We start from the raw sequence: 288,358 nt of genomic DNA on the forward strand, positions 1-288,358 counted from the left end.
GACAAATCAAGTAAAATCTCTTGGGAGGTGGACCCTAGTCCCGCTTAACCAAAAAGATTCTTCAGTACTGCCTGACCAAACCAGGAGATCGCCCTGCAGATGGAGGTATATGGCTTTAGGCCGATAGGGAGGCCCAACTGACTGCTTTGCAGAGGACAATGAATTAATACATTTTTGAAAGGCTACAGAGGTTGCCTTGGCCTGCACCAAATGGGCAGCAAACCCTTTTGGGGAATGGAATTTTGTTTGCCAGACGAGTGCTCCCATAGGTCACAGTTTGCAGGAGGAACGAATGTATTTTGCCCTGTCCAAATACAACTTCCATGCCTAGCATGCATCAGGCAATGAAGGGTATTTTCTGCCTAGCAAATGGGGCTGTGGAGGGGGGTCAGAAAAATGAGAAGCAGCAAAATGCCCTGATGAAGGAAGGTGTGATGTGCGCACAGAACCTCCTCATCCTTGAGGAAAGGTTAAGAGGCTGACCAGGCTTGATGCTCTCTGATCCTATGAGCTAATGTGACTGAAACCAAAAATGCTGTTTTCAAAAAACTTAAATTAACTCTTTTAATGGGCTCAAACAGTTTAAGGGCAAGAACCGAAACAACTATGTTCCAGTCACAGTTACAGTGAGGAGTCTTTAAAAATAAATAAAAATAAATAAAACCTTTCCACTTATGGACTGAATTGTGGAAGGCTCTTAGCGCCACTAAAAAAAAAAGAGCACAGCCCCTCCCTTTTACCCCCCCCCCCCGAGGAGAGCGCTGAACAAGATCATCTGATCAAAGGAGCAGGTAAGAGGATGCAGCAGTGGAAGGACCCAACTCATTTTCCAGTGATAGTGTGTTCAGATAGAAAGCTTCCTGGCTGTGTATTTATATTTATTTTATATTTATGATTGGTTATTTATAAACGCGCCTAATACGCAGAGGTTTCTAAGCACGGACCCGGGAATCGCACATGTGTTGCTTCACGTCGCCTTTCTTCCAAAGCGAGCGTGTAGCCCCTGAGCTATCCTCCCAAGCGTATGATATGGTGCAGAAAGAGGTCAAGGTGATGAGTCAACTGCTCAGGAACCAAGCTTCTAAACGCTGCAATCGATAGGTGGGATTACCCGACTCCCTTGCTAACTCAGGAGATCTTCCTTTTGAGGAAGACTGGCAGAGAGGGGAGAGTGCTGCTTTAGCTCCAAGAACCAGAACCTCACTGACCACAGAGAAAAGATTTTGATCATTTTACAATCAAAGCTGGTTCGGACCTTTTACAGTACTTTGTGAAGTAGGGAAATGGGGGAAGAAGGGGTGGAGAATAAGCACTCATTTGATCGCATAGAACAGTGTGTGCACCTAGACATTGGAGACCCTGGCCTAGCGAGGATGTATAAAGGGGAAGATTATTGATTACCTGGGTGGCAACCTAATAGCAGAAAAATATCTTCCATGATATTCCGATTTAGTTGCCATTCATGGTTGGAAAAGGAGTTGGCTGGCTCATTCATAACACCTGCTAGGTGGGTTGTCTTGGGATGGATGTTCTGTGACTTGGCCCATTCCCATAGCTCTATTGCTAGTCTGCACAGAGGAGGGAACCTTTCATTCCAGTTTGTTGATGTAATCATTGCGCAGTGTTGTCTGCATGGATCAACAAAAATAAGGCCTTGGTCACAGGTAGGGAGGCTTTGAGGACTAGATGAATATCCCCAGGTTGTAGCATGCCAATATACTCCTTTTGAAGACCAGAGATCTTGGGCACCGTCTTGACAGATTGCTTCCCAGCCTTACTGAGAAGAGTGTGTGATGATCACCAAAGAAGGCGGCAGCGTTTCAAAGGGGGAAATCGTGGAGTAGTCTGGCGGGATCTCCTTTCTCCCCCTCACCTTGCCACGTTGTCATGTGAAATCTAAATTCTGGCTGACAGATTAGAATGTCTTATTCCAGTAGTTCACAACACGCAATTCCACCCACCTTGTGTCCGAGCCGCACAAAGAGGGATGCTAAGTGCCAAGACCTAAAAAGCTTTCACCCCTCAGAGATAATAGAAATATCAGGTCTTGGAGGCATTAATTGATAGAAAATTATGTACTGCAAATTGCAGGTCCCTTTAAACCGTTGGAGTTGAAAAAAACATACATTCAGACGTGTTGCAATAATAACCAAGGAAGATGAGGCTCTGGAGCTGCAATCAGTGGATTTGTTCTGGTTTGCAGACAAACCTAGACGGAAAAGAAGCTGCGGCAGAAAAGTGCAGATCCGAAGAAATTGAGGCCATTGGTCTAATGTTGGTGATCCAGGTCAACCATGGAGCAAGATGGGCCTGAAGCAGGTAGTCACTATGCAGATGTTGGGTCCTGGGTGGAGGAAGCAGAGGAAAATAATCCTTTGTGGGAGGAGAGGTGCTGCTGCTCGCACCTTTGAACACTGAGAAGTGACCTTATGGGCATGTAACTTCATGTCTAACCATGCTTAAAGCAGCATATTTGACCAAAGGCCCAAGCCTCGACGCATATGCAGATACATATTTAGTAAACGCAAGCACTGCCTAAGAAACTTTGAACTGCATTACATACGTTTTTTCAGGCAAAAGTCTGGGATGAGAACCAGGTGACCTTGTAATTAGAACACTATGATCAATGATTGTAAACAATCCCTATGACTGCTCTCCAGGCTTTCTAGGATGAACACCAAGTGTTCCGGTACATGGTAAACAAAACCGAGATAGCAATATGAAAGAACTACACAATTAAGAAAAGACTACAGGACTTCCTGTGGATGTCGGCCAGCTTTTTAAAGTGGGCGAAAAGTGCATTAGCATTGTTCTTAGCACAAACAATATTTTGGCTTCTCGCAGGAAACATGAGCACTGATAATGAGCTTGTTTAGCCAAATTTAAGCTGCTGCCCAACGTCAAGCTGCTGACAGATAGATATGCTAATAGGAGGTGTTAACAGTGAGCGCCCAGATAATATAAAAAGGGCTGCATTTGAGACCCGCAGAGGGAGATTTTGCTCTGTGCAGACTGGGAGATGGCAAGAAGACAAGAGGCAGACAGAAGGCTGAAGAGAGAGCAACACAGGAGCAGAGGGGAGGGGTCAAATCACTCCTTTTCCCTGGCAGGATTTTAACGCCACCACATGGAATCTTTGGCTTTTCTGAGACAGTTTGAGCACCCATAGGACTCTCTTTTACTGACCTTTGATTTTGATTGAGCTGTACGAGGAATATTTTTTACTTTTCCACCCAAGGCAAGACAGCTCACAACCTCAATCATAATTGGCTGCATGCTGACACCATGGTCATTCCCAATTGATATGAATTCTTTTTGGATCCTTTTTCCTCAATGTGTATGCATTTTGTTGAAAATACCATTGTGATTTTTAATGATGGCTTTTGGTATTTTGGGGCATGTTTCCTGAACTCTGTAAACTACTTCAGGCTCTTCCAGCTCTCATCTACCTGCCTATTACAGATAGTGTGCATGAAAGTTTTTGTATACCCTTCATTGATATCACATTGAGAAAGGTATAAAGGTATTGAAAGGAGAGGTGCTTTTAGGTGCTTCTATGAAGGTTGCCTAGTGAGACCTGGTGAGGCAGGTCGTTGTTTCTTGAGGTGACTATGATATCTTAGAGAAGATTTGAGTAGATGTAGAGGCAATGAAGAGGATTGCTTATTCATTAATGACTTTTGGCATTTTAAATGTGTTGTGCATAGAGACCAATATGGTACTAATGTTTCTTTATTACTTATTTCTCATCATTAAATCTCATTAAAAGATGTACTTTAAACATGAGAGTGTAAGAAGCTTTCATTAAGTGTTTCTTACTGCATCTCTTGTTAGAAGCATTTGAACATGAACTTTAAGAGTGGGGCATCTAGGTAAATGAATTGTGTATTCATGTGTTCTATATGGTACATGTCTTTTAATACACTTATGGAGGGTTACTGGAAGGTATGAGCAGTGGACTATCAGTAAACAATAATGTGACATTAGTACACCTCTCATCTCTAGATGAATGAGTAGCAGCTACCCACTGCAGGGGGTTGATTGCCCGCTCTCGTTACTTATGCGCAGTGACAGGTATATGCTCTTCCCTATCTCTATTCCTAACACAGCCTCTGCTGGGGACTGGGGGTATTGGAGGGGATCTGGAGATAGGGGTGATAAGACTCAAGCCACAAGTGGCAAGCATGTTGTTCTTTGAGCCGCAAAACCTCCAAACTACCTTGTTCGGTCCTATCCTGTCTGACGGAGTAAAATAAAACCCTTTGTAGGTTTTTTAAATAGCACTTTGGATTTGGTTGAGTGCTTGGTTTCTTTTTGTGGGCTCCTTATCAGTCAAATCAATGTCCTTCAATGGGAGATCAAGGACTTTGGACTGTACATCAAATTGAAATTTAGTGGGCCGCACTCAGGCCTGTCTGTGGATATCTGCTATGATGGAGATACCTATATTCATCTATCAATATGATGTAGTGATGCCTGATGTGTTTGAAGCCACCTGCCTGGTGTCACAAAAGGTGCAAGCAGGAGGCCATCTGTTTATCCTATGTAAGAAATTGTTTGAAAGGCGAGTGGTCTTTTTAGAGTTTCTGATTGTCCGACCTCATGAATGCATATGCATTGGCTTGTCTGAGATGTAGAGTAGAGTTCTGTTAGCTGTGTTTCCCAACAGCTGCTTCCTCTCCTATTTGCATGGCATTCGCTGTCGCCATCACTTTGACCTCAACCTGTAGCTGGGAAGCCAGTCCTATTTTTCCCGAAGGGAGAGAACCTTGCATCCATTCTCCTATTAGTGGTCAGTGGTGAACGAGGTTTCTGCCAGATTTGATCTGCATCCGCCAAAACGTTCTTTAGCAAGGCAACGTCTGAGCGATCAGATCCACTTTTGGTGAGGGTGACTGAAAGATTCCCTGGTTTCCATTAGGGAGTTCCTCCGGGGAGGAAACACCCAGGAATTCCATCACCTGAGGATCCAGTCATGGAACCGCTTTGCAGAGCATGCCATTTCTCAGCCCCCCAATCTACATTCAAGGGACCAGCTAGAGATGGGGAAGTGGTATCAGCCAGAGGAGGGACAGTAGAATCAGCGTCTAGACCAGTATGGCCAGATAAGGATAGCAGCCAAGATGGTCAAGGGGCCGGTTTAACAGGTTTAACAAAAGTATACAGCCAACAGTTGGGGATAGATGGAGCTGCTGGTAAATTAGCCTGAACCATGAGCAGAGCTGGAGTTGTCAGGGGGGTCCTTGAGGGAAGAACCTGCACATCTCTATTCGGTTTCTACAGTTAGTCTTTCAAGAACTAACACCTCATTAACTGCTGAAATTTGAAAAAGAAGCTGTATTGTCCTGAGCTCGGTCACTGCTGTGTTGGACTTCCCTGGTCTGACACGGTCCAGGCGGCAATCGTCAACCAGAAAGACGAGGCAAGCCCAAGGTTCTGAAAGTTTTTTCGGAGATAGGTTCACAAATAGAAACATCCATTCCGTTCTTTGAGTGAACTGTATCTGGAAGGGTTCCTCATGGCTAGGAGGAATAACAGCAAAAAATGGTTCATGAGGCCATACATTACCTGACGCAATGTCAAATTGGGACTGTGTAGAAGGTCCATCCAGGAAAAGACAAATCTGCAGGAGAGGTTTCTTCTAAGACGCTGAACTTGGACACCATATTGTGTACTAGTCTGAAGTGCTGACGTCTATACAGAGGAGTGGCGTTCAGTGCTGCAGTACCCTTTTTCAATATCTGGACTGGTCCTTGGGACTAAACCCGGCGAATGTTTGGCTTTGTGAATCTTGAAGCAAACATCAGTATTTAGCATGAGCCCTTACCAGAGAGTGCTTTTGGTTTTACCTCTGATAAAAGAAGAGTCCTTGGGGCAAAAGTTTGCACTTTGGAAATTAATCCGGTAAGGTCCAGCCAGGCCACATTGGTATACGTATCATAATTAGATACCATGGGGAGGGGGTTCCTCATGGTTACACGCCCCCCCCAATGTATGACAGTGGTGGGTTACTTTACAACCAAGTGGGTTCCTCCCAGTCCTGTGTTGATGGGAATGAGTCACCAGGAGGCGAATGGTAATGTTAAAAAAAAAGAAACAAAAGGTTTTGGCTTTCATTTCTTTCCCTTATCGAAGGCTTGGATGGATTCTAGCAGGTTTCTGTGGAGCAACTCTTCCCAGTGCTTGGGATTGTACGTTAGAAAAAAAGGCATACAGCTCCCAATGAGTGATTCAGGTCAAGGCATTCAGCGAGGAGCAGGGACAGGACAGACTCTGAGCAGTTACATGACTCAATTTATAGAAACCCACCTTACATGGCATAAGAAGAGGTATCCACCATGAAACGGAGCGCGAGGCAACGAGGATGAAAAAAAAAAAGGAGGCTACCAAAGTTTTTTTAATATGTAGAGGTAACATTTCTGCACCACAGAGAGAAAAGAACTGATGAGCAGGAAATGAGGCAGGGTTTGGAGCCAAATGAGCACGGCCTGAAGGGATTTTTCGTGTGACAATACTGGAGCTCCCTTTTCATTGAACAGAAATCCCTGACGTATGGGTGATAGGGGGATGGAATGTAACAATACTTAAAATTGCCACATCAAATGTTATGTTACTTGGCATTTATGTAGCGCTCTATATATCACTGGTATGACCTCAAAGCACTGGTAGGTTGAACGCCCTTGGGAACCGTAGTTCTGGTCAGTAGAGTGAGATAGTGTTGTAGGGTGCGTGGGTGCACCAGATATGTGTGCAGCTGATGTAATTGCCGGATTGGTAGCTGCATCCTAGCGTTAGGTGTGGTGCTGAAGATAGCAGTTGGATGTGTGCAGTCTGGTGGGTGGACACCCAGACTGGGTTCTGGCTGCGGTAGGCCTGAAGGACGCATATGTGAGCAACTAGGCCGGAATGTGCTCGGCTAGCTGCGTTTTATTAGGGTGATGAGGTGTTCATGGGGTCGTATTCGTATGTGAACAGCTAGGCCGAATTAATCAGGGGTAGAGCTGTGTTCTAGTTGAATGAGGGTATATAGTAGAGTAAGCATAGTGATGTGGTATGATGGTTATCTTTAAGGCGCCCAAGACCAGGCACGTGAACAGGATGGCAGGGAACAGGGTGACACACTGACACAGAGACATGGGGCTGGGCTTACAGCGACAGGAGGGGGGATACAGATATATAGCAACAGCATGGGGAACAGGAAAGCAGGGTACACAGTGATACACGTGTCGGGCATGTTAACATTTACATTCGCATTTCTATCCAGATGTGATTCATGCTAATGTTCACAGCTCCACCCAATTGTGGGACATACCGGCATTTGCATTTCTATCTAGAAGCGACTCAGACTAACGTTCACAATCCTGTCAGGGTCTGGCGCAGGCTAATGTTCACAATTCAAACTAAGTGCGGAAGTGGCATTGCTAACATTCAAAATCCTGTCTGGGTCTGGCGCAGGCCAATGTTCACAAATCTACTAAGTGCGGCATTGGTAACATTCACAATCCTGACTGTGTCTGGGATAGGCTGATGTTCACACTTCTGCATTTCAATTCAGAGACAGCCATATAACAGATCTTTATAAACACTTCTCTTTATTACAGATAATCGTATTTCCGCTATTGTCATTTCATTAGGCAGAAAGTTTGTTACACCCAAAAAGCCTGTTGGAAGTCTACTGTAAATGCATGAATACATTTGTAAAATGTAAAATCATACAGGGTCTATTGAACACAGACTTATAGGTGTGTCATAAGCAGCATGATATTCCTTTGAATGTTACGAGTAGGCTTAACATACAAATTGGCAATTAAGATTTGTATTCCCCATCATAGGATTACTAATGATTAAGCTTACAAAGTTAAAACTAATAAATATTATTTACTTTCTCCATTATCTACAGAGTTTGTGGCTAAATGTCATTAGTAAAAAAAGTTAGCCAGTGACTCAGTAATAGATTAGCTAAACAATAATCGCTCGCCCAATTGCCTTCCTATCAAACAAATTATAACACTTGAGTTGAAAATTAAATACACACCTTGTAACTTTTATACTTTTATTCACAACAACCAAAGATTGGCATATTAAGCGTTAATATGGCAAATCATTTTTCTATGGAGCTTCAAGAAAAGTGTTTGGGCGAAAAATTGAAGATACAATCTTTCCAGTAGAGTTTATAGTGCCTTCATCTGAGCTGGATTCAGAATCGCTGCTTCCCGAATATGCCCCAAGACCAGGTAAGATACCAATGCAGACCGAAGCAGAAGGGCAATGCACTATTGAACCACGCATTGAGCCGCTCCCAAGTAGATTGCTAGGGGTGCTTCCTTAAAAGGCAAGAGAAAAATAAAAAAATGTTAGTACATTTGCTTGAGTTAAGACAAAGGATTATATTTATTGGACTAGTTTGAACATTTGGAAATGCCACAACAGTTTGATTTACTCTTACACAGTAATGTTAACTACATATCAAGTGGCCCTCAGCTGAATGTTAAATTCCAACTTCAGGGTTTCACACAAGAAGATTAAAAACCTCCCTGTAGAAAATTCATTACTCCTGACCCCAAATAGCCTCCATTGTAAACTCAGAGAACATGTGTATCGAACAAAGCTGGTCTCGATACAAAAACACAATTAGTTTATGCAGGACCCATACAAAAAACATGCTCCCTACTTTCCCCTCAACCTCACGCGCCTAGCTCTATTTTACTCTACTAGAATACCATTCCAAAAATGCTCTTAAACACGACTTGGCCGAACTGATTAGAAGCCGCAGAGCCACCCATGCTTTATTGGCACCAAATGTATGAAGTGTGGGTGGGAGGGGGCGATGTTGGGGAGCAAAAACACTGAACTATACAAAAACTAATGGTTGGAAAAAAATGCAATTCTACATGCAATACAAACCCTGTACAGTGCCATAGGATTACAAACTAAGAGTTAAAACTGAGGAATAAAATCAGTTGTTGCCATTTAGAGGAATTTTGAGGATAGCCAAAGTATTGAATTCAGATTTTGAGGGTAGCCAATGCATTGAATTTAGATTCACTTTTGAGTGTAGCCAATGCGTTAACTTGGCTGAACGTGATGCAACTGTCCACAAACCCATTAACTCTCAAATATTCTGCTTATTCACCCTAAAACACAAAACAAATACGCCATACCTCTACCTCAGCAAAACACTGCAAACTACAACAAACTGTACACACCACACCCACAACACTGAACAAGAAACCAAGCCAGCCACACGCGCACAAAGCACCAGCGACCGGTTTTTCCGTACTGAAACTACAAACAGCGCATCAACGCTCTCTTGCACTTTTCCTTCTCAATCCCACTAACAAATCCCTCCCAGCCCTCCTTCCTTTTTCAGATCCGCAGGTGGCCAAGAGACCACAAAAGTAGCAGTGGTGGAACAGTATAAGCTCCAATAACATGACATAGCAATAAATAAAACAAAGTGCCTGGACAGGCTATAGAATTTCAAATCAACCCCTGAAGATAGACTGCTAAATAGACAAGGGACAGTTACTTATTTGTATGAATAGTTCTCAATCAAGGGATTTCGACCAAGATATACAAGCTGTTGAATAGTTCATTAAACTGGGCAGACTCCAAAACACCTTTTTAAATAATAGCAAACACTTAATTGCTTTAATTTCACACATTTGAAAGCAAATAAAGAGAACTGTCCCAAGAGGTTCACAGTCAGGAAGGGTTCCAATAAATTAAAACATTCAGGAAACTAGTTGAACTGCTCAGAACCAATAAAGCAAGGTTACATTTGACTTTTATTTGTTTCATGTGCAACCGTTGATTTCTAAATGGAGTTGGGGGGGGGGGGGAGAGTTGCTTATGAACTGGGAAGGGTACCCTCACTGAATAACTACTTTTACTGGCAAATAACATTTCCCTCTTTCTTTCTCCATTCAGGAATGCTCTCCACATGCACATTCTGCTCAATAGCTTTTATAATATTGGCAAAAGAGGAGACAATGGGCCTCATTACACGGTAGGCAGTGAGCCATGGCGCTATTAGCGCCATGGCTCATGCCGGTAAAATACCGGCACCGCCTTGGCGGAAAGGGGATTTACCGCCCCATTCCAAGGTTGGAGGGGCGGTAAATCCCCTTTCCGCCATTGCCCTTCCCCATTCCCATTTCTGCCCCATTGGGCTCTATGGGAATGGGGAAGGCGCTAATTACGGCACCGCAATTTTGCGGTGCCGTAATTAGCTCTGAGGTCCCTTAGCGGGTTGGATTTTAACGCCTGCAAGAAGCAGGCGTTAAATCCTCCAACCCGCAAAGGGACCTCGTAGTACGGCGGTAAGGGTTAACGGTGACCGTTAACCCTTACCGCCGTCCGTGTAATGAGGCCCAATATGAGGATGCAGAATTAAGAACAAGATTACTCACAAATGCTTGCCGCATATGAGCATCATCCTTTAAAACAAAACGTACCGAGAAACGGCTACAAAAGGAAAAGTTACTCAACACTGCGACTATTGTTCTCCTAGTCCACAGTACTCCATTGCCTCCATACTGTATGGGTGTCCCCAGTAGGGAACGGGACTGGAGCCTTTTGTACCACAAAACGTGCACTTCCACTTCAAATTATAGGCACGCAGTGCCACACCTCGGCCCCCCATTTTTTGTGCATTGGGAACAATATCCCTAACTACACTTACGTTTTAGGGGAATGGTGGGTGGGGCGTATGGCGAAAAGGGCTGCCGTGTCCTGTCCCCTTTCCTCCATATTATTTGGTGGGCGATTACAATGCATCACTCACCAAAGGGAGGCGGAAGCCTAGCTGACTCATCATGCAAAAAACTGCCTAAAGGTGGCGTCTGTCCTAGAACTGGCATGCAGACAGTAATGCGAGCAGAAGGCAAACTGAGAAGCCCATGTGGCAGTTTTGCTGATAACATCCCAAGAGATGTGCCTTTGAAAATCCACCACTGTTTTTTCCCATGCCAAGTGAGCATGAATAATCTCAAACAGGTTTTTATTTGCACGCTTTAGCAATGCATGAAACCATCCACCTGGCTATTGAAGCTATGGATGCTTGCCTTTGACCAGCAGAGGTGACAAACAGAGCATCAGATACTCTAAACTCCTTTGCATGGGTTAAATAAAATGTTAAATCCCTCCCGACATCCAGACAGTGCAATATCTTATCCATCTCGGAAAGTGGATTAGGGGAGAATGTGGGCAAGACTATTGCCATGGTTTAAAGCTGACACTATTTTCAGCACAGCGAGTGCGCAATATCACCTCACCAGTATAAGGTTCTGAAGCGGCAAGAGCCTACATTTCTGCTTTTGTAGCTGAAGTCGACACCACCAACAGGACCGTTTATCTAAGTGACCAATTTGATGTCCATTGATGCCACCGTCTCAAACGGCCTATGAGCCACGTTTCCGAAAACCACATTGAGGTTGCAATTGGGAGGCAGCCCTCGGACAGGTGGAAAAAGTCTGCCTAATCTCAAGGTATCTTTTCACTACTGGGTTCACCAAAGAAAAGACCATTGCTTTTGAGTTCCTATACACAAATATTGCTGCAAGAGTCTACAAATATCCATCTGAATTCCTGATCGAGCTAGATGAGAAGGAAACAATAGAACAACATCAAGAGAACGGAACAGAGGATCGATTCCTTACTGCCCCATCCAAATGCAAAACCTGGTCCACTAACTCTCATATTGTACGGAAGTGAAATCTTTCCTACCAAAATCAACATGCTCTGGCTGGATGCCTGAAACTTGTTCAATACCTTCTGGATTGGAGGAATATGTATCAATTCACCTGGTTCCACTCCATCTGAAAGGTGTCTCCCATTGAACCATCTCCCTGACATTCCCAAGAGGCGAATTTGGGAAATTTGGCATTGTCCTTCCTGGCAAACATTCAACTCTGGAAGACCTCAGAGGTCGAAAACACATTGAAGATTCACCAAGTGAAGTGCCCACTCGGAGGTGAATGTGTTCACTTTGAGCCTGCTGAGTCTGTCTGCTTCTGTATTGCTATCCCCAATGACAAGAGTCGTCATGAGAGTGATCCCCTGGGAAACTACCCACTCCCAGATCTCGACCGCTAGCATGCACAAAGCAGAGGACCTGGTTCCACCCAGCTGGTTGATAAAAAAAACATTGATATTGTGATGTCCATCCAGATCAACACTACAGAGCCTGTAAGAGTGGGAGGAAGGACTTTAACGATAGATAAATGGCTTTGAGTTCCAGAGAGTTTATTTGCCTTTCTTTGTGAAGACCCGTCCAAACAGCATGCAATACACAACGACCTAGGGTTGTCTCCCCCCATGAGGAATCTATGGTCTCAGCCGAGCTTTGCACATGAGATTGCGCTCTTCCCTCCACCAGACCAAATCTTCCTCCACAGAATCCAGGATCGAAACACTGTGACTGGAATCCTTTCTTTTTGTCTTCTCGCCCCCCTTAAATCTATCTACCACTCTGCCGTCCATACCCTCTGTCTCCTCTCCTCCCGTGACTCCATCTCTGCTTCCCTTTCCTCCCTTGGTTGGCTTCCCTTTCACTCCTAACTTAAATTTCATTTTCTCTGCTTAGTCTTTAAATCACTCCACGGTCTTGCTCCCCCTTATCTCTCCTCCCTCCTCTCTTTCTACACTCCCTCCCTCTTCCTTGGCTCTGCTGACCACTTCCTTCTCACTGTTCCTCCATCCCCTTGTGCCACATCCCGTTTCCGCTCCTTCCAGCTCCTAGCCCCCCCTGCACTGGAACTCCTTACCTCTCTCACTCTGCTCTATTTCTACCTTTTCCTCATTCCGCACATCCCTCAAATCTCTCCTTCTCCACTCCCCGCCATGAATCCCCTCCCCCTTCTTGTCCCCCTCCCTCCTTGCCTTATCACCTTGATCATCTCCCTCCACCTCCCCCCTATTCTCACCCTACCCCATCCGTTTCCCTCCTCCTCCCCACCCCTCCCTCTCCCTCTCAGTTCTACTGCACTACTCTCCTTCTTCCCTTCAGTTTAAGTGCTCTACTTACTGTTTTGTTGGTCTGATTCACAATTGTAAATTGCTTCTACTGTTACTGCTATAATGTAATTGTTATATGTATCCTGTTAAAATGTGCAGCGTTTTGGAGTAAAGCGCTATATAAACTAAATAAATACAAATACAAAAAGCCAATAAGTGCTGCTGCAACGATTAATCTTGAGCTTGGCTAACCGAACTGTGGGTATGCACGTGGCTGGTTACCAGACATTTCATCGAAAAAAATTGGTCGACTGGACAAATGGTCGAACCAATTTCGTCGAAAACCAAATGGTCGAATTTCTTCTTTTTTTTTTTTTATTGGGGGGGTTCCCCAACCCCTTTTTTTCTAAAAAACCCCTTTTTTCCCTAAACTACAACCTTAAAAATAAATATATACATTTTTTTTTAAAAATCGACCATTTGGTTTTCGATGAAATTACGTCGACCAAATGTCCTGTCGACCAATTGTTGTCGATGAAATGTCCGGACACCCACGTAGCTAGCAGGCCAAGCAGATATTAGTACCAGCAAACTGACATGCATTCCCTACAAAGGAAGTGACACATCCTCTGCAGTACATCTCTCTGCCTGTCCGAGTTCGGGAATACTCTCTCCTGTATTGTTTACCCCTCAACTCTTTGAAGGTTATAGTCTGCGTCAGTTTCCGATTTTTCAGGTTGACGTTGAACAGGGTTTCAAATAGCGCTTGAAGAGTTTATGATGATTCATCTAGCGATTTCCAAGAAGGCCAGCCGTCCAGATAAGGGTACACATTCTGACCACTGCTCTGTAGCAAGCCCACTATGGCATTCATAAGCCTTATGAACACACTTGGTGCAGAGTTAAGTTTGAAATGCAGGACAAAAGTGGTTGAACTGCTGATGAGGTTGCCAAATGGAGACATGAAATCAAACACCCGTCAGGTCCAGGGACATAGCCTATCCACAGCACAGAAGGATGCCGCAGTCTTGGCAGGTGTCACCATCTTCAATCTTTCTAGGGATAGGGATAGGTTGTGGAAAATCGAACACCACCGCAGGTCAGCCTGGTTCTTTTTTCAGAAATGAGTTGACTAAAATAGAATCCCTTCCCCCTGTTCAGTAGAGGCATAATTTCTACCGCTCAGGACTTTAACAAGATTGTAATGTCCTTCAATAGTGCTGGAGACAATATTTGAGGGGGTGGCGGGGAGGGAGTGCAGGGGGGCAGGTATGAAAACCCCATGAAAAACCACCAAAACCTACCAAAATAATTGAAATGGGGACACTACTGTTCCCTGTGCAAAACCAGTTTGTCGCCAACAGGCAAATGATGGCTCCGGATGCGACCATCATTGCTTTTTTGCTTTGCAAGCCGCTGAGGAGGATGGGGGTGTGGGGAGGGGTGTATCGAATCAAATCCCATTGGGGTAGTCCACTGTTGATGCTTATGGGTGCTAGGTGACCTGTCTTGCCCTTAATTCTTTGAGACCCTTATAAGGGTCAAAAGTAGGAGACTGACACGCAGGTGGCATATTGTTGGTGTTCGACTTTTATTAATAACCCAAAGGAAAAGAAAAACCCTATCGCTATTTCCAAGAGGGGTTCCCCAGCCTCAAATAAACAAAAGATTCTGTCAGGTGGTCTTTTCAAAAGGTAAATGATCCACCGTCGTGTCAGAAACCTGTTTCCTTCCCTTACATTCTAAAGCAACTAAAGAAAAAGGATGGACTTCAGTTCAGATGGATGGAGCTCGCTCCATGGGCGATTTCCCCACCAAAACGAAACGAGGGTAGAACATCAAAATAAAGTCTAAAAAGGTTCCTTGGAGTGACTTTACACCAGGGTATAAAGAAAGACCTCTTTTAACTTCACAGTGTTCAAAAACTCCTGGGGGAATATTTCCCTTTGTCAGGTTTCTTAGGATGCCAAGAGATTGGCTCCCTTCTCTTGGCTGTTTGCAAAGTGTTCACAAAACACCAGGGGGTATGACTCCCTTCCCCTGGTTTCATACTTTTTCACCACCAATCTAGCTTTCCACTTGGCCAGGCATTACCATTAGAATGTTCCCAACTTGTGCAAAGGGTAGTGCTTCTTTTCCATTGCTTTTGCTCTTAGTCTCACAGTCAACCTGGCTCCCTTCGCTGTCAGGCAGTGCGACTATCAAGATTGATGAGGATATTTCAATGGGTGTGGGTCCCAGACTTGCATGCACAATCCACCTCGTATACTCTCCTGCAGGTTTTCTTATTATTATGAAGATCAGTCAAGAGGCTATGATTTTCTTTGTGGGAGTGGGTCCCAGACTCACTTTCTTCTCTCACCGTTCAGTCCACCTTGTTTAATAGTCTGCCAGGTACTGAGACTATGAGGATTGTCTTGGATACTTTCACAACTTCTCATATTCTTAAGGTTGCAGCCCCAGACCCACGACTCTCGTTTCCCAGCTTCTACACCAATGCCTTGGGCCCCTTTTACCTCCCATCGTGCTTGCGTACCTGTCTCTATAGTCCACTCTCAGGGCTTCGGGATGCTTCTGGCCTGCCTCAGTGTTTCCTGGCCTGCCAGCTGTCCCCTTCTGCTTGCTGCAGCTCCATGAGGGAAATGTCCTTCCGGTGATCATGCTTTGCATTCCACACGTCTGCCGTCCCAACGGGGCACCAGTGCTTTCTTCTTCCTTCCTGGAGCGGTCCCTCAACACCGGATCCTCCTTGCAGCGGTGTGCTCCCTTCGTGGCGTCCTGGTCTGACTTTTCTCCAGCGCTTCCTTCTCTGGACTCCTGGTTAGGGCTCAACCTTAGTCCGAGTCCTTCCTCAGTTTTTACATGGATCAGGTCCATGCTGTCTACACTGGTCACTTTGTTTCTGCACGGTACTCCTTAGTACTCTGAGCCTCCTCCTCGTCCCATTACTAAATTAATCAGTGTCCCAAGAACTAAATCAGAGCATACCCTCGTCTATATGTGCTGTCCTGACTCTTCCTCGCCCCCGTACTTCACCATACTGGAAGTATAAGAGAAACACACGGGAACATTGGGAATGTTACTGGTATGGGTTGGTGAGGAAGGTGGGTTAGGGTAAGGTGGGTTATTGGATACCATGTTCTCCCCGGGTTTTCACTAATCCCAAAGCGGGCTTCCCACCCCATGAGATCCACCCACTGAGTACCACACCCACGGGGACTATCGGGTAGTGGCCTCACCTCCCTGGCCTTAAGGGAAGGGGCTCTCCCTAGGAGAGAAGCAACTACATCCAGGGATTCATCACACCCTGAAGACACCAAAAGACCTGCGTTTATTGTTGCCTCTCTTCTGAGCCTCACCAAAAGATTTAGAAGCTAGGACAGTACGAATGGCTAGGGACTTTGCTGTCTGTAAAGTAGCTTTCTTCTTTTTTAATTCATAGTCTGGGGAAGAGTGGAACGGTTTGGACCCCTGGAAGCGCAGATTCAAAATTCTCCCACACGTCCACTGTGTACTTAGTCACGTGCATCCATGGAGCCCTCCACCTATCAGTCCTTACACAAATGCCATGGCTGGCAGTGTCTTTATTCCTCACTGATGATTCTAGCAGGAACTGCAGCATTCACCTAACCTCTGCCAGGCACACTTTGCAAACCGCTTGCCCATTGACTGGGAGGTCACCAGAGCGCTCAGTAGCAAGGCTTGCATGCGCCTTCACAGTGCATGACAGAGTGATTGAAAACAGCGGAGAGACTGATACGAATGAATGTCACGAAAGAATCAATGATCCATTACTTGGAAAGAGAGGCGGGTACTAACCCAAACAGTGTGGGAAAAGGGTCAGGAACCCAATACTTGGAAAAGGAAATTAAGGTAATTGCACATTTTTCTAAGTGTTGGTGACCTAATATTGGAAGAATGTTATTTTGTGGAAGAGAAGGAAAGAGATTGAAGATTGGAAAAATCATGGCAGGCTAGTGAAACAGGCAAATAGTGAGCCTCTGACTCGCAGGAAGAACAAGAGTGAAACATCCTGGCAGGAGAGTAAACCAGGAGCAAAGAGAGAAAGCGAAAGTAGATTTGGAAACGAGAGTGAAATCCTGGTAGAAGGGCAAACCAGGAAGAAGAAGGATTTTGTGAAAACTGTGGTACTAATTGAAACAGGAAGAACCCTGCCCTGTTTGGAAATTGGTGAGAAAGTGACAAGCACCCTGGCACGAGAGTACACCAGGTACCAGGTTAAAAGGGACGAGTCGTTAAGAGAGGGGGCGAGTCAGACCCCTTTTAAGTTTGATGAATATATAAGGTTTAAGTTACTTACCTGTAACTATTGTTCTCCAGCATGGATTCACATGCTCATGAAAACTCCCAGTCATCAGGCTGGGAATCCTTGGTAAAAGTAAAAACAGTTTCACTTTCACTTAAAAACAGTATTTCTCCGCTAAACCAATCACTATCCTCTGGGTCATACTGCCCCCATCCAATGACCGCCCACTCCCTAAGCCCCTCCTCTGGCAGCCAGCTTCAGATTTAGAAAGAACATAGTGTGATAGTATGAAAAAGAAGAGCCGCAGAGGGGCCGGAGCAAGGGTTCACATGTGAATCCATGCCAGACCCATGTTGAGAGAAGAATAGTTACAGGTAAGTAACTTAAACCTTCTCCATCATGGGGTCCAGCATGGATTCACATGCTCATTAACAACAAATACATAGCAGTATAACATTACACAACCACAGGAGGTGGCAAGGCTCAACAGAAGCAATAATCCTTACTTCTGTAACAGACTCATCTCAAACAAACAGGTTGCGTAGCACTGCTTGAACAACTCGTGACCCCTCCCTGAAATCCCAGTCGACACAGTAGAACTTCGTGAAGGTGTGCGTGGAGCTCAACATAGCGGCCCTGCAGATGTCTAGCAGGGGTACACCAGACGGGAATGCCGTTGTTGCAGCGATCGCTCTGGTAAAGTTCACCAACAGTTGTGAAGTCTTCTGCAAACTCTTTGTGCACGTCACATAGAACTTCAGGGCACAAGCAACGTCCAGCGAGTGCAAGGCCCTTTCCGCAAGTGACAAAGGTTTCGGAAAGAAAACAGGTAACACCAAAGGCTCGTTGAGGTGGAATTCCCACGGAACCTTCGGCATTAAAGCGGGGTGTGTACGCAGCACCACCCTCAATTCATGGAAAGTCAGGTACGGTTGCTTGCAGGATAGGGCCTGGATCTCAGCTACAAGTCTGGCAGAGGTCATGGCCACCACGAAAGCCATCTTCCACGAGAGAAACTTGAGTGGGGCCCGATGCATGGGCTTGAAAGTCCCCCCCCCTTTGCCTCGTCAGAACCACGTTGAGTTCCCACACCAGGGCAGGAGCCATCACCAGTGGGAAAGGTTGAACAAGTCCTTTGAGAAACTCCTTGACGAGTCGGTTGGACTAAAGCGAAGATCTTCCTGGGGACCTGGTGTAGCAGGAGATCGCCGCCAGATGCAACTTGATGGAGGCGTGCGCCAGTCCAGCCTTTGCCAAGGCTAGCAAGTATGGAAGGATCTGTGGGGCTGTACCCATAGAGGGATCGTCTTCTGTGACTGGCACCACGTAGCAAAAACGCATCCACTTATGGCCGTAGCACTTAAAGGTTGACGACGCCCCGGCCTTGACGAGGAACTTCCTGTAGTCCGCTGGCAACTCCTAACCTCCAAACTCTAAGGCTGCAGGAGCCAAGGCCTCAGGTTCAGCGATCCTGGATCGTGAAGGATTGCGCATCCCTCTCTGGTGAGAAGGTCCGGATCCACCGGCAACTTGAAAGGGGGTGACGCTAACAGGCTGAGAAGGTCCGGATACCAGATCTGCCTCGGCCACGCCAGGGCGATGAGTATCATCTTGCATTGACACAGTGTGATGATGACTCGTAGCAGGAGAGGGAACATAGGAAACATGTACAGAAACAGCCTTTCCCACGGGAAGGAGAACACATCCCCCATTCTCCTCGGTTGGTGGAGTTTGCTGCCATCACAAACAGATCGATCTGGGGTCTGCCCCATTTGACGAACAGGCGTCCACCTGATCCTGACAAAGCTCCCACTCAGGCAGAAGTGCCGTTCCCTGCTGAGTGAGTCTACAATGGTGTTCTTGACTCCTGCCAGGTGGAGAGGGACGAGTAACATCCCCTGCCCGATGGGCCAGTGCCACAAATTAATGCACTTCCTTGGAGAGCGCCTGGCATCGAGTGCCCCCCTGCTTCCTGATGTAGAACATAGTGGTGGTGTTGACCGTGAAGATCCTCACCACCTTGCCTTTCAGAGACGGTAGGAACTACTTGAAGGCCCAGAACACTGCCCATAGCTCCAGGATGACGATATGCAGATCCTTCTCCTCCGGCAGCCACATGCCTCTGGCGTGCAGGCGTCCGGTGTGCGCTCCCCAACTTTCCAAGGAGGCGAACAGGGTGACCGTCTCCTGGTATGGGGGTTTTGAAATCCCGTGCCTGGGGCGATGTTGGAGCGGACGCCCCACCACTCTATCACCCGTCGGAACTCTTCCTTGAGAGGGATCTTGTCCGTGAAGCTTGCGGACACCTGTATCCAGCAGGCGTCCAGGAATTCCTGTAGGGGTTGCATCTGCAACCTGCAGAGATGAACAAGGTATATGCAGGACATGCCCAGTAACGACTAGATGGCCCGCACCGTGGCACTCTTCGACAACAGCCATTGCATCTTTCCTTGAATGGCTGCCAGGCTCTCTTCCGAGGGCGACGCCAGGCAAGACACTGTATTGAATCTGGCGCCAGAAACAGTGCGTTCTGCAATGTATTTAAGCAGGACTTCTGATAGTTGACGGAGAATCCCAGATCCGTCAATAGCTGGACGATCGCCTGTGTGTCCATCGGCCAGCTCCCGCGAGTGGGCGTGGATCAGCCAGTCATCCAGGTACGGGTATACGTGTATGCCCTGTAGACGCAGATGGGCCACCACTGGTGCCAGGCATTTCGGGAACAATCTGGGGGCCGACTTCAAGTCGAAAGCTAGGGCCTTGAACTGATAGTGCTGGCCCTGCACCATGAAATGCAGAAACATCGGACGTTTCTTGTGAATGGGAACATAGGAATCGGCGTCCTCCAGGTCCAATGACGTCAAAAAGTCTCCTTTTTCCAGTTCACCGACCACGTGTTGCAACGGGACCATCCTGAACATTTGGGACTTTAGGTATTTGTTCAGACGTTGTAGGTCCAGGAACGGCCTCCAGCCCCCAGTCTTCTTTCTGACTAGAAAGTATCTGGGATAGACTCCAGAGACCCAGAGCCGTTGGAGAACTTGCTCTATCTGCCCTTTTTGCAGCATGGCTTGTACCTCTTCCAGAAGCTGAGGGATGTGCTGCTCCTGACGGGGAACCAGAGGGATTCGCGGACAACTGCATTGGAACTCCAGGGCGTGTCCTGGGGCGATACCGTCCAGCACCCACCTGTCATTGGTGATCTTTCTCCACTTGCTGACTAACCTTATCTGCCGGCCTCCCACCGGGGAGGATCAGTGGGGGCCCGACGTCCCGGTCAGTTCAGGCTTGCTTCAGCACCCGCATCCTGCCCTGCGGGCGACGGCGACACTGTCCTCCGCTACCGTAGGCCTGGGAACAGCCTCTCTAGGCTTCTTGCTTTGAGGATCTAGAAGGCTGTCAGTATGAGGACCTGCTCGACTTTCCCCTGGAGCATCGAAAAGAAGAAGAGCGGTGCTGCTGCAGAGTGCCCAGTGAATGGGCCATCTCCGTAGCCGTCTTGATGGCTGGAGAGACTCGTCGACAGCCTTCCCAAACAGATGTTCCCCGTCAACGGGCATGACCAGCACCTTGTCGTGGACCTCTTGACGGAAATTAGTGGCTTTCATCCAATCCTGTTCACAAAGGCAGACACCGTTCCCCATTTGCCGGAACCCTGTGTCGGCGACATCCAATGCCACTGTGATGTCGTGATCGTCGGGGAGGAACTCCAGGATCAGTCTGAGCTTGTACAACTCCCTGTTGTATCTGGCCAGGATCGCCAGTGCGCTGGCCGACTTGATAGTGGACGGTGTGGTGTAAATCACCTTCTTTCCCATGGCGTACATCCATTTCCCCTCGCTGTCCGGAGTGACCGAAGACGACTTAGCAAACCGTTTCCTCACGCCCACCGAGTCCGGCAATGGTTGCGACCTCAGGCACTTGGGTTCAGAGTTCTGCACCCTATATTTCTTCTCCAGCCTATCCCGCTTGGCTAGAGCTATGCAAGGGTTCTTCATGAGGGCGAGGCCCTACTCCCAAACATCGTCGAGAAAAGGCAACGCTATGATAGTCTTCCTCTTGGCCTCGCGTCTTTGATACAAGAAGCCCTCCCTCTTGGCTTCCTCGGGTACCAGTTGGAATAGCTTGGAAGCCCTGGTGATTATGGAGTGGAACGGCCCAACCAAATTCAGTGGGGACACCCTATGTGGAGCATCCAATGTGGCGATTCACTGTCTGCTGCAACAATGTCTTCGTCATCATCCGTCATCGTGGCTGTATCAGTTCTCATATCTGGGTCTGCTGGAGGAGAAGGGGCCTGAGGTGGTGGAGGAGGTTGATATGGGGGCATCAGATGACGCTTCCTCTGCTTTGCTGGAGGCTGATCGGGGAACTGGAGGACCACAGGTACCGGCGCCAGAGGCATTCTCATCAGGATCTCTGACACCAAGGTGTGTAGAGTCGGCAGAATATCCAAGGAAATGTCCCTCGGCTGAGAAGGCACAACAGGAAAACTAGGCCCTGCACAGTCATCGCCCTCCTCCTTTTCAATGTCCTCATGGATGGTATGCAAGAACTCTTGATCTTCGTCACCCGTGGCCGAGCCCTCCATGGTTTGGGCAACAGCCTGTTAAGGCTGTTTTGGAGCCTCCTCCCCCCCAGACCCTCATTTATTCTCCTGAGGGTCTTGAACCGGGGCCTGGGCCGGTTTCAACCCTTCTGGCTTGCCAGCAGACTTTGCCAAACTCCCTTCAGAGGTGTCGCGCCTTGGGGGCAGGAACACTTCCTGAGCCGTGGGAAAGACCTTCGTAGGATCGGCACCCTTGGCTGCTGTGATAGTAGTAGCTGTCGACTGAGTCGCCGGCAAGGTCTTTACCGGTTGCCGGTTGAGCCTGCTTGTGCTGCGCAGCCTTCTTCTCCTCCGTCCGTGGCTTCTCAGATTTCTTCAGTAGTTTAGCCGGGGTAGAAGACTTCCTCTTTGAAGAGGAGCTTGAAGGTATGCTGGCAATGGAACCGGAAAATGATGCTGGTCACACCCTATCGACTTTGGGACCCGCTTCCGCGGTGAACCCGGTGGACTCAGACTTGCGGTTCTTGGCCATATCTTGGGCCCCCATGGATGAGGTGCCCTCAGAGGATTTAGAAGACCACTCCTCGGACCGGCCGGTCATGTACGAGGCATGACCCTGTTTGGAGCACTGGTCAGAGTCCTTGTTTGTGTTAAGCCATGCCAGCCTACTATGCCTGTCCTTCATCGTTTTCTTGGAGAAATCCAGACCTTCCTTGTGGTCCGGGTGCAGGCAGTAGAGGCATTGCAGGTGCTTATCCTCCTCCACAAACACATTCCTTAGGCCACATTTGGACCTTACCCCCCCATCTCTGTCATGGTCGGAGGGCGCGAAGTAGGCCCAAGATGGCTTTGTAGAATATTCGATGGATCTTCGCCCTTGAGGGCCGCAGAACTTCCCCGACAACGGGTTCCTGCAGTCTGCAGATGAACAAAACAAGCACACAGGCTACTTTGAAAATAAAATGTAACTTTTTCCATCGGAAAACACGAAAAAAACATACAAATAGCTCGCAGAACAAACTAGACGGCTCCCAACATTGAAGCATGCAGTAAAAATCTGAAGATGGCTGCCAGAGTAGGGACTTAGGGCGGTCATTGGATGGGAGCAGTATGACCCAGAGGACAGTGATTGGTTTAGAGGAGAAACAGTTTTTAAGCGAAACTGAAACTGTTTTTTCTTTTACCGGGGATTCCCAGCCTGACGACGGGGAATATTCATGAGCATGTGAATTCATGCCAAACCCCATGCTGGAGAAAGTGAAATACAACAAAGATGCTGAAGAAGCTGTGTATAGGAAGGAATCTTAAGGGAAGAGTGGTCCTGCTTGAACAGCAATAAAGCAACATTTAACACACCAGAAGAAATATAGGGGACGGGAAGACCCAGTTACCTGGTGGAACTTGATTTCAATTATTTTGGGCACTTTATAACTTTTTGCTTTGAACGACTTAGAGAAAACTACATCAATATAACTTGCAGTCCTTGTGCACATTATTATCAGTTTAGCGTTTAAGGGACAGTTTAGGGTTTGGACAGAGGACGTTCTTTGATTTAACATCTTTTAAATACGATTTGTGATGCAATCAAAAGTCAGTTAATTTGAGTTAAGTGATACACTGCATTGTCACAAAATTGAAAAGAAGCCGAAAGTCCTAGGGTTGAGGACTTTGAGCATGATTGTGATAGATTAGCAGAGTCCAATGTAGAGGGGGTTTGAGAAGTCCAGCCTGACGAAAGACAATGCAGACAAAATTCAGATGGCAATTGCAGGTCTTGAATTCAGAACTTAATTGATTAGTATATGTAATTAAATTGTATTGTTTAATTGTAAACCAAGAGGCCAAGCACAGATTTGATTAGAAAAGGAAAAATTCCAGTTTGTCCTCCAACTGAAAGGGAGGGTAGCAGTATCAAAACACTAGGATCCCCATTGTGTCCTTGTTGAGAGTTAATTTGTTGAGATACATCCAGATTTCACTGGCTTTAAACTAGTCTGGGGGGGGCTGGGAGGAGGACTGTGCTTTACTGGACCCCATCAAGGAGACTGCAAATATCTCAAACCAACAAACGTGAATTATCTGCATACACTGAGATGCCAGTGGCGTTTGCTTCAGAGTGATGGCAAACGATGTTCTGTTAAACCTAGGCTCTTGGTAATCCATTACTTTTAGGTGGATGTGATGGGAAGGTGGGCAGACACAGTATTTGCCCAGCATGTATCTCATCTTGAACACAGCAACAAGCAATTACTACAGAGGCTTCGTCCTTAAGTCATTGAAAAATAAATGCTTTTTATGAAGCACAATTTCATGTTAAGACAACGCTGTGTTCAGATCTCAAGGCTGTCTTCAGTTTGCAAAATCTCAAATAAAAGGAACATTATTTATTCTCATTATTATTGAAAAATAATGGAGAAGTGTTCTAGGGTGCTACATTGTCACTTGGATTAGTGAAGTGAATCGATGGGGATTCCTTCCTTACAAAACAACATTTCCTAATGTATTATTATTATTATTAAAATTGGCTATTTATAACACGCTTAATACCCAGTGGTTGCTAAGCACGGACCCGGGGATCAAACCTGTGCTGCTCTGCGTCATCTTGCTTCCAAGCCAAGTGCGTTGCTGCTGAGCTATCCTCCCGAGACAGTTAAACTATATAGTAAAATCGGGGCAGAGGTGTGGACAGCTGATGTAAACCGGTGAGTCGAGAGCTTGCGATCCTATCCCCTGAAATCCTGTAATAGCATCCTATTCTAGACAGTGAAAAGGCCTTGTAAAGTGGACTAGGGAGGCGAGACTCTCGAGACCCGAAAAGGGGAATTAAAGGAAAACAAGGTGTTCCCATCTACTGCTGTAAGTAACAAATGGATGATATTTTAAAATGGTAGGAGGGAGCAATAGAACTGTGGGGCTGCCGCACTTCCATGTGAGATTTTATCTTGTCCTGCTGTGTGTGTACTAGGCCTAATAGAAACAGTGCCCCACTGTTTCTGGATGGGAGACCGGGATTAGTATTTAAGACAAGACACCATCGCGCCAGACACTGGAGGTGTCAAGAGAATATTTCTCCATTATGCACGGCCTCCAGTCCATCTCATCCCTTCACACGATTCCTTCGCCCTGGTAAGGCCCTTGCCCTTATCCACCTTGGCCTACGCAAAGCACCTTTGCTGCACTCTCCACAGAGCGGGGGAGCGCATAAATTGCCCGCCTGACCATCTTTGCCTGACCCTGCGATGCCGGGCGCGACGCGGCACCATAACGAGGCTGGCGCCTCGTTGCTAAGCTACTGCTGTATTTAGCAGTGGCCATATCCGCCGGCAGGCGGAAACGCCGGCGGCCGCCTACGAAGGCCCGTACTAAGGCCCCTGTTTGCCCCCTGTTCGAACAATGGAGCATCAAGGAGCAGAAGAAGCCCCATGCGCCTACTATTGCCACCTCTACCCTCCTACCCATGAGCTCGGCAATGCAACATATCCCTAGTAAGACTTTGCATAAGGTTGTGCCTTATGGTCGCCTACAGACCACATTGACTAGTGTGTTGTGCCTTATGGTCGCCTACAGACCACATTGATTAGTGTGTTGTGCCTTATGGTCGCCTACAGACCACATTGATTAGTGTGTTGTGCCTTATGGTCGCCTACAGACCACATTGATTAGTGTGTTGTGCCTTATGGTCGACTACAGACCACATTGATTAGTGTGTTGTGCCTTATGGTCGCCTACAGACCACATTGATTAGTGTGTTGTGCCTTATGGTCGCCTACAGACCACATTGATTAGTGTGTTGTGCCTCTGATCACTAACTAACCACACCTGCTACCCTGTGTACTAGCAATACCCACATCATGTATTGGTGCTTATCAACCCTCCTCCACTTACTGTATACATACAGCAGATATTGGACTAGCCAACCCAACCCTCATCCAAACCAAGACTCCTACACTAGCTCATTTATGGGAACTACCACCCCTTCCTCGTGGCTCAGCACCATGACACCTGCGAATCCGTACCTGGATGATCCAGCACTTTGGATACGCCACTTCACTACTAGACCAACACCTAACCAACCTTGTACAACTGCTATGAGAAACACCAGATTGAACTCAAGAACCAGCCCACCCTCCTCTCCTGTCTCTCGCCAGCCCTTCAGGCATACCTGCCATGATATCATCAACACCTACCCCTGCACAATTCTCAGTAGAAACTTGAGGCTTGGTTCTCGCTTGCGCCTCGTATCACAGTACCCACTCGCTGCAACAATTAATACAGCCACTGGCACTAGCTACCACGATTCGCGCCCCACCACACCTCTAGCCTACAATCCCTCTAACAACAGCATACAGGCTCACCACGCTACCTCAGTTGCTACTACCCAACCTAGCCTACCTTGTGCCTTATCAATCAGGAACCACAAATTAGCATCTAGATGCACACATTGGTCTTACCACACTACCAGCCCTGCATCAGGCAACACTTGCAGTTCCAGCCCTCACAAACCACAACACCTTTTTACTCCTACCTTGAATACTCAACAAGACAACGTTACCACGGTCCCTAAGCTCAAAGGTGCTCTTATAAACGCACGTTCTATCCAAGCTCACGCCCTTGATATTGCTGATCTCATTGTCTCAGACAACCTGGACCTACTTGCAGTCACGGAAACTTGGCTGCACGCAGCCTCTGGACCCTCTCTGACACTCGCTATCCCTGACAACTACACCATAATCAGGTGCGACAGAGATACCAACCAAACTAAGGGCGGCGGCTTAGCCGTCATATTCAAGAATACGCTTAACATCAGAATTGCGGACAGCCTTCAGTTACACTCAGCTGAATCGCTTTCTCTCAAACTATCTATCTCGCCCAATCACACAGCCACTGTTCACCTAATTTACAGGCCTCCTGGACCCACATCTACCTTCGTTGAAGACATCTCCTCTATTCTAGCATCCAGTGCGAAGCCTAGTTCCCAAATCATCATCCTGGGTGACTTCAACCTGGGTTACTTGGACAAGAATGACACTAAAGCCTCAGATCTTGCAAATGTCCTGACTGATTTCGGCTTCACACAACATGTCACAGAGCCCACCCACATCAAAGGTCGTACTCTCGACTGGATTGCCGACTTGAACTGTGCCCTTAATGATATTACTGTTTCCCCCTGCGCTTGGTCTGACCACCATCTTATTTCGTTCTCTATTAACACTAGCCCTCCTGAGGACACACAAAACCTCGCACCGCCCTCGCGCACACGGAATAAAAAAGACATCACTGTTGAGAAACTCTCACCACTCATCCTCCCATTATTGCACGCAGCTTCAGAGTCCTGCACTGACCCCACAGCATTAGTAGACACTTATAATCGTGTTATGCTAAAAGCCCTTAATACTATCGCCCCTATCAAACTGCGTAAACAAAAACCACGGACCCACTTGAACTCTTGGTTCACTCCGCAACTACGTGACCTACGCAAAGAAAAAAGAAAAGCAGAGGCCTCATGGAAAAGTATCCCCTCCCTGGCCAACAAAAATAATCTTACGCTAGCCACCCTGGCCTATAAAGAAGCCATCCTTGCTGCCAAAAAGGAAGCTTATAATAAAAGAATCACCCAAGCCCGCTCTAACACTAAGGAACTGTTTAAGATACTTAAGGAACTGGAGTCCCCTATCGCTCCTCTCAATAAGTGTACCCCTGACACTGATTGGTGTACAAACATCCAAAATGCTTTACTAGACAAAATCACCACTCTCCAAACTAAAATCAAAGCAAAAAAAAACTACCTCTCAAGTTCAACGAGCACCACCCTGAATTATAAAATACAAGCACTCAATCACAACTTCAAACCATTCAGCTTCTCTCCCCTCTCCATCAAGGAAGTAGAAATCATCATATCTAAACTAAAACCTTCCAATTGCCAAGGTGATGCATGCCCCGCTGTCATCATTAAGGAAGCCGCACCCAAGCTCGCCCCATTTATTACCTCCTTCATAAATGCCTCCTTTGAATCAAGCACCGTACCTGACAACCTTAAGGATGCCTGGGTCATACCATTAATTAAAAAAGCCAATCTTGACCCCAGCAACCCTTCAAACTACAGGCCCATCACCACTGTGCCTTTCCTGCTTAAAATCCTTGACCGCGCAGCCTATCTCCAAATCCAGGAGTATCTCGAACGCAACAATCTACTAGGGCTGAGACAATCTGGTTTCCGTCCCAGGCATGGCACTGAGACAGCTTTACTGGACCTGAAAACCCAAATCGAGGACCTGAAAGACAAGGGCAAATTGGCACTCCTGCTCCTCCTTGATCTCTCAGCTGCCTTCGACCTGGTTGACCACCAAATTCTCTGTCATCATCTCAAAATCGCCGCCCACTTCTCGGAAGCAGCCACTTCTTGGATCAGTTCATTCCTTGCCAACAGAACCATGAGGGTCTTCTCTCCACTAGCAGCGGCTGACCCCTCCCACGTCCCCTGTGGAGTCCCACAAGGATCCTGTGTATCTCCCACCCTTTACAATGTGTTTACTAAACCACTCTTTGATATCCTTGATTATCTGGGTGTCTCCTACACTAATTATGCGGATGACACCCAGATACTCATCCCTATCACTGGTGATTTTGTAACCGATTCAAAATCTCTTAATACGATCTACTCCGTCATCCAGGCCTGGATGGCCAATCATGGGCTCTGCCTTAACGACGAAAAAACAGAGTTAATCATCCTGGGCTCCCAAACTAAACTCGCGAAACTTGACGCCAACTACAATTCCTTCACTATTGACGGGATTGACATCAAAGTGGCCAATGTCACCAAAACTCTAGGAATCTACCTTGATTCTACCCTGTCCCTCACACGACAAACCAATGCAGTTGTCTCTGCATCGTCCTACACCTGCAAATTGATTACAGCCTGCAGGCCATTCCTGACTCCAGACAATTGTCTGACCCTCGCGAGAACCCTCATCTTATCCAAAATAGACTATTGCAATGCCCTATACCTTGGGACGAGCCAAAGAAATCTGGACAAACTACAGGTCACACAAAACAACGCCATTAGGGCAGCATTCAACATACCTAGACGGAATCATATAGCCACTATCAGACGCAACATCCAGTGGTCACCTATCTTGCACCGCATATCACTCAAATCACTTGTGCTCACACACAAGGCACAGAACAATGCAGCTCCAGCCTACTTAATATCACGTTTCTCGCATCACACAGCCACCAGACCCTTGAGAGCTGCCCAGGCGCACACTTTGGACATCCCCAGCTTCAAATTACGCTCGGCAGGAGGGTCAAGTTTTCCGGTCCTTGCTGCCAAGCTCTGGAACTCACTCCCCAATGCACTAAGGAACATTCCGCTTTGCCACGTATTCAAAACCAAAGCTAAACTTTGGTTACGAGAACAAGACATCCTGTAAATTTGTAACTGCTCACAGCGCGTACCCTTCTACTGTAACCTTGGGTACTGCTACTTTGTTGTTATTATCTATGTCATTTTCACCCGTTATGTTATACTGTATCATTGTCATTTTCACTGTTCATGTTATACTGTATCACTACCTATGTAACTGTTAATCTCTTCTCCTGGAACCTGTAACTTCTCCTCTGCAACTTGTAACTGCCTACTAAACATGCGCCCGCAAGCCTCCGGGCAAGGTGCGCAATACAAATAAATAAATACAAATACAAATACATTAATAAATGCCACAAGAGCTAGGCATCGATTTCAAGTACAGGATTTGATTGGTAAGGTATGGATATGTAGTATTCATCATGGAGCGTGGGAGATCCACAGCGCAGGTTGGTACCTGTTGATACAGGAGTGGGCTGAGTAAGTTGTTAAGAGTTGGATTAAGTAATCCATACCTTACCAATCAAATCCTGTACTTGAAATCAATGCCTTGCTCTTCTGGAATGTATTAATAGAGAAATATTCTCTTGACACCATCAAGTGTCTGCTGCAAAGGTGTCTGGTCTTAAACTTGGATGCTACTTGACAGGCGGATGGTAGCAGATTATAGAGGCCGGTGTGCAGTGTTGGGCTATGCTCCTCTGTTCAGGTTCAGAAAATCCAGCGGTAGAGGCTGCACTCCCACTTGGCACATTCTGTAGCAATGCCGAACTTACCATTAGCTCTGTAGAGACGCCTAGTCAGCTGAGTTGTAGAGGTCACCATTTGCTTGGCCCAAACAAGGCCACTGTCTAATGAACAAGCACTGGAGGTCGCATCTGAATGGACAACAGCAGATTCCTTCGAATTCTTTTTGATAAGGGGTCCATAAACCTTGAGGAGCAGAGAACCTGCAGCAAAAAAATGTGCTAAGACTTTCAGATCTGTTGTAAGAGAGAGATGTTTAACTCCTTAAGTGCGAAGGACGAGGTATCTCGTCTTTGAAATGCCAAGGACGAGATAGCTCATCCTTTTTTGCACTCCGTTTTTTTGTGATGATTGGCGCACATTCTGTCAGGGTGCCTATATTCAGAGAGCATACAAAGCACACTTGCTGTGGAGTTCATTTCCTCTGCCAGAATAGTCACACTGCCAAAGTATCATGGCACAGTATGTGCAAGTCACCTTACCACCGTGCAGTGCAATCTGTGGGCCACAGGAGCAGAAACCTTCACGGATTACAATTGTGCCAGGTGACAGTGTGTTCTTCACCTCTTTCCCAGAAAAGTTTGTGTCAATTACGTATTTATCTACTGTTATCTCACATGTGAAGTGCATGTCAGATTGGGGGAAGTGTGTGTCTGGGATTGTTGCAAGAGACATGTGTTGAAGCAATAGTTGTGCTAATTGGTAAATTGTATGTCTGGCCATATTCATGGTGTTTTCCTGTTTCCATTTCCTAGTGTGGATGAGGGTTGTGTGGATTATCGGCCACTCTCATCCAAAGTGCTGCACGACATCTCAGACGGCCAACCATATCTGGGTCTCGAAGAGATGCCCTCTCAATCCACTGGTTTGAGATCGGGGGATGCGCCTTCAGCAGCTCAGGGGAGCCATCACCGATGCCCAGGCAAAACGAAATGCCCCCCCCTGACATTATAGTGGTGCACCTGGGAGGAAATAATTTGGTGTCTATGGGACAGAAAGGGGTACAGGAGCTATTGATGGCAGAACTGGAAGAGACTGCACAGGTGTTTCCAAACACTGTGGTGACCTGGTCCCAGATGATTCCCAGGAGGGATTGGAGAACTCCAGGGAATGCAAGGGCCATCAACTCCTCTGTGAGGAAACTGAATGGGAGCTGGCAAGACTGACAAAGGATAATGATAGAATTCAGACAATTCACCATGGCTTCATCAAAGGTGAAGTGATGTTTCACCGAGACGGGGTACACCTTTCAAAAAGAGGCATGGACATTTTCATTGAAGACATTTTCAGATTTGCACAGACGCTATGTTGCGGGGGGAGCCCAGTAACTGATGGACTTACTGGATTGTGTGGCATGGTGATAAAATTGTGAGTTAATATGTTGACAGTGAGACTCCAACTTCCTAGCAATTGATTAGTGTTCATCGCATGTCAATCTATTCAATATGTCGGTGCTGCTTATTTCTTTGCTAACCATCACCACTTTCAGCAGCCCAATTCCACTTGCTTGCCCTTGCAGTAGTTTTGTCCTTGTGACTTTCCCCCTTCCAACACAGAACCCTATGTGAATGAGCAGGGGGTTTTGTTGAAAGTGTGCCAGCAATTGTCTGGAAGGGCCTGCCATGTACTTTCCTCATCTTCCATGTCTGCGTTTTGATCGCCTCTGCCTTTTCAACTCACCCAATCACTAATACGTTACATTGTTGCTTCTCACCACATGGAGGAGGGGGAGGGTGCAACGCACGTTGGCTGTCTCTTAATTGGTACTGTGGGTGTAATCCTCGTTCCCACACTTGTATTTGTGTAATGTATAGCGGAAGAGGACATCTTCCTTAGATTTTTTTGTTGTCTTTGTTTTAGATGCAGGTGTGTTGTCGCTGTCTACCCACTTGTAAGAAAGCAGTGAACTGGTTCTTAGCATTTCACGTGAGTGTTTGCAAAAAAGTACTGTTTTTGTAGCGTGCTGAGTGTATGTCATATTGCAGAGGGCTGCTACAGTTTGTGAGCAGAGTTTGGACATTTTGGTTTACTTGTGTGGTGTAGGTCTGTGGCATTGAATACCACTTACTCTACACTAGGTTACATGCTTTGAGAAGCACACATACTTATTGATTCAGTCTTTATCTGTTCTTTGGGCAGTGAAGGGTTCCATAGCGACAGTAGTCATGGCTTCTCTTCAAACAATGTCTGGTGTAGAGGCTTTTGCTGCAGTGATGGAGTCCGGCTCGGACCAAGGCACAGAGCTGGATATGCAATCTGAAACAGATAGTGCTTCTGAGGGTCAGCAGAAAAGTGATTGGGGAAGTGATGGATGGTAATTCCTCCTCCTCATCATCTGATGACGAAGGGGATGAAAGAGTACATGCACCGTTTCTCACACTTCCCCCACGCAGGGGATCTGTAAGGGTGAGGGGAAATGCAGGACGTGCAAGGAGTCGCAGTGGGTGCCTCCAGCAATGGCTCAGCCTGTTGTGCCCACTTTCACTGGTATATTAGGGTGCAGAGTGAATACAGCTGGGTTTCAGCCTATTGACTTTTCCAACCTTTTTGTTGATGGGTTCATTGCAGATGTGGTTCAGCAAACCAATTTATACGCTGCACAGTTCTTGAGGTCAAGGAGTCCCATTCTGAAACTCCATTTCAGAGCACATGCATGGGTTCCAACGACCAATGTTGAAATGAGAACATTTTGGGGTCTCATTCTGCTCATGGGAATATAACCGAAGCCATCTATCTCAATGTACTGGTCTACTGAAGCGGCATTTTCAACCGTTTTATCCAGCAACAATGAGTAGGAATCGCTTTCAAGCACTGCAACGTATGTTGCATTTCAATGACAACTCGGCAGCATTACCCAGAGCTGACCCACATTTTGATAGGCTATTCAAACTTCAGCCATTTCTGAAGCACTTTAGCCAGAGATTTGCGGAGTTGTATGGTTCTAGCCAGAACATCTCCATTGATGAATCAGTGATGTTGTACAAAGGTCAGCTAGTGTTCAAGCAGTACCTTCCGAGCAAGAGAGTAAGATACGGGATCAAGTTGTACATGTTGTGTGAAAGTACCACTGGGTATGCCTACAGTATGAGAGTCTACACTAAAGACTCTACCCTAAACCCTCCGGGCTGCCCAGTCCATTTAGGGACAAGTGAGAAGATTGTTTGGGATCTTCTCACACCATTGCTCCACAAGGGTCACCATTTGTATGTGGACAATTTCTACACAGGAATTCCACTCTTCAAGGAATTGTACAATGTGGGCACACTGGAATGCGGTACAATCCGCAGTAACCGCAAAGGCTTCCCCAGACAACTTGTGTGTAAGAAGTTGGTCAAGGGAACATGTATGGCATTGCGGAGGGATGAACTGTTGGAAGTAAAATTCTGCAACAAAAGGGATGTGCAAATGCTAAGTACTATTAATAATGAAAGTACTTCACTAGTCACTGTGCGAGGGCAGGCTCAGCAAGTGTGGAAGCCCAACTGCATTCTGGACTACAACAAGTACGTGGGTGGAGTAGATAAAGCAGACCAAGTGCTTCAGCCATACAATGCAGAACGCAAGTCGCGCATGTGGTACAAAATGTTGGCCATACACATTATGCATGTAGCTACGCACAATGCTGATGTGGTGTACCGTGCAGCTGCTCCACAAAACAAGCTCTCGTTTCTGAACTTTGAAACAGAAGTTGTTCAATCTCGGACTATGGTCCATGTACAAATTCCCTCCTTTCCAGAGGTAGAAGATGTGGCCAGATTGCAGATCGACACTTTGCAGATTATGTTCCTGCCACAGCCATGAAGACACAGCCTTACAGAAAATGTATACAGAAAATGTAAGGTGTGTACAAAACACGGATTGAAGAGGGATACTCTGGTGTACTGTCCCCAATGCCCTTCCAAGCCAGCCCTCTGCCTACCGCCTGGTTTCCTTTTGTATCATACAAAGGAAAAGCATTGGGAGATCGGCTGATTTCCGGAAATGCCCCTCATTCCATGAAAGGGACCCTTAGCCTCTGAATTCCTGCATGTCTTACAAAGGAATGGCACTCCTGCTCCCTGCACTGGAGGTGTACCTTCAACAGCATTTCAACTCACTTCACTTGATTAAGCGTGCCTTCACGAGCATTGCTAGTCCTGCTCCCTCAACTTGAGGCCTGCGCCTTGGAAAGGCACACCACTCCCGTACCTTTCCCTTGAGGCCTACCTTCAAAATAAACGTTAGTCTACCTCCCTCAGCTCAAGGCATGATATGCAAAGGAACGCGATTCAGGCTCCTTCCATTTGAGGTGTCCCTTCAAAAGAAAATGCATTACGGATCCCTCCACTCAAGGCGTGCCATGCACAAGAAAGGAACTCCATTGTGGTTAACTGCCCTTTGGCGTGCTTTGGCAAGCAATGCAAGTCCTGCTCCCTCCACTTGAGGCCTGCCTTGGAAAGGCACACCACTCCAGTACTTTTCACTTCAGGCCTGCCTCAGATGGAAACGTCAGTCTAGCTCCCTCTGTGCGAGGTGTGACTTGCAAAGGAACGCAATTCAGGCTCCTTCCACTTCAGGCGCATCTTGGAAAGGAATGCCACTCCAGCTGGTGTGCATTGGAGAAGAAGGGAACACCACTCTGGTTCACTCCCCTTTGGGGTGTCTTGGCAAGGCATGCTAGTGCAGCTCGTGCCACTTCAGGCCTGCCTTAGAAAAAAACGTCAGTGAAGCTCCCTCTGCTTCAGGCGTACATTGGAAAGGAATGCGATTCTGGCTCCTTCCACTTGAGGCTTGCCTTACAAAAAACATCAGTCCTGCTGCCTCCACTGGAGGCGTGCCTTACACAAGAAAGGAACACCATTCTGGTTCTCTCCCCTTTGGGGTGTCTTGGCAAGGCATGCTAGTGAAGCTCCCTCCGCTTCAGGGGTACATTGGAAAGGAACGTGATTCCGGCTCCTTCCACCTAAGGCTTGCCATGCAAAGAAACACCAGTCCCGCTCCCTCTACTCGAGGGGTGCATTGGAGAACACGGGAACACCATTCAGGTTCCCTCCACACAAACGGTGTCTTTTGAAAATAGTACATGCCAATTTGGCTCCCTCCCTTGAGGTCTAAGTGTCATGAAAGTGGTACTTGGACACGATCTATATGGCGGCGGTGTCTTGCGTACCTCGTACCACCCTGCTTTCTTTATTGTTTTACCTCAACTAATGTTATGTGTGGTTTAACTGAAATGTCTTCTGTAGGAATGACGTGGATACAATTGGTGAGTGAGTGAGGTAAAGCTACGTAGAACATGCAGATGTCATTTCTGTGAATGCACTTTCCCAGTACTGCAGAAATGATTAGAATGTTAGAGGGTACGTGTTTAGTGTGGGTAAGGTTGCACATATGAATGTTTCAACATACTTGCTATGGGCATACTCGAAGTTGGTGTGAAAGACAGAGCCTGTAGGCCAGGTAGCCCAGTGAGCGAATGTGCACTTGCTATCAGTGTGCAGATTCGATTGCAGACACATGACATTTGAATGCAAACACAGTTGATATGCAATTACTGGAAAATGAAAGATATTGCCTGGAGACACAGTTGCATTGTGAGCAGATGTCCACTTGCTGTGAGTGTGCAGATACGATTGGTGGCACATGAGATTTGAATGTAGACACAGTTGATATGCAATTGCTGGAAAATGATGTCAAAGATATTGGTAGAGACACGGTGCATTGTGAGCAGATGTCCAATTGCTGCCTCTCATTGGGACACCTGTGGGAACACGGGAAGGTAGGCCATGTGGTGTTGGCGGCATGTTTCGGTGGGTGAGCCACGGTTGCATTGTGAACAGATGTCCACTTGCTATAAGTGTGCAGATATGCTTGCTCTGGCGCAAATAATTTGGTAGAGGTGCGACTGCTGAAATGGATGCCTACTGACTGCAGACACGAAAGGTGTATGAATGGCCAGTGAAACGGTGGGTGTCTTGTCATGCTCGCAACAAGGTTCCTCCTTGTGCCAAACAAGGAGGTGCCTCCTTGTGCTAAATCCCACCTTGCTTGTCCAACTGCATTGTGACATGTATGTATGAGAAGTGTGAGCAAAGGTGCATGTCAATGGGCTTACTGACAGCACTTCACTCTTTACTGCGAGCACTAAAGAGCACTTACTGTACGAATGATTTACCCATTCTCACCGAGGTATGACACCCACGCATACGAGATCTGCCTATGGACACCTGTGGGAACACGGGAAGGTAGGCCATGTGGTGTTGGCGGCATGTTTCGGTGGGTGAGCAGAGAGCAATGTGGGAAAATTTACCGGGGATTCTGGGTAATACATTCTGGGCCGATTCGTGCACGTCAGACCTCTGTGGATTCCCACGGGTGTCCTCTTTTCGGAAATGCATGGGGTTCCCTGTTTTCCTTGGTGGCCGCGACACCCTAGGCCCAAATCTGTAGGTTGTCCGCATGAGCAAAATTCCTGAAAATCTGCTCTGCCAAAAGGCTCGGGGTTACCAGTGTTTTAGGCTTTTCCCTTTGCGCCCAGGTAGGTGCACCCACACATGTGAGGTACCGTTTTCGTAAAGACACCTGTGGGAACGCGGGAAGTAGGCCATGTGTTGTTGGCAGCGTGTTTCGTGTGTGAGAAGAGGTAAACATCTCTGAAATTTGGTGGAAAAAACCACGATGTGCATGAAAGGTTAGCGCAGTGAAGTAGGTATAGCTGCCAATAGGATGGAGAACGTGATTGGCACTGGGAACCACAGACAGATGGCATTATAACGGAACTGGGAATATTATTGATTGAAAAACGAACCAAGTTCGCTCTGAAAATGTTCAGCTCCTGGCACATCCACCCCACATATAATGCAACGTTGATAGCACACCTGGATATTCTACGGGACAAGTTGGTTTAGATATCACTAGCCTCCATACAGGTTGTAGTTGCGGGTCATCGATGAATAATCATCACAATATGCTCCAGCTAACAACCCATAATGTCAGTAAGCAATACAGGCCAAAAAAAATCAAACCTCTATTCACTCCTCTTCAAATTATACAAAAATAACAATTATTAGTAGACTTCTAAACAAACCGCGAGTTACGCACTTTGTTTTTTAAATACGGCGCAGTACAAGTATAATTCAACATAATGTATTGTGTTCATTACTTTAGTTAAATCGCACATTCGCATGTCGCATGAATTATTCAATATTCATACAGCAAAAAAGCAGTTTTTAATTGCAAAAATAGTAGATTTAGTTTCACTTACATAATGTTAGGGAGTTCCATTCTCTCAGTGCAATGCAGATTGTCCGCTCCGAACAACAGATTGCAGAAATTGAAACTAAATGTTCCAATGTCCACTTTCAACATAGTAAATGTTATCATTTTTGCCGATATTCAATGCCCTGAGTCCTTCTTTAGCCTAGCGGTTGCTGACTATCGCTCAAGGCCAAATAACAATAGAAGCTTGCTTTCAGTGATTGAAGCCGGAGATGGGTAGGTTTCGATTTTGTGAAAGAATGCCACAATAATAAAACAGACCGGACAAGACGCGTCAGTGTGACTTGATTAATTTCTTCCATTCCCACAAGCATCAGCCCACGACCTGACCTTCACTCCATGGAGAGATGAGCCCAGCTGACCCAAGTGGAATTCGAAATACGCCAGAAAAATAAACAAATTGTAGGCTGGCATCCACCAATGCATCACGATCATGAATACTGTCTTACCGATCACTAGTGCGGGTTATGACCCTATATGTGATGTCATTACTGACGCTGTGGCCTCTCAAAAGGCAACAATATTCATTCTGGAGTCTCAACGTTCTCGAACTGCAAACACCTTTGCTGATATTTTTTTAATTTGGTACAGAGAACGGAGAGGGTTGTATTGATTCTGTTGTGAGGGCAACAGGGGACAGTCTTCAATTGCACTCTGCCTACTATAATTAATGCATGTCCGTTCAGACTATCACACCTGAGGCAACCCCGTCTACGTTCATGCGAGACAGCTGACATTGCGTGCCCATAACAAGTAAGTTGCATTCATGCTCCGACTAGGCCTTGTGCCATCAGCCGTGCAAGTGCATAGGGTAAGGATGAGCATTAAACAATTTTTCGGAGTCGTTCCCTAACTTTCTAGTCCAGCCCTGAGAAGTGGGTAGCCTTGTGCTCAACATTGCAGTAGTGCGTGAAAGCACACAATCGTGCCGGTGAAGCAAAAAGCAGTTCTTCTTGGGAAGGCCATAGCAAGTCAGGAAGGGGCCTGAGGCGATGAAGAATTGGTTCCCGCTATTCGAGTAGGATGTGCCCTTGGCGGCAGATCAGTTTTCAAAAGGTGAGAATAGCTGGGGAGCGCAGGCTAACCCAGCCAACATCGAATTCCTTTATGAGATATCTGTGTGTCAAAGGTATTGGTTGTGCTGGTCCGAAACCCTCAAGTGATGCAAAGTCTTCATCCATGTAGCCAAATGGAGCCATGGGATTGTATGTCTGCGAGGACATGCTTTTTACCCCTTTCAATTACCCTTTCATCACACTTCGTGTCGACGTGACGCACCCCCACCTCGTACATATATATATCAGATACCTTAATGTAACAAATTATTGCATCTGATACGGGGAGGCTGTTAGGACAGTTTTTTTGATCTCTTACTCGAGCTCTACGTTCCTCCACCCACAACTCCCTCAGGGTCAGTCCCTTCTCCAAGCAACAAGTTGGTGGTTGATGTTTCTTCGGCTGGGGCCTCTCTCTCGAACAGTCTCTCCCTGCCTCCATCATATCATTTCAGTAATACCATGGATAGTTGACCCTATCCGTTGTACTGTGACGCCTAGCAAGAAATCACAGTGTAATGAACTGGACAACACATTTTTATGTTCTTGTCATACTCATAATAGGCACGGTATAAACCTATAACTTGTAATCTGGATAACAGTCATTCTAGGGGAGTTGGACCTTGAGGTGTGATATTCAATTAAGTTGCTTTTTGGTTCACAGAGTAAGGGAAGCAATTACTTCAACTTAGTTTTGGATAACAGTTACACTCCAGGTAAGTAAAACTGATACTACAAGCTACTGAAAGAAAGGCAGGTGTAACCTAAGACTCTTTTTGTGTCCGTCTAAAACAGACCATGCAGAGCAAAACCCAGTTTTACGCTGTATGAATGACCCAAAGTTATGTCGGCAAAACCTAAGGCAGGCTTTAACTGCACAGGCTAACAGCATGTCAGGCAAAGCAAAACCCAGTTATACAATTATTCTTCCAGGAAGAATAAACTCAAACCAACCACATTACCTTTGTGGAAGAGGCACAACCGATTCACAGGCGAGCAAAATAACCTTATATATACTTTCGAGAATACCATAACATTTCAAAGATAACTAAACTTGCATATACTTAGCAGAAAGGTGGGACCATGATTTCTTGTGATACGAGTACAGTTTGAATTCTCTAGTGAAGTCTTGGTGGGCATTTCACATTATTTGAATTGTTCAACAAATTACTCGCACCTGCTTTTAATGGTAAATTTGTCTATGTAACTTAAATGTTACGTTTATGTAAAATGAGAAAGGGGATACTATCACCAAAAGGGATCAAAGGATACTTTCTGCCCTTCGCAAACTGTAGTTCTGTCAAGGTTACCGATCGAAAGTGAAAAGTGCTGCACCTAGGGCAACCTAGCAGCAACAGGCACTTATTGCCAAAATGTTGCCAAAGAAGATACATTTGAAAAGACCATATGGACGCTATGGAGAGCTATGTAGAGCTATGGAGACCCCAAAAGAAAATCACAAGAATGTGCCCACTCACCGAGGTGTAAGAAAACAATACTACACCAGTAAAGCAAAACATTCTGGAAGTTATGGGGTTGACACAGGTCAGGCGATTTATCATTGCTATGAAAATCTTACCCAACATAGGCCATCAACGCCAGTGCCATGCACTGCACGTGTGGATGCGGTTTGGGCATAGCAGAGGGTTTGACAGACACCAAGCCTCAGTGTACCTTTGACGGCTGACAAATACCCATTTGCATATCAGTATTTCTGCCACCCAAATGGGCAGTGCAGTACAATGTGCTAGGGTGTATCCTCTTCTGAAATATAGTACCAATAGCAACCACAGACATGTGTCTTATTGATCGAGGACCACTAATATAAATGAAGGGAAGGTAAAAGATATACATTAATGAATCAAACACCCAATTAAATCTGCATGATTAAATACTTTTTAGTACTTGCCACTGAAATGGAATGTTAAAGCATTCGATTGTGTACAGTGTACAAACATTGGGGAACATATCGAAAATGTTATTGTGAGCAGATTATGAAGACAGCTACAAATCATTTAAATCTGGAAGTCAACCTTTCAACAAGTTCCGCTTTAGGTGGACAGGGCTCGTTTGCAATGTTTTGTGTCCTAGGAACAAAATCGGGATCGATTCCATGAGTATGCATGGCCAACACATTCAATGTCAAATCTTTCACAAATTCGAATTCCATTTCCTGGTATATTGGCTTGGCCACCCGTTGTTTGCCTAGTTTTGTGAAGGGCATGAGGTAACGAAGCATCCCGAAGGTTCCTGCAGTTTTCGCTTGTTCCATCCCAACGTTCTCATTGTGCGCGAGTACAGCTAGTCTTGTTCCGGCCTCCATACAGTCTATGACGAAATGCAACCTTTTGAGCCTGTACTTTAGGCACATATTATGGAACACCTCCAAATCTCCTGTATGACAGAATTTTGTCAATCCCTTCAGGTCTCTTGAAAGAGGTTTATCGTACACGATCTTCTCAACTGCATTGTGTGGAGGGGAAGATGGCACCAACCACTTCTTGCATTCCTGCTCCTTCGATAAAGGTCCATGTGCACATTCGTGGAAATGTTGGTTTTCTGTCCATGAGTGTACGTTGGAACAATGGTGCATCAATAAATGCCATTTTTCAAGTAGAATTTCTACAGATCCATCACCAGTTTTAGAGCTCCACCAAAGATGGTTGCTGATAGACTGACACCACTTTAAAATATTTTCCGAACCCTTTCTTTTCTCCAACACCAGTAATTTATTTATTGACTGATTTGGCAACGTGCCATACATCAAATTGATGCCAAATGTGTGGAAACTGCTGTTGCATGGCCTTGGCTATTGAAACGTGCCTGTCAGTGGCTATCTGGTCTATTTGCATTCCCTTGGATTCAAGCTGTTCGATGGATTTGATGAAACCATGTTTCTCCATGGCCACAGAAGATTCATACATTCAGACACCTGCACGATCACCAAACTCACAATTTCTTTTACTTTCCATGTCTTGAAAGTGGTATGTGCAGTACTTTGCTGAAAACCTGGGACCGTCGCACTGTCCATCGCCAGCTTACCTAAAACGTTTGCCAGAGAATGTACTTTCCATTGACATCTGTTCGATTTTCCACACTTGACTAATAGCGGGGAATAAGAATTCCATTTGATATTTTTAGTACTGGGTTTTAGCAAGGAACTCAACTCTCACAAATTGAAAGAAACTGCTGAACATAGTAGATTTCCAGCAGGCACTTTTGCCCAGCATCTGTTGAGCGGAACATGAAAATGTATTATGGAGGTGGACACAGCTGGCATGGATTTTCAGGTTAGTGCCTCAACCACAGCATTCCCCAACGCTCTGTCCTCGGCCCCTTTCTTTTCTCGCTCTACACCTCATTCTTAGCTCCTATTATCTCCTCCTTTGGCATCTCCCACCATTTCTATGCGGACAACACCCAGCTCTTCCTATGCTTCTCCTCCTTCTCTCCTGACATTCATGATAAACTCTCTTCTTGCCTTTCGGCCATTAAATCCTGGATGTCCTCACACTTCCTTACTCTGAATGCTGACAAAACTGAACTCCTTTTCTTCCCAGCCAACACCGTTCCTCCTCCCCCCCATGCCGTAACCTTGGTCTCCATATCGACCCTCTCCTCTCTCACCACATTTCTCTCACTACTAAATCCTGTTGCTTTCACCTCTACAACATTTGTAAAATTCGACCCCTCCTTACCTTCCACGCCACTAAACTCTTAATTACCTCCCTCATCTTCTCCAGGCTCTTCTACTGTTCCTCCCTTCTCTTCTGACTCCCCTCCACCCATCTCTCCCCTCTTAAATCTATCTACCACTCTGCCATCCGCTCCCTATGCCTTCTCTCACCTCTTGATTCCATCTCTTCCTCCCTCACCTCTCTAGGCGGGCTCTCTTTTCACTCCCAGCTCAAGTTCAAGTTCCTCTGTCTTGTTTTCAAATCCCTCTATGGTCTTGCCCCCCCTACCTCTCCTCCCTTCTTTCTTTCTACACCCCTTCTCGTTCTCTCAGCTCTGCGAATCTTTTCCTACTCTCTCCTCCTCCTCCTCCACCCTGCGCCCCTTCCCGCTTCCGCTCCTTCCAACTCCTTGCTCCCTTCCACTGGACCCGCCTCCCCCTTCACATCCGCTCTTCTCCCTCCTACCCTTCCTTTCGCTCTTCCCTAAAATCTTATCTCTTCCACTCACCTCCCTAACACCCCACGTTCCTTTCCTCCTCCCTTCCCCACTACTCTCACCTCTTACTCCTGCTCTTCCTTACCCTTTCCATCTAACCTACCTCCTTCCTCCCTTCCTCCCTTCCCCCTGCTCACATCTAGCCTCTCCTTTTCCTCTCTTCTTCCTTCACATTCCTGCATTCCCTCTTTCCCACGTTCTTACCTCCTCTAATATCTACTACTCCCTTGCACACCTCTCCCATCCCTACACCCTCCTCACCCCTGCAATATTGTAAGTTGTTCTTTATACTGTTTTCAGGATGCGGTTCAATTGTCATCTCATGCTTGCTGTATTGTTTACTTGTTCTCATGTAAAGCACTTTGGAGTAAAGGGCTATATAAATTCAATAAAATACAAATACAAAATAATACATGAGACACATTCACCAATGGCTCCCCGCATATGTTCCCCCTCAATGTATGGACACATTTCAGCATCTGTACAATCTCTAGTCGGCAGCTGTCGAATACAATGTATTTTTGCTCCTTTAATAGCCAATCGTCCCGCATGAGTGTCTTTTGTGACTCGACTGTGGTGGGCAAATCGCCCAAACTAGGCAAACTGAAGTCGAGATCTTTAGCTAATTCCTCTGTCAATTGCGTTGAAGCTTCAGTATCTGTTACTTTAGGTTGTGATATGTGCACATGAATTGGACAAACAGATAACATTGAATGTTTCTTGGGTGGAACATTTTTAGAGGGTGTAGATTGTGTCAAGGGGTCTGTGAGGAATTGCAATGCATCTTCATTGCATTCAGTTTCATCTTGTCGAGAAGGCAAATGGTAGCAATGGTCCATGGACACTTTGTACGGTTCGCTGGCGAGATTCCGGCCACTGCACATTAGCATCACGAGTATGCTTATTGACTGGACCACGCTGCGCCCCAAATAGTAGCTGCCCCATTGCGAAATCTGTTTGGCAAGCGACATCTTTGGTTTCATTTGTTGTCTGAGTCTTTATACTTCTCTTCCTTCTGGGCCTCTGAAAGATGTGTAGATAACATGCTCAATGTATAGCACACATACAGCAGATACTATTTTAAAACTAGAAATCACATATGGATAAAAAATCTGCCTAAAAACTTCTCCAAAACAAACTTTTATTTACCCTTGTTTTCTTAATTTGCTTTGAAACCGTGCGCTTCTCAAAAACTGTTTTTATAAGGTTTAAATCAAGCAAATTTCATTTCCACGTAAACAAACATATGTACATATCTACAAACAGAACCAATATGAGTGACTTGAAAACATTACAACATAAAAATGTATTCCAAATGCAATGTGATGTCCAATTGTATTCGATATTCGGTTATGTTCACCTCTGGTTCATGTGCCTCCTCTTCTAATTCCACACCTTGGCTACATTCCTTGAAAAGAATATTCATTAAAAAAATAAAATGTCAATCGTACTGGAAATTAAAATCTTTCATTGCACAGAGCACTTACACACAAAGTAGTAGGAAATTATGAAGAACCGTATACTATAAGGTTTGTTGTCACAACACTAATAGAACATTCTTATGATCATATCCTTGAAAACAGTGTACGTCATTTAGTCATAATATAAATTTCAGATTTCACCTGATAACCTTCCGAGGTGACACATATGCTTGATCTGAGATCAGAATGCAAATCATACTGATAGTAATGTCGCCCTCAAAAGATTTTTAATCTATTCTGCAATAGGGAGGAAGTGCAACGTTAGAACCGAAATCAGAAAAGCTTGAAACAGTGCAAGGTTACATGCATTTCAGTCTCAAATAATATCCTTTGTAGGATTTACTTTAATTCTTGCAATGGAACTTTAAGTATGCATACTTCATACTCTGGACCTGTTGCAAAGGAGGATGTGATTGTAGTCGAAGTTCCAGCATCCCCCTATAACACAGTACTTGTTTTAGTACGGATGAAAACAGTGAAACGGAACTGAGACAATGAGATGCAGACGATGGTACATATAGAGAGACACCCATACATGCCACTTAGTGTAAATAACCGATACAATACATAAACATTTTCTTTTTTTTTTATTCCAAGCATAACACATTCTCGTAAAGGACGAGTACAATAAAATTACTCGATAGGCTAGTGAGCTTGACGTGGACTCCGGACAAGTAGTTGATGCAGAATCTTGCTCCTTCGTTTTCAGTACATTGTCATAAAGTAGTATAAGGGAAAAGTTAAAGTAGTATTAGATATGTGGGCAGATCCAAAACTCAAAAATATCACTTTGTGCATGTCGGCAGTGCTCACCATTGGGATACTGGACGTGTCAGTGGTTTCCTCACTTGTGAGGGTCTGGTGCTTCCATCGGTGTGCGCTACAAAAAAAGGGATATGTTAAGCAACAGGTTACAAAAACATTATGCGACTTTTTAAGGGCACTATGGCATTGTTTACTAATGGTCACAATTCAACGATTTATTAGAGGCTCCAGAAAGCAGGGACAGATGTAGTATAGTAAAGTAAAATTTTTTAAAATTCAATAGAATCTGGTAACTATGGAAACTTTAGGAAGACACATTTAAAGTAAATATACACTGAAAGCTCTAATCCGTTCATGAAGTTACCTTTTCAATACACTACATTAATTAAATCGAGAGATCATAGAGAATACTTATTTATGCAGACCATCATCCTACATACCAACAAACATAACTAATTCATCGCCCAGGACTCACCTGAGCCAGCGTGTGCCGAAATAGAATTGGAATTGCATTTGGAAGCAATCTACGAAGAATTCTGGGTCAACACTTTTGTGTACTTCGATTGTTTGTACATATCGTCAGTAAAGTGCAGGCTGCAGAGGCAGAATCGATTGGCCCTCACGTCGTCCAAGACTTCCAGTGCTCTACTTTCAATCTCGTCCTCTAGAAAACCGAAATGTATAATCTTCTTATTAAATCAATATCCTTCGGGAATGTATGCAGGACTGTGCCCAGACTTTTGGCATGGCTCACAGAAGGGCAACCGTAAATGATACATGAAGGCATTCTTGAAAAGAATGCAAGATCTGTATAAAAAAATATTAAAAAATAAAAAATACTGTATGCATGTGATTGGAGGAATTATAACACAGCTTTGTCTGCAATATTTGTTTTACTCAAAGAAAGATAACCTGTGTACGCCTAGTCAAATAAACATGGTGATAACTTTCTTACAGAATTGATATACCACAAATTGTAACGCGTTCCTCGTCCGTTGAATGAGCTTTCTAGCATCAAAAGAAAACATGCTTGCAAACATGGACCACTAAAGATTCCATTCTATTACAATGGACAGTGATGCAATGTGCTATTTACTGAGATCAAAATACTTGAAACATTAGGCAATGGTGAAGTCTTTGAGATAAATGAACATTACAATACTGGATACATTAGGTGGAAATAGATAGAAACTTTGAGATCAGCGATCGATGAATATAGAGAAGTAAATAAGTGACCGACCCTTACCTGGACGAACAAACAAGCAGATTCAGCAAGCAGGGGAGCAAGTAGCCGTGGAACAGGTATCCAGGGAACAGGTAGCACGATGACGAGATACCCTGTAGATCGCAAAGATGTTCTCCTGTTAAATGTCAAGGTGTTTCTAAAGGATTAGAAAAGTGGGTGTGTATGTGAATGTGTGACGTGTTTGTTGACATCAACTCACCCTCGATGGCAATGTTTCACATATGCCATTCGCACCCACCCTCCCCCTTGCAAGAGCACAGCTTTCTCGTGCAACCTATAGGGCAATAGGGTAAGGGTTGAAACACTAACGCAAAATGCTTGTGTTGGTCTTTTTTTATTAATGAAAGTGGCCTACTTTTTTGGGCCATGTGTGCCAGTTCCATGAGTTACTTCATTAACCGACTAGTAGTATTGAACGCTGTTGATGAATATATTTTAATTTAAATGCACAATTTGCATCAGGTTTTCATCAAAATACTCACCTTTTGGTTAATATTAAAAAGGTGCCCGAAAAGGAATGAATAGCAAATTTGAACTGTGTGCCACGTTTTCATCGCTGCCAGAGACAATCGTATGGCCCAGTACGACCCTGGCCACAGGTGCAAACTGCCATTGATACTGGATGGGGGATGGATGGGCATGAGACGAGCGCTAAAGGGCCGGAACACTGCTGAGGGTAGACAAATGTATGTGGATTGAAGGGGCAGGGTCTTTAAGAGGGGTGATGGATTGTTGCAGACGAGGTGAACGCAAAAGGGCACCAACCATTCTTTCATGTGCCTCAAACGAGTGAGCGTGTCCTTGATTCACTGAAAAATTGAAACAACTATTTGTATATGCTTATATGAATTTTATTTAGTTTGGTGATGTTGATGGCACAAACAAACTACAAATCGTATACTTGGGGTTGCAGCACAATGTGTGAAAATCCCCTGTACCGTCCGCTGTCACTGGGGAATTTGGGGCAAATGGCTCCAACGACACAGGTGGGTATTACTCGTCGAACGCGGAATCCAAGCCTCCTATAAAGCCACCATGTAAACGAACGGTAGGCCACCAGCCTGTACCACCTGTGGAAGAGAAGAACAAGTTACTTACCAACTGTAACGTTCTTTCGACTGGATGTTCCTCCCACGTATTCCTCATCTTATGATAATTCGTTATCCCCAGCTTCGCTGCTCCGGAAAACAAAATTCTCGCCAGAGGGCGCTGTGCTCGAGGTCGTGGCGTCGATTGTCCCTCGACAGGCTCCGTACTCTGTCGACGTCACTGATGGTATAAATAGCTCGAGCCGCGCCCGTTGCTTCAGTTCTGTTTTTTTGATGAAATATAGGAGGAACACCCAGGCATGCCTCATGACTGATGCACTCTTTGTGAGAGGACAGTGTAAGAAAACGTAATCTGTACTGCGGGGTAGGATGGGAGGGTCGATTAGGAATACGTGGGAGGAACATCCAGTCGAAAGAACGTTACAGTTGGTAAGTAGCTTGTTCTTCGAATGGATTATGTCCTCCCATGTATTCCTCATTTTATGATAGACTTCCATAGCAGTGGCAATTTTGGAGGCGGGAGTACTAAATACTGTTTTCATGGACGGAATGAAGTACCGCCTTGGCAAATAACCCCTCATTGGAGGAGGAAGCATCTAAACAATAATGCTTGATGAAAGTATGCATTGATTTCCAAGTCGCAGCTGAACAAATGTCTGCTGCAGGTACTCCCCTCTGTAGAGCCGCAGAAGTTGCCATTCCCCTAGTAGAATGGGCTCGAAGCCCATCTGGTGGGTCTTTCCCCACCAATCTGTAGCATTCAATTACAGCCAGGATGATCCAGCGAGATATGGTCTGTTTTGTCACTGACAATCCCAGTTTATGACCAGTATAACCCACAAAAGTTGGTCATCTTGACGTAATTTTGACATTCTTGAAATGTAAAAACAGAGAGCCCTCTTGGGATCTAGTCTATGCAGTCTCTTGTCTTCTTTTCCCGAATGAGGAGGAGGATAGAAAGTTGGTAATATTATTTATTGTGACAAATGGAAGTCAGAAACTACTTTTGGTAAAAAGGAAGGTTTAACTTTAAGAATTACCTTGTCCTTATAAAAAGTAGTATATGGAGGTTTACACGAGAGAGCCTGTAGTTCACTAACCCTGCGGGCTGATAAGGCCACAAGAAGAACAGTCTTTAATGTTAGAAGCCTCAATGGACAGGAGTGCAGAGGCTCAAAAGGTATACAAGTTAGAAATGTAAGTACTAGATTTAAATCCCAAATTGGGACATGAAAAGGTACTGGAGGGTATACATTAGTAAGCCCTTTTAGGAATTGAATTATTAATGGAATTGTATGAAACTTCTTCCGAGGAGCGCTTGAAAATGGACAGCGCAGCAAGATATTCTTTAATTGTTCCCATCTGGAGCCCCAGATTGGCTATATGTAATAGAAAAGAAAGCACTATTGGGGTGCCACATTGAAAAAGGTCCACATGCTTATCTTTGAAGCAGTTACTGAACTTGTTCCAGCGACATCGGTACGAAGACTTTGTTGCTGGCCTTCTGGCCGAAAGCAAAATCTCCATTACGTCATCTGGAAGATCCCAATCCTTGTATCTCAACCTCTCAGAAACCATGCGTGAAGGTGGAGTGTCTTGACCTCTGGATGGAGAACTCAACCTTCCTCTTGTGAGAGAAGATCCTCTCTTTGCGGAAGACGTATTGGAGGGCAGATGGACATGTCTAGAAGGTCCGGGTACCACGTCCTCCTGGTCCAATCCGGGGCAATTAGGATCATGGTTTTCCTGAACTTTCTCAACCTCCTGATTACTTGAGGAATCACGGGGACTGGAGGAAACACGTACAGCAGTGGAAACTTCCACTCCACTACAAATGCGTCTCCCAGAGCTCCTCTTTGAGGAAATTCCCTTGAGCAGTACTGTTCGCACTTCCGGTTGATTGCGGTGGCGAACAGATTCACTTGAGGGGTTCCAACCAGTCTTGGAGTTGTAGAGCCTGAAGGATCTGAGAAAGGGTCACCATCTTGAACTTGTCCTTCCTGTCCAAGATGGGTCTCAATCCTCTGTCCTTTTTTGGAATGAGAAAGTATGGGGAGTACCAATCCCTGTTCCTCTCCGCTACAGGTACTTGTTCTATAGCACCTTTCTCTAGCAGGGTTAAAATTTCCTGCAACAGGAGCGGATTTGGAATTTTGACAGAGTTGGTTCCCGGTGGATTATTCGGAGGCCTTTTTAGGAAGGGGAGACAGTAATCCTGAGCAACTGTTTCCAGTGTCCAAGCATCTGAGGTAATGCCCCGCCATTCCTTCAGATGCTGAGAGATCCTGCCTCCCACCGGGGTTTTGTGTAACAAGGTTTCAGAGTGATTTGGAGGCGGCTGCAGGAGCGGCTGAGAGCAAAGATGCCGATCCTGAGGCTGATTTTGCACCACTTCCTCGTGCACCACAAGGGAAATTTCTTTTGCCTCTTTGAAAAGCCTGTCCTCTTCCTCTACCAAAAGAGGAGTAGTACCGAAAAGAACGACCCCTCCAGGAAGATGAGCCGGAATAGGGTTTCTGAGGCTGACGCATGGAGGCGCTAAGAGATTTAGCTGCCGCTTTTGAGGTGTGAAGTCTTTCTAAGCTTTCATCAGCTTTACTACCAAACAGCTTTGAGCCATCAAAGGGCATGTTGAGAAGTCTGGCCTGCACATCTGGTGCAAACCCCGAATTCCTCAACCACGCAAATCTGCACAGCACCGTGCTTGCAGCCATGGATCTGCTGATACTATCAGCAGTATCCAGTCCAGACTGGAGGCATTCCCCCCATTGCTTCCTTTCCGTCTTTAACAATATTCAGGAAGCCTTCCCTTTCCTTGCCTTCCGGAATATGATCAGCCGCCGCCGAAATACAGTCCCACAGGGTATGGGTGAACCTGGCCAGGGTACAGGTGACATTGGTTGATTTAAGAGCCATGCTGCTTGAAGTGAAAACTTTACGGGCCCAAGCATCAACTTGTTTATCTTCTCTATTCGGAGGGATAGTGGGATATGCAGTTTGTTTAAAAGTAGATGCTGCCTGAATAACTAGACTTTCTGGAGTCGGATGCCTGTTTAAGTATTCAGGATCAGAACCAGCTGGTCTATATTTCTTGGGAAAATTACTGTTTGCAGCAGCAATACTTTCAGGATTTTCCCAGTTCTTTTCCACTGTCCTCTGAAGTGCCCTATGGAAGGGGAGAACTGGGTCTTTCTGAGGACCTCTAACAATTATGTCTGTCATATCATCCTGTTCAAAAATGGGTGAAGTGTTACACCAACCCATATACTATAAGACTCCTGTACCCTGAGTCTGCATGTTCTGCAGGATCAGGTCTAGCAAACTAATTCTGGTGATGTGTCAATGCCACTAGCAGAATGCAGAGTTTCACTCAGGTCTCTCATTTTAGATTCTGGATCTATAAGTTCTTCTGGAACTTGTGTAGTGCCATGTTGTACTCCAAAAGGAGAGATTTCCTCATCCTCCGAGCCAGATTCTTCATAAATTGAAGACATAGGGCCTCATTACACGGATGGCGGTAAGGGTTTACCGGTACCGGTAAGGGTACCAGTGCCGGTAAACCCTTACCACCTTACTACGAGGTCCCTTTGTGGGTCCCTACCTTAACGGCTGGTTTTACCAGCCGTTAAGGACGGGACACAAAACGGGACCTAGGAGGTAATTACGGTACCGCAATTTGCGGTACCGTAATTACCGCCTTCCCCATTCCCATTGAGCCCTATGGGGGCAAAATTGGGAATGGAGAAGTGCCATGGTGAATGGGGAATTATCGCCCCCACACACCTTGGAATATGGCGGTAATTTCGCCATTCACCATATAGTAGCGCCATGGTTACCGCCATCCATGTAATGAGGCCCATAGACTTAAAGTCTGATCTAGGTAAAGGAGTAAATCTCCTCTCTTCCTCCTGAATATTTGTCGAAGGAATGGAAAAATCCTTCGAAGTTGTCGAAGGAATCTTCAACGACTTCGATGAAGACTTCGACAGAGGCATCGAAGATGCTTTTGGCTTCAATGTCAAGCGGCCGACGCCGATGGCGTCGACGAAGTTGTGGAAGTCTTCGACGACTTGTGTTTTTTATTTGGCCCCGGAGAGGTACTCAACTCTCGAAGAGTCCTCGACTTGGCATCGACTCGAGTTTTTCGAGTATCCTCGACACTACTGGTTTTAACCATAGAAGTTCCCGACTTCCCTTTGTCGTCCAATGGAGCGACTTCAGGGGTATGGCTCTTCTGAGGTTTATTCGAGGGGGTTGGGCCGCATTCTCGAATACCTCCATCATCTTTCTTCGAAATTCCTCCCATTTTCTGGGGGAATCCGATTTTGTCGGGCCTCGAATCTCTTCGGTCGATGACTCGGAAGATGACGAAGGATATTTATGTCTCCTCTTCACTCTTTTAGAAGAGGAAGATGAAGAGCGTCTCGATCTACTACAAGACTGAGACCTCTTGGAATGCCTATGATGATCCGATTCCTTCGAATCGTTAGATTTTTTTATGTTTTTTGGACACAGCCTTTGAGGCTTTAGAAGCTTCCCTCCCCACCGTCAGTTTACCTTTCCTCTCACAAAGGGCCTTCTCCGTCATAAACTGACAGGAGCCACAGTCGTCGGTTCGATGACTTGAACCGAGGCACCAGAGACAAACTCGGTGAGGATCCGTGATCGACATCTTCGATCCGCAGTCGATACACTTTTTAAACCTAGTCTTGGGTGTCGAAGGTGGAGAAGAAGACGACATTTTCCACAGAAAATCTCAAAACGCACCTTTCTCGATAGCGAAGCAATCGGAAAAACAGAACTGAAGCAACGGGCGCGGCTCAAGCTATTTATACCATCAGTGACGTCGACAGAGTACGGAGCCTGTCGAGGGACAATCGACACCACGACCTCGAGCACAGCGCCCTCTGCCGAGAATTTTTTTTTCAGAAGCAGCAAAGCTGGAGATAACGAATTATCATAAGATGAGGAATACGTGGGAGGACACAATCCATTCGAAAGAGTAATTGAGTGAACCTGATAAGTGGACAACCCTTCCTTGAAAATGCATCCTGAATTCTATGGCATAGTTACACTTACAAAAGTTACTTCATGGATAAATGAACTTGGGCTTTGAAGTCTCGACACATTACAAAAGTGAACACCCATTCAATCCATAACGGTTTGGGCCACAGAGAAATATTGTTTCTTATTTGAAAGTGAAAGACACGTAAGCTATGAACACTATTTCCAAAAAGCAAGAGAAATATATTCAATTTGCAGACTACATTCATTTGTCGGTGATCGATCAAAGTTACGACAATGTAGGAGACAAACATGAAATGTTAGTCATCTCAGTGGTCAAAATGACATCACATCTAGAGTACACTTACTCGTTACTTGGATTGCGAGGGCGAACTGTTGCAAAGTTCGTGCATAAGCACCATCATAATCCTCAACACGGACCTTGTGAGGCAGACTGCCTTGAAGTCATGCATCTCGGTAACGCATAGCAGTGGTGCGTCGTCTTCTGATATGTAGGCCAGATATGTAGGCCAAGCATCCATAGTTTTCTTGGCAGCAGCAGTTCTCCACGTCGGTTGGCATGACCTCACAACGATTGAAGGTACACCAGGTGGAAACGTCTTCCACCTGGTGTACGGCTCAGGCCTTTGTCCGGTGATTCATCTTCCCAACTATCGTTTGATTCCCCATCGTTTCTGCATCTTTCTCTTTCAATTACTTCCTCCTCTGAATACTCAGGCTCATACTGGTAGGGCTGTATTGTTGCTATTGTATTTTAAGGTAGTCAGTCAAAATCTCGAAACCAAAATATCGAATACAAAAAGACCGAAAAAAAAAATATCGAAAAAAAAAATATCGAATTTTTTATTTATTTATTTATATATGTTTTTGGGGTCAGGTAAGTAAAAAAAAGGGGTAAAATAAAAAAAAAATGAAAAAAGGGGGGTTGGGGGGGAACCCCCCCATTTAAAAAAAAAAAACATTGAAAAAAAAATTCAATATTTTATTTTTCGGCCTTTTGTATTCGAGATTTTGGTTTTCGAGATTTTGGTTTTCGATATTATCACTATAAACCGTATTTTAAATAAAACGCAAGTAACGACTGAAATCAATAACTATGCTAGTGCAGGGGGGGCGTGGCTAGCCGGCCATGTAGGAGGCTGGGGGACTCCAGAGCTCCTGATGATCCGGCATACATCTTGATGAAACCGGCCTTCCCTGCCGCAAAATCCTGGCCCAAAACATAGGATTATGCAGGGGAAGACAAGCGGCGCGCGATGCGTGCATCAAGAACATAAACGGAATATGATTGGAGAAGATAATCTGGTATTCCATTTTCTGCGGACCCGAGGAGAGCCACTTAAAATGGCCGGTGTGCCCCTTAACAAAGGCTCTGGGAGCGGGGCGCAGCGGTGAGGTCGCGGAGGTGCCCTGCAGTCATGAACCAAGGACCCGACGAGAAGGAAGACTCCCGCACCGGGACTGCACTGCACGACAAGCAGCGCGCACGAGGGACGGTAAGCGGGCGTCCGTGACACCTTCATGCTCGGAACGTCCCTAGTGGAGGAGGATGGACCGAGGCAGACGGCGCCGTTGTGAGAGCGGCTGAGGTGCCCCCCCCCCTCCCCTGCAGCCGGACCTCCCGGGAGTGTACGGACCAAAAGACACTGTCGGGACTCTGCTGCTTGCCGCACGCGTCCCCTGACTTCGGACTCAGGGCACTCAGGAGGCTTGCTGCCGTGCCCGGTAAGGCGAGCGGGCGCAAAGGGCTGCGAAGAGAAGGAACGGCGTGGGGCAGTACCAGCGGCCTGCCCAGACAAAGGTGGGCCGTGGACTGCCTGCGCAGCACGGGACCCTGGGGCCCCAGTCGGAGGTGTTGCACAGGGCCTGGGGAGGCCCCCCACTGCTGGGGAGCGGGGGGAGATCTGAGGTGCCTCTGGTGCGGCCCCGGGTGTCCCCCTGGTGCGGGCAATCACAGAAGTAGTAGAAGAGGGGCTGTCCCTCTCGACAGCCGGTGCCCCCAGGGACATCACCGACAGTGCTACACAAGGAGTGAACACGGGCTGAGTGCAGCTACACTCCAGGCCATAAGGGAATATTCGACCCCCACGATGGGCTGCTATGACAGGCAAAGGCAAGCAGGACTAGTGACACTGTAGCACTGGCTGCGGGCGCGCAGGAGCTGGCACAAGAAGGCCCATCAGGAGTTGTAGCCGCGAAGCTATAGCAGTAGAGGACCACAATGCGGAAGGAACTGGGGCACTGAAGCACGCCCAGGGGTGCCACGATCTGGGTCTACTGGGCTGAGATCATTGGACGGACAGACCCTGCGCCTATACGGTCGGAGCCCCCCCCTGCAGACAGGGAGGGGAGAGGCCCTGATGCACACAGATCACATGGGCGCTGCACTGGGTTGCCCCACCGAGTGACACTGCTGGGGCGGACACCAACTGAAGCGTGAAGAGGTGGCACAGGTTGATGCCAAACAGCTTGACACCACCCACTCCGGATACTGCAAGGCAGCGGGATTGGCTTGGGGGGCACTAGGTTGCACGAACTCGAAGAAGACCACTGCCCTGGAAGCGGACTACCTGGCTGCCCATACTCACGAGGCTGGGCCCCCGACGGTGGCATTACACCGCAGTGTCCAGAGCAGGAGGCTTGCTTACCCAGCAGAGCGCTAGACATGGCGAACAAGCTCACCAAAACTAAGGGGAAACAGCCCACTATGGACGACTACACCAAGAGGCGCAATCAATCAATCAACGAAGGGCGCTACAAGCAAGGACAGAAGCGCCCGACAGGACGTATCACCAGCGAGGGATGATCAGCATATCCTGGAGGCTATTGCAGACCTGAAAGCGACATGTGAGACTAAATTGGAGGCCGCCATGACCACATTGAAAATGACGCTGGAAACAAAAATAGACGCAGTGCAAATAGATCTGAACCTCCTCCGACAAGATATAAGGGCGATAGCGGACCGCACAGGAGAACTGGAAAAGGGAGTAGAGGCCAACACAGCGGCTTGCACCTCACACGCCACGTGTTGCGACAGCAAGTGGACAACCTGGAGAGCAGAGCTGAAGAAGCGGAGGGAAGAGCGCGAAGGAACAATATACGCATTGTGGGGCTTCCCGAAGGAGAAGAGGGGGCGAACCCCACAGAGTACGTGGAATCCATGTTACTGCAAAAGATAGATGGGGGCACACTGACCCAGGGGTTCGCCGTGGAGAGGGCGCACAGAGCCCTGGCAAGGAGACTTCCCCCAGGAGCCCCCCTGAGACCCATCATTTCCAAAATATTAAACTACTGCGACAGAGAAAGGATACAGGAACGAAGGCACAATCCAGAGGGCATCCGCCTCAATAACAGCATACTCTGACTACATCCTCCAGGTACAACGAAGGAGGCTCAATTTTGGCGCAGTGAAGAGGAGGCTACGGGAATCGGGCCATAGGTACATGTTGATATACCCAGCAAGACTGAAGGTATTTCACAAGAACAGATCGCTGTTTTTTGACACCGGGGAAGCGGCGTCAGACCTCCGGCGAGTGAGGTGCTGTATAAAGATGTAACAATGGGACTTGATTATAGTGTACTAGATAATGGGAAGGCAGCAGACGGTGAGGCATAAAATGGAGAAGAAGAGCACCCAACCTCACACCCCCTTAGATAGGTTAGTTTGGTTACCAGTAGAGCGGTAACCCCCTGCTGGGTGCCTGGTACTGGAGTAGCTGGACAGGACCAAATGCAGGTTCGCCTGAGATCCAGGGATGGAGCGGGGCAACAGTTGGGGTTGGGATGGGTGGGTGGGTGGAGGGAGGGGAGGGAGTTGGGGTGTTTTTGAAGTGATAAGGGTTAAGGAACGAGCATATAGCTACGCACCTCTGTGTGCAATCCAAGGTGAGCATTCTCGGGCTGGAAATACTAGAGGGAGGGGAAGTAGAAGAGACCGAAAGGGAGATGGGTGACCTTAGATTGATAACCTGGGACGTCAGGGGGCTTAACACCTACCTAAAGAGAAACAAAGGGATGATGTACTTGAGGAGGCAAAGTATTGATATAGCCCTGTTGCAAGAGACCCACCTCACGAAGGAGAAACAGGAGGTTATCAAGTAAAAGTGGAAGGGCACTACCGTCGGAGCCACCTACTCAGCATATGCCAGGGGAGTGATCATATGGGTCGCACCTCAGGTGCCTCTGCAGATACTTCAGACTGTGGTGGAGCCAGATGGGAGGATGGTGGCGCACCGGGGGCTCTTGGAAAATAGGGAAATAAGCATCATAAATACATACGCCCCCAATGAAGGTACTGTGACTTACTATAAAACGTTATACAGGACGCTCAGTCCCCTCGTGAGTGAGACGATTATATGGGTGTTTTTTTTTTAACTGTACGCTAGACCCTAAATTAGATCGATCGGACACGAAACTTGATAGACCCACACCCGCAGCGAGAGCACTGCGGGCCCTCCTGATGGATTTCGGGGCTTGAAGACATATGGAGGCAGCAGCACCCGACAGCAAGACACTATTCCCACTACGCGGCCCCACATGATCTATACACAAGGTTAGATTATATGTTCTCCACCCCCGGAGTAGCTAGGGAGGTGGTGGGCTCAGAGTACAAAGCAAGGATATTATCGGACCATTCCCCTCTGGTGCTGGAATGGCAGCATCAGCCCCCAAAAGCCGGAATCCCCACATGGAGAATTAGAGCCGAGGCCCTGAGAGACGCCACATTCCGAGAGGACCTACGCGAAGAGATAACAAGTTACTTTGAACATAACACGGGGAGCGTGGAATCGGAAGGGACTCTGTGGGAGGCCTTCAAGGTGGTATTCAGGGCGGCAGCCATTTCCAAATCTAGAGGGCTTCAGAGGGACATAGAGCGGGAGTTGCAGGATATTGAAAAGAGATTGGAAATAATAATGGAGAAAGAGGGGACCTCGCAGGAACAGGCGGAAGGGGCGAGCCAGCTGCAATTGGCGGGCGGAGAGCTATGGGACAGGCTCAGCAACCTGAATTACAAGAAGTATATCGAACGGCAACATGCAGGTGGGGACAAACCAGGGAGGCTGCTAGCATTGCTATATAAAAATGAGGAACAAAGGCCTGCAATTAGAGGGATAGTGGGAGAGGTGGGACAGGTATGGAATACCCAAGAAACGGTGAATGAGAGATTCTTTGAATTTTACAAACACCTCTATGCAGATGTGGGAGAGGACTTGGAGAGAGAAACACAAGAGGTCCTGGAAGACATAGGATTGCCCCAATTAAATGCAAAAGACAGAGAGAACTTGGAAGCCCCAGTTACGCTGGAGGAACTAAAGGCAGTGGTGAGGCACCTACCCACGTGTAAGGCCCCCGATGCGGACAGGGCTCCCCTGCGAGTTTTATAAAACATACAGACAGGAGATCCTTCCTCCAATGCGGGCCATGCTGAACGAGGCATATGAGAAAGGGAGGCTGCCGGAATCCCCGAGAGAGGTGGTGATCATTCCCCTCCTTAAGGCAGGTAAGTCCAGCGGGGACTGTGGGTCGCACAGACCATTGTCCATGCTGAACCAAGACAGCAAGATCCTTACGGCAGTACTCGCGTACAGACTTAAGCCGATGATACATAAACTAATACACCCAGACCAAACAGGATATGTCCCGGGTATGAGTATATTCGATAACCATAGGAGGCTCCACCACGTCATAGAGCAGACAAAGGGGGTCTCAGACGAAATAGCAGTAGTCTCACTGGATGCAGTCAAGGCATTTGACTCAGTCCGATGGCAATGGCTGATGGCGGCTTTAAAAGGATTCGGGATGGGACCTGGATACTTGCGATGGGTGAAAATGCTATACAGTTCCCCCACAGCCAGAGTAAGAACCGGGACGATGATATCGGAGAGTTGGCAACTAAGCAGAGGCACAAGGCAGGGCTGTCCATGGTCACCGATGCTGTATATACTTGCACTCGAGCCACTAGCTATCTACCTCAGACAACAGTATAGCGAGATACATGGTGCCCAAGTGCTTCTTCACTAGGCTGCATAGCCTGTGCAGGGGATTTCTGTGGCATAACACAAGAAACAGAATGGCCCTGCGGAAACTAAAAAATGCATATGACAGAGGGGGGATAAACTTACCAAATTTCGAGATATACCACCTGGCGGCGCAATTACAATACGTAGCCAGGTAGCTGGCGGAGGACGAGACGGCAGAGTCCAGGCTGCTGAAGGAAGAGAGTACCCCATACTTCTTACGAGAACTAATATGGCTACCTAAACCAGAGATGCGGGGGAGATCGAGATTGTTGTCACTGTGCTGGGAGGTCTGGCACAAGGCGTGCCGGCTCATGGGAGGCCCGACCCCGTGCTCCCCGCAGGCGCCACTGGTGGCGCTATGCAGAGCAGATGTCCAATTAAGGAAAACGATCCAGAAATACTGGGAGCCAGTGGGCCTAGCCACCCTGGAGGACGTCTGGCAGGAGGGAGAAGCCATGGATTTCCAGACACTACTGGACGGACCTGGGGTACAGATAGGACAGCATATTACATATAATAGAATAGTCAAAAGAGTGAAAGAAACATGGTCCGAAATAGCGCTAGTGGAGCAACCGGATATGGCTATCGAAACAATGTATGACATCTCGGAAGGGGGGCATGAGATATCCAGGATATACAAATTAGTTATGTCGAGAGTGGGGAAAAAGTTGCTCGAACTAAGGCGAGACTGGGAGGAAGAGGCAGGAGAAGCCATGCAAGACGGGCAATGGGAGAGGGCCCAAAGATACCACAAGAAGGTGTACAAGGAATGCCAGATTGCAACAAATCCAACTGTATGTCACGCACAGAGCATATATGACTGCCCGAATGGTAGCGAAATTTGGAAACGCAAGTGTGGGGAGGAGAGAGCCGGGATGATCCACATGTTTTGGGCATGCCCGGAGGTTGGGAAGTTTTGGAGGGAAATTAAACTCAAGCTGTCCGAAAAGGGGATCAAACTAGACAGGGAATCCATATGGGCATGCATGCCAGGGGGATTCAACAGGCCACGTAGCTTAAAACATGTACGTAAATTTAAAGACCTGGCATACATTCTGGGCAAGAGGAGAATCGCCATGAGCTGGAAAGCCGCTCACAGACCTAGAGTGGCAAGGTGGTGGGAGGACCTCCTTCAATGGGTAGATGCAGAGATAATGGCATGGTATGAGGCAGCCAGCAAGGGGGAAGGAGAAGAAGTGGGACCATTGATAGAATGGAGACAAATGATAGCCTCGCTACACGGGTGCACCCAAAGTGACCCCAGTGACGAGGACCTGCCCGAGAACCAGGATGAGAACTGATCGCGAGGGACAGAAGCCAGAGGTATAGGGGGGAGTGCTCGAGTTTATGGGGGCAGAGGGGAAGACATTACAGAGAGAAATATGTAATGCATACTGTGATACACATGTAATGGTAAATGTCGGGAGTGTAAGTTATGTGTTTGTTGCAAAATCAATAAAACTGTATTAAAAAAAAACCTATGCTAGTGCAAGTATCTGTTCGCAGGGGCTTCGACTACGAAGATAGCTGAACAGAGCAGAAACGAGTAACAGCTGAACAGAGCAGAAACGAGTCACAGCTGAACAGAGCAGAAACGAGTCACAGGCGATCCAAAAAAAATACATTGAAACAATAGAAAAAGCAACTCCGATGTTGTCTGATGGGAAGGGGTCTGTTTATACTTATTGAGGAAGGAGGCGTCCGCGCACAGAGAACATTGACACGAGACGTGCATTGGTGTTGTGAAAAGGGTTGTACGCGTCTAGTGAGGTCAGCTTCGGGGGCGGGCGATCTGTATTCTTGCCGCGACAACACTTGAAGTTAATGCAATGGCTCAACGGATAAGATTGGCACAAAATGGCCTCGCCCAACCCGTTGTTTTCGCATGTGTAAAAGTGAGGATGCATAGGAACATTTTTTAAGATCGATTAGAGTATGCTTAAAAATACATGCCTGAACGATCGGGACAATAAAATTCTTGAGCACACTTCCCGTTTAATCTGTAACTAAATAAACAAAGTTTCCTTTTGTACTTCATGTCTACTGCCTCATCCTAACCTCCAGCGTGACTCAGTATGATGACAGGTTTCTCCTGGTCACCTAATTCCTACAGCATGTATATTCCCTAATGAGTGATTTATTCCAATTGCAACATTACTGTGTTCTCCTACTACATGTAGTCCCACTGAATCCAGCCCCTGGTAAGAGTGGGATGCACAGATCTTTATCAGAGCTAAGAACACATTTAGCCCATCGCTCTCTTTACTATCAGCCAATAGCAGTCATTGTGTGACAAAAGCCAAAGTATTTGCTGTCCAACCCTTTATATATACTTGATATTTAGTAAAGGTCTAATGGGCTGAGATATAAAGTCAGATTCTGATACACTTGTAGGCCAATTTTCTAATGTAAAGGAACTTCTCTTTCTCACTAGGAGACGTGGGGGTGCCTGAAGTCTCATCTCCTACAATACAGGCAGCAGCCCCCACTGATGGCTGCAGTTACAGAGGACAGGGCATGCAGGTATTCCGCAACAACCTGTCGAGTTTGGGGAAAACGCCCCCTCTCTCAGGTTACAGCAGACAGGCAGGGAGCTCCCACGCCCAAAAAACCAGAAGAGACCAATAATGTGGCAAAAATACTGTTTATTAACAATAACTCAAATAAAACAGGGATAGCCATGGACATCAGGTGAGCTCCAGTTTTATGATGTCACAAACAAATTATACATTGAGAAAACCTAGGGGGGATATGATTGGGTGAGTAGCATGGTAGAGTATGGATCCTATATGGGGTTAGTACTCTAATTGGTCCTTCGATATCATGTAACTCTGCCTAGGACCACCCACTAAAAGATACATGGGGAACATGTAAGGTAAGTTATGAATGGCGGCTGCAACACTGTTAAGGTGAACATGGAAGGTGGGCACCGATTGTTTAGGGAAAGCTTTCTCAGCCTTGGCGGGTGTGACTGTTACCAGCAATTGTTACCAGCAATGAGCAACAATTGAAGGTAAGGAGAATGGCCCCAAGGTGCTGCATGTACCACTAAAGTTACAAAATGCCCGGTCTTCTTTTTTCACCATTTCTTTGTGGGAAGGTCCTTCTTGAGATTTACTCTGTGCGCCAAACCAGGTTTGGTCCCTTTGTTAATTTTGCCTTTGGCCGGATTCACAAGTGAAGCCCGCCTCTGGCTCCAGGGTGTCTGGCGGGGGCAGGAAGCAAGGGAGGTGCCCAAAACTCCCTGTGCTTCGTCTCCTAGGAGACAGGAATGCATTCTTAGGTGATTGGCTGGCTGGCTGGCTGGCCGGCACAGACAGCCACCCTGCTGGGTGACTGACAGCTAGGCTGGAATGAATGGGAGAAAGCTGCATAAAAGGCGAGGATTTTTGGCTTGGAAGGCAGGGTCGACCACTGAAAGAAGGAATCCGAAGAAGAACTTGAAGAGGATGCCTGCTGCAACTCCTGGACCGTTGGTTTGCCCGGTGAAGCCCTGCTGCTGTGCTGAAACTCCAAATTCGTATCGACAGAGAAGCTCCTGCAAGGACGACTTCTCCCTTTGAGTTGGTGGGACCAATCAACTCCAAAGTAAGCCACCTGGACATCCTCTCAAATCTGGTCGAGTATCCACTGCAATCGCTGCTGGAAACTGATAGCTAGGGAGAGGAACACCAGTTTGTGTGCGTTGCTTTTAAGCTGGTAAAGAAATCCAGGAAGATCCTTCGGACTCCCAGGAAGCAGGACTGACCGAGCCTAAGCCCCCTCAACAGAGTGCGGGACCCCAGAAGCAAGGAAAGTACACCTCGACAGCCAGGAACCGCAGTGTTGCTATTTGCGGTAGACGCGAGGATCTGAAACACCGAATGTTTGAAGTTTGCCGGTTGAGAGCGGTGCCCGTCTCCAAACATACTCCCTCTTGTCCCCACGACGGAGGCCCAGGAACAGCGAGATATGCAGGGCTGCACAGGAACCGAAGTCATCTGCTACACTTATTCTTCAACCTAAGGGTACTGTAAAGCCTAAGAGAACTTATCTCTTGTTATGCAGCCACTTGTCCTCTTTGGTGACTTGCTTGGTTGCATGTGTAGAGTTGCTTACAGCTTCTTTACTTCACAAGCCTAATCAGCTTGTGACCCTACTTTGATTTTCTTCTATTCTACCAATACTTTTTAAACATTGGAAAAGACTTTCTACTTACCTGCAAGAAGTGCTTCAGTTCACCTTGACTTTTGCTAACTTAACATTGGCTGGCCTAGGCTCCCTGAATGAGTCTTCTCTCTTCTGCTTATGTGTTCTTCCTTCCTTCCAGGAAAGGGTTAACTGACTTTGCATTGGGGGTTTGTATTGTAAGTACTTACCTACTTAAGAATAACTGTATGCATACTTGTTTTATTCTGAACTCTCTTCTCTTTAACACCACTCCCAAGAATATTCTAAATGCAATAGTGATATATTAATGTCAACATCACCCTAGCTATTGAAGTCACCTGAGGGTGTAGGTGGTGCCTGTGTGACATCCAAAATGGGTTGCTGATTTAGATAAATAAGAGTGTGCATTTTTGAAGTGTATTTGTGTGGTGTTTTATATTGCTCCCTTCTGATGAAGGCTTATTATAACTGACTGGTAAATAAATTAATAATGGTTTACTCAAGAAACCTTGTGTGTAAGAGTTTATTTGAATACTTGTCACTGTGAATCTCTGTGTAACTCCCCTACAGCTCACATTGACCCCTCTTGAGATAGGCCTGGCTGCTCCACACACTACCAACCTGTGTAGTGTGGACTTCTACCAAAGGTTGGGTTTCTATTGCCAGGAGGTCAGGGTTGTTGTAGTGCACCCAAAGGGTACTGCATACAATCTTGCCCAACATTGGTTCACATGGCCACTCATTTCAGTTTCGTTAATCAAGCGTTTATACATATTCTCGTGCGACTTGCGTTTCAGCATAGGAAAGAGTATATGTTTTCTACCCTAGTGGTTGCAAGTATATTTTTCGTGTTTAAGTGCAATTTGACCCAGTGTTCGTGTATCTTCATGCTTGGATGCATATGTGCTTTGTATCTAATTAATCTACGTGTGTTGGCTTTCGCTGCGACGGCCTTTTGACTTTTTCATGATTACAGCTCATCCAGGGCTTCCAATCGCCTGCAGATTTATTGCTTCCGTGACGTCATCTGGGCAGGATCTACAAGGTTGCCTTAGGGAATAACATCTCTTGCATCGCGATAGAATGGTGGTGAGGGGGTAGATGTTATGAGCGAGGTACACCGTTCATATCTATACCGTCGACACAGAGGAAGGGCCAAAGCAATGATTGACACGTTAATTTGTCTCTCTTCAAACCTCTTATTGATAACTGCTGCTGAATTTGATTCCTCCCTTATTTTAGTGGCCATCATTAAAACCCATCCTCAACTGACTAGTGGGGGGACCTGAAAAATACAGGAGGGTGTTTCACAGGGCCAAAAATGTTTGCGTCTGCTAGACCGGAATCAAACTCCTAAATCGATCAAGGCTCAGAATATCTGAGAGATCACCTAGCCTGTGGAAATGAATAAAGGTGCATCGATGTAACAGGGTTACAATCTATTCTCGGGATGAAGGTGGGGGTAGTGTCACTGCGATAATTTGTTTTTATATAGAAAACAAAGTTTGACACAGCAAGGTTTGACACTTAAATCTTGACTACTAAAGTAAGAAAATACTAAATGTGTGCATAGTTTGCGTTGCTATGCCTTTAAGTGTGAAAACAGTTTCCTTGGTAGGTTTCATTTGTTTATGTTGTGCTTAAAGCGATTTTCCTTCTGCTGCCCTCCTGAAGCCCCGTGTGTCCTATTCTCCCTCCTACTCTCTACTTCATGTGCCTTGCTCTGTAGTCATGCATTTTATTATAACATTATAAAAAGGATATCCCTATATCTGGCCCTTTTGTCTGTGGAATAATCTGCCGTTCTTTGCCCTTTTTAAAACCTATATTAAAATGATTTGGCATCCCTCGGTTTCCAATTGCAGCTTCCTTGACCTCTAACTCATAATTGCACTTAATGGTTGCTTGAATTTCCCCAAACCTTTGGTTTCCAAACAGTTTTTTTTTTTTTTTAAATTAAATCGTTCACATTTATTTTTTAAAATTCAACACCAGATACTGTCATCACTATTGAAACTGAGTAAGAACCCAGTGGCAGAATGGGAGTGAGACTTCCCCTCTGTCACCGAGCAATCTCTTGCTCCGAAAGTGCTAGTGTGCTGCCTTTCAAGGGGTCCAAGAGTGGATCAAAAGGGCGGAGGTTCCCTGCAGACTCTTTGTGTGGATGACCTTATTTGGCCTCCTATGTCCCAATAGAATCCTGGTAGGACGATGAAGGGGGAGGCTTAAGAAGGTCTGGTAGAAAGTGTGCTGCATGAGGTTCAAGCACTCCAAAAAAAGTATGTATGGGACAGGGCAATCATAGCGATGTGTCCAAGATATACATATAGGAAACCCTGTATTGTACTTCCGTTTTGCTTCTTGTTTGATATGGTGTTATATGTGAACTGTTGTAAAATAAAGTAAAATCTATACATTCAAATAAAAAACCTGCTTTATGAGGAGTGAAGAGCGACAGCAGTTGGAAAAAGGAAAAACAAAGTGAAACCAAGCAAAAAAAGCCTTTCCATTGTGGAGAACAGAACTGGCAAGCAACGCAGGAGGTGTGTCGCTGGATAGCCCCACAAACATTTTGTTATTAAATGTTTTGTTGTACACAAAAGCACTAGCTACATCCCAGTTGGAGACGACATCCCATGAGTATGGAAGAAAAGGGACAGGGATCCTTCAATGATTCAAGGATCCTTGAATGTCACCAGTGAACCTTCTTTTCTAAACTAAGTTTAGAGAGAGCAGACGTATTCATTAAGGGAAAATAGCTTTTTGTAGAAAACAATGCAGGTTTATGAAGAATATATGCAACTGTGCTCTATTAAATTTGCAAATAAAAAGTAAATGTATAAAAGTGATATGTGTTGCAGTAATATATGTTATAGGTTCAAAATGTATGAAAGGCAGGAACATGATACCATTTTTTGAACTAATAAAAGATTATTTGAGGGTCTGTTTTTTTCTATATGCATGTATGAAACACAACATTGAATAAGGAATCCATCGGAACAGAATCATCCAAAAATGAATGCATAATAAAGTTCACATACCTTTGTGTTTTCTGTCATGATCATGCTCCATCTTAAGCTTCTTTGCATTAGTTGAGCTTTCCGAACTGCAAAATAAAAGCATTAAAAAAATGTAACTAAGTTTACTAGGGAATGATACAATCTAGTGGACACTGGTCAATTGAACGGCATTGTAAACAATAAGGAACAAGTTACTTACCTGTAACTCCTGTTCTCCAACATGGATTTAAATGCTCATGAATATTCACCATCAGGCTGCGAATCCTTGGTAATAGTAAAGCAGTTTTGCTTTAAAGCTAAAAACTGCTTGTCGCTTCTATAGCCTATTGCTGTCCACCTTTAGATCATACTGCCCAAGCCAATGACATTCTTTCTCCTAAGCTCCACCCCTTGCGGCCATCTTCAGATTTGATCATGATATACGATATGATGTTATGTTACTTGGCATTTATATAGCGCCTTATATATCATTGGTATGACCTCAAAGCGCTGGTAAGGTTGAACGCCCTCAGGAACCGCAGTTCAAGTTAGTAGAGAGAGTGAGTGTGATATGGTGCGTGGGCGCACTGGATATGTGTGCAGCTGGTGTGGTTGTTGCATGATAGCTACTTCTTAGCGGTAGGTGTAGTGCTGAGGAAATCAGTTGGATGTGTTCAGTCTGGAGGGTGGACACCCAGAGTTCTGGCTGCGTTAGGCCTGAGGAGACGCTTAAGCTAGCTGGAATGGGCTCAGCTAGCTGTGTTTTATTAGGATGATGGGGTGTTTGTGGGGTCATGTTAGTATGAGAACAGCTAGGCCGGATTTAAAATGGTATAGCTGTGTTCTAGTTGAATGATGGTGTATAGGAGAGAGTAAGCGTAGTAGTGTGATATGATGGTTGTCAGTAAAGCGCCTGCAACCAGGCACGAGAGCAGGACAGGGGGCGTACGTAGCGGCATACGTATATAAAGCGATAGGAAGGATAGGGGTAAACATGCGATACATATAACATGGGGGTACAGGTACATATAATATATAGGAGATACAGATATGAACCATCTGCTGCAGCATCCGCACCACCTGTAGCATCCATATCATCCGCAATATGAATAGAATCCGTATTGTCTGCAACGTCTGTGCCAACCGTAGCATCTGTTAGATCCGTCACATCCGCACCATCCACGACATTCGCTTGGTCCGTTCAAATCACTCCATCCATTCCGTCTACTCCACCCGTTCCATCCTCTCGATTCTCTCATCCGTTCCATCCACTCGATCTGGTCCATGTTCTGGTTATCTGGTTCGTGTGTGTTTTTTATTTTTTTTATTTTTTTTTTCTTCTCTCTCTCTCTCTCTCTCTCTAAGGCGCAACGAGGCAAGGGAGGGGGAAGAGAGAGAGGACAAAAACAACAATCTTATTAGGCCTAGTGACATTAATATCACGCAAGTGCAGGGGAGCGGAGAAGTGCCAGGAGAGGGGGGGGGGGAGTAAGTGCATGTCATGGAATCAATACAACAAGTAGTGCAGCCAACAGGTGGCAAGTGCAAGTGTTAAAAGTGCAGACAACAGGTGTCTAATAAGTGAAGGAAGGGGACTGTAGGGTTACAGATACAGACCAGAAGTGCAGGGGATGCCAGGAGGCAGTGCAGGGGGTAGCCAGGAGATCAGCAGGGGAGAGTAAGAGAGAAGACAGAAGCAAAGAGGAAGGTCTTGAGGTGCTTCCGAAACCAGATATGGTTCTGCTCAAGTTTCAGAGAGGCAGGGAGGCTGTTCCAGAGGGAGGCGCCAGCCGAAGAAAGATCTGCTCCCAACTCATTGCTTGGAGAAACGACTGACCCTCAAGGAGTTGGAGGTGGAGGAGCGAAGAGCTCTAGTAGGAAGATATTTCCGAAGAGAGATTTGGAGGTATTGTGGTCCCAGGCCCCAGAAGGCCCTGTGGACAATGCAGAGGGTCTTGAACTTGATCCTTGCCACCACTGAAAGCCAATGGGGAGATTTCAGGGCTGGAGAGATACGATTGCTGGGCTTGAGGCCAAGGACAAATCTTGCAGTCCTGTTCTGGATGAGTAGTAGAGGACAGAGAGCAGAGGCAGGTAGATTTAGAAAGCGGCTGTTGCAGTAGTCCAGCCTAGAGAAAACCAGAGCTGTGAGACAGTGAGCTTCTGGAGGAAGGAGGGGAAAGGAAGAATACCTCTGAGGAGGTGCAGCTGGTAGTGTGACTTCTTAAGGGAAGTCAGAGATGTGAGGTGAGAGAGTGTGGAGTCGACGATGACCCTGAGGTTCTTATCCTCATAGTTGGGAGCCCAGAGTGGGCGGCCAGAGAGTGACAGGAAAGGAAGATGCAGGTGAGCCGATGAGGAGGATCTCCGTCTTACTGGCATTAAGGCACACCACTCCTGGATTGCAGACAGACAATCTGGGATGAGAGAGGGTGAAGAGGCGGCTCAGGGTAGCCTGAAAACGAGCCGAGTGTCATCTGCATAGCACTGAAAGTTGGAGCAGAGTGCAGCTATGTGGTGGGCAAGAGGTGCCAGGTATTGGTTGAACAGCCAAGGAGAAAGATTACACAGGTAGAGAGTGAGATAGAGGAGAAGGACGACCCAAGCTGGACCTGGGAGGGTTGGTCAGAGAGGAAAGAGGTCAGCCAGGCCAGGACCTGCCCAGTGATACCCAGGTTATCACAGAGCTGGTTGAGCAGGATGGCATGGTTGACCTCATCAAAAGCAGAAGAGAGATCGAGTAGGATGAGGACAGAGGTGTGGTACGATTCAAGGTTAGACAGCAGGTCTTCACAGATGTTCAGGAGAGCATATTCCGTGTTTCTGGCCACTCTGAAGCCAGACTGATGCTCATGGAGACAACCAACAGATTCAGTGTGAAGATTAAGCTGGGCGATGGCCAGCTTTTCCAAGAGTTTGCCTGGGAAAGGAGTAATGGAGATCGGGCGATAGTGAGTCGGACAGGAGGGGTCGGCTCAGGGTTTCTTGAGAAGAAGGTGCACAAGATAGTACTTCAGGGGGGAAGGGAAGGTTCCAGTGGTGAAAAAGTGGTTTCAGAAGTTCGCCAACGCTGGCACGAGGGTGTCAATGTGGTGGTTTTGGATGAGACTTGTCTAGAAACCTCATCAGGGGTGAACAAAGGAAAGGAAGAGAAGGGAGGAGGAGAGGTGGCCGCAGGAAGGCCAAAGGTAGAGGAGAAAGTAGAGGAGGAAGGAGGGTGGACAGGATGTCCTAGGTTTTGTATATGAAATGTGAAGCCATGTCCGTGCAGAGGGCCTGGGAGGGGACAGCAGACGTAGAGACTGCAGCAGGATTGGCCAGCTCCTTGCAGATTTTAAGGTGTTTGGCCGAGTTGTTAGATGCCGCAGAGTCGCCGGCTTGAATGTAAGCTCTCTTCATGGTGTGGACAGAGTCGGTACTGCCTTTGGAGCAGGCGGCAGGCCAGTTTGTCAGAGGATGCACAATATGCCAGCCATTTCCTCTCAGCCAACCTGCACTTGCGTTTAAGGGTGACTAGGTCTGAGCCGTACCAAGGGTTGCACTTGGCTTTGGGCTTCAGGCGCATCCTCATGACAGGGCCAAGTACATCAAGAGTGTCAGAGATATAAGAGTGGAGGTTGGAGAGGGCTGTGTCAGGATGTGAGTCAGCCAGAGGTGCAGGAGGGAGAGAGAAAGGGGCAGCGAAAGCCTCAACTGACACACGCTTCATGGGTTGGATGACCGAGAAGGTGGGTGGCAGTGTAGGGGCTGACTCAGCCGGGGGGGTTAGAGAGATAGAGATGAGAAAAGAGGAGAAAGTGGTCACTCCAGGAGAGAGGAGTGGTGAGAGGGTTAGAAAGGGGGTGGTCTGAGGAGATCAGAACATCCAGAGTATGCTCTGCAGAGTGAGTCGGACCAGAGGGTAAAATAGAGAAAGAGTCGCAGAGGTTACGAATGAGTCCAGAGGATGGACAGGAAGCATCTAGGTGGATGCTGAGGTCTCTGAGGAGGAGGAGGAGTTGAGTGGTCAAGGCCAGAAGGGAGGAGGAGAGGTCCGCCCACTGAGACAGGAAGGAGGTTACCTGATGTCAGGGTTCCATTGGTTGTCCCTTCGTCTGATCATAAAGTGGTTCCTCATAAGAACAAACATTCCAGAATCCACAGTAGAGTGTACAGTTCTCACTCCAAAGCGGGACAGTCTTTTACTCCTCGGAATCATGGTTCGTCTTTTTACTCGCTTCCTTTCAGGAAATGCTATGGGTTGCCTTGGAGACGCTGGCACCCCTTGCTTTCACGAAGCCGCGTTATGCGTGCGGTCAGCTGACCGGTATTTAAGCCCCGCCCTCGCGCACAGCGGTGCTTCTGAATTTGCAAAACTTCCTAAGCTACGCATCTTGTTACCTTGTCTTCTGGCTCCTTGAATCCTTGGTCTTCTTTGTGACTTTCTTGCCTTGTTCTGGTCATTGCCTTCGTTTTACCTGCACCTTGCTAGACCCGGAACGGCCCTGCACTGCATTCGCCTCATCCCACAAGTCTTACCTGCTCATTGCTAGACCCGGAACGGCCAAGGACTGCATTCGCCTCATCCCACAAGTCTTACCTGCTTATTGCTAGACCTGGAACGGCCACGGACTGCATTAGCCTCATCCCACAAGTCTTACCTGCTCATTGCTAGACCCGGAACGTCCACGGACTGCATTCACCTCATTCCTCACGTCTTACTCAATTATTGCATACCTCAGAACTTTCATGGACTGCCTGGTCTTCTTCACGTCTTCCCCGTTTGCCGAGACCCAAGTCATTTGGATTGCTTCATCTTTCATCAGTGCTACTTCTTCGTTCTTCCACTGACCAAAGACTGTCGCACATCGGCGCAAGGATCAAAGGACATTTGAGCATCGGCGCAAGGATCAAATAACTCCTTAGGCGTCCTCGTGCTGGCAGCAGTAGGAAACAGGACATGGTGTTTCCAGGACTACCGCTTCATTCCCCAATCTATCTGCTGTTACTATCCTGTCCACTCAATTGGTAAGCACATACAGTTTGGTTCTTTCTTTTATCTTGTTTTACTGTCCTCCTGGTAATTGTTGCCTTTCTTGTTCCAGGATACTCACTATTCTAGCTTGGAACTTCAGTCCCATTCTGATTTTCTTGCTTGCGAGTATCAGTTCTTCATCTTGTTTTGAGAGAACAGTGTTTGAAACCTAATGTTAATACTTGGTTACTTTTTCTTGCAGCCAGCTGTCTGAGTAACCAGGGTGTACAAACATTTTCGGCAATACTCACCTCAATCTGTCCATTTGTACTCTTAAGGGGTATATTGTCAGAAAGACTAAATTGTGTCACGCCGTGTCAAGCCACCACTACTGGATTTAGGCCTTGGGCTCTAACACCTGTTAGGGGGAATTCTCAGAAATGTGCTAATTCCCTCCACCCCAGAGACCCCCAGCAACTTTGCTGGATTTTGAGGACTTGATTTTTTTCAACCTGGAGAGAGTGAGACCCTTTTTCCCACTCATGTATTTTAATGTGATTTCTGAGCTGTGTGTTTCTTTTGGTTATGCAGCCTGACAAACTCCATAGGCATCATCTCTTACATTGTGTCACACAGCACCTTCAGTGCAGTTGCACAGGGAAGTCTTTCAGATTTCCCAAATGTTTGAATACCTTCTCTGGGATAAACTGCTGTTTCCCAGAGCAGTAAAGTGAAATTGACTTTACTTACACTTGTAAGCTTTCTAGACCCAGCACACGCCATCTTACAATAGGGTTCTGGAGGGGTTACCTAGTATCCCCTTTGTCTAGCTTCTCATGTAACATTTCTTATGTTGCCCTTTGCTCACTGAATGGCTGGTGGCAGTGGTTTCGTTTCAACTACTGTGGCGTGCATTTACCACGGGCTGCGTTCGCAGCTGCAGTAAAGCACCCAATGGTGCAATTTTTGTCAAAATGGCCCCCGTCTTCTTTTTTCGCCATTTCTTTGTGGAAAGGTCCTTCTTGAGGTTGACTTTGCGCGCCAAACCAGGTTTGGTCCCATTGTTTGCTTTTCCTTTGGTGGGATTCACAAGTGAAGCCCGCCTCTGGCTCCAGGGTGTCTGGGGTAGGCAGAAGTGAGGGAGGTGCCTCAAAACTCCCTGTGCTAAGTCTCCTAGGAGACCCAAATGCACTCTGTGGTGATTGGCCGGCTGACGGTCCGGCAAGGACAGCCACCCTTCTGGCTGACTGACAGCTAGGCTGGAATGAATGGGAGAGAACTGAACAAAAGGCGAGTCCTTCGCCTTGGAAGGCAGAGTCGACCACTGGATGAAGGAACCTAAGAAGAACTTGAAGAGGACGCCTGCTGCAACTCCTGGACTGTTGGTTTGCCCGGTGAAGCCCTGCTGCTGTGCTGAAACTCCAAATTCGTTTGGAGAAGCCCCTGCAAGGACGACTTCACCCTTTGAGTTTGTGGGACCAATCAACTTCAAAGTAAGCCACCTGGACATCCATCTCGGAGCTGGTTGAATTTCCACAGAGTTGCTACTGGAAACCATATAGCCAGGGAGAGGAACACCAGATTGTGTGCATTGCTTTTAAACTGGCCAAGAGCTCCAGGAAGATCCTCCGGACTCCCAGGAAACAGGACTGACCGAGCCTGAGCCCCCTCAACAGAGTGCAGGACCCAAGAAGCAAGGAAAGTCCATCTTGACAGCCAGGAGCCGCAGTGTTGCTATTTGTGCGGTAGACGCGAGGAGCTGAACACTGAACAGCCACTGAAAGTGAAGTTTGCCGGTTGCGAGCTTTGACCGTCCCAGTGCAGTGTAGGAGCCCCCCCGACGTCCTCCCTCTTGTCCCCACGACTGAGGTCCACTAACAGTGAGATCTGCAGAGCTGCACAGGAACAGGAGTCATCTGTTGCATCTTTTTCTTCATTTTAAAGGTACTGTACAAAATCTAAGAGAACTCACCTCTTGCTGTAGAGTTGCTTGCATCTTGTACTACTCACAAATCTAATCAGCTTGTGGCCCTACATTTGATTCTTCTTTTCTTCAAAGACTTCTAAAACATTGTGCAAAGACTTTTCCATGAACCTACCAGAAGTGCTTCATCCTATATAAGACTTTTTGCCCATTGACTTTGGCATAACCTATTGTACTGTATGACTCTTCTTGAGGGGATCCAAAAGTATTTGCATGCTTAAGAATATGTGTGGTCTCTTGTTTGTTCTAAATAATATTTTCCTTTGACTTATTACTATAGGATCCTAAATGCAACAGTGATAAATTAATGTCCCCAGCACCCTAGCAATTGCAGTCACCTGAGGGTGTAGGTAGTGTCTGTGGGCCATCCCAAAAGGGTACCTACTGATTTAGAGATATTAAAAGTGTGTATTTCATGAGTGTTACTATTACATTGCTCCCTTCTGAAGAAGGCTTATTCTAACTGACTGATACATAAATTAATAATTGTTTTTTTCAAGAAACCTTGAGTGTAAGAGTTTATTTGAATACTTGTAACTGTAAATCTCTGTGTAACTTCACTACAGCTCACATTGACCCCGCATAAGATAAGCCTGGCTGCTCAACACACTACCAGAACCGTCTAGTACAAGCTTATACCAAAGGTTGGGTTTCCTATACCTGTAGTCAGAGTTGTTTGTAGTGTTCCCAGAGGGTACTGCATACAAACTTGTAACACCAAGCATTCAAAGGAGGAGTAGACCTGCACAGGAATGATGGAGGCAGGGATCCACTCCAGGAAGCTCAAGGCAACACCCACACCGGGACGGATGGATCTGGGCGCGGAGAGGATCTTGTAGTCATCAGGGAGGAGTTTCAAAACCTGTGACAGACCTGGCCGTAAGCCATGTCTTGTGAGACCGAGACCATCAAGGTTGAGTTCTTCCAGGAGACGGCAGATGTCAGAAGAGCTGACAGCTGATTGAGAGTTTAGAGTGGAAATGTGGAGAAGGTTGCCACCCTTGAAAGACTTCCGGGGAGGGGTACAGGTCAGAGGTACTCCCTGCGGAAGTGTAGAAGGAACCCGAGGGTGGACAGAGGAGGAAGAATTGGAAAGGTAGCCAAGAAGGAGGAGGAAGGCGTCAGAGAGGTGGCAGAGAAAGGAGGTAGGGAAGCCGAAGAAGGGAGAGCAGGAGAGAAAAGGAAGTTGATGAGGCGCGGGAAGCATCTATCAAAGAGGAGGAGGTTGGCCTGAGTGCCTTGGACCAAGACTGTGCCATTTAGATAAACATTAATGATGATCAAAGATGAGTGGAAGGGGGCCAAGTGGGCCTCCCACCGGGTGCCACCATTAATGGGAGAGGAGGAAAAGGAGAGAGCACAAAGACCATATGTGGTGTCCATAGGTCTGGCGAAGGAACGACAAAGAGGATGTCAGTCAGGGTCTGTCTGGTGGAAGTGCTGGTACAGGTATCAGCGATAGGGAGGCCTGGGTTGGAGACCAGGATGTCCTTTTTGAACTTCTTCCTACCACACTTAGTGAGGACAGGATAGTCAATAGAGAAGCCGTTAGAGAAGATAGGAGAGAGAGAGCACCATAGAGGATGCAGAGGGAAGTGAGAGGGGAGAAAGAGGCGGCGGGGCAAGGGGTAGGGGTGCACAGTAAGGGGGGAGATACTAGGGGTGGGCACAAAAGGAGGGGTGCAAGCAAACGAGACAGGAACAATTTGGTAAAATACACAATGGGCTCAAAGAGACAAATAAGAAGAGCAGTCAAATAGATGTGAAAACAAAACCAGTTAACGGAGTAAGAAAGAGGGAACCTGAAAGAAAAAAAGGACACAACAGGGAACAAACAGACAGAGCAAGGGCTAAGTAAATGAACAATGATCAAAGGGAACCTACGGAGAAGAGTGAAAAAACAAATGGAGGTAGGCAGTACAAATAACAGCAGTCAAAGATAGCAGATACAGGAACAGTGTAGTCAAGCAAAAAGAGGGCCTAAAAGAAAAACAAGAGCACACAGCGTGGGTCAGGGAGGGCAGGGGCCTGCAGGGGAACAGGGGACGCGCAGGTGCTAACGAACCAAGAATGGAAGGGGCGCAAAGCACACGCGATCAAGGATAGCGAGGGAACCGTGCGGCCGATGGCCGCGAAGGCACGAGCGTATCCACGGATGAAGGGGCACGGAGCACACGCGATCATACATTGCGAGGGACCACGCGGGATGAGGAAGCACAGGCGCAAGCGCAGCCAAGGATGGAAGGGCGCAGGGCACATGCGATCAGAGGAATGCGAGGGACCACGCGGGCTGAGGACACACAAGCGCAAGCGTAGCCAAGAATGGAAGGGGCGCGGGGCAGACACGATCATGGATTGCGAGAAACCACACGCGGGCTGAGGACGCGCAGGCGCGAGCGTAGCTAAGGATGGAAGGGGTGCGGGACACACGCGATCAAGGATTGCGAGGGACCATGCAGGCAGAGGGTGCACAGGCGCAAGCATAGGCAAGGATGGAAAGGGGTCGGAGCACACGCGATCAGAGGATTGTGAGGCACCACGTAATCAAGGATTGCGAGGGAGGATGCAGGCAGAGGCCGCACAGGTGCACACAGGTCAGGGATTGCGAGGGCCGTGCAGGCACGAGGGAGGCAGGGAAGGAGGGGCGGGGAGCACACAGAGTCAAAGACTGCGAGGGAGCCACGTGGGCAAAGGACGCGCAGGCACGAGCTGAGCCAATGATGGGAGGGGCCGCAGAGCACAAGTGATCAGGGATTGCGAGGGAACTACGCAGGCAGAGGACGCAGAGACGAAGACTAGGAAGGAAGGGGCGAGGAGGGTGAGCTCAGGAGGGGTGCAAAGGAACCACGCAGGTAGTAATCAGCAGGGAAGGGGTGCACCGGGCCAAGGGGCAATGGCAGAGGGGCAGGTCACAGGGGGACGCAGTCAGGGGAGAAGGCCAGTCAGTGGGGCTAAGAAGCATAGAGCAAGCTAATTCCCTGCATCTTCTTATCTGGCAGCTGCAGACAGGAGGGTGAGTCGTCCGCATTCACTGTTTGCACTGCAGACCCCTTCGCCGCCAAACACCTGCGTCGCTCAACACTGCAGTCTTGTCCTGCAAGGGCTTTGCCGCAGAGGGTCTGAACCTCAGATTTTATAGGCTCGGTAGCGTGGACGTAGCAAACGTGCTATGTTTAGTTGAGAAGCGTCTCCTGCACACTGGCGTCGCGCAACACTGCGGTCTTGTCCTGCGAGGGCTTTGGCTCATGCAGGTAAAGCGGCAGTAAGAACCCAAAAGAGCCAGATAGGAGAAGTAGAGAATCCATGTAAGACCCATGCTGGAGAACCAGAGTTACTGTTAAGTAACTTGTTCCTTCTCCAGCATGGGGTCTTACATGGAGCCACATGATCATGAATACGATTACACAGCAGTACAAATATACAGCCACGAGCAGTGGCAAGGCTCAACATTAGCACTACACGTATCCCTGGAACAGACTCACTTCATGCAAACAGGTTGCGAAGCATTGCTTGGCCAACTCAGGACTCCTCCTTGGAATTCTTGTTGACACAGTAGAACCATGTGAAGGTCTGTGTAGACCTCCATGCAGCAGCCCTGCAGATGCCGATCAGGGGAACACCAGAGGGAAACTCTGTAGTTGCGACGATGGCTCTGCTGGAGTGGGCTCTAGGTCAGCCTGATAGGGGTCTGTTTGCCAGGCAATGGCAATGCGCGATACAGCCAGAGAGCCACTGGAGATGGAAGCCTTAGAGAGGGCCGTCCCAAGTCCCATAGGTCAGAAAGCAACAAAAAACTGAGACGTCTTTCGAAGTGGTCTGGTGCGTGCCACATAACACTACAAGGCACGTGAAACATCCAGTTACTGCAACGCCCTCTCTGCCGTTGAAGATGGGTTACCAAGAAAAACCAGCAAGATTAAAGGTTCCTTCAAACAAACGTCTGACAGAATCACAGGGAAAAAGGGCAGATAAGTCTGCACAACCATCTTGGGAGGATGGAATGACAGATACAAAGGTTTACATGAGAGAGCTTGAATTTCCACAACATGCCTGGCTGAGGTCATAGCTACTAGGAAGGCCGTCTTCCAAGACAGAAACTTCAAAGATGCTTGATGCATTGGCTCAAAAGGTGGAGCCATTTGCTTTGACAAAACCACAGTGAGCTCCCATGTTGGGGCTGGAGCCTTCACCAGAGGTAATGTCCCGAAGAGGCCCTTGAGGAATTCTTTCACACGTCTGAGACCACAGGGAAGAGCTTGCCAGGAGCCAGAGTATACCGGGATATGGTGGCCAGATGCACTTTGATAGATGCATGGGCTAGCCTGAACTTAGCAAGCAGGAGCAGATGAGGCAGAAGCTACAGGACTGTGACTCGCAGTGGAGAAATCCTTTGTGAACGGCAACACACTGTAAAGCGTTTCCACTTGTGCTTATAGCAGGAAAGCGTTGATCGAGCTCTGGCTGTTGCTAGAATGTTCTTGCATTCCAGAGCTATTAAGTAGTGTCCGAATTGTAGGGCTGCAGGAGCTAGGACGCTAGGTTCAGAAACTCTGGGTCGTGGTGTAGGATTGGTCCTCATTCCCTGGGAGAGGAGGTCAGGAAGGGGAGGTAGTTTGATGGCTGGAGCAACTAACAGACGGAGAAGGTCTGGATACCAGATCTGCATAGGCCACGCCAGTGCAGTGAGGATCATCCTGCAGCAGAATTGTCTCTGTGTATTGATCACACCTAGCACATGGGGGAATGGTGGAAATGCGTATAGGAACAATCCTCCTCCCAAGGGAATGAGAAGGAGTCTCCTATACTCTTGCTCTGAGGATACCTGCTGGCAAACCTCTGGTATTTGAAGTTTGCTCCCTTGGCAAAAAGGTCGATTTGAGGACGACCCCACTTGCTGAAGTGAAGAGATATTTTGGTGTGCTGGCGTTCCCACTTGTGGCAGCACTGCAGCTTCCTGCTGAGCGAGTCTGCGATGGTGTTGTGAACACCTGCCAGGTGAAACGGAACCAGGAACATCTGCTGAGCGATGGCCCAGTGCCAGAGGTTTTGCGCCTCCTTTGAGAGAATAGGAGAGCGAGTCCCACACTGTTTCCAGATGTTAAACATAGTGGTTCTGTTGTCCGTGAAGACACGGACCACTCTCCCCTGAAGCTGAGGCTTGAAGGACTTCAGGGCCCAGAAAACTGCCCGCAATACTAAGATGTTGATATGCAACTCCTCCTCTTCCAGAAGCTAGAGGCCCCTGGTGTTTAGCTGGCCCATGTGGGCGCCCCAACCTTCCAGAGAGGCATCGGTTATGACCTCACCTGATGCACAGGAGTCTGAAAGGGAGCACCTTGCGAGAGACAAGGGCGAATGGACCACTGATGCAGGGCTTGATGGAAGGCCCAATTGAGGTTGATCCTGTCGTTCCATGAACCAGTGACTGGCTTCCATCTGGCACCCAGAAACTCTTGAAGGAGTCTCATCTGTGGTCTGAAAAAGGGCAACAGATGGATGCACAAGGGCATCATCCCAAGCATGGACTTCATAGATCGGACTGTTGCAACTCGAGCTGCCGATAGCCGCGGGACCTTTCCCAGGATGGCCTTTACACTGTCTTCCAAAGTAGCCGCAAGACATGAGAGGGTGTTGAGATGGGATCCCAGGAATAGTGTGTTCTGAGATGGTGCTACACATGATTTCTGATAGTTTATTGAGAATACTAGAGAAGTTCGTGCCTGGATGCTCTATGTGGTGTGCTGGATTTGCGGTTGTATACTAATTGACCTTTTCACAATTGACCTCGGGAGAATTGACCTTGGGAGAATTGACCTGATTTAGAAGGTCAATTAGGACATATATGTGGGGGGGAACCCCCCCCCGCAACCCCCGCCCAATCCAAAACCCCCTGCAACCCCCCACCCAATCCCCTTATATTATTTATAATCCAAAACCAACCCAATACATTTATAAAATAACTAAAATAATATAAAGGTCAATTGTGCAGAAGGTCAATTAGGACCACTAAAATTAGGTCAATTGTGCAAAAGGTCAATTGTAAAAGGTCAATTTGGGTAATACCGGATTTGCAGCACATGAAAGCAGGAATCAGATCCAATCAGCCAATCGTCTAGGAAGGGATAGACGCAGATTACCTTGCGACACAGGTGCGCTGCTACCGGAGCCAAGCACCTGGTGGACATCCTTGGGGCCGATTTTCAGCCTAATGGTGAACTAGTAATGTCTTCCATGAACGACAAAAAGCAGGAACGTGTGGTGATTGCGATGAATGGGGATGTGGAAGTAAGTCCTCCAAGTCGAGGGTCGCCAGGAAATCACCTTTCAGTTTGGTGAGAGCATGCTACAATGTCACCACTCTGAATCTTTGGGACTTGAGAATAGGTGTAGGCGCTGCAAGTCTAGAATGGGTCTCCACCCTTCAGGAGGCGCAGAGGGACTGGTTTAATTGCCCCTTTTTAATATGGCTTGAACCTCCTTTAGTAGCTGTGCCACGTGCTGTTCTGGTCTTGGGATGACAGGATGTGACCCTGTTGGATGATATCAAGCACCCATTTTTGTCTGTGGAGATGTGCCACTGGTCGAAAAACTGATAACCGGCCTCCCACTGGAGTGCGAAAGTGAGACCCTGGGCTGGGTCAGGCTTGCTTTGGCATCTGTGTTCTGGAAGCTGCAGCATGACGACACTGGGCTCCACCTCTGTAGGATTGGGAATGTTCCCTATATGCCTCCTGGGTGGTTGAACAGGAGGGCTGACAACAGGGTGAGGTGAAACCTTTTGAGTACCTCAAGACCTTCCCTTGAGAGGAAAGAAAGGACAGCCTCCTATGTTGGAGAGTGCGCAATGAGCGTGCCATTTCAGTGTCTGTCTTTGTCGCCTGTAGGGGGTCGTCGAAGGCCTTCCACTCCATTGCCCAATTGACTAAAGTTTGAATCTGCGATGTCCAAGGTGACAGTGATTGCATGGTCGGAGGCTAACTCTCCCTCATGGAACAATGCTAGGGCCACAGCCTTCTTGTCTTCCGGGAGGAAGTCAAGGTGGGGCCCATCTTATTCCAAAGCGCTCTGTCATACCTCAACAGAATGGCCAACGCATTGGCGGTCTTTATACGAGACGCCGCCGTTGTGGCGATGCGCTTCCCAGTCGCATCCAGCTTCTTACCCTAGAACAGGAAAATGGGTTAGGAGACCTTTTTCTAGCCACAGCAGAGACCACAGAGTCCCTTGATGGTTGAGATATGAGGCACTTCAGGGCTGTGTCAGGGACCCAGTACTTTTTCTCCAAGCAGTCTCGTTTTGCAAGAGTTGTGCTAGGGGTCTTCTTCCAAAATGTCACCCAGAAGGGGAACCAAAACAAAAGTCTTCCTGGAGGACTCCCGCATTCAAAAAGGAAGTCCTCCTTCTCCTCAGGAATCAGGTGGAACAGCTTTACAGCTGGGAAGATCACTGACTGAAACAAACTGATCTCGTCTGGCGGAGAGTCCCTGGAGGGCACCTCGAAGTGCGGAAGCTCCCAGGAACGTAGTCATCAAACTCATCAGTCCCCCGAACATCCTGGGTGGCGACAGTATCGGTATCAGTGTCTGTCTGAGCTGTCTCTTCCAGTACAGAAGGCGGTGCAACTGGCAATTGCCGAGGGGCAGCCGGGGCTGGATGAGACAGAGGACTCCTTGCTGGAGCAATTTTGGGTACTGCCGGGAGACGCTGCTGGATTTCTGACACCAACGTTTGGAGAATGGTAAAAAAGTCCACTGACATCTCTTGGCGCTGCAGGAGCCTGTGCCGGATCATGGTGAGATGGCTGAGCCCCTTGTCGAGGCACTGGCAGAATGGCATCAGGCTCTCCCTGACTGCCCTTTTGGTCGGAGTAGAATCCCTCTGGTAGGTCCTCCTCCAAAGGATTGAATCACTGGAACTGGGGAGGACACTCTGTGTGGCCTTGGTGGGTGTTGGGAGGAATGAGTGAGGCAGAGGCATCTCTCTCCAAATTAGAACACCTATGAAAGGAGGCTATAACTGGGGCCTGCGCTGCAGGTAATGGTGTCATCGCTGAAGTGGCCAGTGCCGGAACAGCCGAGGCAGCAGGGCCACTCTGGGAGTGGCAGTAGTAGTTGTGGAAACAGTGACTGTGATGGACAAGCCTGTCTATAGGATCAAAGTCGTCGACGGAAGACCAGTCTTCATGGACGCGGTCAATGGGGTAACAGCCTTGGTGGAAGAGGTCGTCGATGGTGGAGCCGCCAACGGGTCCTTCGACGAGGTCCGTGACGACAACGAGGTTGTCGGCGATGAAGCCGCTGACGGGTCCCTCGACAGGGTCCGTGATGATGAAGTCTAATGTTTCATAGCTGGTGTCAACGATTTCCTCGCAGACGGGACCTGGCCGTTCAACGGTAATTACCCGTTGGTGGGGAGGGCAACAACGACCAGTGTCTCTCAGACGGGGGCTCTGCAGCCGCGGTGACCTTCGATGAAGACGCCAGAGCATGAGATGACTTAGACTTTTTTGTTATCTTCCCCTGGGAAGGGTCCTCCAAGGATCCGACCTCTTGTCAGAGGGAGCACGCTCTTTGGGCCTACAGACTCTGGAAGAGGCATGACTGCAGAGTCAAGCAGAGTCTTTGGAGCTGCTGGTGGCTGGAGTTTGAAGCAGTAACTTTTCTGTGTCTACACTGAGTGGGCATTACCCTGCTTAAGAACTGACTCGCACCGCAGAGCGGTCGCTGAGTCAAGCAGAGTCTTTGGAGTCCAGAGTCCTTTCGTGACTATGTCTGCAACTCAAGTTCGCACAAAACTGAATGGCCTCTCTGAATTGACGTCTGCCTCCACTCAAATAAAGGCACGCGCTCAAGCGTGTCGAGATCTCGAACTGGGAGATGAACCACGAGCGCAAATGAAATGGAGGAAAACGCCAAGAGTGCGCAGCGAGCGTCAAAGTTAAAGTTAGCCTGCCAGTGTAGACCCTGCTCGGTAAGTCTATCTCGGCCCTCGTGTGCTCCTCCTTGCGGCCGACCCGGGCCATTTCAATGCACTGCCGCCCCCCTAGTCTTTCACGGCAAGACTAACGAGCCCGCTAACTCCGACACAAACATTGCGGCTGAAGTGGCCTCTTTTTCTTTCTCTTCTTCTGTCATTTGCTCTGACACCTCATCTGTGATGTCCACAGGTGCGCTCTCTCATAACACTGTGTGCGGACTTACCAAATTCCCATACTGTGAATTCTTGCATGGGATGCTGGTAATCTTACGAATGATGCGAACTCTATAATTCCAAGAAAAAACAATGACGAGCTTGTGAACATCGATCACCCTGTCCCCGAACATAGCTCTCAGGGCTCACCGGTTCTCACAGCTCGGAACCCTCCAGCAATTGTAGTGCAGGAAAATCCAGCCACTCCTGCAAAAGTTTGTTCTGACCAATGCGACATCTGCTCTATTTCACCAAAAACAACCTTCACTCTCACCAAAAGCTCATCGCAAGTCTACATCACGTACAATGCCGAGCCTAAAATCGATGATGTCTTTCATGCACCCTCGTCTGATGCTTCTGAATTTCCTGTGCCTTTTGAAAATGACGTGCTGCTTACTGGATGTTCACACCAATCTCATACCAGCTCATGTCATGAACCCAACCGTGATAGAAGAAATTCACTTAACATAGTGAACAAACTCCTATTTGATCTATTGCACCTAAATAAAATAAACAAAATGGACAAAAATAAAGAGGCGTGTCTTGACGCTGAAAAAGTGGCTAATGAAAATCGACCAAAATCTCCAAAAGATGCCATTTCTGAAATACCATCTAAAATAAGATGGGTAAGTGGCCCCAATAAACGAAGAAGAGTCGACTCAAGTCCTTCACCCCAATTGTTATGCTCACAACGACACTTGAGAAAACAAACAGCACACCTGGAAGGACTTGCGCTCACAAAAGAACAGCCTATCAGGCATAGTGACAACTCTTCCAGCTCAACATCATCTTCCTCTACTGACTTCATTTATGGAGCGCGACCTTCCTAAAATTCGAAAAACCAAGTGCAGGACTCGCACAAGGCAAGTTGAACGAAAAGACGACATAACTAATAAGATCTTACAGGATGTGCAACTAATCTTGAGGTCTACTTTGGCAATAACAATCTCGCCATTTATTAAACTATATGAACAAATAAATGACAACATCAAAGATTTGAGAACACTGGTGGCCTTGATGAATTCTAAAGTGGTAAACCTTGAAAGTGACAATACACTATTCAAATACACCTACCACGAAATGAATGCCAGGATCGAAAATTTGCTGTTCAGTTTAACGGATCAGAAAAGAAATTGCAATGTGGGAAAAAAACTGTTTGTAGAAGTGGCAAAGGAAGCCCTGGCACTACTGAAAATGAAAGAGCACTCCGTGGGAAACAAAAGCAAACAGACTAATCAAAAGCCGTCATTACTGCAAAATGACAGAGAAACGACGTCACAAGACGTCCCGACAACATCAACTGAAAACAAGCACATCCCGGAATTGCAAACACCAAACAATGAAGCCCAGGCTACACGGACAACAAGCAGTGCTGTGGTACCTACAATGCAAACACCTAATGAGACGGTTATAGACCTTAATGAGCATCATGATTGTTCTAAAAAAAAAACAAAGTAAAAGTTGCCACAGGAAATAAAACCAATGAGGACACACCTCTGTCACAAACTCAGACGGAACTGAGAGATTCAAATCAGATGGAACAAGTCTCTAACACACCGGATGATCCAATCGTAGCATCGGACACTATTGAAGCTCTAACTATGCAATCTTTATTTGCCAGCGCCGTGCAAAGCTACAAGGGGACCACAAATCCCACCTTACTCGACCACCAACCGTCAAATACCTCAGGAAACTTAGTGGGATTCAATAAAGCCAACCCTGACGCTAATGGCTTGTGTTCCTCCAAGGGCAAAAAAACGCCTGAAAACTTTTCCATTTTTGACAAAAACGCTTTATCTTCAAAGCAAGTTATGACAAAAAACTCTGAACAAAAAAAAACAAAGAATCAGCGCCCAAAAAATTGTCGAAACTGTAACAGCTCGAGGAAATTCTTGCGCAACATAAAAACCGTCAACCTCACAGTAAATACAAATGGTGTTGCCACACAAGGGCCCAAAAAAACAAGCAACGTTGCAAAAACGTTGGCCGATTGCCCAAATGAAGAGATTGGTAACTGTGAAGACTCCACAAACGATTTGATCAACATGTCTAGATACGATGACGATTGTTTGGACACTCAAGAAAAACTGCCATTGGATGAGATGACAAAAGCTGACTCAACAAACAAAAATTTGCCTCCACTAAACTTGGACGCTGACAAAACTAGTAACCAAACTACAAAAAAGTGTTCAACTGTGTCTGAATTCCAGAATAACATACCAACACAAAAAATTATAGCAATTGACCGGTGTATTAATCCAAAAGTAGTCTCTGCGGGAAGAATCTGCACGCTGGTCCTACCGACGCCTGACGTACCAACAACAGAGACCAAAAGCAATCAAAGTTTTGTGACTCTGAATGAAAGATGACAACAGTACCTGCAATAGAGGCACTGATTAATTTAACCTCACAAGAAAAATCTTTAGCAGACCAACCAGACAACTACAAAGTTGTCTTAGGTGGAAGAATCTGCACCTTGATCCAACCGGTGTCTCTTGCTAGCAACTCAATTGCAAAACCTAACTTTACACTTACGACGTTGAGTGAAAGATGGAACAAACTTGACCAACAGTATGGATGTACACAACAGGATGGTCTAAGGGCTCGTTCCACTGTGGCCCTCCCTAATACGGCAACGAGACCTACGCCACCCTGTATTAATAGATCTAAAGTTAACTTCCATCACTACTCACAAAAGCAGTCCTAAAGTGTGAAGTCGAAGCTCACCTGGTAGGACGCGACGGTCAAAACCATGAGCCTGCATATCGTAAAAAAGACTCAAGAAAACCAGAACCCAGGCTACAATTAGTCTACAAACTGGGTATGGAACACCTTGTGAGTACCGACAATCTCATTCTAAATCGACAAAATGTGTTATGTTTACTCCATCACATTCCCAGCCTTAGAACGATTGTATCAGACGATCAGAAAATCATAGAATTTATTGCAGAAGCCGAAAATGACAAAGTGATACTACATTTAAACTCTAAAATTGTCTATAACATACAGCTCGAGGCAACTGCGGCTTTATTATCACTGGGTTTCGACATCTTCGAAATCAGTGATAGCCTTATCGGCTGGACAGACAGAAAACAAAACTCTCACACCGTAAGAAGGGACCGGTGTCAGAGTCCTAAACTTCTCACACAAATGAGCCCCAAGACTTCCAACAAATTCAACACTAATTAAGTCTGCAGTTCCAACAAAAAACAACAACTGTCTGGCAACCGAGTACGAAAACGTAACAAATGATGCGATAAACAAACAACAAATTAAAATAACAGTTGGATGTGACATAAGACCTAAAGACCTTGATGTAGACAACAGTGTGTTCTGAACAGAAGACTGAAGACTGGCATTGGCTTGCTGAAGCCCAACAGTGAAGAATCCCAAATACACTGCATTATAATGCAAAGCCTCTATGTAAGAGTCTTTGCTCAAGTTCGGAACGTGGAACACAAGAGGTTTCAAGCACTTATTTCAAAATAACTGGATGGGAGAGAATGATATAATGTGCTTGCAGGAAACTTGGCTTCAGGAGACGCCCTTGTCAGACGAATACGAGATTGCCTTTAATCCAGCGATAGGCAACTCTAAGGGAAGACCCATGGCCGGGCTCTTAACACTAGTACAGAAAGCGTCAGGCTTTCGAATTATCAAATCAACAAATGTATCCTCCTATATACAAATGACAGATCTTCAATCAGACACAGGGATCAATTTACATCATTAATCTATATTGGCACCATATAGCAGCAGTTCCATGTCCTTTATAGACCAAGTGTCCCTCTTGATCGATGAAGCTTATGAAGAATCAACTAAAGCTGGACTCATTGTTTGTGGCGACCTGATAAACTGCCTCAACTCGAAAAATACTACTGTTGACAAGCTTGCGGACAGTTGGTGTCTTGAAATGGACTTGAGAATCATCTATATGCTAAATGGCAACAGTAAAGGTGATATGCCAGCTTGACATACCTGGAATCGACTGAACCAATGCTCAGTCCTAGATTATATATTTATGTCGGCTAACATACACAGACAAGTTGTCAGCATGAAAGTCCTTGATGGCATGCATAGTGACCATAAAATGCTAAAGATGATCATGCAAGTTGCAGTAACACCAAAGAACACCCTTTGGCATTGCAATGTCAACGTAGAATCGAATAGAGTGAGACTTCATCTCACTGATACTGAAATAAATTCTATTGCAAGTCAATTCCGTGCACAACATACCGAAATCTAATACGGACCCTTGCTAACCCAATACACAGAGAAGAAACAGGGCCTAAAACATCGTAAATTCACATCAAAACATGTATTCGATCTTGAAATATGTAGACGAAAGAGACTGATGCGTCAAGCATTAAGGAAGCTCCACATAGAGGATCCAGTTGAATGCAAAACCAAAAAAACCTAGTGAAACAAAGGTATAAACATTGGATTAAATCGCATCGCCAGATTATGCTCCAAAACGACTCAGAACTCATGATGGAAAAACTAAAAAACAAAAACTCACGTGACTTTTGGAACCTGATCAACAACGAAAGTGGAACACAAGTCACAATTCAGACCAACACAGTTTCTGAGTCCGTTTGGGTGAAACACTATAGTTTGATGTACAGCAAAAAAGGCAATTTTCCAGAACCTGACTTGCCTGCCCTAACTCACTGAAACCTCGAATTAAAAAAATCTGACACCTTAGAAATTCTAAAAAATGTGAGTTCTTCGCAGGCACCAGGGCTTGATGGCCCTATAAACCACACTCTCAAACAAAATCCTGAAGAATGGTCCGAAATATGTTTCCCCCTATTTGACGGGATCAATTCAAAATGTGGGTCACCGACGTCGTGGAAAAGTGCAATGATAGTGCCCATATTCAAAAAAGGAAACGGTGCAAATCCTCATGACTATAGACCAATAGCACTTTTGGACGTCCTAGGGAAGGTGTACGCAACCATGCTACAAAAAAGAACTACTCAATTGGATCTTTAAGTCAAAACAGACAGACCTAAGACAAACCGGATTCGTGAAGTGAGTCGGATGCGGGTTAAACTTGTTAATCCTAAATCTCCTGAAACGGAGGCTATAAGATCTAAAGGCAAAGCCTACGTGGCACTGATTGATTTCTCTCATGCGTTCGACAGCATAGACAGAGAAATTCTATGGACTAAAATGAAGAGCTGGAATTGTCCACCTGACTTGTTGGCGGCCATTAAAGACCTGCATACCGGAACAAACGTTAGGATTCACCTAGACCAAACGGGCACATTAGCCGCGACAATTCCTACATTCTATGGCGTCAAACAAGGGTGCCCGTTGGCATCGATCATTTTTAACATGCTCATATCGGACATCGGCCTAACCATCGAAGATGTGTGTTCATTTACACCTAAAATACACAGAAGCCACGTGAGCTGGCTGCTATATGCCGATGACCTGTTACTCCTAGACGTCACCCCGATTGGCCTCCAATGAAAGCTCGGTGCTGGAGAACAGCCTTTGTTTCAATAAGAACAAGTGTGAGATCCTGGTTTTACAGAATTTGAGATCAAATACCAAAGGGAGACAATTTAAATGGCGAATAGGATTGGAAACCTTGAACACCGTGACCAACACTATATATCTGGGGATGCAGATCAGTGCTCACATTGACGACAGCCCCTGGTTGGAGAAAGCCAAAATCAAGTGTAAAAAGCTAGCATGTCAGGCTGTTATCATCAACAACAAATACGGAAAATTCTCACTGGAGCCAGTAATACATTTCTATAACCAAAAAGCGATCCCGGCCCTAATATTCGGTGCTGAATGCGCCTTGCGGTGCTCACATGAAATGTGGACAACCTTGGAAAACATATTCTGGACACAAGTTTTGAAAATTCCAAAAGGGACAGCTACAGTGTGTATACGATATGAGTTGGGTCTTCTCTTTCTTAACGCACAAATTTGTTGGAACAACCTTGCATTATACCGCAAAACAACAATGCAAGATGCAGCCCCTCAGTTTTCAGTCCTATATCAACCAAGAAACGGCAATCCAGAATCATCTTCATCTCAGTGGTCAAAACAATGTGACAGTATATTGAACGATTTAGACACCGACTGTCTAACTCTACAAATTAACCCGGATTCAGTTAAAAATAAACTATGGAGGCTTGACTGGATCACAACACAAGAACAGAGATCGAGTCAAAGGTTGATGAAGGATGTTGCATGTGAAGCCAGAAGGTTCAATGAACGTCCAAACTTTGTTGAGCACTTTCCAACTTCCCACCACAGATCCACATTCTTGTGTTTTCACTTAAACGCATTCAAAACCAAGGAAAGATTAAACATTTGGAGCAAAAATTACAATCAAGATCTAAGTTGCAGATTCTGTTTCCAACATGAAGAAACCTTGAAACATCTGGTTCTTTTTGCAACGCCATCCAAGCTCAAAGAACAAATTGTCTGGCGACAATCATTGAAAGTCAACAAACTCAGCAGCAAGGATTGGTGGAAAATGATGTTTTATGGACAAAACAAAAAACTAATTCACGCTTTACTGTTATTCCTAGAGGACTTGAAAGAGCTCTTGTCTGTCACAATTAGCAGACTAGAATGACCAACCCATTTGAAGGGGGTCGCTCCACCCTAATGTAACTAACTAAAAGGGTGGGCTTTCAGTTCTCATTATGTACTTTTATGTCTTGGAAACAGGTCAAAGCTCAAATGACCTCTTGAGAAATGCTTGGCCGAAGTCCCGAGGTGTTCTCTGTTCTGCTATCTATGTGTAATGATGATATGTTTTAAAGGTTTATTTAAACCAAATAAAAAAAGGAGGCATGACTGCGCACTGAGGCAGAATCAGAGGCCTTCTCCTTCCTCAATCCACGTCACTAACCTTCTATGGCGGTCTTTGTGCATCTTGGAGGAGAAGGCCTAGCGAGGAAAAGGCCTGGCAGACGGAACATCAATCTGCGTTGTGGTCTGGATGCAAGCAGTAAATGCACTTGAGATGTCAATCTTCAATGAAGAGGTTTTTCAGGCTTTATTATTTCGAGCGGGCCTTGAAGAGGCTTTTTCTTCTGATGTCCGCCATGGTGCATGTAGAAGGCCCAAGCTTGGACCTACAGCCTCATGTAGAATGCCCAAGCTTGGACCTACAGCCTCACATGGTCTGAAAATCCATCAATGGAAAGGATCTCATCCAGCAACGGGTCCCCACCGCCGGTAGTCACATCGTGACTGAAGAATGAATAATCTAAGACGATTTCTCACCAAAATAGGAAAAGTTATTGATATTTCAAGGAGCAAAACACAAGGACTTCCAACACGAAAATGTGCAGTAATATTCTGAGGATGGTCACTGGGAGGGGAGGGGGGGGTGGGGTATACGTAGGATGACGAATGTCATTGGCTGGGGCAGTATGATCCAAATTGACAGCAATAGGCTATAAAAGCGAAAAGCAGTTTCTAGCTTTAAAGCAAAATTGCTTTACCATGGATTCCCAGCAATATTCATGATAATCCAAATCCACGTTAAGACCTGGTTGCTGTAGAACAGATCTGAAAGGTTTGTGATGAAACAAGAGTCAAAATAGGCTCTTTTATTTTGTTTTAATATGAAGACAGTGTGAGATATTTACAGGTTGCACACTCCTGGATCTTGCCAGAATGTAGTCACCTTCTAGGGAAATGCCCCCAATACAGTGCCAGAGGATGACAAACACAACACCTTAGTAAACTGATATATGTAATTTTTGGTTTTGTAGCATTTTGGAGGGAAATGTACCACCATAAACTCAAGGGGAGAGGGAAAGAGAGAGGGGAGAGAGAGGGAGAGAGAGAGAGAGAGAGAGAGAGCGAGAGAGAGCGAGAGAGAGAGAGAGTTGTAAAGGCAGAATATTTTGTGTTAGCACTGCAACTGGATGTGAAATCACGGACAGCTTCCTCAACAGTATGAACCAATGATGGCTTATTTAACATAATTTGCTCCAATCAGGAATTTCTTTAAAACTGTGTGCTAGGCTTTCCGTTTCACAATCACGCAATTACTTGATTTCCTTCCGTCATGCCACATTGCCACTGATAGCTATGTCCACCCAATTCCCACTGCATGCTACAGATCACCACCATACCCCTTAAAAGATAACCCCTGTAACTTGTGCCTCTTGGAGCTCAGGGGCCACAAACTAAGGCCACTGCCAGTCAGTGTGTTCTCCGCAGTTCAGTCAGCAGCGCAGCGAAGGTCAGACCAACTATGGCCCCTATTGCCATGCAGCCCTGGGTCGGTATCCAGAATCTTCCGTTTGGCAGCTGTTAAGATGGATTCTTAGAAGCTGGCTTGGTGGACAGATTTTAGGAGGCCATCCTTGCCATATCATGTCATATATCATATCCTAGTGATAGTGAACAGGAGTACCCTGAGAGGTTAGCCAAAATCCAATCAAGGTAGCAATGGAGAACGGTCAAGGCTTTTCTCAGGAAAGTGCGAGTGGGGTCCACAATAATTCCATTTAGACAGGAATGTACAAAAAGACATTTATTCTAGGCCAAAAACACACCCACAAAATGAAACAAGTAGGTGATAATATTGCACAACACCCAATAATAAACATATATACAGTCACCATAGGTTCTTAAAATGCATTCAATGGGCCTCATTACAAGTTTGGCGGTGCAGGAAAAAAGTGGAGGTAATTCAGTCACCTCCATTTGTCCCGTCACCAGCAGAATTACAGCACAGTAATTATGCAAATTTTTGGAGGTAAAGTGGAGGATGAAGTAGGTCCATGGCAGCCCCCCTGTGTCCCTAAGCACAGTGCTTAGGCAGCTGACTGCTTTGGGATGCTCTCTTGCAAACAGTGGGGGACCAATTAAATGTGGTGTCACCAGAAATGAACATATCAAGGTTCCCTCTTAAAAAAAAGTGGGGGGGGGGCTGCGTTCACCAGCATGTACCCTCGACTTGAGCCCTGGATAGCAACCTCACCTCCCTGGCCTCCTAGGAAGAGCCTCCCCGTAAGGGAGCAGTGACGACATGTGGGGATTTGTCACAGTGAGTATGAGGGCCACTGTTAAACATGGCTAAAGAGTAAATCCAGCAGAAGACATTACCCTGCAGATAGATTTTCGTCCATGCGCCCAATATTTCCAAGGAATGACCCTGGCAAACAAGTCAGCGTCAGAACCGCTACTGTAGCCCAGGAGGTTTTTACCACTTGCTCCAAGGACCAGAAGTAACCCGACCTCGCCGACTGCTACCTGCAGGAAGGCACGGTGGCAATGGTGACCAACAGCATGCCCAGAGTAAATCAGTCCAGGCAACCCATGCTCCCAGCACTACAAGCTGGAACTTTGTTTGCTTTCTTGGAAGTGAACTAAGACCTGGGGAAGGGAGTCATTCTCTCAGATGAAGTTCCCACATACGATTGGAACTGCGGCTCATATTCCAGAAGGGAGTCATTATTCTGGACCAGGACCTTTTTAATGAAGCAATAGAACCCTCGGAGGGGGGCATTACTGGTAGGTTAATGCCCCGTGGCTATATTTGGAAGCCCAAGCGAAGCCCCGGGGGCATTACCCGACCAGTAATGTCCCCCCCTTCAAGGGTTCTATTGCTATTAGTACTGCGGCACGTTGCACCGGGGTACTAATAGCAATTTTTCTCAAGATGAGACACAGCATGCAACCGTTTCTCAACTCGAGCACAAAATGGAAAAAGAAAATGGCAGACAGGGATCGGGGAGAAGGGACTTCTCCCTTTCCATGGGGGACGGGGAACGAAGGGATGGAACTCCGGGACCTGGCGCTCTGAACGGAGGGCTTAGGTAAGTTTTACCCAGCCAGGTAACGCCTCGGCGAGAGCCAATCAGATCGCTTGCAACAATCCGATTGTCCCTCGCTGGGTACTAATATTAGTTTCAAGTGTGAAGGACAAACATAGGCATTCTGAGACAGGACGGTGGACTTTTGTTAGGACATTCTGACCGATTCCTTAGTTTGTTAGCAGAGGCAGGGAAACTCCTCTTGGAGTTAGGGAGGGATAGGTTTTCTCTATTTTTCTCTAATTAAAAATGTTTATGCTGTGTGTCAGTCTCCTCCTTCTGCACCCATATATCACCCACTTTCCCTTCTTACTTTATTTTTTCACAGGAGGGGTTGCTGTGGTCGGTTTTGTTTACAGCAAAACAAAAAAAATGCGCTTTTATATTTTGCATGACATTCACTTGAACAGTTTACAGGACCATTTATATAATTTCCGCCTTGACGGAAATTATTTAGTTTTCTTCCTTTCGGTCTAGTGTTTTTATTGACATCATATCATATTGTACCAACTCATTCGATTTTGCTACAGAAGCCATATTAACAAACAAACCCATACAGCCTCATGGAGGGCAGGCAAGGGGAGAAGTTCATGCACATGAGCAAGAGAAGGAGGGGCAGAGGTTCAGAGAATGTCCACGGTCCCAAAGTTTTTACCTTAATACCAGTATCATGTAGAGTGTCCAGGGTGGGGTGCAGGTAGTAAGGAGGGGATAATTTTCTATGCACATGTAAACATACTGTGGACCTATTCTACATCTTCCCCCCATCAGCAACTGGCAAATTGTCCTCTGAATAGCCGGGAAAGAGCCAAATTGACGTATGCAGCTCACAGCAGATTGGAAAGTTCTGGTAAGCTTAATGTGAATGCCAACTGAGGGCATTAAACTGATTTGTGAGAATAACAAATTTTCCCATCAATGACTCACTAGTCCCAAACACCCAATCGCGACCTTTCCCAACTCCCCTCTTTACTACCCACACACACCTTTACCTTGACTCCCAACCCATACCCACTTCCCGTCTCCCCTCTGTAACAATGATGGGAAAGAAGAAGAGGGTTGTGCTGCCGGTAGAGGGTGAATCGCAGCATTGCAGATGCAAAATAATCTTTTCGAGTGCACTCTATCCCCTCCGTTTTCTCCCCCACCTATTTATATCCAACACCCCTCCCTTCCCCCACCCAAACTATTCCTCCTCTAACCCCACTGAATATCAACACTACCTACCGCACCCCTGTACAACCAAGCCGCTCTACACTTGCCCACCTACAGCTCACCCCTCTCTATTCACAATCACCACCTCAACCCACCCTAACTCACCTCTCTCTACCACTACCTCATCCCACCCAACCTCACCACTGAACCCCCTCACCAGACCTCACCCTTAATCCCACTCAGACAGCCACCCACCCTACCTCACCAATCACTATCCCAAACCCCCACCCTCCATCCATCACCTCTACCCCACGCCAAACACCCCCTCTCACCCATCTCTACCTCTCAGTACACCACCCTCCTGATCCCTCTCTGCCACCAACCCTACCACACCCCTCTTTACCTCACCCTATATCACTTTTCCCAACCTCCAGCTGGTATACTTCATCCCCCACCCAATACCCACCATACTTTACCGATCTCTACTCTCGCCCATCTTTTATCAAAGCCGTCTCTCCCCCTCCACCCAACCAAGCAAGCAAACATCACCCCTTTCGACCTTCACCCTACTCTCCTACCTCGCCCCTTTATACCTTGACCCACTACCCCATCTCGCCCCTGCCTAACCCCACCCTAACTTACCCATGCCCAGCAGCACCCACCCTGCTAACAGGCTCACCCTTGCCTACTGTCTCTCACCCTAGTACACCCCTACTCCCACTCAGCATAGCTTACACCTGCCCTGTGTCCTGCCTCACTCCCTCAAATCACCATGCTTACTCTATATGTACTAAAAATATCTGCAAGTTAATGTTTACTGACGCAGAGCATTAGCAACAGACATAATACAAATATTTCCATACACTACAGTGAAAACCAATATTTCTACTATATCGAGTATTAATGTTGTGTGTCTAGAAATACTACCTTGCAGACATGTTTGGAAGTACAGAGTAAGTAAAGCCCAAGCATATGCGCATTTTAAAATGTAAAATGTAATTAACTGAAAACGTCAAACTTCTGGCTTTGCCTATTCTTATTTCAAGCTTGCAATAAACTTTGCAAGAGGAGCACGCTCACATGATAACCACTAAATTATTGAGTCTGCCCACACTTTCTAGTCCAGTCACAAGTATGGACAACAATATCAGACAGGCACCATGTCGTCAAGCAATATTGAGAACTGTGCAAGGGTTCTCGAAGTAATGAGTGTGAGATTCCGGTCCAGCAGTTCTCTGGTAAAAAAAAAAAAACAAATAATATTGCTAATGCTATGGGCAAGACTATTGTGGTACTTGCACCAATGGTAATTTTGTCTTCATTGTCTTTTTTGCAAGACTACATTTCACTATGGGCCCCATCTTAGTAGGCGTTCTTGAGACTTTGCTGTGACTCTTGATTTCTGGACTAATTTACTGAACTGCTTCTATGTTTGCTTGCCCCCATGCATGCAGTTAACTTTCTAGAGAAATGAATAGACAGCCTAGCTTCAAGGTCACCTCACCTTCTCCAACAGGTTCTTCAAATGTATTTCCTTCAGTTGAATTGTATTTCGTACTGCCTTTTTTGAACAAACAATCGTATTTTCGTATACATGTGGTGGCTGGCATCATCCCCAGGTATTATTTCAGACTCCTCTGTCCCCTGGCTGGAACTTCTCAAACTTTTCCAAAACCATCCAGAGTTTGACGCATATTTTTGGTGAAAGTTTTGTCTAGACTTAGCTAAAGCATCAAAGTTATAAGCATCTGATTAAGTGTTCCTCCTACAGGGTCTGGAAACCTAACCCTAACAACAGAGGTACTATGCAATATTTGACAAATAATTGTCACGATGCCCGCTCCCGGGGAGCCGGCTCAGGCCCTGCGTCCCCGAAAGCGGACATCAAGTCCCCGGGGAAGGTCCCAGCAACCCCTTATAGGGGCCTTTTGGACAGCGTCCTGGCGCCTATGGCGCCAGGCTCATAGAAAACGTCAGTCCTGGCGCCATAGGCGCCAGGCTCATTATGAAAGTGTTTGGGTGCACTTACCTGATGCAGACCATGCTGCAGAACCCCGGCCTCCTTGAGGCCTGAAAGGAACTACTTTACCTGTGGGACTCATTTACCACCCGGGAGTGGTTGGGGAAGGATACATACCTGATTGGAGGAAGGACACATTCTAGGAACTTCTTCCAAGGCTATTTAAACCACACCCGATCAGCCACACGTGCTTCGCGTTGTTCTGCATCTAGCAGCTGGACGCTCACCTTGTCTGCTCCTGCATCTTGACTTCTGCCACACCTGCCAGCATCCTGAATCACCTGCAAAGGAAGGGAACAAGAGAACAGAAGAAGGAAAAGGCCTCACCTGCTAAATCTGCATCCCAGAGACATTTCGCCGACAATCCTGAAAAGGAAGACATTTATTTTTAAAAGCACATCGCATCGATCGCTGCAGCGCCGCATTCTACTCACCTTTACAGGGCGCCTCCATGTTCAGCAGCGACCATCCGGATTCGCAGTCGCGCCCCCGCGCCTAGGGAGAAAAAGACAAGAACAAAGGTGAGAGAAAGAAGGGAAAAGGGAAGCTAAAACTCCATGTCAAGACTTACCTGTTGGGTCATTCCCTTTTCATTTCGGGTCCGCGCCGCATCTAGGCATTTTCGGACCCCGGCCCCTAAGGGGAAAAAGACATCAGCGTAAATGAGTGAATGAAAAGACATTACCAAAACACTCATTAAAGACTTACCTGATTTCCACAAGGATTTCACCGCTCACCTCGGGTCGGTGCCTGTTCCCCGGCATTCCGTACCCCGGCCCCTATGGGGAAAAAGACACTAGCATTAGAACATTAATGCATGGACACAAGGGGAACCACTTATAGAAAAACTTACCTGGAAGCCAAGCAAGTTTGGTTCTCACCCATCCGAAAATCCAGTGACGTAACTGGATACCGACGCGCCCCTGCATCAGAAGCAGGATGGAGAGCTCGTCCTTCCAGACCCTAAGGTGAGACGCTACGGGGAAGCACAGAAGGGTTTTGAGGAGGGTGCGAGGGGTAAGTGGGAGGCCGATTGCATTACCCCGCAGACAGTTAACCCCCTATTCTCACCTACAGAAGGATACTTCTGCGAGTCAGACAAGCCAGATCTGGGGCCCGGTCCAGTCCGTCTTCCGAACCCTGCGCATCACCTTAGACGAGGTCACAGCAGCGCGAACCAGGCCAGCGCCCCTGTGGGAGTCAGGTGAGCGTTACTTCTGAGACTGATCAGTTGGCCCAATTACTGGGGGAATTACGGGCCGAAGTACATGCCGCTCGTCAAGAGACTAATGCCCTCAAGAGGGAATTAATAATATCAAAGGAAAGAACTGATGACCTGGCCAGACAGCTTTTGCAAGGTCAAGCTGGACAAACTCCTCTACCCTGTTCCGGAGGGAACCCCGCTCCTGTGGCTCCCAGTAACCCTGTGCAGATTAATCTACCTGGAAACATGCCGCTGGCCCCACCTGAACGCTTTGCTGGGGACCCCAAACGATTCGCCGTATTCATGAATCAGTGTCGTTTGCACTTCCTATGCAGACCTGGGGCCTTCCCTAATGATCAGACCAAAGTAGCCTTTGTATTGTCATATCTCAGCGGCTGCGCTGCCGATTGGTCAGTTCCACTGGTTACTCAAGATGACCCGATTCTCCGTGATTTTCAAGGATTTCAAGCAAGCATGGAAAGGTTATTTGCTCGACACTCTCAGGGGCAGGCTCTGGATGACGAACTTCTATCCCTGCGACAGGGCAATCAGGACCTCCTATCCTATATTGCAACCTTTAATAGACTAATTGTGGAAACGGGATGGCCAGAGGATAAAAGAGTCACGTTATTTTATCGAGGTCTACGCGGAGAACTTAAAGATGTCTTGGCCCAAGTTGTAAATCCGCCCCAAGAATGCACAGAATATATAGACTTAGTGGTCCAATTGGATCACAGACTTCAAAACAGAAAAACAGATCGGTCCAGGTTTGAGACCCGGGTGTTGGTCAAGACCCACGCTAACCCCAAGGGAGTTGATGTCTCTGAGCCTATGCAAATTGGAGGGGTTAAAGAACCCTTAACTCAAAAGGAACGTGAAAGGAGGCGGCAGTTAAAATTATGTCTTTATTGTGGGAACTCTGGACACTTTCTACGAGATTGCCTGGCAAAACCGCCCCGAAAAGCGGTAGGAGCCGCTGATAAAAACCATGAAGACTCTGTTTCGGGAAACGACTCAGCCCGACAAGCGTAGGGGTCCGCTTGCCGAGCTTGAAAACTAACTCTCAGACCTCGCATTTCATTGTGCCAATGGTTCTCGTAGATCCAGAAAAGCCTAAGCGGTTGCATGCAATAAAGGCATACATCGATAGTGGGGCTATTGGAAACTATGTGGATCGGGAATTGGTCTCTAGGATTAACCTCCCTCTCCGTCCTAAAACCAGCAAAGATGTCATCACCACAGTCGATGGAACTGAAATTGCCTCTGGACCGGTAACACATTCCACTACTGGGGTGACTCTTATTGGTCCTGACGGCCATCGGGAGGCAGTTGTGTTTGATGTAATCAAGGCTCCACAGTTTCAGGTTATTCTTGGAATTCCTTGGTTAGAGACACATAATCCTCGAATTGACTGGCGAGCTAAGAGAATAACCTTCCCGGATTGTGCACAAACATGCTACCCAGAAAACCTGAAGATTAATCTAGCATCTGTAACCTCTGCCTCCATGCAATTACCTCCGGAATACCAGGACTTTCAGGACGTCTTCCAAAAGGAACAGGCCAACACGTTACCTCCTCACCGATCGTACGATTGCCAAATCGATCTGGTGCCCGGTGCACAACCCCCTTGTAGCAGGATTTATGCCCTTACCGAACCTGAGAACCTGCATTTGAGACAATATTTGGATCAATACCTCGCCAATGGTTTTATTCGCCCGTCAAAGTCCCCGGCATCCTCGGCTTTGTTCTTCGTGCCTAAAAAAGAAGGCGACCTTAGAACTTGTATCGATTACCGCGCACTGAACCAGATAACGGTTAAAAACCGTTATCCTCTGCCTCTGATTCCTGAACTCCTTGACCAGGTGACGGACGCTTGCATATACACCAAGTTAGATCTCCGGGGGGCATATCATCTGGTGCGAGTAAAAGAAGGCGACGAATGGAAAACAGCCTTCCGTACAAAATATGGATTATTCGAATACCAGGTAATGCCTTTCGGGTTGTGCAATGCGCCTGCTGCCTTCCAATTCTTCATGAATGATGTCCTTCGGGAACTCATCGATGTTTGTGTTGTCGTCTATATCGATGACATCCTAGTGTACTCCTCTTCGGAATCTGATCACAGAAAACACGTTAGGGCAGTTCTGGAAAAACTGCGCCAACACAAACTATTTGCTAAACTGGAGAAATGTGTTTTCCATACCACAGAAGTTGAGTTTCTCGGTTTCATCCTGACACCCAAAGGAGTCCGAATGGACTCAAGAAAAGTGGATGCCATCCTCAAATGGCCATCACCTAGCTCTGTAAAAGGGGTTCAAAGCATGCTCGGCTTTGCCAATTTCTATCGCAGGTTTATCCCGGAATTTTCACGCATAGTACAACCCATTACTGCACTCTTGAGGAAAAATAAACGTTTTGAATGGTCTGAAGAAGCCGAGCAGGCCTTCCAGGATTTAAAAGCTAAGTTTACCTCCGCACCTATATTGAAACACCCACGTCCAGATCTCCCGTATGTCGTCAAAACTGACGCATCCAGCCTAACCATGGGAGCAGTTCTGTCTCAAAGAGATCCTGAAACCAACCAACTGCATCCCGTAGCATTTTGGTCCAGAAAATTCTCGGCACCAGAGATTAATTACGCAATCACTGACAAAGAACTGTTAGCCATAAAGTCCGCTTTTAAAGCCTGGCGGCATTACCTGCTTGGCGCTCGACATACCATCACGGTGATCACTGATCACCGGAATTTACAGTATTTGAAAACCGCCAAGGCTCAGTCATCACGGCAGCTCCGATGGGCTTTGTTTTTCGCTGAATTTGATTTCGTGATTACCTATCGACCTGGCTGCAAGAATGGCAAAGCAGACGCCTTATCCCGAATTGGAATGGGAGAATCTGATACAAACTCAGAACCAGTACCAATAATTCCCGAACAGAGAATTCTAGGCATGACTTCGTTACAGACGCTTGAAGACATTCAAGTCAGAGTGAAACAACTCCTGGACCCTACAGTCCTACAGGATTGGATACAAAAGGGATCAGACTTTACCATAGATAATGGTTTACCTTATTACCAAGGACGCTTATTCCTGCCACACAAGGATTTACACAAACTAGTTATTTCAGGTTATCATGATACATTAATAGAGGGACACCCCGGTAATGCCAAGACAATGGAAAAGGTGAAACAACAATTCTGGTGGCCCTCTTGGCGAAAAGATGTTAAATCTTTTGTGATGTCCTGTGGTGTTTGCGCCCAAAATAAAGGTCAAAAGAAAAGACCAGCCGGTCTCCTTCAACCTCTAGACATTTTGCCAGCACCCTGGCACACCCTATCAATGGATTTTATTACGGACTTGCCTCCTTGTTCGGGATACAATACCATTCTGGTAATTGTGGATTTGTTTTCCAAAATGGCCCACTTCATTCCTTTGAAAGGTTTACCTTCAGCTTCTGTCCTAGCCAAAGAATTCCTCGAAAATATTGTTCGGCTACATGGATTCCCATCTATACTAATCTCTGACCGGGGAAGCCAATTCATTTCCCACTTCTGGCGCAAATGTTGTCAAATGGCACAAATCGACGTAAGATTATCGACCAGTCACCACCCTCAGACCGATGGTCAGACCGAGAGGACAAATCAGACCCTTGCGCAGTACTTACGGTGTATGTTACAGCAATCTGAAAGCAACTGGAAAGACATTCTTTGGATAGCCGAATACGCATATAATAATTCGGTACACTCTGGAACTGGCCATAGTCCTTTTTATACCTTGTTTGGACATCACCCTCGAACCTCAAACCTCGACTCACCTCAGAACCTCGGAGTGCCCGCAGTAGAACATCTGCATTCTACCATTACCCGAGCCTTCAAAGAGGCAACCACGCATTTACAACAAGCCAAGAGAAAATACAAGGAGAATGCTGACCTACATCGGAGTGAAGCACCTCCGTATCAGATTGGGGATCAAGTGTGGTTAGCTACCAGACATTTACCGCTCAAAGGGCATCGAACTTTTAACCCAAAATATCTGGGACCTTATTCTATTACGGCAACAATTAACCCAGTAGCGGTTAAACTTGATTTACCAGCTAATATGCGAATTCACCCTGTTTTTCATGTGTCACTTCTGAAACCAGTGGTCCCCGGAACCCGACTACTCAAACCTCCAGAACCTATTCAAATAGATGGGGAACCAGAATTCGAAGTGAAGAACATTTTAGATTAAAAAATGTTTAGGTCAAAGCTTTTCTACCTAATTGATTGGAAGGGGTACGGACCTCAGGAGAGGTCGTGGGAACCCAGTGACCATGTGCATGCACCTCGATTAGTCAGGAAATTCCACCGACTCTTCCCAAACAAACCAAAACCCCCGGAGGGAACAACCTTGGGAGGGGCCTTGGGGGGGAGGAGAGGGGGTGAGTGCTGTCACGATGCCCGCTCCCGGGGAGCCGGCTCAGGCCCTGCGTCCCCGAAAGCGGACATCAAGTCCCCGGGGAAGGTCCCAGCAACCCCTTATAGGGGCCTTTTGGACAGCGTCCTGGCGCCTATGGCGCCAGGCTCATAGAAAACGTCAATCCTGGCGCCATAGGCGCCAGGCTCATTATGAAAGTGTTTGGGTGCACTTACCTGATGCAGACCATGCTGCAGAACCCCGGCCTCCTTGAGGCCTGAAAGGAACTACTTTACCTGTGGGACTCATTTACCACCCGGGCGTGGTCGGGGAAGGATACATAGCTGATTGGAGGAAGGACACATTCTAGGAACTTCTTCCAAGGCTATTTAAACCACACCCGATCAGCCACACATGCTTCGCGTTGTTCTGCATCTAGCAGCTGGACGCTCACCGTGTCTGCTCCTGCATCTTGACTTCTGCCACACCTGCCAGCATCCTGAATCACCTGCAAAGGAAGGGAACAAGAGAACAGAAGAAGGAAAAGGCCTCACCTGCTAAATCTGCATCCCAGAGACATTTCGCCGACAATCCTGAAAAGGAAGACATTTATTTTTAAAAGCACATCGCATCGATCGCTGCAGCGCCGCATTCTACTCACCTTTACAGGGCGCCTCCATGTTCAGCAGCGACCATCCGGATTCGCAGTCGCGCCCCCGCGCCTAGGGAGAAAAAGACAAGAACAAAGGTGAGAGAAAGAAGGGAAAAGGGAAGCTAAAACTCCATGTCAAGACTTACCTGTTGGGTCATTCCCTTTTCATTTCGGGTCCGCGCCGCATCCAGGCATTTTCGGACCCCGGCCCCTAAGGGGAAAAAGACATCAGCGTAAATGAGTGAATGAAAAGACATTACCAAAACAGTCATTAAAGACTTACCTGATTTCCACAAGGATTTCACTGCTCACCTCGGGTCGGTGCCTGTTCCCCGGCATTCCGTACCCCGGCCCCTATGGGGAAAAAGACACTAGCATTAGATTATTAATGCATGGACACAAGGGGAACCACTTATAGAAAAACTTACCTGGAAGCCAAGCAAGTTTGGTTCTCACCCATCCGAAAATCCAGTGACGTAACTGGATACCAACGCGCCCCTGCATCAGAAGCAGGATGGAGAGCTCGTCCTTCCAGACCCTAAGGTGAGACGCTACGGGGAAGCACAGAAGGGTTTTGAGGAGGGTGCGAGGGGTAAGTGGGAGGCCGATTGCATTACCCCGCAGACAGTTAACCCCCTATTCTCACCTACAGAAGGATACTTCTGCGAGTCAGAAAAGCCAGATCTGGGGCCCGGTCCAGTCCGTCTTCCGAACCCTGCGCATCACCTTAGACGAGGTCACAGCAGCGCGAACCAGGCCAGCGCCCCCGTGGGAGTCAGGTGAGCGTTACAATAATACCTTCCAATAATAGTCTTTCTGATGCCTGTATCTACTTAGATTCACATGTTTTGTATAGTATAACATGTAGTGGTTGGTACAGAGTATTGTGTTATTTATTTTCAAAGTTGAAAATCGGACGTTGATGGGACGCTCCCGCAATAGTATCCCTTCTGTGACGTGTACATTAGCCATGATCCTTCACGCGTGATTGTTATATTGTTTCTGACCTGGGGATGCATGAAGTGTATAGTGGAACTGCGAAAATAAAAGTGACCAATGTCTTTCAATATGGTGTTTGTGATACCTTCAACTCCCAGAGTGGGGAGGATGGACAGGTGCATGTGTATCTATGCATATACAAGCATCAGAAAGATTATTATTGGGAGGTAATGTGTCTTCTGAGGCTTGTGGATCTGCTTAGAATTACATGTGTTGCATAGACTAACAAGCAGTATCCAATAAAGGAGGGGGGTGGACAAAAGGAGTGGATACAAATGTTTTAACACTGATTGTCCCACCTGTGAACCCTTCTGCTTGTGTGTGAACACAGTAATGCTGCATGAAAAGTGTGAACTGAACTCCATGTAGCTGCTTTATAGATGGCATCCAATTGTACTTTTGGCATGAAAGCTAAAGTAGTGCCTGCGCTACATGTAGAGTGTGCCCGAGGAGTACAGGGAAGTGTTTTGTTCGATAGGCTATAACACTGTTAGATACACTCCACAATCCACCTGGCGATGGTAGCCTTTTAGAAAGGGTCCCCTTCTTTTACGGCCACCAGCAAAATGAAAAGCTGATCCGTTTTCCTTAGTGTTTTGGTTTTATTAAGGTAGTACATGACCACCCTGCGTACATCTGGTGTGTGAAGAGCCCTTCCTCCTGAATTTTGAAAGAACGCTGATAATTCAATGGGTTGGTTGACATGAAACTTAGAAATGTATTTGGGAGAAAAACATGGGTGTGTCCTTAGGACGACCTTGTTTTTATATACAGTCACAAAAGGCTCAGTAACAGACAAAGCTTGAAGCTAGCCAATTCTACCAAGAGAAGTGATGGTTATAAGAAAGGCCACCTTGTATGCAAAGTCTTTAAGGGATGCTTTGTGCATTGGCTCAAAAGAAGGACCCATAACATTGCTTAGTATCGCATTTAAATCCCATCTCGGTGGTGGGTTAGCAACTGAAGGATGTAATCGTTTTACCCCTTCAATGAATGCTTTGACGACTGGAATTTTCTAACAGGAAACTTTATTGTGAAACGTAGTGTATGCTGATAGTGCCGCTAAATGCACCGTTAATGAATTAAAGACCAGCCTTGAAACTAGTAAATGCAACAGCCAATGCAAAATGTGAGATGGTGAACAATCGATTGGATTGATGTTAGAATTTTTACACCACAGGACATATCTTTTCCACTTACTAAAGTAGAAGTGCCTAGTGTTAGGCGTACATGCCTCCCTCAAAATGTCCATGCATCCGTCAGGTAAATTGAGGTTTCAGAATTCTATGACCTAAGGAGCCAAGCTGCTAAATTGTCTCTATGAGGTTGAGGGTGTAGGAGTTGACCCAGAATCTGTGATAGCATGTCAGTTAGAATATACGTCTTTGGTGAACACAGGGACAAGTTGAGGAGGTGGAAGTACCCGACTAGGCGTGCCCCCATTGGTGGTATGAGAATCATTGTTAAAGGTTTCTGGTGCATTTTGTAGATCTCCCTGTACAAGAGTGGGGTCGGTGGAAAAAAGTTAGGTAAATATCCCTGACCAATTGATCCACAGTTGGTTCCCCAGAGATCCATTCTGTGGGAATAGGGATTCCTAATTGAGGCATTTTGCATGTTTTGCTGTTGCGAAAAGATCCATGTCCGGCTGCCCCCATTATGTAAAAATGTTCTCGACAATGTCCAAGTGTAACTCCCATTCATGTTCTAGGGCCTGAAATCTGCTTTGGGTGTCTGCTTGGCAATTGTGTTTTCCTGGAACGTGCTGGGCCTGGAAATGTATTCCCCCGAGAAGACACCACCTCCATATTTTCTGAGCTAGCTTGGACAACTTTGGGGAGTATGTTCTGCCTTGTCTGTGGATGTAAAACATGGATGTTGTGTTGTCTGTTGCAAGTAGTACATGTGTCCCCTTGATGTGGTGTTGAAAAGCATGAAGTGCTCTGTAAACTGCTAGAAGACCCAGAACATATATGTGTTTTGCTAGAGGGAGCAACCATTTCTACTGCGCTGAGAGGTGGAGGCAATGGGCTCCCCACCCTGTTAGTGATTTGTCCATTGTGATCTTGAGGCGAGTTGGCAGGTTCACAAATGGATTTCCCTTAACATGTTCTCTTTTGTTGACCATTTTAAAGTCAACAACAGTTTGTGTGAAACCTCCATTAAATCACACCAATTCCCCTTTCCATTGTTTTGCGAATCACTCTTGTACTGGACCATGTCTAGCCTGGAGAGTGGCACAATGAAAATACAGGATGCCATCATGCCGAGCAGACACATTACTTTTCTAACTGTTATCTGGTGACTGGCCACATAACAGGGAATTTGTTTAGGAAGATTGTGTACCCTCTCGTTGGAGGGGAAGACTAGAGTGTACTTTGTGTTGATAATAGCCCCCAGAAACTGCTTTCAGTGACTGGATTCTAGACTGGATTTCTTTTCATTGATGGAAAAGCCAAGCCAAGTCGGTGTAGAAGTTTGATAGTCATTTGAGGTTTTTTTTGGCACAGTTCTGGGTACTCCCCTGTTATTAACCAGTCGTCCAGATAAGGATACACTTTGGTGCAGTCCCTTCGGAGGTGTGCCGCTACAACAGCCAGCACCCTTGTGAACACTCCAGGGGCTGATACAATCCCAAAAGGGAGTACCTTGAATATATAGTGGCAATGACCTAGTTTGAACCTTAGGAACTTTCAATGTGCTGGCAGCATTGAAATATCAAAGTATCCAGTGTTGCCATGACATCTCCCTACTTGAGCAGTGGAATTACGTCCTGTAGCGTGGTCATGCAGAACATTTGTGATTTGACATACATTTGCCAGCCTTAAGTCAAGCACTGGTATCCGTTTTGTCTTTCTTTGAAACAAGGAAGTACACAGAATAAATACCCCAGTTTACCTGGGATGGCAGGACTTCTATGGCTTCCTTGTTTAACAGGGTGTGGATTACTGCTTGTAGAATATTCAGGTAGTCAAGCAGCATCCTTTTGTGTTTTGGAGGTAGACTGCACATTTTTTCAATGAACTTCACACAATAACCCTTTGTGACAGTTGATAACACCCACTTGGCTGATGTTATTTTCTCCCAAAGCGTGGGTAAATGATGTTACCCGACCCCCTACCGGGGTGACATGGAAGGAACCTGAATCAGAAGGTCATGGTCCAGAGTCAGCGGCCGCTCCTCTACAGGTTTGGCCTCTTCCTCGACTTCTACCTCTTTTGAATGGTCTTTGAAAGGTAGACTGTGATGCACCCTGTTGACCCAGGGTAAACCAAGAGCTTGAAACTTTACCCGAGGTGTAGCCTGCCCGAGTAGATGTTTTGGGGAAGCTTAACGAAACATAAAGCGGTTAGACAACAAACCCCTTTGTTGATAAGATTTATTAGTAATCTGTCCTAAAGTCTTCATAGTTTTGTGCTCTTTTTTGGCTATTTCTAAGGCATCATCCACTGCCTTGTCGACTAAGACATGGTCCTCAATCGGCATATTTAAAAGGATGGCTTTGGGCTGTGTAGCTAAAATGGCAGCGGTGTGGGAACGTCCTTGGTGCGCTCTGGGCTCATGGAGGGGGGGGAGCCGGCCCCGGGGGCCGGTCAGCACTGTATGCAGCCTTTTAAGGAGGGGAAAGACCCCACAACATAGTGGTGCTCCCCGGAGTGTGCATGGAACGACCGTGCCTAGTGAGTGTTGGTGCCATCCAGAAGACGCGGGCAAGCGCAGCGTGTCATGCTGAAAGACGGGACCGGGAACAAACATCATGGTGTTGGGCACGGAGCAGGAGGAGTAGCGAGTCTGTGCTCTCCTCCAGGCTTACCTGTGAGATGTCCCAAGGCCCCAGTGTCACAGAGGGATCAGGGGTGCTCTCATGGCCCGGCCCGGTCGAGGGCAGCCATCTTGGATGTGGGCCTACGTCCAAGCTCCCTCACATACATCAACAGAAGCCACAAGTGAAACAATTGTTTCTGTTAAGACAAGGCAATGACATAATCACTACTCAGCGGCCATGTTAGGCTCAGGTAACTTGCTGGAACGAGAGTTCTGTAAAGTGGAACACACTTAGCTATGGGAGTTATGAGAAGCAGATATAAATAATGTAAACATCATTTTGAGCCGTCTGAGAAACGCTAAGCCAAGGAAAGGGAGCGATACGCAAAAGGAGCCCCCCACTTTCTCTTGCCGGAGTACCGACTGTTATGATCCTGGTCTGGTCTTAGAATGACCACCTCGATGTACATAGAGATTGAGCCGTGAATAAAATTGAGCACTGTAGGGCAAGCTTCTACTTTTGCTCCAACCGTGCAGCAGCACCCCACATTGGGACAGCAAAGTGCACCTGGGATGGTTTGTGGGAAAATTAAGAAAAAAAAGAGAAACTGGCAGATGGGAATTTCTTCGCTCTGCGTGGATCAACAAGAAAGCCGTGCCCCCTTGGGGCATTCATGCCAGGCATTGTCCCCATCTCAAGAAAGCCTCATGTAATTTCTTGGGCGCATCGACAAAACAGTGACACAAATAGAAGGCAAGCTTACTCGCCCGAGTAAAAAGGTGGCTCAGTTCGAAACGAGAACAGCAAAAACCTTGGAGATAGCACCTCGGAGATAAAACAGCAGAATAGTCAAATAGTCCCAAAGATGAACAAGGAAATAGGGGCAGTGATATGGGGAACAACGCCATGGTAAGGAGAGTGCAAGAACTTGAAAATGCAGTGCGGGACAATCAGATTAGAGTGATTGGCCTACCACTGGGTGCAGAAGGCGATGACCCGATAGCCTTCGTCTCCTCCTAGCTTCCAGAGCGGTTAGGTTTGGACATTGAAGAAGACCCCTTCTACATTGACAAATGTTATATAATCAAGCAATGCAAAATTGATAAAAAGGAGGGATCCTGCAATGGGGTCAACACTTATTGTCAAACTGTCTGAAGCCAGAGACAAAGAAAGAATCTTAAAAGCTGCTAAAGGGAAGGGCAGCGTGGAATATCAAGAGAAGAGGATTAAGCTATTCACAGACCTGGCCACAGACACGGAAAAGAGAAGGAGACTATTAAATGCTTTAAAGAAGTGATTTCTTGACCGTGGAGTAAAGGCAGGCATTTTGCACCCTGCAAAACTAAGGGTATCATGGAAAGGGAAAGAATACTTGTTCTGGGACGCAGAGAAAGCTGAAGAGCATCCGAGTACCTTGCCGGAACAACCTGCAGAAGAAGGCTAGAGGTTGCAACAGGAGATATTCCGGACAAGTGGTTTGACTGATTAGAGGAATACCAGCTACATGTTTTTGCGTTTTACGCTTTGAAGTAGGGTTGTTCTCGTTGTCCTCGTACATGGTCTCCACTCAGCGGGTTGTGGTGTTCAAGACAGTTATATGGACCAGGTGGTGTGGCGGTCGATAAGGAAATTGCCGTACTATTCCCTGATGCATATGCAAACAATTTGTGGAAGTTGAAGAAGTTCTAGAGGCGCGCCTAGTAGCGCTAAATTGTTTCACCCCCCATAGACAGAGAGAACATCGAGGAGGGCCTCTGATTGTTACGTTGTTTTTATATAGTGTGAAGGTTTATGAGGTGTGATGGCCCTTCACAAAGTGGGCACAACTCATGTAATGTCTTTATTAAAACCCATTAATAAAAGTACATTAAAAAAAATGAAAGAAAATAAAAAGGATGGCTTGAGTTACAGGTCTGTAACCAGAACCTATCCATGTCTCTTGAATGGGGTTGCCTCGGCTACAAGTCTGCCAGCTGTTTCAGCAGCATCTAGTGTGTTCTTAATCGTTGCATTAGCCGAGGGATTTTAAGAGCTCATGTGCATCATAAGTCACCCCCCTCCATGTGGTCCCACTGCGCCCCATTAAAGCTAGCCATAAATACAATGTTATGGGGTATCATGGGGTATCTTTGTCTGGTATGCTGCATTGCAAACCTTTTTACTTAGATTATATAGGTTATTTCTCTGTCTGGCAGAAGAGGCGAAAAGATGTCCCTGCCATCTTGTGGCTACTAGAGACTACTAGGGAGTATCGATTTAGATGCCCTCCGAAGTAAAGGGGGTCTAATGGAGCAGATTTAAACCTCTTCTCTATGCAGGGATTAACCGCTTTTGTGAGTGTAGGAGCGGTGCGAGAGGGAATAAGCCTTCTCTTGACTCACTGCAATAGAGGTATAGAATGCCCTATTTGTTTCTTTTCGTTAAGGATTTCATCTACAAATTGCATCTCTTCCTCAGACTCATGCATTTCTAATTTGAAGTACTGTGCTGCCTTTTTTTAAAAAGCCAATAGAATATTGTCGTCTGCGGGGGTGGAGTGAAACAGGATCATCGATAATGTCAGGGTACAGAAAAGGAAGGTCATCAGGGTTAGTCACTGGATCTTCCTCAAATGTGTCCTCATCTTCTGTAAATTCCTCCACCGCAATGGTGTCCTTATATGTAGGAGAGGGCACTTGTTTTGTCTTTTTATGTGGTGTTACATCCTGAAAAACAATGTTCTTTCCCTTAATTGGTTGTTTATCCAAAAAACCATAAAGGATGACATTTTGTTCATGATTTGATCAAGCCTGGCCTTTACCCATGAAGTGACAGATAATATAAGTGGAAAGACCGCCTCATCCCCCTGAACTGTCTGTTCCTCGCTTGGTAGTGGGACTGTGTGACTGGACTTTTGAATTTTACAAACTGGCGCTGAAATTGTTGATTTCGGTGCCTGAGTTTTTTGTAATGTAGTGAGAATAGCTAATCTCAGAGCAGAAGTTATTTTCAGTGGCTGTGACGGTTTTGAAATGCGAGTCGAGTGAGAGCCACTCGGGACTGAGGATATCATGGTGGCAACTCGGACGTATGTGTCAAAACGGGAGTTGAGTGTTTTGTGTGTCACTAGGTTTCTACTTGCTTCAGGTGTCGTTCATGGCCGATCCCTGTGAGAACGTTTTAAATGTTTGGCCTTGTCACCAGAGGAAGCCTCCATAACTGTGCTCAACACCTGCCGTTTGTAGCTGGGGACTGGCTCACGGGAATCTAAAGGTTCCCTATCAGATGCCTCCTCAGTGTCGCTAACAAATCCAGGGCTGTTCTCTGCTATGGCAGGGATTTCAGCAGGTGCCTCATCCTGCATCAGGTATGCCGCCCAGCGTTTCAACGGCCGATATTTAAGCTTCTTTGGGTTAAAGAGCTTGTCGGCTCGGCACTTCTCCTCCTGCTGATTTCTACGGAGACAGTAGTTACAAACTTGTATGTATGCTTCCAGGAGAAGCTTTTATTGCATGTTGAGCAAAACTTAAAAATTGCATATTTTCCATTGTCGAAGCTGGTGGACAGGGAGACTTTATGAACTAAGGGGGATTTAAATGGAGACAATCTCTGTATATGTCTTTCCCCCACTCTCCCTACTGTGTAGGGTGTCTTTAAACCATCTACTGCCGATTCCCTAGCAAGTAGTAGGCTCTGTCGAGTGATCTCCGGCAACGAAGACAGTAACAAATAAGTATTGCTCGATCTCGAGCTAAGTATTAATCTTAATGAACTCTGCATAATGCGACCAAACTGATGGTGGAAAAAAAATCCATCTAAGGACCTTAACGCCTCGTTGATGTCCTATTTTCAACTCCGAAAAGAAATAATGTAATACTCTGCACCAACCACTAGATGTCGTCGGATACAAAGCATGTTATTCTAAGCAGATCCAAAAGCCCCAGAAATAGATCTACATCTATGCATCCAATGAACAATGAACATTCAAGTTTTACAATGAAAAATAAAAACACAGGAACTTCCTTCGAGAAGTTCAAGAGCTGTACAAAAACCCTTGCAACAGCTAGTGGATCCAGCAGAATGTGCAAATTAGCCAAAAATCAAATATGAAAATCCAACAAATAGTCTCTGCATTCAGGGTCTGGTTCCCTTCCCCTGGAATAGATGACAGTATTATTTTCAGGATGGCAAAGAAAAGATTTCAATGAATCTATAAGAGTAGATGGAATGTCTCTTTCTTAATGAGTCTTTCTTCAGGATAGCAAAAAGTATCTTCCTTCTTCAAAAAAGTTTGAAACTCCTGGTATACTCCCCTGCCAGGAATTCCCCTTCTGGGTCTTGAAGATCCCCTTGTGTACTCTCCTAGCATGCATCTTTTCCCAAAATGACTATTTGCTTGATGGTTCCTTTCACCAGGACTTTCTACAGTATTTAGTTTTCTTCTTGGTAGAACACATTTGTTCCTTTACACTGCTAACACCTCTTTAGCTTGTGGAAATGGTAGTTCCAATCCTCTCCAAACTGAGCTCTCGTGTAAGGAAACTTGTACAAATTATGCCCTTCTTAATGTTTATCTTCTGCGGATAACATTTACTCCAGCTTTCCCCATGTGGCTCTCTTTCCCATGAAGATTTGTATAAGTTCTGTCTCTTTCATTTACATGCTCAGTATTCAAAAGATTAATGTATCTGTCCATATGCTTGTCCACACATCCCAGGGCCCCCAGCACCTTTAGGCAGACTCACTGGCGTTGATTGGCGTCTTTGGACCATGGCATGTTGCTGCAGTGAAGCAGCAACTCCTGGAAGGCTTCCCCAGCCTCACTGACCCCTGTTCGGTTCCAGTGTCTGCTCAGTGTTCGTGTGTCGGTGAAAATGGGTTTTCACCGGGCCGAGCTTACACTATGTTTGTCGTTGCACTCTAAGTGGTCCCTCTGAAGTCTCTGTGACACCTCTCCCTGCCCTCTCTGGGCAATACTTGTAAGAGTCTGCTTCGCCCCGCACAGTTCACCTCTTCACTTCTGCTGCCGGTCCTGGTTCCCGCTCCACTCTAACTAGCTCACAGCTAGCTTCTCCTTTCCATACCTGCAGATGCTGAGCGGGTTTAAATGTCCTACGCAGCTGAGTTCCCCCAAAACAACGACTGCACATTTGAATTGATGTTTCCTTCATTCTGCATTAACTCCTTCATCGAACTCATCTCAGTACTTGAGGCTTTATGGGATTTGAAGTCCCTAAAATTTTTAGGATCTTTATGTTTGTATTGTTTCAGAAAATGAAGATCATTGGAAATAAGAGATGTTTAATCTGTGTTGGGTATAATGGTATTGTCTTCAGATTGGCAGCATGCTATTAGTATGTTAGAGGCTATAGTTTCAGAAGGAGAGACGAAATATTGTGCCTTTTTTCAGTGAAGTCATCACTTCATCCTGATGGTAGTCCCCCTCCACATGACCTTCCACATGATCACCTCTCATAATACCACCCCCAGGGTCAGGATCAGGTAGTGGCTGCCGTCCCCTGGTCATGTGAGAGGAGATCATCACAGACTGTAGATAGAGAAGTACAGGATTGACAATGAGTGAGGGGCTGATGTGTCAGTGAATGAGTGGAGGCCGAGTGGATGGATGGTTGAATGAGTAACAGTAGATCAATAAACGAGAGGATAAATATGTGGATAACAGAAAGCACTGATAGATAGATGGGGATGCAAATAGATGGCTTTTTGAGTTATAGATGGCTGGGGACGGAGTACAAATTTCATTTCCTGGCATTCAGATCTAGCTCTGCTGGATTGGGAATTCAACAGAAATGGGAACAATTCTCTTACTGTGATCCAAGGCTTGGTGGCACCCATTATTTTGTTACATTCAGACCACACCCACACAAATCCCCTCACGTAATCAATCCCCAATACACATAAAGCCTCAAACACACACACAGTGAATGCACTACTTGTACCGGAATGCCATCTGAAAGGGTGAAATAGAGGTTCATTTTTATTAATAAAATGAGGTGGGCAATTCTGCCTCTAAGAGCTCTGCGCATGAAGCTTACGTTCAAACGATCCATGCCAAAATGTATAGTGCGCACATGTACCTCTGTTGTGACCGTCGACTGACATCCCCAAGCAGATGCCTTGTAGTAGCAACATAGCAGGTTCAGAGGTCACATCCGCATTCCTGAACATAGCCTGCCAGTACCCAAAGTTACAAAAGACAGGGGCCTACTTTTACCATAAGCAGCCCTGACCAAAACAAGTAATTGTGGGATCCCAGAATCTGCTGGTAATGTGATTAATAAATAAATGTAAACCATGCCTGGTTTTGACATGGTGTCTACTGGGATTATAACACTAAGGGTATTGTTAATTCAACCTACACTAGGTCTGTATTTACATTTCTACCGAGAAATTAGATACATTGTAACACACTATCATGGTCTGTAGAAGAATTATTCTGTTCAACACAATATGTGGGCTGATAGAATCTATCACATAAGGCAGCAAAACATTGTTCTCATATTTGTTTATTTATCTTATGTTTCAGTGTGTTGATCCCAATTTTGGACCTTCCACCTCTGAATAATAGCAAAAAGGAACCTAGTGCAAGTAACCTTCCATCTATTAATACAATTGCAAGTTATACAATTAAAAATCAATCCCCAATGTTTGAGAAGAGATAGGCATTTTACATTAGATAATGCCTAATGCTTAGAGATTTTAGGGCTGTATTCGCATGACATTGTGTAAAAAAACTCTTTTTATTGTCCAATGTGGTGCCAGCCGCTAGAAAAGTCCGTCAATTTATACTCATAACACACAATACATCAATGGAACCTCTGCTATAAGGTTCTGTTCCAACATCTAAAAAATGTGCAGGTAAGAATTTTGTTTGGAGACCCGGTATGTATCACAGGTCAAATCGAATTAAGTGAGTCTGTGCCCAGTTGTTCTGTACACAAATCATAAAAACGCATGAGACCCGCTCATGCTGTATCGAGGTCGACCGGTTTCATAACCATGTTTTCTTCAGGTCATCTTCTTCAGGACTTTGGTTCTAACCAAGGGGTATCCACTCCTTATGTGGGTAAGCTAATTGCTCCCATTCATGTGTGTTTTTGCTCCGCACTATTTGTGAACGTGGCACTATTGCACTGTGCCATGGAAGAAAAAGCAGCCGTAGATTCCAGCTCCAAAAAGACAGACCACCGGCACTCCTTCTTAGTGCCCTTTTCGTGAGGCAAAAGCCGTTGCTGTGGCTGATGTAATGCTTTTGAGGCGGGACCCGAAATAAATGCGGATGAATCGCGTGTGCCGAGCGGCTGCCGAGCAGCTTTTTTATGCACGCTAGACAGCTGGAATCTAGGGCTGCTTTTTCTTCCGTGGCACAGTGCAATAGTGCCACGTTCACAAATAATGCGGAGCGAGAATACAGCTGTTTGCTGTGCTCCTCCACCAACAGAACATTTGCTTGCTCCTGCCACCAGCTCGACACAGCATCGTGTCCCAGCCAACGCTCGTCATCTGGTACACCCGAAGCGACTGCTCAATGCTGGGACCCGAGCCAAATCACTGGAGAGTCACTCGCCGACTCTAATCAGGGGTTAAAACCACAGCTTGGGCCAGCTAGGCTAGAATTGTCACCTCATAGATCACACATCGATGCATCCAAAACAACTATTTCGATGATCGTTGCCCATCGACTTGAACCGCTGGAGCATCACTCATCGACCCCTCCCAGCAGCTAAGGCCCGAGTCGGCCTGGCCAACTGCGAAGCGTTCCTGGGACCATCCTGACCTGCACCTTTGAAGAGCTGCCGTTCAACCGCACACCGCACCAGCATTCGCCCCTACTCGACGCTTGCTTGCTGCCAGGGCTTTCATGATCCTATGTGCCAGAACTGAGCCTTATAAGCTTGCATCATCGCACGACCCCGGGTCTGACTGCGTCAGCCACCAAGAACTGAATCCAGGTACGGTTTACTCTGAACTGCCCCCACAGTTCACTTGGGCCCTAGGGACTGCTTAGGTCAGGATCGCTACTGTTTTCTACAAGATATCCTTTTTGTGGTAGTACCTTACCTACTATCCCCCGAACCATGCTCAGAGTGCTACTTTCTCCAGTCTGTTGCATCTTCTCTGTTCTTCCTTTGGTGTATGTTTTTGTGCAGTACTCTCCTTTCGTTCTATGTGCAGATGGTCTATTTAAAGTGTTTATATTTGTATAGAATCTGGATTGGCCATTCCCTTTATTTTGGACTGTGCTACTGTGTTGTTTGGGTCACTACCGGTTCATGTTCACACCCCTCTGGAGAGTATAGCCTTTCCTTGGCCCACGTTACCACAAAAGACGACTGAGATATATCTCTTAATTGTCCCTGTTTTACCTTTATGATTTTGTTGCATTTTGGTATGTAGAAGTGTGAGAGCTGAGTGGGCCATTTTACCCCTAATCATCCTTGTACTGCTGCAGAGCAGAATCCAATTAGTCACAGGGTCCCCCACCTAGGAAACCCCTGCTTTGATAACCATGAGAAGGATTGTCAACTTCTCCAGGGCACAATAACTCTCACGGAGGGATCAGCTGGGAACCATGTCACTACAATGGGTAACTCACACTAGGGTGCCGACTACTGAAGACCTTTTATGTAGGCAGACAGAGGAAGGAGGCGGGGTCAGTATAGCCAAGGAGAGAGGTACAGTCTGCAGCGGGGTCATGGATTTTCCTACAGCTCCTAAACTTCCTGCGCGCCCCTCCACATTTCTTGCAGGCAAAGCAATCTGGGTATGACATCAGGCAAGAAGTTTCTAAAACAGCAGTCATGATTGGACCACTTTCAAAAAAGGTACCAACTTGCAGTGGTGTTTTGCCCATATAAAGGGGGAGACATTCCCCTTATTTGATTCATATTTGAACTCTGAAAGAAGGGTTCACCTGGAATGCTGTTGGGAGTACAGTCTACCCCTAAATCCTCTTCATTAGTCCTGAAGACAGGGAGCTCCAAGGAATAGGCAAGCTCTTCCCCCTAACCATCGCATGGGAATATTTGGAGTGACTGCTGGCTAGACATGACCTATCCCTTTTTCTAATGGCTTGGCAGGATGAAGAACGATGGTCTGAAGAGTTGCCCGAAGAGATACAGAGATTAAGATACATTCTAAACCTTCCAGTCATCACCTCTTTTGTTTAGACAAGACCTACTACAGCTGAGAGCACTGGTGTCCAGGCCCTATCATTGGAGGGGACAGAACCCTGCAAGTGCTTGCTACATGCTTTCCTGGTTGGGAAGTGCAGAAGAAAGTACTTACTTTGTTAACTGATGACCCTGGACGGGGTTCCCCACAGTACGCAGACGTCAAGCACCAGCTCTGGATGCTGCTTTACACCCTTTAACCGTTTTGAGCTGGCTCGACTGCTTGGAGACGTTTTTGAAACCACTGAAAGCACCTTGGGCCGACTAACATTTGCTGGTACTTCCATATGCTGAGCTGCTGATGAGCATGCCACAATTTGAGCTGATCGCAGTTGAGGAATCGCACTACATCATGGGACCCTTTCAAGTTGACTAAGAATTCGAGAGGCTTACTGGACCCCATTACCTGCATGGTTTATTCAGCAAAATTTTAGGAAAAACTGCTACACGGCTGCACCACATCTTTGGACCATTTCAGCACACGTTATGCAGTGGTTAACACTGACTCAAAACGTCACAACACTGACTCGACCCATTTAAAGCACATATAATTCTGGCTCCACGGTGTTGAGCCCCAATGACACGCATTACAAGGCATTTGAAGTGGTTGTGTCCCCCAGGCATACATTAAAGGGCCCTAGAGCCTTGCAATATCCCACTCCCTACCTTGTAACGGCATCAATTGCTGCTGTCTGTGCACCCCCTATCTTTAACCAAGAGTGCCCCTTATATTCCAAAGTCTACATTCTATGTGTTTTCCTTTACAACAGTTGGTTGCAGTGTTTTTATTAGTTTGTTTATATTTTTAGTTTAATTAAAATACGCTATTTATATAGAAGCATTTGTTGGACATAGTACAGAAGCAGACCAAACAACAATAGTACAAGCTGACATCCCTCCTCAAGAGCACATCCTGCCCTTGACCTGAGCTAACCTTAGAGGTGAAGGAGGTATACCCATTGGGCTGTGCCCGTTTCACCTCTATGATTGTTACTGCTGGTTTAGTAGTAGTGTGGGGGAGAGCATGAGATGTATTCACTACTCATCCCTGTACTCCTGCAGACCAATAGTCATTTTGTCACACTTCTAGTGACTTATTCCAGTTCAGGTTGAGTAATGGAAGACAATAGACAGGGCCATGCTCTAGGGACCCAATGCGTCTAGAAGGGCTTGCATTCATTTTATGCAGATACAAAGAACACCAGGTAGCAAGTCGTGTTGGTCTTGGCAAAAGCAGAACCAGGTCTTGGAAAGCAAATGCTTAAGGCGATTTAATGCCCCCTCAAGGCTCAACGTGCATTGGGACTAGCATGCAGTGAAAAAAAGTGTGCCTGAAAAGGCTTCTTAAGGAACAGAATTGGGTAAAATTGCACAACATCGCTTTCATGGCCCATTTCCTACCATCACTGAGCAACAGAGTATGTGGGGCAGCAGGAGCTTGAAACCCTAGCCCCACCATATTGGTTGCTTATCAGGATGTGGTAGTAGTTGAGCAGCCACCCAGCTGACCACAAAACCATACAAATATATCAAGGTGTATCTCCTGCCTGCCAATGCTTGCGACCAAGAGGAATGTTTGTGCTGAGTCCAAGCTCCCACAAACTTGCAACCAATGCAAAGCGCAACTTAAAGAAAAATCTGTTTTCTAAGCATATTTATCACATTGGATGATTTTATGAAGTGCAATGTTGCAAACATACACAGTTTTTTCAAATAATTACTAAGTGTGTAGGGCTCATGTTTTCCAGCTCAGTTAGAGGTGGTGCATTTTTCATTAGTCTTCTTCAAATTTGCTGAAAACTTGACAATTCCACAAAACATTGAGAAATGATATGATACATAGCAAAAGAAGTAGACACAAGTGCAGGTTTTCCACAATGATTCTTCCAAAAATCCCCACGACAAACAGATAAAAGAAAACATTCGCGTGGGAACTACCAATGCGTTATTGGTCTGCACCATTAGAAAAACATGCTACCACTTATTTTGCTGGCTTTTGCAAATAATTACTAAGTTTGCACATCTTATTAAAGGGTGTGTGGCAACCTGATCTAATTTTAACTTGCATATTTTTTATAGATCCGTCTTTGCATTTGCTGAGTATTCTCCTCAATTCCTTAAATGCAGTACACACTCAGAAGTTATTTTTACTATTTGTGTTTTCATTTATTTTTAAAGACAGGGATGTTTACTGCGATCAAAAATTACTTACGATAACACATTTACAGATCGTGACGGTATTACCACAAAGTATGCCTGTACAATAGCACACAGATGAGAACAAGTGGTAAGCCACTTAATTAGGGAGTATAAAAGTAGGACATATACTAGGGACAAACGACAGGTGACCTACAAAGGTAACATTAACCTAAGGGGACAAGGGCTTCAAACTGAAGAGAAGTATTATTTAACTGAACACAATTACTTTATTAAACAATACAGGAAGCATTGGTGGGGTCAGGAAGGGAGAGGGCAGGGGGAGTTTCCTCTCTAGCAGGTAAGACGGTTAAGCCGAGCTTCGAGGAGATCCACAGTTGAACTGGTTTTGATTGGTAATGGGTAGTGGGTTCCAGTGGAGTGGGGAGAAAAGGGAGAAAGAGAGAAAGCGAGAGGAGGCACAGGGAGGGTATGGGATGGTGAGGTTGAGTGCAGAGGGAGATCAGAGAGAACAAGATAGTGAGTAAACCGAGGTACAACTTGAAAAGAGAGCGGTTGTGCATGGAGAGTCAACCAGCATACGGTCAGTAGTTAGAAGTGGGGAAGGGTCTATTGTTGCTCAGTATTTGTCCAAACAGTACTTGCACATTGTTTGCCTTTTAAAAGTAATTCATACCTATTGTGGTAAGTCAAAATCAAAAGACTGACGAGGAGGTAGGATTCTCACAAGTTTTTATTTTTCTTTAAAGAAAGAAGACTGTCACTAGGCCGGTGCTACTAATCCTTGCGCCATACAAAAGAAAGTTAAAAAAGGTGCCCGTCAGGTATAAATGTGGCTGAAAAGGAATACAGTCCTCTAGCCCGAATCCTATTGTAGCCTAGTTTCTTTTTCCATGTCTTAAGAAAACAAACTAACCGACTGTGGGACACAGCCTGAAGGCTTCTGACTCCCACCCTTGTGTCTCTTTACCGACTCTGGGGATTCTCAGTATGCTTCCCTCTCCAGGCCTTTTCTCACTTTTCCTCCTGTCTCTGGGGCTTCTAGGTATTCTCCCCCTCTCTGGGGCATCTCTCTGTCTGTCTCCCCTCTGGGGCTTCTTGGCTCTTTCCCTGCCTCACCGCCCATCTGCTGTTCCCCTGGAGCTACTGCACACCTGTGTGTGACTAAAGGTGCTCCCTGGGAGAGCTATGTAGTCCGCCTGAGTCTCCTCTTGCCATGCAGCCGCTTACACGAGTCATCCACTCGACTCCTCGTCGGCCAGCATCTTCTCGGTTTCTACTTGCTAGGTATGGGAATCTGTGGGCAGCTCCTCTGGGCTGTACCTCGGTCCTTTCATGCTCGTTCTGGCTGTCACGTCACACGGCTCATGTGGTTCGCCTGCCGGGTCTCGTTCCACTCAATTAGTTCAGATCTCTGGGCACAACGCCCTCTACAAGCGTCCCCAGACCCACTGTGGTTGGTGCCGCCATTTAACTCCATGTGCTGTGCAGATACTTATTTCTGATTGTTCTTTGTTCGGATGCGCTTCCACGAGGCTGGTCTTTCCACCGTTCTGCTGTTTTCCAGGAGAAGGATTGAATAAAGTTGGGGTCAGAAGCAGTGGTAGCCATTAAAGGGACCATAGGTTTATCATACCCTTTTAATCCCTTATATCCCACAAAGATGTTAGTGTCTGGGGGCAGGGATAGTGATTTAAGTCCGTCTGGGGGTTTCCTGCCCCCATAAGGGGAAGTCACCTCTAGAGAGTCCTGCTTACCCCATCCCCTAGGGTGTGTTAAAGGTAACTGGATTACCGCCCTAAACCCAAAGGGGGTGGATTCCCCCCTGGAGAAGAGGTGATGAACTCCTTGTATTTGTCACACTATTTATAAACATTTTAAGCAAATACTATTATTAAAATATGATTAAGTATTGTTTGCACACATATAGTCTGACCTTCCTCATGTGGACGCAGACATGGAAACAAAAATGGTAATCAGGGAAGGCTCCAATCAGAACAAAGCTATGCTTCAGGTGGTCTACCGATTGGCAATAGTCGCTAAACGATGTGCATGAATTATTTTTTAGAGGGGGTAGGCTTTCTCCAGCTAAACTTAAAAAAGGTTTTAAGTTTAAGTATATAAACGCGTTCCCATGTTTCATAGAGATTGTACTGCAATTTGGAGCATTCCCAGAACCTCAAATAAAATAACTGGCATGCAGGTGAAATGTAGACAAAAACCAAGAGGTAGACAAATGCAGAAAAACCTGACCAACATCTAGCCTGTCGAATAAAGGTAACATTCGTGAATAATCTGCGATTAGTACTGAAAACAAGAATGGTTCTTGAAAGATCAGAAGACGTGTACGTAAGATACACAACATTTAAAAGCTTTACATACAGCATATATGCACCCAAATCAAAAAGATATACAACTTCTGCCTGTTTGTGTACAGGCATGTTAGTCAGTACTTGTGCATGTTTGTGTGCGACAATAACATTACAATTCTTTCCACAAGCAAATGAAGTACACAATTCGGCCTTTAGAGAGATGTAAAGACATTATGTGATTGGAAATGTACCTTCTGTGCTTCACAGCTCCAGCTAGAAGCTTAGCTTGAGAACATTTATTTTTGTTTTCGACTACTTTTATAGGTGCTTTCTTCTCCACTTCCTTCTTGGAATCCATACTTTCCCCTGCTTTTGCAATAGCACTGTGAAGCAAGCATTAAGGAACAGACTAGACTTGGGCATAACTTTGTTAGAATAACTAATTTAAACTTAAGGTAATAATAACTAAATGTTACATAGTGCTTGTTGAGATAGAATACAACATTATTTTAAGTAACGTGATGTATGCCAAAAAAGGCAGCTTCAGTTAACAGCGAAAAAGTAACCATTACTCAAATGAGTATCATTTGATCGACCACCCGATGATAAAACATTTAGTCGAGACTGTCAGGATTCATATTGGAGCCGTTATCTTGCATACCGATTTCTCTAACAGATGCATTTATCTTTCTGGAAATCTGGATTGGTCCACTTCGAAAATCGGTTTGGGGCCCATTGCTGAGCAATGACAGATTTGAGCAATGACACTGACAATGACATTGCTGAGCAATGACACAATGACTAATGTGATTCTGCGTGTACATGTGGCGCCCTGATGCCTGCAGGCTCCGGCGCTGTAGAAATGAATAAATACATTTGGTGTTCATTATTGGTTGGTGCAGGTGATGAGCTGCCCATATTCCGCTGGTTTGGATGCACATTATCCTGTGGCGGTGTCAACACAGAACGTGGTGTAGAGAAAAACGTGTGAAACAGATCCTGTATGCGGCACAAGAATGCGATGAGCCATCTCTCATCTTCACATATGGCCTTTCACCATGGTGATCAAGAAAACCGGTCATGCAAGGGGGCACTTAAAGTTCTTATGGCACACCGAGCTTGACAATTCATACTAAAGCCATTTGTTCTACCAACCCCGGCTGTATTAGTGACTAGAGACACAATAATGCTTATACCCATGATCGCCCCTTACTTAAGAGCTAGAGCCACAAGCCTCAAGGGCAATATGGCTGTGCGAACATGAAAGTTCCAGCATAGTCACCACCCTACACACCGCCCCTCCCCCATCCGTCATTGACCGCTGAGGCATGATTTCATAGAGGTTATGCAGAGTGCTCTTTTACCCGTGAGCGCCAACACTGAAGACTGAGAGGGTCTGCACGTATGAGGAGATTTAGCCAGAGAAGAACAGTGTCTTAAGTGCCTTACCAGAATGGAGCAGGACCGTTCATAAGATGAGGATGGAGGAAGCGCTTGGAGGAGAAGAGCAACTGAACCGCAGAAGGAACACAAAGCCGGGAACTAGAGTGAGCGCCTCATCCCCTCTTTTTTCCAAATATTGATTCGGGAGTCCCGGGCTCCAGAGGCTCAGCACCGGGGTCACCCATGCCCCACTTAGGAGAGCCATAATGCTGGTTTTCCCCCTTACCCCCACCGTGGGATTTTTATTGTGCAATTGGAGGGTAGTTGGTTCCTGGCTACCAGCATTGACTACAGCTACCAGAATTCCCGGAGGCCAAATTTGGTATGAATCAGCAACACCTGAACAGACTGCCTCCGTGAAGATTGCAAGAGGCATGAAAGCACTTGGAGGAGAAGAGCAACTGAACTGCAGAAGGTACACAAAGTGGGAACTAGAGTGCGTGCCTCACCCCCTCTTTTTTCCAAATAAAATGAGGATGTGACCATTATGCTAAACTCTGGGCCTTAGGGAGTAATGCCCACCTCCCGCAAATAAACATTTCGCCATCTTCCTTGAATGACGTCTCAAAAGTAGAAGCCATCGATTAAATCCGAAGATTACCCAGCTTCCATTTCTGCATTACAGGAGTTTGCACTCAAAACAGCAGCCAAATTCTTCCCCTACCTGCGCTGAATTCAATCTCAGTGGTTTATGCGTTTGCCCTCTTCAAGCTAAGCAGACATCAAAGGTCACATGTTATTAGGGGCAAGTTTGCAATAATTTGTATAGGGAACAACATCTTATTCTGCCACAATTAACTCTCAAACTATATGGCTATAGCCATATTGAACAGATTAATCTCAGTAAAAGGACAACGTGCATCCCTGAACAAAATGACCACTAATAAATACACTGATGTTTCAATCGTCTGCGCTGTAAATAAACAGAGGAATAACAAATGACATTTGTGAGAAGCCACTGTATTACTGCACTTACTTCCGCTGCAGCGGTTTTTGTCACCACCCCGAGAACTCACAGCACAGTCAGGCTTGGCCAGCAGTTTGATTTAAGACTAACTTTTCCCACTTTGTCACTGCATTTTGTGTTAACTGCCACGGTTAAACCTACGTATGCCACTCTCCCCATGCAGAGAAATCCGCACAAGCTTCTCAAGTGTAGATTGCTTATGTTGTATTGCTCTGTACTCGCCACAGCTACAACTTTGATGAAGTCTGGTTTGCTGTTTTGCACAGAAAGTGTGGCCCACTATTTATATAGCAATACTGCCATGAATGTAGTGCGTGCAAACACACTGCCACTATATCACAACAAATGATATAGTGGCAGTATATTGCCGGCTCATCAACGGAGGAACCTCCATCTCTTCCCGCCGACCGGTGACAGTATGCCCCCCTCTATGCCGAGAGGCCCGGCTTCCCCGGATGCAGGCGATGAAACTGACCAATGAGCTGGCATGCATTGATATTGGAAACCGGCTCCCAGGAATTCTCGGAGAGAGGATAACCATTCATTGGGAACCTCAATCTCCTTATTGAATAGTAAGGCTTGGCAAGTACGCCGTGTTGCATTTCACTACTATACCAAGATTCAAGTCGAGTTCAGTGCCTGGTCACCTCGCAGAAACAACTGCACACAAATAAATGAAAGTTTATACCTCATGTAAATTGGTCTCACCCTCTCTTTGTACTTATGTTATGCAATGCCAATCCAGGAAAGTCATACATTACTCACTGAAATCGTATTTCTGATGATTGTATTTGCTTAGATTCACATGATGTGCAAATAGTCCGACATCCAATGGTAATCGCAGAGTATTGCATCTTTTTATCGAAGATCGAAAGGGACGTTGACATGGTTGTGACTAACACTATCCCCTAATGTGACGTGTAGTGTACCCAAAATCCCTCACATGTCGAATTCCCACTGGTTGTTTTTTTCTGCCAGGAAGGAGCCTTATAGTGTACATGAGTGAGTACAGAAGAGAGAAGGGGTAAGAAGTCTATGTTCCTTCCACTCCAAGAGGGGAGGAAGGGTGGGTACATGTGAATCTAGGCAGATACAGTAATCGTATGTTTGATGATTGTGAGTAATGTATGTCTTCTGATGTTTGTGGATCTGCTTAGAATCATATGTTGTGCATAGACTAGCGAGCAGTACCCAGAGATGGTGGTGGGGTGGTGTGAAGGAACAGTAGCAAAGAGATGTCTTAGCACTGCTTGTCCCACCTGAGAATCAGACCTAGAGTGTGTGTATCTAGGCAGTATTGTTGTGTAAAGGTGTGTACAGAACTCCAGGTTGCTGCTTTGCAAATGGACACGAGCAGAACATTTACAATGAAACTTGGCAAGAGATTAACACAGTGCGATGCGGTTTACGATCCACTTGGAAATAGCTGACTTAGAGATGGTGTCCCCTTCTCTACCAGCTGCCACTGATACGAATAACTGGTTTGTTTTTCTTAGTGGCTTTGTCTTTTCCAGATAGTAAATTACCGCTCTCCTCACATCTAGTGTATGGACGCTCCTTTCTGCCATGTTAGTGGGGTTCTGGATAAAGGTGGGTAGTTCTATGGACTGGTTTACATGGAACTTTGAGATACATTTGGGCACAAAGCGTGGGTGTGTGCGCAAAACCACCTTGTCTTTGTGAATCGTGACGAAGGGGTCCTGAACTGAAAGGGCCTGCAGTTCACCAACTCTCCATATGGAGGTGATCGCCATTAAGAAGGCAGTTGTTTAGGGACAATTTTCATTTCTCTGCTAAAATCCTTCCACCTTAGAGACCCCCAGCTCTTTTGCTGGACTAAGGACTTTTTAATTTTAACTCCTGCGTAGGACCTTTTTCTCACCTCTGTCGTGTTTTTACCCAATTTGGATTTTGTGTTTTCCCTGCTTTTTGTATGGTGAGACACAGCACCTTCAGTGCAGTGTCACTGAGAAAACCTTTGGATTTATTTTAAGGTTTAAAAACCTTTTCTTGGGGGAACTATAGTTCTGAAGAAATAGTAAAGTGAAATTAACTTTACTTACCTTTTTTCTTTTTTTAGGTCCAGCACACACCATCCTATGTGGAGTGCTGGAGGGTTACTTAGTAGCCCCTTATCCTACTTTCTTATGTAACATTGCTGTGGGATTGACATTCTAGGCTGTGCATGAATGGCAAATCTTGCTTAAAAGGCAAAGGTTTTGGGACTACAGACAGAGTCAACCACTGGGAGAAACATCGGAAGAAGAAACCGTGAAAGAAGCTTGCTGCCACCTCCTGGACCTTGAATTGCCTGGTGAAGCCCTGTGCTGTGCTGACCTCCTTTTTCACCTCAACAGAGAAGCTCTAATGGAACGACTTCTCCCCTTGGGTTAGTGAGACCAACTAACCCCGAGACGAACTCCACTTTGGTGCAATCCCCGACTTGCTGTGCCTCTCCATTGCTGCAGGAGTCCAATGCCAGGGGTCGAGTGTCCATAGTCGAGTGCAATGTCTGCCGCAGAACGGATCTGGCCAAAATCTCCAGGAGCCTCCCAAGGACCCTCCAGAAGCAGGAAATCCTGATCCAGAGTCCCCTCACCAGAGTCCAGGAAGCAAGGAAAGTCCCACCGGAGATTTGTTCTACATCATTGCTGTTTACGAAGCGCTGAAACTGCGAAGTGCCGCTGAATCGGAAAGAACCCGTAGCTGCCAACGACCTTCCTGAGTACTGCCGAGGAGCCCTCCAGACGTCCTCCCTCTTGTCTCCATGACTGAGGCTCAGGAACCAGGGTCTGCTTGGCTGTAGCAAGACGGAGTCCAGCTGGACCACCTTTTCTTCTAACCAGAGGTACTGTTTGAGGTTGGGGGTATTTACCTTCTTGCCTTAAGTCGTGCTGTCTCACTTGAGGATGGCACCTGCTTAAACTTTCTGAGTTGATTTCAATTCCCTTTGCACAGGCTTAACAGACTGTATTCCTACAAGTGATTTTCTGAACTTTGACTTTGTTCAAGACTTTTTATCCAAGAAGTGCATCAGAACTATAGACTTTGTCCAAATGACTTTGGCTGTTCTGGCTCCCTAAAAGCACTCTCCTAATCCATTGACTTTGATATTGCTTGTCCCTGACAGGTTGTAGCTTGTGGAATACTGTTACTGCTGGGAAAGGCTAGACTTCTGTGGAGGATTCAGTTGTCCTCACATTTTATAAGAAACTGTTCTAACCTTTTTACTTTCGTAACACAAAAGTAAATTGGTGTAATATATAAATGCAAATACTATCCTTGTAATTGTAGTCACCTCAGGGTGTAGGAAAAATGTATTGAGCATATCCAAAGATTATTCACTAACTTTATTGATTCTGAAAAGTATTCCAAAGTTTATCTCAACTGTTACAAAGAATTGCCTTTTTAAAGAATATGTATTTAAAACTGATGTTAAATAAATAACTATTTATAACTGAAACCTTGAGTGTAAGTGTTACTTGGCTACTTGTATTGACGGATTTCATCTGTACAGCTCTACAGCTCACATGTACCCTTCTTGAGATAGGTCTGGCTGCTCAGTCACACTAACAACTTGTGTAGTACAGACCTATACCAAAAAGGTGGGTTACCATACCAAGCAGGTCTTATGCAGTCGCACACAGTGGGACTGCACCAATTCTTACCCAACAGAGGTCTTGTAGGCGAGTGCCTTAAGGCTAGCCTTGTGCAATGGTTGAAAGGGAGGTCCCATTAGTCTGGTAAGAACAACATTCAGGTCCCATCCGGGACCCTGGTTGGAGATAGAGGGATGAAGTCTCTTTACCCCCTCCATGAAGGCCTTAATCACAGGAATCTTCCACTACGAACCCCTGCTCTGGGACGTGGTGTATGCCGAAAGAGCGGCTAAGTGGACCTTTAGGGAATTGAAAACCAGTCCTGATTCTAACAGGTGGGTTATGTACAGGACAATATCTTTAGGGGAGCAATCAAAATGATTGATGCCCTTGGTATTACTTCAGGTAACAAAGCACTTCCACTTACTGGAGTAGCAATGTCTGGTGGTAGGTTTCCGAGTCTCTCCGAGTATGTCCATGCATCTCCGAGTGAGTCAAAGGTGCCCAAACTCTATGACTTCAGGAGCCAGGCTGCTAAATTGAGTGTTTGGGGGCATGGATGTAGTGTCTCTCCCTGATCTTGAGACAGCATGTTGTACAGGCATGGTAGCTTCCTGGGAGGGGAGACTGACATTCCCATGAGATGGGAGAACCAAGGCTGGCGGGTCCACATCAGGGCCACCCGGATCATCGTGACTGGTGCCTGGTGCATTTTGTGCATTATTCGGGAACAGGAGCAGGCAAATCTCCCGGACCATGTTATCCAGAGACCGTTCCCCTTGGAACGGTTCTGTGGGTATCTGGAGGTGTAGTCGGGTCATTGGGCGCTGGCCTGACAACATTGGCTCGAGCGCCACTCTTGCATGGGGCGCATGCGCAGACGAGCGTGAGGAACTAGGTAGACGCAGGAAGCCATCATCCCCATCAGTCGCATGGCTTTGCGTACGGTCACCTGGTGACTGGCTACATAGTGAGGGATCTGGAACAGCATGGTTTGAAGCCTCTCTGTGGGGGGAAAGACGAGCCAGTCTTCTGTCCAAATTAGAGCCCCCAGAAACGGTTTGACCTGGCTGGGGGTTAGACTGGAATTGTTTGCGTTGATAGAGAATCCTAGATTAAAGAGGAGATCTACTGTCTTCTGGTTATTTGTTTGGCATGATCCGTACAAATTCAGTTATGAGCCAGTCGTCGAGGTAAGGATAGACTGGGATGGACTGCATGCGCAGGTGAGCCGCCACTACCACCAGTACCTTTGTGACCTCCCTTGGGGCTGAGGCAATGCCAAAGGGGAGAACCTTGAACTGATAGTGTGTGTCCTCTATCATGAACCTGAGGTACTCTGTGAGCTGGCAACATTGAAATATGAAAGTATGCATCTTCATGTCTAATGTGGCCATGTAATCCCCATGCTGCAGCATTTGGTCGTCAACTGGCGACTAATCTCACAGCGGAGTGAAGTAGTAGGGGTATCCAGAACGATGACGTCTGGGTCAGTGGTATATGGTGGTGTGTGCCACGAGCCCTGGTCCTCTGCCTGATCCCAGACTGGGCCTTGATAGACTGGGTTTTGATCATAAAGGTTAAACCCTTCATAAGAAACCTCCTGGGTCGGGTCATCAGGGACATTGTGGTGTCCCTGTGGTTCCTCCAAAGAAGAAAACTGGACACCAGGGGAGGGAAGTTTCTGAAATTTAGAAGGGATAGGGCTGAGTCCACTTCCCTAGGTCTCTTCAAGGCTCTGTCATACTAATCTGAAAAGTCTATGAACTCAGCCACACACTGTTCAAATCTCTCCCTAGTCCATTCTGAGGAAGCTGAAGGGTCAGGAGGTGGGAAGGGTGGACTAGAAGGGGGATGAACCCTTATGTAAGAACTTAGAAAGAGGCTTGGGGGCCTCAGAATAGTCCTCTCGGGGAGAGGGAGTGCCTTTGTAGTCCCTGGCTTCCGAAAGGGTAATTGAAAGCTTCTCGCGAAGCTTCGGAAGCTGTATTGACAGCATAGAGGGTTTTGGCGCACCTGAAGGCGCTGCTGCGGTCACGAGGAAGACACATTGCATCGGCAATGGGTGTCTTTCCAGGGAAATTTGCTGTTTCAAGACAGGCACTATTTAAAAGGAGTCCTCTCCACAGCAGAGGTTAGCGGCAGCCAGACCGAGAAGAGAAAGAGAGGGGTGAGGGAAATGCATTCTTAGAGAGAAGAAAGAATCAGGGCCCCACTCTCCCTACTGTAAAGGCCAGGCCTGAGGGCCGAGGCCACGCGGTCAACAGTCGCCGAGCAGTTGTAGATGGAGTCGTCGTGGCAGGAAACCCACGATACAGCCGTCGAGAAGGTTGTCAAAGTTGACTAAATGACCGTAGGCCATAGAAATAGATATAGCAATACAATACAAACTCTTACGAGCTCTGCATAAGCGACCAACTAGGTTGGCAGAACAAATCTATCTGGTGGGACCTTGACACGTAAGGGATTTTGTGTACACTACACATCACGTTAGGGATAGTGTTACAGTCTCGCCCATGCCGGCGTTCCTTTCGATCTTTGAAAAAAGATGCAATACTCCGTGATTACCACTAGATGTCGGAATATATGCACAGCTGATGCTAAGCAAATCCACAAGCATCAGAAACAAAATCACTTCAACCTTAGTTACTTCTTCACCCTCTCCCCTTTCCTTCATACTTCTGATAGGTCACCAGATCATGATGCAGCGCAGCATTTTTTATCTAAAAAAACATGGGGCACAGGTACAAGCATGTACACCACAAGCGTGGAAAATCTGAGGAATTTGAAATTGCAGCGGTGGGAGAGCAAGAACACACTTCCACAGCCCCCTGCAAAGCCATGAGATGGAACCCCACAGCCTAGTGAAAGGTTTAGTGACTGCAGGTCAAGAATTAATTGCGATGGTGTTAAGCCTTCTTGTTTAGTAGTTCCTCCTTTGTCCAGGAGAGTAACAAATGAAAGCCGTGAAAGGGTAAACTTAGCACGTTGTCCTGAACCTCTTGAATGAGCTTTTTTCTTCATAGTCGGGAGCATCTTCCAATATTTAAGCCTAGACACATGCTTCCGGTTGCCATGTCAACATGGCAGCTGTGGCCTCATGCATTTCATGCAACTAATTTGGTGTCAGGTAAAGTGTGCTTTTGGCATATACTTCTCCCCCTGGTGTCAGTAACTTCTTTACCCGAAGCAATAAAGCCCAAATAGAAATAAATATGAAGATGGCGTTCGTTCGTTCGTTCGTTCGTTCGTTCGTTCGTTCGTTCGTTCGTTCGTTCGTTCGTCCCTCCGATGCATCAGATACAACAGCTGAAAGGGAGGACATGTTTCAGGCCAAGCACAGCTTTTCTCTAGGACTAGCTGAAATGTTGAATCTACCCGCTTATTATTGGTCAATTGGAGGAACCTGCCAAATTTCTTTGCCTTCTTAAATCACACGGGCTGGAGGTGAACCCCAAATTAGGCCCATCTTGAGTGGAATACTTCTAATCAAGTTTTCATTATAGCCAAACATTTCTGTAGAGAAGTATGTAGAGCAGTGAAGATTATCTTCCCGTCAATGGCCCAGAAGGAAGGCAGGGGGTGGGGTGTGTAACTGTATCAGGGGCTTGCAACTGTGTAGGTACAGGCATAGTAGGCCAAACTGGTGGATAAGAGCACCCTGAATGGACAAAGGGGGCTTGCAACTTGGGAAGTGGCAGTGGTGCTTGTGGTAGGTGTCTGAGGCCTAAAAAGAGGCAAAGGTGAAGGAGACAGTGTCCAAGCTATCAGAACAACCTCTCTCGCTGCATCTTTTAAAACGTTGTGTATTGTTGGTGATGTAATTAAAAGTATAAAAACTTGCCAACAATGAAGACTCTGCCTGGCCCCAGCCTCCAGAAATAGATCCCTGCAGGCATTAAGTTGATAAACGGCCTGTCCATGAACAGATGGATCCAGAACAGCATGGAATGATGTATGAAGGGAAAACAAAGGTCCATCACAAGGGGGGGGGGGGCGACCAGTCAATTCTAGGTGCAATCTCTGGTCTGTAAGCGTTGAGGAACATAATGGATCTGGCAAAGACCTAATGAAGCCACTCAGTTGTGTAATGAACTGGGTGTGTTTCTGGTCAATTCTGGCAAACAGAAAAGCCCTTGGCCCTATGGGCATTAAGAGGCCATTTAACTGGGTCCAAATCCCACTTTTAGATCGTCTTCAAAGCAGTGTTGGGCACTGTGGGCACCTCCGACCAAGCCCCAGTGACACAAGCCATGCAGTGCTGTGCAGGAAGGGATCCAAGGGCCACTGTCTGACCAAGAAGAATGCTGGTAAAAGGTCAGCCGGCTGGGTGCCTGGATAAAGAGCGCCCTACTAACACGATTCTGCTTAGGAAGAGTGAAGAAAAACCTCTGAACCATTCAGACAAAGACACTCAGACAAGCCGTACAAGTAAGCAGCAGGACAGGATCAGCCACACAACACACAAAGCCAAAACACCTTCTAAAGGGGCTTACGGACTCAGCGTGCACTCTGAGAAAAAGATTTGTGATTGCGGCTGAGAGCATATGCAAGGGGGGCTGTGCTTAAGTGCACATGCATGCATCCTACATTCTTATTTCAAGTAAAGAATTTTACTGCGCATCATGCTCCGATCCTGCCCCCTACCTTTGGATGACAAAGCATAAATATGGAGGAAAGGGCACAGGACATAGAATTTGAAGGAATTTGCATACCTGGTTTGGCACGGAGGACACTTAAAATAATGCATTGTTATGTTAAAATCCATTATTTATCATGGTTGAAATGCAGCTGTTAGACTGGAAAATGCTCCAAGTTTCGGCACATAAGGTCACAGACACAGAAACGTAAAGCAATTTGCCCATGATCACAAAAGTTGAGATTTGAGAAAAGGTTACCAGAGATGCTTATTTTTGATGAAAGGTAATTTTTTTTTTTTTAAATAACAGGGAATATGGCTAGTAGCACCACTGGCTACACTGGCACCAACATGCTAGATATCAAAATAGTGAGCCGCTTTTCATAAACAGTGATTAAAAAATAAATTTTAAAATAGAAGGGTAAAAAAAAAGCATGCATGGAACGCATATAGTTCATCTAAAATAGCTTATATAAAAGGTCACCATATTCAACACTTGCAATAAAAGGATATTCTGTATTCATTCAACTCCCTCCTATCTTCGTCTCGTCTCTGCTTTTCGATAAGCTCCTGTTTTCGAGAGATTTCATCTAGAAAGTTGGTCTCTTCTTCATCCAAACCTCTAACCATATTTTCTACACAAAAGGGGATGACAAAACAGCAACAGTTTTGTGCAAATTCTTGAAAACATACACTACAACGGGTGCCAGTGCATATTCAACATTGTTTCAATATTGACTCAGAGGCACAGAGTCATTTGTGGCAAAAAGTAATTGTCAAAGAGAAGAGGGCAATGAAATATCATAGTAATGCAGACAGGACAAAGAGGGTGAATTGGTTCTACACAGTAAGGTAGGGAGACAGCAAAATGGCTGGCTATGATCTCCTACATACCCGTCACACAGCAAAAAAAACAGCAGCTAATCCTGGACACCAGTCATACATTCAGCAGCAAAGGGGAGCAAACCTACACCTAAACCATAATAAGGGTTTCAGTCTGTACAATTCTTGAAAAACAAAAAACAGAAATGAAAGCTAATAGCTTTTTTGATAGTGCTTGTTCTTCAACATTGATATTAAAGTGAGACGGAAAAAGCAAACGTAAGCAAGCACTGGAAAAGACAGTAATGTTGGGTTTTGCAGGTGATCATTACATTTTACACTTAAGACACACATTTGTGTCTGCCCCCCAAAGAACGTGCTCAGCTCAAACAGGCATGCAGCAGGGTTGATCGTATCGGAACTATTACTACCTGAGCTAGTGGCCTCAGCTGGCTGATTACATTTTCTAACATTTTAAAATCAGCAGCTGAGGCACACCGCCTGCAGCTTACACACCCTGCTACAAAGGCAATGTAAACTATTTGTACTTCTGTACCATAGGGCACGGAAGAGGGCAATAGCGTTCAAGTCACCACAGATTTAGGGAGGATCCAACAGCATGGAGGCCATGTGCCCATTTCTGGCTCAGACTTTTGCACAACTTTTAAACACATTCGTTTTGTTTGTTTGTTTGTTTGTTTGTTTATAAAATGCTCCTCATCAAAAGGTATCTGGGAGCTACAAGAATGTGCGATTTCTTAGTTACAATACCACAGAATTACAAGCCATTATATAACTACGAATAGTACATCATACAGGTTAAGTCATAATACGATATACAGTGAATGTGCAGGGATAACATACATGTATACAGAGGTGGCATTGGCGTGGTTAGCAGGGACATTTTGAGAGTGCCAACGACGTGAGAGGTCTTTGGAGGTGACCAGAGTTTGGTGTTGTTCCTGAATTTGTAGAAGGATTGATTAACTCTTAATGGTGGGGAGGATGGTAGGGAGTTCCAGAGTTGAGTGGCCATGACTGGAAAGCTACTGTCACCTGCTTTTATTAATTGAACCTGGGGACTCTTAGGCAGCCATAGTTGGTAGTCCTGGTGGTCGTGCAGGGTTGTTTTTAGTGAATTTTTCAGTGAGATAGGGAGGGGCTACATTGTTGAGACTTTTGTAGGTCAGGGAGGCAGTTTTGAGATGAATTCTATCCATAATGGATAGCCAGTTGTTATTGCACCTGAGCGCTGAGATATGTTGTCTTTTGGAAATTCCTGGTGCAGTTCGAAGGGCATTGTTCTGGAGAATCTGGAGATTAGTTATATATTTACTGGCACTTAGGTATAGTGCATTACAGTAATCGTTTTTTGACAGGATTAGGCCTCTTGCCAGCGTAATGCAACTTTCTGTGGAGAGAAAGGGTTTGCAGGCATGGATCAGTTTACAGGTGTAGGCTGTTGCTGACGCCGTGGCACTAACTTGTTTGCGCAGGTTCAGAGATGTGTCTAAGTAGAAACCCAAGGTTTTGACCTCTTTAGCCACCTTCATGTCATTGCCATCATTATTGAAAGAGATATTGGTTGCTCAGTTTTTTCTGGTTGGAGGAAGTGGCTAAGAGCAACAGCTCAGTCTTCTCATCATTCAGGCACACCATGAGTGGCCATCTAAGCCTGAATGATGAGATAGATGTTATTAATCAGGGCTAGATCATTTTCATAGTCGCCTGTCGGGGGGATGAGGTTCTGGGCGTCATCCGCATAGTTGGTGTAGAGGACACCCAGATGGTCTAAGTCATCAAACAATCGTTTGGTAAACACATTATACATGGTGGGCGATACGCAAGATCCTTGCGGGACTCCACAAGTTATCTGGCTGGGATCAGCAGCAGCCGATGCTGAGAAGACTCTCATGGATCTGTTATTTAAGAAAGATTGGATCCATGCTGTTGCTTCAGCTGAGAAATGGGCCGCTGATGACAGGTGATTGCAGAGCACCTTTTGATCGACCAAGTCAAAAGCAGCTGACAAGTCAAGCAAGAGCAAGAGGGCCGATTTACCTTTGTCTTTCAGGTCGTCACTCTGGATCTTCAGGTCGATCAAGGCTGTTTCTGTGCCATGTTGGGGTCTGAAGTCAGATTGACGGAGTCCTAGCAGTTTCTTGGTCTCTAGCTATGATTGAATCTGGATATAGGCTGCTTTATCGATGATTTTTAGTAGGAAGGGGACTGTGGTGATAGCTCTAAAGTTCGTAGGGATGTTTGGGTCTGGGGAGGGTTTCTTGAGGAGTGGTAGTACCCAAGAAAATGTCAGGTTGGTGGGGACGGTGCATGAGCGGAAGGATGCGTTGATAAGCGAGGTGATAAATGGTGCTAGTTCATGGGCAGCTTCTTTAATGGTGGATACGGGGCAGGCGTCTCCCTGACAATTGGAAGGTTTGAGTGAGTTTATAATGTTTATGACTTCGCAAGTGGATACTTGGGAAAATGTAAATCGTTGAGATGGCTTGGGCAGGTTAGGGCGGGATTTAGTAGTAGTTGCTTGAGTGGCGAGGTTACTTTTTTTGCAGCTATTTTATTTTGAAGCAATCTTGTTGACTAGAGCATCTTGGATTTTAGAACTCCAGGGTTTGTCCTTGATGCAGATGTCTATTGGAGGGGTGGGAGATTCCAGTTCTCTTAAGATGGTAAAGAGTTCTCTGGTACTTAAACTGGTTCTGTCGATCCTACTGTTGTAGGTGTTGCGTTTAGCCAAGAGAATTTCAGTTTTGTAGTTAGCCGTGATTTTGCCTATGCTCTCTTTATTGGCTGGAGTGGGATTAATTTTCCAAATCGATTCAAGTTTTCTTTTTTCATTTCGTAGGGCATTGAGGTTAGGTGTAAACCAAGTATTCAAATGTGCTTTAGGTTTGCTTTTACGCAGTTTGAGCGGTGCAATTTTATGTAGGGCTAGGGTAACAGTATTATTGTAAAGTTCCACTCATTCCAATTCGGCGGGATCGGAGGAGACAGGTAGAGGATTGAGGAGAGGTTGGAGAAAAGGCTTAAGATTGTCCACTGTACTGTTTCTTTTGTTTTTTTTCTAGTCGGGATAGATGGAGCAAAGAGGTTTTGTTTGTTGGGCAATTTACAGTCATGGATGGTAAAGGTGAGAAAAAAGTGGTCGGTCCATGGGAGTGGTTCAATGGAGTTATAATGGTTTCACAGTTAAAGGAATGGTTCGGTCAAAAATTTGTATTGCCCCTACGGGTCGGCCATGTGTTTTTAAGCCTAAGTCGCTCGATTTTAGAAACATTTCCTATGGACCTTACCCGAGTGTTCGTCCATTAAACGCACGCGAAAACAGGCATCAGGGAGCTGCCATTTTGTGATAATCCTATCATTTCCCCCATCGCCCTGGCTGACCTGCTTTTGCGGCACTAAATCATATCCCCCGCCCCTGAGCCTGTCATCAGCAGACGCGTACCGCCCATCTCACAACGCCAAAGCACGTCTCGTGTTATCATTCGCTGCGCTTCAGCTAATGACATGTCGCCATGGAAATGGCAGGACGCCTCTTTCCTCAGTAAGTATAAACAGACCGTTTCACAACACACAGCAGCAGATTTTCAATTCCCTTCCTCTCTCTGTGTTACTTTGAGTATTCTGTGACTCGTTTCTGTGCTCTGGTCAGCTACCTTCATTGCTTGTAGCCCGTGTGAACAGATACCAGTACCACCGCTATAAATTATTTTAGTTTGTTTAACAAACAATGGCTACAATAATGCCCTACATGTACGAGCCCGAGTATACTGAGGAGGAACTACTGGAAAGGGAAACACGCGAAAACGATGGGTCTTCGGACGGCAGTTTGGAGGACGATTCAACAGCTGAAGAGCCTGGACCTAGTCGCATGGACGGTGTTTCCACCTGGTGCACATGCAATCGGTGCAAGCTAATGCCAACCGAGGACGAGAACTGCTGCTGATGTGAAAACTCGGGATGCGTGGCCTACATTTCGGAAGGCGAGCCACGACCGCAATGCATCACCGAGCAGACTTCAGGGCAGCCTGCCTCACACGGTCCGTGTTGAGGATAATGATGGTGCTTATGCACGAACTTTGCGCAACTGTTCGTCCTCGTAATCCGAGTAACGAGTAAGTATACTCTGCTTGTCATGCCACTCCTATTTCATGGTCTTCTACTATATTCAAAATTACATATAAATATCATTGTAACGCATGAAAGTCGTTCAATAGTGTGCAGTGTCTAGATATCATTTGTCCGAGCAGAATGCCATTAGTTACAAGAATTGTCATTGACAACAAACGTTTATTAAAATTATCTTGGTCATTTAAAAACAGTTTGTTTCATTCCTTTCCACAGTGGTACAGGCTGGTGGCCTATCGTTCCTTTACATGGTGGCTTCACGTGAGGCTTTGACACCGCGTTCGAAGAGTAATACCCGCCTGTGCCGTTCGTGCCATAAGAGAAACGTTCCCGAGTGACAGCGGTCAGTAAAGGGGATTTTCTCTCACTGTGCTGCAACCTGACCTGTACAATGTCTAAAGTCTTGTATTTTTGTGTCAACAAAATAAGATACAAAATAAAACACCACATATATTTTAACAACGGTTGTTTCGATTTTTTAAATGAATCAAGTGTGTCTTCATTCAAGGATGGACGTCAGACATCTGTGCTCCGAATGGGTGAAGGTCAGGTTGCTGTGAAGCAGGGTGGTCACTATCTAAGCTAACATAATATATTCTCAATAATGCATGCAGGTATTGAGGACACGTTTGTGGAGATGAACGAGCTATGTGCTTAGATCAGGCTGGTTCACATGCAGGACAGTGATCGAAGAGGTAGAGTGATGTGTTACATTTATTAGCTGTTGCAAATACCTCTGGAGTTTTCCAGTCAGAGTGGGAAGTGAGGCCTGATAACCAAGATGGATTGGAAAGGGGGTACTAAAATGGATGCCCCGTGTCCTGCTCAGTGGTCCCATCTACGCAAATGTCAACCAAAGTTAACATCACATAAGGGCAAGGGGCGAAACCACTACTGGAGGCACTTGGTCCGAGTTTCTACTGAGACGTAAAGGATGAGAGGGGCCAAACAGCATGTACACTTCAAAAGGTATCCCACGCCCAGGGGCCATCGCTCACATGGCCTCCTCAGACCCCGTGTCTCCAGGCAGGCCTCCCCTGAGGCAGGCCGCCCCCTGCAATCCACATAAGTGTGTCTCCATTCAGCAGTCTTCCTGTGCCTTATCTGCACGCCCCAGGCCCATCCATCCCACCCCATCTATCAAAGGCGGTCGGTTCGCACCCGGGGATGAGCGCTGGCATGGGGGGCTGTCACGGGCGCAAACGGCCAAGGTGCCAAACAGCATGTACACTTCAAAAGGTAGCCCATGCCCAGTGGAAATCGCTCACATGGCCTCCTCAGACCCCGTGTCTCCAGGCAGGCCTCCCCTGAGGCAGGCCACCCCCCTGCAATCCACATAATACCACAACATACACACGTCATTCATTCACAAACACACCCCCGTTTCTAATACTTTATAAACCACTTGATATGTCTCATGAGAACATCTTTGTGCTTTGCAAGTCAACTCCTAAACCTTCTACCTGAAAAGCACTGAGATCTATGCTAATCTGCTCGTCGTCGCGCTATCTGTGACCGCTTCGAGCAAACTCGTCAGTGTGCTACCTGTGGCCATCTACCTGTTCTCCTGCAACATACTGCTTGGCCTGCTGAATCCAACTGTTTGTTGGTCAAGGTAAGGCCATGTATCCTAGTCATATTTCGGTCATTTTTACATTTCTATCTATTTGCAATTAGAGTACGCAATAGAGCTATGGTCATTGGCCTCATTGCTATTGACTTGAGTTTCAATTGTTATGCTATCAATAGATCTATTTATTTTCATCTGTGTCAATTGTCATCGAATTGCATCCTTCGGGGTCCAGTCTATAATGCAAGCAGGTTTCCTTTTCGTGCAAGACAGAACATCCAAGGGACGAGTCACACGTTCAGAGCTTAGTCACATAATTTAAAAAATGTCTGTAACTTATGCAAATACTAAGCCGCACATGATGAACTGGTATAGTTCCGGCGACCAAAACAAACCTTTCATTGATCAAGGTATGGTTCATTTACTTTTTTTATGACATTTTTATTCATCAAGGTTTTATAATAATCTTGATATTTACTTTCCAGAATTTTCAACAATGCCTGCCTGTTCGATTAGCGGTTGCCCTTCGAAGACCCATGCTAAATCTGAAGGCACTACAATGCATGTATTCCCGAAAACTGTTGATCGAATAAGAGAATGGGTCAGACATTGCAGATATCCACTGGATGAGCTGGAAACTAGAGTCCAACAAGTCTTAGAGGACAAGAGGGGTGATCGATACCGCATCTGCAGCCAGCACTTTTCCTCGAACATGTACGCCACATCTTGGGTAACAAAGAAGAATAAACGGCGAACAACACGAAAATTGCTCGCAAACGCTATTCCAACTCTGTTCGTCCACATACCGGCACTGGTGAGTCAAGTGTCCGGATTTAGCTTTAGGCCTTGCGGTAGTGTCTAGGTAGCCGAATGGATTAATTGATATTTTAGGTGTTGTGTCCCTTGTAATACTCCCTTGTAATACTTTCGATATTGATATGAGTGTATAGCTTTTTGAATAATGACATTTATCAATAAATTATTTTCGATTTTATTACCCCCAAAGGAAATCTATTATGGGCACAGGGAACTGTACTATATTGCACATTTTCAATAGCATTATTCTCAAGTATTCTGTTGGTTTACATGACATGTTTTAATATTTGCATTTCTTCATCAAACAATAATTTACCTTTACAACTGCTTGACTATCCACTAAATCTGAAGCAAGAACATTCTACATCCGTGACGTGCCCGCAGTTATCAACCACTTCTAGCGCGTATCAGGTAATCATACTTGGCTATTGCGCTACAGACTTGTTTTATGCATGTCAAGTAATAGTTTTTATGTATCGTGTGCTTATTTTACCAATTGTTTGGTTAGTGTTTTCCAATTGATAGATGTCGTCCCCTGGTGTTTGTTTTCAGTTATAATTAGTGTTATCCATACTAATGCAAGTACTGTCTTTCAGGGAGATGCTGAAGCGTCCACCACATTTACAACAGCCCTAGATGTTCTTCAGCAGCACGAGGTATGGATACTGACAGCTCCATCGACCGTGATCATCAGGACTGGAACACTTGTCGTTTGATTGTTCTACACCATGTTTCATTTGTGGTTAGCCATTGATATGTACCTGTGCGGTCGACTCCAAGTGTGTGTTGTGTTTTCAATATTGTAATCCTTACTAATGCAAATACTATGTTTCAGGCAGTTGTTGAAGCGTCAACCCACGCACTTGATGCAGAGCCTGACATTCAAGTAATTCCAGGGGAAGCAGGACCATGCGGATACGAATCGGCGCAACAGCTTTTGGAAGTGCGCACCACATTTACAACATCCATAGATATTCTTCAGCAGCACGAGGTATGGATACTGACAGATCCATCGAGCGTGATCATATAACGTGATTACATTTGCTATACTTTCTTCCCTATTAACGCAAGTACTGTGTTTCAGGGAGACGATGGAGCTTCCACTACAATCACAAGATCCCATTTAGATGATGCAGATGTAAAGAAATCGGAGAAATAAGTCTATTAAATCTGATCATATTTAAATATTCTTTTAGACAATGCAACATTTGTGGTTATCTCTTTATATATACCTGTGCCGTCGACCCCAAGTGTGTGTTATGTTTACAATATTGAAAACCATACTAACGCAAGTACTGTGTTTCAGGGAGTTGCTGATGCCTCCTCTTCAATACAATCATTCGTGGCAGTCCATGCAGAGCCAGAGGTATGGATACTGACAGCTCCATCAACCTAGGTCATCAGAGCTTGAATACTTGTCGTTTGATTGTTCGACACAATGTTTAAATCGTGTTTGGCTATTGAGATGTACCTGTGTGTTCGTCCTCACATGTGTTTTATGCTAATAATATTTTGATGCACAGTAATGAAAATACTATGTTTCAGGGAGTCGATGGAGCCTCATTCCGTGCTGTCTATGCGGATACAGAAAATATAGTTGTTGCAGCGCAAGAGGAAGGGGAGACATGCGGATATGAATCGGAGCAACAGCGTGCAGATGTTGAGGGTCGCGTCAAAAAAGTTGCAAAGAAAAGAAACAAAAATAAGGTTAGTTACAAACAGTTCATAACTTTAGACATTTTTTTGTACTGGGGACTATTTTATGTTTTTTTCCAGTCATTTGTACTATACTTTATCTTGTGTTTAAACTGAACAACCCTTTTCCAATCTATCCTCTAGTTACCCGTGGGTGTCCGAACTATACATACACAGACAGTGAAGGCGATTGAGAGATGTTGCTTGCCAGACCATTTACACTATGGAGGAACTATTAATTCAGACGCCGCGTGTTGAGACTAGAGATGCTCATGTCCAATGGCCAGAGCATGAAATGAATGTGTCCGGAGAATCCAGTAAAGTTGTAAAGGACCATTGCTACAGTGCGACCGCACCACCACAACAACATGATACTGGATGCATGGAAGATAGCTCTGAAGTAGTGGCAGATCAATTCACACAATCTACACCCGCCAAAAAATTGCCACCAAAAAAGCTGTCGACATTGTTGTGTTCTCCCATCAATGTTGAAGTAGCAGATGTTGAAATGACAGAATGAACCAGCAGCAGCATTCACCGACGGACGCATTAGAACTTGATAGCAGCAAAATTTCTTTCAAATGTGGTGATATGTCCTCAACGTCACAGGCCGAAACAACTTTGATGCAGGATGACAGTCTAATGAAAGAGGGCAAATACATAGTATTCGATAGTTGTTTGATGGATATTATAAGTATGCTGAAATGTGGGCATTCCGTCAGAGGGAAAGTATGTGGGAAGCCATTGATTCATGTGACTCGTCAAAAACAAGGCAGTAACGTCACAATACATGCCGCCTGTAGATTGCATCATACGTTCTCATGGTCTGCACAACCGATGCTGGGGAAACTGCCAGCAGGCAATCTACTGTGTGCAGCTGCATCACTTTTTAGTGGCTCCAGTTTTAGAAAGTTAAGAGTCTTTCTTTCAGTTTGTGGGACTCCATTTCATTTAAAAAACGCAGTACTACAAATACCAACATGATTATTTGTTTCCGGCCATTAGTGATGCTTGGAAAATTGAACAATTGTCTCTAGCAAGTACATTCGAAGGCAAACGATTCACGCTAGCCGGCGATGGACAGTGCGACAACCCTGGATTTTCTGCCAAGTACTGCACCTACCACTTTCAGGACATGGATAGAAAGAAAATTGTGAGTTCGGTGGTCGTACAGTTAACACAATGTACATCCTCAGTGGCCATGGAGAAACTAGGATTTATAAAATCAGTGAAATATCTACAATCGAGGGGAATGCACATCGACCTCATAGCCACGGACAGACACGTTTCAATTGCCAAGACAATGAGAGAGCCGTTCCCACAAATTAAACATCGATTTGACGTATGGCATCTTGCTAAATCAATCAATAAAAAAATCTCGGCTGCAGGGAAAAAAAAAGGTTTGGAAAGGATTTCAGAGTGGTCCCAGTCTATCAGCAACCATCTTTGGTGGAGCTCCAAAACTTGTGAAGGGTCAGTGGAAATACTACTTGAAAAATGGCGGTCACTAATGCACATCTGTAATAACGTGCACTGCTGGTCAGAAAACCTACATTTCCATCAATGTGAACATGGACCTTTGTCCCCAGTGGAGGCACGGAAGAAGAAGTGGTTGAATCCATCTTCACCGACACACAAAGCCATTGAGAAGATTGTTTTCGATAAACCTCTATCAAGAGATTTGAGGGGACTGACATAATTCTGTCACACAGGAGGTTTGGAGGTGTTCCACAATATGTGCCTAAAGTACAGGCCAAAGTGCTTGCATTTCAGCATACAGGGCATGAGACATAGGACTCTACTTGCCGTCTTGGCCCAAAACGAGAATCTCGGCCGTGAATAATCTAGGACTAAGGGTAATGTAAGGATGCCTCGCTACACTAAGGCCTTTTCAAAAAGAAGTAAGCAATGGGTGATCAAACCAGTCTATGAGGAAATGGAGTTCGACTTTGTCAAAAGCCTTATTGTTGCTGTATTAGAGAAGCACAGATATGGAATTTTGAACGTTTCTGTCCAGAGCACTGATCCATTGCCACCCAACATTGCCACTGTGCCATGTCCACCCAAAGGAGAGCTGGTTGTGAAGTACAAATCCCGGTTTAAATAATTGTAATACGATTGTCTTTTTGTAAATAAATGTTATTGTACAGTGTACATACAAAGTACGCAAACCCTAACCCCCACCTTCACCATCCTGGATGGCGAACAACCTGGGTCTCATCTTTGAATTCTCTCTCTATTCACCTCATATTGCTGACCTTGTCTATATGTGTATGTATATATTTTTGTTGATGTAACTAATTTTCGCAATCTCATGTAAATGCTGCGCACTGTTAACCAAGGGGAGGCTTGCGTATTGCAAATAATAAAAAAAGAAAAACAATAAATCTCACTTTCAACTCAACTCCTCGGGTACTTTATACTTTCCCTGACCTTCCCCAAAAAATTAAAAGTCTCAATAGTTATGGTTCTTTGGGGCTTCAAAGCTCGCAGACAAGGAGGACAAAATTGGGGGCCTTATAACACGCCAAGCGATCCGTTGCAGATGGGAGAAAAGCCAGTTCGCATTTGCACATTGAGGCGCAGTACATAGATGGATTTGAAACTTCAAGTTCTCACAGATGGCTTTACTATGGGATGTTGCAAAGAAAGAATGTATGCTCATTTCTAGTGAAGGTCAGCAGCTTTGATTTTCAGCTCGTGCCCTGAAGAGGCCCACAACTCGCACTGGCAGTATAAGGTTCTATTGTTTTTTGACCTTGAGAGACAGGGACCATGCCGAAAGAACTTCATTTGAAGGGGGAGGGGGGTGCAATAACGTAAGAGACGATAAGGCAGAACATTCTGAAAATAGACCGAGTTTCATGTTAGTTCAGTATACGAAAAATCGTTGTCAAGAACACAGTGGGATTTACGGACTGCATTATGCAGAGACACAATGGAAATTGCAAATATAATGTAAGTAACTCTTTAGACGCTTTTATACCGGAATGAAGAATTAAAGGATGGATGCATGAATAAATGAATGAATGAAGAGCTAGGAAAACGTTTGTGGGATCGTCCTTGTAGCGGGCACATGGGCATGCAGGTACACATTCCACACGCATGTAGACAAAAAGTTGTTTCTCATTGTGTACTAACCTCGATTTATTTCATTACTTTTCGCATTGATTTTAGAGCCGAACATACTCCATTGCACTATCCTTGAAAGCAAATAGTTTCAGCTCAGCCGTAATAAATAAAATGAATAATATTAATATAATATAAATATTAATATTAAGATTAAGATCGGCTGGTGAGACTAATTATACATTTTATGTTTTCAAAACAGGTATCCTTCCCTACTGCTACTGCCACCAGTTTCAGACCCCGGCAGATGGTTTTTTCAACCGCCAGCTGCAGCTTCTTGTAAACAACTGCACCACTTTGATGATTTTATGGGACAATCACCAAGGGCCCATATGCCCTTATGCGGTACTAGCGGCTAAAAGCAACCTATCAACCTTTACGCTGGCCTAGTGCCTACTTGATGGAACAGCCTTGCGGTTCAACGTGCGACCAAAGTGCTTCTTTTAATGAAAACCAACACCCTGTGTACCATAAAGGAACAGTGTGTGACTCACGATAAACTTTTACTGATTTGCGGATAGAGATATAAATGGCAAAAGAAAATAAATGGCATTCGGAGTTCATATGGCAATTGCTGAATATTCTATAAACATTTAATGTCAAATAAATGTACTTTATCAAATGTACCGTGTTGCTGTTTGATTTTAAAGTACAGTTTCATATTCCAAATTGTGGCGCGCTCTGTTGTGAGTTGATCTGTGTTGGTTTCCGGGTTCTGTGTGAAGTCGCGTTGAAGACGACTGGGCGCGTTTGCCTACGCAGCACAGAAACGTCACGGAGAGAGGCGGGGAATATGAATGTTTTGATAATGTCAGGCTCAGGGGCGGGGATATGATTTAGTGCCGCAAAGGCAGGTCAGCCAGGGCGATGGGGCAAATGATAGGATTATCACAAAATGGCAGCTCCCTGATGCCTGTTTTCGCGTGCGTTTAATGGACGAAAACTCAGGTAAGGTCCATAGGAAATTTTTCTAAAATCGAGGGACTTAGGCTTAAAAACACATGGCCGACCCGTAGGGGCAATAAAAATGTTTGACCGAACCATTCCTTTAAGGTCAGCTACCCAGTCTAACGTTCTTCCCTTTTCATGCGTAGGGAGCAGGGCACGTTGTATAAGGCCTAGCTCTGTCATGGAGTTAACTAGAGTTATGGCAGATTGGTCATTGGGGTCATTGAGACTCAGGTTGAAGTCACCTAAAATTAGGATTTGGGAGGAATGTTTGGTATTAGTGAAGAGAAGAGTGCTGATGTCTTCTTCGAAGGAGCCGATGGGGCCAGGGTGTCTGTAGATCAAGTGCATCGTTATGGTCCACGCATTGTTGAGAGGAAGTTTAACTGTCATAGATTCACATGTCTTTGAGTGAGAGTGTGAGACTAATCTGAAACCTAAAATGGCTTTGGCGATGAAGGCAATTCCTCCGCCCCTAGAAGATTCTCTATCGGATCTTAGGACTGTATAATTGTCAGGTGTGGCAATAAGGAGAGATGTGTCTGCAGTTGCATGAAGTCAAGTCTCTGTTATAGCTAGGAAGTCTAAGTATTTATCATTGATTAGGTCAGCAATTTCAGTTGCATGTGCTACCAGGGATCTGGCGTTGATTAGTGCACCACTGATAGAGGTTGGATTGTTGCTTTGGTAATTGATGTGGGGGTCTAATTTGGACTCCTGGGCACGTTGCCTAGTTGGATAACGTGGTGGTCATTAAGGTAATTGGCGGTGATGGGATCTGTTGGAAGTGGGTAAGTATTGGAAGTTCGGTAGTTCAGAGGTGGAAGGAATGGGGTGGGCTTGATTCAGTCTGGGAGTGTCAAGGGTGGCAGGAACAAGGTAGGCTTGATCCAATCTGCAATGTATGCAGGAGTCGGCATAGTGTCAGGACTGTTACAAGTAGTATTCAGCGTCATGGCAGAGGTGGACAGGGACTTCGGTTGGTTGTCTGTCAGACCTGAGAGGAGAGTGGCATATAGATTAAGCTGAATTATAACATTGATGGCGGCATACATTTTTGACACCATCTAGTGTGGCACTTGCAGATACAATAGGCTAGATGTGGTGCTCAAAAACAAAAAAGGCAATAAGGAATCACAGTAGGCTACGGATAGCACTCATGAGCACGATAGGCTAGATGTGGTGTTCACAAGGCAATAGAAAATAACAGTAGGCTAGGCAAGGCACTCGCAAATACAATAGGCTAGGTATGAGGTCCACAGGCAGTAGAGAGTCGCAGTGGGTTAAAACAGTGCAGTGTAAATCACAAAGGACAAAATGACTGCGAATCGGACAACACCAGCGGGGAAGGGGGGAAACAAATGTTGAGGTCGGGAACAGCAGTGGAAGGTCTGGAACGGTAATCTGGCAGGCCGCGAATGAGCCCAATAGCTAATACCATAGACTACGGTACACGGGCGGAATTGTATTGCATAGTGGTGCCGTATGAGGGAGATATAGCCGCAGTGGGCTCAAGGATCACGTGAGGTGGCCAAGAGGGCTCCAAAGCAGTTAGGAAGATTTGGACTGAAGAAGCATTAGGTCAATGTTTGGGAAAAGGGAAAGGATGTGGTGGGGGAGCAGAAGCTCTCACCTGGGCAGGCCGTGGCGAATAGTGGCAAACAGGGGCTTATCCTTAGCAGGTCTTCGCCGAAGCGGGTCAGATTCCGCCTGCCGGCGGAAATACCACAATTCAAATACTGTGGCTGTTGCTTAGCAACAAGCCAAACAGCCTCGTTCCGGTGCAGAGAACGGACAGGCAGCCATTTCACAGACAGGCAGTCTCAAGATAAACATGTGAAAATAAATGAAAAAAGATCCAGTAGGTGGATCTCTGATGCGGCAATCAGCTCTGGGGTCGAGCGCTTTGGGCACAGGAGTGCTCACCTTTCACATACATGTAGCACTATAGGCCTCAGCTGACCCAGCTGCTCCTGCAGCATGAGGAGGGGTCACAGCAGCTCCGCTAGACGCTGAACATTTGCACAACTTTTAAACCTTCTGTTGCATCCTACAGTGCAGTCTTTGTTATCCTCGTCCAGATTTTCAGTCCCGAGTTTTCCTTGTTCCTGGTCTACAGTTCAGTCCGTTGTTCCTTGATTCGGGTTCATAGTTTCTAGTATGCAGTTCCAGTCTCCAGTAGCATTGCACCGGAAGGCGCGAGCCGGCCCCTTTCCAAAGGCCCCCTACAAAATGCCCAGGCCTGTCTGTGCCATTCCACCTCGTGCCGATCTACGTACGCAGCAGGGCAGGAGCCTATCCCTCACCTTCTGCATCTACCGTCGGCTTCAGGAGAAGGGCAACCTTCCGCGGAATTGCTGAGTAAGCCTGTTTGCCGGATCCCCCAGTGAGTTCAATTGCACTGCCACGTTGCTAAATATTGCTAATATTGCGTGAGAAAACTTCTTTGCAACTACCGACCTTGCGATCAGCAATGACCAGCTTCTCCATTTGAAATGCTGTGTAATTACACGTGCAGCCTTCCGAAAATGGCCCCCGCTAGTTTATCATTTGCTAAGCAACCAACTTTTCCGAGCTGCGTGCCCGGTTTGGTTGTCGCGCCATACTTATTTTTCGACCGGCACCACCAGAAGGCGCGAGCCGGCCCCTTTCCAAAGGCCCACTACAAAATGCCGGGCCTGTCTGTGCCTGTCTGGGCCGGAAGGGACACAGAAGGGACGATAATGGTATCCCTTATTCCCGAGGTCTACAACATACAGAAAAGATCCCCCATCAGCCATTGACGTGGACACCTGGAGGGTTCATAGTCTCTCTCAGTATCATTTCAAACTCGAGACATTTATCGACCAGGTCAGCGATACCGCAGTAAGCTCATAATCTACTGTAATAAGCACTCGCCCTCTACACTGTGTGTAGCAGCTAGTATTGTACATCTTTTCTCACCTATCGCCGATTAGATCATTGATACGTGACTTGGTATTCACACTCTTTGTAAAATCTAAACACCTTCAACGGCTTAGGTCGGGTGAACCTTCTCTATTGTGTGCAACTATATGAGTAAACACGTTAACTCGTTATGTCTGGCATAGGTGCTTACCCCTAGTCCCATCAAGATAATCACAGATATTGGTATGACGACTAAAGTAAAGTTAACGTGTCTCGCCTGTCACGCAAGTTGATACTCTCAATGCCTAGCCTATATGTCTGCCACTCAAAGGCCTGAGGTGGGCATATCGACTTTCATACTTGGAGATCATAATGTTAACATCTTTTACCTGGAGATATTCACAGAGCCTTGTTGCTACCTACATGACCATTTAGCCTATGTGTTGCGCTTAGGATCTATGAACCTTTTTTCGTTGTGCATATGATCTACGAGCCCTTGTTAGGTTTACGATTGCTAGGCCTACGTGTTATGTATAAGGTCCTTGAACATTTTTCGCTGTGTATATGATCTACGCGCCTTTTACTATGTATATGATTGCTAAGCCTATGTGTTGTGCTTACATACTATGAGCCTCTTTGTAACTGAAACTTCAAATTACCCTTACAGCTAGCCTATACCCGTTTGCCTGCCTCCACTTTAGCAGTAAGTTCACCACTGTGAGTACTCCGTCATTGCTAAGTGCTAGGTATTTTGCTCACTTACAAGTAAACTTCAATTGGGCCCAACCAGCACCACTTCTCCTTTCTATGACTACCCCTGCCTTCCATCCTCATCAACCTCCTAAACAGTATCCACACTGATGTAATACTTCAACTCTCCTAGCTATGCACGCCATCACTCTAGGCACTGTAGGCTTATTAATACTAATCTGTAGCAACAGCTCCACTACCCCAGTCAAACATATGCTAAACCTTAAGGTATTACCTTCAACACACGCCCTGGACCCTAAGAATGACCTCTAAGACAAACAATCCGACCACAATTCGGACCACCCTACAGCCGATAAGCATTACACCAACTACATTTCTTCCTCCACTTAAACCGTTTACAGTTAACCTTATGAATTCTCCCCAAGCACAAAGCATAAGACCATTTAAATTATTGCCCCCACTTAATCAAACAGATTCTAACCATACGCCTGCTGCAGAACCCAGTCCTACTCCTAGTTGTGCCTTAACTCCGGACCAATGGATTCAGTGATATGCCACCAAGCCCACACCTAACCAACCTTGCTACGTTGAAGTAGAAACCAAAGGCTGACGTCTAGACTGAACAAAACTCATTTCTCGACCATCAATCTTAAACATAAAAAGATGCGAATAGTCATAAATCTAAACCCAGCCAAACTAATAATAACCTTTCTGGTCAGATAAACCTACCTTACACTCTCAAAGTTCCAGAAACTAACCCCAGACTTATCAAAGGTGCCCTTATAAACGCCAGATTTATGGTAGCGCATGCACTAGACATCGCCGACCTGATCAGCTCCAAAGAACTCGACTTTCTAGCAATAACAGAGACCTGGCTCCATGAACAAGCAGGACCGATCCTTTCACTTGCTATGCCAGAAGACTATTCCTTGCTTAGATTAGACATGGAAACGTCCAGAGGAGGCGGCATTGCCCTCACCGCCAAAACAAAATTGGGACTAAGAGTCTCAGCACATTCTTCTCCCCCATCATGCGAACATCTCTCTGTTAAAATGCCAATATCAGACTCCCGAACTATAACTATGCACCTTATCTACAGGCCACCTGGCCCGATCACAACGTTCGAGAAGGACTTCAAAGCGTTACTCACTGAAAAATACAAAATCCATCTCACAAGTAATAATTTCGGGGGACTTTAATCGGGGGTTTAATGACCAAAATGATGTCAATGCCACAGCACTTGCCAATACTATCTCTGAACTAGGCTTTACGCAAAGGGTCCACTCGCCAGCCCATTCTAAAGGTAGAATCCTAGACTGGGTTGCTGATATTAACTGCAAGGTAAGTATAACATCTAGCAAGCCAGGTGCCTGGACTGATCATCTAATATCTTTCACTATTCAAAATAGCCCACAAAACTACCCGGCTGAACATCATGGCGCCACCACTAATTATCAGAAATAAAAGGAATGTGACAGTGGAAAATCTACTTCCACTACTTGATCCTATCATACACCCTACGGTGGCGAGTTCAGGCCCGGCAGTTTTAGTAGATTTATACAACTCCACCCTTCTTGAAGCCATCGATAAAATCGCACCTCTAAAAATATGCAAAAGCAAACCAAGGGGGCACCTCAATTTGTGGTACACCCTGAACCTTATAAGCTTAAGGCTTGGAAAAAGGAATACTGAATCCGTCTGGAAAAATAACCCTACAAAGAGAACTTTATCAAAATCGCGTCCAAATACAAGTCCGAGATTCTAAGAACCAAACAAGAGACCTACAACGACAGGATCAATAAGGCCAGTTCTAGTACAAGATAACCATTTGTCATTTTAAGAGAACTAGAAACCCCTACTCCTCCGACTGATACCTGCACCAAGGACCAGACCTGGTGCACAAATATTAAATCTGCGCTATCTAATAAAATATCCCTATTACAAGAAAAATAGAAATAAAAAAAAACAGAACCTCGCTAACACTTCACCTCCGAAGGGATCTCTGTCAGTTACGACCAAACCACTTAATCAATTCAAATTTAAGCCAGTCTCCAGTAAGGAAGTGGAGGATATAATAGGCTCCCTTAAACCTTCAAGATGTCAGGGAGACATCTGCCCAGCAATGACCATCAAAGAAGCAGCAGGGGACCTTGCCCCTTTCATCTCTACCTTAATCGACTTGTGCACTGTCCCTACTAACTTAAAGGACGCCTGGGTCCTACCACTTCTAAAGAAACCTACCCTCGATCCTAATATTCCAACATATTATAGACCTATACCAACTGTACAATTTGAATTAAAAATATTGAACAAGGCAGCCTATCAGCAAATACAAACTTACCTTCTGAATAACAATCTTCTGGGGCTCCGCCAGTCAGGTTTCAGACCCAGACATGGTACGGAAACTGCTCTCATCGATCTGAAAAATTAAATGGATGAGCTAAAGGACAAAGGGAAACTGGCTCTCTCTTCCTATTAGACCTCTCCGCCGCGTTTGATTTAGTTGACCATAAAGTACTATGCAGGCACCTTACCACAGCCGCGTACTTCTCCCCCAAAGCTACGACCTGGATCCAATTATTCTTGGACAATCGCTCTATGAGAGTATTCTATTCCACTGCTTAAGCAGAACCTAGACCTATTACATGTGGAGTACCACAAGGCTCTTGCCTATCACCCACAATGTACAACATCTTCACTAAACCCCTATTCAATGTCTTAGATAATCTGGGTGTCACCTACACTAACTATGCAGATGACACTCAGATTCTCATACCTATGTCTGGCGACAATGACACTAATTCCACCTTGGTGAACAAAATCTCTCACTATTCAGGCGTGGATGGCCACGCACGGCCTTTGTCTGAATGACGAAAAGACAGAGCTCCGGCAAGACTTCTCAAACTGAACACTCATTTTCTTTCATTCAACATTGACGGCATCACTATTAAAGTTGCCAAGGAGGTAAAAACTCTGGGTTTTTACCTAGATTCAGCTTTGAATTGGAAATGACAAATTAATGCCACAGCATCTGCCTCAGCATACACGTGCAAAATAATCCATGCCTGCAAACAGTTCCTCTACGCAGATAAGTGTATCACACTAGCTAGAGCACTACTCCTTTCCAAGTTAGACTACTGTAATGCACTTTATCTTGGATCCAACAAACAGAATGTCAACAAACTACAGATTCTTCAAAATAATGCACTCAGAAGAGCGCAAAGTATCCCTACATCGCAACATATGTCGGAGACTAGACGGAACACTAAATGGCTTTCAGTAAAGGACAGAATCTAGTTCAAAGCAAAGCATTAAACCTTACTCACAAATTTATGTCTAACTTGGCACTGATGATGGTAGCTTAGACCAGAATTTCATGGATCTCCTCAACCCCTTCACTGCTGCCTCAGTGTTGTTCTCATGCATCAGTGCCGGCGTGTGCCAGATGTTCACTCCTAAGTATCTAAACTATTTCAGATGCCAGCAAATCCCTACATTTGGGAGGTCTCCCTCTTTTCTGTTTGCCAGTCCAGCCACTGGGTATATGCAAGATTTTTCTTTGCTGAAGCGGATTCCTTACACTTTGGCAAAGTTTTCTAGAATGTCCAGGATTACTGTGACATTAAGGGGAGAGGATACTAATGTACCCTCGAGAGGTCTCTAGAAATGCCAGGTTTAGGCTAATAAAGCTGAACGTCCTGTACCAAACATACATAACACCAAGAAGAATAGCTAGCTTTAGCAGAAAGATAAGTCCATTATGCACCTCGTGTGGTTCGAATGATGCAGAGAGACGCATATGTCCTAGAGGTGTCCGAAGGTACAACACTTTTGGGCCAAGATAGAACAAGCCAGCAGAAACGCTGGGATAGTAATCTACGCCTGGACTCCACCGGAGTGTCTGTTGGGAGCTTACCCGAGAATAAGCAAATTTATACATGTCGTTAAATTCATGGACATGGTATGCATATTGGCCAAAAGGCCCATTGCAATGGCATGGAAAACACCGGCTGGCCCTCAATACACCAGATGGCTGAAAAAACTAGAACACTGAACGGAGGCGGAAACCAGAGTATGGGGAAATGGGGTATCCAGAGCAAGGGGTGATGCAAGTCCTGCATTCGAAGCATTGGAAAAAAATGACCTGGGACATGTTTCACCCATCAGATGATAAACAGCCGTGAACATAATGTGATACACTAAAGAAAGTTGTGGCAAGACAGAAACGTAAGGGAGGACAGAGGACAGCCAATGCCCGCCCTCTTGACCATGCCTCTTAAAATATGTGATCTAGAATGTGCCTCACCAAGCGCTCTAAAACTGTACCTGCAGATGTTTGTTGTTGTTACGGTATTGTTGATTTACTCATTGTTGAGATTGTGACATAATCCTTGGCAATTGACAGTGGCAAACAGAACGCAGTTATATGTAAACATAAATGCCAATATAAATATTTTAAAATAAAAATAAATGGTGCAGACCGCCCTTATTTTAGCAGCTTTCACAACAAATGATTCTGGAGAACCTTGGATATTTCCATTCTACCAGTAACCGCTGGAGTTCTAAAGGGATTCATTAAGTTCCCAACAAACGGTTTCCATAATCTCGGAAATATTGGTCAAGACCAGGCAAGCTCAGCTGAATCATTAATACGTGACCAGCAGAGGTTTGGAGCCTCATAAGTTTAGTTTTCTTCAACTCTGTACTTGGCAAGAGTAATATGAAACTCTTTAGCTGCCTTCTTTACCAGATATCATATGGTGTGGAAGCGTTTGACCTCCGAGGTGGTCCTTGCGTCCTAGAGTCCAGGTCCCTGATTTCCAATTCCTGATCCTCCACATGAAGCCCCAAGTGAAAATCTCCTTTCAAATCTTCCATGCCAACATTTTAAGGGTCATCTGGTGGCAATAAAACTGATATGTATTCTTCGAAAACAATAGACTGATGCCTAGAAGGAAGCCTACTGTCCAAGAGGACTCTAAGTCTCTCCAAAACATTTCCATAGACGGACGCCTTTCTGAAGACCTTTGTGGAGAAGTTAGTTCAAGTGCAAAAGATGGTTCGTAATCTGAGTTTCGGCCATATAACTTGTCTTTTAATCTCAATCTTTCTGCCTCTAAAGCTGCCAGGCTTCCTTGCTTTGTCCAGATAGGCCAAATGCTGAAGACGTTGTCAATTGTTCGTGTGTGTCAACTTCACTGCTTTATCCGGTGCCACTTGACTCTGTGCTGTATGGCCAGGTACCTTGTGACTTGTCTTGTTACGCCCCTTGTCTCTCTATGCAAGTTCTTTCAGTGCCACATCTTTTGGTGCCTTCTCTTTCGGCACCTTGTCTTCTGGTGCCAGATCATTGTGGAGCTCTTTGTTCAGCGCAAAAAATCCTGATGCCACTCAGGGCCTTGTCCAGCACTGTCTTTCGCCAACACCTACTTGGATCTTTCTCGCATTGCTGTGTTAGAGGTCAGCAGCTTCTCCGACATCTCCTTCAACTGTATCACCAAAGCTTGCATTGTATGCAAGGATGACTGCTGAGAACTCTCAGAAGATAAGTGAGAAGACTCAGTCTTTTCACACGGCACCCTCTGCAACAATATGGGTCTTAGTCACTTTAGCAGCCTTATTTGAGAAAACATTCACAGATTTAAAGAAGGCACCTTTAATAATCATAACCTCCAGACAAGGAAGATTTGTCTTATTCTAACAAGTTCTTCCAAGGCATACTACTGAGAGAGGACTCTTTCATGATGATCCTTGGATATAAAGGACATACAAATCTTACATGAGCTAGAGTTATGAGGCTCCAGACAGACACGTAGAATGTGTCTATCCTGAGTTCCAGCATTTGTCTGCCAAATATCAGGCTCCCCCGGAAGAGAAGAATATCCAAAGTCGAAAATAAATAATCAGGCAGCTCAGAAGGATGTGACAGATGAATGAAGTCTCCTGTTTCCAGGAGCCCTGGCTGCCTACCACCCTTACTGGCTAAGGTTTGGGCCTTTCTAATGCAGCTGAAAGGCTGCTGATCGGTCTTTTGTTTTATCCCTGTTTCTATGAGTATGCCACTTTTAAAGAAACCATGTACTCACTTACCTGACACCAGGATATAGGCTAAGCATGGGAGGTCTATAAGCGGCTCTATACTGGAGAACTATGTTTTTTGTGACTAAAGAAAGAAGATTGGAAGATCATACTTCACAGTGTAAACCGATTAATAAAGTACATAATGGTGGATAGTGTTTACAAACGGAAGGCTTACTAAATTTAAATTGTTCTTCATATTCCTGTTGCTTCTTATCTTTCTGCTCTTGCAGCTTTTCAAAGAGGGAGCGTGCATCAAATACTTCTTCTGGGCAGTCTGTGAAGAAATAAATAGAAAACTATAGGTTTATTTCATTTTCTTTATGAACCGTTTTCTTGCTTTTCTTCGTGTTGGGACCTGAACTGTTGACAACATTGACTGAAGTCAGAATGCAAAAAGCAAATCACACTAACTTCAAGGTTCCTTTGATAATAGAATCATTCCTAATAGACCGTGAAAGAGATTCACAAATGCAACAGACCTTTTTCTTCTTCAAATGACATATGCAATGTCCAACTGATAGTCCTATTAAGGAACACACAACAAAACAATGTTGTCTGTAATTTATCAATAAAACATGCACATGGAAGAGAAATAATGGTTATTCAGTACCATCATTTGCCAGCATATTATAAAAGACAGTGAGATTGGAACTCTGCAAACGCTGGCTGGTGTTAGAATTTGTCAACATCAACCACACAACATAAACATCAGGACATTTTCTCAAAATGATTATCAACCAAGAGAGATCATCAAGCAAATCAGGTTATCAATCAAATCAGATGACATGAAATGATAAAATTTTATTTATAATAGTTCCTTAAAAAACAAAAAGGTTTTGGAAACACTTCTGTTTTGTCATAAAAGGCTGTCCTCGAGATGAAGCAACATTGACTTTATTAGGTTTTCCCTTGAGGGCAGGTTCTTTCTTTAAAAGACCCCCACTTATCCCTGATTAATGTATTTTCTGGGAGGTGGGTATATTTCGTATATATCTGGGACCTACAGTCCTCGCGTCAGCTTCTTTTTTTATTTGTTTTGTTTTTTTCTTTTGTCTTGCTGTTGTTAATATAGAAAGTTTTTCCTATATTTCTGTATGTTTTATACACAGTAATGATCCTTCAAGTATGCAGGTACAGTGTTGTGATGGGATCATCACAACACTGTACCTGCATACTTGAACGCAATATGTCAGAATACAGTACAATCAACCCTAATGAAGATAAGGACTGATCAAGGATCATTACTGTGTATAAAAGGAATGGTCAAGACAGGGTTTCATCCCACTGCCCTTTTCCTCCAAGAACCCAATGTTTGTTGGTTACGTGAGAAGAGACCCTGTTAACGACATGCAGGGCCTCTTCTAGGTGGATGGTTTCGTGATACTCTGCTCGCTCCGAGCTGCTGAAAAAGCTGATGGCCAATGGACTTATGTTTCCAATTCCATTGAGGAAGCAAAAAGCTGGCCGGATACCACACCAGATGGAGAGCATCCGGCAGGAAGCAAAAAGCGGCAACCCGCACAGAAGACAGACTGTCCCTCGTGCAGAGGAAGGAGAACCACAGAGCCAATGTGCTGGGTGGAGAGCATGGGCTCCACAAGTATGGCAGCTGCTTCGATGAAGCGATCCTAGTCAGTCCGGAACTGCTGAGGCATGAAGCATGCTACAATGCAACCCGAGGTACAGGCGTCCCGACACCTGATGCTGAAGTACCGAAAGGGAAGAAGAGGAACCGGAGAGTAACATGCGAAGACCAACGCAAAGCTGCCAGGGCCAGAGATCCCAATGCCAACCGCGAGCCCCGCTGCAGGATAAAAAGGTACACAGCTGAGAAGGGGGAATGGTTGGAGGGCGGTGTGGCCATCAAAAGATAGAGTTGAGCAAGCCCCAAGCCTACTGGGGGCTAAGGAAGATACAATCCTGCAAGCAGATAGAAGAAACTAATTTGGGGCTGAGAAAGTCAAGATCCACAAGGGGGAGCAGAAAGACACTAACTCAGGATGAGCAAGCCCAGAGCCCCCTGGGGGTTAAGAAAGTCAAGATCATGCAAGGGGGTAGAAGAGATACTAAAATCAGGTTGAGCAAGCACAGAGCCCAATAGGGGCTGAAGAATTAAAGAACCCACCAGCGGGTAGAAGAAGCTAACTAGTTGGGGCTACCAGAGCCCATAGTCCTCTGGGGCTGAGATTAAAAAAGTCCTACAAGGGGATAAAAGAATCCCACGGATTAGGACTAACCCAAGTCCATAGACCACCCGGGTTGAGAAGACAGACAACACAGAAAGGGAAAGCAAGGGACCAAGATACCACAAGGCTGAGGCTACACCTTGGAAAAGTACCCATGGTTCTGGGTTTCCAAGGCATTTTCTAAAGTGGTGGTTTTTAGTATGTTTAAGGAAGTACTCGAATTAATGGAAGCGTGGTTGTGTAATGGCACCAAGATGTGCTCTGAAAAAACTTAGTGTGGAGTTGGGGGGGCATTGCATGGGGTCTAGAACAATCAGGCAGCATTCTTTGGCCTTACCATTTGATTCAAATGATATACATAATATAATCATTCAAAGGAGTTCTTCTCGGGCTCGGGACCAGATGGCCTTGCAAATGATACATTCATGAATTCTCCAGAATTATGGGCAAATATCTTGAATGCTATCTTCAAACAGGTTCTAAATGAGAGGTGTACTCCTCGTGGACGATGTCTATTGTGGTCCATATTTTAAAAAAAGGAGATGGGTCAAATCCCAGCAATCATCATCCAATACCATTGCTGGACGCACCAAGTAAAATGTTTGCCTCCTTGTGCTTGAGCAATTAATAATCTGGGCTTCCAAAGCTGCACAATTTGACATCTTTCAGCCCAGGTTTGTTAAGGGTACTGTGAGAAACCTGAAGGTGTCTCACTAGCGAGTCCCCGGGGATCTGGTCAATCAGGTGGCCAGGACACGGCCATTACTTTTGGATCCAGTTCCTGGGGGTGGACCAGAGCACGATGATCACCTGGGTGAGGGTCTTCGGAGAGTGGAAGTGGGACACCGGAAGGTGGGAAGAGGTATCTCCTTCCTTGTAATATCTTTTCCCCATCCTACCAGGTAGGATACCTAGGAACTGAACCCTCCGCCCCGCACCCCTTTCCCGCAATGAACACTTTCTCATGGACAGTTCACCGTGAACGACAACGTACTAACACCAGAGCTGTATACCTGACATGTCCCAACACCATCGTCAGGCAATTATGGATCATTACACACACCCGACTTACATTACACTACCCCACACGAATAAAAGGCGGAGCATGAAATCAAACTCTAAGCGAGGCAAAACACATAAGGAAATATCAGTTCCAAGATGGCAGTTTAATACAAGGATGAAAACGGAAAGACCAGAGAGGGTTGCAAGGAGGGAAGTACCCTTGACCTGTAAAGACCGTTACTTTCACGAGCCTTAGAAACCAAAGACATGGCACTAAGGCTGATCAAACCTGCACAGTGTGTCAGAGATACCTGGGGCTCTCCCGCGTCGATAACCAAGGCGGGGAGGAGCGATTTCTGCTGTGGCACTCGCCTTTACTCCTACAACAAAGAGGCGTTAGAAAAGACAGCACAGCCGAAGAGTCGGAGAGACGGATACCAAACCAGCTTGTGTTTTGAACCAAGGCTGCCAGTAGCAACATTGTATAAAGAGAAGAGTGTGTGAGAAGTTTGGGATGGTCGATGCAAATACAATTGGAAGCCAAAGAAAGTAGTTGAACTTTATAACTGAACTTTGGAAAGCCAAGAACAGATATCATACACAGTGGTCCAGCGCCACAGGGGTGCTCATTCGAAAGTCTCTGTTAGGCATCCAACGGATGCTGAGTGTGAGAGAAAGAAATATTGAGATCAAAGTGGTCATGCAACGGGTCAAGCTAAACCCTGTGCAGATTCAAAAGCCTTCGATAGATTAATATACGTCACAATTGGTCCGAGTCCGGCTGAGGGATACTAAATGAAGCAAAGAAAAGGATCTGAGCCCGGCAGAGGAGGATCCGGAGTGAACACCCAATTTGAATGCTGGGAAAAGGGAAAAGAACATTTGCGTGTTGTTTTTGGTGCAGCAGGCCCTCTGCGTCAAGAGACTTACAAGAAGTAAAGAGACTTGGACACAGAAGGTTCTTAACTGGGAAAATGGAACTGTATCCTCATTCCGCAGAAGCCAGAGAGTGTGCTTTGCTACAGTGACCCGCCTTGCCCCTTGCTGAAAATGTGGGGAAGGGAGGCCAACGGCCAGGGCATCCGGACATATTTGGGGAACACTTTTGTTCATGAACATTACCCCACATTATTTGTAAAATAGTGCAAAGGATTGTATATGACGTTTAAATATAGGGGTAATGTTTACTCATTGCAGTATTTACTGTGGACACGTCTCAATTTTTATTTTTTTATTGTATTAGCTGAATTAAATCAACCTTTCAAAATTACACTTAACACTACACAATAAAATGTATCAATTTGTTGCCTCTTTTTTCCAACATAACACATAAAATAAGATAAATTCATCTGCAGTTGTTACAAAGCTGTGCACATATTAGATTGTACAGGTCCTAATCATAGTCACTAATCTTACATCACTATTCCTTCCAATTTCAAACTTTGCAGAAAGTTGGTCGCTGCTATTTGAATTGGCAAATAAGAGGAGCACAAAATCTGCGACCAACACTGTTGCGGTTCCAATGATCCTAAAAATGTACAATGTCTTGCCAAATGAGTTTCTCTTGCATTCTGCAACACTGCAAACTCTGTAACCAGATCTTCTAAGGTTTCCTTCACTTCTAATTTAGAGCAAAATCGACACTAAACATTTTGAGTCGTGAGCAATTTCCGCTTAACTTGTACATCTTTTGTTGGCCAGAGGTTAAAACGCATACGTAAGATGGCAGATCGACATGCCAGAGAAGGCGCTTTGACAAGATAAGGTGCAGACTTTTTTTTTTTTTGGTGGAAACCTAAATAAATCACCATCTACGTATTGCAAACACATTTCACATGTCTTGATCCAATCTGCACCATATATCTGGTCTTTGGCCTTGTCAGGATTGGTGATCAGCATCTCAATAGACTACCCCTTTGGGGGTGGGACCAAGCCTGATTTGCATATGGTTTTTCCCCTTTTGTAATGGCTTGGCAGGCAAAGATCGATGGTCCGGAGGATTGCCCAGAGCAATGCCAGAGGTCAAGATTTATTCTAAACCTTCCAGCCATCAACTTTTTTGTTTTGCTATTGTCACCCCGAGCGTGAAGGGTATGCCCAGACGTGGGTCCCTTGCCTGCTCGGACTGCAGACCCAAGCTACTCCTCACTGATGACGCCCAACAAGGCTGAAACATGTCTATGGATTCTTGTGGTCTCGTGCAAAAGGGATGTGACCTAGCAGTTCGGGCTGGACTACCCCTTTGGGGCTGTGACCAAGCCTGATTTGCATATGGTTTTTCCCTTTTTGTAATGGCTTGGCAGGCGAAGAAAGATGGTCTGGAGGGTTGCCCAGAGCAATGCCAGAGGTCAAGATTTATTCTAAACCTTCCAGCTATCAACTTTTTTGTTTTGCCAGCATCTCAATAGATACATCATGATTAGCTAAAGTTTGGTACACCTTTCTTGTCCATGTGCACACATAAGCATGTTGAGCTGAAAACAAATAGTTAGCTAATGTTTTTAAGATGACATTCAGTTCCGTTGAAATCAAGCACTTTCGAAACAAGGCACATAGTCGCCAATGATAAAGCGCATGGAGCAAAGCTAGACCCAGCTCGTACCCGATCCAACAGCCTGGTATACATTGTGGCAAATGTATTATTTGTTTCCAGAATTTTGCTTCCCATTTATGAAATTGAAAATTTGGCTTGAATGTTAACGTTTCAAGACCATATAATAAACACAGGACTGTTTTCTGGTTCCAATAATTCAATGCTGGCTTAATGGAAAATGTACCATAACGGTACATAATGACTTTTGTTTGGGAAATTGCTGTGTCCAATTTACACTCCACACGCTCTATATGACCCTAAGCATGGATGCTACCTTCAAAAATCATGCCCAGGTAAGTGTACTGTGGTACTATCGTCAGTGACCTATGATTGATTGACCATTGAAATGTTTGATGACCAGATCTTTTCAGAGAATATACAACAATCTGCGTTTTCTGTGTTTATCTTCAATTCATTTTGTTCAATATAATCATTAAATGCTGACAACAGTTTTTGTAAACCCACTTGGGTTTTTCGAGATCAGCACAAGATCATCTGCATACATAAAAGTTTTAATGGGATGGCCATTAAGATTGGGCGAGTGAGATTACCGTCTCAAATACATGCCTAGTATCATGGATGAAATAGTTAAAATAATAGCTGAGGCTAGGAGACATCCTTGCTTTAGGCCACGAGCTGTAGGTATTCCTTCTGACAATACTCCATCCAGCGTCTATCGGATGCGAATGGAGGTGTCAGAATGCAACGCGTAATGATGAAAGATTAGTACTATTACCGACGTCTTCCATGATAAAAGGGACAGTACGTGACTTCAATGTTAATTTGAACATTTTGTCTAAGATCAATGCCCATTCATAAGAATTGGTTTTAAGCATTGCGTTGTACAGGCCGTCCGGCCCTGCGGCCCTGGATGAACTGGCCTTCTTTATTAAGACTTCAATGATGCTAGGAGAAAAGTCTACACTCCAAGATGTTACTGATCATTGGACATAATGCAGCATGTCATATCGATCGTCAGCGTATAAGTCAGTATAATACTTGATCCATTGCTGCTCATGTACACCAATCAACTGGGCATCTGCTTGAGCATGGAATGAGTGGTTATTGAGTAGCTGCCACATTTCAGCCGAATTTTTATTAGCCATAGTTCTCTCCATCTTTTCCCTGTCTTTTTGAAACATAGATGCTTTCTTACTCTTCAGCCAATTTTTATAACGGCATTTGGCAGTTTTCAGTTCTTGCCAGCAAGATTGAGTATGTGCCGCAATTATGGCTTTCTTTTTCTTTCTTATACTCGGCTCGTTTAAGTTGAATCTCTTGAGTCAAAAACGTGTTTATGTTTAATTTTATATTTATGTGGAATAGTAATGGTATTTGCGAAGGGCAATAATAAATCAGTATATTGGACTGGTGAGTCAGCTATAACATTTTTCTCCACAGTATGCCTATATGCAGCCATTTTTAGATCATTCCACTGCCGTGTTATCCTTGAGGAGTTGATCATTAAGCCTTGTTTAAAGTCCTGTTTTCTAGTCTGGGATGAGATCCAGGCAATATCTAGGGATAATAAGTTATGATCACTGTGCTTCTGTTCACAAATCTCCAGCTTCTGTACTCTCTGCAGGAGACTCTCGTCAACATATAGTCGATGGTACTGACACTACTGTTTGTGCCATGTGGGATGTGCCGGGACGTCCCATCTACCATATGAAAATTTAGTTCTGCCATGAAAGTAGTCCATTTATGTACATCCTTTGTTGCCTGCTTGTCATTCCAGCAATCTAAGTTCAGGTCTCCCATAATGATGGTTTGAGTAATATGTGGGGTCATATACACCAAGTCTAGTATTCTAATTAGGCCTGCATAAAAAGCTTCCTCCACCACGCCAGCCGTGTTTCGATAAAGATTCACCAGAGCTATTTTTTGTTGATAACTGGTAATTTTGACTAGTTGAATGTAAGCACTCTCTGCCGCCCAAGCTGAGATAGAAAATCCCATTTTCAAGTTGACTGTCACTAATAGTCCTGAGGATGCTCTTCCTCTGCCGGGGATTGCTGGTAATAATATGATTTCGTAGCTATCCCACACAGGTGTTGTTGTCAGCCACGTTTCTTGTAAAGTTATGATGTGATATACTGTGGCCAAGTTTTTAATGGAAGATTTTAAGTGCAAGTGGCCTCTAGTGTTCCAACTGGCTATTTTTAGGACTGGCACTACAGCTTGGATTGATGGTTAAGTATTCAGAGAGCGCGGAGCCGACAGCCACCTACCACTTTCTGTCTGTGCACTTGGGTAGATATTTGGTATTTTTAGATTGTGTCCTTGCTGCAATTCGCTCCAGGTCTTGAGCGATTAGAAATCCCATCTCAAACAACCTCATTTTAGTTTGCCAGATGGTATTCAGGACGACTCCCGAAGGGATCCATAGTCTAACTACGAACCGCGAGAAGTCTGAGACAAACTCTATTTGATCAATGTCTCGTGTTGTAACATCTTCCAGTTCTACCACATCACTGAAAATGTTCAGGACGCTTCTCCTATTAAGGTCATAGGACTTAAAGTTTCCTTCTCTGCACTTCATAATGAGGGTATGACACGGTGAATTCATTGAGTGTGCATGTCGCGAGAGACTATGGTTAGATGGCTCATTATTGGTGCTATTGATCTGCTGTTTGTCTGGGATCATCTGTTGACTATAGCTCAAAGGGCAGTCCTTTGGCACTGCAGCTTGACCCAACTTACAGTTATTTCTTTAGAAGATCTATTGTTACAGTCTGAATGGCAACAAATATTTGAATGTCTTTCTGGACAGCTACTGCTTGTTTCAACTTAGCCATCACCACCTTACTTTGTTCACTTTCTAAAGTTGGGGGGCTGGAGAGTTACTGCTTTCCTAACTATCGTCTCACTCTCCAACCTCCTCTCCGGACACTCTGCCTTTTGGATTATCTGCTGAATATTGTTTAACGGTGAATATGGGGGTGGCTGCTGAGACAACACGTGTCGACTAGATGAATCATTACCACTGTCAACAGCGCCACTCTCTTCCATATTTATAGTTAAATTGATGTTTGTCTCAGATCCTGGTCCTTAGGTAAAGATTTCCTTTTTGTTGGACCCCCTTATAGCTTGGAAAAATGCATTAAGGGTATTTTTTGAGTTTCTAATCCCAGCCAAGTTCTTACATTTTATTTCAAAGGCACAGAAGGCACGGTGGTCGTCCACGAGTCATCAATTGTTTGTATGACATTATTTCCATTAATTTCTTCGATTGGTCGAATTATGTCGGCAAACGCCAGTAAATGGGATACTGTCTCTAAGGGGACACAAGATGGAACAGCTGAGATGAGCATAGGCACCTGTGATGTTTTTCCTCAGAAATTATAACTGGTTCCGACAATTTTTTCCTCTGGCTAAATTCATTCCTCTTAGTGCCCATTATGGCTTTGCAATTGTGATTAAACCATTGTGATAATTCGTCAAATTGAACCGCTTGTTTGGTTATTTTTGCATCAAGTGCTTCAAATAATTTAAACAGGCTCATTATAGTTGTATTGATTGCTGTTAACGAAAGTTCAATCATAATGGTATTCTGGGGAGTGCATTAATTCTGTACTTGACTATGTACACGTGGCGTCGGGTGCACAAAAGAAAGCAATGTTAAGTGTGCTTATGATCTTATTGAGTTCAACGTGTCACCATGTACACTGTGCAAGCTATTATCATCTATAATACAAATTGGAGATTCGCACTGACTGGCATAGATAGAAATGCCAGAGCTGTCTCGACTCAACATCGGGAATTTTACAGGCGACAACGAAAGCGACGCATAATTCACATGCGTCGCGCCTCCCACCTTTACTGATTCTAAGATAGTATGATCAGATAAAGGGTGGAGATTGCTTGGCACGGAAAGGAACTGATCTCGCTTTTGTACTAGAGAGTCATTGGACAATGGCATCAGTTGCAAAGGTAACGTTGTCCGAGACTCCATGTTCGAATTTAATACATTCAGAGTTCTCGCACCGTTCAAAGTTCTTAAGGGATTTCAAACGCTTGCAGGCGTAAGGGTAATTGAGGTGTGGTAAGATTGTGGAACCCTTGGTACTGAACACGGTAACAGCATATTCTTCATATGATTGGGCATATTGGTTTTTAATGAATATGCAGAAAACTCCATTTGCTCGATATAAATTAAGTTAAATCCAATTACAAATGCCACACTCATTCAATGTTTCAACAAATACCTTAAAGGCATGGTCTAGTAAAAATTTGTATTGTCTCTACGGGTCGGCCATGTTTTTGAATCCTAAGTGGCTCGATTTTAGAAAACTTTCCTATGGACCTTACCCGAGTTTTCGTCCATTAAACGTACGCGAAAACAAGTACCAGGGAGCTGCCATTTTGTCATAATCCTATCATTTCCCCCATCGCCCTGGCTGACCTGCTTTTGCGGCCCTAAATCATATCCCCCGCCCCTGAGCCGGTCATCAGCAGACTCGTACCGCCCATTTCCCAACGCCAAAGCACGTCTTGTGTCAGCATTCGCTGCGCTTCAGCTAATGACGTGTCGCCATGGAAATGGCAGGACGCCTTTTTCCTCAATAAGTATAAACAGACCGTTTCACAACACACAGCAGCAGATTTTCGATTCCATTCCTCTCTCTGTGTTACTTAGAGTATGCTGTGACTCGTTTCTGTGCTCTGGTCAGCTACCTAGCCCGTGTGAACACCTGTACCATCTCGGTAAATTATTTTACTTTGTTTACCACACAATGGCTACAATAATGCCCTACATGTACGAGCCCGAGTATACCGAGGAGGAACTACTGGAAAGGGAAGCACGTGAAAACGATGAGGATTCAGACGGCAGTTAGCAGGACGAATCAACAGATGAAGAGCCTGGGCCTAGTCGCATGGACGGCGTCTCCACCTGGTGCACATGCAATGGGTGCGAGCTAATGCCGACCGAGGAGGAGAACTGCTGCTGCCGAGAAAACTCGGGATGCCTGGCCTACATTTCGGAAGGCGAGCCACGACCGCAATGCATCACCGAGCTGCCAGACTTCAGGGCAGCCTGCCTCACACGGGCCGTGTTGAGGATAATGATGGTGCTTATGCACGAACTTCGTGCAACTGTTTGTCCTCGTAATCAGAGTAACGAGTAAGTATACTCTGCTAGTCATGCCACTCCTATTTCATGTTCTTCTACTATATCCAAAATTACATCTACATATCATTGTAACGCATGTAAGTCGTTCAATAGTGTGCATTGTCTAGATAGCATTTGTCCGTGTAGAATGCCATTAGTTACAAGAATTGTCATTGACAACAAACGTTTATTAAACTTATCTTGGTCATTTAAAAACAGTTTGTTTCATTCCTTTACACAGGTGGTACAGGCTGGTGGCCTATCGTTCCTTTACATGGTGGCTCCACGGGAGGCTTGGACACCGCGTTCGAAGAGTGATACCCGCCTGTGCCGTTCGTGCCACTAGAGAAACGTTCCCGAGTGACAGCGGTCAGTACAGGGGATTTTCTCTCGCTGTGCTGCAACCTGACCTGTATAATCTTTAAAGTCTTGTATTTTTGTGTCATGAAAATAAGATACAAAATAAAACACCACATATATTTTAACAACGGTTGTTTCGATTTTTTAAATGAATCAAATGTGTCTCCATTCAAGGATGGACGTCAGACATCTGTGCTCCGAATGGGTGAAGGTCTGGTCGCTGTGAAGCAGGGTGGTCACTATCTATCTAAGCTAACATAACATATTCTCGATAATGCATGCACTAAATAACACTTGTTCAAAGACTTTCAGTAGGTTATGTCTCTATAAAAGTCACACATATATCTATACTAACAATTACCATTGGATTATACAGGCCTAAGGTTCTTGACCACTATAATACACCGGTTGAAGTGTGGGTCTGTGCTCACAAGAATCTCCGGTATGTGGCATTTGTTATTGATAAGCAACGATATACTATCAAAGGCGGTTCGCGCCAGTGGATGAGCGCTGGCATGGGGGGCTGTCAGGGGCGCGAAAGGCCAAGGTGCCAAACTGCATGTACACTTCAAAAGGTATCCCACGCCAAGGGGCCATCGGTCACATGGCCTCCTCAGACCCCGTGTCTCCAGCCAGGCCTCCCCTTCAAGCAGGCCGCCCCCCTAAGACCACGACATACATACGTCATTCATTCACAAACACCCCCCTGTTTCTAATACTTTATAAACCACTTGATATGTCTCATGAAAACATCTTTGTGCTTTGCAAGTCAACTCCTGAACGGGTTACCTGGCAACCACTGAGATCTACGCTAATCTGCTCGTCGTCGTGCTATCCGTGAACTTCTGTGACCGCTTAGAGCAAACCCATCAGTGTGCTACCTGTGGCCACCCACCTATTCTCCTGCAACATACTGCTCTGCTTGCTGAATCCAACTGTTTGTTGGTCAAGGTAATGCCATATATCCTAGTCATATTTCGCAGATTTTTAAATTTCTATTTGCGAGTAGAGTACACAATAGTGCTATGTTCATTGGTCTCATTGCTATTGACTTGAATTTCCATTGCTATGCTATCAATAGATCTATTTATTTTCATCTGTGTCTATTGTCATCGAATTGCATCCTTCGGCGGTCCAGTCTATAATGTAAGCACGTTTCCTTCTCATGCAAGATAGAACATCCAAGGGACGAGTCACATGTTCAGATTTTAGTCACATCATTTATACATTTCTGCAACTTATGCAAATACTAAGTCGCACATAATGAACTGGTGTAGTTCCTGCGACCAAAACAAACCTTGCATTGATCATTGTATGATTCATTTACTTTTGTATCAAATCTTTATTCTTGAAGATTGTATAATAATGTTGATATTTACTTTTCAGATTTATCAACAATGCCTGCCTGTTCGATTAGCGGTTGCCCTTCGAAGACCCATGCGAAATCTGAAGGCACTACAATGCATGTATTCCTGAAAACTGTTGATCGAATAAGAGAATGGGTCAGACATTGCGGATATCCACTGGATGAGCTGGAAAGTAGAGTCCAACAAGTCTTACAGGACAAGAGGGGTGATCGATACCGCATCTGCAGCCGGCACTTTTCCTTGGACATGTACACAACATCTTGGGTAACAAAGAAGAATAAACGGCGAACGACACGGAAATTGCTAGAAAACGCTATTCTCACTCTATTCGTCAACATTCCGCCACCGGTGAGTCAAGTGTCCGGATTTAGCTTTAGGCCTTACGGTAGTGTGTAGGTAGCCGAACGGATTAATTGATATTGTAGGTGTTCCATACCTTGTAATAATTTCGATATTGATATGAGTGTATAGTTTTTTGAATAATGAAATTTATCAATATATTATTTTTCGATTTCATAACCCACAAACGCAATGTATATATATGGGAACAGGGAACTGTGCTGTATTGAGCATTTTTCAAGTATTCTGTCGCCTTACATGGCTATTTTTAATATTGGCATTTCATTATCAATCATTAATTTACCTTTACAACTTCTTGACTATCCCTTGAATCTGAAGCAAGAACATTCGACATCCTTGACGTGGTCGCAGTTATCAACCACTTCTAGCGCGTATCAGGTAATCTTACTAGGCTAATCCGCTACAGACTTATTTTATGCATGTCAAGTAATAGTTTTATTTTATCGTATAATTATTTTACCGACGTTTGGTTAGTGCTTTCCAATTGATATACACCTTAGTTATCGTCCACTGGTGTTTGTTTTCAGTTATAATTAGTGTTATCCATACTAATGCAAGTACCGTCTTTCAGGGAGATGCTGAAGCGTCCGCCACATCTACAACATTTCTAGATGTTCTTCACCAGCAGGAGGTATGGATACTGACAGCTACATCAAGCGTCATCATCAGAGCTGGAATTCTTGTCGTTTGATTGTTCTACACAATGTTTCATTCGTGGTTAGCCGTTGATATGTACCTGTGCTGTCGACCCCAGGTGTGTGTTATGTTTTCACTATTGTAATCCTCATTAATGCAAGTACTATGTTTCAGGTAGTTGATGGAGCGTCAACCCCTGCACTTGATGCAGAGCCTGACATTCAAGTAATTCCAGGGGAAGTGGAAGCGGGACCATGCGTATACGAATCGGCGCAACAGCTTTCGGAAGTGCGCACTACATTTGCAACATCCATAGATATTCTTCAGCAGCACGAGGTATGGATACTGACAGCTCCATCATGCGTGATCATATAACGTGATTCCATTTGCTATACTTTCTTCCCTATTAACGCAAGTGCTGTGTTTCAGGGAGACGACGAAGCTTCCACTACAATCACAACATCCAATTTAGATGATGCAGATATAAATAAATCGGAGAAATAAGTCGATGAAATGTGATCATATTTAGATTTTCCTTGATTCTTTTGGACAATGCATCATTTGTGGTTATCTCTTTATATGTACCTGTGCGTTCGACCCCAAGTGTGTGTTATGTTTCCAATATTGAAAACCATACTAATCCAAGTACTGTGTTTCAGGGAGATGCGGATGCCTCCTCTCCAATACAACCATTCATGGCAGTCCATGCAAAGCCAGAGGTATGGATAGTGACAGCTCCATCGAAATAGATCACTGGTCGAATACTTGTCGTTTGATTGTTGCACACAATGTTTAAATCGTGTTTGGCTATCGAGATGTACCCGTGTGTTCGTCCTCACGTGTGTTTTATGCTAACAATATTTTGATACATAGTAATGAAAGTACTATGTTTCAGGGAGACGATGGAACCTCATTCTGTGCCGTCTATGCGGATACAGAAAATATAGTCGTTGCAGCGCAAGAGGAAGGGAGGACATGCAGAAACGAATCGGAGCTACAGCGTGCAGATGTTGAAGGTCGAGTCAAAAAAGTTGCAAAGAAAAAAAACTTTAAAAAAGAAGGTTAGTTACAAACAGTTCATAACTTTAAAAAAATGTTTGTGCTGGGGACTATTTTATGTTTTTTTCCAGTCAATCGGACTACACTTTATCTTGTGTTTAAACTGAACATCCCTTTTCCAATCTCTCCTCCCGTGGGTGTCAGAACTATACATACACAGACAGTGAAGCGAATGAGAGATGTTGCTTGCCAGACCATGTACACTATGGAGGAACTATTAATTGAGGCGAGGTGTGTTCAGGCTCGAGATGCTCATGTCAAATGGCCAGAACATGAATTAACTGTGTTTGGAGACTACAGCAAAGTTGCATTGGACCATAGCTACAGTGCGACCGCACCACCACAAGAAGATGTTATTGAATGTATTGAAGATAGCTCTGAAGTAGTTTCAGATCAATTCACACAATCTACACCCGCCAAAAATTTGCCACCAAAAAACTTGTCGACATTGCTGTGTTCTCCCATCAATGTTGAAGTAATAGATGTCGAAATGACAGAGAATGAACCAGCCGCAGCATCCATAGACGCATCAGAACTTGATATCAGCAATATTACTTTCCAATGTGTTGAAATCTCCTCAACGTCACAGGCCGAAACAACGTTGACGCAGGATGACAGTCTAATGAAAGAGAGCAAATACATTGTATTCGACAGTTGTTTGATGGAAATTCTAAGTATGCTGAAATGTGTGCATTCCATTAGAGGGAAAGTATGTGGGAAGCCATTGATTAATGTGACTCGTCAAATAAAAGGCAGTAACGTCAAAATAAATGCCGCCTGTAGATTAAATCATAGGTTCTCATGGTCTGCACAACCAATGCTGGGGAAACTGCCAGCAGGCAATCTACTGTGTGCAGCTGCATCACTTTTTAGTGGCTCCAGTTTTAGAAAGTTAGAGGCTTTCTTTCAGTTTGTGGGACTCCATTTCATTTCTAAAGCGATGTACTACATATACCAACGTGATTATCGGTTTCCGGCCATTAGTGATGCTTGGAAAATTGAACAATTGTCTCTAGCAAGTAAATTCGAAGGCAAACGATTCAGGCTAGCCGGCGATGGACAGTGCAACAGCCCTGGATTTTCTGCCAAGTACTGCACCTACCACTTTCAGGACATGGATAGTAAGAAAATTGTGAGTTCCGTGGTCGTGCAGGTAACACAATGTACATCGTCAGTGGCCGTGGAGAAACTAGGATTTATAAAATCAGTGGAATATCTAAAATCAAGGGGAATGCACATCGACCTCATAGCCACGGACAGACACGTTTCAATTGCCAAGACAATGAGAGAGCAGTTCCCACATATTAAACATCAATTTGACGTACGGCATCTTGCTAAATCAATCAATAAGAAAATCTCGGCTGCAGGGAAAAAAAAGGTTTTGAAAGTATTTTGCAGTGGTCCCATTCTATCACCAACCATCTTTGGTGGAGCTCAAAAACTTGTGAAGGGTCAGTCGAAATACTACTTGAAAAATGGCGGTCACTGATGCACCACTGTACCAACGTTCACCGCTGGACAGCAAATCAACATTTCCACCAATGTGAACATGGCCCTTTGTCCCCAGAGGAGGCACGGAAGAAGAAGTGGTTGATTCCATCTTCACCGACACACAAAGCCATTGAGAAGATTGTTTTCAACAAAACTCTATCAAAAGATTTGAGAGGACTGACAGAATTCTGTCACACAGGAGATTTGGAGGTGTTCCACAATATGTGCCTAAAGTACAGGCCAAAGCGCTTGCATTTTAGCTTTCGGGGCATGAAACATCACACTCTACTAGCAGTCTTGGCCCATAACAGCAATGTCGGACGTGAACAATCTAGGACTAGGGGTAAAGTAAGGATGCCTCGCTACACTAAGGTGTTTTCAAAACGAAGTAAGCAATGGGTGATCAAACCAGTCTATGATGAAATGCAGTTCGACTTTGTGAAAGGCCTTATTGTTGCTGTGTTAGAGAAGCACAGATATGGAATTTTGGACGTTTCTGTGCAGAGCAGTGATCCATTGCCACCGAACATTGCGACTGTGCCATGCCCACCCGAAGCACAGCTGGTTGTGAAGTACAAATCCCGGTTTAAATAATTGCAATATGATTGTCTTTTTGTAAATAAATGTTATTGTACAGTGTACCTGTAACCCTAACCCCTACCTTCACCATCATTGGTGGCGAACAAGCTGGGTGTCATCTTTGAATTCTCTCTATTCACCTCATATATGTGTATGTATATATTTTTCTCATGTCTCATCTCATGTAAATGTAAATGCTGCGCACTGTTAACGGAGGGGAGGCTTGCGTATTGCAAATAATAAAACAAAAGAAACAAACAATAAATCTCACTTTTAACTCAACTCCTGTGGTACTTTATACTTTCCCTGACCTTCCGCCAAAAATTAAATGTCTCAATTTGGGCTGCAAAGCTCGCAGACAACGGGGACAAAATTGGGGCACATAGAACGCGCCAGCCAAGCGGGCCGTGGCATTTGGGAGAGAAGCCAGTTTGCATTTGCACATTGAGGCGCACTACATAGACGGTTTCTAAACTTCAAGTTCTCACAGATGCCTATACTACGTGATGTTGCAAATAAAGAATGTGAAGGACAGCGGCTTTGATTTTCAGCTTGCGCCCAGATGAGGCCCACAATTCGCACTGGAAGTATAAGGGTCTATTGTTTTTTGACCTTGAGACAGGGACCATGCCGAAAGAACTACATTTGAAGGGGGTGCGCAATAACGTAAGAGACGATAAGGCAGAAAATTCAGAAACTAGACCGAGTTTCATTTTAGTTCAGTATGCGAAAAATCGTTGTCAAGAGCACGGTCCGTTTTACAGACTGCATTACGAAGAGACACAATGGAAATTTCAAATATAATGTAAGTAAATCTTTACACGCTTTTATACGGGACTGTCTCTGTATCCTTCAGCCCCTTCTCCCGGCATTTACCTTGCACTTGCCACCAGCTGGCCCTATTATTTAATTTGTATTCAACTAACCATGTACAGCACTTTTACCCCTCCTCCCCCTTCCCCATGCGCGATCAGAAAGACACCTGGCCTAGTAGGATCGTTGTCTGTCTGCCCTTGTTCCCCACCTGCCTCGTCGCGCCTAGAAACACTTGAGTATAGGCGCGTTACAAATGCCATATCATATATCATATCATTCCTCACGCATGTAGACTAACTGTCGTTTATCATTGTGTGTTGGCCTCGATTTATTTTGTTACTTTTCGCATTGATTTTAGAGCGGAACATTCTCCATTGAACTACCCTTGCAAGCAAATAGGTTCTGATCGGCTGTAATAAATAAAATAAGTAATATTAATGAAGATCGGCTGGCGAGACTAATTATAATTTTTTTGTTTTCATAACAGGTATTTGCTCCCTTTCTGCTACTGCCATCGGTTTGAGACACCAGCAGACGGCTTTTACAGTAGACACCTGCAGCTTTGTGTGAACAACTGGAGCACACTGACAATTTTATGGGACGATCGCCAAGGGCCCACATGCCCTTACGCTGTACTAGTGGCTAGAAGCAACATATCAACCTTTACGATGGACTAGTGCCTAGTTGATGGAACAGCCTTGCGGTTCACCGTGCTTCCAAAGTGCTTCTTTTAACGAAAAGCAACACCCTGTGTACCATGGCGGATACAGATAAAAGAAAATAAATGGCTTTCGGAGTTCATATGGCAATTGCTGAATATTCTCTAAACATTTAATGTAAAATAAATGTACTTTACCAAATGTACTGTGTTGCTGTTTGATTTTAAAGTACAGTTCCATATTCAGAATTGTGGCGCGCTGTGTTGTGAGATGGTCTGTGTTGGTTTCCGGGTTCTGTGTGGAGTCACGTAGAAGACGACTGGGCGCGTTTGCCTACGCAGCACAGTAACGTCACGGAGAGAGGCAGGGAATATGAATGTTTGGATAATGTCAGGCTCAGGGGCGGGGGAATTGATTTAGTGCCGTAAAAGCAGGTCAGCCAGGGCGATGCGACAAGTGATAGGATTATCAGAAAATGGCGGCGCCCTGGTGCTTGTTTTCGCGTGCGTTTAATGGACGGACACTCGGGTAAGGTCCATAGGAAAGTTTTCTAAAATCGAGTCAATTAGGCTTAAAAAAACATGGCCGACCCGTAGGGACAATAACATTTTTTACTAGACCATGCCTTTAAGTGAAAGCCGTTTAAGCAATAATTGTACTAAAACCACGGGCCGCCAAGTCGCTACTTCGCAGCGCCGCGAGTGCATACTCGTGTTATAGGAAAGCAACCAATCCACTCAATCCGGGGGCAGGACCAACAAGTTACAACGAAACAAACAATGGTCAATAGTTGCTTCGATACGTAGCATGTAGCACGTAGCTGCTAACAGGTAGCAGCTAGTGGGTCAGTGCATGTACACCAAAGTCATCTTAGTTTTTTTCTGGTCAGCAGCCAGTAATCCAATGTTCCAAATCGTGTCAGGAGCAGCGGTCCTTGGAGAAAAGCAGTACTTTCAGCGGTACTTCAATTGATGTCCATACTGATCACATTTGGAAGGTGAAGTTAAGGACTTTTAACTGTTTCAACGGTTACCGTTTCTCAATTTTAGATTTTAGAATAAGACTAGCTTTAAAATATTGTTATGGAATAATTGGTTCTATGTTCTTTCGCTGACAGGAGTTTTTTCTGAAAACATTCCATTGAAAAAACTCAATTTTTATTTTGGGGGATCCCTCCACCCAAACCCCTGATGTCCCTATGCTAGCCCCCTGCCCTAACCCCCTCTGCCCTCTTAACCCCTCTCCACCCCAATATATTTTTCAGTCAAAAAATCCATCGAAAAAACTCCCATCAGCCAAACCACACGATACTGGAGTAATTATACATGAATTGTGAAATGTTTACTTGTCAGGTTAGTGTTTTGGGAAAAGATGAAGTATGATGTGGTGTTATATGTGGAACTATGTATTTTCTGGGAGTATGATATTGGAGTGATACTTATTTTTTTGTTGTGAAAGGTTCCAATTTTGAGCCAAGCACAATAAAAATACATTTGAAAAAGAGCTTTTTTTTGGGCGGCCCGAGGTTGCTTTGTGCGGTGTGGAGATGGGGGTTGTGTATGTAGTCTAAGGAGTGGGAAAGTGGTGGTTAGTAGGGAGAGGGGTGTGGGCAGAGGCTGTGTACATACACTGGAGTGGCATGGGCGAGAAGAGAAACATTAAGTGCCAGCCAGGATGAAGTAGTTGTGCATCAACCTGAGAAAGGATTAAGGCTGCTGGATGTTGAGAAGGCATTTGTTAGATTTTATTTGGTTTATGACCTGAACTTCTCCAGTAGTGATTGAAGGCAGTTAGCATGTGGCTTCCCTGTACGTCAATATTTATCAGAGGAATTTCATTTGGACCACCTTACCGTAAATGGGGCATGTAAATTGAGATTATGACTGTGGTCTCAAAACAGTTGGAAGGTTTTAAGTTGTTTTCTCAGGTGGTTTTCTCCTTTGCGCATGTGTTTGAGCAGCAAGTGCCAGAGGCTGGTTGAAAGGAAGGAAATCAATGACCTTCTGCAGCATTGTACTGTTACTAAAACTTTGCTGCTGGATCTAAGTGTTGCGCTCACCTGGCTCCCACAGAGGCGTCGATCGGGACTGGACAGCTGCGGTCTCCACCAATGTGTCGCATAGGGCCGAGATGACGGACTGGACTGGACTGGCCCACCTAGTTTCGTTTGCTTGGCCCATAGGAATATTCCTCTGCAAATGGAGAAAGGGAATTAACCACCCGTGGAGTTGAGCATAAAATCCCCCCACCCCCGCTGTTCTCCCCACAGATCGCCTTTGATGTCCCCTCTTATAGTCTCACCTGATGGTTTGAAAAGATGAGCTCTCCATCCTGCATTGAGCGCAGGGGCGCGTTGATAACCAGTTGCTTCACTGGCTCGAAGGAATTGGTGAGTTCCAGAACAATAGTGACTCCGAGATTCCCGGCAAGACGCCGTAAGTATAAAGTTCGTAAGAGTTCAAATGCCTGACTTTCACTCTTGTCCGATTCTTTGCAGGTTGCAGCTTGACCCTAATGAAGAGTTCCTCGTGGCAACCGGTAGTATTCTGGTAAGGATTTGTATTTTCCAACACAGTTCGATAAAATAATGTCAATATGTAACCTGTTGCTTTCTCCCTTATTCAGGCGCTGAGAGAAAGTATGAAGTCTTGGGGAATAATACCTCCGGCGGTAAAATCAGGTAAGTCTATTGTGGTGAAGAGGGTTCCCCTTGTTAGTCTCTTTGTTTCACCTTGCTGTCCTTTTGTTTCCCCTTAGGGGCCGGGGTTCGGCAAAGATGCAGTGGAAGCTGCGCCGACCCGTGAAGAGGAATAGTACCCCCGGTGGTAAAATCAGGTGAGTCTATGGGGGGGTAACTAATATTCCTCTATGTATTCCCTTGGCTCACCTTGCTGTTCTCGTCTTCTCCTTAGGTGCCAGAGTGCGGCGGGAACATGCAGGAGGCTGCGGTGGAATATGATGATGCTGCGAAGGCCGGTGAGTTCAGCGCGGTGCTGCAGCAGGCGAGGCGATGCACATAAAATAACTTCTTTCTTCCAGCTCGAAGGCGCGATGGATCGGGAATTCAGGTAAGGATTAAAGGTATTGCTCTTGTTCTAACCTTTTCTCCTTCTTTCTCCCTTTTTCTAGGAGCTCCAAACTCGAGGCGGGCGTGGCAGAAGGCTGGATGCAGACTTGCAGGCACGGTGAGCGTTACGCTGCTGGATGCAGAATAACGCAAAGCGTGTGCTGCTCTTCGGGCATGGTTTTAAATAGCCTCCAAAGTAGTCGCAGGTAAGTATTCCTCCCCAGCCCCGCCCGAGTAAAAAAATAGTCCCTAAGTAAAGTAGTCCCTTCCAAGCCTCTTTTGGCTTGGATCTCTTGCAGCATGGTCTGCATCAGGTAAGTTTTAATCTATGAGCCTGGTGCCTATGGTGCCAGGACTGACTCTCCATATGAGCCTGGCGCCATAGGCGCCAGGACTGGACCCAAATAGCCCCTAGCTGGGGTTGTTGGGCTTGCTTAGGATAACTTGATGCCTGCTTCTGGGGTTGCTGGACGTGGTCTGGGTCCCCGGGGGTAGGCATCATGACACTAAGAGCTCTCGATGCCTGTTAGGGGGGGAACAATTCCTGGTGATGGATTTAGGTTGTGAAAGGCACGGTCGGCTATGAAGCAGGGTTTGAATTAAATCCTTCATTTGATCAAAAGCCAGTGCAGTCAGCAGAGGGACGAGTTTATGTGGTCATATCTTATCAGTCTAAGGAAAAGTCTGACTGGCACATTTTAAACTTTAAGCAGTCTGGTAAAAAGATATTCTGGGTTTCCAAGGTAGAGACCGTTGGTGTAGTCTACTCTTGAGAATATAAGGGATAACCTTTATGGTCCTGTGTGTGAAGGTCAGGTAGGGCACGATACGTTGGATTATACAGAGCTGGTAAAGACAGCTTCTTACAATGGCTTTAGCTTGTGTTTCCAGAGACAGGCGGTTGTCAAACAGGATTCTGAGGTTTCTGACAGTTTTTATTTCCACAGGTGACGAGCTAATCCAGCTAAGGGATGGGTGTGATGTTCGTTGGAGTGGGGCTGCAGATCATAGATTCTGTTTTTCATTATGTTGAGTTTGAGTCTGCTTAAGGTCATCCAAAAGCCCACACGTGCAGGGCATGCATCAAGGTCTGGTGGATTTGCTGTAGTAATTGTTGAGTTTGCAGATAATTGGCGTTTCAGGTGCATAGTTGAAGCATGTTTTGTCTGCATTGTTTCGTGGCAGTGGAACGGTCCTGTAGATGTTAAAGAGTAGAGGAGGAGACTGCACCCTTGGGGTACGCAACATATCATTTTACAGGATGTGATCTGAAAGAAACTATATGTATTGTTTCTGTCCTCCTAGTCAGAAGGTGATCTTTTACTCCGATATCCTGTAATCTCTATATTCTGATTTAGTCGCTTATCGGGTTAAGTTGCAGAAACACCAGTCAGAAGACTGTGCTGGGTGATTTAGTGTTAGCATTGTTTTTAGGATGTTGCAAATTGAGAAAAGAGTGGCTTTGGTTCCTCGCATTGACCTTAATCTCTGATGTGACTCACGGAAAGAAATTGTTTTTCATGTATTCTTGTCGTTGTTGGTAAATTAATTTCTCAAGGGGTTTAGCAGGGAAAGGCGTGTTGGATATTGGTTGGTAGTTTAGAGGGTTGTTTGAGGCAGTGGTTGCTTCTTTGAGTAAAGGTTTGTTGAAGTGGTTATGGGCAAGGCCTTGATCAATTGAGGAGATGAGTAGGAATGGCCCTTTCCAAAGAATTACCAAGGCTGTGAGCGCATTCTCTGGCTTTGGCACATCTACAGCAGACCAGGAATGTGGGGCTGCAGGAAAAATAAATGTGAGACTTGACAGTTTATACTGTATCTTGTTCCATAAAACACTCAATATATTTTTTGTGATCTGCAACGCGTGCGTGCGTGCATGCGAGTGAGTGAGTGAGTGAGTGAGTGAGAGAGAGCGAGCGAGAAAGAGAGAACAGTGGGAGAGGGTGGAGAGAGAGAACAGTGGGGGGGAGTGGAGAGATTGAAAGCCGTTAGTGGGAATGGAAGTAGTAGGAATAGAGGTGTGTGGGCTTAGGGTGAAAAAGATATCCACTTGTTACAGACTTCTAGAAAACCCACCAGAAGGAAAGAAACTCCTGTGTATGCGAAAATGGGAACGATAATTTGCGATTGATCTCCCATGGAAATCCTGGCAACATATATGGATGCGAGCACACAAGAGCTCTAGGTGCACCCTCATAAAAGAAGGGCTTTTTAAATTATGCTATCGTTGGTACATGACCCCTCAAAGAATACATATTTATCCTGAAAGTTCAGACTGCTGCTGGCACAACTGTGGTCAAAAGGGGACATGGCAGCTGCCCAACAATACAATTCTTCTGGAGGGAGAGATTTGGCGTAAATAAAAAAAAAGTCTCAGGCCGACTGATCTCTATGAACCCGCTCGTCATTCTATTCAGGGATGGGGATGCAGGGGGAGGGGGTAAGAGTACCCAATGACACATACCCCATGTCAGGACCTAGGGCAGAATTGGTCTCTCCTTTACTAATGGTTGCAAAAATAACTAGAGCTAGATTCTGGAAGTCTCGAGAGATACCTAGAATTTCCTATTGGTGGGTTAAAATGTGGGTGATCATAAGATGGAAAAGAATTTTGGCTCGGATATCCGACGCCATGCCTAAATGCATCGTATGTGGGCTCGCTTTGTAGAATATGTGCGGGATAGGAAACCTATGCTTTATAGACCACAGTTACAGTCTTACCTTGGAATAGAGTATTACTGAGAGATGGGAAGAAACTTGTGGAAACGAGAAATTGTGACTGTATAATATCATGTTGTCTGGTCCTCTCCCCGGGAATAGTGGTTAATGACTTCTCTTTTTTTGAGGGGCGGTGGGCATTATTACAGGGGTTGTCAGAAAAGGAAGTTCGATGATACATTACCATTTGTATATGTCGGCTTTCTGTATTTTTGAATTATTGTTAAATTTTCAATAAAATAAATGTTTGAAAAAAGAATAGGAAGGACAATGAAATCCTGGAAGCAATCGCAGCGCTACGCTTCTCACTGGAAAACATGATTGGCAAAGACAAAGTAGATGTAACGCTGCCGAGACAAGACCTCAGGAACTTAGCGAGCACCTTCAAGACGGCACATGAGGTTGTCACGTTGCAAAACATGGTCTCTGCTGAAAGAGAATCTACGAAAGCGAGTGGAAAATGCACAGGGGAGGGCCCGCAGGAGTAAGATCGAATACTCGAGGCCATAATCCCATTGAATATGTCAAAAAGCTCTTATTGCAGGAGATAAGCCCTGGCAAGCTTTCACAGGGATTTACAGTGGAGAGAGCACACAGAGCCCTTATGCAGAAACCACCTCCTGGAGCCTCACTGTGACCACTCATCAATAAAATCCTAATCTATAATGGCAGAGTGGTGTTCCTACTGCACTCCAGACTAGGCGGTAAGATACAGCGAGGAGGGACGCCTCTAGTCCTATAGCCGGACTACTCAATGCTAGTGTAGAGACAGCGGTCCCTCCTACGAATCTGCCAAGAGCAGACTGCGGCAGCTGCAGGTGCAATATATGTTAATGTTCCTGGACAAACTGAAGATCGTTCACAATGGCCCTGCCTTGTTTTTTGACTAGACAAAAAAAAGAGACCCTGAATGGCTGTAGAGTACGGACATATGTAAAACGATCCCAGAGAGAGGCGAAGAGGAACAGTACCCGACCGGAAAGCACAAGCTGATCCCCAGAGAAAGGTTCCTGAAAAACTCAGAGGAACCCCAAGTCGATTCACGGAAGAGGAAAACTGATCTTACCTTCAGTTCATTTACTTTACACTTTACAAATGTTCATCGGTTGGCAGCTGTTGGTAGTATTTCCTTTACACCCTGCACCTCTCCCCAACTGCAGCTTTCAGGGCTGCTGATGTATTGTCCCTTAGCACATGGACGGAATGCTCGCTGCTTCAAAGCTGAAGATCACTAGATGGGGATCCGGCTGAGATAATTGATCGAGCAACATACACGCAAGCTTCACTAACGGCTCAAACCATTGTGGGTTTGTTAAGGTTGAGGTGTTATGGTTGTTGGTTGACTAGTTTGTGTCATCATGTAAATGCTGAAGAGGGCACAGCAGGAGTGAATAATAGGGTGGCATTTTCTATACTGGCGCAGACTATGAGGGTCCATGTTATGGTACAGATGATAAAAAAAGGATTGTGACATGGGACACCATTGCACGGCTCGAGCAACATTTCAATTTAGGATAGCAACCTGGAATGTATAGGGGTTAAACGGCTCTGTTAAATTGTGCTCTAGCACCTTGAAGCATCTCATGTGCTAGATAGAATTACCAATAATGATCTAAGAACCAAATAACCGGACAGACTCAAGGAATATGGCAAAGTACTACTTTATTATCAGCTTAGAATAAATCTGCGAACAACAAACAGTAGTCCACATACTCGCACTTCAATTTTATTTATTTACTAGCTGTCCCAGGCCACGCGTTGCTGTGGGTCAGTCTGGTTAAATGGAAAAGAGAAAGCACATGTTTCTAATATGTTTAATTTCACAATGCTTGTGGGTAGTTTTTAATGGCTCTGGTGGTTCTCCAAGTTGAGGCAGTTTAATTTTCCCGGCGGCGCAACACATTCCATTAAATTTCAGAGCCTTGCAATAAGGACACACTTCAGTCATGGTGCCGATGAGAACATGCCGGCTCAAACTATAATCATCAGCTGGGTTGTACCGGAATGCAAGGCGATTGTAATTGCGTGATTTCTGAGCACGGAGTCGTGTTTGACGCTGATCTGATGATGTTTGTCGTTGACGTCTTTCAGCCACTCTCAGCCCGTTTCGTTCATTCTGTTGAGAACGAAGCAGATCTGAAGCTGGAGAACGTGATCGCTGTGCTCGCAACCGTGCATCCTGAAGTCTGGCTGCACGTCACTCTGCTGCTTCCTCGACACGTATTTGAGCCATTCTAAATCGAAAACATTGAAATGGAATCGTAAAATATTTAGTATAGCGTGTGTTGCTTTCACATCGAACAGATGGCACTGTTTTTCAGTATAATATTTGGTATAGTGTGTGTTGCTTTTTTTTACGTCCAACAGATGGCGCTGTATTTAAGAAAAAGCATGTTTTTACCGGTCACAGGTGTGACATCTATGTATAGTACTATATAAAAACAAGCGCATATTCAAATGCAAAATTGTGTCAAAATTTCAAAGCAATCGGTGAAGAACTTTCGGAGATTTAAGATTTTGAACTAAAGAACATTTACCTTTTTATTTATATAGATTGTTCACTTGGTAGGCTATACAGCAAATAAATACTGTTTCAAAGCACCCACAGGGCAAAGGAAGGGAACAGAGTGAAACACATTAGTAAACACAACAAATAAATAAATAATAAAAAAAACAGTGGAGGGGACGAACCTACTATGCCTTGTACGTATTCAGAACGTGCAAGTGCAGCAGGAAAGAGGGAAGGGGGTGCTAAAGTGTCCGTGCTCGTGGGTGAGCCACAGCTAAGTGCATAGTAGAAGTGTATGGTGAGGAGAGTGCTACACGACCAGGGGCTGCAATGGCTAAGTGCGAGCCTCCAAGGTGAGCTGGGGGTAAACACGCCAGACTCAAGATTGGGCAGACCCTTAAATGCATTTAAGGGCTACCGCCTAGCTCGTGATGAGGCCCATAGACTGTGCAGTGAATGAAGTGGTGAAACTGTTATTTGAGGATGGTGCAACAAACACACCATTGATTGTGCCCATAGGGCGGGGGATGCTGGCGAAGGTCCCCGCTCGGTCCCAGTCCGCTTTCATCATTATGCAGAAAAAAAATTAGGATTTTAGCAAAGGGCAGGAAGGTGGACTCCATTTCTTACAATGGTGCTTCGATCAAGATCCCTCCACATTTACCCTGACGAGACGACGACTGTGTTCCACTCTGATGGAGAGGCTCAGGGGGAAAGGGGTGAAGTACCGTTGAGGCTTTCCCTACTCCCTGGCCTTTGAATATGGCAGTCATAACCTTTGACTGGTGACAGAAGAGGACATTCGGGGATAGAAGGAGTTGATAGAAAGGGCTGCCGAGGGTCACAAATCCGATGACAGCATAAAAGGAGAGCCTCAGAGAGCAGAGCGGAAGGAAGGATCAGAGACACATTACAGGCTCCAGAAAATTTGCAAAACGTAATACTGCCCCTGCAGGTGGAACCTGATCTGGCCTCAGTACAAGTGACATCTTTACAGCCTGTTTTTGTGATGGCTCTATGCCCTTACTGCTGTTCTAAGTGAGGGGGGGGGCAGCAGGGGATAACTTGTAAGGATCAAGATGTGTTTAAGCTGCTGGGCGGAAGAGACAGACGGTCTTATTAGAATATTAAGATTTCAGGGGGATATGGGAGGGTGAGGTCAAGCTGTTTTAAGGGTGGGGGGGTACCGAAGGGGGCTCAGGAGCCAATGTGATGCGGTTTGGATCCCTGTGGGCTGGTGTACTTCTGGTGGTTCAGTTGGGGACTGACGCTGGCAGTGGTTCCTGGCTGGAAGCTGGGGAGGAAGGCCCTCTAGTGCCCAAAGCCTTAAAGGCACACTGTCAAGTGTTGGTTCCCCTTTATAGACGGAGTAGAGAAACCTGTTCTCAATATTCCATAGGTCAAAATCCCATCTTTGACCTAAAAACACAAAGCTCCAACAGAACCCTTTTTGCTTCCAACATAGCTCTGTGTGAAGATACACTCTCATGTAAAACCACTGAGAAAAACAGCCTAAATGCGATATGTCCAATGACATCTATGGACTCCAACTCCCATTATCCCTGAAGTACTAAGATAAGGAGGATGAAGGAGTTGGTACAAGGTAACAGAAGCCAGACTCTCAATATGCAGTCTAGTTGTTCTACAGAAATACCGGTTAGCGGGACATTCACAGATGGCAACCGCACTACTAAGTGTGGCAGTGCAGGAGAAGACGTCAGCTCCTCTGGGAAGACTTGAGTGCGGGAGACAGGTACCGGTGTGGCAGAGCAGATGCACCCGTAAAGGCAGAGGAAGAAACTCTGTGCAAGAGCAGGAAGTGCTGTGAAGACACCTGGAGCTGCAAGCAAGTTCTTGGGCACTCACCAGCTCAAAGAAGCAGCGTTCTGCAGACTGGGACCTGACGGGATGCAGGCGTGTGACTGCAGAGCCGTGAGGGAAGCCAGAAGGACATTTGCACCATCCAGAGTGGGAAACAAGTGGTAGAGCCACACCACAGAAGCACGAGGAGGACCAGAGATGCTGGAGCGAACCAGTGAATCAACCCAAAGCAAGTGAAGATCCCTGGTGCGTTCCGTCCAATGCCAATTTGGATATTAGGAGATTGCGGCTACAGAAACTGCAAGTCAGGGCCCAACAAGATACAGGGTGGGGCAAAGTTTGAACAAATATTACCGCAAACTGATATGCCGAGTACACCACGGTATATGCAGTTTTGGTGATGCAGAGGAACTGTGAAAAGCATAAGAAGTCCTGGCAAGAAAGGATACCAGGCACTTGAAACACATAAGAAGTCCTGGCAGGGGAGTATACCAGGCGAGTTTCAACGCTACAAGGAATACTAAAGCACAGTAAAGGATATACAGGTGTTAAAAGACTGCTGCAGAACATGTTGCCTAAACAGGAACAATGTGAATCCAGGAGAGACACAAAGCAACTGTTAGTAAAAGAGGATATCTGTGATATTGTCGAGAAAAAAAAAATAAAAGAAGATTGAGAAATGACCCAATTTAATTGACCGAAAAAAAGAAAATTACTTTTTGCTTTTTTAACTTTTAAATTTTTATAATGCGAGGATCTGCCCGCAATCTCCCTACACTAACTAAATACCCTTACCACAAACCCCACATATTATTTACCATACATATACCAAAATACCTACTATTTTCGGTCAAATAAATTAGGTCAGTTCTCATTCTTTTTTTTGCATTAGGTTATTTGCACGGATTCAAATAAAAGAGACATTGCCATCCCATTTCAAGAATCCAGGGGAAGGGTACCATTGGAGCATTTTTGATTATTAGTTATGAACACTTTTTTATCCAAATCAGGTTGAAGACATTTGGTTTCACACTTTGTTTTGTTTGTAGTGCGAGGTCAGGATAGGACGTTTTGGACACAAGGACAGCTTTTCAGTTATTGACATCCTGACACAGACAGATCCTTAGTTTTTAGTTAGGGAAAAACCTCTTTGAATAAGTTCAGAGAGGCATTTTCCCCAACCCTTTCTCATTTAAATTAAAGTCTTTAACCAAAAACATAACAACTTTGTGTCTGGCTTTCATTTCTGACCCCTCAGAGGGGGGGGAACATATTTCAGGCGATAAGGGAGATTGGGGCGGTTGGGGTTGTTGGTAGTTTTGAGATTTTCTGGCCATCTACAGTGAATTCACGCTCTTTGAAGGGTGCTGACATGGTATCATAGTCAGCAAGGAAGCGATCTCTGTCATGCGGAAGGAAGAGATTTGGTTCCCAGGTGATGATGGCTAGTCCTTTACAGGTGATGATGATAGGCTCCCTGAACGCGAGAGGTGTTGCTTCCCCAACTAAAAGATAGTTTGTGATCCGAGAATTCACTCGCTATAAGCTCGACTTGCTTTTCCTGCAAAAAAGCCCATTGGTAGAGGGGAAAAGAGCTGAAACGCCAGTCAAAGAACATTGGGGAAGTCTGCCAGGCATTGCTTATAATGGAAAAGAGTTGGCTGGCTATAGTAGCGTCTAAAGGCTTGGGTCTCGATGTGGGGGTGGTTCTCAGGGACCCAGAGGGTCGCCATCCGTTTTTGAAAGGTAACCGCTGACAGTGGGGATAGTATACTGCCAGAATGAGGGTCAGGTTACCTTTTGGGATGGGGTGAAGGAGAAACGTCGACTCTAGTTGGAGGCGACTTTAATGTGGTCCTTGACCCGTCCAGAGATAGGAGAAGGATGGGGACGCAGCGGGAGACTCAGCAAGGAGAGGGGTTAGTGAAGAACTTTCATAGGATTAAATCAGGAGTTGGGTATAGTCGATTCCTGGACTCCCCTGCGTGCAGGTGACCCCCCGACCCCCCTTTACATTCTATTCTCGAGTCCATGAGGCTTTTTTAAGGCTTGACTACATTTTTGTGGAAAATACTTTGTTTGGCCATGTATCTGATTCTCGGGTGGAGCCGGTACTATGGTCGGACCATGATTTAGTGCGCATAACAGTGGGAGAGGTTTGGGGGCCTGCATGTGTGGGAAGATGGAAATGTAACAACTCCCTCCTAAAGGAAAAGGAGATAGCCAATCACTGCTGCCTGATATTAAGGAATATTTTGAATTGAACGATAATGGCACAGTAGGTTTGCACACCTTATGGGAAGCCTTCAAAGCTAAAATCAGGGGAGTGTTAATTCGTATTGGATCCCATAAGACAAGGGCAAAGCAGGAAGAGGATCGGAGGGTTAGGATTGTGGCGGTCCAGCCACGGAGGTCCCCAAATAGATCCATGTCTCAGGACCAGCCAAGAGGTCTTGGCCTTCTTTTTTTTTGTTCGAAGTGCAAAATTGGTTAGTTAAAACCTTATACACTATACTAAATAACAATTAAATGACAATTCAATAGAAATAAACACTATCATAAAACAACATAAGTATGATAAACACACAATAAAATGTATCAAACATATTACAATCATATTTCTATAACAGAAAATAAAATAAGAGTAATTATCTCTAACATATTACATTTCATTTCAGCATCTATCAACATAACAGGGTGCACCAGGAATTAGTTAAGCTATTCGGAAATAGCCCTCTTCCATATATAGAAGGCTGCCCCAATATATACCATAGTTTCCGCCATATAAATGGTCGGCAAGGCCCTTCACAAGGCCCATCTTAAGGATCTTCTGTTGCACAACACAGAAAAAGCTGCTGTTTCTTAAACCAAAATATTATGACAAAGAGGTAAACACAGATAAGATCTTAGCCTGGAAGCTTAAGGAGAACCAGAATAGTAAGATGGTTATGGACATAAAATCTGATGAAGTTACTCACTCTGATACGCAGAGTAGTAGGGCAGACTAAGAATTATGAGCTCTTATACAAGTCTTAGTTTGAGGGGGCTTTATCTCTTATAGCACATTTCCTACAAGCGTTACCTATCCCAGGATTGTCCAGAGAAGAGTCGGCGGGGGTGGATGTCCCCATTACAGAGGAAGAAGCTATAAGGCTATGAATGGGGGCACGACACCTGGAGACAATGGTTTTACTGTAAGTTTTACAAGATGTATAGGTCTACCCTGGCTCTATATTTGACTAGGGTGTTTACCTGGGTCATTAAGGGAGAGATTCTCGCAGAGTCAATGTTGGGAGCCATTATTGTGGTTATCCCGAAAGAAGGCAAGGATTTGACCAGGTGTTCATTGAACCGCCCGATTTCTCTCCTCAACATTGATTTAAAAATACTGGCAAAGTAATTGTGTACAATATTAGAGGGGGTAAGGCCTACTTTGGTACACGGGGACCAGGTGGGCTTTATCAGAGGACGACAGGGAATCGGACAACATCCGTAAGACAATTGATGTATTACATTATGCACAGGAACCTGACCTGAACAAGTACCTTCTCTCCCTGAATTCAAGAAAGCTTTTCATAGAGTGGAGTGGAGGTACATGGTCTCGCTTCTGGTAAAAATGGGAGTGGGGAAGAATTTCTGTTCATGGGTTAGGGCTCTATATAGAGCGCTGTTCACTTGAGTCCAGGTCAATGTGGGTCTTTCGGAACCTCTTCGGTTGTTTAGGGACACGAGGCAGGATTATCCCTTTTCCTAGTTGCTATACGCTCTCTCGATGGAACTCCTGGCAACAGCGATACAAGAACACCACAGAATGAAGGGCATTAAACAGGGGGAATGCCGAGTTCAAGCTTTCCCATTTAGCTTACTTAGTGGATGCTTACACCTATCTTCCCAAGTTATTGTTCCTTATTTATACCTTTCTGGCCTTTTCAGGGCTTAAAGTTAATCAAATTAAATCATCCATTATGCTGATAAACGTAAACTAGACCGGAGGAAACAAGTGCTAGGTATGAAAGTAGAAAAGACATTGATTAAATATCTAGCAGTGCTATTGCACAGAAATGTATCAAGACTGTCGACGACCAATTTTGATCCCCTCCTAAAAACCATTAAATTAGATTTGGGTAGGTGGACCCCACTTATATTGTCCTAGTACGGGCGTATTACAGCTGTCAAAATGAATGTTTTCCCTTGACATTTGTATTTTTTCACGGCCTTGCCGACGGGGCTTCCAAAAAGTTTTTTCAGGGACCTTCAGATAGGAGTGAATAGGTTTGTGTGGCAAGGCAAGGGACCAAGGATCAAAAGAACTACGCTTACCCTAACAAGGGAGGAGGGAGGCTTTGCGTTCCCAGATTTCTTTTTATATTACAAAGCTGCCCAAATTGAGAGTTCTGCTTGATCACATGCGGGACGACCCAGGGACATATTGGTTGAACTTCGAAGACATGGACACGCACCCAACGAATGTAAGAGACTTGTTATGTGCTCCTTATACGGCTATTCCAGACACACTGAAAGATCACCCATGCTTGGGAGCTCTCTGCTCTCTATCGAGTGAGTGGACATTTACTGTCACTTTATCTTCTTGATCAACACCCACAACATCAGTTTGGGGTCCTGATATAGATGTGGGGGGTGGAGGGGTTTCCACAACACGCAAGCATGGATAGATGGAGGCTTGGAGAGAGCAGGGCAGTCGTTTGTTGACAGCGTTTCTGGATCATGCTGCAATTAAAAAGGTGGGGGGCTTTGACAACATCACTATTGTTCAATATATGCACCTAAAAGGGATCTTGACAGACTAGAAATGGGGGAGATAAACTGAAACGTCCACTCACACCCTTTGAAAGGGTCATTGATGCCTCACACTAGGAAGGGTCTCTTATCCAGTATGTTTAAGGTGTTTAATATGGCTGATTTGGAGGGAAGAAAAAAATGTCAAGATTATTGGAATCATTTGGGGGTGGAGGGGACTCTCGGTCGAGACATGGGGATGGTTTACAAAATCATGTTCCATGGTAATTCATTTACATCAGCGATGGACCATAATTTCAAAATGTTACAAGGCTGGCACAGGGAACCTCTAAAAATGTCCAAAATGTTTTCTGGGACTTCTCTGCTATGTCCGAGGGGTTGTGGTCAGGTGGGTTCCAGGGCGCACATGTGGTGGCATTGCCCACAAGTAAAGTAGTACTGGAGGGATCTGTTGGGTTGGATGAAGGAGGTTAAGAGGAGAGTCTTCCACTGTATCCCCTGCAAATGCTGCTGGTCTCCCGCCAAAGGTTAGTGATTTTCACAGATATCCCAGAATGTGGGAGGCCAAGTTCAGGGATGGGAGGGTGGAAGAACTCAGGATTGCTGGGTAAAGCGGTCTGGCTATTGAAATTGAAGGAAATGTACATGATGGAGAAATTGACAGGGTTAGTTAACAATTACATGGGTTCTTTTAGAGAGGAATGGGAACCAGCAATATGCATATAGGGATGGGATGTACACTAGGTGGGTAGGAGATGGTGTTATATTATATGCCTCTCCTATACCCCCTTCTACTATGCTTTGGTCGAGTGCTTACCTGGGTGCCTACTGTGTTGATCGATACTCCTCCTGAACGTCTTAACACACTTGGAGTGGACAACCCAATAGTGGTCTCCCAGGCCTAAGTACATAGGTCCTTTGGGCTACAATCCATCAGGGGGTCTATCCGACCTCCCTGAACCCTCTTTATGCTAAACATTTTACATACCTGCTACATTCAAGGATTCTGCTAAACGTAACTGACAGCATCTGCCATCCTTTGCTCTTCCGGCCATGCTGCTAAACCTTTTGGGTAGTCCAGGCCAAACCTAAGAGTTGGAGCCCTGTAGTCCTAAGAGTGAGTCTTCTACAGTCCTACCACACGTCGACTTAACTCCCCAGCAATGATAGTGATCAAAACCCAGATAAGTATGATAGTGATGTTCATACAGCAGAGATGCAGGAATGTAATGAAATGCACACTTCCTGGTCAATAGCGGAAATAATACAATGCCTCAGAGGATTACAACATTGAAAAGCAAGAGGCCCTGATGGCCTGAAGTCAAATGTTTTTGTGATATTCCCAGATTGGTGGTCTCCTATCTTGACAAATGTTTTTATTATCAATATCAAGTCAGCTAATATAACAGAATCATGGTCACACAGGATCACTATCCGAATGCATCAACTGGAAGACTGCTGTGCCCCGTACCTTTATAGATCGATATACCTCCCAGAAAGATATCTTGGGGAAAATATTTAGGAAATGGTGGGTAATGTGGGTACAAAACTGGGTGGAAATTATACCACTGACACAAGCTGGTTTCTGTGCCAGATGTGTTATGATCATTTATTTATGGATTTGAATTACCATGATTAATACAAATGTAAAAAGGGGAGGAGGGAACTAATATGTGGCTTTTCTCAATTTAAACTGACCATCGATTCTGTGGACAGGTCACTCTGATGGTCAAAGCTAAACATATTGGGTTTTCTGGCTGCGCTTCTGAAATTAATACAGCTAGCATACAGTAATACAACAGCATAAGTGAGATGGATGTGGGAGTCACCCAACTACAGCAATCACTGTTACAATGGGCATTAGACATGACTGCACACTGGAACTGTTGTGGTTTGTGTTATTTGTGGCAGATCTGGATAAGGTTTTGACTCAGGTTCAAGCAGATCCTTCGAAACGTTTATGGCATTAGTTATACATACTTAATACACGGACACAAGTTGAGACTGTTGGCATGACCCCAAGTAACGTAAAAGAAAATACAGTAAAAGCAAAAGTGTATTTTTGTCTAAATAGGTCGACTTAAACCTTTTTTTAAAAAAAAAGTTGCCTTATTTTGCGAAAGGTAAATGCCAGTATGTTTGGAGTTTTAACTGAGTTGAAGTAGAGCAGGTGAAGCAGTAGAGTTACTTGGGAATAACTTTTGCTCAGAAAGGGAGCTGGATAGCGCATACAGAAAATAACCATACACATATAAAAAATAAAATAAAAAATAAAATAAAAATCACTTCATTCATGAGACCTAGGGTAGCCACATCAAAAATAATTTATTTCAACTATGGTGCACACCTTTTCAATTGACTCCTGGAAGCATATAAACTGAAAGTTACATTTGCAATGTTATATGGGACATAACTATGGAGGCTCTTGAAAGAGCATGCTGTATTTTTGCTGATAACTATTTACAAGCTTGCCTTTTAAACATGGTGTTTGCGCCCATTTTTTTATTTTTCTAAATACATTTGCTGTGTGTTTGGGTTAGGGGATTGGTGGTGGGGGGTTGGCAGGCTGAGGTCGTGGGTTCGAGGAGGGTTTGGCACCCCCCCATTAAAAATAAAATTGACAACGGCTGCGAAAACACCACGTTTAAAACGCAATAGTTGAGGTTCCCAACTAAACATCAGTCTATGCCGTATAGTGGAAAATTAAGTCCTGTGTGTTATTTGGCAAAATCTTCCCATCTACGGTACGCATATAAGAACCTACCTGTGTTCCTATGTAAACATGAATATTTCAAATATTGTCACTGAGAAGTTTCACGATATGTGGGGCATATAAGTATGCACTGTTAGAGGACCCAGCGGGAGTAAAGAATATACATTCTCCAAGTACAGAAAAAGAAAGGTTCTTATGGAGCGAGTTCAGCTGGTTATTAAAAACTCAGGAAAGAAAGCACTGTTGGGTACGTTTTTCTAAAGTCCAATTGGTCTGCCACTTCATAAGACTCTTGGTATTAGGGACCCAACTCTTAATATAGGGCTATACTACACAAGTCGGTAGAGAGGCTGAGCAGTCAGGCTTATTTTAGGAGGGAGTTATTTGAGCTGGAGAGCCATACAATGAAGTTCACACAAGTAGCCAAGTAAACACTTACTGACTTAGTTATATTAAAATATTTGTATTTATATATGCACAAAGCACACTAACAATGACATTAAATGTGAAATAGGATCAATTAATATAAGAAACAAAAATGCAGGCGAGTAACTTTTTCGAGGCTTTACATATTCATCACACTGAGTGACGTCAATTAAGGTTTGTATCAGCACTTATATTTATCTCGGTTACAAAATTGAGCTGGGAGGAAAAGTTTCAGAGTTAGGCAGAACACACTTTAACAACTGTTAATAATAAGTATACTCTCCCATAGGTATATCGGCAGTGTGTTTCCTAGCAATAAAAGTGTTCACAAGTATAACCAATGGAGGAACCAGCACTGCCAAAGCCGGTAGGATCAAGAAGATGGAACTTTGGGAAACCAGGACAGCCAAAGTCAAATAGACAGTTCCAGTTCTGATGAAGATCTTCAGGGAAACGTTAGTTAACCAGTCAGTGGTTATAGAAGAAACACAGGAGCTCAATGGGTGCCTACCAGATAGTGCACAAGCTGGTGCACAAGCTGCTGCAAGGCCTGCACAAAAGGAGTCCAGGTCAACACTTACTTGTAGAAAACAGAACTTCTGAAGCCAGGAAGCACCAAAAATGGCACAAGGTCATTACAATCCAAGTGCCAGAGTAAGGGGAGCACGAAAGGGGGGGACCTCTGGCAGACTTCTGCGGCAGCACTTGGGAGAAGGGATCAGCAGCAATGGATTCAGCTCACTCCAGCAGCTCTTTGTTGTTTTGGTGCATTTTTCTTAGCGCCAAGAAGAAACGAATATCGCTGGTCGGATTCTACTCGATTACTCGGTCCTGAACTATGTTGAGGGGACTTTTGGGGAAGAACTCCTGCCTCTGGAGGTCCACACGGACGCCTGCAAAGTTTCAGCCGGATTTGATCTTCGGAAGATGATGCCCTCAATGATGGTCCAGGTACCCAGGGTGTTGGGTTTCTGCAGCTCAGGAAAGTCACAACAACTCAGAGGATGGCCCAAAATGAAGTGGGTCTTGAGGCTAGTTGGTCCCACCAGCCTAAGGAATCATCCTTGGCGGGTCTTCCCTGTCAATGTGAAAACGGGATCCGCAGAGCTGCAAGTCTTCACCAGCGCTTTCGCAGTCCTGGAAGGTGCTGCTGCCATTTATGCTCGTCTTCTGCTTCAGATTCGTTGTTCCAGTGGTCGACTCGGTCTGTAGTCCCAAAGGCCTCGCATTTTATGCTTCATCCCAGTTGTTCACAAACTCAGAGCTGTCAACCACCTGGGGGCTGGTTTCAGCCAGGCATACCTACAGACAAAGGCCAGTGAAGTTTCGGGCTCCTCCCTTACTTCCTGCCTTCCCAGACACACTGGAGCCTGGGCGGGCTTTAGGGCTGAAGCCTGCCAAAGGCAAAACTCACAAAGTACTCACATCTATTCTAAAGGATAGAGTAAAAGCCCAGAAGGAACTGACAAATGTAAATTGGCAAAGAAAGAAAACAGGGGCCATTTTGAGAAAATGGTCACCCATGGGTGCTGTACTGCAGCTGAGAAATCAGGCTGGTAGTAACTTGCACACAAGGTAGCAAAAAGTAACCACAGCCACCAGCCATTTAAGTAAGTCAGTTTTAACAAAATGTTACATGAGGAGTGGGAGAAGGAGTTACAATGTACCCCCCATCACCCCACATAGGGTGGTGTGTGATGGACCCACAAAAGAAAAACATAAGTACGATCAAAAGTGATCCTACTATTCTTGGGTACAGTAGTTCTCACAAGAAAACGTATTTAAACAACAAGAGAAGTCCAATGGGCTTCAGTGACACTGCACATAGGGTGTTGGGTGTCACAAAGCAAAAAGCAGAGGCCTTTATTAATCAGTTTACCAGACTCCATCAAACAGTAAAAATAAAAATCCCAGTCAGAAAAAGAATGGGTGAGTGGTAAAATGTTTCACTGACTCACTCGGGAGATTAAAATAAAAAATGTCCTGCAAAAGTGCTGGGGGTCTCAGATTAAAGGGAATTATCACAGAAACTGAAAATTCTTCCTACCAATCACTAGCAGAGCAAAGTCTTGGAAAATGCTGACACTAGCAGTTCTCTGAAGTTGTATGTTCAGAGTAAGAACCATGGGATGGTTGAGCCATATTCAAACATATGTGAGAATGACAGTTCTTATAAAGGTTAAAACTGATCAACGCTTACATTTCTTAGGTCAGTGGATGGAAGGAAGAGCTAGGCGGTGCCAGGTTGGGATCTGTTTTGATTGTGTCAGTTGAAGAGAAAGGGGGGTTTTGCACATCTCCTACTGATCAGGGACATGCTCTAAATATGCCTCCCGGTGGAGGCAATTAGTGAGAATGCATCTGAAGAAGTACAATATTCGAACCAGCATCGAAGGGATAGAATTTGTTCTTGGAGCAGAGCATAAGCAGGTATTATATGCACTTAAGCTTAGGGAGCAGTGAAACAACACCATTGCTGCTGTCTAGGTAGTGTAGGATCAGTCAAACTGAACATTAAGAAGTAATAATTAAAATAGAAGGGGATTTTAAAAATGGTTAGTTTAACTGTTGGAGCGAAAAAATTGTATGCAAAATCTTGCATGTTTAGGATCATTTCATTAAATAAGTCCGTTTTACATTTTGTAATGTGAGATTTGATTAAAATGTATTTGATTGATTATGAATAATATAATAATATAATAATAATGAAACCAAGAGTTCTGGTTTAAGTGAAATGTTGGACTTGATACATAAATGAGCAAGCAAATTACTATACAATAATAATTATATTAGATGCACCTGCCCACCTCATTAAATAGTAGCAGGCGGAGGCAAAATTATATCTATAAGCTTATGTTCAGCAAACACTGAGCTATAGTGCATCACAATGTTTTCCCCACTCAGTCATAGCCCTTTCTGATCTGCTGTCTAGCCAACTTCGAGCCGATCTCTGCAACTTGCCGTTGGACCGCTTTGAGCCGACTCAATCTGTCTCGATGCCTGCGAATTCGACCATCCGCATGCTGGGCATGGGCTCGCTTGAGCTTTTTTGAAATGTTTAACTAAATGGATGATGGTAGACCAACCTCAGGAAGATGTGCAAGCCTAATCCTCACACATGTTCTTATGCTCACACCACTACAACCGCATAGACCCATGCACTCTGGCGTGGACACAGCCTACAAGCGCAGTCCACCCCAGTCATATTTAGTTGGAATGTGACCACCAAGAAGGGCACAATGTCATCCCAAGCTGCGGGTGTGGGGGAGACAAAACCTCCCCCACTATGCGCAGCCTGATAAACTGACAAAGGCTCCATGGAACCGCCCTGCTCTTTAGTTAGGCCCTACAGCTGGTGGCAGTGATTAACATACCATGAAGAAGGTAACAAAGGAGACAGTAAGCCAAACAACCTTTCATATGCAAGTGTGCCAACCTGAAGCCAGCTCCTGGCCCTCGGTATCAATGACGAGTGAACTGACATTTCTGGGTCTTTTGTTGCAGTAGAAGCCATTCATAAGATACCAAAATGTGGTTTGCGGAAGCCAGAGAGTCTGGTCTCTCAGCATCTTCAAGGGAGACATGCCGCTTTAATCAGGGACCACAGGGAAATCCATTAACCAGAGAGACTCTTTGAACATAGCAGACAGACAGATGGGTGGGACTTAGTAGCACAAGGGAGTGAGCCCAGAGCTCTTTCTGTTGAGAGGCGGTTTCTGCCATCTTGGTTCTGGACACCCCTGGTTCCTGTTCCGCCCTTTTATCTTTTCCTGTTGCAAAGCACTCTGGTTAGGACCTCACACATATAGAAAATTGTAGTAGGGACCCCAGAATTGGTTCATTAAGGTAGACTTAGCCTACACCAATCACTGTGGCCCAATTGGCTTTAAAAGAGGGCTGGGGCCCCTCTTTAAGCAGATCATCTGAGGCCTTCATCAGAAGCAACAAAGAAGAAATCAACCTTGGACCCTGCTGAAGGTGCAGTTTACCATCATCTTCCACCAGTGAAGGAAGGCAAACATATCCAAAGAGGGAAGCGAGATCCCTCCCCAAAACATCTTCCAGGCAACAGAGGGAGATACAGAACTTAGAGGACCTTCCAGACACTCCAGAACCAGTACCCAGCGTGCCCCTCCAGCCGCTCCAGAACCAGTACCCAGCATGCCGCGCAAGGCTCTGCAGCAAGCTTCCTGGATCAGAAATGCCAGGTCTCTGAACCTACAACCAAGGACAAAACAGCTGCCTGCAACACACTCCTCAGCTTTGGGCTGTCCACCTTAAAGGACAACACAAGCCCATTGAAGAAGCTGGCAGAAGTGCCCCCAAAAAACCTCTACCTGCATCTGCCTTAAAGAACATTTTCGAGCCAGTCTACTTCCTCGACCCACAATAGGTAGCCACGCTAACCATTGTCAAGCCACCGCCACTTAAAGACAGCCGAGAATTCTCAGCCAGTTTTTCAGAACCACTGATCAGCACTGAGACAACGATTCCTGACCCCAAGCCGCTGCGTAGGCCAGCCAACAGCCGTTCGTCCAGCTTTGCTCGCCAAACTGTCGCGCTGCCTGATACCTGCAGTGACTCCGATCTCTGAAGCCTGCAAAGCACCCTGAAGCCGACTCGACCCTGTCAAGCACCAAGAACATCAACAGGACAAGGTACATTGTGCTTCTGTACTCCTGGTCCTTCCAAGAAGGCCCCGAGAGACATTTGAAGACCCATTTCTCCCTCTAAAGCCAAGAAACCTTAAACTGTTGTGGTCATTAATCATCCCAACTACCCACTTGTCAGTATACAGAGTGCATCCCTTTTCCTTCTTTGAAACTGTCTGTCCTCTGCATCCTTTACAGGGTTGATTGTGTTTCATAGTGTTGTTAGACTGGCTGCTGTGATTAATAAAGTAGATATTTTCAATACAATCTTGACTGGACACACCTTTGATCATTGGGCAATAATTGTATTTTCGCTGTGTTGCAACTAACCAACAATCCACGACCTTTCGGACAAGAAGGTTTATAATTTGCTTGCTATTCCAATCTGATCAGATCCATTCTGGTGTATTTGAGGTGTGATGGATGGTTTAGAAACCGATATAAAACCCTGGACCACTGGTACCCCGGAATTGATTAGTCATAGGGCTCTACTAATAACAGCTAACATTACCGCCCAAGTGTATAGTTTACTCCCGGTCCACGTTAAAAACAGAGGTGAAGGGGCTATACTATTTTGTTATGCCTTATTTACATTCATGATTGAGATAAGAGTTGGGTTATTAGTAGTGTGAGGACGAGTACACGCTGTGCTCACTATTAATCTCTGTACTACTGCAGAGCAGCAGTCATTTCGTCACAAGTGTGCATATGGTTGACAATGCCCAATGGCCGAATCCAAGTGTAGGTGATGAGGGGATTCGCCCCATACCAACCAATAGACCATCACTGACTAGTTTGGGGAGGTGTCTGAATAATCCTACTAGAGGTCACCAAAATGAGGCAGGGAACTTCATCACACCCCCAAGAAGAATTAAGTTGCATGTTTGAATCAGAGCAAGACATTAAAACACAGATGTGCACCATTCCAAAACACATTCAGAATGAAGCAACATAGGATACAGTACACTATAAAAAAAAGCTACTAGCTGATATCTATTAACAAAAGAATAAAAAGGTGTTTTCAGGGGCATACACACCAGCGGTTAACCGTGCAACAGCAAAGGGACACAAATCTGACCTCTCCATCAACAGCTGCTTCTTACAATTGATAATACTGCTTTCTCTGCAGCTTGGGCCCAAAAACCTTGTGCAATTCAGAGGGAACTTTTGTGTTCCAACTTCCTCACCATAACAACTATGTACATTCAGGTAACGCCTGACGTTCAAACATGGAGGCCATGAAATGTGTTCCCAGGGTCTGCACTACAAATGTCCTAAATCTATTAAAAACGGTGAAAATGTGCGGGCTCCTAAACGGTTACAATAGCAATCTTAATAGCTAGAAACTCAGCAGAAAGACAGCCTTTATGAGATGGGAGGAGGATTCCATTAACATGGCTTTGAAATTATGGTGAATGCCGTTATAATACAATGGTGCCTGTTTTCATATATATGTTCTTAATGCATATTTGGATAGAATCCATTGTTAATGTCGAGAAAACTTTACACCCACTAATCAATCATGTGAAGTCACTTAATGAAAACTTGAGAAAAAGGGCTTTTCCTATTTAATGTGTTATATTTTAGTTGGAAAGAAACCTTTGTATAAGGAGTTAAGGATACTACCTACAAAAAGTAAAGTCTACAACCATTGGCAGTGCATATGTTAAGATACAAACGCTCAGCCCCATTTCCCTATGACAATGCTTATCTCTCTACACGTTAAACCATAACTAATAATACCATTACTTCTGTACACACTTACTTTCACTGCAGTTTGATGTAAGCTACCAAATACTTAAAACAGGTGAGGTTAAGTAGGGGTTAACATTTCAAATGTCATTTTAGCACCGTATTTTCTTTAATTAAATTCACTTTTTTTAAAAATGTTGTTAAGTGGATTATGTTTGAAATTGTTTTCCAAATTATCAGATTGAGCATTGTCATGGTACACAATCCCAAATCGGTGAGGAAGTCTACATCCATATGCGTTTTCCTGGTTTGCAAGTTCTGGTGCGTTGCCATACAGTGTGCACATGTCCGTATCGTGAGAGGTCCGTAACTGCATGGCAGGCATTTGTTAAATTTAAAAAATCTATGGGGAAGCCGGTAGACTTATGTTTGGTTCCATCTCTTTGCCTTTTGGTGCAATGAGTGCATGCCTATGTTGAGAGGGGTTCGTCATGGCATAAGAGAAAGGAGCAGACGTGTAATGCGTGCTTGAGTGCTCCTCTACAGTTTATTTTTTGTAGGTCCTCCATTTGCTGTGGATAACACTTAGGCCCACTTGGAGGTGGACATACAGGATTGGTTCATGGGCACTTGGACCAGGGCCTGTACATTTGTGTGAAATGGTATTTGGCTTCTTCTTCACGGATACACAGGCTGAGACAAAAGGGGAGCTTCCTTCTAGGAATTAGGTAGCCTGATCCTAGTAGTGGGACAAATCCTTGGATGTCGTCCCTTCTCTTGTGGGCAGGGCGGTGCAGCCACAGTCAGTAATCCACCTGGGGGTAGTGCACAGCGGGAGGATCACATGGGGAGGGAAAACCCTCATGGGATAAGGGATGACAGCCTAGGAGAGATTATTATATTTCTACCCCCATCCCAGCTCCTGCTTTCTACCCTCTTACCCTCTCCAAAATCCTAAAAGCACTCGTACTTCTATGTATATAAGCAAAGTAGAACTTTGTCCCCCACTAAATAGTACTGAGTCGAAAAAGAACAGTTATGACATCTTAAAGAAATATACTGAGACAAAGAAGATGCAGAGTGCAGAAGAGCACTGCGCTGAACCACAGTAAGCAGACCAGCCTATTCGATCTAGCCAAACTCGGCAAAGAAATAAAAAGGAAAGAAGGACTTGCCACACAGAACAGTCCTCCCTGGCGGAGCCGCGAGGAAAGGCACTGTGTCTGCCAGAGATGGGGAGAAAGCAAGGAAGGCCAGGAAAATGCATAGAGCTCCAGAGCTGGTTCTGAGACAGCAGAAAGGATGGCTGGCAGACGGAGGCAGCAGGCCGTCCTAAGACTTGGGAAGCGTGACGGCTTCCAGAAAGACGGTTGGTGCTGCAGAGACGCTGCAGACCAAACAAAGCCTCCCCAAGTACCACAAGTCCCATGGCAGATGGAGGAAGCTGAAAGAAGGCGGGCGCCCTCGTGAACCAGGAAAACTGCTATGCGAAGGGGCAGAAGGACGCAGGGTGATGGCAAGCACAGAAGGGAGAGAAATACCCTAAACCTAGGCTCTGGCACCCTGAGAAGCAACAAAGGTGGTGGCAAGCAGAGTAGGGGGAGAAATACTCTGAACTAAGGGTCTGGGACCCTGGAAGCAGTATTGAAGAAACTTTCACATCGATGATAATATATGTTAGTGCTTGGCAGGAGAGTAAACCAAGCCTACCTAGAAGAAGTAGTACCAAAGACAGGAGAGTCACAGACTCAAAACCCATAGCAGAAACACATCACTTGCTAATCCTCATCGTCGCAGTACCTGGGAGAAAGGTGAACCAGGTTGGCTGTGCAATAGGTAGTACTTGGCAGGAGACTATACCAAGTCTACCTAGAAAGAGAACTGTTGAAGCCAGAAGAGGCTGGCACTCACACCCATATAAGAGTTGCTATCATTACTCCTCTTCATAGTTGCAGTACCGTAGAGAAGAGTGAACCCGGTTGGCTGTGCAAAGGAAGAGAAACCTGGGGAAGGGAGACGAACCCTGGGATTTGTGAACATTGTGGCAAAGCTAAGAGAAGGAAGACATTCTCTTGGCTCTTCAAGGAAGTGGGAATGAAACCAGAGAAAGGGAATTGTCCCCCCTCGGACATGTGAACATTGTGAAAAGTCAAGAGAAGGGAGGAATCCTCTTGACCCCTGTGGAACTTTGTTTTTGCACCTTTTGGAACTTTGTGTCATGAACCAGGAAAAGAACTATGCTGAGAAGACCACCCCTTTGCACCTTCTATTGAGTTGTTTGCACGAGGGCTAGTGTAAGGGTTTTGACACAACGGTGGACTTCTCTTTAATTTGACATCCTGATGGACCCATTTGAGATTTATGTTGAGGCAGGGAAACCCCTCCTAGCGTTCGGGCTAGTGAGGCCTTCCCCCAACCCTACTTTTCATTTGCATAAATGTCTTTAGCAACAGAAAGTCACATGTGTGTCAATCTCCAACTAACTGCAACCTCACAGTAGCCACCACAGTCTGCCTTGGCTTCTACATGTCTGTGTGTGTGTGCACATTGAATTCCCCTCCCTGCTGCCTCCATTTCCCCATTCTACACATGGTTGCCTTACTGGGACATGCTTTGGAGAACCATAGGTGAGATCACATTCGTGGTCTGGCTCGCAGGTCAAGCTTGTTTGTCATCTTTTATCCCAGTGTTCTGTGTGGTACTCCAGATCCAGTCTCATGGCCTCCGAGTCTCTTATACTGAACATGTGTGGGTATAGATAAACTGCGCCAGATGGATGGGGGAGTCTTTGGGGAATTCCTCCATAAATCGACTCTAGGACCATTGTGGACCCCCAGAGCTTCTAGCCCCATGTCCTGGCTTCTCTCCTGTGACTTTATCACAGAACCTAAAAAATGCCATTTTCGAATGAGACAACGTTTTACTCCTCGTTATTTTACCCCCAACTTCCCAAAACAGGAATCAAAATGAGTGTGTTTCAGAACTGTGGTAATGACTACAAAATGTTAATTGGCTTCAGTGTTAATTATGTCTATGTACGTTTGTAGGTTATGTAATTACAGCAAAATCGACCCTTTGAAATTAAATATTAAAATCAACATAAACAGTTTTTCTTTTTATATGAAAAACAAATAGTCCTAGTTTCTTCCAGTTATCACGCTTTATTTAAAACGAATATCTACAGAAACAAAACATTTACTTGTGCCGTTTTGTTTTGAGGCAAATTTCTACCGGTTACTGCCTCCAAATACCCGCTTTTCAGCCTCTGATTCCCAAGCTCTCCTTACCCCCTTCTACTAAGCATTTAACTTTCTTTTGTTGAACATCTCAGGTTTTCCATCTTCCAAAACCTCCTCTCACCAGCCTCCTCCCGATACCATTACAGATCCACTCAAAACCCCTCCCTGCGTCTTTAACATACCCCTTGTCTCCTTTTTAACACCCACATCCAAGGCCTGCAACTCTAAAATACATGCATTGCACAGGTTCATAATAAACCTTTTTTGTTATGAACAATGCTTTGCTTTTTAAAAAAAAAAATTAAATTGAAGGCTCTTACCCTCTCCAATTGTTTTTTGTGGGAGTGAGAGGGTGGGCAATGGATAAGAACAGCTTTTGTTACTTTTCAAAAATTACCCCCTAAATAAACGCACGCACTACACTATCTTACATACAATTGCTAAATACAACATTTGTGGAGCTCTGATTGCATTTCAACTTTTTTAAAACAGAAGTAAGGTTTCCACTGTATTTTTTCTTCAAATGCCTACTAGGAAACTGGTCTGCCCTACGACAAGGGCAGTGCTTTCACAAAAATGGCATAAAAAAGGCCCACACAGTAGTAAATAAGTAAACAATTGTAAGTTCTGTTGGCACATGTTTTGTTAAGGTTAATGTTTTTCAAAAGCGTGTAAACATTCTTTTCATTTATATTAAAGAACTACGATTTGTATGCCATTAAAAGCGCTTTTAATGAATTGTGGGATTTTACAATTTGTGAAACAAAAAACTTCCCTTGCTGCGCAGATTTTTAATAACGTGCTTTACCTTTAGGAGTTTGTCAAATAAAAGTAAAATATTAAAAACAATGATGGAAAAATAATCTTGTATTATTAAAAACCTAAAACTCAGACCACCAGAAGGCGTGGATAAGGATGGCCGTGTGAGTGTGGAGCTCCACACTCTGCCAGAATAATATATTATAAGTTAACCACCCCCGGCCACAGCAAAAGGCAGAGAGGTTACAACCACCAGTCCGGCGAGACCTCTGGGGAGCCAGGAGGGACCCGCAAACCCTGGCTTGCATAGTGTCGACAAGTGGACAGCCAGCGCCATTTCTGAAAGCGCAGGAGGAGAAGAGGCCAGCGGCAATGGATACGGAGGCCCTGGGGCGGGCGAATGCCGTCGGACGCCAGCACCCCCCACCCCTGCATGGGCCCCCGTGGGAGCAGCAGTGAGGACACACCGCTGCCACCATACGAATTGAGAGGTATTTTCTTAGTTTTGAGATGGCGGGCGGGTCCCCCTCCCCCACCGACACGTCGCACATATGAGGAAGCAGGGAGAGGATGAGACCTGCCCGCGCATCAGTGCGGGATACCCAGTCCTCCTTCCCGCTGCAGTTACATCCCTGTGTAGAACTGCAGAGCGAGAAGACGCAACTGGAGAGTGTCAGCGCCAGCTGAGGGAGCGCTTCATAAGCGCATTCACTCAGCCCAAAGGGAACAAAAGAGACGACAGCACTAGGCAAACGAGGAAGCCAAGGGCACGTCACTCGCCACCTCCGAAGTGAGGCGTGTCTGAGAAAAATGTGTCGGAGCTGGGGGGCGATTGAGTTAATGCTGTGCCGTCCTGTGCCCGCTTAACGGGTGGTTGGGGGGGTGGGCGGACTAGCCGGACTAGCCGAACGTCACTCTCCACATACCGTAGTGACCAAGTGAAGTCCAGGTGTCTCTACCTAGTTGGGCTTAATGCCCCATTATTGTTTGGGGTTTGGTGAGTGGGATGGGTCCGGTGGGATGGTGTGGGGGTACAGGGGAGGGTATGCACGATGTAGGGGCTTTTGTGATGAACGAGGATAATGGCCCGGGGCACAGGCGATTTTCCCATACAGGGTTATTGTTAATTTAAAGCTTGCGACACTCAACCTGAAGGGTCTGAATTCACCAAATAAGAGGTCCCTGACCTAGAACATGTTCTGGTCCGTCAGGTTATCAGTCCTCTTTGTGCAGGAAACGCATTTTAAACAAGGGATAGAGCGTCCCCTGCGGAAAGGGACAGTGGGGCAAATGTTCTGGGTCTCCACAGGGATCGTAAAAAGGAGGGGGTAGGGATAGCTTTGGCAAAATCCTTTTGCATGAAGGGGCCTCAAACTAAGAGGGGTTTGGGAGGGAGATTTCTAGCACTCAAGGGCCATGTGGATGGGGTCTTGTTTACCTTGGCTGCAGTATACGCACCCAACGTAAGCCAAATTCACTTTCTGAGGAGGGTTTTTGCCACACTGGAGGAATGAGGGGAGGGGCACGTTTCAGTTGGGGGCGACTTCAATTTAGTGCAGGACCCGGGACTGGACTTGTGGTCTTTTAGGGGAGGGGAGGGGGGGGGGCAGAGGGGGGAGACTGGGAAAAGAGAATGGCCCTCCTGAAGGACCACTTTTGGGCAGACATGTGGAGGGTTTCCCACCCCCAGGCGGGAGGCTATTCTTTCTTCTCCCCTCCCCACTCTACCTACACAAGGATAGACCTATTATTAATCCCCAGGGAGCAGGTGGAAGACATCACATCCCCCACAGTGAAACAGTCACTTGGTGAAATGGTGATGGCATCCTGGCGGTTCGAAGCGAAAAGAAGGTTTAGCCCGGGTCGGCGCTGCAATGATGTTCTTCTCCGGTACCCAGTCTTCAGGGATTACAATTCAATCCTTTTTTGAGGTCAATGAGACAGGGGAGGTGCACCCCAATAAAGTGTGGGAAGCCGCCAAAGCCACAATACGGGAACTGTTGATAGCAGAGGGGGCCCGCTGAAAGCGGGAGAGGGGACTCATTGAGAGTAAGCTACGGGAAGAAATCCGGGGACTCAGGGGGCAGCTGAGTGGAGGAGGGGGAGACGGCGTTGAGCTTCTCCATCTCATCCGAGACAAAAGGCAGGCCCTACATACCATGCTCATTGGGGAGGTCCTGAAGAAATTGAGATATACAAAAAACAACGATACTATGAGAGGGGGGACCGGGTGGGATCTCTGCTGGTGAACAGGGTCATGGGGAGTGGAAAGGATAGGAGGGTGGAGAGGACCCCAGATAAAGAGGGGGACATGGTCGGCCCTCAAGGAGGGATACCCGGGTGTTTTGCACAGTATTTTGAGAAGCTATATAGGAGGGAGCCAGAGCTGGGGGCAGGGGGAAATCAGGCTATCAGGACATTCCTGGACGGCTTGGCAATCCCAAAGCTTGCACCTGGGGAACTCTTGGCCTTGGAGGCCGAAGTCACGGCCAAAGAGGTGGTGGCCGCCATAGGCAGACTGAAGGCGGGTAAAGCCCTGGGGGAGGATGGATACACCACTGACTTCTTAGTTGCTGGCAGCCGCGTTGGTCAGGGTTTTCAATGCCTCTAGCGAAATAAGCAGGGTTCCCCCCCTACCTTTTTGGAAGCCTGAATAGTGGTCATACCCAAACAAGGGAAGGATCCCACGCTCTGCCAGGCGTACAGACCCATCTCGCTTTTAAATGTAGACGCCAAGGTCCCTGCTAAGGTGCTGGCCACTAGGCTTGAGAGGGTTCTCCCCAGGTTGGTCCACCAGGACCAGACAGGCTTTGTTAAGAATCGTCAGGGGGGCGGACAATATGCACAAGACCCTACACGTGCTGCATTCACCCATGATCAAAAAAGAGGGTGCTCTGATGTTGTCCTTAAGATGCCGAGAAGGCTTTGGACCGTGTGAGCTGGTCGTTCCTGAAAGGGGTGTTGGCATAAATCGGGATGGGGGAGAAATGGGGTAGTTGGATAGTGGTCTTGTACTCCAATCCAAGGGCAAGAGTGGTTGTAAATGGGGAAGTGTCGCACCCGTTCGTGCCTGGAAGGGGAACTAGACCGGGATGTCCTCTCTCCCTTCTCATATATGTGCTAGTCAAGGAACCTTGGGCAATAGAAGTCAGGACCGATGAACAAATTCATGGGTTTCGGGGGGTGATGGCAGAATACAAGCTAATCCTGTTTGTGGACAACGCCCTCCTGGTCCTGTTAGAAAATCTTGTGGTATATGGACGGCCGTCAGGTTTCAAGATGAACCTGGGTAAATCATTGGCACACCCGATAGGGCCAGAGAAAGCCCAGATTGGGGAGTATATGAAAGAACTTGAGTTTCGGGTTCAGGGAGACTGGTTCCGGTACCTGTGGGTGGTGATCCCAGGGGACCATGGTGATTTATTTGACAGAAACTTCCCCCGTTATGGGTTAAAATAAAAAGGGACCTTAACCGGTGGGAGAGGCTCAACCTGTCCTGGATGGCGAGACTGAACTGTATCAAAATGGTCCTCCTTCCCACATTTTTGTTCCTATTGCAGATGCTCCCGGTGGTAGTTCCCGTGCCTATCCTAGACATGATTAAAAGTAGAATTTTGACATTTGTATGGGCGGGCAAGAGGCCTAGGACAGCATACAGGACTTACCTTGTCAAGGGAGGAGGGGGAGGTGGCCCTCCCGAATTTGGGGACATACCACAGGGCAACCCAGTGGCAGGCGTTAGTCGACCATCAGGAATCGCAATCAGAGAAGCAATGGGTTTCAATGGACAACTCAATTCTCGCACCTGTGACCTTGGGGGAAAGGTTGTGGGTCCCGCAAAGGGAGATACCAGGCAGAGTCATCCGTCACCCTATTTTGGAAGTACTGTGGTCAATCTGGAGGGGGGGGGGGCGACATGAGGTGGATCACGACCTGGCCCTCCCCCCTCAGCTGTATTTGGGCCCCCTCGCTAAGGAATCTTATAGTGGACACGTGATAATTTCTGGAATGGTACGAGGCAGGGCTTAGAAGGGCAGGATAGCTGTGGGGTGAATTTCTGCCCATAGGAACTCTGGAGGATCTCCTGCAGATTAGCTGGCTCTCCCCCTTCCTCTATTTTCAATTGAAGGGAGCGCTCATGGCCCCCCCGCTGGGGGGCACAATCTGAGGCAAGAGCTCACCACCTATGAATCGCTGCTGCTGCAGGGGGTGGGGGGGATACAAAGGAACGCATAGCAAGCATATATAAAAGGTGCTCCGGAATGGGGAACCCCTGCAGATGCCTAAAGCCAGGGAAAAGTGGGCCGCAGACTTGCAGAAAGACATATCTGATGAAGATGTCACCATATGTAGAAGGGTTTTCCAATCCACGGTTTCCCTCCAGTTTAGAATGCAGGCAGTTAAGATCCTGCACCGTTGGCATCTCCCCCTGCTCCGCCTGGCCAGAATGTACTTAGGAGCCGACTCGAAGTGCTGGAAGTGTTGAGCCCCCAACTCAGATTACCATCACATGTGGTGGAACTTACTGGAGGGAGGTCCTCTCCTGGATTAAAGGGGTGGACGGGATCCCGCGCAGCTTATCCCCATGAGAGCTCCTCTTCGGAGTATGGGGTGGGGTGCGGGGGGAGGGCGAGAAAAGGTGCAGGGGAACCACATCACCTGTACCCTCCTGGTGGCAGCCAGATGTTGTGTGGCACAGTTCTGGAAGCAATGTAAAGACCCTATGGAAACGGAATGGCTAGGGAAAGTCAGGGCGATTTACGAAATGGAATACCTGACACACATTTTCAATGACTCCAGGGTCAACATTGGAGAGCTGTGGTTACCGTTTTTTGAAAGTATGGTGCTCAGCCCTGGGGCTAGTGGACGAAGGAGCTCACAGTTGCCTCGGGAAGTGGTGTTGGTGTTGTAAGGGTAGCATGCCGAGGGGGGAAAAGGGAGGGGGGGTAATCGAACGCACAGTAATAACAAGGCGAATGATGATTCTGTCATGTTGTTAATCTTTTTCTTCTTCAAGTGCCTTAAAATTCGTGTGATAAAATGCTAATAAAATTTGATTTTCAAAAAGAAAAAAATACAACTCACTAGTGAATATCAAGTACAGATGTACCTTCTGGGTCTTCAGGCTTTCGAACTTTATCCCATTCTTCTTGGCGTTTCTTTCGCTTTTCTTCCAACTCTGTCTCAGTTACAAACCTTTTGTTGATGATGCTGCTGCCTGGTTCTCCTTCCATTGTTTCTCCTGCTGATAAATTGTATAACGTGAGGAGATTGCACATCAATCCTGCAGACAACTGTCCTACAAGCAATCACAGCTGGCTCTTCAGAAGGTAATTCCACTACACTCTGGAATACGTTTGATTAAAACATGACAACAATTCCAGTCTCTTCGCATTCAAGCAAGAACTAACAAAGTGGCAAAGACTGCACTGCAAACGAGAACCGTATCCCAATGTTAACCAGGAACAATCATAAGGAATGGGTTAAAATGACAGATGTCCTTAACATATCTCCCAACATACCATGGCCTCAGAGCCAGCCAGAACAACTCGCTCATTGACTTTGCATAGACAACCACTCCAGAAGAAGTGTGATTGCCTATTAAGGGAGGGCAGGGCTCTATATTGTTTTAGTTTTAAAATGTGGCTATACATGAAAAAAGAATACAACTTGTTACAAGTAACTTTGAAATGTAGAATGAGCAACTGAATGTGCTCCAAAGCATGTTCTTTAACATTCTGCAGACATCCATTTTGTAATGTGTGTATTTGTTTCTTTATTCAATTCCCGGGCGGCAACAAGCAAACACCAGCACCCTCCAGCATGCTTGTCAGCACTCTTTAGCTAGAGGGAGCTTGGGTTAGTTTACTGCTGTCAGAACAGTGAAGACACACATCAGTGTTATAACTCTCAGTTATAAGCCCAGAAGGGCCGGGAGGATAGCGCAGGTGCAATGCTTTCTTCTCGGAAGCAAGACAACGCAGAGCAACACAGGTCCCAATCCTGGTCCCGCACGAAACTGGTCTCCGGTATTAAGCGGGTTATAAAAAAAATGATTAAGACTGGTGTTATGAAAGTTATAACATCAGCAAGCATGCCCCGTTTAGCTGAATGCAAGATGAAATTCAGTTATAGAGGACATGTTTGCTTGTCTGCACAGTTGAATTCTAGAGAAACTTTCAACACGTTGCCCATCTTCAGTAAGACACAGCACTTGGCTTTGTCATGTGCGAGGCTCTTGATTGTGAATGAGTCTGCCTATACTTCCAGGCAGCTGGCATGTAGCTTCAGCTCTTGACTGGACCATCGTCCTCCCATTGATAGTTCCCCGCACCAGGCTCCCTCTGTTTATTGCAGACACCTGTTGCCAAAGTTTGTTGGAGTGGTTACACAATACTGTATTCATCTTGCTTGTTACTTCCTCAATCAAAGACTAGGATGAAAAAAAAAAGTGACGGGTTGCTAAGGTTGCAGGAAACTTAAAGGAAACGAAAATTAGCAAAGCTTGTCAGAAAGTCTCTTTCAGTGGTAGCAAGTTCCACCAGTTGGAGCTGGAGGGACGTCTGGGTTGTGGGACAAGGTTCCAAGCTTGTAAGATATTGCACTCAACCTTTTTGCCTGGAAATGGTGAGTGTCAGGCTCCTGGGTGCCGTTGCCACAGTCTTCACCAGCACAGGGGTTGTAGGCACCCTACCAGTTCAGTCCCCCGTTGCTTTGGCACTTTCTCCTTCTCCTGACCTCCCATGCCTTTTTTACTCTTCTACTCCTCTGTTCTATCTTTTCCTTTCTCATACTCAACAATCTGTAACAATTGGACCCTCTTCACCTCACCTCGGCTCCCAGCCCCTGCTTGCTACTTCTTCCTCTCCCTATTTTATTGCCTCCTTCCTCTTCTGCAGATAGTAACTATCCTTCTTATTCTCATTATCCAAGGCTTCCCCTCCTCATCCATGATCTTCTCCAACACCTCCTCTACAACCCTGTCTGCTTTTAATCACTATTTTCTCTCCACCTCCATCTTCCCCAGATCTTTCAAACATCCGCCTCATCACTTCCTTTCTCCTCCTTCCCCCCCTAGTACTGATCCACCACCCACACTCTTACTTCTTCTGCCCACCCTCTTCCATGATTTCCTCCAACTTCTCTTCAAATTGTCATCCCCTCCGCAATCTAACTCATCCACTAACACCCACATTAACAGTATGATGATGGGACAAGAGACGACTTTGTGGGAGGGCAATAGGGAACTTGGCCACCTTGGGGGGGGGTGGATTTGGGGGAGGAGCTGTTGGCTGGTGAGGTAATAGACCTGCTACCTAGCCGTTGATAACAAGAACATTCTCTCCAGATCTATTAATCATGTCATGCTTCCTATTTTCACTTAAGTGCATGCAGTTTGTGAATTTACTACAGTACAATTCATGTAGTGTTTCCAGGTTTTTGTAGACAACAGACGGATCATTGGCAAAACCAAAGTTGAAAGGCATATTTATAAATTTGAGTGCCACTAGGCTTCAGAAGATAGCTTAGTGTGTTAAGCATTTGTTACAGATATCTTTGGTCAGATGCCAGATCACAGTACCTAATTTTGGCAAAGCTGACTGAGGTCACTCAACTTGAGTTTACATACTCTTTGGGGATAGTAACGCCTACTGCGTTACAAAACAATACCTCCACTAGATCGCACTATATATAAAAACGTACATAGCATCAGTCTGGTCCACCTCTAGGAGCTCTGGTTGCTCCCGCAGAGATTTGTAAAATTGGGCGGCAACCACCAAATAAAAGCACAAAGTGTTAGTCAGGAGAGGTGATTAGGTAGTCAATTTCAAACCTATAAAACTAAAGTGTTGCAACTGATTTTCAAGCATACCCACTAGCCAATACAGTGATCCTGGGAAAATTGTCTCATCTCAGCATACAGTACTTAGCTGTCTTCTGTGAACACGTCTGCCCCCTCACATTTTGGTCAAATTGTATAGGCCATTGTCTGATCGTTTTATGTAGGCCACTCTATTGGAAGGAGCCTACACAAAAAATAGCCGGCCAAATATCACAGGCATGTGGCAAGCTTATTGTCAAGTCTGTCCATTTGTCACAAAAAAACATTCTTTATTTTTGCACAATTTAAAAATGTTCACCTGCACATCATGAATAACAATCCCCAAGTCTGTGTGTTGGGTAGATTTAAAGCAAGGTTCGAAATTGAAGGGAGCTGGGAGCTATTTAGCTCCTGCTTCTTGCATAGCAGAGCCTGGTTATCTTGAAACTAACAGTTACCAGGAGCTACTTTTGGCTCATAGGGCCAACTGGTGCCTTCCAAACATGTAAATGTGACATTAACTTTGAGTATTTGAGAATGTTATTAAAGAAGAATTAGAACACATCTAATTACAGATTTAAACACAATGGTTCATAAAAAATTGACAAAAACTTAAAGGAGAATCTCTGGTAGCTCCTGGTTCCCCTGCGGTAGCTCCTGCCTACTGGGCGATACCTGTCACCCAGGATCTGGTTTCAGCTCCTGCTCAATGAATCTCAATTTCAAACCCTGTAAAGCCTTAAAATAGAATGGGCCTCATTACGAGTTTTTCAGTAATTCAGCAGTAAATCTGCCTAATTACAACCAAAATTGCTTCCTGTGACCACCACTTGGTCCCATGGGTTTACCATGTGATTGCGAGTGGTGCTATGGCATTGTTAATCTCATTTACGGTGTCTAAAGGACTCAATGGGGATTTTGGCAGTATTACCACCAGTGGCAATTCCGCTTTGGAAATTCCACCAAGATTTAGCCTTAAAGTGGCGTATTTAGCTCCAGCATGATGCTGGAGGAAAGCCCTCTACATTAAGGTCAAACCTATGATTAGGTGGTGCAGCAGATAACAGCAGTAATTCCCTTACCTCCCCCAAAAAGTGATGATGGCGTAATTACCACTCGTTTTTCCTGCACCATCAAACTCGTAATGAGGCCCAATGTAATGGAAATACCCAGATGAGACTTTTTTTTTTTAGGCTTGCATCAATTAATATTCTGGTACTCGAACAATTGCCTTGATGATATAAAAAATGAAGCTAAACCCTTTAGCATAATAGAATTCTATAAACTTTTTTTATAACAAATTTTGCCTTAATATGCGATTTCTGTGACTTCCAAGTCAGGTCTGCAAAACAGGGCATTATCAAACATTCAAATATTTGCACCTTGCTATGTGATAAGAACTGGAAATCAGCTTGGTGAAGTGCAGAAATTGCACACTGGGTGCAAATCCCAGCTTCACCTCTTATTTATATTGTGTGATCCTGGGCAATTCAATCAACCAATACTCTTCAAAAAACATATTCACAGTTTAGCCCGCTACAGTGATGCTTCATATATAATTTTATTTATCCATCATTTGTAGAGCACCCTAAACCCGAAGGCATCAAGGCGCTATTTACCGCAAGGTTCGAGTCATGGTCGAATAGCAGGGTCGAGGTGTTTGCGGAAGACCCAGCATGATTGTTCCGCTCTGAAATCCGGCGGTAGGGCATTCCAGTTCTTAGTGGCTATGACTGGGAAGCTCAAACCCCTGGTTCCCCCCAATCTTTCTAGCATAAATCTAGGGGTGATAAGGCAATGAGTGTTCAAGGTGTGGGTGGGTCTCCCAGAGTTTGCTTTTGCGAGAGGTATCTTGGGGCAGCATTCGAGAGAAATTTATGTGTGATGGCTAGCGCTTTAAAAAGAATGCAGTCACAAACTGGCAGCCAATACACACTTCTTCTATTGGCGGAGATATGCTCTCGTCTGGGGATGTTCAAGGGCACCCTGAGCGCATTGTTTTGCATCACCTGCAACTTGCTGATGTTTCGAGAGGAAGTCCCAGAAAATAAGGCGTTACAGTAGTCCAGTCTAGATCCAATGAGTGTGCTGCCAATGGCTGTCAGTGGAAAGAAAGGGTCTGCAACCATTGATTAGTTTAGTATGCTGCTGAGGATGCAATGGCATTAGTCCGTCACATTAGAGACAAGGTGGATTCTTACCTTCCCGGAGACTAGGATGGTAAAGCAGTCTATGACAAAAGATTTGTAGGATCCATCCAGTTTGCTAAGTAGGGTTCGCGAGCCGACCAGAAGATTATTTGCCTCATCATTGAGGCATAGCATATGGGAGGCCAGGTTCCTAGCGATTTTTTCGAAAACCCAAAGTTTCGAAAGGCAAGGTTTCGAAAAAATGCATCAAAAAAAGGTTTTATTTTTTTTTTAAATAGGGGGTCCCCTCCCAAACTCCCGTTTTTTACCCCTAAACACCCGTTTTAGTTAAAAATAAAACCTTTCCCTACAAAAAAAGGCATTTCTTCGATGATTTTTTTTTTTCGGAACTTTGGCATTCGAAGCTATGTTTACAAAACAATGCCTGGATACCGGGAGGCCATCCATGCCTGGATAGTTTGAGTAGGAGTAGTTGTGTATCATCTGCGTAGTTTATTTAATATATGCCCCAGGTATCTAGGAGGTCAAAGAGGGGTTTGGTGAAAATATTGTAACAGGAGGCACAAATTCAAGTTGCAATACTAGCCAGCCATTAAAAAGCCACTCTCCACCTCAATTCTGTACGTACACACACAGCACATCATTTCTTACTGGTCAATGGCAAGTACACATTTTGCACCCTGATAATAGTGGACACAAAGGCAATGGTTTCTTTGCTCACGAACAGCGATACTACTTGAAAACCATGGGCCTCTTCTAATCTCAGTCTAAGTCCCGATATAAACACCTTCCCTGGTAGCTTCCAATCTGTATCCACTACCTACGCTGTGGTATGTGTACCTTTCATGTTGCTTCCAAACTATCTCCTGTAAACATGCTTGAACTGCTAATCCGAGTTCTTTCTATGCAGGAGTAGGTGTTCCTTTTTCATACATGCACTGACTGATCTGTGTCCGGCATTTATACTGCAATCAGAATAGCTTCCTTATGGCTGTTACTGTTAAACAGTGACCTCTTTCTGTGCGAAAACGTGTCGTAAACTGCTGACGTTGCCCTTGCGATGCCACTTGTTTAGTACTCCGATTCTAATAAGAACGAAGATGGCAACAGGACTTTTCAGGAGTCACCTTGCACTTATTGCACCATTAGAGATGCTGGATCCCTTGGTTCCTTTAGTTCCATGGGGGCCCTGAAGGCGTCTCTGCCCAAAACTCCAAAATTCCCGAAGATAGCCCTGGATGGGACTTTGTACCTACACAGGCCAACACGCAGGCCTTGCAATTGCTGAGTGGTGCTAAAATGTGGCCCACCGAAACCAAGCTGATTGCTGTGGTGTGGTTCTTGAAATGCAAACCTGTCTTCTCAGCAGTTTCTGTTTGAGTGCAAAGAGGTGAGAATTTTGATAACACGGATACTCCAACCAGTAGGGAAAACTGGGGTTGCGAGTGCACATTATGCCGATACAGAGATATAAAGTCACTCCAGTGTAAATAGAAAATCGTGTATGCAGCCCACAAAACATGCACTCATCACTAGCCAGAGGAAAGTGCTAAAAGACTCTTGGCAAGCAGGAAATGCTGTGCTGTGGGCATGTGGCTAACTGGAATTTATGCCAGGGGTGCGTTTGACTTGTCAGTCAGGATAATAGCTCGCAACCTAAAAACCTTTACCTAAAGTAGTGGATTGAGGCTTTATAGTTTATAGAATCCTGGGCTTCAATTTGAACAGAAAAAATAATATTCCTAATCACTTGTGGGTATTGGATATCTGTTCTGGTTAATGTTACATTTGCTGTAAAAGGGGCAGTTTTTATCATGTGTAGACAGGATGCAGCAGGGTCGGATGTAATTATTGATTTTGTGATATCACTTTGAATAAAACCTATAAAAACACAACATGCAATGCTCTAGAGAACCAACAGCGCTGGAACTCACGCTAACAACACTAACCAGCAGAGGCAGGACTTCAACTATCTACCGGCTCCTAGACAGATCAGACCCTGCAAAAAAATAAAGATATGACAGAGTGGGAAAAGGATCTTGGACGAGAAATAGCGATAGAAGAATAGGGGAAAATATGGGCCAGACTGCACAAAAGCTCACAATGTATCACGAACAGGGAAGGGGGTTATAAACTCTGCTACAGATACTATATCACACCCACTCAAATCCATAGAGCCATCGCAGATATCCCCGATTCATGTTGGCGCGGCTGCCCAGCCCCAGGATCACTATTCACCTGCTGTGGTCCTGCCCAAAGGCAGAGGCATACTGGATGGAAGTCCTTAAACATATTAAAGAAATCTCCAGGCTCTCCATACCCTGGGACCCAGGAATTGTCCTTATAGGTGAAACTGGAGATGGAGCATTCCCGATCTCAGGACAAATACCCCGCCTATGCAACCACCTACTACTAGCCGCAAAAATTGCAATGGCCCGATTACGGAAAGACAAAAGTGGGCCCTCAATTGCCTTATGGTGGGCCAAATGCTGGGACATAGCAGTCGCTGAGAAAATCACAGCAATACGATCAGGCTCCCTAAATAGAACCCTGAATATTTGGGAACCATTCATGGATTACGCAGCCAAATTCCCAGCTCTCACTAGGAGACCCCCACTCACCAGATGGCTCCAATGCAGCCCACTCTACTCAACACTGGAGCCTCTCAAATCATGCCAAAGCCAAAGGGACACCTTCCCGAGACTAAGATGAAACACCGACAAGGGACAGGAGACCAGCAACAACCCCACCCCCAACCTACAAACCTCCCGAGAGACACTTTATCATGAATTAACATATAATTATTGCATTGTTGTAATGAGTATATTACTTTGAAAAATTCATAAAATGTTGTTTTGGAAAAAGAAAAAAAACACCACATGCATGTCATCGGGTACAATCTTGAACTGTGAAGATTTTATTCCCCCATTTTTTAAATTGGGAATAAAATGATTTTTAGTGAATTAAAAAGAAGTTCACATCCTAATGGGGGCATTTTCTAGACGAGTAAAAATATACTTTCATCCCAAAGCAGATCATGTTGTAATTCATACTTCTTTGCACCAAGTGATACATGCAAAGAATGCATTTGACCTTAAAGCTCCTCTTCAGATCGGGCAGTAAAATAGTGATGTTCTGCTGCTACCACTGATCCAACCATTTCACTGCAGCTGTGAGAGTGGAAGCAAGGGGCAGGCTCCTATGTGCCGGTTGCCCATTTTTTGATTGCAATATTTTGACTATTATTTTATTTGCTGCTGTTATTATTTACCCAATATTAGGCAGCAAGCATGGTCGCTAGGCCATGTATCTGTAGGGCTGGATTTGAGGTAGTGAAGCAAATCTAAAATGTAAGAGTGACAGTTGTAGAGGATTGTTGATGGTGTGGGAAGAAGCCTTCATGTGGGGGTTTCACTACTAATTTAAAATACACTACATAACGTAGCACGAAGTAAACGCCCACGAAATTGGATTTTTATAACCTATTTTCTTAAAGGAGATGTGAACCCCACTCTGCTCCAATCACAAAAAAATAGAACCTCTGCGAGTTGCATCAAGTAAAATCATATAGGATTCTATTTTAAGTTTTGAGTAGGATACAAAGAGTCCAATGATTGGATGAGATGGTCCAATGATTAGATGCACAAACAACAATACAGCTGAACTGAATCTGCATTGCTCCATTCCCTGGAAAAGGAAACTCCTACGATCGACCCTCAGCCTACTGGGCAGCATTCAGTATTGTGACCAATGCCATGCTTCTTAAGCACCTCAAAGTCTCGTTTGGCATGAAGGGTCAGGTCGTCAGGTGTGGGGTTGGGGATTGAGAGTTGACTGGTTGGCACCCAGATAAAGACCCATAAGGCCAGGAGAGTACTACACTAGCTTCTGTCCAAGGCGCAGGCATGTCCAATGATGAAGACAAGATATACAGTCTCGGAATCGAAACAGGGTTCATGTGGGCACTGGAGGCCGGAACACGTCTTATTGCGCATTGTGATAATAGTCGCTAGAAACGGTGCTCTGTATCACGTGGGTAGGCCGAGTGGAATTACACAGGTCTCGAATAGTGCTGTAAACCCAGGCCCTCCAAGGTCGGTGGATGCTCTGTTAGAAAGTTCATTTTTAATGTCACTCACTAAACGTATCATACCGACTCTTTAAAAAGCTCAGTTTTGTAATGGGGAAATTGTGCCAGTTTTTCTGTTGATTTCCGCATAGCTGCATGGAAATGAATCCCGTTTCTACCTTTTCTCCCAGAGGATGCTTATTGGATTTCCTTGGTGAGGAGTTTGGGATTCTAGACTAGGGAGGTCTGGACCTTTTCTCTGCAAGCCTTCCGTTCTGAGACGTGGTTCTCCCCAATGCTCCTCTCACACCACTTGATGACTTCATTGCTCCTTACCCTGCAATCTTACAGATCTATGCAATGACACCCACGTAGCCTCCCACCTTGGCAAACCTTCTTTCCGACTCCATTTCAGCCAGTCTGTCTGGCATTAACAATTGGATGACAGTCAATCATTTATGCCTCAGCTCAGGGGCGTTGCTAGGGGGGGGGGGGCTAAGGGGGCTATAGCCCCTAATCTTTTGGTCGTAGCCCCGGATAGAATCTCAGGAGCTACAGCCAAAAGACTAGCTAGCCCCAGTCCCAACAGTTCCGACATCAGCTTAGCCCCGGGTCTTTTCCAGACCTAGCAACTCCCCTGCCTCAGCTCTTCCGAAAACTGAAATCAGGGAGCAAGATTTGCACTCGCACTCGTAGAGAATTGGGATGGCAACCTGAATTTTTGCCCCCTGCTGAAATAGGTCTTGGCTCGCCTATCCTGTCTGCACTCCCTAAAAACTTGATACAACGGTGGCAACTGATCTAGAGGAAGGTTGCTAGGCTGAACTTGAAGCCGAGAGATATCAAGCATGCTCTTAAATCTATTTACTGGTTACCTGTTGAGCAGTTGGCATGGACCCTGTGTTTCATTCAACATGGTTACTTAAGGTGCTGTCCCAGCTATATTAAAAAAAAAGAAAATCATCAAGTGCCACCCTACCAGGGCCCAGGGATCCTCTTTTTCTCGGTTACGCTCGCCTGTGCCAAAAAACACTGTCATTTGAACTCTGCAGGTGCTTCCCTGTAGAATAACCTCACGATCACACGCAGGTTCCTGAATAAATCTCCTGTTTAGGAAATTATTAAAGACACTACTCTTCAAACTTTCTTTTGATAGTCCCGATGAAGTTCAACTTCAGAATTTTGGACTGAGTCAAGACATTGAAATCCAGGCTATCTATTGGCCCTTAACATTTTGACCATCAGTAATTATTGCACCTCTGGTTTATTGCAATTTGTTCTACTTGGCTGTACTGCACTTCATCCCTGCCCCCACTGGATCAGTTATCGTCCCCACAATTTTCAAAGAATTGTTAATACTTCCTTTCCGTATCCCATAAAGAAACATCTGTGGTAATCACAGGCAAACTACAGTGACTGCTTTGTTTAACATTTATTTTTTGCATCCATTTGAACAGCAAAAAGAGCTTAAACAAGATTTTCAGGTTGATGTAGCAATCCAACATTTGGCTCGATAACAATTAGGGCTGTATCAAATAGCAATTTTAGTATTCGGCCAAATATTCTGTTACGTATTCAGCTGAACATGAAGCTGAATAGTTGTTTTATTTAATAGATCATTTTACATACAACAAAATTGAATTAAAGCACTATTTCAAATGTGTTCCCATATTTCATTTATTGCCCTTTATTTTAATCAAAAGCACAAACTTATTTAATGGGCAATTCAGCAAAGGACAGATTAACAAAAAGGCAAGGCCCATATGTACGCAGGGATGTTGCGTATGCAAAACCAGTGATACTCAAAGTGGGAGGCTTCACAAATGCAAAGTACTAGGCTGCAATGGACAAAATGGTTGCTGCAATTTTCAACTGTCATTGAGAATTGCACATATTGCATTCTCTTGCAAGTTAACTTATGTGCGAAGAGAAGTTGAAACCTTCCTTTCACCTCAGATAGAAGTGTACACATGGTTTCTGTCTGCTCATGCAGGACACAAGTCGAGGGTAAATTTGAGTTAAGTGGTCTCCATCGCCCCACTATTTTTATAGAGGAGACTCCCTTCTTCATACACCAAACATGAGAGAGGCCTCTCTCAGAGGAGGTAGACAGGGTTGAAGCAGAAGTAAACAACATGTAGGAAGATCTGACATGACAGAATCTTCCCAAACCCTACACGCTCTAAGAAAGCACTTGCCTTTTGGGTAGTCACTCAATTCCACCATATCTCAATCCATGTCCACTCAACACACCTCTTAGAGGATGCAAAGCTCTGTGGCTTTTTCGATGTGCCTCACGATTCAATCCAACAACAGTAGCAGATACAGTGTTCTCCATCGCACTCGGCCCTCTCTCACACAGGTTCCCTTTTAGAACTGTCCCATCACGTTATTTGAGAGATATCCCAATAAACAAATTCTCCCACGAGGCCAATGTTGGTTGAGAAATGTCATGCTTGTCAAAATGTGTCTGGCATGTAACTTACTCGTCCCTAGCCCTTCTTGACAATTTCACCAACGGAGCATAGCTCTTTGACTGTCCCAGAGTGTCCTCACACCCACTCTCTCTAATCCCTCTGGCAAACTACCAACAGGGGATCTGGAGAGATTTCCCAACATGAAGTACTCGTAATACCTCATAGGCGGGGGGCATACCACTATGCCTGACATATAACTGATTACATCAATCTCACTTGTCTCCACTACCTGTTCTGAAATTAAGTTTCTCCATAGACATTGCCCATAGGAACAAACCATGCTCACTTCTCACTCATCCTCACCAGTCCTCTCCCATATGCATTCTAGTCTTATATTTGAGAAATGCCTTCGGACCACATTTAATTCCATTCCCTTTTGAAATCTGCACTCATTAGTCGCCTCTCTGACTTGCCACATTGCATTAAAATGTGAAGATAAAATATTTGGCTATAGTCAAATTGCAAGAAATCATTCGGCTGGGGCCGAATAGCTATTTTTCAGCAAGAAATCAGTAGAATACTTATTCAAAGGCAAAGTTCGGTACACCCCTACTTACAAAAGAACAGAAAACGCATGACTGACACAATAACCAGTCAATGAGTAGTGGGGGTATTGTGGCATCATAGGTATCAGCTTCCCTGACATAAACTGACAGCAGAAGGACATGTAAAGAGATTATGAATCACAGTATTTGCAGAAATATGATGGGGCAGAGTGAGGGATCAGAGGGTGAGGGGTGGAATGAGTATCGGGTGACCCATGTGCTCCTTTAAGGGAAAAGGAGGGGCCTTGTCCAGGCAGTTTTGATTCCCGATATAGGGAGGATGAGTTTGACGTCATAGGGAGGGAGTTCCAATGGTAAGGAAAAAGGAGGGTGAAGGTGCAAAAGGAGCAGGTAGGCAGGCAGAGAAGACTGAAGACAGAGGGGTTAAGGAAGGATCGATATGTCAAGAGTGCAAGTGGGTGAATAGTGGGAGTAGTGCTTCAGTTAATCGATTTTTGGATGTTTTTAGGTAAAACAACAACAAACAATGCTTCCAAACATAGTACCCAATAAGTCCGACTTCCATGGACTGCATGGTTTAAAATATGACTTCCAAAGTGGAGCCTCAGAAATCCCTAAACGTGCTGCTCGCATTTTTATTTCCCATGGATGTTTAGCAGTGTCACTGCCTTCACTCTCCGTAGGCAACTCCTACTTTGGCTTCTGTGCTGGCCTCTGATTTACTTTATTTGAAGGGTTTACATCACACTAAATGTTATTTTCTGTCACTTCAGAGTGCTAGGAAACAAAAGAAAGTGGAATGAAGAGAGTGATTTGTGTTATATTGAAAAACTAGGAACCTTAGAGTCCAGCCTGGGGGGGGGGGGGGAAGAGGGTTGGGAACCAGAAATCTTCATCGGGTTGCCTATACCACCCATATGTCAGTCAAAGTCATTCAGTCGTCAGGGGTTTTCTGAATAACAGGAGATTCGTTTCTGATCTCAGATTATATTTGTGGTCGTTCTAGTGTTTACGACCTAGTGGTCACCGTGATCTACCTCGGTGCTTAGGGCATTTATAAAACAGCTGTTGGATGTCACTTGAGCTGGATGACCTTAATGATCTAGTCAAAATGTGGTTATGGGTTATTTTCCAGGGGTATGTTCAGTCTCTATACCAATATGCTTCATGAATTAAGCGGGGGATGAATTAGATGCTGGATTTCACATGCAACAAACGGAGACCACTTTGAGGGTCGGTTTTATTTTATTCTGCTTTCCTAGGTTTATGTAATCTGGTAGCATGAATCTGGATTTTTTGCAGTGTTGGGAGTTTTGTTGAGAGGATGCTGTAGATTATGTTGCAGTAGTCCAGTGGAGGGTTTTCCGGAAAATGCACAGCTGAAAATGAGTACTGCTAATCAAAGTGTTCGGCTACCCAAGGTAAGTAAGCCATTTGAGTGATGGGGAGTCAGATGAAGTCTTTCGCAGGAGCATCTTGGTCTTGCTTCCGTTCACCCAATGGTTTCTGTTAATCTAATACCACACATCTAGTCAGTATGGCATTGAATTCTTTAACCCCTACATATTGTTTTTTGCAAGATTATTTGTATATTGTGTGCAAACATTTGCAGAAGAATATTGTACTGTGCTATGCCAGTGGTAACGTGCATGTATTCTATATATATATACACACACACACACATTATTACATATACTACCATTTTTTATTTACCTTTTCAGATTTGCACAGCAGTGTATTCTCAAACAGGAAGAGGAACCCTGTATTTGCACTTTACTTTGATCAATGTCTTGTAAATAAAGGTGTTTGACACATCTCACATACAGTTGCCAGTTTACAACTGAGCATGTTACCCACAAACTATATTTGGATATATATCGAGATATAGCCCAAAAATATAGAGATATGACTTTTGGTCCATTTTAACCCAGCCCTAATGGGAAGGTATCTATTATTGGTTATAGACTTTAAAACTTGGGCAAACCGGAATTTGAGTAGGAAGCAAAACTAGGTTGGAGATTGAACAGGAAAGGCTGGTCATAAGTATGTCATTAATACCCTTCTTCACACAGATATTTACACTGATATTGTTTCCACTCAAATATTTGAAACAGGGTCTGAAAAAGAAAGTTGGCCATGAGCACCTTAATTCAGGAACACATCGTCCTTGAAATAATAAAACTACAACCTGGGCATCTGCAGTCTGGCAAAGGCAAATGGACCATGAGGTGGTCTGCAGGAAGAACGGACATCTTAGCGACGCTTCCAATGATGATCTAACGACCAAAATTGCTGGAATGGGTCGTCCCTTCACCAGCCCTAGTATGTGCTGGATCTCTTCTTCTACAGGGGATGACCCCAAGACAGTTCACCAACCTGCTGTAACTCTGTGTCACGCTTCAGTGCAACCATCATGACAGAATGAGCCGACAGTGTAGAACCTCATCTTCCCACCTCCACACAGCACCCCACAAAATTGTTTCCACCAGTATCATCCCAAAATATCAAAGACAAATGGTGCGAGCTAGAAAACAATTAATATTTTTAACGAATTTAACCACAGTTTGACAATAAAAGGGAAGCTGTGAACAGAAAAAAAAAAGAATTTGGTGACTTGCAGTATTTTTTTTGAAGTTCGAACGTAGATCTGTTTCCATCAGCAAAAGTCAAGGGGTAGCCTACAACCTTAACATTAAAGCTACGGGTCCTAATTGCGGGATGCTAGCGTACACTCTCACAGAACAATATCTCTCTCAGTAAGGGATGGCCAAACTATTTTAGCCATTGAGGGCTACTGCACTCCCTGCTAAATTAGGTGTCATGGGAGTGGATTAGCATGCAATGAAGGGCACACGGTTCTGGAACATAAGAGAGTTGAGAGAAGGAGGCTGGTAGAGGTCCTCCCCGCTCTCTGCGCTCTCCGTGAATAAACACGTTCTCATTCAACCCCGCCTGGTCATGTCCCTCATAACATTACTTAACATTGGCGACGAGGACTGGCGAAGGAGACCACAGCGTCCCCCACGCGGCAGCAGGTCCTGGTCGAGGATCGGGGGAAACCGGCTCCAGACCGGCACCAGGTGAGAGGGGCTTGCCGCGCCGCAGCAGCACCTCAGAGGGAGGAAGCCCAAACAAGGAAATAAAGGCTAACTCTAGCATTGGAGGTTATGCTCGCAAGCGCCTCCCCCTCGCCAGCTATGATAGTGTGAGCGTTGGCAGGGCCCCGCCATGCACCACGCTCTTGGGTGCCCTCTCTTCACAAAGTCGGACGGAACAAGCGTTGCCAGGACAACAAGGACACCCTACTGGGAACGCTGGAGATAGAATCACAGATTATTGAAGCAGCGCTCTACAAAGGAAAATAAAAAAAAAAGAAAGAAGGAGAGAGATTAAAGTAACACTACATAAAGACTAAGGAAAATTAATTACAGTGCTTGCTCTCAGCTTACTAATTAAAACTGATTAAAGGAACCGTGCATAAAATAAGGAAACCAGGTTTGCCCTCAGTGAACCATGGCCATGGCAGCTATACCACCTCCACCCCCATTCCTAACTGAACCAGGGACACCTCCAATAAGCTGGGAGAGGTGAAAGATGTTCGAAACATACATTGTGGCCATGGGCAGAGACAAGTTCCACGCCTCCAGGAAACAAGCATTGTTACTTCATAATTTGGGCCCGGAGGGCCCTGGTGTCTTTGATGGCCTTCCAGCACCACAGGGAGAAGGAGCAGGGGGACCTATATGAATTTACCTTGGCCGTTAAAGAAATTGAGGAACACATTTAGCCTAAAAAAATAATGCAACTTTTGAGAGACATAAGTTCTTTCAAAGAACACAAGACCCAATGGAACGAGTGGAAGTGTATATGGCTGTACGGAGGACACCAAGTCATACATGCGAGTTTGGTGCTTTAACAAATTCCCTGATCCAGGATCAGCTGTTGAGGTGCACCAACAAACGCAAGGTGCAAGAAAGATTGCTGGCAAAAGACATGACCCTAGAACAAGCTGTAGAGCTCACCAGAGGTATTGAGCAAACAATGCAGTACATGAAGGAGATGAAGATAGAAAAGTGCAGCCAAGAAGTATGTGCAGTGAGTGAAAGAAAAGCCACTGGGACAAGGAAGAAGTGGTCTAGGTACAAATGCTTCAGATGTGGAAATGCAAGACATACAGCTACCAGTGTGTTCTGTCCAGTGAGGAATGCTGAGTGTATCAAGTGTAGATGCAAGGGTCATTTTGCAAGGATGTGTAAGGAGAACACCATTAATGCTGTGGAGTACAGGCAAAGTCAACAGTAACAAGAAGTGATGCCAACCCCTCAAAGCGGGGAAAGTAAACCCTGGCACATATTTGAAATATCAGCAGTGTCTGGAGGGATGGAAGGTCCTCTGGACATCTTTAACATTGATGGTTCCATTGTATCGATGAAGATAGACAGCGCTTAGCCATGGACTATTATCTTGAAGGAGACATTCACAGAAAACCTGTCAAGATAACTGCAAGAGCTAGCACCACCTCACGTCCAACCGTGTGGTTATGGCGTGACAGCGATTGAACTGGTATGGAAGTTCCAAGGACTCGTTGGCTATAAAGGAAGGCAGTGCACAGCGACCATCCTGGTAGCAAAAAAGGGATCATCTTTTCTAGGATGGGAGGAACTAGGGGTTCGCACCCGGCAAGTGCACCCATTCCGGTGACGATAGAGTTGGGCGACAACAATAGGCCTCAGAATTCCCTATCATATTCACGGAGAATTTGGGGGAAGCTAAAGGATTTTGAACACTATATCAAGATGAAAAAAGGCACAACCAGTAGTGCGTAAGGTGCAACCAGTTCCCCACCACATGAAGGAACAGTTACATAAGGAACTTGATAGGCTCCTGCAGAGAGGAGTGATAGAGCGGGTGCATGGTATGGAGTGGCTATCTGCGGTAGTTCTTGTAGCGAAAAGCAACGGGAAGATTTGTTTGTGTGTGGACTTGAGAGAACTTAATAAGAACATTTTAGTGGAGAGACATCCCTTGCCAGTGATATCAGAAGTTTTGGCAGTGTTGGGAGAAGCAAGTTGGTTTACAGTCAGATTTGTCCGCTGCCTACCACCAAGTACCTTTGTCACAAGAGTGTCAATATGTTACAGCATTCATTACGCCGCAAGGAACCTTTAAATACCTTAGGATGCCCTTTGGGTTTGCTTCAGCCGCAACTGTTTCTCAGCGTGTGATGGAGAAGGTTTTGGAGGGTGTCGACAATGTGATTGTGTTTCAGGACGACATTCTCATTTTTGCCAATTGTGTTGAACAACACGACAGGGTATTGAGGAATGTGTTGAAAAGGATGAGCGAGGCAGGACTTACAGTGCAGCGCAGCAAATAGAAGATTGGGGGTACGTGAAGTGAAGTATCTTGGGCACAGAATTTCAACTCAAGGAATTTCACCCAAATACTAGTAGAAGCCATTAGTAAGGCCCCAACAACGCAGGTTAAGGATAAGTTAAGGTCATTCAAGGGAATGGCAGAGTTCTACCACAAGTTTGTCAACAATTTTGCCTTCATCTCGACACCATTGAAGAAAGGAGTGCATTTTTCGTGGTCAGATGAGTGTATGGAAGCGTTCCAGGAAATCAAGAAGGGATTTCCAATGCACCTTCTTTAGGGGGGTTTGTGAGAGGACTTAAAACGGTGTTCACAGTAGATGCCAGTTTATTCGGTCTGGGAGCATCCTTGTAGCAGTTGGACTGTGGGAAAGAGGAACATGTGATAGCTTTTAGATCTAAACCATTGAGGGGTGCTGAGAACAATTATTCAGTTGTGGAGAGAGAAGCCTTGGCGGTATTTTGGGCGATCATACATTTTAGATTATTTCTGTCGGGCCAACGTTTTACAGTAAAAACGGATCACAGACCATGGATACAGATGTTGAATTGGGGGAATTGGTCCAAGGGCTCATCCAGAATTTCAAAATGGCTAATAGGATTGGAAAATTACGATTTACAGGTGTGCTATTTTCCAGGCAAGGAAAATGTAGTGGCGGATTGCCTCTCTCGACTGCCGGTGAACTGTGGCAGTGAAGGTGACCAGGGAGAAAGGAAGGAAGAAGAAGAAGAAATGATTGTGGCCAGTATTGAGCAGGGCGCTTTAAATAAGGAGGAATGGAGGTCGGCGGAAAGAGATTACCCAGTACTTAGTAAAGTGATGGAGTGGACAGTGGAGGGATGGCCCTGTAAGAATGATGTGGACAGGAGATTTGATCGCTTTTATGAAGTGAGGGAGTAGTTGTCTCTGTCTGGAGGGAGTCTTAGGAGAGGTAATAAAGTGGTCCCTTCTGAGGGTGTTGGGAAAAGGCTGATAGAGATTGCTCATCAAGGGCATTGTGGGATGAATAGCACAAAAAGGATGTCCAGACAGAGCGATTGGTGACCAGCAATGGATGGCGGAGTTGATAGAGAAATAAGGCAATGTGAAGTTGGCTTGCCAAGTGACAAGTGCAGAGTGGTACGTGAAACACCACTTCGGCCTGTGCAAGTACCTAGAGAACCTTGGGAAAATGTTGCAGTGGATTTAATGGGTCCCATTCAAGGTTTGGGTGAGGGATTCAAGTTTATTGTAGTCTTAGTGGATTATCACTTGAAGTGGATAGAGTGGAAAGGAGAAAGAGAAGCATCCACAGTGGAGTTGGTGACATTTTTTGAAGTGTTTTTTCGTGACTGGTTCCCCACAGAAATTGTAACTGATTATGGGGTACAGTTCTGTTCAGAAACAATTAAGACATTTTTGACACAGTTTGGCATTAAACACATTCGCACGGCCTTGTATCACCCTAGAGGTAATGGGCTGGTGGAACATGTAAATAGGTTCCTTAAATGGAACCTATGAGGTTGGGGTTGTTGTGGAGTAATGAGTTGAAACACACAGTATGGAGTTATCGCATTACACCCCACTCAGTAACTAAAGTGTCTCCATTTGGGTCATTGAAGGGACGGCAACCAGGGACAAAATTGTGTCCCGGATGGTTAGGGTTGGTGTGCAGTGTGAATGTCGATCGGAAGAGGGCGATGAGGATGGTGGAAGTCAGTGGCACAATGTCAGTATAAAGAAGTGTTTGATGAAAACTTCAAAGTAAAGGAAAGGGAATGGAAGGTTGGGGATTGGGTAATGATTATGAATACCAGGTACAGGCCCAAATGCTTGGAGAGCAAACTTTTGGAACCAAAAGGGATTGCCGCAGTGAGGAATAGTGTGGTGGTGGAGAGGTGTGGTCCAAGGGTAGGCTGGCATCAAGTGAGGAGAGATCGGAATCACATACGAGTGGAGTTTATAGAGTGATGAGAACAGGTGGAGAGGAAGTAAAGAGTGTGGACGAGGAAATGAAGTGTTAGTGAGGAAGTGAAGAGTGTGGGTGGCGGCGTCAGCGGAAGAGTAAAAACATTTCCTTTTAAGTTTAAAGATTTCCTTTGTGGTTGATTACAATTTCTATGCTGTCAATGGTTTCCAAATATAGTAGTTCTTTAGTTACGTTTTTAAATGTTTTTATCCATTGTCATTGTTCAATTTGTGATTGTTGAGGGGTTATGTTAATTTGTTGTTGATTCCTTGTTAATAGGAAAGATGTGTTGTGTTCTTTGAAAGTGTTCCAGAACCGTGTACGGTTCTGGAACATAAGGGAGTTGAGAGAAGGAGGCTGGCAGAGGTGCTTGCCACTCTCTGTGAACAAATACTTCCTCATTCAACCCTGCCTGGTCGAGGCCCTCATTACCTAACATTCAGATATCCCAAAGAATGGCAGAGAAACCACAACACAAATCGCAGGTCTGATGCTCACCCTTGCCCAACTGCCTCTCCCAATTTCTTCCCACCTAAATCTTCCAGTACCAATCACGACAGTTCAGTCACCCAGACATACACCATCCCAAGGGGATAATCAAAGCAATTCTGGGACAAAGAAATAGATTTGATTGTTTAAAACCAGCAACATATATTCACCAAAAATAAACTGAACACTTCACAAATTCATTAAGAGTGTAGGTACTACTGCATAGCCTTTCTGATTTTCCTAAATGCATCCAATTGCACTACATGGACATCCATTCTGCTATAATACAGCACCACGGATATTCTGTTAATAGTTAGTATAACTAACTATTCATTCAGTCATTGTTGAACTCAGTTTCTCCATGAAAACATTTCCATTAAGTAGTTTATGTGAGCTAGATCTCTCCCCCTTTCCAAAATTCCTCCTTCCTGTTCTGCATTACACATGGAATTGTAAGTCTTCCTCTACCGAATTAACTGAATTGCTGAACAGGAAATATTGGTCAATGGCAACTATGGCTGCTCACAGGAACCACAGAACGGCAGCTCTCTAGGTTAAGAAACTGAAGTGACAGCTTTGGCAAAGGCTGGAGCACCAGAGGTTGGCTACGCCATTCTCCCAACCATGCCGGCATATTTATTTATATACACAGGGAGGAATAATGCTCTTTTAAATCTTAAATAACGTACAATAGATAAGAAATCAGATTTGCCAGGAAGGAGTGAGCTTCTTATAATGGGGTGAGGTTGAGGGATATTCTTACCAGGTTGTGGAGGGCAGTAAACAGAACAGTCACCGGGGACAATACATAAGTGGACATACATAGATTAAGGACAACCGACAATAGATATTTTTAAGTGCAGATAGGCGGTACGGCCAGCTGTGCTCGGGATGGGACCACGATAGACGAAGTACTAGAGTAGAGGCAGAGAAAGTGAGGGACAGAGGCAGGTTAGAGGCGAGAGAAAATGTGTAGAATGCAGATGAGAGGTAGGTTAAGATTGTAACGCTGAGGCGAGGAGGTAGGCTTTTAATTCGGTTTTGAACAAATCCATGTGGACCGTTTCTCGGATGTCATGGGGAAGAGCATTCGTGCAAGTGGACCAAGAAGAGAGAAAGAGCGGAAGCGAGAGGAAGCACAGGAAGGGCAAGGAGCCACTAGGGTAGTCAAGGAGGCAGAGCAGAGATTACGAGAAGGCTTGTAGAGTTGGATAGAGAAGGGTTGATACAGTGGTGCCTTACCGTGTATAGATTTATGAAGCAGGAGAAGACATTTAAATCTGGCCCTGTTTTGCATCGTCAGCCATCCAGCCTGTTGACGGTGCGAGGAAGGAAGGTGAAGTGAGTTCAAAGAGTCCTAGTAGAGAAGTTAATGATCTTGTCCAGAGGACAGAAGAGGTTGCTGGCATAGTAGTCCAGTTTAGAAAAAACAAGAGTGTGGTTAAGAGATGCTTGATGGTGTTGAAAGGAAGGAAGGGCCTGATGTTCCTAATATTTAAAGGAGGTTGAGGCGAGCTGCTGTTGCAGTTTTAGAGAAGAAAGTAGAGAAGGTGGGAGAAGGGTCATACGCTGAGGTTTCTAGCTGAAGAAGAGTAGGAGAGAGTATCAGGTGGGACCTGGATAGACAGAGGATGAGATGATCGAGAGCATTTGGCAGGGAAGAAGAGCACCTCTGTTTGGGTAGCGTTTGTCGATATTTAATGGCAGAGAGACAGTTGGACATTTTCATAGAGAGATCAGAGGAGAATTCAGGAAAAGAGAAGAAGATTTGGATGTTGTCTGCGAAGAGTTGGTACGAGAACCCAAAAGAGGAGTTTAGCGCCCCAAGAGCAGAGGTGCAGAGTGTAAAGAGAAGCAGACCCAAGACAGAGGGGGTCATTACGAGGTAACCATGCCACTATTAGCGGCATAGCAGCCCCCTTACCGGGTACCGGGTCCGGGTTCCTTGAATGAGAAATTAGCGGGCCATTCCGACCTTGGAGGGTCCGGTAATTCCTCATTCATGGAACCCATCCCTATTCCCATTCAAGCCCCCATAGGGCTCAATGGGAATGGGGAGGGTGCTAATAACGGGCCCGTTGTTAGCACCCTGGTCTGCTCACGGGACCCGCTAAGGACGCCTGATTTTACCAGGCGGCCTTAGCGGGTCCCGAGAGCAGAAGCCGTAATGAGGCGGTAAGGGGTTGACGGCTCCGGCACCTTTACCGGCGTCGTTAACCCCTTACCGCCTACCTCGTAATGACCCCCAGAGACCTGTGGAACACTAACAGTTAGAGGTGCCAGGTAGGATTCAATCCAGGCAAGTGCTAGATCCCGAATCCCAAGAAGAAAGCATATTAAGGAGATCAGAGTGATCAACAGTGTCAAAGGCAGCAGACAAGGAGAATTAGGATAGAGAACAGACTGGAGTGCTTAGCAGAGGCAATGAATGTGCACACATTCATGAGAGCACTTTCCCTGGAGTGACAAGCAGAAACCTGCTTGTAGGGGGTCCTGAGGTTGTGGATGTCTAAGAAATTGGTAAGACTGTTAAACACAACCCTTTCAAGCACTTTAGAGTAGTGCAGAAGGAGAGGCACAGGGCGAAAGTTAGCCAGTAAGTTCAGTTCAGCCCCTTGCTTTTTGAGGAGAGTGCCGACTGTGGCCGTTTTGAAAAGAGAGGAAAAGCGAGCAGAGTCAAAGGACAGGTTGAAGAGTTCAGCAAGGCGACAGGCCACTAAATGGGCAATAGGCATAACTAGCTGAGTATACAAGAAGTGTAGGAAGACCAAGGCCTGCAGACGGTTTGAACCCTTCCTAAAAATATTGTGGGGTGGTAACACTTCCAGAGTAACAATGGGTGAATTAATTCACATCTAGCCATTTGTTCTGCCATGCAGGTTACCCCAAGGATCCTCACTACTTCATGGCTGTTGATCACTTAATTCAACATATCGGATAGTGACATCAGACTGAGAATTCCCCCAGATGATTACCTTCAACCCAAAAACCTAAGTTTTGCAAATTGCCTATCAGCAATACAATGCTGAAAGGCCAAGGCAAACAAAGATCTTACTATGGGGCCACCGTACCCCCTTGAGTATTTCCAAAAGCTGGTCAAATTACAAGAACCTGGCACCAACACTAGTATCATTGGTGAAAAACCTGAGAGTGATATTAAACCAGTATACCACATTCTCCAAACACATCTTTTCAACAGTTAAGGGATACAATTTCACACTAAAACTACTATGGAAGTTACACCTCACTCTGAACATGAGAAAAAACTCAAATGGTCCAAAAAGCAATCTACTCAAAACAGGACTATTGCTGTTAGGGAATCACCAAAAACAGACTCCAGGTTACACAAAAACAGCAGCCCACCTTGTCTTTGCACTAAATAAACATGATCACATGTCCAAAGCACTGAAGAGACTCGACTGGTCACCAGTCCAATGGCGAATGTGATTTAGGTCTCACTACATCAGCAGGCATAAGCCTGGGACAGCGGCACAAAGTATCTTATAAACCAATTCTCCAAATACACCCAAACCAGTTCCTTGTAATCAAGCATCACCAACAAACCGATCGCTTGTACTTTTAAACTAAAGAAACTCTGGAAGAGAGGCCAGGTTGTGACAGGTTCCAAGGATTGGAGCCAGAGCAACTGAAATTCCGAAAATTGTTGCAAACCCTCATGTTTAGAAAAAAAGTTTCCCAGACCTATAAAGATAAGCGCCTCCTCTCCAGACATCTGGGATTTAAGTGGGTTAGGGCTAACCGGGGCCGAGCCCCTGCAGTCTACAAAAAGTGGAGCTCAGCCTGGGCTCTCTGGTCCCACAACACTGTGGCAGGACATTATCCCACCACGGCTGCCTGTCACCATGATGAAAAACTCCTGTGAGCCAGCTGTAACTGACAGAAGCGCCAGCCAGAGCATCGCACAAACTGCAACTTTCTCTCGCGACCCTGAGAGCAAGCGCGACCCTGAGAGCAAGTTGAAGTTTGTACGACGCTGTGGAGTGGCTGGCACTTTTGTCAGTCACAGAAGTGCCAGTAACTGCAATTTCCTCTCAAGACCCCCACGGTCGAACACTGAGATTAAAGGATCCCATGCCGGACAAGAAACCACATCCACTAAGTGACTTTCAGCTTAAAACTGACTGCTGTTGCAGTTTCAAATGGTCAAGGCAAACGTGGGGTTAACTTCTCTCTGTTCGCCTAGAGCAGCTGAACCTGCAACAGACATGTATGTCTGTTGCACTCTTGGTTCACTTTTCCTACTTCTGCCTCCGTTTCTGTGCATAGATTTGCACCTTCTATTAATCTACATCCCTATGCCTCCATTTTTCAATCCCCTTCTCCTGTGCGTATGTCTTTACCCCACATTCACTCTCTCAGTCTCTTTAAGTGCTTCTTCTGCCTAAATCGCCGACAATGGTGCAAAATCTCCCCCTCAAACTGCCGAAAATGTGGGGCTATGTTGACTCGACCTGGCTGACCTACAGAGAGTTATATGTGATTTTACAGAAGGAAAAAACAGAGTGGTCAAAATACCGATTTTTAAAAAAGATTTGGGGGCTCCCCAAACCCCTGTTTTTCCATCTTTTTACCACCACCCAACCCCCCATCTCGACCCATTTTGCACAATGGTGCAAAATCTCCCCCTCAAACCACCGAAAATGTGGGGATATGTTGACTCGACCTGTCTGACCTACAGAGGGTTATATGTGATTTTACAGAAGGAAAAAACAGAGTGGTCAAAATACCGATTTTTAAAAAAGATTTGGGGGCTCCCCAAACCCCTGTTTTTCCATCTTTTTACCACCACCCAACCCCCATCTCCACCCATTTTAACCCCTTACCTCACTACCATATATTTATTTATTAGCATTTAGAAAGCGCTGGCATCGTAGCGCTGTTACAGACAATCGCTACTGGTTTCAAAAACATACTTAGTTACATGACAGTACATAATACAAACTTAGTTACAAGAAGCGTGCAGAAGGGTGGGAGGGGTATGTGGGGGGATATGGCTGCGTTAGTTGAAGAGTGTGGTTTTTAGCCCTTCGCGGAATGCCGCGAGGGAGGTCTCAACTCTGAGTGTGTTGGGTAAGGCGTTCCATATTTATATATATTTCTTTTTATTTAACATTTTCGGTATTTTGGCTTCCGGTGAAATTTACCACTTTTTTATTTTCGGTAAAATGACTGGGTACCCTACAGAGCCGTGGCTAGAAAGAAATCCAGCCACGGTTCTGTAGGTCAGCCAGGTCGATTCAACATAGCCGCAAATGTTTGCTGGGGTGGGGGGTAAGGGAGCGAGTGGGCATGAGCTTTGATCTCAGAGCAGGGTCGGACTGCAACTTTATTACGGTGCATTTTTGTTTTGCTGCCGGCGCCAAGGCCAGCCCTGCTCCCTTGCTACCTCCACTATTTATATGCCGATGAGTCATGGCAGCATTCTGTCCCACTTCACCCCTCCGTTTCCCACCAGAATCAACTGACTTCAGTGTCCTTCTATCTCTCCTGGTGAGATTTCTCATGTAGTTCTTGTACTATGCTGGGAGCTCACTCGTGGGCTGTGCTATAGTCTGATGTAATACTGAGCTGCTTTCCTCTGTTGGAAGTCATTTTGGTTCCATATTGAAGTTGGCAGATACCATTGTGTGTGTATATCTCTTGGCGGGGTCGAACTGGAGCATAAAATGGACTAGCACCCCAATGAAAAAGTGGCACACAGTTGCAAATGGCAATTCATTCATTTGTGACAGACTGTTTGAGTAATTCACAAGGGGAATGTTAGGGAGACTTCTCAAAAATGTGCTAATTCCCTTCACCTTAAAGACCCCCAGCAGCTTTGCTGGGTTTTGAGGACTTGATTTCTTTTCCTGGAGAGAGTGTAACCCTTTTTCCCACTCTCTCATGTATTTTGATATGTGTTTTTCCTTTGTGTTTTCTGTGGTTTTGGAGTCTAACCAACTCCATAGGCATCATCCTTTACAATTGTGTCACAAAGCACCTTCAGTGCAGTGACACAGGGAAGCCTTTCAGGCTTTCCCAAGGTTTAAATACCTTCTCTGGGATAAACTACTGCTTCCCAGAGTAAGTAAAGTGAAATTGACTTTACTAGTCTTTTAAATTCCTAAACCCAGCACACCCCATCTTTCAATAGAGTGCTGGAGGGGTTACTTAGTATCCCCCGTGTCTAGATACTCATGTAGCATTCAAATGCTACCCTTTCCTCTCAGAATGGCTGGTGGCAGTGGTTTTACAACGAACTACCATGATTTTTCCCGACCGCAAACTATTCGTAGCTCCGGTAACGTTAAATCGCGGGACCCATGTTTTTCAACACAGTGCCGAAGCCTCCTTTGTTAAAACAGGTCCCGGTCTTCTTTTTTCGCCATTTCTTTGTGGAAAGGTCCTTCTAGAGTGTTTCTCTGCGCGCCAAACCAAGTTTGGTCTCGCTGTTCATTCGCCTTTGGCGGGCTTCAGGAGTGAAACCCGCCTCCAGTTCCAGGGTGTCTGGGGTAGGCAGGAAGTGTGGGAGGTGCCCGAAACTCCCTGTGCTTAGTCTCCTAGGAGACCCAAATGCACTCTGTGATGATTGGCTGGCTGACTGTCCGGCAAGGACAGTCACCCTGCTGGGTGAGTGGCAGCTAGGCTGGAATGAATGGGAGATAACTGAATAAAAGGCGAGTCTCTTGGCTTGGAAGACAGAGTCGACCACTGGAACGAAGGAACCGAAGAAGAGCTTGAAGAGGACGGCTGCTGCAACTCCTGGACCGTTGGTTTGCCCGGTGAAGCCCTACTGCAGGTCTGAATCACCAAGTTTGTATCAACAGAGAAGCCCTGCAAGGATGACTTCTCCCTTTGAGTTGATAGGGCCAATCAACTCCCAAGTAAGCCACCTTGTCACCCATCTCGGAGCTGGTTGCATTTCCTCAGAGTGCTGTAATAAACTGTAGAGCCAGGAAGAGGGACACCAGATTGTGTGCGTTACTTGTAAGCTGGCCAAAACCTCCAGACTCCCATAACGTTGGACCGACCAAGCCTGACCCCCCTCAGCGGAGTGTGGGACCTCAGAAGAAAGGACAGTCCACACCTTGACAGCCAGGACCAGCGTTGTTACCAGTGCGCTAGCTGAAACGCGAAACAGCCACTGAAATTGAAGTTTGCCAGTTGCAAGCTTTTGACCAGTGCAGTACAGGAGTCCCCCAATGTCCTCCCTGTTGTCCCCACGATTGAGGCCCAGGAACTGAGAGAATGTACCTCTCACGGTGAAAGTCCATGAAACGTTTGCAACTCACAGGCCTAACTAATCAGCTAGTGACCCAACATATGATTCATCTTTTTACAAACTACTTCCAAGAACTTGTGCAGAGACTTTTCCGTTTACTTACCAGAACTGCTTTATCCTATCCAAGACTTTAGCCCATTGACTTTGGCCTAGCCTATTGAATTGAATTGACTTCTGGTGAACTCAAAATATTTGCACTCTCCAAGAATAATTGTAACCTTTTATGTTCCGATAACCTTTGCCTTTTAGTCCTCTTGAAAAGTATTCTGAATGCCAACAGTAAGATATTAATGTCCCCAGCACCCTTGTTACTAAAGTTACCTGCAGGTGTAGGTTGTGTTGGTGGGCCATCCCAAAAGGGTCTTGTCTGATTCAGAAACTTAGAGTGTACAGTATTGAAGTATATTTGTGTGTTACTATATGATTGCCTCCTTCTAATGAATGTTTTATAACTTACTGATTAATTTATCAGTATTGATCCATGAAATCTTGAGTGTAAGAGTTTATTTGAACACCTGTGATTGTAGACCTCTGTGTAACATCATTACCGCTCACATTCCCTTCTTGAGATAAGCCTGGCTGCTCAACTGCTACCAAAATTGTGTAGTACAGACTTATACCAAAGGTTGGTTTGCTTACACCTGTAGTCCTAGTTGTGTGTAGTGTTCCCAAAGGGTACTGCATACAAACTTAGCCTAACAGGGGAGGTTTTTGATCAAATGTGAAATGCAAATTGTGCACTTCAAAGAATATTCAGTAATACTGGTCAAAACTATTAGATGCATGGTGAAGTAACTTATCAAACTGGCCCACATGGGATAAACAAGTGGCACACTTTGAACAAAATAACTCACACTAGCATATTGTGTTTTTTGTTCGGGCATTGCCCTATTGGCCAGTCCGGGCTCCGTCACACTGGCATAGTTTACACTGACTGATGGGCATTTTACACATCATCACATCTAGCACATGTGCTACAAATGTGAGATGGTTGTCCCACTTCAATCATAAGAATTTCATGTGTGCCTAAGGTCACTCTCTCCATCCAGTCCTCAGTGTCCCCATTTGCATCTGGGAACCCAGATGCCCCCGCAATCCCCCCAGCATTGGAGTCAGATGTAAGGGGTAGAGTGAAGGAAGGAAAATAACTGAGCGTTTGCTGAGTAGTAATGAGAGAGGCAGCTTTCCTGCTGCAAGAGTATGGGCGAAGCGTGGAAGAGCTCTTAGAGTTTAGGAGTAGGCAACCAGTTATGGACTGTAGGGTTGTGATTAGAAAGAAAGCGAGGACTGGAGAGAGCTCATTCTCACAGCAGTCCTTAAGTGTGCCGTTTCAGAAATGAAGGAGAGACCACCCCTGTGCATTCTTTAGGCCACGCCCATCAAGTCTTAGACCACGCCTATCATGCAAGCTGTTGGGTGGCTGGGGTGCCCGGCAGCCCAGGCCACCGTCATGTTGGTCCCTGCAAGGCAGGCCCTCTCCCTTGCTGTGCTGCGCTGGCGCACGCTGAATTTACCTGCTGGAGGCAGGAGTCATGGTGGCATAAGACTGCCGAGCGGGAAGCCGCTTGGCCCTTTATTAAGAACACCATGTGGTGTCACCCACGTGTGCATGACACATGACTGTGCATGAGCCCAGAAGGGGCTTAAGTCACAACATCCCATGCCAGGGGTATAAATCAACACCACCACATCAATGACGATAAAGCAAAATGACTTACATCAAACCTTGTCATATCACACTTTCAGTCCATGGGGGACATTGGGCGTTGCCCTGGGGAACAGTTTATTAGGGGAAAGGTGGATTAGCCAGGACATGTGCTTTTACTGGGTCCGTTTAAGCATTTTTTGAAGTGAAGGAGCACAGCTTTTGCATGGTCTTCTTTAAGCATATAATGCATGTGAGATCCCAACTTTTACTGTCACCAATTTAATCCACTCGTTACATGCGGTATCACAGCTTTAAACCGTCACACCATGGGTCTCCAGACCATGCACTATTAGGCATTAGCACTTCTTTAAGTTCAGGAAAAGATGGTAGTGTCCTTGTTCTTGCCGGTGAGGCGCTCCTCTCTGTCCCCATACAGGCAAAGCCGCACTTGGTGATGCTGGGCGCCACATCTGCAGTCTGGATGTCAGGTCTGTCGAGGCAGAGAGGTGGGTTGCTGGCAGTGGTCTAGCACGGCATGCTCTCGTCCCTCTTGAAGTGGCAGTTGCCTCCTCTCCTGCAAATGAAGGCGATAGAGGCTGCACCGGGATTGTACTTCCCCCTCAAGCAAGACCTTGGTTTTTGTTCAGGCGGCACAGGCCGCGTTGCAGTCTCTCTCAAAGGTGGGAGCTTTTACTGTGGTGGCCCTCCACTTTCCTCCACATCGCGGCAGTCTTGGCCGCGCACCTCCCTTATGCATGAGCTCTGTATATTCATAAATGCGGCTTATGGCATCAGTTCGGCCCGGCAGCACAGGCACCCACTGAAACGAGAGACGCGACCAGGGCAAGGTTGCAGGCTGCAACGCTCTCCCCTGGACGGCGGGGGTTCAGAGGTTGGTTGAAGGTGGCGTTCACAGCCGCAAGGCTCCTCCAGGCGGGAGCCATCACTGCGGGGTAGGGCCCACGCTGAAGGAACCCCACAAAGTGTTCATTGATGGTGGCAAACCCAATCCACAAGGACAGGACAGCAGACTGGCCGCCCAGCACTGTCCTGGCTCCCCCAGGCAAGAGCATCGCCGGCAGCGGTCCGGGTGCACACTTGGCAGGCTCCCCCGTGCGGGAGCAGTTTGTATGTGGTGCGCTGGGGAGGCCGGCAGATCTTTTCCGTGTTGGGGGCTGCGGGGAGGCTGTGCCCCTCGTTGTGACCACCATTTTAAGTGCCGTGCTCACCCCAACTTCAACAAGAGGTGGCAAGCTTCATCAGGCACTGGGGAAGCCGGCATCCTTGCAGGGGCAAGGCGGCCTCCCTTTTTGGCCATGAACTTACTCCCTCCCCTGGTCTAAAAGGATGACTTTAGAGACCATCCTGGGGTCATCACATGATCATCGAACTACACTAGAAGTCATTCCCACATCATCAGACGTCATCACGCTGTTAAAGTCATCAGCAAATAACTCAGAATGGTGGATGATGATTTGGGGATGAGCTTAGGATGACTTCATGAATAAGCTAACATTATCCCCTTTTTAGAAAACTCTTTGTTCCTGATGCTTTTAGGATGACCTACTGATCACTTCAAGAGATTGCACGTTTGTCTCTGATGATTTGGGGATGATTCTTTCTGGGATGATCTGCTAATTACTTCATGAGCATTGCCATGAAACATGTTTGTTCTTGATGATTTGAGGATGACATACTGATTACTTCAGAACATCAGAGTTTGTAGGATGATATGCGGAACAATACAGATTGTCATTCTGCTTTTGCTTAGTTGCACTTATGCTGAATGATCCCCCACTGTGGCAAGTGTAAAGCTTGAGACTATGTTGGGCCAAAGCTGAAGCCAGAGGCCTAAACGTAGCATGCACCCGTGAGAATCCTTTGCCATCCCAGTCAAAAGCAGGCACCCATCAGCCTCACAATCCCCAATGTGGCATGGATAAAGCCTGAGACTATGTTGGGCCAAAGTGGAAGAAAGAGGCCTACACATAGCATGCACCCCCTGGGTGAGAATCGATTTCCATCCCAGTCAAAAGCAGGAACCCAGCACCCTCACAATCAATACATTTCCATGCAGACTTGTTAGGTAAGAATTGGTGTAGTCCCACTGTGTGAGACTACACAACACTTATCTGCTTAGTATTAGGTAAGCCCACGTTTTGGTATAGGTCTGAACTACACAGGTTAGCAGTGTGACTGAGCAGCCAGGCCTATCTCAAGAGAGATAACTGTGAGCTGTAGAGCTGTACAAATGAAATCTGTAAATACAAGTAGCCAAGTAACACTTACACTCAAGGTTTCAGTTATAAATAGTTATTTAATTAACATTTTTTAAATAAGTGTTCTTTAGAAAGGCAATTCATGTAACAACGTAAAGATACTTTTAAATTACTTTTCAGAATCAGAGCAAGTTAGTGAATAATCTTTGGATATGCTTCATACACAATTGCTACACCATGGGTTGACTTCAATCACAAGGACAGTAATGGCATTTATAGATCACACTAGTTACACTTGCAGATTCTGAGGTTGCAGAAAGGAAAGGTTTAAGGAATGAAAAAGGTTAAACAGGTTCTCAGTATATGTGAGGACAAATAAATCTTCCAGTGAAATCTAGACATGTCTTTCCCAGCAGTAACAGTCTAAAACAAGTTACCACCTATGAGGGACAAACCATATCAAAGTCAGTCGGCTAGAAGAGTCTGCAGGGACCCAGGACAGCCAAAGTCAATTTAAAACAATCTATGGAGCTGAGGCACTTCTTGGAATCAACTGTCTTGCACAAAGTAAGAGAGTTTGTTAGAAAATCACTTGTAGGGTCGCAAGCTGTGAAAACAGAGTTGGAATCAACTCTAAAAGTAAGCCACTGCAATTCCCAACTGAGAAAAGCAAGGCTACAAGACAGTGAGGTAAGTACCCTAAGGCTAAACAGTACCTCTGGTTTGAAGAAGAGTGGTCCAGCTGGCCTGTGTCCTGCTACAGCGTTGCAGACCCCGTATTCCTGAGCCTTAGTCGTGGGGACAAGAAGGAGGACATCTGTAGGGCTCCTGCTGTGGTACTTCGGACGTCGTTGGCGGCTACTGGCTCTTTTCGGTTCTGCGGCACTTTGCAGGTCTCAGCGCTTAGTAAACAGCACTGTTGCGGATCTCTGTTACCGGTTGGGCTTCCTTCACTCCTTGGGTCTGATGAGGGGACTCTAGCTCTGTTCTTCCTGCTTCTGGAGGGTCCTTAGGAGACTCCTGGAGCTTCCAGCCGGATTTCAGACATTTCACTCGACTACGGATTACTCGACCCCTGGCACTTGGTTCTTGCAGCAATGAATTTTGTACAGCCAGACAGGGAAGATGGTCCAGTGGAGTTTGTCTATGGGTTAGTTGGTCCCACTAACCCAACGGGAGAAGTCCATTCCGGAGTTTCTCTGTCTGAAAAGGGATTTTCCGCACAGCAGCAGGGCTTCACCGGGCAATTCCAAGGTCCTGGAGGATGCAGCAAGCTTCGTTCACGGTTTCTTCGTCGGGTGTTTCTCCCAGTGGTCGACTCTGCCTCTAGTCCCAAAACCCTCGACTTTTAAGCAGGTTTCTCACATTCATGCACAGCCTAGGCTGTCAATCACACATCAGGGTCGCTGTCCAAACAGCCATTCAGGACTGGTTGCATTCAGGCATTCCTAGAGACAAAGGACAGGGGAGTTTCGGGACCCTCACATCCAGACAAACTGGAGCCAGAGGCATGACTCAGGGCTGAAGTGCGCCAACGGCAAGACAAACAAAGGGCTTCAATCTGTTTGACGCACAGAGTAAAACCCAAGAAAGACCTCACAAACAGAAAATGGCAAAAAAAGAAGACAGGGGCCGTTTTGATAAAATGGTCACCCCTGGATGGTATACTGCAGCTGAGGGTTCAGCCTGCGGTAGAAAAACACAATGGTAGGAAAAACTAAACCACTACCACGAGTCATTTAAAAGTAGGGAGGGCAACATACAAATGTTACATGAGAATGTAGGATAAGGGGATACTAGGTAACTCCCCAGCACTCCACATAACATGGTGTGTGCTGGACCCACAAAGAGAAAATGTAAGTAAAGTCATTTTCACTTTACTATTCTTGGGTACAGTAGTCCACATAAGAAAAGGTATTTTAAACCTTATGAGAAATCTAAAGGATTTCTCAGTGACACTGCACTGATGTTGATTTGTGTCACCATACAAAAAGTAGATGCATATGGAGTTTGTCAAGACTCCCAAAGCAGTGAAAACACATAATCCAAATTTCAAAACACATGATGCAGTGGGAAAAGGGTCTCACTCACTCCAGGGTTAAAATTAAAAAAGTCCTACAGTCCAGCAAAAGAGCTGAGGGCTCTAAGGTTGAACGGAATTATCACAGAAATGAGAATTCTCCCTAACATGACTGCACGAATATATGCCAGTATTCACATGCACTCCTTCACACAATATTCATGTTTGCTTTGCGCAAAATCCAATAATCAACAACCATAACGAAAAGTACCTCCAGAATAAACAAATTTAAAAAAATCAAAAGAAAAGGATCCACAAAAGAAAGAAGCAATAAACAAACGGAACCACAAAATCCCATCAACTACCCACAACCTACCAAATACAAGCAACAACAAACCACAAACAGCAAAGACTAAACCCAAAGACCATGAAAAACACCAATCGAAAGAGGACGCCCACTAAGGAACACAACCCACGCATCATGCCTCACCACAAGAAAGACAAAGAAGCCAGAAAATACAACAGAAATAATAAGAAGTCCCAAACCACTCAGGAAGGCACGGACCAGCAGGATCCCACAACCCCAAAAAACTCGACAAACATCTTAGATGGCCCAAGGAGACATACAAACAACAGAGCAAAGACAGACTACAATGCTCGCTACCTGTCCACATACGACAACGTGGTAAACAAAAACATCACAGCAACAATGAACAGACAGCTAACAAGCTTCACGAGACCCAACCAGGACACCAAACGGATGACAACTAATAAACCATCCCAACCCGGTCTCCACCATGGACAATACCCCAACCAGAACAAGGAACAAATTGGAAACCATCACACTCACTCTGCACCCCCTATATCACCAAGACTGGAACAACAGAGGGGTAGCGACCCTATTTACCACCCGGAAACGAACCAACCCTGCAGTAAACATTATCGGTCTACTCGACAAAGAGACTGACCAACAAAGAACCACCCCACCCAAAAGACTCAACCGGGAAAAACCCACCTGGAACGGAAACCCAACCAAAAACACACTGGTCAGAACAAGCAATACTAACAACAACACAAAAGGGAAATCCAGCAAACTACACTGCAGCCTCCTCAACATTAGATCCATGGCAAAACACTCAACAGAAACCAATGACCTCCTAAGCGGAGGAGGCACAGACGTGCTCTTCCTTACAGAAACCTGGCTATCAGACAACTATAAAGCCATCGCGAACGAAGCAATACCCGACAATTATAAATTAATACACGCCAACAGAGAAAACCGAAGAGGAGGTGGAATCTGAATTATACACAAAACACATACCTGAGGTTCTCGAATCATCACAACCAACGCGGAAGACTATGAATCCCTCCTAATCAAGATAGAACTCAATGACCAATCAAACATAGTATTCCTACTCATCTACAGACCATTTTCTTACAACCCCAACTTTGCAACAAAACTAGCGGACGAGGCCGCCATGCTATCAACCCACCACGAAAGCCTAGGTGAAAGAGATCCCACTGATACAAACATAGATACAACAGAAGACCCACTCAACAATTGGATCACCAAGGCCATTGACCAATTAGCGCCAGCTAAAACATTCAAAGCAACACCACCAAAAAAACTGGCAGCAAAATGGTTCACAGAAGAACTGAAAAAACACCAAAAAAACAACCACAAAATGGAAACAAAATGGAGAGAATAATACACCAGACAAGACTAAATAAAATACCAAAGACAACTCAAATTGTACAAAACAACAGTCCTCAATGCAAAAAAAAAAAAAAAAAAAACAAAAAAAAAAAAAAAAAAAACTACTACGCCACAAGAATCGGCAAACAATTCATAGAAAGAACTCCATCACCCCTACACAAACACTTTGTGAAAGTCACTTACACCAGAGCAGGGTCGGTTTAGTAGCTGCACAGCAGTTACTGCCTTTTATCGGGCATTAGCCTGCGCAGGTATTATTATATATGTAGTCACTTACAACAGAGCAGGGTGTTTAGTAGCTGCACAGCAGTTACTGCCCCTGTGGGCATTATCCTGCGCAGGTATAATTATATATTTAGTCATTTACACCAGAGCAGGGTCTGTGTAGTAGCTACACATCAGTAACTGCATCTGCAAGCAGTAGCCGGCGCAGGTATTATATATATATATAGTCACTTACACCAGAGCAGGGTCTGTGTAGCAGCTGCAAAGCAGTTACTGCATCTGCAAGCATTAGTCTGCGCAGGTATTATTATATATGTACCGGGTCTGTGTAGTAGCCGCAAAGCAGTTACTGCGTTTGCGAGCATTAGCCTGTGCAGGTACTATTATATATGTACAGGGTCTGTGTAGTAGCTGCACAGCAGTTACTGCCTTTGCGGGCATTATCCTGTGCAGGTATTATATATGTAGTCACTTACACCAGAGCAGGGTCTGTGTAGCAGCTGCACAGCAGTTACTGCGTCTGCGAGCATTGGCCTGTGCTGGTACTATTAGATAAGTAGTCACTTACATCTGAGCAGGGTCTGTGTAGCAGCTGCACAGTAGTTACTGCGTCTGTGAGCATTGGCCTGTGCAGGTATTATTAGATATGTAGTCACTTACACCAGAGCAGGGTCTGTGTAGTAGCTGCTTCGGAGTCGCTGCCTCTGCAAGCCTTAGCCTGTGCAGGTATTATTAGATATATAGTCTCTTACATCAGAGCAGGGTCTGTGTAGTAGCTGCACAGCAGTCACTGCCTCTGCGAGCCTTAGCCTGTGCAGGTATTATTAGATATATAGTCACTTACATCAGAGCAGGGTCTGTGTAGCAGCTGCACAGCAGTTACTGCCTCTGCAGGCATTGCAGAGTCTGAACCGTACCGTAAATGAGCTTCGGAGCAGCTACTGTGTTTATGCCAACAGGCTGCCCCGTGTAATTTCAAAACCAGATGTTTAGAAAATCTCGTACTTACAATATTTAATTTCAACATGTGGTGAGTACAATACAAGGAATTACAGCTTCGACGTGCATTCCTAGAGGTTGCAAAATGGCTCCTCTTAACAATAACAACAAAGGGGTAAGAACGTCTAAGTTGATGGGTGCTAAAAGAAATGCATATAAAATTCACTATGAGGGCTGGATCGCATACACTCACCTGATGCTGCCTGGAAACCGGACATGCGCGTTTCCTAAAGGGTAGTGTCTAGTTCCCATTCGAGAAACGGACCATAACACGGCCCCGCCCCCACTTCATCATGTGGGCTGCTCTGCATCACGTGGGTATCAACGTCTGCTTCATCACGTGGGATGCTCTGCCTCACGTGGGGTTCAACGTTCACGTCATCATCATTTTTGCACCAGCTGGAAGGCAAGGCGTTGTGGGAGCGATTCCTCCTTGGCTGATACTAGTTCCCATCCGAGAAACGGACCATCGGTTGTTAGGGCCATTTCTCAGATGGGAAATAGCTGCTTCTCTGTGTAAGTGGGCTAGTTCCCATTAGAGAAATGGCCCTTTTTTGCCCCTTAGTGACCATGTCCTGCATAATAATGGGAAATAGCCCCCTCACACAGAGAAGGCTAGTTCCCACTAGAAAAATGGCCCATTTTGCTCCCCAGTGACCAGGTCCTGCATAATAATGGGAACTAGTGTTGTGGCCTAAACAGATGACAGGACGCTGTAGTATTTCTAATGGTCTTTATTGACTAACAGCAAGTGAGGAGGCTATGCGTGGCCTGGTGGCGTGGGGTGCTTACTCACTGTTCACTGCGACCAAGTCCTGTGCTTCCCCAGTTGCTTCACTGTGGAAGGGTTGTGCACACCGGTGGCACGCTGTAGTCTCCTAGGGCCCCCATGAAGCCTCCAGTGGCTGTGGTGTTACGCCCTAGGAGCCGTGGTGTGAGTTCTATAACTCACTTCTCCTTATCCTGTAGTCAGGAGCAGCGCTCCTCTCTGACTGCTTCTGCTGGCCAGGCGCCAACACTGAAGCGGGAACGTTTTCCCGCGGAGCGTGGGCTCGCGAGATCCCGTCTCGCGAGAACACGCTCCCGCGATCACGTGATGTCCCCACAACTAGCCCACTCATACTGAGAAAGCTAGCTCCCGTTAGAGAAATGGCCCTTTTGCCCCTAGTGGCCAAGTCCTGCATAATAATGGGAACTAGCCTGCTCACACTGAGAAGGCTAGTTCCCATTAGACAAATGGCCCTTTTTGCTCCCTTAGTGGCCAAGTCCTGCATAGTAATGGGAACTAGCCCACTCACACTGAGAAGGCTAGTTCCCATTAGATAAATGGCCCTTTTTGCCCCTAGTGGCCAAGTCCTGCTATTTCCCATTAGAGAAATTGCCCTTTTGGCCCTAGTGGCCAAGGCCTGCATAATAATGGGAACTAGCCTACTCAAACTGAGAAGGCTAGTTCCCATTAGACAAATGGCCCTTTTTGCTCCCCTAGTGGCCAAGTCCTGCATGATAATGGGAACTAGCCTGCTCACACTGAGAAGGCTAGTTCCCATTAGAGAAATGGCCTTTTTTCCCCTAGTGACCAAGTCCTGCATAATAATGGGAACTAGCCCACCCACACTGAGAAGGCTAGTTCCCATTAGAAAAATTGCCCTTTTTGCTCCCCTAGTGGCCAAGTCCTGCATAATAATGGGAACTAGCTCACTCACACTGAGAAGGCTAGTTCCCATTAGAGAAAAGGCCCTCCGAACTTCCCTCCGAACTGCAGAAGCTGAAAGGTCCTTTCGTCTAATGGGAACTAGCCCACTCACACTGAAGCAGCTATTTCCCATTTGAACAACGGCCCTCCGATCTGCAGAGGCAGAAAGGTCCTCTCGTCTAATGGGAACTAGCCCACACACACTGAAGCAGCTATTTCCCATTAGAGAAACGGCCCTCCGACCTGCAGAGGCAGAAAGGTCCTCTCGTCTAATGGAAACTAGCCCACTCACACTGAAGCAGCTATTTCCCATTAGAGAAACGGCCCTCCGACCTGGAAAGGCAGAAAGGTCCGCTCGTCTAATGGGAACTAGCCCACTCACACTGAAGCAGCTATTTCCCATTAGAGAAACGGCCCCCCGACCTGGAAAGGCAGAAAGGTCCGCCATACCTCTCAACCTACACGCTTTTGGCAGGTGTCACCGCCTTGTAAACAGCTGACTCACCCGCCAAGCCTCCTGCAAGCCCATTCGTTTCAATGGGCCTCTCACCCGCCAAAAATGAAATCGGTGTTTTCACCCGCCTTTGCGACCCAAATGGTTGAGAGCTATGGGTCCGCTCGTCTAATGGGAACTAGCCCACTCACACTGAAGCAGCTATTTCCCATTAGAGAAACGGCCCCCCGACCTGCAGAGGCAGAAAGGGCCTCTCGTCTAATGGGAACTAGCCCACTCACACTGAAGCAGCTATTTCCCATTAGAGAAACGGCCCTCCGACCTGCAGAGGCAGAAAGGTCCTCTCGTCTAATGGGAACTAGCCCACTCACACTGAAGCAGCTATTTCCCATCAGAGAAACGGCCCTCCGACCTGCAGAGGAAGAAAGGTCCTCTCGTCTAATGGGAACTAGCCCACTCACACTGAAGCAGCTATTTCCCATTAGAGAAACGGCCCTCCGACCTGCAGAGGCAGAAAGGTCCTCTCGTCTAATGGGAACTAGCCCACTCACAGTGAAGCAGCTATTTCCCATTAGAGAAACGGCGCTCCGACCTGCAGAGGCAGAAAGGTCCTCTCGTCTAATGGGAACTAGCCCACTCACACTGATGCAGCTATTTCACATTAGAGAAACGGCCCTACGGCCTGGAAAGGCAGAAAGGTCCTCTCGTCTAATGGGAACTAGCCCACTCACACTGAAACAGCTATTTCCCATTAGAGAAACGGCCTGCCTTCTCAGTTTGGGTTGATACTAGTTCCCATCCGAGAAACGGACCATCGGTTGTTAGGGCCATTTCTCAGATGGGAAATAGCTGCTTCTGTGTGAATGGGCTATTTTCCATTAGAGAAATGGCCCTTTTTTGCCCCCTAGTGGCCAAGTCCTGCATAATAATGGGAACTAGCCCACTCACACAGAGAAGGCTAGTTCCCATCAGAGAAATTGCCCTTTTTGCTCCCCTAGTGGTCAGGTCCTGCATAATAATGGGAACTAGCCCACTCATACTGAGAAAGCTAGTTCCCATTAGAGAAATGGCCCTTTTGCCCCTAGTGGCCAAGTCCTGCATAATAATCGGAACTAGCCTACTCAAACTGAGAAGGCTCGTTCCCATTAGACAAGTAGCCCTTTTTGCTCCTCTAGTGGCCAAGTCCTGCATAATAATGGGAACTAGCCTGCTTACACTGAGAAGGCTAGTTCCCATTAGAGAAATGGCCCTTTTTGCTCCCTTAGTGGCCAAGTCCTGCATAATAATGGGAACTAGCCCACTCACACTGAGAAGGCTAGTTCCCATTAGACAAATGGCCCTTTTTGCTCCTCTAGTGGCCAAGTCCTGCATAATAATGGGAACTAGCCCACTCACACTGAGAAGGCTAGTTCCCATTAGAGAAATGGCCCTTTTTGCCCCTAGTGGCCAAGTCCTGCTATTTCCCATTAGAGAAATTGCCCTTTTTGGCCCTAGTGGCCAAGTCCTGCATAATAATGGGAACTAGCCTACTCAAACTGAGAAGGCTAGTTCCCATTAGACAAATGGCCCTATTTGCTCCCCTAGTGGCCAAGTCCTGCATAATAATGGGAACTAGCCTGCTCACACTGAGAAGGCTAGTTCCCATTAGAGAAATGGCCTTTTTGTCCCTAGTGGCCAAGTCCTGCATAATAATGGGAACTAGCCCACCCACACTGAGAAGGCTAGTTCCCATTAGACAAATGGCCCTTTTTGCTCCCCTAGTGGCCAAGTCCTGCATAATAATGGGAACTAGCTCACTCACACTGAGAAGGCTAGTCCCATTAGAGAAACAGCCCTCCGAACTGCAGAGGCTGAAAGGTCCTCTCGTCTAATGGGAACTAGCCCACTCACACTGAAGCAGCTATTTCCCATTAGAGAAATGACCCTCCGACCTGGAAAGGCAGAAAGGTCCTCTCGTCTAATGGGAACTAGCCCACTCACACTGAAGCAGCTATTTCCCATTAGAGAAATGGCCCTCCGACCTGCAGAGGCAGAAAGGTCCTCTCGTCTAATGGGAACTAGCCCACTCACACTGAAGCAGCTATTTCCCATTAGAGAAACGGCCCTCCGACCTGCAGAGGCAGAAAGGTCCTCTCGTCTAATGGGAACTAGACCACTCACACTGAAGCAGCTATTTCCCATTAGAGAAACGGCCCTCCGACCTGGAAAGGCAGAAAGGTCCTCTCGTCTAATGGGAACTAGCCCACTCACACTGAAGCAGCTATTTCCCATTAGAGAAACGGCCCTCCGACCTGCAGAGGCAGAAAGGTCCTCTCGTCTAATGGGAACTAGCCCACTCACACTGAAGCAGCTATTTCCCTTTAGAGAAACGGCCCTCTGACCTGCAGAGGCAGAAAGATCCTTTCGTCTAATGGGAACTAGCCCACTCACACTGAAGCAGCTATTTCCCATTAGAGAAACGGCCCTCCGACCTGCAGAGGCAATAAGGTCCTCTCGTCTCATGGGAACTAGCCCTCTCACACTGAAGCAGCTATTTCCCATTAGAGAAACGGCCCTCCGACCTGCAGAGGCAGAAAGGTCCTCTTGTCTAATGGGAACTAGCCCACTCACACTGAAGCAGCTATTTCTCATTGGAGAAACGGCCCTCCGACCTGCAGAGGCAGAAAGGTCCTCTCGTCTAATGGGAACTAGCCCACTCACACTGAAGCAGCTATTTCCCATTAGAGAAACGGCCCTCCGACCTGCAGAGGCAGAAAGGTCCTCTCGTCTAATGGGAACTAGCCCACTCACACTGAAGCAGCTATTTCCCATTAGAGCACATACCTTTTTTAACTGTCATTTTTCAAATCTATCACCAAACTATGGGCATTTTCCCTACATAGATGTTGCCTGACCTGCACAAATCACCCTTTCCTAAACGTGGAATTTAGTCACTTTTCAAAAATGTATGCCTTGGTCTTCCCTTTCAGCTTTCCTACCCTCCTCTTCCATTCCGTCCACGCATGGACTATTGGGGGAAAAAAGGGGTAAACTCGCATAGCTCTCACAAAATTGATGGTAACCTTATTCTTTTGGTATCCACTCAACCTGTTCTTCTAAGCCTAGAAAATGGCAAATTCAGCACAGCAAACCATTTGTTCCTAGCTCTTACAAGGAAAAAACCACAGGCTTCTTTGTACATCATTTTATTGGCATTTTCTGAAAAAACATGAAATATGCTCCCTTTTCGGCTATTCTCTCTCACCCCCTCACCCCCCATACAGAAAACTAGGATTCCTAGGTGGCATTATGATCACCTACATGTGGGAAGAAAGGGGGCCAAATTTGAGCGAGATGTCACATGTAAATAAAAAGTTACAAGGGATTGAATGGCGACATACCGAAACCACCAAGAAAGGGGGTTAAAACAAATAACACATTAGCTTAAAGAAATAGACAATTGGGTAATTGAAGTGTTTTTATTATGAAAAGTGCTTACATTGTAAAGCAACAAATAATACATATACATGTGTAAACCAAAGATCAAATTGGTGGAGCCATATGTCATACATGCCAACATTTTGACACACTTGGGAGGGAGATTCCTTAAGGGAAATCAGGAGACTAACATTTTCCCATAAGAATACATTGGGGCTACATTTATTTTAGGCGGGAGACCGCCTAAATCTGGAGGGTTGGCATGTATGATATGGAGTGAAGCTGCTTTACCTGGGGGATTGGAAGAAAAAGAAGCCGAATAGTGAAACATTTATGGAAAAACAGTTCTCATAACTGCACATGAATCGCTGCAAGAATTGGATAACAGAAAAAGAAAAATTTATTATTTCAAATGTTCACAATCTTTTGTCACAATATTTCCTCTAAGGGCTCAACAGATATCACGACTTCACACCTTCCGCAGGGCACGCTGATACACAGTGCCAGAGGTTTGTAACGCAATTATAGATCTATAAATTATTTGCTTTTCAAAATGGTGCTGTAGTGTGAACAAGTACAGGTAAACTATAGACAACTAAAGGTCTCAGAACATTTCCAAGTTAAAAATGTCACTTGAAATATGGATTTATAGGACAGTGAGTTAAAATAACATGAAAAGCAACTCACACTGCCTAAAATTAAAAATGCGATTGGAGTGGAAGGAACTCGGAAACACTTGACCCTTTTCTCAAGCGCACCTGGCACTTTTTGAAACCGTTATACTCTTTGCACTTTAGTCAGGCATTTCAATAGTTATGATTTGCCTTGAAGTAATATGGTTCTGCTTTCACTTTGTGACACAGCACTTTTTTAGGGATGTATAATGGATTTATGTGTACAAGGCAGTTTTGTCAGTATTTAATATCAGGCATTTACTAAGCGGAGTGACCGAGCAGGAATGTACAAACAAAATTTGGCCTGTAGATATTCTGCCCCAGTTCCATAAAAGGCATAATGAACTAGACGTTAGCCCTTGACCTGAATGGGCTTGGCCATGGGTAGCCAATGAAGATGGTGCACACATGGAGTAATGTGAGCACAACTAGGTGTGTAAGTGGCTACTCTTGCTGCAGAGTTCTACGGGACCTGAAGCTGCCATAGGAAGTAGCCAGTTTGTGCCAGAAATAGGGTGTTGCAGTGGTCCATAGAGGACATAACAAGTAAGGACCCCACAGGGGCACGTAACTGAGAAAGGAGTAAACAAAGAACCTTACTATGGGGTTTTCATTTGAAGATGGCCTCTTTGACATACTGGACTTAGCTTTTCTGTCTGCGGAATCTCAGATAACATATTTACCCCTAAAGATGGCCAAAAAGAGGGGGTCCAAAAGGCAGTAGAGGAAGGAGGGCCCACCACCAACACCTCTTTTTTCCGCCTGAACCAGCTATTGCACATCCATGCACCCACAGCTTCGAGACAGGACCTAAATCTGGCCGCTGTCTTGACAAGAGATCTAAATGGACCAGGATCTGTATCATCTGTTAAGAATAACAGTGGAAGCCGTGAGAGCAGATAAGCTTGGTAAGAGGTTACATGTACATGTTAAACAAACCTGGAAGATGGAGCAAACCTGAGGAACTCCACATCTCAAGGCAGACGGTACAGAGTGAAAAGGGGGGATGGAAATTGACTGTTCGGTTAGAGAGAAACAAAGAAAACCAGGAAAGAATGGCACCAGAAAGGCCGGCCCAGACGAGCAAGGGGGAATGGTAAACGGTATCAAAGGCGGCAGATAAGTCAAGTAATAAGCACCGTCGCTGCCCGAGTCGTGCAGCCAAGCCACATCGTCATCGTTGGAGACCAGCACCCCCTCTGTGCCACATCCTGGACGAAAAATGGATTGAGAAGTGTGGAAGAAAGATTACTCAAGAAAGGGCAGATGAAGGCTTCAAAAAGCTTCACGAGAAGATTCCAAAATGGCCCCCGTCACCACCATACTGTGAGGAGCGCCCTCCTCCCCGGCCACCTGAAAAAGAAGCAATAAGCGGCATTAAAAGACCCCAGGGCAGCAAAAGCAAAGGGGACGACCCGTGAAGCGAGCGGTCCTCAAGAAAGCTCCAACTGGAGTGTTTGGGGGCAGAGTAAGTGGACCTGAGACCGCCAGCAGCGATGCCTGTGTGGGGACTGACAGTCGAGCCGGAGGAGATCAGAGAACCCATGCGGGTGGTGCAGAAGACGCAGGGTGCCCATTCAGCCAAGGCAACATAGGCAAGACTGGGGAGTGTGAGCGGACCACCACGGATCCCCCGTGGCCGACCTGGGGGAGACAAGGCTGCTGGACCAGCGCGCCTGCCGGGACACACTGGCGCAAGCACTTCAGCGCAGCAATACAGCAGAGCCGGCGCAGCCCGGACACCGAGCTACAAATGAGAGGGAGCGTCTAGTATTCCCCTGAAATCCTGCGCCTACCTCTGCCCCATACAGCAAGCCTGGCTCCATGCAGCGCAGGGCCTCCACGAACCACGTGGCGCCGGGGCCCCATGAGCTGTGATGCGCCCCAGCTGGCGCAGGGTAAGTAGGCATAATTAAGGGAGTTGGCAGCTATGAAGCAGACACAAGCAAGACGCTCACCTCCAAACAACGGACATGGAGGTTTATGAAAGCACCTGCCCCAGCACACCATAACCTTCACTTGGAAGGGGACCCCCCACCTACAGCAGGAGACCCGCAGTATACCCGGATCCAGGCAAAGGCCCAAGCCCATACCATTCAGCAACATCAGAGGCAAACTGCAGTAATAGAAGGGTGACAGCACTAAGTCTCCTGCAGCATCCCCATCGCTAACGGGCAGGGAAGGAACCCGGGGGCGAGGGGCGGGGGAGGCGCGTGCTCCCAACCCCCAGCATTTGACTCCGCAGGAGAGCGCTGTTTCGCTCCACCACCGACCCTTATGAAAACTAACCCTGCCATGCAAGATTAATCGAGAAGGAACCTCCACTGGTGCAAGAGCATACTTAGAGGCTCAAGAGCGGTGGGAGCACAGGGGATCCAAGGAAGAAATTCAAGAAGCTCCTGGGCTCCAGGCCAGTGTGACACTGCGATCATGACCACTTTCAACTTTGAGCGTACTAGCCCCACGGCCCCAGGGGGCAACTAACCCAGGCTCTAAAGGGGAGCTAGACCCCCGCTGCGCACAGGAGGGAGAGAGAAGCACCCCCTTCATACAGAACAACTGGCCAATACCCCGGGGTCAAGAGGAACCTCAGAGGCCTGGGGAGAAGCCCCCTACAGTAAGGTGCAGTCAGGCACTCGCCATCACCAGGCAATGTTGCGCAACAAGGCCAAGGAGGCCAAAAAAGGCCCGTCAAAGGCCAAGATCTCAAGAAAACAGGAAGGGACCCTCCAAAAGCTATGGAGAAATGAGGGGGAAGCCCCAGAGGAAGAGGGTCCAGCGGTTACAGAGAGACAGCAGTCGGAGGAACCCCCGACGCTGCCACAGGGGCAAGAGGCCACAAGCAAGGTGCTGCAACAGTGCTTTAAGGCATTCAGTGACCAAATGACTGCTACCCTTCAGACACAATTAAGCCTAATACGCACAGAACTTGCACAATCCCTGCAGGAAATCAAAGGCGACAGTTCAATTGATACAAATGAAAATGCCATTCAAGAACTCACTGAAAACACCCGGAAGATAGATGTATTAGCGAAGCAGCATGCGGTAGCGACACAACCTGGAGCTCCAAGTCAAGGACTTGGAGAACCGCTCAGGAAGGTCCAACATCAGGGTGAAGGGGCTGCCAGAAAGTGTGAGTGATGCCGACCTCAGGGAAACAATGCAGCACGTGTACAAAGATTTGCTGGACATGGCTGTGGGAGAAATTCTCATAGATAGAAGGTCCGCAGCGAGAAGAACCCGGGGCCAGGCCAAGCGAAGTGGCGATGGATTTACAGCGATACGACCAAAACAAATGTATACTCCAAGCGGCGAGGAAAGCAACCCTGATAAGTGACCAGCGCAGTCATAGAACTTTTCCAGGACCTGGCTAAATCCATACTAAAATGGGCCCGGTGACCAAAGCCCAGATAAGATCCAGGTGGACATTCCCCTTTGGAGTGGTCTTCAAGTGGGAAGGGCGCCAACACCACATCACTACATTGGATGAGGGACCCAAGATCCTGACTATTGAAGAAGAAGGGGATGCAGGGGGAGGACATAATAGAAGGCCAGAACATGAAGGCCATCAAGAAAGGCCTTGGGAGTGGAGAAGAGTAGAGAGGTCAAAGCCAAGACACAAACAATTGCGGGGGGGGCAGCAACCAAAGCCCCAGGCTGAATAGGCTGTTCACTTAACAGCAGCGGTGGGGGATCACGAGACAAGGGTTAAGACCCAGTGGGGTTACACAGGGAATGTCAGCCCAAGGGTCAGCTCTGGGACGAGGGGGGTGACGGATCTTGGAAACAGGGGAGAGCAGGGGAATGGCTCTCCCCGCACAGTTATTCTTTGGGATGGGAACGAGATCCAGCAACCTAGGACGACGTTACGGCCTGGGGAAGTTGAGCTGAGTCCAGCCAGAGGGGGCGATGTTACGGCCTGGGGAAGTTGAGCCGAGTCCAGCCGGAGGGGGCGATAGGAAGGGTGGGGGTCTTAAATTGAGGGGGACCGTTTCGACATGGTTACTCTCAGGACGTAACGGGGTATGGGTAGGCATCCAAATACTAAAACTCAATGTTAGAGAACTAAACACGCCGATTTAAGAGACGGAAACTGGAGAACCTCCTCCAGGATACCAAGCCCAACATTGTGACGCTCCAGGAGACCCATATTCGTAAGCAAGACAGACACAGAATGAAGTTGAGAGGGTACCCCCAGGTTCTGCAGGCCAACGACAAGAGCAAAGTGTTAGGGGTCCTCATAGCATTTAGACACCTACCCGACATTGAAATAATAAGCATAAAAGCTGACAAGGAAGGTAGATTCCTCTTCGTCCAGCTACAATGGGGGGTGGCCTCTCACAATCGCCACAGTATATGACCCCAACTCAGGGCAGGACGAATACTTGCAGGAGAAGCTAGACCAGTTAACAACAAGCCAGCTAATACTGACGGGATTTTAACTTGGCGTGGCGCCCATCCACGGATCGAAGCGCGGGCAGGACACCCACATCTAAAGGCCCATCTAGTAAACTACAGGCTAGCATAACAGAATGGCATTAGCAGATACATGCATGAACTAAAAGGGGACTCCAAGGGGTATACTTACTACTCACATATGCACCGAACATTCCCAAGAATTGATTACATATTGGTTTCGGAGACACTGCTTTGCCAAGTACGGATCATAGAAAGGGAAACCATAGCCCTGCCCGACCACACTCCCCTGCAGCTAGAAATCCAATGGGAGGAGGGGGGCCTCAGGAAGTGGCGGTTCTCCTGACATGTGCTGATGCAGTAATTTCCGACGAGATACACAAGTCCATCCGCAACTTCTTTGGGGAAAATAAGACCCCAGAGGTGCAGGAACATGTAGTATGGGACGCCTTTAAGGCAACCAATGCGGGGGATGCTTATAGCAATGCAGGCATCTCGAGCCAAACAGGAGAAGGCCCTCTAGGTGGACCTAGAACAGGGGGTTAACGGAGACAGATAGGGGGTAATGATCAGGAGGGAGTCTAGGCATATCAAAGGGCAAATCAATATCCTTCTAGCTAAACAAACAGTAAAATCGCTCCTATTTTTGAGGCAGAAGTATTACCTCCAGGCAAACAAGACAGGCCGGCTCTTAGCCAGGTAGGTTAAGCAGAAGGAGGCGGCAGGTACAACACGCCACATTCAGATGGTGGAGGGACAGGAAACCACACGTACAGAAGAGATCCCGCAGGCGTTTACAGAATTCTATGCGAGCCTCTACTCTACGGAGGCACCGGAGAGTGACCTCCAAAAGGCCTTCTTAATATCTTGCTGGCTAAAAAGATTAGAACAGAGCCAGCGTGACGCTTTAGAAGTGACGATTACATAAGACGAGGTGCGTGCAGGGATCCAATCGCTACAACCAAATGAAGCCCCAGGCCCGGACAGGTACCCCGCCACATTCTATAAAGCATTCCATACCCCATTAGTCTCGTTAATGACATCCCTGTTCAACTCCTTCTCCGATACGGGCCGCATCTCCCAGTCCATGGAGGAGGCCAAGGTAATCCTCTTGCCTAAGCCAAACAAGAAACAAACCCTCTGTAGCTCCTACCGCCCTACTGCCCTAATAAACCTCGATGCCAAAATCTTTACAAAAAATTCTAACATCTAGAATGGATAAAGTAATCACCAACCTGATCCACCCGGATCAAGCATTCTTTGTCAAGGGGAGACAAACGTTTGACAACATTAGACGAATATCCCACCTGATAGAGAAGTCAAACAGGGCAGTCCGGAGGGCAGGGGGTGTTAGCACTAGACGCAGAGAAGGCATTTGACTGAGTCAAACGGTCTTTCTTGTTTGCTTCCATGGTGGTTATGGGGTTTGGCCCAAGCCTTCTCCATCTGGCCAAAGTCAACTATGGAGCACCACTTATCAGGCTAGCTATCAATGGGCATGTCTCCCAGGCGATAAGGATCACTAGGGGTACTAAGCAGGGCTGCCCATGTCACCATTCATGTACACAAACCTTCTCGAACCCTTCCTAGCTAGAATTAGACAGGAGAGGGGAATAAAAGGGATTACATTCAGTGGGGAAGACCATAAGGCAATGGCCTTTGCCGATGACCTCCTAGTCGTGCTAACAGACATGGACACTTCCCTCCGGAGGTTAACAGCACTCCTAGGGAATTTGACAGAGTGGCAGACCTGAAGACCAACAACCAAAACAACAGTAGATTAATGAAAACATTATTGGCTAATGCTTTCACTTTGGTTCATCTTGCGCTGCTCCAAGAATGTCACCTCTAGCGGCACAATACAAATGCCCCCGGCCGTCCCTCTTAATCACGGCCCCAGTTCAGAAAAACAACAAAATAGAACCAGTGTCCTATTCCATTATTCCTAGCTTAAGTATTCAGACGACCAGCCTGCTTTGAACACTGTACTTTTTTCAAAGTAAACGCTTCAGACCCCCAGGACACTCAGTCAAGAGCATCAAGGGGGCGTCAAGAGGCAGGGGCTGGGACAGGCAGTGGTAGCTCGCCTCGCGGCGGACCGCCAGCTCAATCCCAAGATCCAACTACAAGCTTTTTAACTACAGCAACTTTAATATATGCTATTGGAGCTGGAATTACAGCGGCTGCTGGCACCAGACTTGCCCTCCAATGGGTACTCAAAGGATTTAAAGTATACTCATTCCAAATACAGTGCCTCAAAAGAGTCCTGTATTGTTCTTTTTCGTCACTACCTCCCGGAGTCGGGATTGGGTAATTTGGGCGCCAGCTGCATTCCTTGATGTGGTAGCCATTTCTCAGGCCCCCTCTCCAGAATTCGATACCCCATTACCTGTGGTCACCATGGTAGGCACAGAAAGCACCATCGAAAGTTGATAGGGCAGACATCTGAATGCATCGTCGCGGTCACATGGATGTGCGATCGGCCTGAGGTTATCTAGAGTCAACAAAGCAGCCGGGCGAGCCCAGATTGGTCTTGGTCTGATAAATGCACGCATCCCAGGAGGTCCGCGCTCGTCGGCATGTATTAGCTCTAGAATTACCACAGTTATCCAAGTAACAGATGGAGTGATCAATGGAACCATAACTGACTTAATGAGCCATTTGCAGTTTCACTGTAACAGTCGTTTGTACTTACACGTGCATGGCTTAATCTTTGAGACACGCATATGCTACTGGCAGGATCAATGTGGTAGCCGCACCTGCTGGAGGGTGGCAACGGGGGGAGCCGCGCGACTGCCTCAGAGCCAACCTTTGCACCCTCTGGAGCTGTCTGCAGGACCCGAGCACCAAAGAGCATCCCTAGACGTGTCTCTGCTGGTGCACTGCGTGGGGCACACCCTCCGGCCGGCCGGGGGTTTCACCATGGAGCCCGGGTTGGGCAGCGAGAACCAAGAGGAGTGCAGACAGGTCCCTCTTACCCAGTCTATAGTAATCCAGAGGAAGGTGACTAAGTTTTGTGATCTGTGTACCCAGAGTGACAGAGTGGGACCTCTCGGCAAAAGCGTTGGGCTCCTTATAGACCCAACTGGAGACATTTTTCAAACTGACGCCCATCGAGACTTCGAGAGCAGCCCTGCCGTCTGGTCCTTGCAGAAATTCCTCTGGCCAATGACCAGATGGCCGGGCTCGGAGAGCGGCTATCTGGTAGGTCAATACATTCTAATAGGACTGAACAGGAAGGGCCTTTGGCCCCCCACCTGACAAAGGACAGGGGACCGGCAGGTGCCCAAAGGCATAGGCCAGCACCAATCATCATCCTCGAGCTCTAGCCAGGCCACCTTAGAGTTTCCCCCACCTCCACATAAGAGGTTTTTGATCCACCTTGGAGTTTATCCCTCTGGGGAGGGACAGTCGACCCACATGTGAGACAGGTACCCAAGGCTGGGTGCTTGGGGGGACCAGCACCCCCCAGCCAGCCTGGAGCTTTAGCAGGGCCTCTTTAGAGCTTCTCCATCCAGGGCTCCCCATGACTGCCGCAAGGCTTGGGGACTCGACCCACACGCACAAGGCTGGCACCCAAGGCCAGTGGGGGCAGCAGCCCCAGCCACCCTGGAGCTCTGGTCCGGGCAGCCTTAGAGCTTCTCCCGCCACATTAGAGCTTTACCCTCCGGAGAGGGACAGTCCCCACGATCACCACCGGGCTTGGGGACAGTCAATCCAGACGTGAGACAGGCGCCCAAGGCTAGGACCACCCCACCCCCTCGCCAGCCACCCTGGAGCTTTAGCAGGACCCCTTTAGAGCTTTACCCTGTGGGGAGCGACGGGAACCCCACCAGGGCTCCCTGCGACTACCACTGGGTTTGGGGGCTTATGCCCTGGAGCTCTGGCCGGGCCCCCCCTCAGAGCTTCTCCCACCACATTAGGGCCTTTCCCTCCAGGACTAACCCACAAACACTGTGGAACTCAGGGCTGGCCACTGCAAGCGCATTTACCCCCACGCAGAGGAAAGGGACACGCTCAGGTGACCCTTTGACACACGCAGCTCGTCTTGGACCTGATCACACGTGGTTGATACTTGCCAGAGGACCGGGTGCAACCCACGAACGCCATTGAAATAAAGCCAGTAATTGCGTCACGGCCACCCTGGAGGCCGCAGGGTGGCACTTCCATGCCAACCGTAGACAAATGCAGAAGTTAGCCGTGGCAACCACAACTCGGGCCATCTGGGTCTACTCCATGGGCCAGATGGCCCGGTGGCCGTGCATGCCCCCACCGTCCGGGGGCACAGGCTTAAGGTACCACCCCCCGTGCTCTAGGGTGGGTGCTTAAGCTGCTGCCTCTCTTCCCCGCCCTGGGTTTAAGGCACCACCAGCGTGCACTCGGGCCGGGGAGACGCTTCCACTCCAAATATTAAGCCTGCTGAACCCGACCGGAGACAAATGCAGGAGTCCGCCGCAACTCGGCCCATCTGGTCCGCCAGCCACAAATTGGGCCATCTGGGCCTACCACCAGGCCAGTTGGCCCAGTGGCCGGCCGGGCCTGCCCCGACCCCACCATCCAGGGGCACAGGCTTTAGGTACCACCCCCACACCTTAACCCGGGGTGCGGTTCATCCCGCAGCGCCAGTTCTGTTTACCAAAATTTGCCCACTGAGCACTTTCATACAATACCCGGCTCCACGGCAGCGAGCCGGGCTTCCTACCCATTTAAAGTTTGAGAGTAGGTTGAGATAATTTTGGCCCCAAGACCTCTAATCATTCGCTTTGCTAGATAAAACTGGGGTTTCTGTGCGCCAGCTATCCTGAGGGAAACTTCGGAGAGAACCAGCTATTATATCGTTCGATTAGTCTTTTGCCCCTATACCCAGGTCGGATGACCAATTTACACATCAGGACCGCTACAGAGCTCCACCAGGCCGAGTTCACCATCTTACAGGTCCTATCACACACGCTCATGCATCATCTCTCTGACAGAGCGTGCGAGACGGGTCGGTGCAGGGCCCACCGCGACAGGATGCCACTGCAATCGGCGAGCACCGGCCCTCAACATCATTACATCACAGGGTTTCATTCGGCCCTCTGACTCGGGCACGTGTTATACTCCTAGGTCAGTGTTTCCAGACAGGTCGGGTGGTTAACCGACATCACCTCAGACCCCTGACACCTTTTGTGGGCCTCCCCGCCCGGCAGCACGACATGGTCAGGGCGTATTGAGGGCAGTCCATCACAGTCACATCGGGATCCCCGTCTCCCGTCGCCACTCTAGCGACCCCCAAGAGGGGCCAGGATGGTTGCCGGATAAGGGCGCGGTGGCAGTCTATCTCCCTCAGCCCTGTGGACACAGCAAAACTGTCAGGCGGCTGTAACACTCTCTGCTGGAGCAGAGAGCCACCTGCCCCCTGGGGCCTTCCCAGCCGGTCGTGGTGCACCGCTACAGAGGAAATGCGCCCTGCTGGGGCTGGATGTGCCCAGGCCGCAGACCCGCAAGGGCCTCCACCGTCCCAGGTGACCAACCTGCCTGCTGTGTTGGGGTCTGTGCAGTCCGCCCACAGGATTCACCAGTTTACCGCTCAACCGTTTCACGCCCTCTTGAACTCTCTTCAAACTTCTTTTCAACTTTCCCTTACGGTACTTGTTGGCCACCAGTCTCGTGCCCGTATTTAGCCTTAGACAGAGTTTACTACACGCTTTGGGCTGCATTCCCAAGCAACCTGACTCCAAGAAGACCTGATCCCGGTGTGCAAGAGGCCGCTATCGGCCTAACACCATCCGCGTGGTGAGACTCGATCAGAAGGACTTGAGTCCCCTGAGCGATGCCGGGAAGTCGGTCTTTTGTACGCCACATTTCCCACGCCTGCCGCTGAATGAGGATTCAGTGCTGGGCTCTTCCCTTTTCACTGGCCGTTACTGAGGGAATCATGGTTAGTTTCTTTTCCTCCTTAGTAATATGCTTAAATTCAACAGGTCACCACGTCTGATCTGAAACCGTGGTCAGGGAGCACAAAGCTCAGGGCAGCTGGCCTCGGGCCCATACGGGGAGTTGCCCCAGCCCTGTGCCTCTGACGCAGGCAAGTGTGCTATGTCTCAATCTGCGACCGAAGCCCACATGGTCATGAGGTCCGCGTTCCATGGTCATCCTACGCCGGCAGCAGTGGGTCACCAAAGACAGCCACACACAGCACGGCCAGGTGTCCCGGGGTAGGGTGAAGGTGCGCCAGGCTTTTTTAAAGCCTGCTGCCGCCACCACCTCCGGGGTGCATCGGCCACCCGGCTCTCCCGAAACCAGCATGAGGCGGGGAAACTGGGGAGACCAGGACGCGTCGGCAATGAGCTTGTGCGCCAACGATCCAGCGACTGTGCCGTTTGGGGTCTGACCTTAGGGGGATGAATGGAATGGGGTCCCTGTGACAGCCCCAGCCACGCCCCTGGGAGGGAACCACGGGGCGATTGATGTACGAGCGACTCTCAGACAGGCGTTGCCCCCTTGGAAAAACCCAGGGCCACATGGTACGTTCAACTTGTTGATCAATGTGTCCTGCAATTCACACTAATTCTTGCAGCTAGCTGCGTTCTTCATCGATGAACGAGTCGAGTGATCCACCGCCAAGAGTCACAGGCACATTTTTTTTGTTCCAGACGTCGGCCTGACCCTGCCGGTGCAGGGAAGGTCGGGGGAGGTTCGCCGCCTCTGGCAGGACAGCCCAGCGCCCTGTCTAGCTCGGCTGAAACCATTGTGGTTTAAAAAATAAATAAATAAATAAATCCAGGTGCTCAGCCTGGGAAGCCTGACCGCCACCTGCAGCAGCACAGCGCTTCCCAGGAGGATGGAGGTAGGCCGTTCCGCCACCTGCCCACCCGGCCCTATGCACTCATCCTTCCCTGACCCCTTCCGCTTCCCTTTTGGGGGGGTGGGCTGGGAGACGGACAGCGAGGCAGGCCAGAGACAGCACAGACAGGGGATCGGGTGGGCCCGCTGGAGTCTTCAAACCCCAGCCCAGCCGCATAGGGCCCAGCTCCAGGTACCTGTGCAAGAGGCAAGGTCACCCACTGTGCCAGTGGGCCTGGCCATCGCTCACCCACAGATGTGGGCAGCTGGAACCTTGGCGCCCACCATCAACTAAGCCAGGTGCACCATGGCTCAGGGCTCATGCCTGGCATGCCGGGCCCCTGTCTGCCTGGGGAGGCGCCCCCTGAGAGCAGTCAGGTTTCCAAAAAAAAACTACCAATCAAACATGGTCAGAAAAGGAAGGAATTGCCATTTACAACTATGGGCCACTTTTTCATTGGTGCCTGAGACAATTATGGCCCAGTCCGACCCGCACTTCTACAAGGGAGCAAACCGTACCATCCATCTGTGCACCTAAACTACCAATAGCAATGTTAGTCTACACTGTGACCTGAGCTCATACAGAGGATTATTTTAAGCAGACTGTTAAAGACCCATTAAAAAGAGCAATGACTCTAGCTAATGGTGAAAGAGCAAATAAACTGTGTTGAAATCCTGGTTTAAACCGAGGGATTGTCCTGCAACCTCACTCTTAAAACCTGCTGATTTCTCTTTGCCATAAGCAACGTTTTCTTTTACTTGACCCACACCCGGCGCAGCTCCCCTCTGAAAGCAGTTGGGTGGCTGCATCGTGTGGGATAGTTTCAATGATAATATGGGTATTTATTTATTCATGCAATGTTTGACCGCTACCTGTATATTTTTTTAAGCAATCCGACAAACATTGCATAAATAAATGAATAATCGGGTCCATGTATCCGACAAACATTGCATAAATAAACTGGGTCGTGGCTGAGGACTGTTAAAGGAATGGTTCGGTAAAAAAATGTTATTGCCCCTACGGGTCGGACATGTGTTTTTAATCCTAAATCGCTCGATTTTAGAAAAATGTCCTATGGACCATACCCGAGTTTTCGTCCATTAAACGCACGCGAAAACAGGCATCAGAGAGCTGCCATTTTTTGATAATCCTATCACTTGCCGCATCGCCCTGGCTGACCTGCTTTTGCAGCACTAAATCATATCCCCCACTCCTGAGCCTGACATTATCAAAACATTAATATTCCCCACCTCTCTCCGTGACGTTTCTGTGCTGCGTAGGCAAACGCGCCCAGTCGTCTTCTACGCAACTTCACACAGAACCCGGTAACCAACACAGATCAACTCACAACACAGCGTGCCACAATTTGGAATATGAAACAGTACTTTAAAATCAAACAGCAACACGGTACATTTGGTAAAGTACATTTATTTGAAATTAAATGTTTATAGAATATTCAGCAATTGTCATATTAACTCCATTTATTTTCTTTTATCTCTATCCGCAAATCCGTAAAAGTTTATCGTGAGTCACGCACTGTTCCTTTATGGTACACAGGGTGTTGGTTTTCGTTAAAAGAAGCACTTTGGTCGCACGATGAACCGCAAGGCTGTTCCATCAAGTAGGCACTAGGCCAGCGTAAAGGTTGATATGTTGCTTCTAGCCGCTAGTACCGCGTAAGGGCATATTGGCCCTTGGCGATCGTCCCATAAGATCGTCAAAGTTGTGCAGTTGTTCACAAGAAGCTGCAGCTGGCGGTTGAAGAAGCCGTCTGCTGGCGTCTGAAACTGGTGGCAGTAGTAGTAGGGAAGGATATACCTGTTTTGAAAACATAAAAATGATAATTAGTCTCGCCAGCCGATCTTTATTAATATTATTCATTTTATTTATTACGGCCTATCTGAAACTATTTGCTTTCAAGGATAGTGCAATGGAGTATGTTCGGCTCTAAAATCAATGCGAAAAGTAACAAAATAAATAGAGGTTAGCACACAATGGGAAACAACTGTTTGTCTACATGCGTGTGGAATGTGGACCTGCATGCCCATGTTCCCGCTACAAGGACGATCCCACAAACGTTTTCATAGCTCTTCATTCATTCATTTATTCATGCATCCATTCATTAATTCTTCATTCCGGTATAAAAGCGTCTAAAGAGTTACTTACATTATATTTGCAATTTCCATTGTGTCTCTGCGTAATGCAGTCTGTAAATCCCACTGTGCTCTTGACAACGATTTTTCGTATACTGAACTAACATGAAACTCGGTCTAGTTTCAGAATTTTCTGCCTTATCGTCTCTTACGTTATTGCACCCCCCCTTCAAATGAAGTTCTTTCGGCATGGTCCCTGTCTCTCAAGGTCAAAAAACTATAGAACCGTATACTGCCAGTGCGAGTTGTGGGCCTCTTCAGGCCGCGCGCTGAAAATCAAAGCCGCTGACCTTCACTAGAAATGAGCATACATTCTTTCTTTGCAACATCCCGTAGTAAAGCCATCTGTGAGAACTTGAAGTTTCGAATCCATCTATGTACTGCGCCTCAATGTGCAAATGCGAACTGGCTTCTCTCCCATCTGCAACGGCTCGCTTTGCACGTTCTAAGGCCCCCAATTTTGTCCCCGTTGTCTGCGAGCTTTGCAGCCCCAAAGAACCATAACTATGGAGACATTTAATTTTTGGGGGAAGGTCAGGGAAAGTATAAAGTACCCGAGGAGTTGAGTTGAAAGTGAGATTTACTGTTTGTTTGTTTTATTATTTGCAATACGCAAGCCTCCCCTCGATTAACAGTGCGCAGCATTTACATGAGATTGTGAAAATTAGTTACATCAACAAAAATATATACATACACATATAGACAAGGTCAGCAATATGAGGTGAATAGAGAGAGAATTCAAAGATGACACCCAGGTTGTTCGCCACCCAGGATTGTGAAGGTAGGGGTTAGGGTTAGCATACTTTGTATGTACACTGTACAATAACATTTATTTACAAAAAGACAATCGTATTACAATTATTTAAACCGGCATTTGTACTTCACAACCAGCTCTCCTTTGGGTGGACATGGCACAGTGGCAATGTTTGGTGGCAATGGATCAGTGCTCTGCACAGAAACGTTCAAAATTCCATATCTGTGCTTCTCTAATACAGCAACAATAAGGCTTTTGACAAAGTCGAACTCCATTTCGTCATAGACTGGTTTGATCACCCATTGCTTACTTCTTTTTGAAAAGGCCATAGTGTAGCGAGGCATCCTTACATTACCCGTAGTCCTAGATTGTTCACGGCCGAGATTCTCGTTATGGGCCAAGACGGCAAGTAGAGTCCTATGTCTCATGCCCTGTATGCCGAAATGCAAGCGATTTGGCCTGTGCTGTAGGCACATATTGTGGAACACCTCCAAACCTCCTTTGTGACAGAATTCTGTCAGTCCCCTCAAATCTCTTGATAGAGTTTTATCGAAAACAATCTTCTCAATGGCTTTGTGTGTCGGTGAAGATGGAATCAACCACTTCTTCTTCCGTGCCTGCACTGGGGACAAATGGTGGAAATGTAGGTTTTCTGACCAGCGGTGCACGTTGGTATAGTGGTGCATCAGTGACAGCCATTTTTCAAGTAGTATTTCCACTGCCCCTTCACAAGTTTTGGAGCTCCACCAAATATGGTTGCTGATAGACTGGGACCACTCTGAAATACTTTCCAAACCTTTTTTTTCCCTGCAGCCGAGATTTTCTTATTGATTGATTTAGCAAGATGCCATACATCAAATTGATGTTTAATATGTGGGAACTGCTGTCTCATTGTCTTGGCAATTGAAACGTGTCTGTCCGTGGCTATGAGGTCGATGTGCATTCCCCTCGATTGTAGATATTCCACTGATTTTATAAATCCTAGTTTCTCCATGGCCACTGAGGATGTACATTGTGTTACCTGCACGACCACCGAACTCACAATTTTCTTACTATCCATGTCCTGAAAGTGGTAGGTGCAGTACTTGGCAGAAAATCCAGGGCTGTCGTACTGTCCATCACCGGCTAGCCTGAATCGTTTGCCTTCGAATGTACTTGCTACAGACAATTGTTCAATATTCCAAGCATCACTAATGGCCGGAAACAGATAATCATGTTGGTATTTGTAGTACTGTGTTTTTTAAATGAAATGGAGTCCCACAAACTGAAAGAAAGACTCTAACATTCTGAAACTGGACCCACTAAAAAGTGATGCAGCTGCACACAGTAGATTGCCTGCTGGCAGTTTCCCCAGCATCGGTTGTGCAGACCATGAGAACGTATGATTTAATCTACAGGCGGCATTTATTTTGATGTTACTGCCTTTTTTTTGACGAGTGACATGAGTCAATGGCTTCCCACATACTTTCCCTCTAAGGGAATGCCCACATTTCAGCATACTTATAATATTCATCAAACAACTGTCGAATACTGTGTATTTGCCCTCTTTCATTAGACTGTCATCCGGCGTCAAAGTCTTTTCGGCCTGTGAAGTTGAGGACATATCACCACATTTGAAAGAAATATCGCAGCTATCAAGTTCTGATGCATCAGTGAATGCTGCTGCTGGTTCATTCTCTGTCATTTCAACATCTGCTACTTCAACATTGATGGGAGAACACAACAATGTCGACAGCTTTTTTGGTGGCAATTTTTTGGCGGGTGTAGATTGTGTGAATTGAACTGCGACTACTTCAGAGCTATCTTCAATACATCCAGTATCATGTTGTTGTGGTGGTGCGGTCGCACTGTAGCAATGGTCCAATACAACTTTGCTGGATTCTCCGGACACATTCATTTCATGTTCTGGTCATTGGACATGAGCATTTCGAGTCTCAACACGCCGCGTCTGAATTAATAGTTCCTCCATAATGTAAATGGTCTGGCAAGCAACATCTCTCATTTGCTTCACTGTCTGTGTATGTATAGTTTGGACACCCACGGGTAACTAGAGGAAAGATTGGAAAAGGGATGTTCAGTTTAAACACAAGATAAAGTATAGTACAATTGACTGGAAAAAAACATAAAATAGTCCCCAGCACAAAAAAATTTCTAAAGTTATGAACTGTTTGTAACTAACCTTATTTTTGTTTCTTTTCTTTGCAACTTTTTTGACGCGACCTTCAACATCTGCACGCTGTTGCTCCGATTCGTATCCGCATGTCTCCCCTTCCTCTTTCGCTGCAACAACTATATTTTCTGTATCCGCATAGTCAGCACGGAATGAGGCTCCATCGACTCCCTGAAACATAGTACTTTCATTACTGTGTATCAAAATATTGTTAGCATAAAACACACGTGAAGACGAACACACAGGTACATCTCAATAGCCAAACACGATTTAAACATTGTGTGGAACAATCAAATGACAAGTATTCGAGCTCTGATGACCTAGTTCGATGGAGCTGTCAGTATCCATACCTCTGGCTCTGCATGGACTGCCACGAATGATTGTATTGAAGAGGAGGCATCAGCAACTCCCTGAAACACAGTACTTGCGTTAGTATGGTTTTCAATATTGTAAACATAACACACACTTGGGGTCGACGGCACAGGTACATATAAAGAGATAACCACAAATGTTGCATTGTCTAAAAGAATCAAGGAATATTTAAATATGATCAGATTTAATAGACTTATTTCTCCGATTTCTTTACATCTGCATCATCTAAATGGGATCTTGTGATTGTAGTGGAAGCTCCATCGTCTCCCTGAAACACAGTACTTGCGTTAATAGGGAAGAAAGTATAGCAAATGGAATCACGTTATATGATCACGCTCGATGGAGCTGTCAGTATCCACACCTCGTGCTGCTGAAGAATATCTATGGATGTTGTAAATGTGGTGAGCACTTCCGAAAGCTGTTGCGCCGATTCGTATCCGCATGGTCCCTCTTCCCCTGGAATTACTTGAATGTCAGGCTCCACATCAAGTGCGTGGGTTGACGCTTCAACAACTGCCTGAAACATAGTATTTGCATTAGTAAGGATTACAATATTGAAAACACAAGACACACTTGGGGTCGACCGCACAGGTACATATCAATGGCTAACCACGAATGAAACATGGTGTAGAACAATCAAACGACAATTGTTCCAGTCCTGATGATCACGGTCAGTTGAGCTGTCAGTAGCCATACCTCGGGCTGCTGAAGAACATCTAGGGCTGTTGTCAATGTGGTGGACGCTTCAGCATCTCCCTGAAAGACAGTACTTGCAGTAGTATGGATAACACTAATTATAACTGAAAAAAAACACCAGGGGACGACAACTAAGGTATATATCAATTGGAAAGCACTAACCAAACAATTGGTAAAATAATCACACGATACATAAAAACTATTACTTGACATGCATAAAACAAGTCTGTAGCTGAATAGCCAAGTATGATTACCTGATATGCGCTAGAAGTAGTTGATAACTGCGGGCCCGTCACGGATGTAGAATGTTCTTGCTTCAGATTCAGTGGATAGTCAAGCAGTTGTAAAGGTAAATTGTTGTTTGATAATGAAATGCAAATATTAAAAAATTGCCATGTAAACCGACAGAATACTTGAGAATAATGCTATTGAAAATGCGCAATATGGAGGCCACCAGGGGGCGCACAGGTGATGGCTGCCTGAGCGTCGTGCTCCCGCTGAGCTGGGCCATTGACAGGGACTGAGCCCCCCCGTATCCCCCAGGCGGATTCACTCGCTCGACCTGAGCTGGCGAGCCCCCCGTGACGCCCCCGCCAAAAAGAACGGCACTCGAGCTCCCCCGAGAGCCTGAGAACGGGCCGTGTCGGAGGAGCGGCGAAGAGCGCATCGGCGCCAGGGAAGGAGGAGCGGCCTGTGGGAGAGCCTTTTGCCGGCGAGCCCGTCCCCTAGCACCATTCCGCCCCCCCCGCCCTCGCGGGGAGCCCACAAGATTTTGGGACAGTGGCCCCTGCGGGGGATTTGGGCTTTCACCACCCCCGCTCCCCCCGGGCCGTGACGAGCCCCCGGCGGGGCAGGCCCCAGCGAGCACATTGTGCAAGCCGTCTCGGACACGGCAACCAGGGCCTGTTTTTGGAGGTTCTGGGGCCCCGACCCCCACTCGGAGCGGGATAGCGGGGTCAGGGCGCGTGGGAGGCCGCACAACACCCCCCCCCAAATAATTAAAAAAAAAAAAAAACTCACCCTCAGAGCACAATAACCACTGGAGCAGAAACACAACACCCCCTCTCTTGAGGGGTCCCAGAATCGCCGCAGCCTGCTCTCAGCGGGGCCTAGCTCGCCCGCACCAGACTTCTACAGGTGGTGGCCCCTAGGCCCATTCCCAGGGCGTGTGCCCGCCTGACAACCCCCTGGAAGGGGAACGCAACCTCAGATGGTGACAGTGGGACGGCGCAGATGGTCAACCCCCCCCGAAGAGGAACGCCAACATCTCGGAGGAACCCAGGTGTGAAGACACCAGCCTCCCGCGGGCTTCCCCGGGACAACACAGCCTGGGGACCTCAAGCCGGGTCCTCGAGGAGACTCCCTAAAGCCACCGGACCGCAGCGGTCCCAGCAGTGGGCACAGCGGAAGACCGCATGAGCTGGCAAGTGGCACTGCAGGCATATCGCTTTAAGGGAACGGAGAGTGCGGTCAGCGGCCCCACTGACGCTGGGGATATGGCACAGCCGGAGGCCTCAATGCAGTCCACGACAGCAATGGAGAGGGGCTTCGCCTCTATCCTACAGGAAATCAGGGACATGCGTTCGGATATCGCCCAGAAATTCGAAAAGATCGACCAAAGGGTGGACAAGTCGAGGACAGACTCCTGCAAGTGGAAACCAACCAGTCATCAACGGCAGCCCAGGAGGTGCAAACTGAGTTGAGGCTCCCAGCCTGGAGAAGAGGGACGAGGAAAGGGCTAGACAGATGGATGACTATGAAAATAGGGAAAGGAGAAATAACCTTAGATTTTTTGGGATCCCTGAAACGGAAGGCAAAACGGAGAGAGACTTGATCCGAGTGGTGAGAGACATTATCACACTTTTGTTTTCAGAGGAGATGACCACAGAGCTCACGTTTGACCAAGTGCATAGGGCAGGGGGCAGGGCAGGGGGCCCCGGGTCAGTCCTGGCCCGGTTCCACTACTACTCGGAAAAGACTAAGGTGCTTGAGGAAGCCAGGAAGGCAGGGGTGGTGACCTATAACAGCGCTCAGATCACCATTTATCAGGACCGTTCCGCATACACCCTGGCCAAGCGCAGGATGTGCCGTCCCCTAACACAGTTACTAAAGGAAAAGGGGGTGCGATACAGGCGGGGGTACCCCTTCTCCCTGGCCTTCGAATACATGGGCCAACGGACAATGCTGATTACAGAAGACGACATAAGGGGAGCCATCTGGGATTATGTGGCGGAGTCTACCCCCCGGAGGGGCCCTGTGGGTCTGGAGGCCCTTGGAAGGGGCGGCCCTAGCCAGCCGGGTGCCAGAAGAAAGAAAACCAGTTTGAGAAAATTCAAAAAATTGAACACCCCGCCGCCCGCATTGGAAAGCGAACACGTCGACTCGGAGGGCTGACGGTGGTGATGCCCCGACCCGCAGCGGGTCGGAAAAAAGAAGTTCCTGAGGTTTCTCAGAATACAGAGTCCCCTTGAACAGCAAGTATAACAGGGTCAACTGAAGGGACGAAGCAGTGGGGGAGAGGAGGGCTCATAGACACAAGCACTGTACTGATTGCCTAGCCGAGGAGGGTAGGCTGGTGATCCGGCCAAATGCCAGCAATGGCGGAACTATCTGGCTGGACGCCGGAGTGGGGGGAGGGGGGAGTACGAACTAGTTGGGGTTTGTTTGTTGGGGGAAGGGTTTGGGGGGCAGTTGGGGGAACGTTCCAAAAGTGTCCAAAAGGTGAAACAAGGGGAGCAAGGAGGGAGTGATGATGTGATATCATTGGCTAATAGAGAGGAAAACATAGATCATGGCTGATGCCCGTCCGGCCCTGGGTGTGGATACCCTTAACGTGCGGGGGCTGAAAACCCCCACGAAGAGGACCCTGGTTCATAGGGAGTTTAGGAGGGCGAAACTGGACCTGCTCTTTCTGCAGGAGACACATTGGGCAAAGGGGAAAGAGCCTAGAATGCGAGGGTGAGGAATTGGGGAGGTCTTTCACGCCTCCCACAAGGCCAAAAAAAGAGGGGTGGCCATATTGGTGGCAAGGGACATGAACTTCGAGAAAGAGGCCATCCAGAGGGACCCCGAGGGTCGGTACCTGATGGTGTGGGGTTCCCTGCAGGGCTCCCCCTTGACTCTAGCATTAGTGTATAGTCCTAACGAAGGTCAGGCCCAATTCTGGGAGGAGGTAGGGGACAAGCTGAGGTTGTTCATGCAGGGCCCACTGGTGGTGGGGGGGGATTTTAACATGGTCCTAGACCCAACTATAGACAGAAGACGGGTTGGCCCCCAGAACCTCAGACCTGCGGATGAATCCATGGCGCACAACTTTCAGATGGTTAATGGGGACCTGGGACTGTCGGATACGAAACCCAACCCCCAGATCAGGGACCCCCTCCTTTACCTACTACTCAGCCATTCACAACTCGTTTTCGAGAATAGACCACATTTTGGTGGACAAGATCCTCACTCCATATGTAGCGGGCTATAGGATAGACCCAGTCCCCTGGTCGGACCACGACATGGTCCTAGTCACCTTAACGATGGGTTGGTGTGAAGAACGTAGAGGGCGCTGGAAATGCAATGGTGCCCTACTGAGAGATGAGGCACTCGCCCAGGAGATCCTGGACTCCATAGCAGAGTTCTTTGAGTTTAATGATAACGGAGAGGTGGCCATGCACACACTTTGGGATGCCTTTAAGGCAACCCTACGAGGAGTCCTCATAAAAATAGGCTCCGTGAAGAAGAGGGAGAGGGAGGCCCAGGAGAAAGCCCTGCGGGGTAAAATAGCCTTTCTCCAGCCGGGGGGATCCCCGGACCAGGCTTTAGAGCATGACCGTGTGGCTGCACTGGAGGACTACAGGCTCCAACTGAAAGATCTGCTCCTACATAAAACTGAGAGGAGCCTCCTAATGGTAAAACAAAAATACTATGAGAAGGGGGACAAAGCGGATAAGATCCTAGCCTGGGAGCTAAGGGAGGTCCAGAGAAGCAGAAGGGTGAAGTTGGTGAGGGATACCCAGGGGCATCTCGGCCGCGACTCCTCCCATATTGGAGAGGCCTTTCGCCAATACTACATAACCCTCTACTCCTCGGAGTATGACGGGGATGACACCCAGATAGAGGATTTCCTGAACTCCATACAGATCCCATCCCTTTCGCGTGAGATGGCTGAGGGGTTGGCGGGTCCGATGACGGAGGATGAGATTGACAAGGGGATATGTGGGATGAAGGTGGGAACCTCCCCCGGAGATGACGGCTTCTCTGTCTACTTCTATAAAAGATTCTGCTCCACCCTGGCCCCGTTCTTAGTGAGAGTCTTCAACGCTGTGCTGGAGGATGGCATCCTCCCCGAGTCCATGATGGGGGCCATAATAGCAGTTCTGCCCAAGGAAGGGAGGGACCCCGTAGAATGCTTCTCTTATCGTCCCATATCTCTGTTAAATATCGACGTCAAGATCCTGGACAAGCTGGTGGGGAGGCGGATGGAGGGAATCATGCCAAAGCTAATCCATGGCGACCAAGTGGGCTTTATTACGGGAAGGCAAGCGTCGGACAATATACGCAAAACAATAGACCTGCTCCTCTTTGCCCAAACGTCAGGGTTAAATGCATGTGTCCTCTCCCTAGACTCGGAGAAGGCCTTCGACAGGGTCGAGTGGCGATACATGGGTCTCCTCCTCCAGAGGATGGGCTTCGGGCCTCACATCATGAGCTGGGTGACTGCCCTCTACAGGGCCCCCAAGGAAAGGGTTCAGGTGAACGGGAGGTTGTCCGAACCATTCCCCCTCTCCCGAGGGACAAGGCAGGGATGCCCTCTCTCCCCCCTGATATACGTCCACACGATGGAGGCATTGGCAATAGCGATTAGAGCTCACCCGGACATCAGGGGGATCAGAAGGGGTGATGTTGAATTCAAAGTTTCCCTGTTTGCGGATGACATCTTGGCCTATCTGGTGGACCCTGTAGTATCACTTCCCCCCTTCCTGGCACTGGTGGCCTCGTTCGGTTGCTTCTCAGGTCTGAAGATCAACGCTGCAAAATCTGTTTTGCTCCCTATGAGGGCATTAGACCCGGGGCTCGACCCTCTGGACTGGTTTCACGGGATTAAAGTGGAGAAGGCCACTGTACGGTATCTGGGGGTACTCCTCACCAGAGATATATCGAAATTGAGCGCCGCTAACTATGACCCCATGATGGCAGAGATCAAATCAGATTTGAGTAGATGGGACAAGATGATCCTGTCGTGGTATGGCCGAATGACTGCAGTAAAAATGAATATACTACCACGGCTTCTCTACCTTTTCACGGCACTCCCAACCAACATCACAGCGCAGACTTTTAGAGAGCTACAAAAGGGGGTTTGAGACTTTGTGTGGCAGGGGAAAACCCAGAGGAAGGACCACCTTGACTCTGCCTAGGGAGGAGGGGGGATTTGGGATCCCGGACTTTCACCTCTACTTTTGTGCCGCCCAACTGCGCGTCCTACTGGAGCATATGAAAGAGGGAATGGGGATGTATTGGTCATACTTGAAAGATATGGATGCCCATCCCCTGAAGGTCCGAGACCTTTTGTGGGCCCCTCGCGTGTCAATTCCGCAACACTTAAGGTCCCACCCGACCCTGGGAGTCCTCTGGGACATCTGGAGAGAGGGCCCCCGGACTGCTCACCTCACCACTTGGCCGTCCCTGATGACCTCTCTCTGGGGCCATCCCCTTAGATTGGGAGGCAGAGGGTTCCGGCACTCTCGGGAATGGTCGGACAAGGGAATGGAATTGGCGGGGCAGCTGTTCGGAGAAGGGGAATTCCTAACCTACGAGGACCTGAGGGACGCTCTCGGAAGAGATTCGCTATCCATCTTCGAATACCTCCGCCTGAAGGGCATCCTCTGCAACCCGACATGGGGCCCGAACCTGAGGAGACAGCTGACCCCCTTCGAGAAACTCCTCGATCTGGCGACCTCAAGGAAGGGGGCGTGTCCAGCATGTACAAAATCTTAAACACCTACGACCTTCAAGGCAGAAGGAACTTTTGTATGTTTTGGAACGACCTAGCAGGGGAAGAGATTTCCGAGGATTACTGGGCCAGAATCTTCAAGATAGCATTTCACGGAAATTTGTTTACCTCGGACATGGAGCATAACTTTAAGGTGTTACAGGGGTGGCACAGGAATCCCGCGAAGTTGTCGAGGATGTTCAAGGGGGTCTCGCCAGGTGCCCGAGAGGATGCGGACAGACTGGCACCAGAGGCCACATGTGGTGGCTCTGCCCGAAAGTTCAGGACTACTGGGGTTCAGTGCGGGATTGGATGGCGGAAGTAATAGAAGAACGTTTGCCACTAAATCCCTTCACTATGTTGTTGGGTCTCCCCCGGAGGAAACAGAGCTGTATCGATACCCTAGGATGTGGGAAACCATGCTGAGGGCGGGCAGGGTGGCCCTTGCCCAGAAGTGGAAAAGCCCCCAGCCCCCCTCCAAAGAGGACTGGCTGCTAAAAGTGAAAAATATGTTCCTTATGGACAAACTGACTGCGATGGTGAACAAAGAAAGTAGCACTTTCCTCACAAACTGGTACGGGGTGCAGCAGTCTTGGGGCTGGGACGTTCATTGATTTTGACGCCAGGCTTCCGGCCTGCACGAGCCGGGATTGACCCCAAAAGGTGAGACAATTAGCCAGGGAACCCACGACCTGGGGAAAAGCGGCATCTAACCAACGGATGAAAGGCCACAAATCGCATCATCTCCATGGTACAGACGAAGGACTGAACATTGAAATTCTCCCAAGGCAAATACAGGTTTCTGGACACAGGGTAGGGGGGTGGGCAGGGGTTTGAGTGGGGGTTGTGGGGGGGGCAGGGGGCTTTCTTTTTTTTGGTTCCTTGACTGTGTTTGTTGTATATAAAAATGGCAATAAAAACTAAAGTTTTAAAAAAAAGAAAATGCGCAATATAGTACAGTTCCCTGTGCCCATAAATAGATTTCCTTTGGGGGTTATAAAATCGAAAAATAATTTATTGATAAATGTCATTATTCAAAAAACTATACACTCATATCAATATCGAAAGTATTACAAGGGAGTATTACAAGGGACACAACACCTAAAATATCAATTAATCCATTTGGCTACCTACACGCTACCGCAAGGCCTAAAGCTAAATCCGGACACTTGACTCACCAGTGGTGGAATGTGGATGAATAGAGTTGGAATAGCCTTTTCGAACAATTTTTGTGTCGTTCGCCGTTTATTCTTCTTTGTTACCCAAGGTGTGGCGTACATGTTCAAGGAAAAGTGCCGGCTGCAGATGCGGTATCGATCGCTCCTCTTGTCCTCTAAGACTTGTTGGACTCTACTTTCCAGCTCATCCAGTGGATATCCGCAATGTCTGACCCATTCTCTTATTCGATCAACAGTTTTCGGGAATACATGCATTGTAGTGCCTTCAGATTTAGCATGCGTCTTCGAAGGGCAACCGCTATTCGAACAGGCAGGCATTGTTGAAAAGTCTGAAAAGTAAATATCAATATTATTATAAAACGTTGATGAATAAAAATGTCATAAAAAAGTAAATGAACCATACCATGTTAAATGCAAGGTTTGTTTTGGTCGCCAGAACTATACCAGTTCATCATGTGCGGCTTAGTATTTGCATAAGTTACAGACATTTTTTAAATGATGTGACTAAACTCTGAACATGTGACTCGTCGCTTGGATGTTCTGTCTTGCACGAAAAGGAAACATGCTTACATTATAGAATGGACCCCCGAAGGATGCAATTCGATGACAATTGACACAGATGAAAATAAATAGATCTATTGATAGCATAACAATGGAAACTCAAGTCAATAGCAATGAGACCAATGACCATAGCTCTATTGGGTACTGTAATCGCAAATAGATAGAAATGTAAAAATGACCGAAATATGACTAGGATACATGGCCTTACCTTGACCAACAAACAGTTGGATTCAGCAGGCCGAGCAGTATGTTGCAGGAGAACAGGTAGATGGCCACAGGTCGCACACTGACGAGTTTGCTCGAAGCGGTCACAGATAGCACGACGACGAGCAGATTAGCATAGATCTCAGTGCTTCTCAGGTAGAAGGTTCAGGAGTTGACTTGCAAAGCACAAAGATGTTCTCATGAGACATATCAAGTGGTTTATAAAGTATTAGAAACAGGGGTGTGTTTGTGAATGAATGACGTGTTTATGTCGTGGTATTATGTGGTTTGCAGGGGGGTGGCCTGCCTCAGGGGAGGCCTGCCTGGAGACACGGGGTCTGAGGAGGCCATGTGAGTGATGGCCCCTGGGCGTGGGATACCTTTTGAAGTGTACATGCTGTTTGGCACCTTGGCCGTTTGCGCCTGTGACAGCCCCCCATGCCAGTGCTCATCCCCGGGTGCAAACCGCCTTTGATAGAGGGGGGTGGGATGTTTGGGCCTGGGGCGTGCAGATAAGGCACAGGAAGACTGCTGAATGGAGACATACTTATGTGGATTGCAGGCGGGCGGCCTGCCTCAGGGGAGGCCTGTCTGGAGACACAGGGTCTGAGGAGGCCATGTGAGCGATGCCCCCTGGGCGTGGGATACCTTTTGAAGTGTACATGCTGTTTGGCACCTTGGCCGTTTGCGCCCGTGACAGCCCCCCATGCCGGCGCTCATCCCCGGGTGCGAACTGCCTTTGATAGAGGGGGGTGGGATGGATGGGCCGGTGGGCATGCAGGCAAGTGTGTGGGAGCGAGGGGCCATCAGGCCCCTCTCATCCTTTACTTCTCAGTAGAAAATCGGACCAAGTGCCTCCAGTAGTGGGTTCGCCCTTTGCCCTTATGTGATGTTAACTTTGGTTGACATTCGCGTAGATGGGACCACTGAGCAGGACACGGGGCATCCATTTTTGTACCCCCTTTCCTCTCCATCTTGGTGACCAGGCCTCACTGCGCAGAGCACATGGCCCCACCCTCCTTCCCACTCTGACTGGAAAACTCCAGAGGCATTTGAAACAGCTAATAAATGTAACACATCACTCTTCCTCTGAGGTCACTGTCCTGCATGTGAACCAGCCTGAACTAAGCACATAGCTCGTTCTTCTCCAGAAATGTCTCCTTGCCCACGCACCCTCGTCAGAGGAAACTTACTGCCATTCTGACCCTGTGTTCCTGCAAGGTATTCTCTTCATGTGCCAGACCACCGACCACGCCATGATGCCCACCTAGCAGATCCCCAACTAACATTAGACCCCTACTGCAGTATATTGTTGCCTATCAATAACAAATGCTACATACCGGAGATTCTTGTGAGCACAGACCCACACTTCAAACAGTATATTATAGTGGTCAAGACCCTTAACCTAAGGCCTGTATAATCCAATGTTGATTGATAGTATAGATATATGTGTGACTTTTATAGAGACATAACCGACTGAAAGACTTTGAACAAGTGTTATTTAGTTCATGCATTATTGAGAATATATTATGTTAGCTTAGATAGTGACCACCCTGCTTCACAGCGACCTGACCTTCACCCATTCGGAGCACAGATGTCTGACGTCCATCCTTGAATGGAGACACACTTGATTCATTTAAAAAATCGAAACAACCGTTGTTAAAATATATGTGGTGTTTTATTTTGTATCTTATTTTGATCACACAAAAATACACGACTTTACACATTGTACAGGTCAGGTTGCAGCACAGCGAGAGAAAATCCCCTGTACTGACCGCTGTCACTCGGGAACGTTTCTCTTATGGCACGAACGGCACAGGCGGGTATTACTCTTCGAACGCGGTGTCCAAGCCTCCCGTGAAGCCACCCTGTAAAGGAACGGTAGGCCACCAGCCTGTACCACCTGTGAAAAGGAATGAAACAAACTGTTTTTAAATGACCAAGATAATTTTAATAAACGTTTGTTGTCAATGACAATTCTTGTAACTAATGACATTCTGCTCAGACAAATGCTATCTACACACTGCACACTATTGAACGACTTTCATGTGTTACAATGATATGTATATGTAATTTTGGATATAGTAGAAGACCATGAAATAGGAGTGGCATGACAAGCAGAGTATACTTACTCGTTACTCGGATTACGAGGACGAACAGTTGCGCGAAGTTCGTGCATAAGCACCATTATTATCCTCAACACGGACCGTGTGAGGCAGGCTGCCCTGAAGTCTGGCAGCTCGGTGATGCATTGCGATCGTGGCTCGCCTTCCGAAATGTAGGCCACGCATCCCGAGTTTTCACAGCAGCAGCAGTTCTCGTCCTCGGTTGGCATTAGCTCGCACCGATTGCATGTGCACCAGGTGGAAACACCGTCCATGCGACTAGGTCCAGGCTCTTCAGCTGTTGAATCGTCCTCCCATCTGCCGTCCGAAGACCCATCGTTTTCGCGTGTTTCCCTTTCCAGTAGTTCCTCCTCGGTATACTCAGGCTCGTACATGTAGGGCGTTATTGTAGCCATTGTGTGTTAAACAAACTAAAATAGCGGTGGTACTGGTATCTGTTCACACGGGCTACAAGCAACGAAGGTAGCTGACCAGAGCACAGAAACGAGTCAAAGTAACACAGAGAGAGGAATGGAATCGAAAATCTGCTGCTGTGTGTTGTGAAACGGTCTGTTTATACTTATTGAGGAAAGAGGCGTCCTGCCATTTCCATGGCGACACGTCATTAGCTGAAGCACAGCGAATGTTGACACGAGACGTGCTTTGGCGTTGGGAAATGGGCGGTACGCGTCTGCTGATGACAGGCTCAGGGATATGATTTAGTGCCGCAAAAGCAGGTCAGCCAGGGCGATGGGGGAAATGATAGGATTATCACAAAAATGGCAGCTCCCTGATGTGTGTATTCGCGTGCGTTTAATGGACGAAAACTCGGCTAAGGTCCATAGGAAATGTTTCTAAAATCGAGCGACTTAGGCTTAAAAACACATGGCCGACCCGTAGGGGCAATACATTTTTTTTACCGAACCATTCCTTTAACTTCCTCTGGTGACCCTGTGCACCCTGCACGGGGTCACCAGAGGAAGTTAGTTTGATACAGGTCACAGCTGCAGGAAAAGCAAAGTCCTGCTGTATACACGTAGGGGGGGCGGAGCCATCAGAGCGCTCATGGCGGCAATGAGCTGCACCGCCCCCCTACTCTGTGCCGCCACGGGCGCTTTCTTTTCTTTCTTTTTTTTCCAAAGTAACCCAGCGCAGAGCATGGGTTTGGGGTTTGCGGCGGCTGACTCTGGCCTGATCCCGCGATCCGGCTACACATTTGGTGCCGGATCGTGGATCCGACGAGAGCCGGCCCAATGACCAGTGCTGCCGTTATCTGTGCAACACAGCTTTCACTGTTATAACAGCAATGAGCTCACTACAACGGCATGCAGTTCCCATGGTATGATTTCTGTAACTTTACTGCTTTTACGAGGTGAGGGGTTACGAACATTGAAGGGAGATGTGCCTGACTTTACCGCTCAGTGCTGCCAGGCAGTGGATTGAGCTGTACCGGCCAGAGTCTGTACCACAAGATGTCTCTTGACCCCCCCCACCACCCCCATATTTCTTTCTTTCTGTATAGGACTGACTTCCTTCATTTCCCTGCGACTTCCTTGATTTACATGCGTTGTCTCACTGACTAGGTGCCTGCATGTTGCTTTGCTAATATACAGTGAAAATGCAAACTCCTATGTAGTCTTGCCAGCAAGATAACCATGAGTATTTAGCCCTAAAAAAATAGCCATACTGTAGGCAGAGGTCTTCAATCTGTGGGGTGTGTGATCCAGAACAGCGAGAAAAGAGAAAATACTTGCTCAGTCAGTGCAACGTGATGAGGGCACGGGAAATAAATGCAGCCTGGACGTGCTCTTTCCTGAATTTGGATCGCGTGTCCACGCTGCGTTGTTGCTTCCTGCTGGTGACGTCAGTGTCTTATTGCCTGGTAAGGGATGCCGCTTCTCGGCTCAGACCGCCACACCGCAGTTGGACGGAGTGCCGGGAAGCAAGCGTTTCAGGCCTTTGTCGGTCCCTCTGCTTCCCCCTCCCACTTTGGACCCACGAAGACTAACGCGTGGGGAAAGGTGAGCAGGGGGGCTGGATCACTGCAATGCTGGTTCCCCCTGGACCCTCTCCCTCTGTGCCCCCACCTTGCTTGGCCATGGGGGAAGAAGAGGCGAGTGGCGACGGAAGCACTCATTGCCAGTGTTGTATGATATCCAGCTCCGCCACAGCAGATTGCTGGGTTCTCCAGCAATCTGCCGTGGGGTAGCCAAATATCATACAACACCGGTCCCCCCTGCTTTGGCTGTCCCTCTGCCTCGTCACCCCTCTGGTCCATGGGACAGCGCTGGCCGGGTCCGAGATCCGGCATCAGATGTCTGGCCGGATCTCGGGACCTGGCCTGCCTCAACCATGACTAGGCTTTATAAAGCCCCCAGCTTTGCAGAGGGAAGCTGGGGGCTCAGTGACCTAATCTAAGCAGGGCACCTTTCCCCAGCCGTCACTCGTGCATTTCCTGGCTCTATTTGCTCATCCCATTTGTTTTTTCTGTCCTGAAAGGGACACCACGGAAATCAATGGGCCATGAACATCACTGTGGCGGGGAGGGGTGTGGTCACTGTTGACAGCAGGCATTCTACATGCTGGACACATTATTGTTCAAATGTGCGTTTACACATTCAAAGGAAAAAAGTAAATTCCAAACTCAAACGCTGCTGCAACTTGCGTTCACTAGTTTTCTTTGAGGTGTGTGTTTTTATTTTATTTATTTTTTTCTGAGCACCAATACAATTTGTGTGCCCCTTGCTTTGTGTTTTATTACAGGTTATATTCAGAAAGATGTTATGTTTACAAATAAATGCTTCCATTGTGCTGACAGCAGTTATTAGGAAATTTAAACTGGGTTCATGGGTGCCAAACGGAGGCAGAAATACCCCAACCCATCCTTTGGCCAAACACATTTTATAGCACTTCCTTTTCTTTTATAAGTAATTGCAAAAAGCCCTATCGATTAACACGTTTTGCATATTTTTATTTTATTTTATTGTTTTGGTTAAATTGAACCTTAAACACAGTCTCAGCAATGGTCTGTCAACCTGCTGAGCTACCCTGGGAGCCATCTACTATAGAGCAAGTCTATGCATCCCATGATATACTAAAATCACTGCATTACCAACAGTAGATTGGTTGCACCGCTGCCATAGAAGTGATTTAAAGTGGAATTCATGTATATCATCCTGCTGTGGGTGCCAGGCCTTCGCCTGCAAGTGGCCATATGTTGCAGAGAAGCCAGGGGCCCTCGTATCTGGCATGGCAGCCAGGGCAGTCTGCTGCTACGTTAGCGCTGTCACCTAACTGCAGTATAAGGTGCATGGCTATTACTCGATGTTTCCGAAAGTTGACTTGGTGAGCTAAGAACTACTGTGTCGTATTCTATGTAAGATATGTAGATGAATGATTTTAATGCCAGCAGGGTGGACTTCACAACTGTTAAGGGTAACCTATAACAAGCTGATGCTCTTTCTCTCGCTCTATTATTTTGTTTTGTCTAGTATGAGTCACGTTTTCAGGTATGTGCTCTTGACGGCTCTCTCTACCAGCTAGGGTAGACTGGCCTATAGGGAACTTTTGGAGATTTCCCAGTTGGACCCTGCACCCTAGGTCCCTTTTGTGTGCGGGGGAGGATGTGTGCCGACTGGCAGAGTGTAGTGCGCACATATTGGTACAGTCAATCGGGTACGTTTATAATACTTTTTTTATTGTACTTTTTCAATTGCAGGAACACATTTTGGCTTAATCATCCCATCTTGGACAGCAAAGTACCCAGCAGCAATGGCACCATAAAAAATCCTGGCATCTGTATTAGGACTTTCCGACGGTAAGAATGTCTTTTTTTAAAACAACTGTATTTTGCTGTGGGTGGGTGGGGTAATTTTAAAGGTATAGTAGGAGTCCAAATCGGGGATTTCAAACCTATTTTTGAGGCTGTTCCTTTCTCATGTCCAGTTTGGGGCGGTAATGAAAAGTTCACATCTCATGTGGGAGTTGCATTTACAGTGCACTGTGTACTCTCTCCTGGTTTCCCAGCGTTACGTCCTGCTCACTAGCTGAGGCCTAACACCCAAGAGCTGGTTTTAACCCCTGCCCAGTTGTTTTGAAGTCTCAGGTAGACCCATGTATCCTTGACTAACTGTTTTCATTGCAGCAGCATCGCTCCAAGCGTCGGTGTGTCAACCTAACCACCTGTGTCCCAGCAAGAAAAATCCAGTGAAGCACTTTACCCAGTCACGCAGGCAAGTAAGGATCTCTTCTCCCTATGTAATATTGGTTGAGTAGAAGTGCTGAAGGTTTATATCGGGCCCTGTGCGATGTGCATCTAGATATCGGGCCCTGTGCGATGTGCATCTAGGTGTGGTTTTCGCCGCCCTGTGGCCTAGTCCAGTGCTGAAGGTTTATATCAGGCCCTGTGCGATGTGCATCTAGGTGTGGGTTTCGCCGCCCTGTGGCCTAGTCCAGGACCACACTTCAACAAAAAATTCGAGCTAGAACTTCATGATCTGAACAGGGAGTCTTCTGAGACTTGTATTAATGTGGTTTTTTTTTTAATCCAAGCAGCATTTCTGACCCATTACTGCTGAGTTTGTTTTTCCCCCAAGCTGTTCACATGGTTTTGTTTTGTGCCCCCCCCAGCCTTTTCACGTGGTTAGTTTTAAATCTTATGTGGTGTTTTGTCAATTTAAATCTTTTAAAGCATTTTAAATGGTTTAAAAAAAATAACGTGACAAATTAACGTGGGGGGTTTGCAATGTTTTCTGATTCAGGCTCCTTTTTTAGATGGATCATTGGTACTAAGTGAAGAAAATATCTTTTTCACTGTACTGATTGGGGCGGCAGATGTCGATTTAGAAAGACCGCTCGGTGACCTTTGAAATAAATATCCAAGGCTACTTTTAGTCACGTCCCCTGTAGCAAAAAATTCTGAATGCTGCGTTTACAAATATTTGCCCTCTAATTAATTTGAGTTATTGCAAGCAATGATTTTGAAAGAATGTTGTCTGGCACCCACACCTCCATTTGGCACCATTCTACACCAGATAAACATTTTGGAGTCCATGTGGAGAGAGGGGGCCCAAGCCAGGTACCTTTTTCTTAGGGAGGGCTTGGGGGTCAAACAAGTTTGAAGACCACTGCCCGTAAAGTGACTATCTTGTTATCAAGAAAATATATTTTTTTAAAAAGGCAAAAAACCTAATTGCTATCTTGCTCGCACCGCTATATGTTACATATATTTTGATTGCTAGTTTGGATGAGCACTTATCCTCCCTGGTCCCTAGGGGACAGTGCACGTGTGGGCTTAAACGGCAGAAGCTTAAAGTACTAAACAAACCTTTGCAAAATCCCTGGTTGCTTTAGTGTGGTCCATTATCCACGTGCTTGCTGTGCCCTTGTGTGCGATGTTGCTATGTGTCCGGTACGGTGCATATACAACTTGTACACATGACCGCACCTTCAGTGGGTAGGAGCGAAATCATTCCGGTGCTTTACTGGGAAGGAAAGAGTTGCACGGACCCAACGATACTCAAGATTTCACTCTTGTCGTCTGCTTAAGAACATTGCAGTGTCGCATAACCCCTGTGAGTATGTGTCTCTTGTATATAGAGGGCACAATGCTTGTAATTTTCAATAAATTGCCCAGACAGCTGCATGCCAGTGCACAGACACCCGCTGGCATAGATTTCCCTTGTGTGGGGATTGTTGATGTGTGGCTTGTGTGACTTTCGCAGCATCTTTAATATTGCCTAATTCTGAAGCAGGGTGCCAAGTTGCAACGTTTTGTTTGGCTAGCATGAAGGCTGGCTAAGTTTTGTGTGGCAGACTGTTTGAGCCGCTGTTTGGTACAGGGTGTGCTGCACACACCGCCAGGTGTAGTCTCAGGCTGGGGATGGTTGAAACACCCTGATGAATGAGTTCTTTGATTCCTGCTTTCCTCCTTCTGGTGGCACATGGTGCTTTGGGCTTAGATTTGCTGTTGTGATTCGGCGCACAGAGAATGGTTGCAGATATTGGCCATCCAAGCTCTCATGAAGAAGGGAGAGAAAAAGACTAACCAACAGTGGACAAATGCCCCAATCTATTTATTTCTCTTAGCAATGCTTGCAACCTGATCATTGCTTTCACTTTATTGAACACCAGCCAACTAAAAAAAAGTGGCATCCATTAATTGTCCAGCAACTGAATTTGCATTAAAGGAGAGTTTCAACGCTCCCCCCGGCCCCGTTTCAAGCTGGGGAACATTGTTGAGATTGGTGTAATGTGAAAAGTGTACAGGGCTGGTACTCTGAAGTTCAAGGTCAAAGCACCCCTAAAGAGGTTCTGTAAAGGTGGCCCCCATAAAAAGCGAACTGTCTGGCATTCGAAGACTCTTATTGTAATGCTTTTGAATATTATTTTTTCACTGCTGGAAGTTACGGATGCTATACCCGCAAGGCAGAGCTTTTTACACCATTTATTTTAAAGGGCACATACATGGCTTGTTCACCCCCCTTTTTCCATTGCTTTTTCGGTTCACAGTAGGGCTAGTTGTGCCAGCCTTTATGCGCAGGGGACCGTGTGCTAATTCCACTCATGCTCTACTCATCTACGTTTAGTTTGTTCAACACTTTGGGGAAATTGCTACATGATTTAATATATACAAATGTAAGTTTCAGGGACTCTGGATTACTGCATGTTCTAGTTATACTTATGTCAAATTCTCTATATAGGTTGATGAGGTTCCCGGAGGGATTTTATTGCCCCTTCAAAGTGGTTTTTTTTTTCAACCACTTGACCTCAGCAGTTAATTGAAGTTTGCCTGTAAACTTTATTGAATGCTTGCTAGGGATAGTGATCCCTGTCATTTATCTTTTTTGATCATTGTTTATGATGATCTGGGGTGAATGCTTTTTTATGGTTTTTCTTTTTATCTAATGATGGGACCAGTTAATTCTCGTTAGATGATGTTGAGCTATTTTCTTGCTTGTCTGGATTTTTCAGCAGCATTGTGTATCAGGACTGGCGTGGTAGCGGGAGTTTTCTGACCTGGGCGTGAAAGGAGTGCTGTGAATTGCTTTGCTATTTGAAAGTGGGAGGTCACTTTATTCCCTTAAGTGCCAAGGGCGAGGTATTGTGTCCTTGGGATTACCTCCCTCTTGCCAAGGAGAAGATACCTGGGGTTAATGAAACAGAAAACGTTAGAAGGCATTAAATGGCAAAATACCAAAATCACCAAAAAAGGCCTTGGCACTGGGGGGAAAACCCATGGCAAGTAAAAGGTTAAGGCAGTGGTCTTCAAGCCTTTTTATGTGGACCCCCCCTTGAGTAAAATAATTTCTGTCCCCCCACCACAAATTCTTATATTTTCTATTAAAAAGTCACCATAATCCTTCAAGCCCCCCACCAACTGGCATCCTTTGGGCCCCCCAGTTTGAAGGCCTCTGCCATAAGACGCCCTAGCTGTTCAGCATGCAGATGCCCCCTTTTTCGTGGATGGGGCGACTCCTTCCCAGTTCCACACAATGGCCCTCATTACGACCCTGGAGGTAACTATCGGCTATTTCTGGCATGGCGCAAATAACGTGTCCGTGCTGCCCAGAGACCGCTAAAAGCGGCACATTAGGACTTCTCGGGCACGAGCATTGCGCCATGCCGGTAATGTAATCTCTGCCATGCCGCTAAAGGCCGTACAATCCCACTTACCGGCATCGTATGCCGTGCAAATAGCACCTCCGCCACCCTAGCCATTGACATTAGCAGTCACCGCTAATAGCGGTAACCGAAATTAACGGGAACCGCTATTAGCGGCAACCGTAAACAAGCGGATCGGGAAGTAGTGTCACCGCACAGGAACGGGAAAGAACACGGCGGCCATCTTTAAAAACACAATCCATTGCCATCCTCTGTAACCAGTGGACACCTTACCCCCACAACCTCCACAAACCTTCTACACCACCCATTCCACATCACGATGCCAAAAGTTCTGAAGAAGAGCGGAGATCGGCTGCGGCAGGAGCGCTTTTCACGGGAGGAGCTAACTATGTTGGCCGAAATCCTCCAAGAGCACGCTGATGTTGTGTTTTCCAGGGAGATGACCAGACCGGCGCTGCAGCGAAAAAAGGCCATATGTGCCATGGTAGCCCAGAGGGTCAGTGCCGTCGACACAACACCCCGCAATGCCAGACAATGCCGAAAAAGGTGGGACGATCTACGGCTCTGCGTCAGGAGCATACTGGCGGCCAGTCGGAATCTCGGCATGGCGACTGGCGGAGGAGCTGAGTCGCCCATCAAACTACAGCCGTGGGAGGAGATATGTGCCGCCACCATAGGCACGGAGAGCATTGAGGGAGTTGGAGATATGGAGAGAGGAGCCCCGACATCAGGCGACGCAGGTAGGTGCCTTAAATCCAACTATGCCAATCTCACCACAATGATGTCTAGATGGTTGGGAAGTGCAATGATGCCTAACAGGGTCCACCGGACACATTAGCACAAGACTGCCTACAGGCAGTGCTGACCTCCACCTTGTACACATGCATAATGCACCCCCTTTCTGTAGCCACCCATATGCCTCCATGCTTCTACCACATAAGAGTGAGACAACCTGTATGTCACTGCCTCCAATGTGAACCATCTAGCAATCAAAATGAATGCAGCCATCACAATGCCTGCTCAATGTCCGTAGACCCATCACTAACCCTCTCCCTCCTTTGGTCCACCACAGGCTCTCATTCAGACAGTGCCAATGAAGACACAGGCACAACACCTGCCAAGAAGCCCAGGCCCGAAGAGCCACAACACCGTCCCTCCACCTCAGGTAGAAAAAGCAAACCCCCACAACAGGATAAATCCCACAGCACAGGCCACGGCACCGATGTCCAGCAAGTCAACCACTTTGGTGCCACCGACTTCAACCATCCGCCCAGTGGTGTCCACTGAAGGCACTGGATCCGCAGAAGGCAGCACCATTGGTGAGACTGCTGCCACCACTGCAGCTATCTCAGACAACGAGGAAGGGGATGTAGATATTGTCGTGGGTCCCCCCACTGGCCTCCTGCATTCCCCTACCTGTCCCCGTGCAGCCAGCATGACACTAGCATACAGGGGCAATCTCCTGGAAGCTCTTGGCTGGCTACTCCCTGCCCATAGCAGATGTGCAGGAGGGGAGCAGAATAATGGACGCGCCACAACCATCAGCCACAGGCCACAACAGCCAAGAGTCCATGCAGGAAATAATCACGTGGCAACAGCAACTTGCAGCCCTGTTGGCACAGCATGTCACAGAATGCGCCACTGCTAGGGGGAAATGCGCGAATGTGCTGATACTGTTAGGTCTGCCATTGAGTCCACTTCTAAGGACATTTGTGCCGAACTGGCCGCAGTGCGGCACATACTTTCAGAGCTAGTCCAAACAATGCGGGACATGCGTCCATGTGAGCAACCCAGTTCCTCCTCGGCTGCCAGTTCAACCCGAACCAGCCCCGTCCACAGATCGGGCAGGAACCTGCGGCGTACCGACAGGGGTGCAACGGGTGCCGGGAGAGGGGGGTGCCAATAGGCGCAGCCTCGTGTACTGATGCCACATGATGCACTTGTGCACAGTCATCCACACCATGTTATGGGGAGTAGAGGGGGGAGGGGGAGTGGGTGTGTTGGGGAGTAGAGGGGGGAGGGGGGAGTGGGTGTGTTGGGGAGTAGAGGGGGGAGGGGGGACTGGGTGTGTTGGGGAGTAGAGAGGGGAGGGGGGAGTGGGTGTGTTGGGGAGTAGAGGGGGTGGGCGTAGTGGGTGTGTTGGGGAGTAGAGGGGGAGGGGGAGTGGGTGTGTTGGGGAGTAGAGAGGGGAGGGGGAGTGGGTGTGTTCACTTAGATTTACCTTTTCATTACACTTTTTGGTTATGCACAAATCACATGTGTGGACATTGCTCATTGCGTATGTGTGCTTTATTGGTGAACAGTCTACAGTGTCCATGTCCTTGACACACCCAATGCCCCAGGTGCCATCTCCATGTGACACCCCCCATCCATGTGTGCTAGAAGAATTGGTTGATCAGAGTCCGAGCATGTCACGTCCCTCCTGTGCATCGCTTCCTCCCTGAGGTGCTGCCCCATCCCCACCCTCCTCATCCTCTTCGTCAGGTGGTTGCTGTTCTGCGTCAGGGGGCAGGGGCACATTCCGTCTGATGCACATATTGTGTAGCATCACACATGCCATGACAATCTTTGCCACCTTCTCATGGCGGTACAGGAGTGCCCCACCAGACCTGCTGAGGCAGCGAAACCGTGCCTTCAAGAGGCCAAATGTCTGCTCAATCACCACACGACTTCGTGTATGGGCACGATTATAGTCCTCCTCGTGTCTGTTCTGTGGGTTCCGGACTGGGGAAAGGAGCCACCGCTTCAAGGGATAGCCTGCATCACCTGCATGTGGGAAACAATGTATGTGTAAGTTAACTCATCATGTTTGACCTCATTAAGTGATACATACTTAGGAAGACTTGTGACCACTGTAAATGGATTGTAAATGTTGCCTTGTGATGCATATGAACTTACTTGCCAATTGTAGCTAGTGCCACACATGTAGGGAACTGAACTTTGACTTGCACCGCATCTAGATGGAAATGTGACTGTTAACATGCGCCACACTCAGGATTCTTAACTTTAGCTTGCGTTACATCTAGATAGAAATTTGACCGTTAGCATCTGCCACACAAGTTTGGAATTCGGAACTTTAGCTTGCGCAGCATCTATCTAGATAGAAATGTGTTTGATAGCATGTGCCACACTCAGGATTCTTAACTTTAGCTTGTGTCGCATCTAGATAGAAATGTGATTGTTAGCATGTGCCAGACTCAGGATTCTTGACTTTAGCTTGCGTCGCATCTAGATAGAAATGTGATTGTTAGCATGTGCCTCACTCAGGATTCTTAACTTTAGCTTGTGTCGCATCTAGATAGAAATGTTATTCTTAACATGCACCACACTTAGAATTCTGAACTCTGGCTTCCGCCGCATCTAGATACAAATATAATGGTTAGAATGTGCCACACTCGTATGGAGTTCTTGACTTTAGCTTGCATCGCATCCAGATAGAAATGTGAATGTCACATGTATCATGTATCGCACCCAGATGGAATCCCACAATTGCAAGGACAGCAATGCGAACTAAACAACCAACTAACAATTCCATCCCTCTGCATACACCTCTCAAACTCTAATCAAACACAACCACAAGCCTAAAACGAAGCAATCCACACAAACTTCACAACAACGCAACAACAAAACAAACCACACATAGACTTGCACAACAGCACACGCCGAACACGGACCGTAAAACACCCCAAGCCCAGCCAACGGACCTACCGGGCTGAGGCTGCCAACAGCACATCACTGCTCTCTTGCACTTTTCCAGCTTATTCTCACTAACCCACCCCCCTCCTTCCTTTTCAGAGCCTGCCAGAGCGCCAGGGGACCACTTCAGTGGTGATAGTGCGCGGTACAAATGTCCTTTAACATTAACATTAACATTCATCTCAACCCCATTTCCATGCATGGATGGAGTCACACAATGAGACTGCTATGTGTGTATTTCTCTTATGGACTGTTTTGCATGTCATTGATTAGTGTGCGCAGGGGGGTCCAGTTCCTTGTGAGTGCACATGCACTGTGTCAGTCCACGTCCGTTGTTTCTGTGATCTTGCAGATGTCCACTTATTTGTATGCTGTCATCCTGGCAACGTTGATGTCAGCCTCATGATGCTCTCACTACGCACAACAAATGGTGTCACGCAATTCAGTTGGGCTTCTGTGTCAGTGTAGCAGTGTATTGATGTATTTGACCCTCATGTGACTCCTTTGTATGCAGTAATGGGGGACTGGCCTTTCAGTTCATGGTGTTTTGTGCTTTGTATTGGCTATAGTCGTTGCTTGTGGCTGCATTTCATTGTGGGGGATGCAGTCGGATTTGGTACAGTGCACATGCAGATGTCTGTGGGATGGTTGGGACACCGCTTCATTCGCATGGTAGGGCTGCTTGCATCTTGCATTATGTGGTCAGGTGTCAGGTCCAGTCTGGGCGGATTTTGGGGTGTGAGCTTCCTCCATTCCCTCTTGCACTTGCAGCTAGGTTATGTATGCATCTCTCCCCCTAACATACGACTCACCGAGAAGCCAGGATCTGTGCCTGCATGTCGCTCCATGTAGCGTGGAATCGTGGAGTTCCGCAGGACCATTGAATCATGGGTTTATCCGGGGAATCAAGCACAGCAATGTGTGATGATCTTGTTTGAGTCACATACCATTTGCACGTTGATTGCGTGGTATAGTTTACGGTTGCGGTACACTACCTCAATGGCATGTGGGACCACCAATTCCACATGGGTGCAGTCGATGGTGCCAATGCAACCAGGTATGCCGGCCAGTGAATGGTAACCCACTTTGGTGTTTGAGATCTCCTGGGCAGACCGTGGTAAGAAAATGTGTTTGTCTGTGTGCTTGAGGAGGGCATCAAGCACTTGGTTAAACGTACGTGAGAATAATGGTTGAGAAATGCCATGCAGTTGCCCCACTGTGTGTTGGTAGGTGCCTGTGGCCAGGAAGTGGAGCACGGTCACCACCTTCAGTAGGGGTGGGATGGCGGTGCGTTTTTCAATGAGGCTGACTATGTCGTCATGTATCATGTCCACAATGGTGGTGATGGTGTCCCGGTCCAGGCAGTACAGGGTGTGGATCTGCTCAGCGGTTGAGTTGAATGGACTGGCTCTGATGCGTGGGATTGGGGGCTGCATTCGTGGTGGCACTGGCTGTGCTGGTGGGGCATGCTGGCCCTGCCTTGCCCTCCTTCTCCTCCTGCGTCTCCTCTGTGCTGCCTGTTGTACTTCTTGTAGTTGTTGTTGTAGCACTTCCACTGCAATCAGGTCCGCCAGCCCCAGCATTGCTAGTAGTATTGGATTCATTATGGAGTGTAACTGTGTGTGGGAAAGGGTGGGGTGTGTTCCTTTTGTGCTTGCCCAGTCTGTATTGCCTCCACCTGTGCTGATTGTGTGCACCTGTGGCAGCTGGGAACACTGCACATGGCCATTTACAGTTGGTCCGCGATGGTGGTATTAGCACCATGGCGGTAAGGTACTTTACGGCCTTCACAAAGGCCGTAAAGCTTTTCCTTTTAGGCGACTCCTCCCGTTTCCCATCCCCCACGCATCCTAATTTGAAGCTACACGCTCTGAAGTATCCTGTATACTAACAGCGATTTATAAAACAATACATGCTCACAGACAGCTCTTTGGGGATCACATGCACCCTCAAGTGCCAGCTGAGGCTCACCGTCATTGCCCAATGACTTTTCTGTCTGCTAGAGGAGGTTGACACAAGAGAACCACGTCTCTAGGCTACAACTGGCACCAATCAGAGACAGCACAGCTACAGCTCGGTGGACAGGCACCGTAAATGGTAAAATTCACTGGGCGGAGGTCTCCGTCAAATAAACGCACTCGCAGGTGAGTTTAACAACCATTTATTGCAATCAAGACAAAGCTTCCACGGAAGGGCTGACACGTAACACCATCATAGGGATACTGCTAGTGTGAGCTACTAACAATACAGAGTTCTGGTGTTTTTAGGGAAATGGTTACATTGAGTCTTATGGCTGGAGAGAAATCGAGACATGTGTTATGCTCACCTGGTTCCCACAGGGGCGTCGATCGGACCCGGACAGCTGCGGTCTCCACCAACGTGATGCGTAGTGCAGAGATGACTGTCTGGACTGGCCCACCTAATCTTGTCTGCTGGACTCGTAGAAGTATTCTCCTACAAGTGGAGAAAGGGATTTAGCCACCCGTGGACTTTAGTGATGGCCCCCCAACTGTTCTCGTTCTCCCCACTAATCACCTCCGATATCCCCTCTTGGTAACCTCACCTTATGTTTTTAAATGATGAGCTCTCTATCCTGCATGGCATGCAGGGGCGCGTAGATACCAGTTACTACACTGGTTTGAAGATACTGGAGGAGTTCCAGAGGAATATTGACTCCGGTGTCTATAAAGTTCAAAGAGTTCAATATGTCCGATGTTCACTCTTGTTCCATTCCCTCGTTAGGTTACAGCTGGGTCCAAAAGAATATTGCCTGGAAGCAGCTGATGGCGTTCAGGTAAGAGTCTGTATTACCAAACGCTGTCCGGTAAAAGTTGCATGAGTTTAACTTGCCGTTTTCTCTCCCTTTATAGGTGCGGCATAGGAAGATGCAGCGAATTAAAGGATAATACCTCTGGTGGTAAAGCAGGTAAGCCTATGGTGGCAAGAGATTGTCTTTGTCGGTTTTCTCGGCTCACCTTGTTATTCCTTTTGTTTTCCCCCCAGGTGCTGGGTTTCGACGAAGAAAATGATGAAGGCAGCGCCGAGTCGAAAGATGCGGTGGACTGGTGAGTATAACGTGGCGTTGCTGCTGGCGAAGCGACACGTGCTGAAATAATGTCCTTTCCAGGCTTGGAGCTGTGCTGGGTCCGGAATCAGGTAAGGAATCAAATAATGTCCGTGATCTAACCTCTTCTCCTTTCTTTTCCTTTTGTCTAGGAGCTCCGGATTCGAGGCGGGCGTGGCAGAAGACTGGATGCTGAATTGCAGACACAGTGAGCGTTACGCTGCTGGATGCAGAATAACACGAAGCATGGGCTGCTGTTCGGGTGTGGTTTAAATAGCCTGCAAAGTAGTCCCAGGTAAGAAGTACCCCAGAACCACACCCGAGTTAAAAATAATCCCTGTAATAAAATAGTCCCATCCAGGCCTCATGTTGGCTTGGACTCCTATGGCGCCAGGACTGATTTCTATGATGAGCCTGGCGCCTAAGGCACCAGGACTGAATCCAAACAGCCCCCAGCCGGGGCTGTTGGGGTTTT

The 288,358-nt window shown here is 46.2% G+C and overlaps 1 protein-coding gene and 1 pseudogene across 2 annotated transcripts; both read right to left on the minus strand.

Moving 5' to 3' along the window:
* Nucleotides 1-7,575: 7,575 nt before the first annotated feature.
* Nucleotides 7,576-240,160, minus strand: PSME3IP1 (proteasome activator subunit 3 interacting protein 1). 2 transcript variants are annotated; one of them, XM_069653393.1, is made up of 7 exons: nt 240,041-240,160; nt 204,011-204,142; nt 152,501-152,599; nt 130,031-130,153; nt 119,122-119,254; nt 65,145-65,209; nt 7,576-8,324 (listed from the first exon to the last, which is right to left on the minus strand). In XM_069653393.1, exons 1-7 carry the CDS (start codon nt 240,063-240,065, stop codon nt 8,110-8,112), a joined length of 792 nt encoding a protein of 263 aa, XP_069509494.1. In that variant the 5' UTR covers nt 240,066-240,160; the 3' UTR covers nt 7,576-8,109. The 2 variants fall into 2 exon arrangements, with proteins under 2 accessions (XP_069509494.1, XP_069509484.1); XM_069653383.1 differs by having other exon boundaries at nt 204,011-204,145.
* Nucleotides 240,161-256,959: 16,799 nt separating this feature from the next.
* Nucleotides 256,960-257,112, minus strand: LOC138457313 (5.8S ribosomal RNA; annotated as a pseudogene).
* Between the last annotated feature and the right edge of the window lie 31,246 nt (nt 257,113-288,358).

The sequence above is a fragment of the Ambystoma mexicanum genome, chromosome 1p (genome assembly GCF_040938575.1).
Source record: "Ambystoma mexicanum isolate Mex_15411 chromosome 1p, UKY_AmexF1_1, whole genome shotgun sequence".
In the NCBI taxonomy this organism is placed as follows: Eukaryota; Metazoa; Chordata; class Amphibia; order Caudata; family Ambystomatidae; genus Ambystoma; species Ambystoma mexicanum.

Coding starts and splice junctions, on each gene's coding strand:
- PSME3IP1 (XM_069653383.1), bottom strand. CDS start 240,065: ATGTCCGGTTTCCAGGCAGCATCAG. Junction 152,600..204,010: donor AAAGCCTGAAGACCCAGAAG/GTACATCTGTAC, acceptor ATTTCTTCACAG/ACTGCCCAGAAGAAGTATTT. Junction 8,325..65,144: donor TCATGACAGAAAACACAAAG/GTATGTGAACTT, acceptor TTGCCTTTTAAG/GAAGCACCCCTAGCAATCTA.